At 51.7% G+C, this 283012-nt stretch overlaps 9 protein-coding genes across 11 annotated transcripts; 5 read left to right on the top strand and 4 right to left on the bottom strand.

Annotated features, from left to right (window-relative positions):
- Positions 1–7043: 7043 nt before the first annotated feature.
- On the top strand, positions 7044–23323 carry KLK15 (kallikrein related peptidase 15; the record flags this gene model as incomplete). The annotated part of the gene is made up of 5 exons (XM_080702557.1): positions 7044–7083; positions 20745–20895; positions 21369–21652; positions 21771–21907; positions 23171–23323. 5 exons carry the CDS (start codon positions 7044–7046, stop codon positions 23321–23323), a joined length of 765 nt encoding a protein of 254 aa, XP_080558683.1.
- Positions 23324–25035: 1712 nt separating this feature from the next.
- Positions 25036–28823, top strand: KLK1 (kallikrein 1; the record flags this gene model as incomplete). Its single annotated transcript, XM_080703692.1, has 5 exons — positions 25036–25081; positions 26751–26910; positions 27710–27996; positions 28082–28218; positions 28668–28823. 5 exons carry the CDS (start codon positions 25036–25038, stop codon positions 28821–28823), a joined length of 786 nt encoding a protein of 261 aa, XP_080559818.1.
- A 30538-nt stretch (positions 28824–59361) lies between these two features.
- On the top strand, positions 59362–60222 carry LOC308267677 (Friend virus susceptibility protein 1-like; the record flags this gene model as incomplete). Its single annotated transcript, XM_080702547.1, has 1 exon — positions 59362–60222. One exon carries the CDS (start codon positions 59362–59364, stop codon positions 60220–60222), a length of 861 nt encoding a protein of 286 aa, XP_080558673.1.
- Positions 60223–61929: 1707 nt separating this feature from the next.
- On the bottom strand, positions 61930–66652 carry ACP4 (acid phosphatase 4; the record flags this gene model as incomplete). 2 transcript variants are annotated; one of them, XM_080702545.1, is made up of 11 exons in its annotated part: positions 61930–62045; positions 62124–62299; positions 62459–62586; positions 62979–63061; positions 63138–63270; positions 64583–64678; positions 64750–64848; positions 65131–65277; positions 66208–66294; positions 66366–66467; positions 66542–66652. In XM_080702545.1, 11 exons carry the CDS (start codon positions 66650–66652, stop codon positions 61930–61932), a joined length of 1278 nt encoding a protein of 425 aa, XP_080558671.1. The 2 variants fall into 2 exon arrangements, with proteins under 2 accessions (XP_080558671.1, XP_080558670.1); XM_080702544.1 differs by having other exon boundaries at positions 61930–62299.
- A 38822-nt stretch (positions 66653–105474) lies between these two features.
- Positions 105475–107249, bottom strand: CLEC11A (C-type lectin domain containing 11A; the record flags this gene model as incomplete). The annotated part of the gene is made up of 4 exons (XM_080703691.1): positions 105475–105920; positions 106282–106473; positions 106702–106885; positions 107103–107249. 4 exons carry the CDS (start codon positions 107247–107249, stop codon positions 105475–105477), a joined length of 969 nt encoding a protein of 322 aa, XP_080559817.1.
- Positions 107250–114075: 6826 nt separating this feature from the next.
- Positions 114076–171595, top strand: SHANK1 (SH3 and multiple ankyrin repeat domains 1; the record flags this gene model as incomplete). 2 transcript variants are annotated; one of them, XM_080702532.1, is made up of 24 exons in its annotated part: positions 114076–114330; positions 114558–114761; positions 116128–116199; positions 118683–118791; positions 119445–119596; positions 121707–121874; positions 122242–122358; positions 130058–130135; positions 131000–131066; positions 131304–131634; positions 132557–132750; positions 138230–138343; positions 138489–138564; positions 138990–139016; positions 148723–148805; positions 149029–149153; positions 151237–151372; positions 151625–151705; positions 152160–152183; positions 152380–152448; positions 152752–152870; positions 164407–164503; positions 165715–168793; positions 170875–171595. In XM_080702532.1, 24 exons carry the CDS (start codon positions 114076–114078, stop codon positions 171593–171595), a joined length of 6498 nt encoding a protein of 2165 aa, XP_080558658.1. The 2 variants fall into 2 exon arrangements, with proteins under 2 accessions (XP_080558658.1, XP_080558659.1); XM_080702533.1 differs by lacking the exon at positions 152160–152183.
- Positions 171596–174141: 2546 nt separating this feature from the next.
- LOC308268570 (uncharacterized protein C19orf81 homolog) lies at positions 174142–207693 on the bottom strand (the record flags this gene model as incomplete). The annotated part of the gene is made up of 9 exons (XM_080703690.1): positions 174142–174337; positions 174833–174966; positions 187535–187655; positions 187757–187829; positions 197272–197339; positions 197927–197996; positions 205868–206003; positions 206593–206654; positions 207627–207693. The coding sequence occupies 9 exons, from the start codon at positions 207691–207693 to the stop codon at positions 174142–174144; spliced, it is 927 nt and encodes a 308-aa protein (XP_080559816.1).
- Positions 206814–228002, top strand: SYT3 (synaptotagmin 3; the record flags this gene model as incomplete). Its single annotated transcript, XM_080702546.1, has 9 exons — positions 206814–206920; positions 208376–208541; positions 214358–214886; positions 216652–217024; positions 217775–217993; positions 221028–221148; positions 221757–221928; positions 221999–222131; positions 227937–228002. Exons 2-9 carry the CDS (start codon positions 208391–208393, stop codon positions 228000–228002), a joined length of 1764 nt encoding a protein of 587 aa, XP_080558672.1. The 5' UTR covers positions 206814–206920; positions 208376–208390.
- A 6215-nt stretch (positions 228003–234217) lies between these two features.
- LOC308268569 (napsin-A-like) lies at positions 234218–243552 on the bottom strand (the record flags this gene model as incomplete). The annotated part of the gene is made up of 13 exons (XM_080703689.1): positions 234218–234354; positions 234947–235028; positions 235897–236022; positions 236128–236191; positions 236625–236818; positions 237023–237121; positions 237474–237618; positions 237699–237821; positions 238122–238321; positions 238599–238717; positions 238900–239023; positions 239102–239243; positions 243479–243552. 13 exons carry the CDS (start codon positions 243550–243552, stop codon positions 234218–234220), a joined length of 1629 nt encoding a protein of 542 aa, XP_080559815.1.
- Between the last annotated feature and the right edge of the window lie 39460 nt (positions 243553–283012).

The raw sequence follows: 283012 nt of genomic DNA, 5'->3' as shown, positions 1-283012 counted from the left end.
TCAATCCCCAATGCCACAAAATAAATAAAAATAAAGGATAAGAAACAGGGGCACCAGGGTCTCCCATATTAGTAAGCAGAGGAAACCACCTGAGCCCTAAAACACGACAGAGGCCGGGCGTGGTGGCCCACTCTTGTAATCCCAGCTCTTGGGAGGCTGAGACAGGAGGATCGCACGGGTTCGAAGCCAGCCTCAGCTACTTAGTGAGGCTCTCAGCAACTCAGTGAGACCCTGTTTCCAAAGAAAATATAAAATAGGTCTGGGGGTATAGCCCGGAGGTAGAAAGCCCCTGGGTTCCACCCCCAGTACCACCAAAGAAAAAAAAATTAATAGAACACGACGGAGCTGTGGAGACTGTCTCTCTGGGGAAGAGGGCTGGAGGGGAGGCCCGAGGGACACTGGGGAGGGCACACCCAGGACAGGCTGGAGTTCAGTTCGGAGGGAGGAGTCCCGCGTGCTAAGACTCCCGGGAGTGATCTCAGGAGGAGAAGGGGCGAGGGAAGTGAAGGTCGTCCCTCGGGAGGACCTCCACTGACTGCCGGGTGGGAGCCGGCCCGAGCTGGCGGGTGGCGGGATGGAGATGGCACCGCGCCCAGGCAGGCAGACTCGCCGGCTGGCAGCCCGCGGTGTCCCCACGCGCCCCCACCCGTGTCAGGCGGCCCCGTCAGTACCTGCAGGCGTGAGTTTGCAAGGCGAGCGCTTCGCTCAGGCCTGGCACAGGGAACCCTAGTTATTATGATCCTAAGGGACTCACCCCTCCGAGCCAGCCAGCGGTGGCTGGGGGCCAAGCGGGGGTTCCTGGGTCAGGACTCTGGCCTTCGCCTGTTGCCTTCTGCACGAGCTCTGCCTGGGCCGCCCCTCTGTGGGTCTCAGTTTCCTCCACATTTAGGGAAAAGCCCTAGTAACCACCTCGTGGGGCCAGAGGTCAAAGAAGGTGATTATGTAGGGAGAGGGGTGGCGTCCAGCCTGCAGTCGGCCGGAGGCCTCCAGACGTTGAGACCGCACTTGTGGGGAGAGGAAGCTCTAGAATGGGGGTCCAGACTGGTTGGAGGTCTGGACTTACAAGTGTGACACTTGAAGGTCTGAAACTCCGGAACATCAGAAGCTCTGGGCTTCCGGGGTGGCTGGAGATCTATGGTTCTAGACTATTCTGAAATCTTAGTTTTGTTTTTTTTTTCCGTGTGTCTATATGTGTGTGTGTCTCCGTGGGGACTGAACCTAGAGGCATTTTACCTCCAAGCTACACTCCCAACCTATTTTATTTTATTTTATTATTTTATTGTTATTTATTTATTTATTTTATTTTTTGTGGTACTGAGGGTGGAACCCACGGGGTTTTCTATCCTGGGCTATATCCCAGACCTGTTTTATACTTTATTTGGAAACAAGGTCTCACTAAGTTGCTGAGAGCCTCACTCAGTAGCTGAGGCTGGCTTCGAACTTGTGCGATCCTCCTGTCTCAGCCTCCCAAGCACTGGGATTACAAGCGTGCACCACCACACCCAGCCTATTTTATTTTTATTTAGAAACAGGGTCTCACTAGGTTGATAAGAGTCTCACTATTGCTGAGACTGTCCTTAAACCTGCGATCCTCCTGTCTTAGCCTCCCAAGTACTAAGATTACAGGCATGCACCATCATACCCAACTAAAATCTCATGTTCTAAAGTGTCTAGGGAGCTGGGTATGGTGGTGCATACTTGTAATTGCAGTACTTGGAAGGCTCAGAGAGGAGGATCCCAAGTTCAAGAACATCCTCAGAAAATAGTGAGACTCTCATTAACCTAGTGAGACCCTGTTTCAAAATAACAATAAGTGGGGCATGGTGGTGCAAGCTTGTAATTCCAGCATTTGAGAGGCTAAGACAGGAGGATTGTGATTCGTGGACAGATTCAGCTACTTAGTGAAGCCCAATGCAACTCAGTGAGACCCTGTTTCAAAATAAAGAATTAAAAAATAGGGCAGGGGTATAGCTCAGAGGTAGAATGCCCCTGGGTTCCATCCCCAGTACCACAAAAATAAAATAAAAATAAAATAAAATAAAATAAAATAGAGCTGGAGTGTAGCTTGGAGGTAGAATGCCTTTGAGTTCAATCTCCAGAACCATAAATAAATAAATAAATAAATAAATAAATAAATAAATAAGACTAGGGGTATAACTCTGACATAGGATGCTCTTGGGTTCCATCTCCAGTACCACAAAAAATAAAAATAAAAATAAATAACTATATATATATATATATATATATATATATTTTTTTTTTTTTTTTTTTTTGCGGTACTGGGGTTCCTGGAAGCCCTTCTACACTCCCAGACCTATTTTATAGTTTTTATTTGGAAACAGAGTCTCTTAAGCCAGCAAGGCTGGCTCTGAACCAGCGCGATCCTCCTGTCTCCACCTCCCAAGCACGGAGATTACAAGCGGAGATTACAAGCGTGCGCCACCACGCCCGGCTTGAAATAATTTTTGTTTATGTTTTTTATTTTGGTGGTACTGGGGGTGGAACCCAGAGGCTTTCTACCTCCAGGCTATACTCCCAGCCCTATTTTATATTTTATTTGGAAACAGGGTCTCACTGAGTTGCTGAGAGCCTCACTAAGTAGCTGAGGCTGTCTTCTAACCTGCACGATCCTCCTGTCTCAGCCTTCCAAGCGCGGGGATTACAAGCGTGCGCCACCACACCGGGCTCGAAATAATTTTTAAAAAATTAAAAAGGGCTGGGAGCATAGCTTGGAGGTAGAAGGCCCCTTCGAGATGGAGGATGCAGGTTTACTCTCCAGTACCACAAAAATAAGTAAATAAAAAAAAAAAAAGGTGTCAGCCGGGCACGGTGGCATACATTTGCAATCCCAGTACTTGGGAGGCTGAGACAGGAGGATCGTAAGTACATGGTCAGCCTCAGCTACTTAGTTAGACCTCTGCAATTTAATGAGACCTTGTTTCAAAATAAAGAATAAAAAATAGGGCTGGGGCATAGCTTGAAGGTAGAATGGCCCTGGGTTCCATCACTAGTGCCATAAAATTAAATTAATTAATTAATTAATTAGTCTGAGGACTTAGTCTACCAGAATGTCTTGGGGACTATGGTCCTAGAACCTCAAAGTCTAAGATTCTAGGGATTTGGAAGGCCTTTGGTCCTAGAGGAGCTAAGTCCCAATCATGCAGCAACTAACCATAAAGACTGGCTTCCCAGACATAAGGAAGGACCGTGCTTATGAGAGCTCCAGGCCGGGCATGGTTTTACATACTGTAATCCCAGTACTTGGGAGGCTAAAACAAGAGGATCAAAGGTTCAAGGCCATCCTCAGCAACTTAGGCCCTCAACAACTTAATGCAACCCTGCTTCAAAAAAAAAATAGGGGTGGGATGTAGCTCAGAAGTAGAATGTCCCTGGTTTCAATTCCAAGTACCAAAAAAAAAAAAAAAATTCCATTCTTTGCTGGGTGACCTGAGCTGAGTCTCTCTAGCTCTCTGAACCTACTCATTAGACTCTAGCCAATTGCTCAGAACCCACTGGGGTTCTGAGCCATTGGAAGCCATCCTCAAATACCCGTTTCTTTGGATCATTTTAGTGTTCATCTCTGACCTCCAGAATGCAGTGTCCAGGTTTCAAGCTCTGGAACCCAGAATTCAGACTGCAGAGTTCAGAATGGAGACCTCAGGCTCCCCGTTTCTCCATTCATACTCTAGAGTCAACGTTCCAGCAGAGCTGTAGAAGCCAGACCCGTCTCCCAGTGCAGCCTCTTAAATGTACAGTGCAGATTTGAAATTCCAAGCATCATGTTTCTAATCTCAGAGTCTGGACTCAGACTCTAGAATCAAGATTTCAAAATCCCAAATCTTCCATTTGTACTTCAGGCCCCCGGCTTCATATAGCAAATACAAAAGTGTCTGGCTTCAAGTCCAGACTCCTAATCTGGATTCTAGATTCAAATGCCCAGGATCTAGAACCCAAGCCTAAGACCTCAAATGTTATTCAAAGGCCCGACTCCAGGATCCTGATTCCAGAACCCAGAACTCAGGCCACAAAATCCATACTCTAGACTACAGGGTCATGAATACCAAACTCAAGACCCCCAAACCCAGAATTCAAGATCCAGAACTAGAATCTAAGACCAGAATCAAGATCCAGAACTCTGCCCCAGGCACAAGGACTATGACTACAACCCAGCTCCCAGGCTCCAGAGTCCCAATTCCAAGCTCTGTGTTTTGATGCCCTCCAATTTTCTGCTCTGGCTTCACCCTGGAAGAAATGCCCCTGGGAAGGAAACTCCTCCTTATGGACTCAGACAATAGCTTCAGCCTAATAAATGCTCATTAGACCTAGTCCCCCACCCCACCAGCCACCCAGGCGTCCATTCTGCCAGTAAACCTCTTGGCCACCTCTCACCCCACCCGGTATCACCCCACCCCTAGACCCAGGTGAGGCTGGGAGCTTATAAATTCAGGCATTCTGCTGCCCGCACCCCCTTTTCTGGCATTCAAGCTGCCTCAGATGCTTCTGGAAACCTGGAGGGGGTGAGATCTTTGAGAAAGAACTCGGGAAGGGGGAGCAGCAAGGGGAGGTGCAGTATGCCCTGGTCTTGTGTGTGTGTGTGTGTGTGTGTGTGTGTGTGTGTGTGTGTGTGTGTTGGGGGTAACGGGCCACCCTGGGGAGATCAGGTGCCAAGGGACACTGTAGGCCCTCTACTGAGACCCTGAGCTGAGCCTGAACCAAGAAAATGTTCCGAGTTGCTAGAAAGAGCCTCGGTGTGGGGCAGGGGTGGGGGGGATCTGGAGGACAGACCTCCCTAAAAGCGCTAGTCTCAGAGCCAAGGACATGGTTAGGAGTTTCATGGTTCAAGTCAGTTCAGAGCAATCTCCCTGAGGCCTCCCATGCTGGGCTGGGCTGGGGACACAGAGTAGTCCTGACCTAAACCCCATTCTCAGGGCCCCCAGATGGGGAAGGGAACAGGCCAGGCAGCATTTGGGGGCATCTGTCCTATAAAGGCAGCAGGAGGGGCTGAGCCTTTAGGACAGGACAGGGAAGACGAAGGGAAGGACTTTAATTCCACTTTTACTGGGAGCCGAATATGGTGGCACCTTAGCAACTCAGTGAGAACCTGTTTCCAAATATAAAATAAAGACCCTGCACCAGGCAGTCCTGGGAATCCAGAGTGAAGTCAGACCCGGGACTGCTCACTGGGGGTTCCCAGTGTGAAGGCAGACAGCACTGAGGGTCAGGAAGGTCAGAAAAAAACTCAGGAGATGGTGGGCCTCGCAGATGATGGTCTACCAGACCGAGGTAAAGGCCGGGAAACCAGCGCTGACCTTGTTCAGAAAAACAAGGTCCCCAGTACTTGGGAGGCTGAGATAGAAAGATCAAAGGTTGCGGGGCGTGGTGGCGCACACTCGTAATCCCAGCATTTGGGAGGCTGAGACCAGAGGATCGCAGTTTGCGGACAGCCTCAGTTTGCGGACAGCCTCAGCTATTTAGGGAAGCCCTCCAAAACTTGTTGAGACCCTGTTTTAAAAAAAAAAACAAAGTATAAAAAATAGGACTGGGGGTGTAGCTCGGAGGTAGAATGCTCCTGGGTTTCATCCTCAGTACCACAAAAAAAAAGGAGAGAGAGAGAGAGAGAGAGAGAGAGAGAGAGAGAGGGAGAGAGAGAGAAAGAAAAGATCAAAGGTTCGAGGCTAGCTTTAGCAACATACTGAGATGCTTGGCAACCTAGTGAGACCCTGTTCCAAAACAAAAATAAAAAAACTAAAAAGGACAGCCGGGCGTGGGGGTGCACACTTGGAATCCCAGCATTTGGGAGACTGAGACAGAAGGATCCGGTTTGCGGACAGCCTCAGCTACTTAGTGAGGCCCTTTGAAACTCAGTGAGACCGCATTTCAAAATAAAGAAGAAAAATAGGGCTGGGGCTGTAGCTCGGAGGTAGAATGCCCCTGAGTTCCATCCCTAGTACTACAATCAATCAATCAATCAATCAATCAATAAATAAATAAATAATAAATAATAAATAAATAAAAAGGACTGGCGAAGCCGGGCATGGTGGCACAGGCTTGTAATCCCAGCATTCGGGAAGCTGAAACCAGAGGCTCGCAGTTCGCGGACGGCCTCAGCTACTTAGTGAGGCCCTCTGCAACTCACTGAGAACCTGTTTCAAAATAAAGAATAAAAATAGGGCAGGGAGTGTGGCTCAGAGGTCAACTTGGAGGTAGAATGTCCCTGAGTTCAATTCCCAACACACACACACACACACACACACACACACACACACACACACACACACACACCACACACACAAAAGGTGAGAGAAGGAGGAGGAGGGAGGGGGAGACCAAGTCAGACAGGTTGGAAGGGGAGAGGCCACTCAAGTCATGAAACATGACACTGAGGGGCCAGAACTTTGCCTGGGGACCACGGGGGAACTTTGAAGGGCTGTGAGCAGAGGAGGGGCAGGGATGGTCTGCTCCAGGTATAGAAAGAGGCACTGAGAGGGGGTGTCGTGGAGCGTGCTTATAATCCTGGGATTTGGGAGGCTTAGACAGGAGGTCACAGGTTTGAGGACAGCCTCAACAAGTACTGAGACTCTCACCTAGTGAGATCCTGTTTCCAAATAAAAATAAAATAGGAGCCCGGTGTGGTAGTGTACGCTTGTAATCCCAGCATTCAGGAGGCTGAGATCGGAGGATTGCGGTTCGCGGACAGCCTCAGCTACTTAGTGAGGCCCTCTGCAACTCAGTGAGACCCTGTTTCAAAATAAAGAACAAAAACTAAGGTAGGGGGTGTAGCTCGGAGGTCAAATGTCCCTGGGTTCTAGCCTCAGACCCGCAATAAATAAACAAATAATAAAATAGGTTTGGAGGTATAGCTCCGAGGTAGAATGCCTCTGGGTTCAATACCCAGTACCACACAAAAAATTAAAATTAAAAAGTTCTTGAAGAGCAGAGGGGTTGGAGGTGAATTTGTGTTTGCAGGGATGGAGGGTCCGACCTCATCTCAGTTTTTCTCTCCCCTCCACAGATTTGAGCAGAGCCCTGGCTCCTCTTTGACCATGTGGCTTCTCCTCACCTTCTTCCTCCTGACATCTGCAGGTGAGGGGCTGAGGTTGGGTCCTGGTCCGTGGAATGCCGTGCCCCTTCCCCGAAACATATTGGGCTCTAGGACCTGCAGGTCCTTACCTTACCCAGAAACTCCCTGATCCCCACCACCACCACCCCAGCTGAGCCACCTGCCAAAGTCCCTAAGTCCTCGCCCAGCCCTAAAAGCCATCAGGACTCTGGAGATGCTGAGCTATCTCCCTGCCTGTGACAAAGAATATCATTCTAGTCAGGCAGGGTGGCACAAGCTTGTAATCCCAGCATTCGGGAGGCTGAGACAGGAGGGTGGTGCAGGTTAAAAGCCAGCTTCGGCTACTTAGTGAGGCCCTTTACAACTCAGTGAGACCCTGTTTCAAAATAAAGAATAAAAATTAGGACTGGGGATGTTGATCGGAGGTAGAATGCCCCGGGTTCCATCCTCAGTACCGCAAAAAAAAAAAAAAAAAAAAAAAAAAAAAGAATACAATTTTACAATTTTACAAACATTTAACATGAGCTCAATTTCCATCAATTTTCTCCCGTTGTTATTATTACTACATGTACCCATAGCAAAGGAATTAGGGCGATGACTCATCAAGCTTCCTCAGGCTGAACAGGGGTGACGTAAGGGGGCCCCGGCTTAGGGTAGAGGTGTATGTAATTGGCATGGGGGAATCAGATGGGTCTGTGTGGTGTGTCTCTTTGACCATCCAAAGGGCTGTGATAGATGTCTTTTTAGGTTCTGTCTGTAACACCATCTGATGTCAGAAAGCTTTAACCCTATGAGACAACACTCACAATACAGGTTAATCATGAAAACCAAAAAAATAGCACTTAAAATGAGAAGTTAAAACCTGTTTTGCTGAATTAAGCTGAAACACACAAAGGTAGGATGTATTTAGTTTATTTTGCACCATGTGAATCCAGAAATTAGTACTGTGGAGACCTGGAATAGGCTTTGAGGTCATTTGAATAAAGATTTTAGATGATTTCCTATATGTTATATCATTAGGGTACTGTTTTTGAATTTTGATATAGATGCCAGTATCTAATAGTGTGGCTTGAGGCTAAATAACAGAAAAATTGGTATTAAAAGACTTTGACTGATTAGTTAAATTTTTAATTCTTGACTGTTGAGCTATATGAGAAAATATTGTTTTTATATCTTTTACCTATATTACCAGTCCTATGGGAGAACTATGATTTGCCTAGCACTGTAATATTAAGGAATTTTCTATTGCCACTGTGTCATTGCTGTAGCTAGAGGCTGTAAGATCTGTTAGCAATTGAACATGTAACAATTGGAAAAAGATAAAAAATGAACTGCCTCATTGTTTAATTAATCCAGAAAAATGAGTATAAGTAGGAAAAGTAAAAAGACACAAATTTGAATGCCTGTATAATCCTGGAACTTAATGGTTTTAACTCCATTGAAGACAAACTTAACCACATAATGTGAAAACTATGGGCCAAACATTAGTTTAAATAAAATGGCCTCCAGAGGTCTAAAGAGAGGTAGACTTACTAGAAACATATTTCCTCTTAACTATTAAAACCATCTTCTCTCAAACATACCACAAACACTCTGCAACTTACCACAAATACTCTGCGACTTGCTTTAACCCTCTTGATTTTTCTATCCTGGTCCTTTCTTTCCCATTTGGGACAATCTTAGGATAAAACTTACAAATAAACAAACATTCCACCAGCGCTTTACAACTTACTTTAACCCTCTCATTTTTCTATCCTGGTCCTTTGTTTCCCATTTGGAACAATCTTAGGATAAACCTTACAATGTGCTTTCTTAATCTCACAAAATTTCCTTTCTCTGTATTTACCAAAATATAAAGAAATACATCTATAGACTCTTTGCATCTGTCTTTTATTGTTACATACAAGCAACCCCCCCAAAAAACATACCATTTAATAATGTTGTTCATATAGCAGCAATTAAAAAACCCATTTAGCCGGGCGTGGTGGCGCACGCTTGTAATCCCCGCGCTTGGGAGGCAGAGACAGGAGGATCACGCAGGTTCGAAGCCAGCCGCGCGCGCTGGCTTAGGAGACCCTGTTTCCAAATAAAAAATGTAAAAATAGGTCTGGGAGTGTAGCCCGGAGGTAGAAGGGCTTCCAGGAATCCCAGTACCACCAAAAAAATTAAAAAATTTAAAAAAATAAAAAATAAAATAAAAAACCCATTTAAAAGACTTGTTACTTTAAACCTTATGAAATTAAGAGCACTTTAAAGCATTGTATTCTGCGTTTCCCCAATTTAATAATTCAAGACATTAGAGAACCTAGGTCTGGGGACCCCAGTTCCCTCCAGACCTGGGGACGCTCAGCCGTTTAGTGGTCCCCCTTTGCACCATGAGCCAGGCCTTGGAGGGCCATTTTGGCCTCGTGGTTGAGAGCATTTACGCCAGAGATGCCCTTGCTCTCCACCCCTAAAGACTTGAGCCTTGGCTTCTGTGCTCAGCCAGACTTCTTTCATGGCTTTTGCCCCTCTGTCTTTCCCTTTGCAAGTCCCTGTTAAACCGAATTGGCAGCCTGCAGTAGTAGTCTTTGTCTTAAGAATGGCCTCCCTTTCTACCAGATAAAAAAATTGACTAAGACTGCCAGCACCTATTGTTTGAATTGGTGATGTAAACTTACACTCAGCCCTTAAGAAAGAACAGCATATGGACAGATCTAATTCTAAACTCTCCCTCCCCACCCTACTGTAGCCAAGGCTGCCACAATTGTTTCAACCCTGCAATCCTTAAAGAAATCTAGGTGGTCTCGAAGGTTAAAGAACAGCTGAAGATAAGCTACTTCCATCTATCTTTCCTCCATTTTACAAAATAGATCCAGGTGCCAAATAGTGTTATAATTTAAACCTTCCTAACCGGGCCACGTGTCTCTGTCCCCCCATGCATACTGTGGCCATACTTGGGTGCAGAAAAAAAAAAATGAGAGCTTTCTTTAGCATTTTGGGATCCAACTTTTCCCAGTTTTGGAGAACACATGCGAGTGGAGATCCGGCTTCCACTTTGGATTGCTGCGATCCCATCTGAGAGTGAGAGGGTAGGTTTAGTGGCCTGTCTGGGCAAGGCCACCCCCCCCTTCCCAGAGCTTCCCAATCTAAAACCAATTACCCTAGCATTTAGGATATTGCTGGAATCTCATCTTAAGACAGAGAGAGGTATTTTGTGCTCAGAAGGTCGTCCTCCTGTCCCTGCACCGTGTGTGTGTGTGTGTGTGTGTGTGTGTGTGTGTGGGTGTGTGTGTGTGTACGCGCGCGCGCGCGTGCATGCACAGGCCTTGAGGGTGGCCTCATTTCCCACCAGTTTGCTGCACACCAAGAGGGTATTAAATGGGAAGGGACTTTGCCACCCTTTCCCCTTGCTCCATATTCCCCTGTCTGATTGAGCTGCGTGGCCCTTCTCTGTCCGGATGAAGTTTCCTGCGTTCTCTAAAGCTAGTAGCCCAACTGGGGGCATCCAGCTGGGATGGCTGTGTGCATGGAGCTGTGAGAGTGGCCTCGCAGTCCACCAGAAGGACAATGCAGGCTTAAACTTTAGCCACCCTCCATTCTGCCCTGCATTGCCCCTCCTACCTGTCCCTCCTCTCAATGAGGTTTTTAACTGAAAATATTGCCTTTTTTAAATAACCTTATTAATTTGCTTCCCTGAAAATATTCGGTAATTTTTGGTGTGTCTAAGAATCCTGAGCTGCCATGCGGTCCTCCTGAGCTTCCTCCCCTGAGGGCTTTCTTATGCAAATGGAGCTGTAACTGCCTGCAGAATGCCAGACAGTGCCTCCTGGGTGCAGCTGTTCACCGAGCAGGCCCGCCTGTTATCTGGTTGAAACTTTTGACTTTTTTCTTGAGCTTTTGGGGAAGCTTACCCATTCAGGCTTCCAGTAGCTGCTGGGGACTATGAACTACCATAGTTCACAGACCAACACTGTGCACGTGGCCACAGTTGCTAATGGCCACACTTCCTAGACACTGCTGCCAAAAGCAAGCTAGCTTATCTCCCTAGATCCTGTTTCTAACCACCAGGAAAAAAAAACTCACTACCATTTTAGAAATCGGTGCTGGCTGGCGTGTCCTGTTTGGGGAGCTTTCTCTGTCCATTTACCCTCCTTTAGCTTATCTCCCTAGAACCTGTTTCCCATTGCTGGGGGAAAAAAAAACTCACTGCTATTTAGAAATGGGTGCTGGCTGGTGTCTCCTGTTTGGGGAGTTTTCTGAAGGTGGGCCATGGACCTTTCTCTTTTTAGATTTAACTTTGTATAGGGCTTTTCAAAGAGTGTCCCATCTGTGATGTGGGCAGAATGGACGGGCACTCATTGGGCCTATCAAGCCTACGCTATTTAATGGGGAATTTTCCCCTCCCCTGGAGATTCTGCTGTAGCTAGTCTGTGGCAGGGGGGTCTCCACGATTCCAGAGAGCCTGTTGGCACCGGCAATCCAGTCACCCACCAGGATCTGGTCCCATTGGGGGGAGGGTTACTGACCTTCAAAATGCAGTGGTTTTCAGGCCACCGGGGAGATGCCCTGGAATTCACTTTCAGAGATGCCGTGGTGCAAAGGCTGCTCTATAGCTGTTTTAAAGCTCTACAGCTGGAGCTAAAGCTCCTGCTGCCCACTGACCCACTGGCCAAAAAGTCCCATGAAAAGTACAGCGCCACGTGCCCCACATTTCCCCACCTTGGGCATCAAAACTGTTACGGTTTGATGGTATGGTTTGGGGGAAACTGTCCCTGGGAACCCTGTTAGGGTCCCGGACACAATTTCCCTCAAACCACAACAAAACCCAAAAACAGAAAGAAAGAAAAAAGCAGAAAAAAGTGTGGGTTCTTGTCCTGAGCTAAGGGTAAATACACATCAGCCCGGACTCTTGCTAAAGATTTAAAGAAGTTTATTAAAAAGATAGAAATACAGAAGATAGTTACAGCCCCATGCCAGAATGGCATTGGGGGGGGGTGTGGTTCAAATGAATGCCCCACCAAAGATACAACACGTGGACCGGACTTTTTATACCCATGACCTCCATCTTGTTTATGTAATTCTGACGTAGGAAGCATCCCTGTAACGTCCTCCCCCAGCAAGGTGTGGCAAGGTGTCTCCTTTCCCGAAGGTCGACCCCTCCTCCCATCCTAGCTAGATTACCAATTATTATGTAAACCTGTCTTTAGAATGAGGATGAGGAAGTCCTAGTTCCCCTCTCCTATAGACCTGCTAATTACCTTTAGCTAGGTTAATTGACATTGGAATAATTGCCTGCTTCTAGGCAGAAACCAAGTCCTTTCACAGATTTGCCCCTCACCCAATTTTTGGAATATATTAATAATCATAGCTTTCTCAAATCTTCCTAGGCCATTCCCAATACTGGTATAATTCTGGCATCACAGGAACCTGAGTTCCAGTCCTGGGGCTGCCCCTTCTTGCTGTGTGACCTTGAGAAAGTTGTTTCATCTCTCTGGGCCTCAGTGTCTTCTGTATATGGCAGTGCACACATGTGATAATCATAGCGTGGTCATGGTAGCATAATGCAGGCAATGCATAAACCAAGAGTGCAGATTCTGGGTCCAGTTCCTAGTCTTTTTTTTTTTTTTTTCTTTTTTTGGTGGTGGTACTGGGGTTCCTGGAAGCCCTTCTACTTCCGGGCTACACTCCCAGACCTATTTTTACATTTTTATTTGGAAACAGGGTCTCCTAAGCCAGCACGAGACTGGCTTCGAACCTGCGTGATCCTCCTGTCTCTGCCTCCTAAGTGCAGGTATTACAAGCGTGTGCCACCACGCCCGGCCATCCAGTTCCTACTCTGCCACTTTCTAGTTCCTTAGTATCTTTGTGACTCGGGTCCCCCAACTCCATGATGGAGACAAGTGGTGGGGAGGATTAAATATCCCTGTCAGGTGTGCAAGCGTTGCTGACAACTTAGAACCTGACAGGCATGAGTTGGGCTTGGTGGCACGCGCCTGCAAACCAGTACCTGGGAGGCTGAGACAGGATTGCCACCCTGGGCAACTTAGACCCTTTTTTTTTCTTTTTTTAATGCCGTACTGGGTATGGAACCCAGGGGCATTCAACCTCTGAGCTACATCCCCTGCCCTATTTTTTTTAATTCTTTTTTTTTTTTTTTTTTTTTTTTTTTTTTTTTTGGTGGTACTGGGGTTCCTGGAAACCCTTCTACTTCCAGGCTACACTCTCAGACCTATTTTTTATATTTTTATTTGGAAACAGGGTCTCTTAAGCCAGCAAGGCTGGCTTCGAACCTGCGTGATCCTCCTGTCTCCACCTCCCAAGCGCCACCACACCCGGCTTTATTCTTTATTTTGAAACAGGGTCCCACTGAGTTGCGGAGGGCCTCACTAAGTAGCTGAGGCTGTCCACGAACCGCGATCCTCCTCGGGTCTCAGCCTCCCGAATGCTGGGATTACAAGCGTGCGCCACCATGACCGGATGAGAGACCCTTTTTTAAAATAAAAAATAAAAATAGCTAGGGGAGATAGACCAGATAGATTCCTCCTGGGTTCAATCCCCAGCACTACAAAAAAAAAAAAAAAAACACAAAAAAAGTGCCAGGCATTGTACTTAGCAGGAAGAGGTGGCTCAGAGGATGGCCACTAGGTCAAGGTCACCCTGGGTGGCTGGAGAGCTCCAGACTGGGCTCAGCCACCACCCTTGGAGAATTAAGTGTAACCCAATGCCTCTGGCCTGGAGGAATTGGGAGGGTAAATGTTGGTTCCCTCCTGCTGTCCCCACATGACTGATGTGACTGACACCCCTGGGGCCCCTCCGACCTCCTGCCGGCTGCCAGCCTCTCCTGGGGCTCTCCTCCCTGCCTCCCACTATCCTCTGCACCCAGCTGGGGCCTCTGCTGTCCTCCAGCTTGGACTGGCTGGGTGCAGCCCGTGCCCAGCTGTTCAGCCAGAGCCCCCCTCACACCTCCAGAGGACAACTCCACCTGTTGTCAAGCCCCTCTTCTGCCACGTCCATATTCCCTGGGCTCACCCGGGCCTTTTGGCCCAGCTCCTGACCTTGCTAGGCAGAGTGTGGACATTTGGTCCACCTGTGCAAATTCAGCCTCCATGCGGTGTCTGCGTGCCTGGCGGCCTTGGGGGTCCACATCCACATCGCCCAGTCGGTGGGTTGTGATCCTGGGAGCTGGAAATATCCCTGATTATGCCCTTCTCCACAATGCCAGTATAAGTGTGTGTGTGTGTGTGTGTGTGTGTGTGTGTGTGTGTGTGCGCGCGCGCGCACGCCCCTGTGCATGAACCAGGTCCCCATGTGTGAAACCTGATGAGTGCGACCTTGAACACACTGGAATTTGCTTAGGGGCTGATCTAGAGATGGATAAATATGCCCTGTCCCAGCCGCCTGGCTCTAGTCTTTGACCTTGAGTGCCCAGCCCTGTGAATGGGTGTTGTCCTGGAGTCTCATCTGGCAGGTCCACACTTGAGTGTTGGTCCTCTAGGTTGGTGTCTGCAGCTTTGTCTACAAAATGGCTCACGGATAAATCACAGTTCTGACCTTGACCATCCCACCCAGGTCTGTGCAGATATCTGCCTTATTTGGTGGTGCATCTACTACCTACAACTGAACACCCACAGGCACGTCCTCACTTAAAAAAAAAAATCCAAAGGCCGGGCGTGGTGGCGCACGCTTGTAATCCCAGCACTTGGGAGGCTGAGACGGGAGGATCGCACAGGTTCAAAGCCAGCCTCAGCTACCTAGTGAGGCTCTCAGCAACTTAGTGAGACCCTGTTTCCAAATAAAGTATAAAATAGGCCTGGGAGTGTAGTCTGGAGACAGAAACGCCCCTGTGTTCCACCCTCAGTACCACCAAAAAAAAAAAAACTAATTTTGTTAAAATAATAATAATACTGGGTATGGTGGCACATCTCTGTAATCCCAGTACTTGAGAGCCTGAGACAGGAGTATTGCAGGTTTGAGGACAGCCTCAGAAATTTAGCAAGACTCTTGCTATTTATTTATTTATTCATTCATTCATTCATTCATTCATTCATTCATTCATTCATTCATTTTGCAGTACTGGGAATTGAATCCCGGGACTTTCTACCTCCAAGTACACCCCCAGCCCTATTTCTTATTCTTTATTTTGAAACAAGGTCTCACCCAAGTTGCAGAGGGCCTCTCTAAGTAGCTGAGGCTGGATACAAACCTGCTAACCTGCGATCCTCCTGCTTCAGCCTCTCAAGTACTGAGATCACAGGCGTGTGCCACTGCACCCGGCTTAAAATTCTTGTGATTGATTGATTGCAGTACTGAGGATGGAACCCAGGGGCATTCTACCTCTGAGCTACACCCCCAGGCCTATTTTTTATTCTTTATTTTGAAACAGGGTCTCACTGAGTTGCGGAGGGCCTCACTAGGTAGCTGAGGCTGTGAACCGTGATCCTCCCATCTCAGCCTCCCAAGTACTGGAATTACAAGCATATTCCACCTATCCCAGCTTTATTTATTTTTATTTATTTATTTATTTATTTATTTATTTATTTATAGTGGTACTGGGAGTGTAACCCAGGGGCTTTTCTACCTCCAGGCTACACTCCCAGACCTATTTTATATTTTATTTGGAAACAGGGTCTCACTAAGTTGCTGAGAGCCTCACTCAGTAGCTGAGGCTGGCTTTGAACCTATGCTATCCTCCTGTCTCAGTCTCTCAAATGCTGGGATTACAAGCGTGTGCCACCATGCCCGGCAAGACTCTTTTTTTTTTTTTTTTTTTTTTTTGGTGGTACTGGGGTTCCTGGAAGCCCCTACCTCCGGGCTATACTCCCAGACCTATTTTTACATTTTTATTTGGAAACAGTGTCTCCTAAGCCAGCGCACGCGGCTGGCTTCGAACCTGCGCGATCCTCCTGTCTCTGCCTCCCAAGCACGGGGATTACAAGCGTGCACCACCATGCCCGGCAAGACTCTTATTTTAAAATAAAAAATAAAATAAGGCTGGAATTGTAGCTTAGAGGTAGGTTGCCCTCAAGGTTCCATGTCTAGTACCAAAAACAACTAACAACTAATATTAACCAAGCAGTTGCAATGTGTTGGGCATGATTAAACACACACACACACACACACACACACACACACACACACTCCTACTTCATCTTTGCAACCATCCCTATTTCACAGATGAGGAAACAGAGGCCCAGAGAAATCAACTAATTTGCTCAAAGTTTCACAGCTAGTATATCTGAAGCCATGGTTAAGTGCCCTACTTTCTTTGTCCATACCCAGTTTGCACATATGCACATCTGAGATACAGTGTGCCACGACCCACCCTGGACACTAAACTTAGGTCTTACCTACATCCAAGGCTGCGTGTGAGTTAGTGCGCACACATGTCTTAACCACCATATTCGTATATACATAGGGACATCTCTGCTGTGATTCCTTGTGATTTTTGTTGGTGTGTGTGTGTGTGTGTGTGTGTGTGTGTGTGTGTGTGTGTACATGTGTATTACGAGGGATTGCAGCCAGGAGCATTCTACCTCTGAGTTACACTCCAGCCCTTTTCAGTTTTTGTTTTGGAACAGGGTCTCACTAGGTTACTGAGAGTCTTATTAAAATTCCAGGTTGGCCTGGAACCTGCAATCCTCTTGTCTCAGCCTCCCAAGCTGGGAGATGGGATTCCAGGAGTGTGCCCTAAACAAGCCTGGCTTCTGCTGTGGTTCTTGAAGCTTTAACCTATGTGCCTGGGAGTGATTTTTAGCTTAATATGCCGTCCCCGTCTGTGCCTATTTGCAAGCCTGGCAATGCATGCGTGTGTGTCCATGACCTTGTGTGGCCACATCGGTGTCTTACATTCTACCTTAAACTTGGCTTAGATATACGGACTCCGGAGCCAAGACTGTGTCATATGTATTCACATTCACTTGATATCTGTGACAATTTGGTGACCTTGGATGACGGGTGCTGTCACAGGTGGTCCGGAGTTGCCAGTGTAGAGGAGGAAACTCAACCTAGGATTGGCAGGGTCCTTGTCTTCCAGGGCAGAAAAGAATTTCAGCACGAACCAGTCAGAGACATAGACAGAGGTTTATTTGAGAAAGTGGGAGCCAAGCCAGGTGGCACACACTTGTAATCCCAGTGCTTGGGAGACTGAGACAGGAGGATGGCAGGTTCAAGGCCAGCCTCAGAAATTTAGTGAAGTCCTCTGCAACTTAGTGAGACCCTGTTTCAAAACAAAAGAATAAAATAGGGCCAGGGATGTAGCTCAGAGGTAGAATGTCCCTGAGTTCCATCCCCAGCACCACAAAAAAAGGAGAAAGAGAAAAAGAAGGGAGCAAGGAAGGAAAGAAAGAAGGAAGGGATGGTAGAGTAGGGTTGGTGGCTCACGCTTATAATTCCGGCGTTTGGGAGGCTGAGACAGGAGGATCTGGGTTTGTAACCAGCCTCAGCTACTTAGTGAAGGGAGGCCCTCCAAAACTTAGCGAGACCCTGTTCCCAAATAAAGAATAAAAAATAAGGCTGGGGATGTGACTTGAAGGTAGAATGCCCCTGAGTTCCATCCCCAGTACCGCAAAAATAAATAAATAAATAAATAAATAAATAAATAAATAAATAATAGGGCTGGGGGTGTCACTCGGAGGTAGAATGTCCCTGTGTTCCATCCCCAGTACCACAAAAATAAATAAATTAATTAATTAATTAAATAAAAAGAATCTTCAGGCTTATGTCATATGGTTGATGGACGGCACCCGGGCTTGACCAAGTGCTATCAACCTTTGAACAATATTCCATCTAGAGCTGGGCATGGTGGTGAATGGCCTATAATTCCAGTACATGGGAGGTTGAGACCAGAGGATCACAGGTGGAAAGACAGCCTTTGCAAGAAGGGAAACTCTCGTCAACTAAGCAAGACCCTATTTCAAAAGAAAAATTAGAGATGGGAGTGGTGGTGCACGCTTGTACTTGGCAAGCTGAGACAGGAGGAATGCAGGTTCGAAGCCAGCCTCAGCAACTTAGTGAGACTGTCAGTAACTTAGTAAGACCCTGTTTCCAAATAAGAAAGTGTTGGGGGCATAGCTCGGAAATAGAATGCCCCTGAGTTCAATCCCTAGTAACACACACACACACACACACACACACACACACACACACACGGACAAAAAATAAAAATTAGCTGGGCATGGTGGCACACGCTTGTAATCTCAGCATTTGGGAGGCTGAGACTAGAGGATCGCAGTTCGTGGACGCCCTCAGCTATTATTTAGTGAGGCCCTTTGCAACTCAGTGAGACCCTGTTTCAAAATAAAGAATAAAAATCAGGCTGGGGTGTAGCCCGGAGGTAGAATGAATGCCCCTGAGTTCCATCCCCAGTATCGAAAAATTTAATGAAATAAAAATTTTAAAGTATGGCTGAAGGTGTAGCTTAGAGGTAGAATGTCCCTGGGGTTAACCCCCAGTTCCACAAAACAGAACGAAACAAAACAAAACAAAAAAAACTTTCCTCTAGACATTCCTTATCAGTCTAAAATATGTTCTGTAGGCCAACAGGATATGTATGTACATTCAACCATACATATAGTGCTCCAGGATTTACTGGATCATTTGTTTGCCAGACATTTCAGGAATTTACATAGAAGGAAAAGAGACCTTTAGGTTAAAGGTGAGGACTATCCTGTGCGTTTTAGATTTAAAGATACAGTCCCCCTTTCCTTCCTGTTTGTCTCCTTTCTACTGCACGTGTGTGTGTGTGTGTGTGTGTGTGTGTGTGTGTGTCTGTGGATTGAACCCAGAGACATTCTACCTCTGTACTACAACCCCAGCCCTTTTTTTATTTTTATTTTTTTGGTGGTACTGGGGGTGGAACCCAGGGGCTTTCTACCTCCGGGCTATACTCCCAGACCTATTTTATATTTTATTTGGAAACAGGGTCTCACTAAGTTGCTGAGAGCCTCACTAAGTAGCTGAGGCTGGCTTCGAACCCATGCAATCCTCCTGTCTCAGCCTCCCAACCCAGCCCTTTTTTTTTTTTTTTTTTTTGGTGGCACTGGGGGTGGAACCCAGAGGCTTTCTACCTCCGGGCTATACTCCCAGACCTATTTTTTATATTTTATTAGAAACGGTCTCAGCCGGGCGTGGTGGCGCATGCTTGTAATCCCCGCGCTTGGGAGGCGGAGACAGGAGGATCGCGCAGGTTCGAAGCCAGCCGCGCTGGCTTAAGAGACCCTGTTTCCAAAAAATAAAAAAGTATAAAATAGCCAGGCGTGGTGGCGCACGCTTGTAATCCCCGCGCTTGGGAGGCAGAGACAGGAGGATTGCGCAGGTTCGAAGCCAGCCACGCGCGCTGGCTTAGGAGACCCTGTTTCAAATAAAAATGTAAAAATAGGTCTGGGAGTGTAGCCCGAAGGTAGAAGGGCTTCCAGGAACCCCAGTACCACCAGAAAAAAAAAGAAAGAAAGAAACAGGGTCTCACTAAGTTGCTAAGAGCCTCACTAAGTAGCTGAGGCTGGCTTCGAACCCGTGCGATCCTCCTGCCTCAGCCTCCCAAGCGCGGGGATTACAAGCGTGCGCCACCACGCCCGGCCAACCCAGCCCTTTTTTGAATTCATTTTGAGACAGGATCCCAGTGAGTTGCTGAGAGTCTTGCTACTTTACTGAGGCTGCCCTCCTGCCTCGGCCTCCCAAGTCCTAGGATTAGAGGTCTGCGCCACTGCACCTAGCGTAGTGTTATCCTAACCTGCCTCAGTTCCAAGTGACAGTCTGTTTGGACCTGTAGCCAGTGTCTCTGCCTCAGCCTCTAAAGTCTTCCCGCCCTCTGGCCTTTCGCCTTTCCCCTTCCTCTCTCTCCTCCAGCAAATGGACTTGTACAGCAGGCAGCAGCTGTAAAAGTCAGAGAGGACAGTGCTTCAAAATAAATAATGGCAGGGACTTCTAGTTTTGTTTTCTTGTTTTGGGGTGTGTGTGTGTGTGTGTGTGTGTGTGTGTGTGTGTGTGTGATACTGGTGGTTGAACCCATGAGAACTCTACCTCCAATGCTACACCACCACCACCACTACTACTACTATTATTATTATTATTATTATTTTGGTACTGGAGATTGAACTCAAGGGCATTCTGTCCCTGAGCTATACCCCCTCCCAGACTTCTTAAACTAAGGAAGAGCGGGGCATGGTGGCACATGCCTGTAATCCCAGGATTTGGGAGGCTGAGACAGGAGAATCAGAGATTAAACGCCAGCCTCTGTAATCTAGCAAGGTCTTCAGCAGTTTAGTGAGACCCTGTTTCTTTTTTTTTTTTTTTTTTCCTTTGTGGTACTGGGGGTGGAACCCAGAGGCTTTCTACCTCCGGGCTATACTCCCAGACCTTTTTTATATTTTATTTGGAAACAGGGTCTCACTAAGTTGCTGAGAGCCTCACTAAGTAGCTGAGGCTGGCTTCGAACCCGTGCGATCCTCCTGTCTCAGCCTCCCAAGCGCGGGGATTACAAGCGTGCGCCACCAGCCCGGCCTGTGAGACCCTGTTTCAAAATAAAATCTAGCTGGGAGTGTAGCTCAGAGGCAGAATGCACCTGGGTTCAATCTCCGGTACCATAAAAAAAAAAAAAAGAGTTAAACTGGGGAGTGGGGGAGGGCACAGGTGAGAACAAACAGGACCAGGTGAGGGGGAGGCTGAAAAGGCTCCTGTCTGCTGAGACCCTTTGCCCCCTCCCCAGCCCAGGACGGTGACAAGCCGCTGGAAGACGAGGAGTGCGTGCCGCACTCCCAGCCCTGGCAAGTGGCCCTCTTCGAGGGCGGGCGCTTCAACTGCGGGGCCTCCCTCATCTCCCCACTCTGGGTGCTGTCTGCTGCCCACTGCCAAACTCGGTATGGAACAGGGTCTGGGGTCCCGGGGGGCGTGGCTGGGCAAGGGTCTCAGGCCTGCGGGAGGCAGACACTGATGCCTGAGCTATTGGCTTTGAAAGGGGAAAAGGTTCCCATTCCTGGAGAAAGAAGCTGGAGGTCCAGATCCTGGGTGAGGAGGGAGGTGGGTTCTGGAGTATAGGTCTCTGAAGGAGGAGAGAGAGGCCTGGCAAGGTCCCATCTTTTGAGCCCCTGGCGGGAGAAGGGTCTGGGCTTTTGAGAATTCTAGATTCTGCATTGGAAAAAGCTGAACCAGAAAGGTTGAGTCCCAGGTATGCACAAGACTTCAGACTCCCGAGTCCCCGGAGGGCAGGAGCTGCGGACGCTGGCCCCATGGTCTTGGGAAAGGAGAACGGCATCCCAAGATTCCCCCAGGGTCAGGGGGCGCCCGCCCCAGGTCGCCCATCCTTAATCCTGGCGTCGACTCGCATGCACAGCTTCATGAGAGTGCGCCTGGGCGAGCACAACCTGCGCAAGCATGACGGCCCCGAGCAGCTGCGGACCGTGTCCCTCGTCGTCCCGCATCCCGGCTACGAAGCGCGCAGCCACCGCCACGACATCATGCTGCTGCGCCTGGCCCAGGCCGCGCGGCTCACGCCCCAGGTGCGCCCGGTGGCCCTGCCCTGGCGCTGCCCCCAGCCGGGCGAGGCCTGCGTGGTGTCAGGCTGGGGCCTGGTGTCAGACAACGAGCCCGAGGCCACAGGCAGCCCCCAGCCTCAAGGTGCGTGCAACATGGGCCTGGCGGTCAGACCTGGAGGAGCCCTAGCCTCAAGGGCTCTGGGTGGAGCGGCCAAGAACCAAAATGCCTGGGTCCGCTCCAAGTCCACTGTCCCTTGCAGTGAAGCTCCCAGATACACTGCACTGTGCCAACATCAGCATTATCCCCGACCCATCTTGCAACAAGGACTACCCAGGACGCCTGATGAACACCATGGTGTGCGCAGGAGTAGAAGGCGGGGGAACGGATTCCTGTGAGGTCAGAGCGGGAGGGGCCGTTGGGAGGATAGAGGAATGGGCACGGGTCTGGGAGTTGGGATAGGCTTGGAGCTGATTTGGGGCCAGAGACGATGCTGGGGTTAGGTTTGGAAATGGAATAGAAAGAGCAGTTAGAATAGTGGTTAAAGAGGCCAAGACAGGAGGATCTCAGGTTCAAAGCCAGCCTGGGCAACTTAGTAAGGGTCTCAACAATCCATCCAGACCCTAAACCCTGTTTCCTCATAAGAAATAAAATTGGAGCCGGGCATGGTGGCGCACGCTTGTAATCCCAGCATTTAGGAGGCTGAGACCACGGGATCGCAGTTTGTGGACAGCCTCAGCTACTTAGTGAGGCCCTCCGGAACTTAATGAGACCCTGTTTCAAAATAAAGAATAAAAAACAGGGCAGGGGGTATAGCTCGGAGGTCAAATGCCCCTGGGTTCCATCCCCAGGCCCGAGGAGAAAACATAATAAAATAAAATAGGGCTGGGGTATGAGTCAGGAGGGTCGCACAGGTTCGAAGCCAGCCTCAGCTACTTAGGCTCTCGGCTACTTAGTGAGACCCTGTTTCCAAATAAAAATATAAAATAGGTCTGGGAGTATAGCCTGGAGGTAAAAAGCCTCTGGGTTCTACCCTCAGTACCACCAAAAAAAAAAAAAAAAATGGGCTGGGGTATAGCTTGGAAGTAGATTGCCCATGAGTTCAATCCCCATAGATTCAATCCCCAGTAACACACACACACACACACACACACACACCTAGCCACGTGGTTGGTGTTAGGAGAGAGATGGGGATAGGTTTGGGTTGAGTTTGGGGTGAATGATAGGCAGTTAGCCTGGGAGACAGTAGACTGGGGTTGAGATTGGAAATGAGTCTGGTTCAATTTTGGAAGGGAAATACATTGAAGTAAAAGTGGGATGGGTGAGTCTGGGATCCAGAAGACATAAAGATTGGGATTGGGTTGAGTGTGAAAATGGGCGTGGGGTTAGTTGGCTTTGAATGGGAAAGATGGAGGGTTTGGTTCTTGTTGGGTTTCGCTGAGCTGTGTTGTTTGGGATGGCATCAGGGTATGGCTGGACTTGGGTTGGACGAGTTCTGTTGAACTGGGTTGGGTTAAGTTGGGTTAAGCTGGGCCGGGGATGCCTGGGGTAGGGTTAGATTGGATGATGACTGAGATTGTGAGTGGTGATTAGGATGGGGATGGGGCACTGGGTCCAGGCAGTCTCCACTCATCCTGAGATATCCCCTTCTTCTCCCCACAGGGTGACTCCGGGGGACCGCTGGTCTGTAGTGGTGTGCTGCAGGGAATTGTGTCCTGGGGCGACGTTCCCTGTGACACCACCACCAAGCCCGGTGTCTATACCAAAGTCTGCCGCTACCTGGACTGGATCAGGGAAACCGTGAGGAGGAACTAATTGGCTTCCCATCTGTATCCCTGACTGAGCAGAAGGCCCTTGGCGGCCAGCCCCACCCTGGGCTGGGCCAGAGTTAGGCCACACACGCATGCGCGTACACACACACACACACACACACACACACACACACACACACACCTTTAGGAATCCCAGATGTTAGCCAAGGGCTTTTCCTGCCTGAAGCCAAAGCTGGTGTTCAAGGTCACCTGTTTAACACCAGGATAAGAGAGAGGTGGAGCTGAGTCTCCTGCAGGAGGTTCTGTGACTTTCTTCTGGAGATGAAGGGAGATGGGAGCCTGAGGCTGGGCAGGAAACGGAGAGCCACAGAGCCTATCTGCTTTTATCCATTGCCCTGATCCCTAGAAAACAGAAATAGCCTCAAGCAGGATTCTAGTTCATTCAGCACATGTGACTGGATGTGGGATCTTGAATAAGGGGCCCAACCTCACCCATTCTTGGTTTCCCACATGTAAAGGGGGGTTACCATATGTATACTGCTTGCTTCCTAGGGTCCTTGTGAAGATTATATGAGGTATTTCATATGAACTGGTAATTCACACACATAAACACACAAAAAAATTCAAGATTTAGTTCTAGGCTTCCTGATAGCTATGACCAAAAAAGGCAAATACCCTCCTTTTCCTTAACCAATTTCTTCACCAGATTCCCAACACACCGCAGAGGCCAGGACCCTGTGAGCTGCTTTGATTTTAGCCAAGAGATAAAGTGTTGGGAGATTATGGGTTTACCGTTGAGGCTTCGGCAACCCAGTTCCTGGTTCTCTTCAGAGATCCCCAAATTTCAAGATCCCTGAATGTGGAAGCACATGAACCCGATTCTCAAGATCTCAATAATACATTGGTGGTGGTGGTGGCGGGGGTGGGGGGTGATCATTGTAATTCGTGGTCAAAATCTTGACCTGGGGTGCAATTGGTCCAGATCTCTGTGACTTAGGAGGACATAACCTTGAGCACCCATATCTGGGAAACAAAGTAGAAAGGTCTTTGTGGCCTCCACACAGCTTGGAGAGATGTTGGGGTTAGACAACTTACTCTGGAAGACCTTTGGAATTGCATATTTCTGGACTTTGAGAGTGCTAGGTTTATGGTGATGTGTACCCTTATGAACGGAACAATAAATTTGGGGACCTAGACCAAGGTCTGGGAGTGCAAGAATCCAGACACTCTGAAAGCCACTGCTTCTGTTTCAGGGATAGGCGGCCCTGAGAAGCTGCCTTCTGGCTCTAATGCTGCAGGGGATTAGCGCCCTTGCAGCTGGTATTGGAGGGTACACTGGGCCTCGGTGTACAGGGCTTTAGAGCTTAGGTATGTGGGGCTTTGTAATTGTGGCCAGTTGATCTACCACCCTCCTGTCTCTACCCTCTTCATTCCCCCACCTTGCCTTACTGGCTCTATGCCCCTGAGCAAGGTCCCAAGAGCTCCAGGCCCTGCCCCAGCTGGCCTCAGCCCCGGGAATGCATCCAGTGTGATCCAGGGAACAACAGGTGCAGGCTCTCCCTCCCCTTGCACCACTCTGGGGGTGGGAGGGGGCAGTCTAGCTCTGTCCCCATGGGCAGGGCCTGGATATCATCTGAGTGCCAGCAGGGCAAGGGCAAGGGCGGGGCTCCAGGGGGCATGAGGGCTTTTAAAATCTCCCGAGGAAGCTGTCTGGCTCCTAGCTCACCGCCTGCCTGCCCCTGGACACCTGTCACCATGTGGTTCCTGTTTCTGTGCCTCGCTCTGTCCCTGGGGGGGACTGGTGAGACAGTGGGGGGATGCGGGGAGGGGAGGGGGCCCTGATTCTCATGTTGCTTCAACCCCCATAAATCCTTTCTCTCCTGCCCAGCACCTCTGCCTCATACCTGCAGCCTACAGTTCACCCTGGACCAGGGCCTCAGGTTCTTCTCCCCCAAGCCTCCGCACTGCCAGACCCCTCACAGGCCCCCTTCCCATGCTGGGTCCCTTCCCCTTCCCCTTCCACTTTCTCCAAATTTTATCCTGTTCTGTAACACAGGGGAAGATGCTGGGCCATCTCTGCGTCTCTCTTTGGGGTTCTCCAGCTCTTCCAAGGAACCGTTCCCCTAGCCCTAATCAGACCCTGGGACCCTGATCAACCCCTCCAACCTCTCTGTCTCTGTGGCTCAATGGCCTGACTCCTCAGCCTCCAAGTCCCATCACACCCAGCGCCCTTCCCATCCAGCTGTCAGCTCTCCAGCTGTGTCCTTCAGAGCCTGAGAGCCGGTCCCCATCCTCCCAGGCCCCTAGAATTCCACCAGAAAGCCCAGCTTCCCAAACAAACTGGCACATGATTCTAGGTGGGCCCCCCATCCCAGTGTGAGGGACATGCAGATGTGCCTTCTCTCTGCCCCAGAACCCCAAGCACCCCAGCCATCACCCTCTGGGAGACTGCCTGAACTCTCCAGCCACGGATTCCTTACCTTATAGGATTTCCATCCGTCCCCAGGCACCAGCCCTTACCCACCTGAACCCCCTGTGCAGTTTTGGTTTTTCTTGGACTCTGCTCCCTCCATCCCCCCAATACCTCCTCAGCCAGGCCATCCCACCCTGACCTCCCCAAAGGAGGACAATGTGTGATTCTGAAACCCTATATCAGGTGAGTCCTCCACTCCACTCCATGGCAGCTGGCCTGTCTTAATCCTCTCCTTCCAAGCCAGCCGCCCGCCCGATGCCTCCAAGAGCCCTCCTCCCGTGCCCTCAGATGGTGAACTGCCTCCCCCTGAGAGGCAGTCTGTCCCTCTCCTCATCCCAGAATGGCCGTCACCCATCTCCCCTCGGGAGCCCTGTGCTGTGTGGTCCTCCCTCAGATGCCAACACAAGGCAAACCCAAACCTCATTTCTGCCCACTCCCGGCACGAGCCCTCCCCTTTCCTTTACCCTTCGGATTAGAAACCCTGAACTGTAGCTCTCCCTGCCCCACCCAGGACTCTAAATCACCCCCCAGATTTCTCTGCCCAGATGTGCTTGTTCTCTCAGACCCAGTTCCTAAAGCCTCATCCTTTCCTGAACTAAAAACACCCGACCCAGGCCCTAACAATTCCCCTAGCCTGGGAGCCTCTGAAGGACCCACACTCCTGCCCTTCCCACCTCTGATTTACTCCTGGCCTCTGGAATCCTTCCTGGCTCCGAACACTCTGCTTCCCATCCCTCAGCCTGCCATCCCAAATGACCAGCCCTCCAGACCCCAGGCCTGCTCGCTGTCTTGGTGTCTTCCTCTTGGAGCATAAATCTCCAACCCAGGTCTAGGGACGACTCCTGAATTCAGGTCCCTGCCCCACACCACTCGGTCTTGTCGCTAGACCTCCAGCGCTGGCCCTCTGCCCCCTGCAGACCCTCACTCAGCACAGCTCCCTTTCTGTGCCCAGCTCCCCAGCCCTCCTGACAACCCACCCCACTAACCCTCTCTGCAGGTGCAGCGCCCCCCATCGAGTCTCGGATCATAGGAGGCTGGGAGTGTAAGAAGAACTCCCAACCCTGGCAGGCGGCTATATACCATTACAGCAAATTCCAGTGTGGGGGGGTCCTGGTGCACCCCCAGTGGGTGCTCACGGCTGCCCACTGCATCAGCAAGTGAGTGGGGGCCTGGGAAGAGGGCAGCACACTCCCAGGGACGGGGTAGCCAGTGCCATTCCCCAGATGGCATCAGGGAGGCTGGGGACAGAGGGAAGGGATGGTCGCAGCACGGAGGGTCTCTGTCTCTGTGTGCCTCGAGGTGTCTGTCTCCCTTCCTCTGGCGTCTCTGTGTCTTTCCCTCCGAGTCTCTGCTCTCCTCTTTCTCTGGGTCTCCATCTCACTCTCCACCCCTACCCCCACTGATTCCCCATCCCAGGAGAGCCCAGAGAACCGGAAGAGATGTGCCCAGGCCAGGCGTGGAGGAGGGCCCTCCCTGCAGCACCCTCCGTCCCTGGGGAGGGCCGGGAAGGGCCCCAGGAGCTGGAGGCTGGAGGGCTGAGGGAGGGGGCAGGGCAGAGGCAGGCAGGCGGGCACTGACCTTGGGCTGTGTGCCAGGCCTGCAGGCTAGGAGCCCTCGCCAGTCCCAGCCGCTGCCGCAGCTGAGCAGCTCCCAGGCCCCCTCCCCTGCCCTCCACCCCTTTCTTCCGATGCCCTGCATCCAGGCCTGGCCTCTTTTCTCACTCCTGCCTCCTCCTGCACTCTTCCTTCCCTTCCTCCTCTCCTCCTCTGCCTGCTCTGTCCGGCTCCTCCCGCCCCTCACTTTTCCACTCTGTTTCTGCAGTTTCTCCACCCTCACCCGCCTCAATTCCCCCTTCTGTGTCCTCTCTCCTCCTCCCTCACTGTCCGCACTCTCTGCTTCTTTGCCTTTTGAGACCCTGCCCCTCCTCGCCCTCACTCCCTCACCCTTTCCCCCCAGCAATTACCAGCTGTGGCTGGGCCGCCAAAACCTGTTTGATGACGAGGACACAGCCCAGTATGTCCAAGTCAGCGACAGCTTCCCACACCCAGACTTCAACATGAGCCTCCTGAAGAACCACACCCGCCTCCCGGATGAGGACTACAGCCACGACCTGATGCTGCTCCGCCTGTCCCAGCCCGTGGAGATCACAGACGCTGTGCAGGTCCTGGACCTGGCCACCGAGGCGCCGGAGCTGGGCAGCACCTGCTTGGCCTCCGGCTGGGGCAGCACGGAACCAGAGAAGTGTATGTCTGGGCCAGGCCTGGGTCCGGGGGCGAGGGAGGGACCGGCCGGGGTCTGGCCATAGCCCTTTCTCTCCCTGGCCTACAGTTGAGTATCCAGATGATCTCCAGTGTGTGGACCTTACAATCCTGCCCAATGAAGACTGTGACAAAGCCCACTCCGAGAAGGTGACAGACACCATGCTGTGCGCCGGGCACCTGGAAGGTGGCAAAGACACCTGTGTGGTGAGCCAGCACCCCTCGCCCAGCAGGCGGGACGCTGAAGGACTGGAGTAGGGGACTCGGGCTCCAAACTACTGGGGTCTGCTCTGCCGCTGCCCAGCCATAGCCCCCTCCTTCCCTGCTCTCACGCCTCATCCAGGCTCCTTCTGCAGGGCATGGTTCACCTGCTCCTCCCTCTAGCACACATGTACGCTTCCTAGAGAGGGGCTATGCGATGAGCCCCAAGAGGCGAGAGTCCCGGGTCTGGTCCTGTTCCTTCCCTGCTCGCCCTTCTGCAGGTCTCTCCTGCTGGACTCACCTCCCTGTGCAGGAGGTAGACGGCTGTCCCTTCCCCATCGGCCAGGACTCTGGCCCTCTGCTCAGCTGCTCTGGGAGTGGGCTGGGAGCCTGGCCTGCAGGCAGAAGCTGGGCTCGCAGACCTTGCTCACTCCCTCTCCCTCTCATGTCCCCAGGGCGACTCAGGGGGCCCGCTGGTCTGCAGTGGTAAGCTCCAAGGCCTCACGTCATGGGGCCATGTCCCGTGTGGCAGCCCCAACTCGCCCGCCATCTACACCAAGGTTCTGCCGTACACCGAATGGATAAAGAACACCATAGAGGACCACCCCTGACGGCCCCACACGCTCCCCTGCTCACAATAAAACCGAATATGCATCAAACGAGCATCAAGTTAGTTCTGACCTTATCTGGCCTTCCAGAGGCCAGGTACGCACTCACTTGGGACCCAACCAACTGAAGTTAGAACTCAAGGGATGTAGAGGGGCAAGCAGGAAAAGGCACAGACCCCAGAGGGCAGATCACAGACACCAGACCAGTTCACTCACGACTCGGGGGAGGTGGGACAGCACTCAAGCTTTATTGTGGTGAGGAAGTCAGGAAGGGGTCCCAGGGATGTCACTGCAAGCCACGCCCCCTGCCGCAGGGCCTGTTCCGCAGAAGGGCCACACTGTGTCAAATGCAGGATAGTGGCATGCCCCTGGAGAAAAGGGGACGTCCACACCTCGGGTGGAGCTGATACTCTGAGAGCATTCCTGCCAACCGCAAGGCTGGGGACCGAGAGGCCTTGGGGCATGGCCTGTGAGAGCTGTGCACCCGAGAAGGGGCCACACAGCCTGGGCTCTGCAGGTCACAGGGTGTATGGCTTCCGGGGTGGGGCACTATGAAGACCCGGTGGGCGGAGTCAGAACCATAAAGAGCGGGCCCTAGCAGAGCTGCAGGGTTTGCCACCTGTCTTCAGAGGGTGCGGCCTGTTGGCCTGTTCTCCGGGAGTGGGCCCCAAGGGAAGCAGGCCGGGCATCTGGCTGCAGTTACTGCCTGGCATCCTGAGACACTTGGACGTTACTACTCCTCAGAGGGACTTGGGAGTCGCTCTGGCTGGTGCACTGACTGGGCTGGTTCGAGGTCTGCTCAAAGTTGTGCTGACGGGGCGCCCTTGTCAGGACGCTCTGCTGTAGGGTCCAGCGGCGATAGCTCATCTGCTTATCCGTGACGATCATCCCTTTGCTCCAGATGCCCATTTGGTTCAAGTAGGACAGGCTCCCTGGGGGGCAGGCTAGGTGGGTGCAGGACTCTGGGCCCCACGCTAGTCCGCGCCCCCTCCCTCTGTGCCCGCCCTGCCACTGGTTCCCTCCGGGCTCCGCCCCCTGCCCGCCGAGGCTCCGCCCTTCATTCCAAGCCCTGCTCTTACCAGCCCACAGCATCAGCGCGCTGGCGCACCAGCACAGGTAGAAGGGCATCATATAGGATAGCTGGGGCTTAGGGTGTAGCAGCTCACAGTTGACTAGAAATAGCGTTAGGCTGAGGAAAATCAGGAGCCCTGCACTGGGGTGGGGCCAGAGACAGATGGCTGGACAGTGACTTCAGGGACCCCCAATAAGAAAAGAGAGACAGAGACATCCCCTCCCATCCACCATGATGAGCAGAGAGATAGACGCACACAGACACCCACCCATGACAAACTGAAAGATACCTGGAGAGAGGAGAAGGGAAAGAAATCCCACGCACACCAGGCGGAGCTACACACAGAGTGGGGCGAGATTCCAAAAGACAGCCCAGGAGGGTCTGGCCCAGCCCAACTTACCAATGCCGATGCTGAGGGAGCTGAAAACGAAGTCAATCTTGTTCAGGCGGCGGAAGACTGGCCGGAAGGAGAACCCCATAGAGGGGAGGAGGACCAGGCACAGGGCCAGAGCTAGCATCATGAAGCCCTTGCTCATATAAATGAGAACTGCGGGAGGGGGGTGGTGACTTGCCACAGTCGTCCCCAGGCACTCAAGACTACCCTCCAAAGTCATCCCCACTGACACCCATGACTGTCCCAACAGATGCCCCAAAGTCTGAGCACAGATGCCCTTCAAAATCACCCCATTCTTGACCTAGAAACTCCAGAATAACTCCAGTCTCCCTCACAAAGTCGCCCTCAGAGAATCTCCAGAGACACCCCCAAATCCTAAGGTCCTCCCTCAGAGAGACTGCCGGGAGATCCACCCCAGTCACTTCCAGAGACACATCTGGAGGCCCCACTGACCGGTGACTTGCTTTAGGTTGGGACACATGTACTTCTTGCAGTTTGTCCAGAAGCCCAGGTAGCCAGTGTCAGAGCCCTGCAGGTAGACCATTCGCCCGTCCAGCACGCTGAGCGCCATCACAGTCGCCAGGACACTGAAGACCAGAGACCAGCCCCGCAGGACGAACTTGCGATCCTCCTCCCAGAGGACGGTTGGGTCATCTATGGGAGAAGGGAGTTCTGGGGGTCCGGGTCTATCTCCATCACTTTCTTGATTACTCGTATCCACCCCCAACCACAGCCACAGTCCCATCCCCATGCGCGCTTTCCTTTTATCCCATTCTGAATCCCCTCCACTCACCATCACCATCTTTACCTCACCCGAACCACAGCCGTAGCCTCGCTCCAACTGGTCCAGTCACATCCCCAACATCCCCCCCTTTTTTTTGGTACTAGAGATTATACTCAGAGGCATTCTACCTCTGAGCTACATCCCTAGCCCTTTTTATTTTGAAACAGAGTCTCATTAAATCGCTGAGGCTGGCCTTGGTCCTGCAATCCTCCTGTCTCAGCCTCCCAAGTACTGGGATTACAGGCATGCACCTGGCTCCATCCCCAACTTTTTTTTTTTGGGGGGGGCAGGTCTGGGGATGGAACCCAGAGGCATTTGACCTCTGAGCTACACCCCCTGCCCAATTTTTTATTCTTTATTTTGAAATAGGGCCTCACTGAGTTGTGGAGGGCCTCACTCCACGAACCACGATCCTCGGGTCTCAGCCTCCCGAATGCTGGGATTACAAGCGTGTGCCACCACGCCCGGCTTTCCATCCCCAACTTTAACTTTGCCTCCACCACAACTGCAGCCCATCCCATTCCACATTATTCTCCCCTGTCCCCACCTGTAATCCCAAATACATTCCCATTCCCATTGTTAGCCCTCATGCCAACCCCTTCCTAAAACTCTAACCTACTTTCTTTATTACCAACTCCACCCTCTGGCCCCAATTCCCCAATGGCACCAGTTCCAAAATGTGCTCATGAAAGCTGGGCGTGGTGGCGCATGCTCGTAATCTCTGTACTTGGGAGGCTGAGACAGGAGGATCACGTGGTTTTGAAGCCAGCCTCAGCTACAAAGTGAGGCTCTCAGCAGCTTACTGAGACCCTGTTTCTGGATAAAATATAAAATAGGTCTGGGAGTGTAGCCCGGAGGTAGAAAGCCCCTGGGTTCCACCCCCAGTACCAACAACAACAACAACACAAAAATGTGTTCATGAGAGCAAGAGCCATGGGGTCCAAAGAAGGGACACAGATGACCCCCCCATCACCAAGTGTGGATGATACTGTCAACCCTCCCAGTGCAGCTGAGCCCCATGTCCACAGCTAACTGACATCCAGCCGCACCAGACTTCACGGGGTCTCCCCACTACCAAGGGCTTTCCTACCTTGCAGTTACGGTGCAGCTGGAGCTACACCCTCTGCCTTGGGACACTTATTGTCCACTTCGTGTGTATGTGTGTGTTACTGGGGATTGGACCCAGGGGCATTCTACTGCTGAGCTAAACTCCCAGCCCTATATTTTTATTTTGAAACAGGAGCTCTCACGAGGTTGGCGAGAGTCTCGCTACTTGCTGAGGCTGTCCTTGAACCCGCAATCCTCCTGTCTCAGCCTCCTGAGTACTAGGAGTACAGACTTGGGCCACCACACCCAGCTGTCATTGCCCACTTCTGCCCAGCTTGCCGTACCACCCTTTGGGTCTCGACTTCAATGTTACTTCCTCCACTTCTCTGAGAGCCCCGACTCCCACACTCAGCTCTGGCCAGGCAGCCTGGTAGGTGCTCCTTAGTGGGAGGCATTTCTCCCACACTGGCACAGCACAGACTTGTGATCAATAACCCATTTTGTTCCCTACCAGTCCCGCAGAAGGGTAGGAAATGGATCTATTCTGTTTTCCACTGTACTATAGCCTGGTACAAAAGCCCTGGCATTTGTTAAATAAAGTGTAATGCGTGAACACATGAAATAAATGAATGGGGTTGCCCGGCGTGGTAGCGCACGCTTGTAATCCCCGCGCTTCAGAGGCTGAGACAAGGAAGATTGCACAGGTTCGAAGCCAGCCTCAGCTACTTAGTGAGGCTCTCAGCAACTTAGTGAGACCCTGTTTCCAAATAAAATATAAAATAGGTCTGGGAGTATAGCCCGGAGGTAGAAAGCCCCTGGGTTCCACCCCCAGTACTACCAAAAAGAGAGAAAGAAAGAAAGAAAGAAAGAGAAAGAAAGAAAGAAAGAAGGAAAGAAAGAAAGAAAGAGAAATAAATGAATGGCTAGAGCTGGGCGTGGTGGCACACATTTGTAATCCCAGTACTTGAGAAGCACAGGTTTAAAGACAGTCTCATCAAGTAGTGAGACTCTCATCAACCTAGCAAGACCCTGTTTCCAAATAAAAAAAATAATAGGCCTGGGGATGTATCTTGGAGGTAGAAAGCTCCTGGGTTCACTCTCCAATGCCAAATAAATATATAAATAAAAATAATGGTGTCCAGGACAAGCAATTCCTTTCTCAGCCTTTGTGTATAGTCAGTGTCAATTTCAGAGGAAATTGAGTATTTGTGACCTGGAAAGCAAGAAAATGCTTGAAGGATGGAGAAAGAATTGTTTAGGATTGAAATTAGTAGCCGGGTGTGGTGGTGCACGCTGGTAATCCCAGCATTTGAGAGGCTGAGACAGGAGGATCACGGTTCATGGACAACTTCATCTACTTAGTGAGGCCCTTCCCAACTCACCAAGACCCTGTTTTAAAATAATGAATAAAAAATAGGGCTGGGGGTGTAGCTCGGAGGTAGAATGCCCCTATTTCCATCACCAGTATCTCCAAAAAATAAAATAAAAAGAATTGAAATCAGTCGCTGTGAAGGGTAAAACTCAACAAGTCTTCATTACAATGAATTAAGTGTATATACATGTAACTCGCCCATTGTATACTCATAACAACCCTGTGTTATCTCCAGTGACATATGGGGAAACAGGCACAGAGTAGTGAAATGATGTGCTCAAAAAGTTACACACAGCTGCTAAGGGCAGAGGCGTGATTCCAACCTGGACTCATTATCTGCTCTGGCCCCAGTTTCTCTGTCTGGAAATGGGAATCATAAAAACAGCATTGCGCGCCGGGCGTGGTGGTGCACACTTGTAATCCCCGCGCTTGGGAGGCGGAGACAGGAGGATCGCGCAGGTTCGAAGCCAGCTATGCTGGCTTAAGAGACCCTGTTTCCAAATAAAATGTATAAAATAGGTTTGGGAGTGTAGCCTGGAGGTAGAAGGGCTTCCAGGAACCCCGGTACCACAAAAAAGATAAAAATAAATAAAAAAATAAAAACAGCATTGCTAGCACCTCCAGCTCAGTTAAATGGTGCCAAGCCTCACTGTTTTTTTTCTATCAGTTTCTTGCCAACAAACTGCCCTCTCAAAAAATTACATCAGTCCAGCATGGTGGCACATGCCTGTGATCCCAGTGCTTGGGAGGCTGAGACAGGAGGATCATAGGTTCAAGGACAGCTATGGCCATTTAGTGAGGCCCTGAGCAACTTAGTGACATCCTGTTTCAAATTTTTTTTAAAAGGGCTGGGGTGTAGGTCAGAGAGAGAATATCCCTGTGTTCAATCCCCAGTACCAAAAACAAGGCCAGGCACAGTGGCACACGCTTGTCATCCCAGTACTTGGGAGGCTGAGACAGGAGGATCACAGGTTCAAGGACAGCCTCAACAAGCAGTGAAGCCCTTTGTAACTTAATGAGACCCTGTTTCAATATAAAGAATAAAAAATAGGTCTGTGGGTAGAGCTTGGAGGTACGTAGGTGTAGCTGGGCTTAATCCTTGGGACTACGGGGTGGGGGGCAAAGCCTATCATCACTTGAAAAGATGCTCATTGAGGCAATGCAAATAAAAAATAATTATTTACATCTATTAGAATATCAAAGATTAAAGTAATTGAGAATGTCCAGGCTGATATGGACTTTGCAACCAGGTACCCCTGGAAGTTGTGTAATCTGGTGGGGAGGGATGTTGAAGATTGAACCCAGGGGTATTCCACCTCTGAGCTAAATCCCAGCCCTTTTTTAATTTTTATTTTGAAACAGGATTTCGATAAGTTGCTGAGGCTGTCCTTGAACCTGTGATCCTCCTGACTCAGCCTCCCAAGCACTGGGATCACAGGCATGTGCCGCCACGCTGGACCGATGTAATTTTTTGAGAGGGCAGTTTGGTGGCAAGAAACTGATAGAAAGAAAACAGTGCAGGCTTGGCACCATTTAACTGAGCTAGAGGTGCTAGCAATGCTGTTTCTAGATTCCCATTTCCAGACAGAGAAACTGGGGCACAGAGTAGATATGAGAGACATAATACAGAGGCAACCCACTATCTGTATGTCTTAGTTACACACCCAAAGGTCCGGAATTGTCAGGGCAAAATACCCTGACTTGAATTTTTGCTAGTTGATTGCTCAATGGCATTGTACCCAAGGAAAGGAAAGTGAAATTCACTGTGTGTGTGTGTGTGTGTGTGTGTGTGTGTGTGAGAGAGAGAGAGAGAGAGAGAGAGAGAGAGAGAGAGACAGACAGACAGACAGACAGACAGACAGACAGAAGAGGCAAGTGGAGAGGGAATTATAAGGCTGTATCTCTGCCCCCTAGAAACTCAGGATTCAATTTGGACACGATGCTGGGTTATCTTGGACCCAGCTCTGACTTGCCCTCAGTCTAACCCTGACCCATCTGGTCCTTCTCTGACTCAGCATACCCTTTCTTGCCCAATCCTGACTCTGTTCAGGCCCCACTCTGAGTCTGTCCTAACACAGCCCAGCCCCCGCGTCACTCACTAAGGGGCAGGTCGAATTTTGATGCCATGGCCAACGTCCTAACCTCCTGGAACCCCTCCAACTGCCATAGAACCTCCCCTACCCCCAGCTGTGGATCAGACTGAATCCCCAGGCCCTGCCTGTGGATATCAGAAGAGACCAGGAGACATAGATGAAGGGACAGAGAGGTGCAGCTGTCAAAGGGCAGAGCTTGAGCCCCAGAGGGAAACCAACAGGCTTTCAGGTGACCGCTGGGGCACCCAGAAGGAGGGGCTAAGGCATCGGTAGGCAGAGTGTTTCTGGTACTGGCCCCTCCCTGTGCTTCCACATGTCCTGGGAGCCTCAATCTGACCTCCAGAGCACACAGCCAGCAGCTTCCAGCAATGCCCAAGCTGAGACCCAAAACTTTTTGCCAATTACTGACAGCCACCAAGTCAATACCCAAGAGGTTCCACCCGCTATCCATGGCCACCAGGTCAGCCTCCAGGAACCTCTACCAGCCATCAGAACTCGCCGAGTCAGCATCCAGGAGCCTCCGCCGGCCATTGGTGCTCGCAGGGTCAGCATCCAGGAGCCTCTATCATTCATCGGTGCCCGCAGGGTCAGCATCCAGGAGCCTCCTCCGGTCATCAGCGCCCGCAGGGTCAGTATCCAGGAGCCTCCTCCAGTCATCAGCGCCCGCAGGGTCAGCATCCAAGACCCCGTGCAAATGATATACAGTCACCGGTTCAGTGTCCAGGACACACCGCAAATTACTTACAACCGCTGGGTGAGTTCCCGAGATTCTTTACCAGTTTCCCAAAATCGCCAGTTCAGTATTCGAAGCTCTCATCCCTTGTCCGATATCCAGTCAGCGGTCTTCAATAGCCAAGCCAGTTCGCAAAATCTGACTTCGTCGACCCAGTCGACCAGCCGAACGCTCAGACAGGGCCGGCTCAGTGTTGACATTCCCCCGTCCCTTACCGCCAGCCCCGCAGCGAGTATCGAAAGCATTGACTCGATTATCTGGGGCTCCCAGGAGAGTTCCAAAGAAAGTGTGCCCAGCAGCCAAAGTACTACAGACAACACCTGCAACCTCTTGGTGGTCAACACCAATGAAATCGATCGTGGCAGGTGAGAGGCAGGGGCCCCGGAGAAGGCCAGGGTCTGGGCTAGAATTCGGGGCTACAGGCAGCAAAGGTCAGCATGGCTGGCTATTAGACACTGGAGGTGTGGCAGGCCTTGGAGGCTGTACCTCCAGGTGAGCCCAGGGTGGCTCAGGTGAGGCCTGGGATGGACAGGGTGTTGATGGGGTCTGAAGGCTGCACCTGGGGTGCCTGGTTGGGGCAGGGGTGGACGTGGTCCCGACAGTGGTGACGGTCATCTGCCGCAGGTCTCAGAACTGGAGCCACCACCATCCACGGCTGTCGCTGTGCTGGAGGCTACTGCACGAGGCCAAGAAGAGCAGCCGCCAGCTGAGCCTGGTGCTGACGCTGGCCGGCATGATGATCATCGCTCTCATCTCTCTGGGCCAGCCCTGGATGCACTTCCAGGTGCCGCTGGCACCTCCTGGAGGCCCTGTCAGCTCCCCGACCATCCCCATTACCACCATCTTCTTTGTGCGGTGCCCTGAAATCTCCTGCATGCATGAGTACGACCAGAATGCTTGTAAGGCCTGGCCTCCTTGTCCCCAGGGCCCCTCCTCCAGGCCTGGAATGGCTTCTCCCTTTCCTCACTGCCCACTCTACTTCTCACGGCCCAATACGCTGTTCTCACAGCCCCAGAGCCATATCCCAAGTGCTGGAGGCCTCAGCCTTAATACTTCTTTAAAGTCCAATTTCAATTGTTCCAAACATGAGGATAGTTTTCATGGGAGTTGGAGAAAACACCCATTGGTGACCCTCTCTGCCATGCTCAGAGCCTGAAAGTCTTGGTTCCTGATTCTCTTCCTCCCCCACCCAGACTTGCTGGACCTTTCTTGGGCCTTCCTCGTTTTCTCCAGCATCACCAGTGTCTGCCTCTGCGTGGCCCTAATAAGCACCATATTCATTACCAGCTCCAACCTGCCCAAGCTGGACTTCTTCTTCTTCGTCAGTAGCATCATGACAGGCACAGCACTAAAATCCTTGCCTCAGGAACTAAGATAAGAAGTACCTGGCCCCCAGCCAATCATGAAGCCCACCCCCACCCCCACCCCACCCTCACCTTCATCCTCAACCCCAAGCCTGTCTCCTTCCAAATCCCCATCTTATCCCAATTAAAATAATAATAAAGCCTGGCATGGGGGTGCCAGTACTTGGAAGGCTGAGACTGGAGGATCCCAGGTTCATAGCCAGCCTCAGCTACTTAGTGAGGCCCTCCGCAACTTAGTGAGAGCCTGTTTCAAAATAAAGATTAAAAAATAGGGCTGGGGGTATAGCTCAGAGGTAGAATGCCCCTGGGTTCAATCACTAGTACCACACACACACACACACACACACAAAAAAAAAAAAAAAAGAATAAAAAATAGGGTTGAGGGTGTAGAATGCCTCTGGGTTCAATTCCCAGTACCAAAATAAATTAATTAATAAATAATAACCTCCAACCAGGCCCCATACCCAACCCCAATACTGGCTTCAACTTTAATTCCCACCTCTATTGCCAACCAACAAATCTCAAACTCATCTACCTCTCCTTCAGTGATGTCCATTTCCTATCCACACCTCATCCCAATTCTATCTTCTTTCCAAACCAAGTCCCTCTTACTGTCCCCGACCTCTTCACAAATCTCAGCACCAGACTTATTCTTGTGTCTAATCATCCTCAATGCTGGTTTCAAATTCAGCCCAAACCTGTCACCTATGAACTTCAACTTCAAACTCAACTGGTCCATCTTCCCCTGCATCCCTCTACCTGTGAACCTCACTTTCAAACTCGACCCAGCCCATTCCAAAATCCATCCTTCTTCCCAACCGCAACCCTTTACCACCCTCAGCCCTAACCTCACCCAAACACAATCTCACCTCTAAGTGCTACCCAATATCCCACCCCATCCCAAATCCTGTCCCATTAATGCTCTGTAATTTTGTTTAGGATACCGTGTGTGTGTGTGTGTGTGTGTGTGTGTGTGTGTGTGTGTGTGTATACATGCACTGAGGATTGAACCTTGGGGCATTCTACCTCCAAGCTATACCTCCCAGCCCTATTTTATTCTTTATTTGAAACAGGGTCTCACTAAGTTTCCAAGAGCCTCACAAAGTTGCTGAGGCTGTCTGCAAACCTGTGATCCTCCTGTCTCAGCCTCCCGAGTACTGGGATTACGAGCTTGTGTCACCATGCCCAGCTTAGGCTACTTCATCTTTCTGAGCCACAGTTTTCTCATTTATAGGATGGGATAGAAATTCCTACCATGTGGAGATGTAGTAAGGGTCGAATTAGAAAATGGCAGTATTTGGCCATGAGGGAGATCTCCTTGGTACATCTGTCACCCATTGATCATCAGAGTTGGTTTGACGGGTCTGGCTGGCTGAGAGTGTCTCCCCTTCTTCCCCCATCATTCCTCTCAAAGCTTCATGATCCATAGAGAAGGATGTCCTTCCCCAGTAGAGGAGGACCAGTCTTCAGTCAAGGGCATATGAGTGGCTGCACTCCCCTGCTAGGACCTCCAGACAAGGTCTTGGGCCCATTTGCAAGAGAAAATATGGGTGTCGGACTCCCAAGACTCCAGACTTATCCAAATGAGATGCTGCATGTGGTGGTCTGTCTTTCAAAAAGAGAAAATGTCAGTACTTAATGTTAGGTATTTACCTTTGCACAAATCCTTACCATGATCATCCTCCTACTCCAATAACAAAATTGATATGCCAATTAGAATAGCTGAGTTCTCCAGTTGCATGCCAACGTTGCAAAAGTGGTAAGGGGTTAATTTGGAAACGAGAGCTACTGTCTTCTTGCCCCTCATAGTGATAGACCACAACTTTCAGTTGTATCAGGACAACATTTTTGGAGACTGGTAGTATGGACAAGAATAGAGAATGGTCAACTTCCTGTTTCCTTGTTAGCAACTGGTTTGTTGAATAGCTTTTCCTAATCATTTAATTATAATGCACATAGGATAGAAAATACCTCAGTCTAAAACAGGACATTCGCCGGGCGTGGTAGCGCACGCTTGTAATCCAAGCACTTGGGAGGCGGAGACAGGAGGATCGCGCAGATTCAAAGCCAGCCGTGCTGGTTTAAGAGACCCTGTTTCCAAATAAAAATATAAAAAATAGGTGTCTGGGAGTGTAGCCTTGGAGGTAGAAGGGTTTCCAGGAACCCTAGTACCACCAAAAATAATAAATAAATAAAACAGGACATTCAAACCACATGGGGTAGCTTGTGCCTATAATAATGCGCCACCACGCGCAGCCTTATTCTTTATTTTGAAACCGGGTCTCACTGAGTTGCAGAGGGCCTCACCAAGTAGCTGAGGCTGATCCTCTGGTCTCAGACTCCCAAATGCTGGGATTACAAGCGTGTGCCACCACGCCCAGCTCTAGGAAACACCTCTTATGTTATTTTTCAGTCACATCAATTAACCAGTACTCCACATTCTGATAAAGGAAAAAATTATTTTCCTTTTCACAAATTATGTTTAACTCATTTCATGACAAAATACCCAGAATGACCCATTGCTTCAGAAGTCCAAAGTTAAGGACCCAAATAATGATAACCCACCCTAGTCTTTGAAGACTTACTATGTTCCAGGAAAGGTACCAATCTCAATACCTCCTCGTGTCGGCCCTATGAGATGGGTCCTATAATCATGCCCACTCTACAGCTCTAGAGATGAGGAACTGAAGCTCAGAGAGATGGAGTGGCTGCCCTAGGGTGAGGGGCAGAGGCAAGATAAAGACACTGGATCTGTTAGTCCCAAAGCTGTAGTTTTACCACTCTTGCTTAAAGACCAAGACTTGGACTTCCTGTATGTCCTGTAGCATGATATTATCAGGAGGCAGTTTTCCTCTGCTTGTCGACAGAAGAACAGGATCCAGGAGGTTAAAGAAAGTGGGGAAATAATTTGCGAGAGCCAGGCAATCACGTAACTATGGGCAGGGGTCCTATACCTCTTCCTAACATCTTTGCTCATACAGGAACCAGCATCGTACTGGGCATCCTGTTCTACCTGCTGCAAGCCAACAAGTACCTACAGGAAGGCATGACCTACAAGCTGGGGGTCAGCTTCTACTTGGCATGGACTGGCGTCTTCCTGTTCCTGATGACTGGTCTGAGCTGGGCTGGGCTGGGCTGGGTTGTGGCTGGTTTGGGCATGGCTCAGGGATGCAGATGGGTATTGTGTGGGGCTGAGTTTGGGATGGGGGAGAGGGAACAGGGCTAGGGAAGATGGGTTTGAGATGGGATTGGTTCTGAGTTTGGAAGTGGGCTGGGAACAATATAGGGAATGGAGTTGAGTTTGCATTTAGGATTAGGTTTGGGGATCCGTTAGAGACTAAGACTGGGTTTGGGGATGGTCTAGACACAGTGTGCCCTGGCACATGATTGGGATTGGGCTCATGAACTCTGTGTCTCACCCCTCTACCCTCTTCCTCTCCCAGGTTTCTTCTCCTATCTGAATTACATAAATTTCTGGTCCATCCTGCCGACCCATGCCATCTGGATTTAGGACACTGGAACGACCCCACCACTGAGCTGCTCTCAAGTCTCCTTAAGAAGCCTCTGACAACCCTGTTCTCTAGCCGCTCCCCACCAAGAGTCTTGTATCTTTTTAGTCTCCTCTCTTACCCTTAACTCATATTAATAACCCACATTTCCAAATGATCTGCAATTTCTGCCCAGAATATTCTTTCATTTAGCTCTGTTCCTCTGAAACACTGTATCATCCTTCTCTGGTGGCCTTCCTTGGGCTCTGTGGAATGGGGGAGCAGGGAAGGCAAGGGACTAAGGCACAAAGTCAGCAGAGGCCAAAACAATAGTCCACCAATTTGCTGATGGTGACAACCTCTGGTGAGTAGGTTTGGAATAAGAAAGTTTCCATTTTATTTTCAAAAATTTTTTTACACTGTGCGCGGTGACACACACCAGTAATCCCCAGTACTCAGGAAACTGAGACGGGAGCAGCCCAGGTTCGAGGCTCTCGCCTCAGCATCTTAGCAGATCCTGTTTCAAAATAAAAAGGTGTTGTAGCTTGGAGGAAGAACACTTAGGTTCAATCCCCAGAATCAAAAAAATATATTTTTTACAATATCCATTAAAAGACACTACCGCTCAGATGTCCAATCCCACCAAGAATCAAGCAGCTTATGCGGCAGACCACCTAAACTGGGGAGAGAGGGACGCCCCAAACTTAAACCTTCCTCAGAACCAAGGATCCACACCCCCATCCCGCCTCCCTCAAACAGTGGTGAGGGGTAAACCCCGGCACCCAGGCCCTCCTCCCTCAGACCCCGGGAGCCCCGCCCTCGCCCCGCCCCCGGTCCGGCGGCCCCGCCCTAGCCCCGCCTCTCGCCTTGCAGCTCCGACTCTCACTGCGCCACATGGCGCTTCCCCAGACGGCCTTCTGTCAATCTCCGCGCTGGCCCCGTCCCCGCCCTGCAGGGCGGCTTGGCTGGGGTCCCGTCCTCCCGAGCTGGCCCCGCCCCTGCCGCCCGGTCCTCCCCGCCACAGCCGCGCTGGCGATTCCAGGCGCCTCCCCTCCTGGCCCCGCCCCCTCTGGGGGCCTTGCTCCTCGTGGCCTCAGTTGGTGCTGTCCTCAGAGGTGCCTGACCTTCTGGACCAGACAACCGTCCTAGATACGTCCTCGATCTCATTTCGCCGCCTGCAAAGATAACGACTTCCCGTTTGTTGAGAAATATTTTATTATCCACGGGCATGGCTCTTTTCCCCAACACCAAGGTAGTGTTCTTGATACGGGCGCGTGCGTGAGACGCCTCGGGGCGGAGACTAGGCTGGCCGGGGCGAGCTCGCGCAGCCCGCGTGTGCCTGGCGGAGCGGAAGGCAAGGTTGGGCTTTGTGTATCTGCCTCCTAGTCCCTTGCGGTCTGTGTGGCTGTGCTTTGCAGTCTGGGACTCACTTGTCTCAAGCGGCCGTGGGCTCGGCCTAACGCGACCATGGCGCGTGGACGGAGTCTGTGTCTTTGGCTGGGCGTGGGGAGGCTCCTCTGGGGAGGGTGAAGCGCCAGTGTGGGGAGATGGGGGGATTCCTCCTGCCGCCAGAGTGCTGCAGTGGGCTTTCCTTTGTCTGCTCCGTTGTCTGCTGCTCTTGTCCCCGGTCTCGCCATCCTTTTGCTGGGAAGGGGTGGAAGCGGAAAGGTGTAACGGAATGCTGGTACCTGCTCCAATTTGCGGAATCAGATAATTGGAGCAAGCCTTTGGGAAGAAGGAAAATGAAATTTATTGACTTGCTAGCAATCAGCCAATGAACCTAAGGTTAAAATCAAACCCTGGATTCTCCCCGAAAAACAAATCAAGTATCTTTTTTTTTTTTTAATGTGTGGTGCTGGGATGAAATCCAGGGGCCCTCTACGTCCGGGCTACACTCCCAGACCTATCTTATATTTTATTTGGAAATAGGGTCTCACTAAGTTGCTGAGAACCTCACTAAGTAGCTGAGGCTGGCTTGGAACCTGCGCGATCCTCCTGTCTCAGCCTCCTAAGTACAGGGATTACAAGCGTGCGCCACCACGACCGGCTCTCAAGTCCCTTTTTAAGAGTTCACTTTTCAGGGTCACGTGGGCCTGTCAAAAGAGACATAATTCATGTCTAAGTCGGCCTTGAGTTGATTCTTCCTCAGACTCACAGGCGCCAGGTGTCCAGTCTTCGCTCCTTTGGTCAGTAAACTAGTAAGCCACGTTAAGGAAGGGAGAAGGGGAGGGACAGGAGGAAAAGAGGGGAAGGAAAAGGTCAGCTTTGAAGCAGGCCATCCGTTAGTTACTAGGGTCGGGGCACTAGTAACTAATTGATTGTTTGGGGGCAGTTCCATTCCTGTGCTAGATAGGTTCTCTCCTTAGAAAGTCGCTTTTGGTCCTGGGAGGCATTTTTGTGCTAGCTAGAACACAGACTATGAGGGATGGAAAAGGAGAGGATGTTTGGGTTCCTGAAAGGCAGAGACAAGTTACCAAGGAAGATTCCGTGTGTGTGTGTGTGTGTGTGTGTGTGTGTGTGTGTGTGTGTGTGTGTTTATTGGGGATTGAACTCAGGCATTCTGTCTCAGCTGCACCCCCAATCCTATTTTATTCTTACTTTGAAACAGGGTCTCCCAAGGTTGATGAGAGTCTCACTACTTGCTGAGGTTGTCTTCCAACTTGGGATCTCCCATGTGCTGAGATTACAAGTGTGTGCCACCATGTCCTGCTCTAACTGGGTTATTTCTAAGAAGTAGGAAGGAATAGAGTTAGAAGAACGGAATCGAGGCATTAATCTTTAAGACTCCTTTCACAATTCATGCAAATGTCAAAGGGTTTTGTTAGTATTAGTTTGGGGCATAAAGTCTTCTGTGATAGCGCTTTCCTGGCTGCTGAGCAACGCCACTCTCCAGCTCTGGAGCCCCAGTTTAGCAGGAGCTAGCAGATTTTCTTCCACCAAAGTTCCCACAGACTGAGTTTTCTCCTTCAGCAACCACGAAAACTAGGCTTCTGTTCAATATACTGCATTTTATCACTTTTTCTTTTTTGTGGTACTGGGGATTGAGCCTAGGAGTGTTATACCTCTGGGCTACACTCCCAGCCCTATGTTATTATTTTATTTTGAAACACTGTCCTACTAAGTTGCTGAAGCTGGCCAGTAGCCTGCGGTCAAGTCTCAGCCTCCCAAATGCTCGGATTACAAGTGTGCACCACCATGTCAGGCTATTTATTTATATAAGTACCAGAGATTGAACCCAGGGGTATTCTACCTCAGAACTATACCCCCAGCACTCTTTTATTCTTTATTTTGAAACAGTCTCACTAAGATGCCAAGATGGCCTCCAACTTGGGGTCATCCTGTCTCGGAGCCTCCCAAGTACTGGGATTGCAAGTGTGCACCACCATGCCCAGCTTTTTTTTTTTTTTTTTTCCTCCGGGTCTGGGGATGGAATCCAGGGGCATTCAACCTCCGAGCTATACCTCCTGCCCTATTTTTTATTCCTTATTTTGAAACCGGGTCTTACTGAGTTGCAGAGGGCCTCACTAAGTAGCTCCGGTCTCAACCTCCCGAATGCTGGAATTAGAAGCATGTGCCACCACGCCCGGCTTATTTTTTATTTTGAAAAAGAGTCTCACTAAGCTGTTTAGATGGCCTTAACTTGCAGTTCTCCTGTCTCAGCCTCCAAGTACTGGAATTACAAGCTCCTACCACCACACCCAGCCTGCATTTTTTGTTTTGTTGTGTTTTGTTAACATTTTATTGTTTAAAAATCTCTGGCCTAGCCAGGCGTGGTGGCACACGCTTGTAATCCCAGCATTTGGGAGGCTGAGACCGGAGGATCATGGTTCATGGACAGCCCCAGCTACTTACTGAGGCCCTCCGCAACTTAGACCCTGTTTCAAAATAAAAAATTGGGCAGGGGGTGTAGCTTGGAGGTCAAATGCCTCTGGGTTCCATCCCCAGACCCGCAAAAAAAAAAAAAAAAAAAAAAATCTCTGGCCTACCAGAAAATAGATATAAGCTTAACAGTTGTAACATCCTGTTGTGTTTGCACTCAGTGACTTGGAAGTAAAAAGTAAATTTCATAATTATTAACCCAAAATGATCAACACTTGTGCCCCTAGAATAACTTTTTTCTACTTACTGACAATGCCATTATCTCCGCTAATGAAATCAACTCCTTTATGCCGTTGTTTGTGTTCATTGTTCTAAATCTTCAAAATGTCTTTCATAGCAGATTCGTTGCAGCCTGATTCAGTCAGGTTCTGTGGTCACAGCTTATATTGCTTACATGTGAGCTTCATTTCTTTCTCCCAACAGTCCCCTTGATGTTCCCAGTAGGTTCTTTGGAAGGATTTGCATCTTAGCTTTCACCCCTGCAGCAGATATGGCCGGTGCAGGGAAACACCAGGCCCTCTTCATATAGAGCGCTACCCTGCGTATGGATTTGTAACACTAGTCCGGTAGATTTGGTGTTCCCCGGTCTCTCATGTTAGCTTGGCCTCTATTCCTGAAGGTAAATGGCCTTGGGGTTTGGTTGTAGAGGGGCCCCTTGATGTCCAGCACTAGGCTCTGGTCATCCCTGAAGACACAGTGCCTCTCGGGACCTTTGACATCTGGGGTCTGAGGGCCCCCAGTTTTAATGTTGTGGACCCATGGACTGTTCCCCACAAACACCCTCATCGAGTCCTTTCTGTGTTACAAGAGTATCTTCAATCCTAGGGGTCACCCACCATCACTCCAACATAAGAACTTTTGCTGTAACTCCCTCATCCACAAAGGGCTAATGTATCTGGCCCTCATCTCAAATGACTTTCGATCACATATTTCTGAGGCCTAATTTATGTGCCAACAGTCTTAAATATTTATTACTATGGAAACAACCCAGTCAACTGGGCCTGGGACCTGATCCTAGGACTGTTGGAGATGTTCAGTGGCTTTTTTTTTTTTTTTTTTTTTTTTTTTTTTTTTTTTTAGTTTTTAGGGGCATTCAGCCTCTGAGCTACACCCACTACCCTATTTTTTTATTCTTTTTTTTTTCTACCTCCAGGCTATACTCCCAGACCTACTTTATACTTTATTTGGAAACAGGGTCTCACTACTAAGTAGCTGAGGCTGGCTTTAAACCTGTGCTATCCTCCTGTATCAGCCTTCCAAATACTGGGATTACAAGTGTGCACCATCACACCCTGCTTTATTCTTTATTTTGAAACAGAGTCTTACAAAGTTGTGGAGGGCCTAAGTAGCTGAGGCTGTCCACAAACTGCTATCCTCCAGTCTCAGCCTCCCAAATGCTGGGATTACAAGTGTGCACCGCTAAGCTGGGCTTGTTCAGTGACTTTTGTATCAGGGAATTAAAAACTAAACAGATTGGCCCTTCCCAGCCCAGTGTGCTCAAGCACCAGGTTTTTTTGTTTTGTTTTAATTATGACACTGGGGATGGAGCCCAGGGACATTCCACCTCTGAGCTACATTCCCAGTCCTGTTTTTGTTCTTTATTTTGAAACAAAGTCTCACTAAATTGGAAAGGGCCTCACTAAGTAGCTGAGGCTGTCCACAAATTTACAATCCCGCCACCATGCACAGCTATACTTACCAATTTTATAGTGGCACTGAAGCCTTCTGTGCAGAAGTAAATAGCCTTGCTGAGTTACTTTTTTTTTGGTGGTGGTGGTACTGTGAGTGGAACCTAGAGGCTTTCTTCCTCCAGCCTATACTCCCAGACCTATTTTATATTTTATTTGGAAACAGAGTCTCACGAAGTTGCTGAGAGCCTCACTAAGTAGCTGAGGGTGGCTTCCAACCTGTGCAATCCTCCTGCCTCAGCCTCCCAAGCGCAGGGATTACAAGCATGCACTGCCACGCCCAGCTTGAATCCATTCTATTCTGGTGGCCCACTATTAATAAAAATATAAGCCGGGCGTGGTGGCCCACGCTTGTAATCTCAGTGCTTGGGAGGCTGAGACAGGAAGATCGCACAAGGTTGAAGCCAGCCTCAGCTACTTAGTGAGGCTCTCAGCCACTTAGTGAGACCCTGTTTCCAAATAAAGTATAAAAGAGGTCTGGGAGCCCAGAGGTAGAAAAGCTCCTGGGTTCTACCCCCAGTACCACAAAAATAAATAAATAAATAAAAATATAGATTGGGTAAATTAAATTACATCTATTGCAATCAACAACAATTTGTTAACTATACTAGGGTGCTGTAAAAGATATAGCTGAACAATTAGATGCTATTAGCCAAATGACATGGGAAAATAGGTTAGCTCTAGACATGATGCTAGCTGAAGAGTGATGTTTGTTTTATGATTGGAAAGTAATGTTGCACTTTTATCCTCAACAATAAGCCTCCTAATGGAACCATAACCAAAGCTCACTGAAAATTCAGAAAGAGATGACCCCTTCACTGATCTAATAGAACAATAGTTTGGTAAGTAGGAATAATGGCATCAGTCTTGACCTTCCTTACTATTGCAGTGATGACTTTGGTAGTATGCCATATAATCCCCTGCATATGGAGATTAGTCCAGAGACAGCCATGACCAAACAGTCCTATGCTCATACAATGATAACTTGCAAACCCAGATCAGAAAAGTCAGCTCATGTTAAGAGTTTGAGTAACAGAATGAAAATGTATAATAAAAAGGGGTGACATTGTAAGAAAGGGAAAAAATCTTTAATGAAATTACAAGATCACACAGAAACTGGCAGCCTTCCATTTTGTAACTTGTACACGTGCCTGTGTTCTACTCTTGGGTGTACAAGTTTCATGTTTCTTTCGTAAAATCTACCCAGCGAAAATTAGTCAACTGGATTAAACTGTAAAGCCATACTCCAGCAAGTGGGGACAGCATAATGGCCTTCACATTAGAGAATAAAAGGCCGAGTGGACTGCCCATCCAGTTTGCTTACTGTATCAGTTTTACGGTGGTGTTGCACCCTTCTACACAGAGTTACATTTCTTTGCCAAGTTCCTTTTGATTTCATGAGTTCTTATTCGCAGGTACCCTAGAATCCCATTTCTAACACCGGCTTAAACTTTCGTAGTCTTAGTCTTACTTTTTTTTTTTTTTTAATTGAACTAAAGGGCATCCTACCTCCAAGATACATCCTCAGCCCTATTTTATTTTGAAACAAAGTCTTGTAAGTTGCTGAGGTTGGCCTTGAACCTGTGATCCTCCTGTGTCAGCCTCCCAAGTATTGAGATTTCAGGCGTGCACGGTGGTACTGAGCCCCATTTAACAATCTTGTTTTTCTGTGTTAAAACTGTGTAACTGCCGAGTCATTCCTATAAACGAAAGCCTGCGAAACCAAAAGGCCCTTGTACCCAGGGTCCCCTGCTTCCAAAAAAGGAAAACATTTCTGTGATGACCCCATGGGTTCTTGCTTTTGTACCTAGTTTACGCTATAAAATGGGGACTGTGAGCTGACACAGTTGCTGTCGTTTCTGCCTTTCCTGGAGGACAGCAGCCGCCATGCAGCTAATTAAAGCCTCTCGCCTTAAATGTTTGATGGTCTCGATTCTTTTGGTCTGCGCTCACGGTATAACATTTGGAAGCCCCAGTGAGATGAGAACCCACTTGGACCTTGGACAGTGACTCAGAGCAGGAGAACCAGATGACCTTCCCTCCCGGGGGCGGCCACCGAGATATTTCTCCCAGACTCGGTATTGAGTCGTTAGCACCTGCCTTCACTCAGCTGCCCGACGTTGGCAGAGGCATCTGGTACCCTCCGGAGGCATTTACGTGATGAGTCGTCTCATTTAGGGGATCAAGGTTAATTGGATGCCATCGCTAACCCTGGTCTCCAGAGGCTCTGGAGACATCCCCAACCTCCTGGTTTCTGCTTCTGATTGTCAACTGTTCGTCTGCTGTTTGGCTGTTTGCCCAGTAACATCCGTTTTGATATGTCCTTTACTCCTACTTTTGTATATGGCCATTGTCAGAGCATTGCTTCCTTGTTTTCTGTTTGGTATGCATACATTTGAATTCTCACGTCCACCCCAGGGTTATACGGGGAAATAAATGAGAAGATTCTGCCAGACAGGCACACATAAAGGGCTGGTTAGCCCAGTGTTTTGAATCAGCTCCCCTGCCGCCCTCCCTAGTCGCCCAGTGAGGCTTGTCTTCCACACCGCGGAAGGAACCAACCTCGCCTTGAGACCCGAGGAAGCTACTTCCATAAACAACAAACACCTGACCTTGAACATTAGAATCTTCATCTGCCTGGACTTTGGAGGCTGAATGCTGACCCAGCTTGTGCAAGCAAGTAGCTGTTGAACAACTCAAAGTCCTCGACCTAAAGCCTTCCTGGGCTTTAAAACACTAAGGTCTCCCTAAATAAACATCAGTTGCTCTTATTTTGTGTTTCATGTGGGTCCATTTTGTTCCAGAGCTCGAATGATGAGGCCCTAAGCCAGGACTCTGTGCCTTTAAGATCACCCGTACCAACTTCACATTACTCAAGTATGTGGATGATCTTTTGCTGGCCACTAGGACCCTGGAGGAATGCAAAAGACGGACTTTAGATCTTTTGATAGAAGTGGAAATGCTGGGATGTTGAGATTCGGCTAATAAGGCCCAGCTGTGCTCTCAGCAGGTCACATATCCTGGCTACAAATGTTCCCAGGGCCATCAAGCTTTCAGTGGGTCGAATAGAGGCCATACTCTAAATTCCCTGGCCTACAAACAACAGGTCAGAGTTTCTCAGGGCAGCTGGCTCCTGTACATTATGGATTTGCAGAAATTGCAAAGCCCCTCTACCCAGCCATGCTGGAGGAGACCCCCATGATGTGGGGTGACATCAGAACAAACTTTCAGTGCCCTAAAAAGGCCCTGATATCAGCCCTAGCTGTGGCCCTCCCTGACCTTCAAAGCCTTTCCAACGATACGTGGCTGAGAAAAATTCAGTGGCAAAAGGAGTGCTTACTCAAACACTGGGCTCATAGAATCGCCTTGTAGCATTCCTCTCTAAAAGCCTAGATCCAGGGCTGGGATGTAGCTCAGTGGCCAAGCACTTGCCTGGCAAGTGCACCGCTCCGGGTTCAATCCCCAGTCCAAAAAGACAAAAAAAAAAAAAAAAAAAGGCCTCCTTTAAAAGCCTAGATCCGGTACCATCTGGATGGCTGACCTACCTGCAGGCCATTGCAACTACCCTCTCTAGTAAAAGAGACAGATAAGCTTGTTCTGGCACAGGACATTGGACATTGTTATACGTGCTACCCACTTCTAAGAGACTGTTACAGGCACCTCCTGATAAATGGCTAACACCAATAGCCAGGCGTGGTGGCGCATGCTTGTAATTCCTGCTCTTGGGAGGCTGAGACAGGAGGATCGCACAGGTTCGAAGCCAGCCTCAGCAACTTAGTGAGACCCTGTTTCCAAATAAAATATAAAATAGGTCTGGAAGTATAGTCCAGAGGTAGAAAGCCTCTGGGTTCCACCCCCAGTACCACCAAAGGAAAAAAAAAATTGGCTAACACCTGAGTTACTTGGCTACAAGTACAATTATTAGACCAACTGAGGCTAAAGTTCATCCAGATCAGCTGTCAGTTCAGCCACCTTGTTGCCAGAGAAGGAGGGAAAGGGTTTAAACCGTGATTGCTGGGATACTTTGGAAGCCCTCCAGGGAAGCAGGCCTGATCTCACAGAAGGCCCTATCCAAGATGCAGAGGAGACCCTCTTCACAGATGGGAGCAGCTTTGAGGATGGGATTCGGTATGCAGGAGCAGCAGTGGTCAGCCCTTCCAGAGAGCTATGGACAAAAACTTGACCCCAGGGACATCTGCCCAGAAAGCCGAGCTCATTGCCCTGATGCAGGCATTAAGGTTGGCTAATGGAAAAACTGCTAACATCTACACGGATGGCAGGTATGCCTTTGCCACCGCCCACATACAAGGTGCCATTTACAAAGAGAGAGGGCTGTTGATGTCCACAGGAAAACAAATGGAGAATGTTCCCAAGATTCTAGCGCTTCCTGAGGCCATACGGATGCCAAAAAGGGTGGTGATTATTCATTGCCCAAGTCATCAGAAAAATGTCTTCCTTGAGGCTAGAGGAAACAGCTGCAAACCAAGCTGCTAAAAGAGCAGCAAAGAACAGGACTGCGCCACTATGGGAATGATAACTCCTCTACCGGAGCTCCCTCCAGGCCCTCACTACAATGATGAAGAAGTAGCTCACCTAGGGGAATATACAACTCTCCCTTAGGATGGGAGCTGCTCCGGGACGGTTGAGTTGCGATTCCTGCTGCCTTGGGAAGAGAGCTAGTCCACAAAACTTACCTCGACGCTCACTTAGATATGGCCCAAGAAGCACGTATCAACAAAATAACAGAAAAACTAAAGTCAGATTCAATACCCTCTGGTTACTGTCCAGTACAACTACCCAATACAAAAAGATCACTTCCCATGGAGCCAAAAACTCAAAACCTCTTAAAACCATCTCATGACCTGCTAAATTTTTTTTTGGGGGGGGCGGGTCTAGGAATGGAACCCAGGAGCATTTGACCTCTGAGCTACAGCCCCTACCCTATTTTTTATTCTTTATTTTGAAACCGGGTCTCACTGAGTTGCAGAGGGCCTCACTAAGTAGCTGAGGCTGTCCGTCAACTGCGATCCTCAGGTCTCAGCCTCCCAAATGCTGGGATTATAAGCGTGCGCCATCACACTCGGCTATGACCTGCTAAATTTGTTTGGTTTTTGTTTTGTTTTGTTTTGTTGGTGGTACTGGGGTTCCTAGAAACCCTTCTACCTCCGGGCTATACTCCCAGACCTATTTTTATATTTTTATTTGGAAACAGGGTCTCTTACGCCAGTGCGGCTGGCTTCGAACCTGCGCGATCCTCCTGTCTCCACCTCCCAAGCATGGGGATTACAAGTGTGTGCCACCACGCCCCCTGGCTAACCTGCTAAATTTAACCCTTCCTTGGCCCAGGATTGTTGGTTATGTCTAAATTCTGGTCCCCTTCATACCACTGCATTCTTAGTTAATTTTAGTTTTTCTCCATATTGGTATATCAAAACCATCTGCCTTGTGTTACCCCCTCAAAATAATGTTAATGTACCACTCCATCAAACTCCTGTTCCCTGTTTAGTGAGTTATAATGGAACTGAGGATATAGGAACAATTAACTCAGATCTTTTTTTTTGGTGGTGGTACTGGGGTTCCTAGAAACCTTTCTACCTCCGGGCTACACTCCCAGACACCTATTTTATTATTTTTTTTAAATTTGGAAACAGGGTCTCTTAAGCCAGAGAGGCTGGCTTCTAACCTGTGCTATCCTCCTGTCTCCACCTCCCAAGCGCGGGGATTACAAGTGTGCACCACCATGCCGGGCTTAACTCAGATCTTTGTGCTTCCACTGTCCTAATAAACTCCACAGGCAAATTTCTATGTCCTCCTATTAATGGAACTATATTTCTCTGTGGAGAAACAATCTATAGCACCCTGCCACCTAATTGGTTTGGAAAATGTGCCCTTGCTCTATTACTTCTAGACCTTAAAGTTGTACCAGTGTTCAAACACATGAACCCTAGAACTAAAATAGTCACTCAGATGGTCCCCCTCGTAATAGGATTGGGAGTTGCTTCTGGAGTAGAAACGGGGGTAGCCAGCCTAGGGACCTCATTGCATCAGTATCTTAAACACATATCTGGAATCATACTAGATCTGCAAGCTCAATTAGATTCCCTTGCAGAGGTTGTGCTGAAGGACCAAAGAGACACCATGACAGGCTCCAGTTAAAGCTTTAAGTAGAATAGGCCTAAGTTTCTGTTTCCTTAACAGTTAAGTTTCTGTTCCCCCGTAATCCATTGCCCCATTTCCTGGAAAAACCATTAACTGTGCTAAACTGTTTTTCCCCTAGCAACAGCCAATCGGTGTTGAGTACATCTGGGTCTGGAATTTGCAGATACCAGAAGCACAAAAGCTAAACCAATTGGTGGTGGGGGGGGGCAACAACAGCCTTTTGTTTCAAATTAACCAATCAGTGTAAAGATGGATTGGGCTGCCTCTCTAAAAGATAAAAAGCTTTGTTCTTGGAAAGCACAGGGCTTCTCTCTGTGACCACTGTGTTGGTGCACGTCAGGAGCCCAAGCTCGAACTTGAATAAAGACCCTCGTGTGATTTGCATCGGAATTGGCTCCTGGTGGTCTTTGGTGGGGTCGCGATATTTCAGTGCTACAAAACAGGAGAGGCCTCAATTTTCTTAGAGATGAAAAAGAAGGATTCTATTTATTTTTAAATGAAGAGTGCTGTTTCTTTGCCAATAAGTCCGCCATAATGAGGCCCTCTGTAACTTAGACCCTGCTTCAAAATAAAAAATAAAATAGGGGGGTATATAGTTTGTAGGTCGAATGCCCCTGGGTTCCATCCCCAGACACACACACACACACACACACACACACACACACACACACACACACACACACAACTGTAACTGCTGAGTCATCCCTGTTAATGAAAGTCCACAAAACCAAAAGGCCTTTGAAGCCAGTTCCCCCTGCTTAAACATTTCTGTAATTGGTTAGTCCCAAATTAACCCGCAAATTCTTGCTTCCATACCAGCTTACACTATAAAAGGGAGACTGAGCTGACACAGCTGCTATCTTTCCTGCTTTTCCTGGAGGACAGCAGCCACTGCACAGCTATAGAGATAGAGCTTCTCACCTTAACTATTTGGTTGTCTCGATTCCTTTCTTCTGCGCTCATGGTATAATAATAGCCTCACTAAGTAGCTAAGGCTGGCCGCAAACTTCCAATCCTCCTGTCTCAGCCTCCAAGTACTGGGATTACAAGTGTGTGCCACTTTGCCTGGCTCTTGGTTTATGTTTCTAATGTCGAAAAGCTTTCTTGTTCAAAACATTGAGACCCTGTTTGTTGGTCAGTTACATTTGATTAACGTAGCTGCCAATCTTAAGACTAAGGACAGGCTTCTTGGGAAGGACCAAACCAATTCTCCCAGTTCATAGGGGATGTTGATTCAGTAATATCTCAATGACTGTCACTGCTGTCAGCACTGCATCCACCCCAAACGTCAGGCACCCCAGGTGCAGCCTTCAGACCCCATCAACACCCCGTCCATCCCAGGCTTAGGCAGGAAGACTATTTGTGGTTCAAACTGGAGGACAAAAAAAAGCATCTTTACCCTAGTGTGTGTGTGTTTACATCAAGTATCAATTTGGTTTTTTTTTTTTTTTCGGTACTGGGGATGGAACCCAGGGGCATTCTATCTCAGAGATACAACTCCAGGCCTATTTTTTATTCTTTATTTTGAAAACGGATCTCACTGAGTTGCAAAGGGCCTATTAGCTGAGGCTGTCTGTGAACCGCAATCCTCCTATCTCAGCCTCCCAAGTGCTGGGATTACAAGTGTGGCCACCTCAGGAGATTGGGCTTGGAATGAGAAAGTGCCACTTTTCAATATTTTTTTTTTTTTTTTTTTTTTTTTTTTGGTGGTACTAGGAGTGGAACCCAGAGGCTTTCTACCTTCAGGCTATACTCCCAGACCTATTTTATATTTTATTTGGAAACAGGGTCTCACTAAGTTGCTGAGAGCCTCACTAAGTAGCGGAGGCTGGCTTCCAACCTGTGCAATCCTCCTGTCTCAGCCTCCTAAACGCAGGAATTACAAGCGTGCGCCACCACGCCCGGCTACTTTTTAATTAAAAAAAAAAAATTTTTTTTTTAGCCTGGCGTGATGGTGCTTGCTTGTAATCCCAGTACTTGGGAGGCTGAGACTGGAGGATTATGCAGGTTGAAGCCAGCCTCCGCTACTTAGGCTCTCGGAAACTTAGTGAGACCCTGTTTCTAAATATAAAATAGATCTGAGAGTGTTGCCTAGAGGTAGAAGGCCCCTGGGTTCCACCCCAGAACCACCCCCCCAAAAAAAAATTAAATCATATCCATTGAAAGACACTGCTTAGAGCCGGGAGTGGTGGTGCACGCTTGTAATCCCAGCATTTGGGAGGGTGAGACGGGAGGACCATAGTTCTCTGCCAGCCTGAGCTATTTAGTGAGGTCCTTTAACTCAGTGCGACCCTATTTCAAAATAAAGAAAAAACTGAGCTGCGGGTGGCTCTCTGGGGTAGAATGCCCCTGGGTTCCATCCCCAGTACCGCACACACAAAAAAGACACTGCTCAGTCCTCCAACCCAACCACGAATTACCTCAGGCCTTAGACCTCCTACACTGGGGGGTAAGCCCCAAATTCAAACTTTTACCAGAACCGGCGATCCAGGGTCCAGTTTCCTCTCTTAGACCCTACATTATTAGTCCGCAATCCTCGCTCCTCCCTCTGACCCGTAGTCCCACCTTCCGTCCCTGACGTCACTGCTCTACTCCCGCCTCTCATCATGCAGGTTCCGCCTCTAACTCTGCGCCACGCGAGAGCCTTCCGCAGAACAGTCCCCTGTCAATCTCCGCTCCGGCCCCGCCTCCCGCTCTGCGGCGGCGACTTAGTTTGGGTCACGCCCTCCGGCGCTAGCTCCGCCCCTCCCTGAATCGCGGGCGATTCCAGGCCCTTCCCCCTCTGGCCCCGCCTATATGGGGGGCCTTTCTTCTGGCGGTCCTCAATTGGTGCTGTCCTCGGAGTTGCCTGATTAACGTGACAAGATAACTGTCCCAGATAGGTCCGTGATCTTATTTTGCCGCCTTCAGAGACAACTGCTTCTCGTTCTTTCATGAATATTTTAGTAGCAGCGGACATTATTCCTTTTTTCAACACCGTCGTAGTGTTCCTGACGCAGGCGCATGCGTGAGATACCTCGGGGCGGAGACAGGCTGGTGCGGGGGCCGAGCCGTGCCTGAGGCGCGCACTATAAAGGAGGACTCGCAGGCATCCACGCGTGCCTTGAGGAGTGGAAGCCCTGGTGAGCGCTCCGTTCTAACCCTTGCAGCCCGCGGCGGGCCTCTGGGATCAGGGACTAGTGCGGCCTTGTCGCGTGGGCTGAGTCCGGGTCTTTTCTCAGGCTCTCGGAGTTGAGCCTGGGGATCCCCTGGGTGAATGGTGGATGTTCTTCGGCGAGGGTGCAGTTCTTCCCGCCGGGTGGATCTGCTTCGGCGTGCTGGGGCAGGCCTTCCTTTGTCTGCAACACAGCGGGGCTGCGCCATTTCTACTACCCACGTCGCTGGTTTCCGCCATCTTGTCCTTTTTAGGGGTGGAGGAAGGAAGGGGCGTGATAATGAACTCTTTCTGGGTATTTCCACCCCTGTGTTAGCCACCGGTTCTCATTAGAACCTCACTTTTGTTTTATCCGGTCCCGGGAGGCTTTTTTGTGCACGTTAGAAAAAGGACTGAGTGATAGAAGAGAAGGGGATGTTGGGGTTTGCTCTCTCTCTTTTCCCTGAAGGTAAATAGCCTTGTGACCTGATTTTAGCATGGCTGGGGCTCCCATGATGTCCAGCACTGGGCTCTGATCATCCCTGAGGACACAGTGCCCCCCAGTACCTTTGACAGCTGGGGATCTGAGGGGCCCCAGTGTTGATGTTTTGTACCCATGGACTGTTCCTCTGCCACCCACACACCCTCATCGAATTTTTTTTACGTTACAGGTATATCTTCAATCCCGGGGCCACCCCCATCACCGCGAGGTAAGAACTCTGCTACTACTATCCACCCAGGCCTAAAATAATCTTGCCCTCATCTCAGATGACTTAGTATCTCTGGTCCCTGATGCCTATTTATGGGTCCGCAATTTTAGGATTTGCATGTAAAAATTGTTTAATAAGCCGGGCGTGGTAGTGCATGCTTGTAATCCCAGTACTTGGGAGGCAGACCAACTTGAGCAACTTAGTGAGGTCCTCCGAAACTTTAAGAAAAAAAAAATAGAGCTGGGGTATAGCTCAGAGTAGAGTGCCCCTGGGTTCAGTCCTCAATACCACAAAACAAGAGTTTCAGAAAAGCTCTTATATCTGTGGAAACCCAGTCATGGTGGCTCAGCATCTCTGTTGCGTTGTGGGATTTGGCTTAAAGGATACAATGTGCCTTTAAGCAAAGCTTAGTAACCTCCAGTGAGTTATTTGTGCAGTAAATTGGTACTTAATTAAAATAACCCTGAGTTTACACAGTAGCTATTGTTAAAGTAACAAGATTCTCCTGGAGAATGTTTCATAAGTGTTGCAAAGAGCTAAATCACAAGACTGACATGTATTTGTTATTGGGGAAGAACAAAGTATTCTCAAAAATAATTTTCCATTCTTCAGATATCAGCAACAGGGAGGATAATGGCTGCAGCAAAGTAGACCTGAAAGGATTTTCTCTGGACTCTTAGAAGCTTCAGATCTCTGAATATCTGCTGGCAATCCAATGAGTCCTCTTTAGTTTTTGTGTGTGTGTGTGGTACTGGGGCTTGAACCCAGAGGTACTCTAACTTGGGTCTAACTGAGGGGTACAGCTTGTACCCCTCAGCCCAATTTGATTTCTTATTTGGAAACAGGGTCTACTAGGTAGATTAGTCTTATTGCTTGCAAGGCTGTCCTTGAACCTCTGATTCTACTGTCTCCATTTCCCAAGTGTGAGATTACAGGTGAGCACCACCACACCCTGCTCAAAGCATCCTCTTTGGAGCACTGAGCAGATATGAGCAGAGGGAATTCCTGGAGAAAGATGGAAGCAGGCACACAAGTGCTGGTTGGGCAGAGAGATGTATGAGAAAACTTGACAGCAGAGTAGGGAGACTTAAAGGACCTATAGCATATGTCCACCCTGACAGCTGCTGGTTGTTAAATCTCTTGAGCAACAAAAATGTCACAGGTGTGCATGGGGACTGAATTGTTTTCATTTTACTTGCATTTACATTGTGGCTACTTCTCTAAACAGTGTATTTCAGGTGTGTGTGTTGGGCCAGGGATTGAATTAGGAATGTTGTGCCTCTGAGCTATGCCCCCAGCCCTATGTTATGTTTTATTTTGAAACAGGATCTCTAAGTTGCTGAGGCTGGTCGCAAACTGGTGATCCTCCTGTCTCAGCCTCCCATGTACTGGGGTTACAGGCCACCACGCCCAGCTTGGACAGTGTAATTCTAATTTTAGGTTTCCATGATCAGCTTAATATAGGTTTAAATCTAGGTGCTAAGTGGTCATGCGCACTTTGCAAGCACTTGAGGAAAACAAAGTCCTACCATGGTCCCAGCCAAAAAGCAAGTGCCCTTTTCCCATTTCTGAGAAGGGCCTGGTGAGGCCACTTCCCGGGCTGTAGAGTGAAATAGTGGTGCCAGGCTCCAGCCCAGACAGCTTGGAACAGTTGAGTGGTGAAAGCAGATCTGGGGTGTGAGCAGAAGCAATTGAGGGGCAATTTTATTTGAGCCCCAGAGATCCAAACAGATGTGGGTCTGAGCAGCAAGAAGGGAGGCCAGACTCCACCTTCACTGTATCTGCCCCTTCCTGCCACAAAACTGCCTGTGGCCTGTCTGCCTGGCATGCCCAGTTTCACAATCCAGGAGTAGCCATCTGAATTTCTTAGGTCAGTTGGCTACAAGCCAACAATAGACAGCCAGGGTTGGGCTGGACAGCGAGGCGTGATCGAGGCGCTGAGTGTAGGGCAGTAGGAAACGAGCCCTGGGGGCCAACAAGGTGTTGGTCATTTTCTTGCCTGGTCTCTGAGCACTTGTTAGTGGCTCTGGGACCTGCATAAGGAGAGCGGCAAGGGTGCCAGGGCCCCGGTGATGTATAGCACTGGGCTCTGACCCCCCCTGAGGACGTGGTGCCCCCTGGGACCTTTGACACCCGGGGGTCTGAGGGGTCCTGGCTCCGTGGAGAAGGGTGGGTTGGGTGCCGTGGTTTCTCTGCACCCTGCTAACCCCCTCCCCTCTTCCTGCCCACAGGTGATTCTTCAGGCGGCCCCGCCGCTTCATCTTCTGGTAAGAACAGAAGCAGCTGCCTGTTGGGGTGGGCTCTTAGTAGTCCTGTGGATGTGCAGCGCCGCACATGTGCTGTCAGGGCCTGGCTCAGTTCTCTTCCAGGCAGCCCTGTGTGGTGGGCTGGGGCTGTGTTGCTATCCTGTCAGGATTGTGTTTGGGGACCCCCATGATGTCCAGCACTGGGCTCTGACCACCCCTGAGGACACGGTGCCCCCCTGGGACCTTTGACACCCAGGGGTCTGAGGGGTCCCATTCTGGGGAAGTACTGGTGCTGTGTTGCCCTTTCCCCCTCCCAGTTTCCCCTCTGTCCTTCCCGCAGCTCCTGTGGCGGCGCCCCTTCTGATCCACTGCCGGGGACATGGCTGAGAGAGTGCTGGCGTCCACCCAGGCAGGCCGGGGGGACCGCTATTATACATACACGGAGCTCCTGGCCATCTCACGGCGCTTCAAGCAGAACCCCAATGAGCTCATGATTACGTGGATCCTGCGGGTGTATGACCAGGGGGGCCCAGCTCTGTCCCTGAATTCAGGGGAACTGGCACTGCTGGGTGACCTGACCCACGATGCCGTCTTCAATTACCTCTGCAAGTCACTGCGAGGTGGCTGCAAGACACTGCTCAACTGGCTGCTGGAGGCCTGGCGTCGGCGCTGGGAATCCTTCCTGCACTTTGAGGCCACTGAACTGCCCTTCCGCCCCTGGACCACCATGGAGGAGGGCATCCAGCTGGTGCGGGAGCTCGGCATGCTGGACTGGATCTACCGCGAGCCGTCCTCACCTCCCGAGCCCGAGGACGTGGCGCCCGAGGACATGCCCTTCAGCCAGGGCCTGCAGCGGCGCCTGCTCACAGCAGCGCCTGCAGAGCTGCGGTTCTCACTGGTCAGCCTGCTGCTCAAGGGCATGACAGTGCTGGAGGCTGTGATGGAGATCCAGACCATCGCGGACGTGGGCTTGCTCTGGCGACAGAGCCAGCCTGGCCGTGCCAAGCTCATGCTGGGGCCCAACCCCACCCGGAAGGACCTTGCAGGCTGGCTGCTCAGCCATGGGGTGCCCAGGGAGAGGGTGGATAAGCAGCCCACCAAGGTCCTCCTGGAGCTGTACGTCAAAGAAGCCAAGCGCAGCCGCAGCCACCCAGGCTATGGGCTGGGGGAAGAGCAGCCCCCACCGCCCCCCTACTCTGACCAGGCCTGTGGTGAGGAGCCGTCTGTGCACCACGACTAGGTTAGCTCTGTCTAGGAGAGGCCCCCCTGGAGCTGCCAAGGGGGTGGGGTGGGAGGCTAGGTTCCAAAAGGGCTGCTTTGAGTCCTGCGTTCAAGGCAGGGGAGCGGGGAGCAGGGGGCATTGGCTGCTTCCTTGTCCTCCTACCCACATGTTTGTTCAGGGACCCCAGAAGAGAGGAGTGTCCTCTTCAGCCAGCCCTGTGGATAACACTGTGTATACCCACAGATGAGGGTCCTGTCACATTTCACCCTAGCAGCAAGGTGGGTGGGTGGGGCACAGCCGTGAACCTGCCTTCTGCTGCTTGGGTCCCAAGGTACTACAGGCCAAGTGGGAAACCCTATAGCCCATCATGCAAATCCATCTTGAATTTTTTTTTAATTATTTATTTATTGTTGGTTTTGGAGATTGAGCCCAAGAGTGTTCAACCTCTGAGCTATACCCCCAACTCTTATTTTTTATTTTGAAACAGGGTCTTGCTAAGTTGCTGGGGCTGGCCTCAAGCCTGTGATCCTCCTGTTTCAGCCTCCCAAGTACTGGGATTACAGGTGTACACCACCACACTTAACTAGGGTTTTTTTATGCAACATTTGCATTTAATTTTTCATGTTAAGCATATGCAACACTGGCTTTAGTGGAGGCGCTTGCCCTTTTTTAGCGGTTGTCTTGAGTTCTTTTTCCTTCCTTGCAATGCTCTTCCCTTTTGAGGTGAGTTCTGCTGCGTGCTCTCCCCAGAGGGGCCACCAGTCCCTCTTCAGTGTGGGTCTGGCTTGTGTCTGCACTTGTGGCCTGGGACCAGAGTCAACTTTAGGGACCCAGACCTGGAAGCTCTGCTTTCTGGGGCACCCATTAAATGACAGGTCCATTGCCCTTTGTGATCTTTGGTGTTTGACTGGGTCCAAAGTGGGAGGTTTGCACCTTTACGCCTGTCCCTGGCCCACGAGAGCCAGTCACCCTACCACAAGCATGAAGCTCAGCCTCATCCCAGGGCCAGAAAAATGTAATCGACAAAAAAGATATATTTATATTATAGATTGGAAATATAAGAGATTTCCCTGGGTCATGGCTGTTGACTACTGTGGAGGCCCTTTGGCCACCTGGCACCTGTGGAGGGTGATGGCCCCCCCTAGCCCCCGGGGGTAACCTGATCTGGTGTTTAAGCCTCTGGTTCTCTGCTAGTAAGGCGGGGCCTCCCTCCTGGTACCTGGCAGCAGCATAGGTACAGTTGGCTGAGGTCAACTCTTAACAAGGTGGAGGTCGCCCACCTTGTTAAGCAGACAGTGGGGCTGGGACCCTTCCCTTTTTATTTTTTAACAGGGTCTCAACACTTGCTGGGGCTGACCTCAAACCTATGCTCTTCCTATGTCATTCTCCCAGGTATTGGGGTTGCAGGTGTGTACCATCCTGCCCTGCTGTCCAGCACCCAGACGGGTGTCTTTTCCACCCACCCCTGAGTCCTGGTTGCAGGACTTGTACTGGGTGTGCAGGGTCCTATGCTGGTACCTACATATGTGTCGCCGCATAGGCACAGCCATATAACACTACCTCATGCATACGATGTGTGAGCTAGATTTGTTTCCATGCTGGGGAGCCCGCCCAGCCCTTTCTCCCCTCGCGCACAAACACAATAAATGGCAGGCCAGAGCAGCAGGTGAGCACACGTGTTGAGGTACAGTGCCAGCCGAGGGGTGGCGCTGCTGGCTTCCCGGCTCACACAGGCCCCCCTAAGGCCCGCAGACAGCTGGGTCTCCAGGCCACCAGGCCGAGCCCCAAGCTGAGCACTGCCAGCACAGCCACAGCTCCGGCCAGCAGGGGTACCGTGGTGGCTGCGGGAAGAACACGGGGGTTGTGAATCCCAGCCCGGAGTGGTCCCCAGCTCCCACCCCAGCGCAGAGGGCCGTCACCTGGGGTGACGACCGGCTCGGGGTCGTGGCAGGATGCCCCATGAATGGGAGGCCGGGCGGATGCTGTCAGCTGGTGGAAACGCTCCAGAGGGCAGGGGGCCGAGCACCCTGGGAGGCTGAGGGACAAGGGCAGGCGGGCCGTGTCATTGCGGTAGAAGAGGGAGACGGTGACGTTTCTGGAGGGAGAGAGGAGTTGGTGACACCTCCCCTGCCACTCAGCTGGCAAAAGATCCCCAGAGAGCAGCAGAATGGAGAAGCCCCACCCCCTGCCCAGCATTCTTGTACAAGTCCCTTGCAGGAGGCAGGCCCTCCCCTGGCCACCACTCCATCCTCACCCTCCATCCTCCTCGTCCAGGTCCCCGAGGCGCCTCCGGAACTCAAATCCAAGGCAGGCAGCATAGGGCGGGGTGTGACCATCATAGAGGCCCAGGGCACCCTGGAGGGCCAGCAGGGTGCTGTCGTGCTGCAAGCAGAGCAAAAGCTGAGACGGCCCCTCCAGATGTCTCCTCTCCCAGATTCCACATAAGCACGTTTAGCTGCTTCCCAGACGTCTCTAGACCACTCCAGACCCCCTTCCTCTCTCACCCTGGAGCCTGTCTCACCAGTTACAGGCAGCCCCGCAGCAAAGATAGGAAGTCAGGGTAAATATGGTTGAACAACTCCATTAAATAGCCCATCCTTCCAAAGGAGCAAAATTCCTCCTCTAACCATCACTTTCTCCTTTTGTGATAGGGTCTGAGAGATTTGGAAATAGGGGTTACCCAAGGACGTGGGACCACCAGTTCTTCCTCACCCAAAGTGCCACAACCTTCAGCCCCATGACCATGTGGCACCGCCCCCTTCCCAGGGACTCACAGCTGAGTATATGATCATCTTGAGGGGCAGCCCCAGGCGCTGTACCCGGGAGAAGTTGGCGAGAATGGCATCCAATAGAATCCCTGAGAGGGTGGGAGCAGGCGCTGAGAACCCCAAAGGGAGGAGCCTTGCCTCCCGCCTCCCAGCCCCCCACCTCACCCCCTGTCAGCTGGGCCTTCTCTGCCGCCCTGGGTGGGCCCACATGGGCCCTGACATCCAAAGCCGACATCTGGGCGAGGGTCCTCAGGACATCTGGGGAGGCCCAGGATGGGAGGGGAAGCCCATGGGCTCGCTGGGAAGACAAGGAGAGAGGACAAAGAGATGGGGCATCCCCAGCCACCCCTTGAGCGCCCCCCTCCTGCCCACTGTGTGCTGGGCTGGGAAGTCATGGCGTGGGCAATAGCAGTTAGCAATAGAGATATTGCTACCCAGTCCAGAAGCCCTCAGCTAAAACCTCTGGAGACAGAGGTTATAACACCTTCCTTTCCTTTTAGATTTGAGAAAGGTCTGATGGCATCTGTATCAGCCTGGGCAGTGCACACACACACACACACACACACACACACACACACACACACTTTGGGTGCTATGGATCGAACCCAGGGGCGTTCTACCTCCCGGCTACACCCATTTTATTTTTTTATTATTACAGCCCCTTTTAAAATTTTTTTTAATTCTTATTTTTGTGGTACTAGGGGTGGAACCCAGGGGCTTTTCTACCTCCAGGCTATACTCCCAGACCTATTTGATATTTTATTTGGAAACAGGATCTCATTAAGTTGCTGAGAGCCTAAGTAGCTGAGGCTGGCTTCGAACCTGTGCGATCCTCCTGTCTCAGCCTCCCAAGTACTGGGATTACAAGCATGTGCCACCACACCCGGCTTTTATTTTTTATTTTGAAGCAGTCTTGCTAAGCTGCCGAGGCTGGCTTCATACCAGCAATCTTCCTGTCTTGGCCTCCCAAGGACTTGAATTACATCATGTGCCCCTGCGCCCAGCCAGGGCGGCCCCTTTAATAACATATATCACTATTCCCTCCACGCAACTAGGAACTGGCCGGTGAAGCAGAGTAAACAGAGACTGTTGGGAGGATCACATCATTTTGCTTTCGTTCCTGCTGCCCAAGTTTTGGCTTTTTGGAGCTTTTCCAATAGAGGATAACAGAATGAATTGCCAACGCGTAGGCTCTAACCCTGGGGCAGCCCGCACAGTGTGCCAGGTGCTATTGTGAGCCCATTACACAGATGAGCTCATTTTAATCTTTGCAGCAACCACACGGATGTAGTTGCAGATGGGAAAACCGAGGCCTGAGAAAACAAGTGTCCAAGTTAAGATTTGAACCTCTCGCTGGGCATGGTGGCTCACGCTCGTAATCCAGCATTTGGGAGGCTAAGACAGGAGGATCCGGGATCGTGACCAGCCTCAGCTATTTAGGCCCTTTGCAACTCAGTGAGACCCTGTTTCAAAACAAAGAATGAAAACTAGGGCTGGGGGTGCAGCTCGGAGGTAGAATGCCTCCGAGTTCCATTCATCCCTAATACTGCAAAAAAAAAAAAAAGAAAAAAAATTTAACTCTTGGCTGGGAGGGGGCAGAATAGGCTTACCTGACAGATCAGTGTATCCAGAACTTTCCACGCCCTGTGCAGCGGCTCCCCAACCAGCGTCAGCCCGGTGAAGTTACTCAGGCGAGCCAGGAAGTCCTGGGCGCACAGGCTGGGTGAGCGGCAGCCCCGGCTCAGCACCCTGCCCCCCAGCCTGTCCCCCTGCTCACCGTCCAGCCCTCCAGGGCCTCCTGGTACTCCGCTGCCTCGGTGGACTCCCGCAGCAGCTCACGGTACCGGGGACAGCTGCGCATGGGGAACCGCAGCAGCTGCAGGAAACCGAGGCTCAGTGAGGACAGCACGTGCCCAAGGTCATGAGTGGGCCAGCAGTCAGGGGCCTGGGGCCTTGTCTCTCTCACAGTCTCTCCTGGGTCCAGCCCAGCGGTGTGGGGGTGAGGCTGCCCCCTCCTTCTCTGGACAGCTCAGCCCAGGGACAGGCTCACAGCTCTGAGCCACTATGGGCTCCCGGAAGCCAAGTGCTGTCACGCCCCCAGTGTCCCCCTGACTCTGTCTCTCTCCAGCCCTCTCTCGCTCCAGCCCAGACCTCTAACCTTGTCCTCAGACACAGGCACAGTGTGTACTGGGATGGGCCTCCAGGCCGTCTCTGAGCTCCCCGGGGCTGCCTCGGGAAACAGCCCGGCCAGGTTGGCCTGAGCACTCTCCAGCGTCCTGTCAAAGTCTGTGCTGCGGATATACACCTGGGGCAAAGAATCGATCAAGTTTCAGGGTCAATGAGCAGGGGTCAGAAAGCCTTTGTTGAAGTCCAGAGGACTCAAGACAAAGGTGGAGGTCAAAAAATGAAGTTCGAGTTGATGGAGGTCAGAGGTTAGGGTATGTCTCCAGTGGAGATGAGGTTAGAGGTTAATATATATATAGGAAAATTGGCCAGGCATGGCGACACCTGCCTGTCTTCTCAATACTTAGGAGACTGAGACAGGAGGATCACAGGTTTGAGGCCAGTCTCGGCAACTTAGCAAGACCCTATTTCAAAATTAAAAATAAAAGCCAGGCGTAGTGGCGCACGCTTGTAATCCCCGCACTTGGGAGGCTGAGACAGGAGGATCGCGCAGGTTCGAAGCCAGCCTCAGCTACTTAGTGAGACCCTGCTTCCAAATAAAATAGAAAATACGTCTGGGAGTATAGCCCGGAGGTAGAAAGCCTCTGTCTGTATTCCACCCCCATTACCACCAAAATAAATAAATAAATAAATAAATATAAAAATAAGAGCCAGGCGTGGTGGCACACACTTGTAATCCCAGCACTTGGGAGGCTGAGACAGGAGGATCGCACAGGTTCAATGCCAGGCTCAGCTACTTAGCGAGGCTCTCAGCAACTTAGTGAGACACTGTTTTCAAATAAAATATCAAATAGGTCTGGGAGTATAGCCCGGAGGTAGAAAAGACCCTGGGTTCCACCCCCAGTACCACAATAAATAAATAAATAAATAAATAAATAAATAAATAAATAAAATAGGGCTGGGGATGTAGCTCGGAGATAGAATGCCTCTGGGTTCAACCTCCAGAACAAAAAAAAGGGCATTATTGTTGATGGAGGTCAGAGGCCAGAAGTTAAACCCCAAAGGCAGCACTAGAGTCAAAGGTGAGAGGTAGAGGTCAGCAGATCAGTACCTCCTCTCGCCGGTACTCGGGACTCAGAAAGGTCTTATATCGCCTCCTCAGGAAGTGTCCTAGCTCCAGCTGCTGGCGAATGCCCTCCTGGGAACAGAGCCGGTCTCAGCACACCCTCCTCATGCTATCGCCCACCACGCCCCATCCCCGCTTCTCACCCTGGTCAGCTGGCCCAGGCCACGGGGCCACAGCGTGGAGACTTCCTTGTGTGGGTCTGTGGGGTATGAGGCCAGCGGGGCCCTGTCGCCATGGCGGAACACCTGGGGACAGATGGGGTCAGGGCTGGTCCCAGGCAGGTCACGGGCCAGGCAGGGGACTTGAGGGGGCAGCTCACCAGAGCCACAAACACCAGGGGTTCTTCCTGCAGGGTCTGGTGCAGCAGCAGCAGCAGTAGCAGCAGGAGGAGCGGTCCAGCGGTGTGGCCCCGAAACCCCAGCTCGGCCATTTCCACCCAGCCCAGACGCTGAGCTCAGCCGCAGTCTGTGCCAGGCCTGCCTGCTCATTAGCTTCTGCCTCAGCCCCCCATGAGCGTGCAGGCCCCAGCACGCCCCGCAGCAGCTCCCCAGGTACCTGAGCCAGGCTGGATTAACCAGCCTCATCCACACTGTAGCCTCCGGCAGTGTTGATACACTTGCCACCATCCCCATCCTACAAGTGGGGAAACTGAGGCACGGGGGCACATAACTCACTTGAGGTAGCACCTAGCGAATGGCAAGGTTGGGTTTGGGGGAGGAGTACTGGGGGTGGAACCCAGAGGCTTTTCTACCTCGGGGCTATACTCCCAGACCTGTTTTTGTATTTTATTTGGAAACAGGGTCTCACTAAGTTGCTGGGAGCCTCACTAAGTAGCTGAGGCTGGCTTCGAACCTGTGCGATCCTCCTGGCTCAGCTTCCCAAGCGCGGGGATTACAGACGTGCGCCACCATGCCCATCAAGGATGGGGTTTGAACCCAGGTGCCTTTAACCTGGATGCAGACACAGGCAGAGAGGCCCCCAACCTGCCACCAGCCCTCTCAGCTCTCTCCTCCCCTGATCTGAATCACTCTCCCTCTTTTGTGTTCTTAGTCCTGGGGTTTAAACCCAGAGGCATTCTACCACTGAGCAACACCTTAGCCCTTTCTTTCCTTCTTTCATTTCTTTATTTCTTTGCTTATTTGTTTGTTTTTGTGGTGGTAGGGATCGAACCCAAGGACATTCTACCTCTGAGCTACCCCCAGCCCTTTGTTTAATTAATTTATTTATTTACTCATTCATTTTTGTGGTGCTAGGGATTGAACACAGGAGCATCCTACCTCCAAACTACACCCCCAGCACTTTTTATTTCTTATTTAGGGACAAGATCTTGCTAAATTGCTAAGACTGGCTTTGAACCTGTAGTTCTCCTGTCTCAGCCCTTCCAAGTACTGGGATTACAGGTGTGAGCCACCACACCTGGCTTATTTTTTAAATTTTGAAACAGGGTCTCTCTAAACTGCTGAGGCCATGATTCTCTTGTCTCAGCCTCCTGAGTATGGGGATTACAGTCGTACACCACTGTGCTCAATGGTCTCCTTCTTATAAGGACCCTGGTAGTAACATTTCAGGCCCCACTTGGACAGTCTAGGACCACCTGCCCACCTCTAAGTCATTAACTATTTGCATCTGCAATGTCTCTCTCACCATTTAATGTCACATCTTCCTGGTTCCTGGGATTAGGACATGGACATTTTAAGGGCCATAAGTAAACATGGAGAAATGTTCTGGTTCTTTCCTCATGGGCCCGCCTGCTGTCCCCATACACATACATGCCTGGCTCTTCTCCACGCTCTTCTCTGTCCTACAGAACAGCCTCTGCCTTTGGTACCAGCCCCCAGCCCTCTGCTCTTTGATCTGCTTGGGGTCAGCCAGAGAGAAGAGTGGGGGCTCAGAGCGTGGGGTGCATGGCCCCTCGGATACCCTCTCTATTGGGGTCAGATGGCATCTCTTCTTTCTCTGACCCTTGAGGGCCAGGGGTGTGTATGAGTATCCCTGGCTGCTATAACAAGTGACCATGAACTGAGAGGCTTCAAACCAGGGAAATGTATCTTCTCACGGTTCTGAGGCCTGTGAGTCCAAGTTCAGGGTGTCAGACAGTTGCCAGTTCCTTCTGAAGATCTGGGAGAGTCTGTTCCACGGCTTTCTCCTGTCTAGTGCTGTTGCCAACAACCCTGGGCTGGTAGATGCATCTCTGAGGGTTGCCTCCAACCTCCAGGGGAAAAAAATCCCAGCTCAGCCTGGCATTTGAGTTCTCAACTTCCAATCTCATAAGTGTCAATATCAAATTACCACTATCATTATTATTAGTAGAAATAGTAGTAGTAGAGCCGGGTGTGATGGTACATGCTTGTAATCCCAGCATTTGGGAGGTTTAGGCAGGAGGATCGCAGTTGACAGACAGCCTCAGCTAGTGAAGCCCTATTTCAAAATAAAGAATAAAAAAATAGGACTGAGGGTATAGCTCGGAGGTAGAATGCCCATTCTCAGTACCGCAGAAGAATAAAATAAAAATAATAGTAGTAGTAGTACTGGGGATTGAACCCAAGGGCATTCTACCTCTGAGCTAAACCCCTAGCCTTTTTTTTTTTTTTTAATTTTGAAACACGGTCTTGCTAAATTGATTGATCCTCCTATCACAGCCTCTCAAGTGCTAGGATTACAGGCCTGTGCTATTCTGCCTGGCTCTCAAAACTGAATTCCGACACCCTGTGTGACATCCTGCACCTACATCCCTGGCTCCCCCCAATCACCCAGCAGGAATGTCCCTTCTACCCAGAATGCACCTCTCTGGTCACCATGGCCGCCATTCTGGTCTCCCTGACAACCCCCTCTATATTCTGGTGGCTTCTCCCCTCTCTGGCTCAGAGGCCAGAGAAAGGGAGAGAGAGAAAGATCAAGAGAGGACCAATGGCTATGAACTTTCAGGAAGTGAGCAGGAGGCTGAAGGCGGGGGTGGGGGGGTCAGGGCTGGGACAATGAGGGGGAGGGTGCTGACCTCTGACCTCTTCCCCCAGAATGTGACCCTGGCTATGGCCGTTTTTACCATCCTCGCCTCCATCTACTTCTTCAACAAGGTGAGGGGAAGAGGGCCTAGACGGTGTGTGCGTGTTGGGGGTGGGGATTCTCTAGTCTCTGTTTTACCATCTCTGTCTCTGTCGTTGCCTCCTCAGGCTCAGCAGTGAGCAGACACAGGCTCCCCCAGGCCCGGAGCCTGGCCTGCGCCCTCCTGCACCATGCCTCTGGCCTCTGAGACCAAATAAACGCAACTACACCACTGATGCTCTGCTCCCCAAACCCAGCAGGCAGAGTCCAGCTGCTGCCTGTTGAGGGCCAGACCTCCAGGTCTGAGGGGGGAGGGCTAGGCCTGGACCCTGAGTCTGAGGGAGGAGGCTGGGCCTGGACCTTCAGGTCTGAGGATGGAGGCTGGCTGGGCCTGGACCCTGAGCCTGAGGGAGGAGGGATGGGCCTGGACTCTCAGGTTTGAGGGAGGAGGGCTGGGTCTAAACCCTGAATCTGAGGGAGAAGGCTGGGCCTAGATCTCTGGGTCTGAGGGAGGAGGGCTGGGTCTGGACCCCTGGGTGTGAGGGAGGAGAGCTGGGCCTGGACTCTGAGTCTGAGGGAGGAGGGCTGGGCCTGGACCCTCAGGTTTGAGGGAGGAGGGCTGGGCCTGGACCCTGAGTCTGAGGGAGGAGAACTGGGCCTGGACCCTCAGGTTTGAGGGAGGAGGGCTGGGCCTGGACCCTGAGTCTGAGGGAGGAGGGCTGGGCCTGGACCCTGAGTCTGAGGGAGGAGAACTGGGCCTGGACCCTCAGGTTTGAGGGAGGAGGGCTGGTCCTGGACCCTGAGTCTGAGGGAGAAGGCTGGACCTGAATCTCTGGGTCTGAGGGAGGAGGGCTGGGTCTGGATTCCTGGGTCTGAGGGAGGAGGACTGGGCCTGGACCCTCAGGTTTGAGGGAGGAAGGCTGGGCCTAAACCCTGAGTCTGAGGGAGAAGGCTGGACCTGGATCTCTGGGTCTGAGGGAGGAGGGCTGGGTCTGGATTCCTGGGTCTGAGGAAGGTGGGCTGGGCCTGGCCCTTGGGTCTGAGGGAGGAGGGCTGGGCCTGGACCCCTGGGTCTGAGGGAGGAGGGCTGGGCCTGGACCCTCAGATTTGAGGGAGGAGGGCTAGGCCTAAACCCTGAGTCTAGGGGAGGAGGCTGGGCCTGGACCCCTAGGTCTGAGGGAGAAGGGCTGGGCCTGGACCCTGTGTCTGAGGGAGAAGGGGTTGGTCTGGGTCTGAGGGAGGAGGGCTGGGCCTGGACCCCTGGGTCTGAGGGAGGAGGCTGGGCCTGGACCCCTGGGTCTGAGGGAGGAGGCTGGGCCTGGACCCCTGGGTCTGAGGGAGGAGACTGAGCCTGGACCCCTGAGTCTAGGGGAGGAGGGCTGGCGCCCTGGATTCTGGGTTTTGGGGAGGAGGGTTGAGGCGCTGAACTCCTTGCATGGGGAAAGAGGGTGATTAAATATCAGACTCTCAGGTTTGAGCCTAGGGTCCCACAATCTGCGTTGGATTTTGAAGGACGAGTAGGAGTCTCCGGAGCATTCAGAGAGGGAGAAGGCCTTTAACTTTGGGTGCAGAAGCACAGAGAGGAGAGAGAGCAGCGCAAACTCACCACCTGGTACCCACACAGCCTGCTTTGTACTTCAGGCTCCTTGCTTCTCTCCAGGCTTGTTTTTTTCTTTTTCCGGCAAAGGTGGAAATGCTTGTCTGCTGGGCCCCAGAAGGACACAGCAGGGATGGTCTGACATCAGCGTGGTGGGTGGATTTGTGAGCTGCAAAGGGTCTGTAGTTTCCATCATCTTCATCTTTTTGTACCAACACCCCCCCTCTTTTCTTAGCAAACCCCTATTCGACCTGTGTCTGCGAGTGTCAATGTCCCTTCGTATCCAAGTGTCCAGAACCCCAACTAGGCAGACAGTCAGCAGCCTCCCCCCATCCCTGCCTCCATCCCCGGCAGCCCCGGGCGAGCGCCCCAGCCTTTGCTTCGAGTTCATCGACCTTCTCATCTGGTTAGAAGCAATTTCATTTCAACTCACTATCTGCTGAGGTGGGTCCTGAATAGAGTGCACATTGGTTTCCAGGGAAAGACCTAGAAAATTCCAATTGTGGACAGATTCAGAGTCCTAGTAGAATTTTAGCTCAGGTTAAATTAATTCAGCTCAGATTAATGTAATTTTATGGGATTACAAACATTTTAGGCTGTTTCCGTGTATTGCTAATAGCACCCTTTGTGATTCTTAGAAGCATCTGATGGGGGTGGGAATTGAATCCAGGGGTATTCTACCGACAAGCTAAATCCCATCCCTTTTTTTTTCTTTTAATTTTGAAACAGGGTGTCGCTAAATTGCTGAAGATCTCGCTAAATTGCTAACCTGTGATCTTCTTTTCTCAGCCTTCCAAGTACTGGGATTATAGGCACCTGGGCAAAACCATCCTGATTGGATGGGTCCTTTTTTTTTGCAAAACTACAAACAGCCGCAAGGTGGAAGTGTTGGACTCTTTTCTCAGAGCAAAACTGGCTGGTTCACGGGTTGAGCAGGGGAAAGGAACCTTGATTTTCTGCAAAACCACAATTCTAAGACCCAGGGACTCTACTAGTCCTTCGTCCTCCCTGCCTGGGCTTTATCCCCCAGGATCCTCCTGCAACCTCTCATCTCCCCAGTCCTCAGAGGGTCCTTTCTCCACTGGGACCTGACCCTGCCTGACCTGCTCATAGCCCCCTGCCCCAGCCCCATGTTCCTCCATCCCCCAAGAAAAGAATCCCAGCCTCCGCAGGCAGCTTGATGCCTCCTCCAGGTTTGCCTTTTCCTTTTTCTTTTTTTTTTGGGGGGGAGGGGGACTTGGACACGGGGGACTTGAGTTTCTATCTCAGAGGTACACCACCAGCCCTATTTTATTTTTTTATTTTGAAACATGATCTCACTAAATTGATGAGAGACTCCTTAAGCAACCACACTGGCCTTGATCCTGTGATCCTTCTGTCTCAGCCTCCCAAGTACTGGGATTTCAGGCTTGTGCTACCAGGTCTGGGCAGTTGTTGTTCTGCTGTTGTTTGTTTGCTTTTTGCGGGTTTGGTGATGGAACCCAGAGGCATTTGAGCTCCAAGCTACACCCTCTGCCCAATTTTTTATTCTTTATTTTGAAACAGGGTCTCACTAAGTTGCAGAGGGCCTCACTAAGTAGCTGAGGCTGTCCGCGAACCGGGATCCTCCGGTCTCAGCCTCCCGAATGAATGCTAGGATTAAAAGTGTGCACCACCACGCCCGGCACTGTTATTGTTTTTTTTTTTTTTTTTAAATATCCCCAGGGCCCCAGGATCCCTCTGCTATATCCTTAACAACATAACATAAAAAGCCACACCTCTATGCCCTTACAATGGCTGTACCCCTGCCTGCAGTGCTGGCTTCTATCGTGTGTCACCTCCCCAAAAAGTTCCTGGAACCCTCCCCACCTATCTCTGTCAAACAAAGTATCTTCTGTCTGCCCCCTTCCCCCAGCATGGGTTTGGCCCTCCTCCTCCTCCTCCTCCTCCTCCTCCTCCTCCTCCTCCTCCTCCTCCTTCTTCTTCTTCTTCTTCTTCTTCTTCTTCTTCTTCTTCTTCTTCTATCTTCTTCTATACTAGGGGTTAAGCCCAGGGGTATTATTTCTCTGAGCTACACCCCCAGTCGTGTGTGTGTGTGTGTGTGTGTGTGTGTGTTACTAGGGATGGAGCCCAGGGTTATTCTACCTTCAGGTTACACCCCCAAGCCTATTTTACTTTTTTGTTTGGAGACAGGATTTTGCTAAATTGTTGAGAGCCTCACTGAGTCACTGAGACTGGCTCAGTGAAGCTGCCATCCTCCTGTCTTAGCCTCCCAAGTAGAGGGATTACAGGCATGTGCCACCACACCTGGCTACTGTCAGCTTCTTTTAAACAAGTAAGGGCAGCAGAGCTTCTCTCTGTATTGTCCCCACCACCGCCTGCCCCACCCCAGGGTTCGATCACTCAGGATTTCTCAGTGTTCTAGGGGCTGTAAAAGATGTATTTTCACAACTGCAGACATGTGGAAATCGATGACTCTTGGGCCAGAGGCCTAGAGATCCCTGGAGGGCTTTTGAAAGTCCCAGAGCCCAACTCTACCATGGATCACTTAAACCACATGAATGGGATGGGGCCTGGGCATCGATTTTATTTTTAAAACTCCCCCTGGAAATGCTAACGTACACTGGGGGTCAAGAAGCGGCCTGTGATGCATTCTCAGAAGACAAAAGAAAAGATAAAACCAAGAGTAGTGACGCCCTAGAATCCGTAATTCTAGTATTTGGGATGCTGAGACGGGAGAATCACAGGTTCACGGCCAGGCTCTGCAGTTTAGGGGGACCCTGTTTCAAAATTAAAAATAAGACTTTGAAAGAAGATGGTGGTGGTCACGGTCACCACTGTAACCGTGGCCGCCAAAAAGGACAAACATTCTTCCGGGAAGCCTTGGACACCAGATTTTGGTTTAGTATCAGATCGGAACAACTTAAGGAGACACTTCCAGCCGCGACCGCCTATCTAGAATACAGGAGAGAAAGAGAGGATAACGGCGGAATTAGAAGCAAGATGACAAGGAGGCACCCACCATGCAAGAAAAATTATTTTTGGAAGAACTTCCCAGAAGGGATTAGAGAAAAGACCACTTCAGCCACGCATGTTGGGGACTCTTAACAACATACCTTGTAAGAAAAATGACCCGGGCGGGTGGAGGGAGCCGAGCAGTGCCGGGCAGGGAGCTGAGCTGTGCGTCCCGGAAACTCAGCGTGCCAGGCCACCACGCTCCTTTGTGCTAGCCAGGGGCCGTGGTGTGCTCGGAACAGCAGATCCTGCTCTACGCAGTGAGGCTGTGGGCCTCCGCTCTTGGAAGGGAGATAAAATTCATTGCTGCTGAGTGCTTGATCTCACAACCTCTTCAAAATACACATACTGTCTTCTATTATTAAAATATATATATATATTGGAGAGGGGCCAAGATGGCGGCAGTGGCAGCCAGGACTCAGGAGATGCAATTCACCTGGAACTTTTGGGAAAAAAATCCCCGCGAAGGGGGACTGCCCCTGCCGCACATGCTTAAGAATTCTGGACATCATATCATGTAAGGAAGGAGCTCAGCAGAGAACCAGGAGGAAGGCGGCGGCAGTACCCGCAGTGCGGCGGCGCTGGTACCGGTGGCAGAGGTGGAGGCTATTATTTTGGAGAGGCAGAGATCTGATTCAACCCACTTTAATCTTCTGAAGAAATTGCCCCAAAGGTAGAATGCTACCACCACGCATGCTCAGGAATTCTAGACAACATGCAGTGTGGGAAAAGTGTTTAGAAGAGAATAGAGATGGTGGAGGCAGCAGCAACGGCGGCAGCCAGTATTCAGGAGAGGCAGAGATCTGATTCAATCCACCTTGATCTTTTGAAGAAATCGCCCCAAAGGTAGAAGGCTACTGCCGCACATGCTCAGGAATTTGGGGCAACATGCTGTGTGAACAAGGTACTCCAAAGAGAACTGAGATGGGTATGGCAGTGGCAGTGGCAGTCAGTATTTGGTAGAGGCAGAGACTCAATCCAATCTACCTGATAATTTTAACAAAATGTCCTTAAAGGTCTACTGCTATTGCCGCACATGCTCGGGAATTCTGGAAAACAAACTCTGTGGGAAAGGTGTTCAGAGAGAACCGAGATGGCAGTGGCGGCAGCGGCGGTGGTGGTGACCAGAATTTGGAGGTGCAGGCAGATCCAGTCCAGTCCACCTTGAGTCTTGGAGGAAATCTCCCTAAAAGTAGACCGACTGCTCTGTCCTCCCTTCTCTGGGTCTCTGTCCTTCTCCTCTTCCTGATTATCATGGCAGACTGCATCTCAGCTGGGCCCCACGTCCTCTGGAGGCCGAGGAGACGGAGTCCATCCCTCTCCCTCCCCACTGTTCCTTAATTGCTAGTAACTCCTTTCAGGTCCCCGCAGCACAGGACGGCTCAGCCTGCACTGCCTGAGCCCCTGTCTCCTCCTCAGACATGCCCCCTCGGCAGGACCAGAGGACCTGGCACAGCTGTCGCCTGAAGGCCCGATTGCCCACGTAGAGCAGGGGGTTGAGGCATCCACTGGCCCCCAGCAGGGTGAACCCCAGGGGTCTGAGCAGCACCCACACGTCCCCCAGGTCCAGCCCGGCCTCCCACGTCCCCAGCAGCTTCAGCAGAAGCAGCAGGTGGAAGGGGAACCAGCAGAGAAAGACCATGGCCCCGGTGGCCGCGGGCAGGCCCAGCAGCGGGGGCCTCCCAGTGAGCGCGGCCAGCCGCAGCCGGGCCTCCACGAGGCTATGGAAGACGCTCAGCACCCCCAGCGGCACCCCAAACCCGAAGGCCAGCTGGTCCACAGTGGAGCCCCAGGCCCTGGCATCCAGGCCTGGCTTGGCGGGCGTCCCGTTGGAGGGGTGGGCAGGAGTCACCCGGTCCCTTGAGCCTCGCAGGCCCAGCCCTCCAAGGCCCAGCAGAAGGAGCCAGAGCCACCCCACCCAGAGGACTACCCTTCGTGCCAGGCGGTGACCCAGTGCCCACGCGGGCTGGAGCAGCGACGTATAGCGGTCGGCGGCCACGTGAGCCAGCAGGCGGCCGCTGGCATGGAAGGTCAGGAAGGCCAGGCCAGGGTCCAGACGGCAGAAGGGGCCACCCAGGGGCCAGCAGGAGCGTGTCCAGGTGAGGGCCAGCGGCAGGAAGACGGTGAAGATGACATCGGTGGTGGCCTGGTAGCCAAACCAGGCGGCAGACAGAGGAGGAGGCAGGAGGGGCCCTGTGGCCTGGATCAGCAGGTTGAGGCTGGCCACCTCCAGGACGTAGGTGGTGAGTATCACCAGAGAGTAGAGGAGGAAGAGGGTAGCCCAGGGTGCCAGCCACCAGGGCTCCCAAGGGCCCTCCATGGGCCGATGATGCTGTGGGCACTGCAGACAACAGGTTAGAGTGACCCACAGCTGTCCCAGACCTCCCAGGTCCTGTTCCTCAAGGGCAGCCACTGTCTACCCAGAGCCCAGCATCATCCTATACCCCCCTTTTCAATTTATTTTCTTTATTCCTTTGGTGCTGGGGATGGAACCCAGGAGTCTACCTCTGAGCTACACCCCAGATGTTTATTATTTATTTATTTATTTATTTAGTGGTACTGGGGATGGAATTCAGAAGCATTCTACCTCCAAGCTATAGCCCCAGCCCTATTTTTTTTTTTTTAGTCTTTATTTTGAAACAGGGTCTCACTGAGTTAGAAAGGGCATCACTAAGTAGTAGATGAGGCTCTCTGTGAACCCAGATTATCCTGTCTCAGCCTCTCAAGTGTGTGCCACCATGCCTAGCTTATTATTTTGTTTTTGTTTTGTGGGTCTGGGGGTAGAACCCAGGGGCATTCTAACCCCAAGCTACACCCTCAAGCCTACTTTTTTATTTTTTATTTTGAAACAGGGTCTCACTGAGTTTCAAAGGGCCTCACTAAGTAGCTGAGGCTGGCTGCCAACCGCGATCCTCCCGTCTCAGCCTCCCAAATGCTGGGATTACAAGCATGTGCCACCCCGGCGTGTATGTGTGTGTGTGTGTGTGTGTGTGTGTGTGTTACTGAGGATGGAAACCAGAAGCTTTCTACCTCTGGGCTATACTCCCAGACTTATTTTCTATTTTATTTGGAAACAGGGTCTCACTAAGTTGCTGAGAGCCTCACTAAGTAGCTGAGGCTGGCTTCGAACCTGTGCCATCCTCCTGTCTCAGCCTCCCAAGCGCGGGGATTACAAGTATGGGCCACCACGCCCGGCTTGCTTTTTTTGTTTTGAAACAGGGTCTCACTAAGTTGCTGAAAGTCTCACTATGTTGCTAAGACTGGCCTCAACCCTACCTGATCCTCCTGTCTCAGCCTCCCAAGCACTGGGATTACTGGTGCGTGCCTGAGCAGCCCACTACCCTGCATTCCTTCATCCTCTCCTGCCCTGTCCCTGTCATTGTGGTTCAGCTCAGGCCTTCACTGCCCCAGCCTCCCTGCCTCCCGCCTTCCCCCTCCTGTCCATCTTGACATACTCCAGAGCTGACCTGCCCCTCCCTGGCTCACAGCCCCATGCTGGCTCCCAGTCCCCCTGGACAATCACAACCCCCCAACCTGGGGTGGAAACCCAGCCGTACCCCATCTCATCTGATGCCTCTTCTGGCCCTCCCCTGGCATCAGACCTACTCACTCCCAGAATCAGCCCCCAATCCAGCCCCTCCTGTCGGCTTTCATCTACCCCAAACCCGGTACCTTCCAACCTTACCCTCCGCACTGTGCGGCTTCTCTGAAATAGCTCCACCATCAAGAAACCAAGGTCCTGATAGGGGGCTCGGGGCTCAGCATCCCACAGAAAGCACAGAGCCCAGGACACCTCAGAGGCTGGCACCCAGTTCTGCTGTGCCTGTGAGCCTCAGTTTACCCCTCTGTTCCCTCTTGGCCCGGGCTTACCAGTAGGTGGGGGTCAGGCGAGCAGGAGCCAGTGGCTGGGCTTCCCTTGGGGACCCAGAGTGGGCAGCTCGCACGCAGGGAGACGGAGTGGGGCCCGGAGCGGGCTGCGCCCAGGTCTCAGTTCCCCTCTGTGAACGTATGAGCTGGCTTGCTTGCCCAGGGTAAGGTCAGAGCCCCTCAGGCTGGTATTGGCAGCCCTGCTGTCATGGCCCCACCCACCCGCCAGCCGCCCACTTCCTGCCCACCTTCTTGCTGCAGTTCTTAGAATGAGCCGCTCACTTCCACACACGCACGCGCACGCCCAGTCTACATGCTTGCCGTTTCCTGGTTTTGGTACTTCATCCCTTCACTGCCAGTCACAAACTCCTACTCATCTTTCAAAACCCCACTGGGAGCTGGGCATGGTGGCGTACACCTGTAATGGTAGTATTTGGGAGGCTGAGACAAGAGGATCCAGGGTAGAGGCCAGCTTCAGCAACGCTGCTTTGCTGTCCTTTACATTCAGGGTATCTGAGAGTGGATCAGAGATGGGCCAAAGGCAAAGAGTAAGTATTCACTACGTACAAGGCAGTGTGCTACAGCCTTAGAAGGCACCGTTTTAATTTCTTGCAAGAACCTGGTGGTGGAGAAGATAGCATTACTGTCCTCATCCTATCAAGGGGGAAATGGAGGCACCAACCAGGGTAAAGTGACTGGGCCTCCAGTCCGTGAAACAACAGAGGCAAAGACCCAGGGAGACCGAAGCCAGGAGGTGCAGGCTCATTCGCTGCCCATTTGCTGGCGCTCACCTGTGACACCAGGACTTGGGAGGCTGAGACAGGAGGATCGCGCAGGTTCGAAGCCAGCCTCAGCTACTTAGTGAGGCTCTCGGAAACTTAGTGAGATCCTGTTTCCAAATAAAATAGAAAATGGGTCTGGGAGTATAGCCCGGAGGTAGAAAGCCTCTGGGTTTTATCCCCAGTACCACCTAAATTAATTAATTAATTAAATAAAAAAAGAATGCAGGGCGTGGTGGCGCACGCTTGTAATCCCCGGGCTTGGGAGGCGGAGACAGGAGGATCGCGCAGGTTCGCAGATCTGGGAGTGTAGCCCAGAGGTAGAGCCCAGAGGTAGAAGGGCTTCAGTACCACCAGAAAAAAAAAAAAAAAGAAAAGAAAAGAAAATAGCCTGGAGGTAGAATACCCCTGGGTTCAATCCCAAGTCACACACACACACACACACACCCCAAATGATCCTTGAACAATCAAAGCCATAGGGCCTCCATATGAATGTGCGTAATGAATGAGTAAATGATGGATTCCTATCACCATCCCCCAAACTCCTACTCGTGTATCAATTCCCAGTTCACATGCCCCCTCCTCTAGGAAGCCCTCTCTGACTTTTCCAGGCAGAGTCCTAGTATCTCTTTCCCATCCCCTCGCCTCCTTAATCCCCACCAGCTGGAATGGCCCGTATCCTATTTATTCCCCGAGTATTCTGGGAACCCCCGAGGGCTGATTCACAGACGTGTCCCCAGTACCATCCAGCTCGGGCACGGGGTCCACAGAAGGCTCTGGCACATATCTGCACTGGGAGCTGATAGCCAGGACACTCGGGGAAGAAGGAGCCGAGCCCCAGTGACGAGCCGGGCGTGGCGGCGCACTCTTGTGATCCCAGCATTCGGGAGGCTGAGACAGGAGGGTCGCAGGTTCACAGCCAGCCTCAGCTACTTAGTGAAGTCCTCTGCAACTCAGTGAGACCCTGTTTCGAAATAATGAATTTTTTTTAAAAAAAAAAGGGGGCCGGGGTTTTGCAAAGCTCGCCCCAGTGCCCCCACCCCCGCCAGTGAAAACATCAGGCCTATTCTCCAGAAAAGAGATGGGAGGACTGTGGGGCTGAAAAGGCACTGTATCAGGAGCCAGGGACCACCCGCCAGCTGGACCTCCTTTACCTCAGCCCCCTGTGGAACCTGATCCCTCGTCCTGTCTCTAGCTCACCTGGGCCGGAAAACTGGGGTCCCATCAGCAATTTGGTGGCAGATAGTGGCAGGTCACAGACAAGGCCATACTGGAGGGCCAACGTCTTCCTGCACTCCTTTCCTTCCTTCCTTCCTTCCTTCCTTCCTTCCTTCCTTCCTTCCTTCCTATTTTTTAGTACTGGAGGTTGAACCCAGAGACACTCTACTTCTGAAATGCAACCTCAACCTCAGCCCCCTATTTTATTTCTTCTTCTTTTTTTTTTTTTTTTTTGCTGGTCTGGGGATAGAACCCAGGGGCATTCAACCTCCGAGCTACACCCCCCTGCCCAATTTTTTATTCTTTATTTTGAAACAGGGTCTCACTGAGTTGCAGAGGGCCTCACTAAGTAGCTGAGGCTGTCGGCGAACCGTGATCCTCCGGTCTCAGCCTCCCAAATGCTGGGATTACAAGCGTGCGTTACCACGCCCGGCTTTATTTCTTATTTTGAAACAGGCTCTTGTTCAGTTGCTGAGGGTCCTGCCAAATTGCTGAGGCTGGCTTCGAGCCTCCTCCGATGCACCTGTCTCAGCCTCCCAGGTACTAGGATAACAGGTGCGCGGCTCCGCCCCGGCTCCCACTGCTCCTCCCCTGCGGTGCCCCTGCCTGCCGGGAGGGGCGCCCTTCCGCGGCGTCGCGGCTGCCTCCGGTCCTCCGGTCTCTGCTCCAAGCCCCTGTTCAGGGTAGCGCAGCAGCTCCCGGGCGCTGCTCCCGCCATGAGCCCTCCTTCTCCTCCCGACCACAGATCATGTTCTGATCCCCGGGACTGGGGAAGGTGTGACCCCGCAAAGGAAGAGGAAGCTGCGGACGGAAATAAAGGGCTGGGATGTGGCCACAGAGGTTCTCTTGGGGAAGAGGGAGCCCTCTAGAAGTTGGGAAAGGCGGAACTCAAGAATCCAGTGGGGTCTTTCCAAGGTGTGTGAGATACTGCATTTTTGTTATCAGCCCCCCTGCCCTCTCCCGGCAAATTTGTGGTTATTTGTTACAGCAAGAGGAAAATAGGTATTTCCAGCCAGGCATGCTGCAGTAAGCCTGGAATCCTAGTATTTGGGAGGCTGAGACGGGATCACAGCTTCGCCACCAACCTCAGCAATTTAACAAGACCTTGTTTCAAAATAAAAAATAAAGGCAGGCGTAGTGGCACACACTTGTAATCACGGTATTTGGGAGGCTGAGACAGGAGGATCGCGGTTCACGGACAGCCTCAGCTACTTAGTGAGGCCCTTTGCAACTCAGTGAGACCCTGTTTCATAATAAAGAATTTAAAAATGGGACTGGGGGGTGTAGGTCAGAGGTAGAATGCCCCTGGGTTCCATTCCCAGTGCCTCAAAAAATAAATAAATAAATAAATAAATAAATAAATAGGGTTTAGCTCAAAGGTAGAGTGCCTCTGGGTTCAATACCCAGTATAGGGGGGCATGCCTGCCCTCCGGGAAGGTTCGGGCCAGGTCACAGGGCCCTGGGCCACCGGGCAGGGGTCGAGGGGGCACGCCTGGCATTCCGGAAGGACCAAGCCAGGCTGCAGGGCCCTGGGCCTACCGGGCGGGGGTCAAGCAGGGCCTGCCTGCCCCCTGGAAGGTCCGAAGATCCCAGCCGCAAGGCCCTGGGCCCCGGGTAGAGGTTGAGTGGGGCACACCTGCCCCCCGGAAGGTCCAGAGGTCCAGGCTGCAAGGCCCTGGGCCCTGGGCAGGTGGCCCGGCCTACCCCCAGGAAGGCATGGTGACGGGCAGAAGGCTGAGCCCAAGTTCCGGGAGGTCCAGTACCAAACAGGAGACCTAACTGCGGGTACAGAGGAACCCAGCTCTGCTGTGCTACACCAGGCCGTGGTGCGCTTAGAACAGCAGAATCTGCTCTGCGCGGTGAGACTGTTGAACTCCGCTTTTGGAAGCAAGGAAAGAAAAAAAAATTCATTGCTACTGAGTGCCTGATAGCCACAACTTCCTCTAACCACACATACTGTCTTCTCTTATTTAAAAAAAAAAAAAAAGGAAAAGAAAAAAGAAAAGGAAAATATTGGAGAGGGTTTAAGATGGCCGTGGCAGCAGCCAGGATACTGGAGATGCAGACAAAACATATCCAATTGAACTGGAACTTTTGGAAAAAATCCCCACAAAAGAGGACTGCTTCTCCTCTACATCCTTAAGAATCCTGGACATCACTTGGTAGGAGAGAGTTTAGTGGAGACCTAGGAGGAAGCCGGTGTGGGCAGCGGTGGCCGCGATGGCAGTGGAGGCTTGTATTTGGGAGAGGCAGATATCGGATCCAACCCACCCTGATCTTCTGAAGAAATTACCCCAAAGGTGGAATGCTACCGTCGCGCATGCTTAGGAAGACTGGACAACACGCAGTGTGGGAGAAGAGCTTGGGAAAGATTTGAAATGGTGAAGGCAGCGCCAGTGGCAGCGGCCAGTACTCAGGGGAGGCAGAGGTCTGATGCAATATACCTGGAACTTTTGAAGAAATAACCCCAGAGGCAGAATGCCACCATCATGCACCCTCGGGAAAGTGGGACAACCTGCTGAGTGAAGAGGGTGTTTGGATTGGAGCCTGCCGAGGGGGTGAGGCCAGTGACAGGGACAGCAAAGCCTGGATTGGAGCCTGCCGTGAGGCAAGGCCGGTGCTGGGGCCTTCGAGGTCTGGATTGGAGCCTGCCCATGGGTCAGGCCGGTGCCGGGGCCAGCGAAGCCGGGATCAGAGCCTGCCACGAGGCAAGGCTGGTGCTGGGGCTTCCAAGGCCAGGATCAGAGCCTGCCAAGGAAGGGGTAAGGCCGGTGCCGGGGCCAGCAAGGCCGGGATCAGAGCCTGCTGTGAGGCAAGGCCGGTGCTGGGGCCTTCAAGGTCTGGATTGGAGCCTGCTGATCGGTTAGGCCGGTTCCAGGGCCAGCGAGGCCGGGATCGGAGCCTGCCGTGAGGCAAGGCCACTACTGAGGCATCCGAGGCCGGGATCAGAGCCTGCTGAGGGGTAAGGCCGGTGCTGGGGCCACCAATCAAACATGGTATCGAGGGAGGGGGAGGGAATGGGATGGGGATTGGATGAGGGCCAATTGGATGATGTGTGCTTGTATATCCTCTCAAATCTTGTATTCCAATGTCATGTATGAATACAATGCACCAATAAATTTTTTTTAAATACCCAGTATAAATAAATAAATAAATAAATAACCCAGAGGAAACAAATATAGCCATTGGCCAGGTGTGGTGGCGCACACCCGTAATCCCAGTATTTAGGAGGCTGAGAAAAAGGATCACAGGTTTGAGGCCAGCCTCAACAATTTAATGAGGGGTGTGTGTGTATATGTGTGTGTGTGTGTGTGTGTGTGTGTGTGTGTGTGTGTGTGTTTTACTGGGGATTGAATTCAGAGGCATTCTACATCCAAGCTACGCTCACAGCCCTTTTTTATTTTGATTTTGAAACAGGGTCATGTCAGGTTGATGAGAGTCTCCCTGCTTGCTGGGGCTGGCCTTAGACTTTCAATCCTCTTGTCTCAGCCTCCCAAGTACTGGGATTACAGGTGTGCGCCACCACACTGGGCATTGAGACCCTTTTTCAAAAAAAAAATATAGAAAGGGCTGGGGGATCATCTCGGAGGTAGAACATTCCTGGGTTCAATCTCCAGTACCCCCCCCCAATAGGCCTATTGTATAGGCCAGCAAATGGAGACTGTCTGGAGGTCACATAGTTCCTCAGTTGCTGGGTTTGCCTCTGGAATGAGAGGAGAAGGAGCAGAGAGTTGGGAACCAGCTGTAAGGAGGGGGATTTGTGCCAGGATGGCCAAAGGGGCCCCTGGAGAAAGCGGCCGGGCTGGTGGGAGGTCAGGGCTAGCACTGGGAGAGAGGAAGGCGTGTCACAGGGTGGAAGTGGGTGGCATGCTGGCAGGCCTGACCCTGGGGCTCTGTGGCCCTCAAGAGCCCAGGACGTGCAGGTAAGGGGGAGGCAAGGGAGGAGGAGGGGTCCTGGATCTGAGCCCACTCGCAGCCCGTCACTCCTCCAGCTGGCGCCCGCATTGCCCTTCCTGACCCTCCACATCGCTGTGGCTGGGCCCTCCTCACTCTCCTGGCCGCTGGCCTCTGTCCATCCTTCACCAGGTTCCAGAGAGATCTCTCCACCTCTCTCCCTTGCTCACAGATTTTCCATGGCTCCCTAGCCTCCCTGGACAGATCCCAGAGCCCGCCTCGCACGGCTTCCCCTGAACCCCTGTTCCTGTGGTTCTGCCTTGTTTGCTCCTGGTGTGTGTCTTCAATGTCAGCCTTGGGCCTCCTTGCACCTGACTCCTCTCACCGCAGGGGGGAGGTGCCACATTATTCTTATGAGCATATACATATATATATATATATATTCACAAAAATATAATAAAATATAACTCAAAAAATCAAAAAATATATTTAAAAATCAAAAAATATAAATTAAAAAATATATATTTTTTGCAGGTCTGGAGATAGAACCCAGAGGCATTCGACCTCCAAGCTACACTCCCTGACATTATTTATTTATTTATTTATTTATTTATTTATTTATTTATTTTGCGGATCTGGGGATGGAACCCAGCGGCATTCAACCTCCAAGCTACACCCCCCCCACACTATTTTTTATTCTTTTTTTTTTTTTTTGCAGGTCTGGGGTGGGAACCCAGGGGCATTCGACCTCTGAGCCACACCCCCTGCCCTATATTTTATTCTTTTATTTTGAAACAGGGTCTCAGTGAGTTGCAAAGGGCCTCACTGAGTAGCTGAGGCTGTCTGTGAACTGCGATCCTCCGGTCTCAGCCTCCCAAATGCTGGGATTACAAGTGTGCACCACCACGCCCAGTTTCTTGTGAGATTTTGGTACAGGAGATTGAGCCCAAGGGCATTCTACCTCTGAGCTACAGCCCCAGCTCATATTTTGAAACAGGGTCTCTAAATTGCTGAGACTGGCCTCAAACCTGCATCCACCGAGGCTGAGAAAGCCTCGGTGCTAGGATCACAGAAATGTTCTACCATGCCTGGCTGGAAGCCCCTCTTTCTTTCTTTCTTTCTTTCTTTCTTTCTTTCTTTCTTTCTTCCTTTCTTTCTTTCCTTTTTTGTGGTGCTGGAGGTTGAACTCAAGGGCATTCTACTTCTGAGCTACACCCCCAGCTCTATTTTATTTTTTATTTGGAAACAGGGTCTCACTAAGTTGCTGAGGCTGGCTTAGAGCCTTCGATCCTCCTGTCTCAGTCTTCCAAGCAGTGGGATTACAGGCACAAGTCACCACACCACTCCTGAAGTCCCTATTTTCAAGGACTCAGGAGTCGGCAAATCCTACTGTAGGGCGGCCTGAACCTCATTCATCTGGGGCAATGTCCCAACAGAAAGGGATAAAACTCCCACCCTAGTGGGTGGACACAGGCGGTAGTTGAGTGGTCACAGCTCTTCTTGTTCCACAGGAGCACGACGGGAACCAGAAACCCATGGGGTATCTGGCGGTGTTGGGGGTATCTGGCAGTGTTGGGGGTATCTGGCGGTGTTGGGGGTATCTGGCGGTGTTGGGGGAAGGTGAGGACCTGCCGACTCCCAGGGTCCTGAGTTGGAATCCTGAGCTGGGAGCCAGTCCCGGAGGACCTCCAGATTAAGTCACTACTCCAGAGAGCAGCTTCCACGTCTGGAAGGCTTGGGGCTGCGCAGTCAACGGAGCAGAACCTACGACTGTTGGGGGGAGGGCTGGGGGGGGCTGGGGAGTGTCAGGAGGTGAGGAGTCTCATGACAGCTATTTTCCGACATTTGATGGCTGACTTGTCTCCTAGTACTTGGGAACATCGCAAACCAGGCCAGATTGAGGGCGCAGTTTCCCCTCCCTCTTTGCTCCAGAGAAACAGAGGTAGTGATTAAGAGCGCATAATTACCTCCTGCCTGGGAGGTGAATCTCTTCCGTGGGATCGTGGGATCGTTGGTTAGGACCGCCTTCTCCGAGGCTGCTAGCTCCAGGGGGGCAGAGGGGCGCTTCTTTACACTCGAATCCCAGGGATGGGAGGGGCTTGCCCCTGCAGTGCGCTGGCTCAACACTTGGCTGGGACAGGGTGCGGATAGTTTTCTAAGAACAGAGAATGTCAGCCGGGCGTGGCGGCGCACGCTTGTCATCCCAGCTTTCGGGAGGCTGAGACAGGAGGATCGCGGTTTGCGGACAGCCTCAGCTACTTAGTGAGGCCCTCTGCAACTCAGCGAGACCCTGTTTCAAAATACAGAATCAAAAATGAGGCAGGGGGTGTAGCTCGGAGGTCGAATGCCCCTGGGTTCCATCCCCAGACCCGCAAAAAAAAAAAAAAAAAAAAAAACAGAGAATGTCAGTCCCTTCCACCCCTGGAATGTTAGTCCCGCCCCCCTAAAGATTTTGCCCTTCCTACTGGAAAGTCAATCCCTCCCCTGGGACCCTGGCCTCACTCACTTGAATGTTAGACCCTCCCTTGGGGTGTAAGCACCACCGCCTTAGATGCCAGCCCCTGGGATGTCAGCCCCGCCCACTGAAATGTGGGTCCTTTCCTTGGATGTTAGCCCCGCCCATTAACATGTTAGTCCCCCCCTGGGCTCCACCCACTGGAACGCCAGCCCCTCCCTGGGTGTTAGCCCCGCCCACCGGAATCTTAGCCCCTCCCACTGCTATGTCAGCCCTGCCCCTCTAAGGTCCTTCAGGTTAAGGATCTTTGCGGGGGTTTAGTGGCGTACACCTGTAATCCCAGTACTTGGGACGCTGAGACAGTAGGATTGCAGATTCGAGGCCAGCTTCGGCAATTTAGCGAGGCCATCAGCAAGTTAGCAAGACTATTTCAAAACAAAAAGAAGCCCAGCATGGTGGCACATGCCTGTGATCCCAGTACTCTGGAGGCTAGGACAGGAGAATCGAAGGTTTGAGGACAGCCTCAGCAAGGAGTGAGACTCATCAACCTAGCAAGACCTTGTTTCAAATAAAATAAAATAAAATAAATAGGGTCGGAGTATAGGGGTACAGCTCAGAGGTAGAATGCCATTGGGTTCAATCTTCAGCACCACACATACACAATAAATAAATAAATAAATAAATAAATAAATAAATAAAAATGGGATTGGGGTTCTAGTTCGGTGGTATAATGCCCCTGGATTCAATCTCCAGTACCACGGGCGGGGGGAGGAGGCATATATGAGAGGTCGAGGTCTCCTGGGTCCAATCCCCAGTACCTCAAAATACCCAACCAGTGAATGATCATTATTTGATGAATGGAGGCGCGGGTCGCCTTCTTGGGTTCTCATGGCAAACTTGCAGATAAGGAGTTTTAGTCCCTATATCAGAGGCCAGAGGCTGCAAGCACCCCCCCTCCCCCGCCACGGCTCTGGGGCGGCGGCCATTGGGGGGGGGCTCACCCGCAGCGCCCAGAAGCGGCTCGCTCCCTGCCCCTCGGCCCCCGCCGCTGCCCCTGCCCGCCGGGCTCAGCCCTCCCCACCAGAGACCACAGTCTCCCCAGGAGAACCCTGCAGCCGGCCCCGAAAAACCGCAGTCTCCGGGTAAGAAAGCTTAACCGCATTCATTAGAAAATCAATGCAAATTAAAAACCTCCCCGGGATCCCGAGGATCCAGGAGTCTGACTCGGCGGTTTGCGTTGGCGAAGCCGTGGGAAGCAGCCTCGCCGAGCTCGGAGCAGGTGTCTGGCGCCGCCCTGTGACCCAGCCACCCCCCCGGGACGAACTCGCTCTAACCCCAGGCAACGCTGTCATCGTAAACACACCTGCCTCCCCCGCGCTGAGCCCAGCCCCCACCGCGACCTTTGCAGGAGGCTCTATGATACTTCCGCTGAAACGAGGGAAACTGAGGCACGGGCCGTGGGAGCAACTCGCCGGGTGTGTCCCCCCCCCACCCCCGGCTGTAAGCGGCCACCGCGTTGCCCTGCCTTGTTTGGTAATCACAAAATAAGTACACAGACCCAGACAGGGAGGCCTGTGGTGAGGCCTGCTTGTACTCCAGTCTTGGGGAGGCTGAGGCAGGAGGGTCGAAGGTCTGAGAACAGTCTCAGCAGGCTGTGAGACCCTGCTTCAGAAATAAAGGACTAGCCGGGCGTGGTGGCACACGCTTGCAATCCCCGCGCTTGGGAGGCGGAGACAGACAGGAGGATCGCCAGGTTCGAAGTCAGCCTCAGCTGGTTTAGGAGACCCTGTTTCCAAAGTTTCTAGGAATGTAGACCGGAGGTAGAAGGCCCCTGGATTCCATCCACAGCCACATAAATAAATGAATAAATAAATACATAAATAAATAAAAATTTAAAAAAATAAAAGACTAAAAAATAGGGCTGTGGGTGTAGCCCGGAGGTAAATATCCCTAGGTTCCATCCCAGAGCTGGGAGAGTAGCTCGGATGTAGAATGCTCCTGGGGTTCAATCCCCAGTATCAAAAGAAGTACACAAACGCACAGGTTCGAAGCCAGCCTCAGCTACTTAGTGAGACTTTCAGCAACTTAGTGAGACCTTGTTTCCAAGTAAATATATATATAAAGAAATAGGGCCGGGCGTGGTGGCGCACCCTTGTGATCCCAGAGGTTGGGAGGTGGAGACAGGAGGATCGCACAGGTTCGAAGCCAGCTCTCTGGTTTAAGAGACCCTGTTTCTAAATAAAAGTATAAACTAGGTCTGGGAGTGGTGTGTTGTGTATGTGTACGTGGGGAGAGAGAAAACTGAAGGCATATGAAAAAGAGTATTTTCTCCCCCAAATGTCTTTTTAATTTTGTCCACAATTTTTTCTTTTTTATTAATTTCCTCATTAAGCTCTATCAATTCGTTTAACATTTGGTGCGTTTATTTTATTGTTCTTTCTCTAGTTTCTGGAATTATTTGTTTTACTGATTTTTTTTCAGACTTTTTTTGGGGGGGGGAGGGTGTCAGAATTTAAAACTATAGATTTTCCTGTGAGTATAGCGCTTTGGGCCCACTTCATTCATTTTATTTATTTATTTATTTATTTATTTATTTATTTATTTATTGTGTGTGTGTGTGTGTGGTGTGTGTGTGTGTGTGTGTGTGTGTGTGTGTGTGCGCATAACTGGGGATTGAACCCATGGGCATTCTACGGCTGAGCTACACCCCCAGCACGATTTTTTTTTTTAATGGGTCTGGGGATAAAACCCAGGGGCATTCAACCCCTGCCCTATTTTTTTTTTTTTTTTTTTGGTGGTACTGAGGGGCTCTCTACCTCTGGGCTATACTCCCAAACCTTTTTTATATTTTATTTGGAAACAGGGTCTCACTAAGTTGCTGAGAGCCTCACTAAGTAGCTGAGGCTGGCTTCAAACCTGTGCGTTTGTGTACTTCTTTTGATACTGGGGATTGAACCCCAGGAGCATTCTACATCCGAGCTACTCTCCCAGCTCTGGGATGGCCTAGCCCTATTTTTTTTTTATTATTTATTTTTATTTTGAAATAGGGTCTTACTAAGTTGTGGAGGGCCTCAGTAAGTAGCTGAGGCTATTTCTGAACCGCCATCCTCCTGTCTCAGGCTCCCAAATGCTGGGATTATAAGCGTGCGCCACCACATCCAGCTTGCCAGCATTATTTTTTATTTTTTATTTTTTGTGTGTGTGGTACTGGAGATGAAACCCAGGAGCATTCTACCTCTGAGTCACACCCCCAGCCCTAGCCCTATTCTTCTTTCTTTCCTTTTTTTTTTTTTTTTTTTTTTTGGTGGTATTGGAGTTCCTGGAAGCCCTTCTACCTCCAGGCTACACTCCCAGACCTATTTTATATATTTTTATTTGGAAACAGGGTCTCTTAAGCCAGCATGGCTGGCTTCGAACCTGGGCCATCCTGCTGTCTTCGCCTCCCAAGCGCGGGGATTTCAAACATGCGCCACCACGCCAGGCAATCTTTTTTTTTTTTTTTAATCTTTATTTTGAAACAGGTTCTCACTGAATTCTAAAGGGCCTCACTAAGTAGCTTTAATCAGAGCTTTAAAAATTTTTCATTTTTATTTTTATTTTATTTATTTATTTTTTTGTGGTACTGGGGTTCCTGGAAGCCCTTCTACCTCCGGGCTACACTCCCAGACCTATTTTTATATTTTTATTTGGAAACAGGGTCTCCTAAGCCAGCACGCGCGGCTGGCTTCGAACCTGCACGATCCTCCTGTCTCTGCCTCCCAAGCGCGGGGATTACAAGCGTGCGCCACCACGCCCGGCCCTGAAAATTTTTCAGATGAAATCTTTCATTGTTTACAATACAAGAGGAAGAGAAAAGAGAACCCTGGAGTGGTGAAAGTGGTATAGTGTTTTATCCTATGACCTGGCTAAGAAACGTGGATATTTACTTGGTGTTAACTCAATGGATCCCCCAGATCTAGCCTTTTTTTTTTTTTTCTTTTGTATTAGGCATTGAACCCAGGGACACTCTATCTATGAGCTACACATGTACATCAGCCCTTTTATATTTTATTTGAAACAGGGTCTCACTAAGTTGCTGAGAGCCTCACTAAGTAGCTGAGGCTGGCTTCGAACCCGCGCGATCCTCCTGTCTCTGCCTCCCAAGCGCGGGGATTACAAGCGTGCGCCACCACGCCCGGCTTCCTTTTTTATTTTTTTATTTTGAAACAGGTCTCATTAAGTTGCTGGTGATCTTGCTAAGTGGCTGAGGCTGTCCTCACACTTATGATCTTCCCAAGTACTGGTGTGTGCTACTATGCCCAGCTTGCTCGCCTTTTTTTTTTTTTTTTTTGGTCTTGATTAGCTACAGAAAACCAACAGTAGTTCTTCTAAAAAGGCAGGGGTAGATGGACACTGGGGCATAACTAGATGTTTGTACTACAGATCCTTTTTTTTTTTTTTTTTTTTTCAGAACTGCGGGGGAGGGGGTCAAACCAGGGGCGTTCTACCTCTGAGCTCCACCTCCAGCCCTATTTTGTATTTTTTATTTCGAAACAGGGTCTCACTAAGTTGCAACGGGCCTCACTAAGTAGCTGAGGCTGGCCGCGAACTGCGATCCTCCTGTCTCAGCCTCGCAAGTACTAGGATTACACGCGTGCGCCACCACGCCTGCCCGGTACTACAGATCTTTGAATGAGGGTTTGCTGGGAAGAGTTCCTGAAAGAAGAGGCCAGAGTCGGCAGGATCCTGGATGCCAGCCTGGGTAAAGGTTCTCGAGCTAGGAAGGCAGTCATTCAGCTTCCACTTGAGGGCTTCCTCTGTCCCCTGGGGGCCTCACCTCCGGGACAGGATGGCCAACGAACTTCTCAGGACAGACCGCAGAGACTGGAAGAGTTGTCTTGGAAATCTCTGCCGATGAAGACATAAAGAAAGGAGTTGAGACAGGTGTTGAAGAAGACAGCCCAGAGGATGAGCATCCTCTTGTGGTACTGGGTATCTTCAGTGCCAATAGCCCCAACTGGACCCAAAATACCATGTTACATGGAAACCAGAATATGAAAAAAGCGCTCGCCAGCACCAACAGCAACCCCTTGGGCACGGACCCCGCGCTCCCGCCGCAGCTTGGCCCTGATGAGGTGGTTACAGATGCCGATGGCGGCCAAGGGCACGCGAAGAAGGAAGCCCAGTAGGAAATGAGCAAGAGTGGCCACCGCTTGTCTCTCCAAAAGCATTGGTTTCCCAGTCCAGGCCGCCTCATTCTCTAGGAGCCCTCCAGCCGGCTCACTGGACAGTGCGGTGATTGTCGGCCCAGAGTGGACGGAGAACTGAGACGCAACGGCCCGCAGAGATGAGGACCAGGAAGTCGATTCTGCCTAAGAAGTTCAGGGCCGAAGAGGTTGTGTAGAGTTTACAGGGTAATTCACCCAGGAGCCACTGGCCAGAGGCAACGCTGTGTATGAAGACGGGCAGGGATAGCAAGCCAGGTCGATGAACCAGATGGTGGTGACCGTGTGGGCCATTCAGAAGTCATCCATCCACAGCACCGCCCAGTTCCCCAGGAGCCTGATGACAAAGGACACAGGATGACTACAGTCGGCTGGGCGAGGCACCACACCTGCTCAGGCAGGCATTCAGAACTAGTCATATTTCTAGACCGCAAACAGAGCTGGGCGTGGTGGCGCACGCTTGTAATCCCAGCGTCCAGGAGGCTGAGACAGGAGGATCGCAGTTCGAGGACAGCCTCCGCTACTTAGTGAGGCCCTCTGCAACTCAGTGAGACCCGGTTTCAATATAAAGAATAAAAAATAGGGTGGGGGTGTAGCTCGGAGGTAGAATGCCCCTGGGTTTTATCCCCAGTACAAAAAAAAAACCAAAACACACACACCACACAAAAATAAACCCACAGTCACATGTCACAGCCAGAGACCAGAGCCCATGGTCCCCAGTCATTCATTTCTCTGTTCATTATTGGGGGTAGTACTGAGGATTGAACCCCGGGGCTTTATACCTCTATGCTATACCCTTAGCCCTTCTTATTTCTTTTTTTTTTTTCTTTTTTTTTTTTTTTTTTTTTGTGGTACTGGGGGTGGAACCTGATAAGTAAAATAAAAAATTAAATGCGAGTAAAATAAAAATAATGTGCGTACGGCGGAGTGTGAAAAACACGAGAGAGGTCCGGTACACGTGGCATGTAAAGTTTTAATGGCACGGCTCTCCCGGGGATCAGGGCGAGGCACTGTGGGGCCCGCGCGCCTGTCCGAAGCTAGAGGACGCGGGCTCTCCTTTTAAAGGCATGCATCTCGCGAGATGGGGGTTTACTCGCGGGAACGCCCAATTCTCGCGGGGGTTTCAGCCCCTCCCTTGCCCTGCAGAGGTCATGTGACACAAAGTCACATGAGTGCAGGACCCAACTTAACATTCCGGCCTTTTGATGGTAGGGATAATGGATGACGATTGGACCCTCTAGCTTCTTCCTGCTGTCAAGGGGCGTCGTCAGGGGCCCCAGGCCGGGAGGAGTCGGGAATCCAGTCCCCCAGAAGGGGGGGGGGGCAGGTGGGTGGATAGCTGCAGTGCGAATTGGAGGTTACCCTGGACAGCTTAGTGATGTGCGCTTGAGGAGGCTTGAACAGGCAAGGGCTATTAAAGAAAAAAACAAATCATGAGATTGAGCAGGCGACCAAAAAGGAGACTGGCTTACTCAGTACCTGGAGAGCTACCCTGAGCTGGCAAAGAGGATGGAGGTTGAGGGATCCAGGAGCCATCAGTCTTCAGCCAGGCTGAGTAGGGCCAGCGGCGGGGCCTGGTCTGGAAAGGTGCTCCCCCTGTGTTGAGGCACCTGGGGCTCACCCTTTTCCAAGGGCACTGTTCCAGTGGCCCTCCTGGCCACACGCCGAGCAGTCTGATTGGTAGGCGTGGCTTTGCCCCACTTGAGGCAGGCTCCTGGAGGTAGTTGTTGTTGCAGTCCTCCACACGTAGGTGGCGCTCCAGGGGGCTGAGCCGCCACCGCCAGCCAAAGGGCAGCTACCAGGGATCTGCTTTTTGGCAAAGTCGGAGTGTATGCTCCATTTCCGCCTGTTTCTCTCTGGAATTAAAACTTAGATGCTATGTTAAGGTTCTGTCAGCTGTGACGGACCTATACTCACAAAGAGCGCGTCCCGGGGCTGGTGTCTGGCAAGAATGGCAACGCAGACTCCCCACGGGCAGAGGGTGTCGCCCCAGCCCCGGCGTTTTCCACAGCACCTAGGGCGCGCCCACGCGGGCCGCCCAGCAAAATTGCAGTCTGGCGCGGGCCAAGATGGCGACTGTGACATCACCAGGCAGTGACTACGCGCCATCACAAAATGGCAGCTGGTGGGATAATATGGAAGCTGATGGGGGAGAGCATTTGGAGGGATAAAAGTTCCTAACTATTCCTGGGCCACCGCAACCTATTTCCCAACTCGTATCAAGGCAGACAGGACCGGAGTATAGTGATGTCGGCCAGCGCTGGCTGTGACAGAAGCGCTGAGAAGCTGCTGGGGGCGCGGTGGAGCCAGGGCGCGCGGATGCCGGTGGCTGGTGTGGACGGCACTGGCGGCTGGCGCAGGTGGGATCAGTGGGGGTGCGCAGGCGGCATGGCTTGCCGGGCCCGCGGCGTGGAGACAAAATGGCTTCCAGGCACACGCCAGACGCTGAGGCTGGGCCCCGAGAAGCACCGCCAGTGAGCCTGGCTCGGGGCGGGTGGGGCAAACCGGCCAGATGTCCCGGCGGTGACCGGAGAACCAAGCTGGAACGGTGCTTTAGGAGGTACAAGCGGCAGGCAGAGGTCCTGGCCCGCGCAGGCGGTTGGCAGGCAGAGCAAGTGCCAAGCTGCCTGGCTCGGGCCAGAAAGATGGCCGCCGACTCCTAGGATTGGTTAGGAGTGGAAAGTGGGAGGGATTAAAGATTGTGAGGCCTCCAGTGAGGCCATGAGGTGGGAGGGGTTAAAGATGGCGAGGCCTCCAGTGAGGCCATGAGGTGGGAGGGGTTAAGGATGGCGAGGCCTCCAGTGAGGCCATGAGGTGGGAGGGGTTAAGGATGGCGAGGCCTCCAGTGAGGCCATGAGGTGGGAGGGGTTAAAGATGGTGGGGCCAAGATGGCGGCCCTCCAGTGATTCCACGTGTGCAAGATGGCGGGCCAAAGCTGGCGACCCCCCCCCCAGTAATCCCATGTGGCTGCTTACCGGAATGGCCAGGCCCAGGCAGCAGGGGTGGGCAGGCACAGGGTGAAGGGCGCCAGGGCGCGAGTCCGAGTGGAGGAACCAGCTGGAGCGCGGGCTGGACTTGGCGGGCTGGGGGCTGTTTAGCAGAGTGGCGGCCACCTAGATGGAGGAGGCAGGCGGCCCCGGCAGGCGGGTCTAAGCAACGCCAGGCGCGGAGAAGACATAGGCGCGCAGTGTGGCGCAGTCCGCGGGCGGCATGGTCCCATTCCAGCGGCGGGCGGCGTGGGCAGGCGGGAACGGCGGTTTTAGGAGGTCCAAGCAGCAGGCAGAGGTCCTGGCCCGTGCAGGAGGTCAGCAAGTAGAACAGGTGCCAGCATCACCCAAGGAGCCTGGCTCCGGGCGGGTGGAACTAGCAGCCTGGCGGCCGGTGGAGCCTGCACGCCCCGGCGGTGGTGGCCGCGGAAGATGGCCGCCGGCGCTCCGGAAGAGAGCACATGGGCGGGAAAAGATGGCCACCGGCTCTCAGCAGAGCGCGGGGCCGAAAAGATGGCTGCGGGCTCTCAGCAGAGCGCGGGGCTGAAAATATGGCCGCAAGCTCTCAGCAGAGCTCGGGGCTGGAAAGATGGCCACCGGCTCTCAGCAGAGCTTGGGGCCGAAAAGATGGCTGTGAGCTCTCAGCAGAGCTCGTGGCTGGAAAGATGGCCGCGAGCTCTCAGCAGAGCCCGGGGCGGGAAGAAGGCCGCCGGCTCTCCCGGAGAGCGCGGGGCCGGAAAGACGGCCTTGAGCTCTCAGCAGAGCGCGGGGCCGAAAAAATGGCCGTGAGCTCTCAGCAGAGCTCGGGGCTGGAAGAAGGCCGCCGGCTCTCCCGGAGAGCGCGGGGCTGAAAAGATGGCTTACGGTCCGGGCAGGCACGGGGCGGCAGCGGCGGCAGTGGTGGGAGCAACGCCTGCAAGCGGAGCGCTGGTGTGGGACCTCACAGTCGAGCTGCTGGCGGGTCGGAGAGTCCGGGGCTCAAAAAGAGAGTAAAAATAAAAAGAGAAAACAGAAAAAAAAAAAAAAAAAGGAAAAAAAAATGCGGAGGGACCCAAGAGTTCTCCCGGTTCGGCACCAAATGATAAGTAAAATAAAAAATTAAATGCGAGTAAAATAAAAATAATGTGCGTACGGCGGAGTGTGAAAAACACGAGAGAGGTCCGGTACACGTGGCATGTAAAGTTTTAATGGCACGGCTCTCCCGGGGATCAGGGCGAGGCACTGTGGGGCCCGCGCGCCTGTCCGAAGCTAGAGGACGCGGGCTCTCCTTTTAAAGGCATGCATCTCGCGAGATGGGGGTTTACTCGCGGGAACGCCCAATTCTCGCGGGGGTTTCAGCCCCTCCCTTGCCCTGCAGAGGTCATGTGACACAAAGTCACATGAGTGCAGGACCCAACTTAACAGAACCCAGAGGCTTTCTACCTCCGGGCTATACTCCCAGACCTTTTTTATATTTTATTTGGAAACAGGGTCTCACTAAGTTGCTGAGAGCCTCACTAAGTAGCTGAGGCTGGCTTCGAACCTGTGCCATCCTCCTGTCTCAGCCTCCCAAGCGCGGGGATTACAAGCGTGCGCCACCACGCCCGGCTCTTATTTCTTTTATTACTTTAATTTTTTGGTGGGTCTGAGGATGGAACCCAGGGGCATTCTACCTCCGAGCTAGACCCCCAGCCCTATTTTTTAATTCCTTATTTTGAGACAGAATCTCACTGAGTTACAGAGGGCCTCACTAAGTAGTAGCTGGGGCTGTCCTCGATGGCGCTCCTCCTGTCTCAGCCTCCCAAATGCTGGGATTACAAGCCACCATGCCTGGCTCCAGAAAAGAATCTTGAGCGAGAGCTAAGATGGTCCCAGAGATCAGTATCAGAATCTGTGACGTGTCACTAGATGTGAGCTCTGTTTGGCCCTGGGCTGGGAGCTTGGGGACTAAACACAAGGTTGCTTATTTCAAGAGACCCTCACAACCTAATAAGACACTGCTTCGAAATAAAAAAATATAAGAGGGCTGGTGGTATAGCTCAGAGATAGACCACCCCTGGATTCAATCCTCTGTACCACAAAAAAATAAAATAAAAAGCCAGCCTGGTGTCATACACTTGCGATGCCAGTACTCGGGAGGCTGAGACAGGAGGGTCACAGGTTCAAAGTCAGCCTCGGCTCTCAGCAACCTACTGTTTCTAAATTAAAAAAAAAAATCAGGCTAGGGCTGTAGCTCAGAGGTAGAATGCCTATGGGTTAAACTCCCAGTACCTCCCCCCAAAAAAATGAAAGAAAGAAAAGGAGAGGGGGAAAGGGATGCTTCCGAAAGAAAACTATTTGTATATTTGTAGCCGGGCATGGTGGCATACTCTTGTAATCCCAGCATTTGGGAGGCTGAGACAGGAGGATCGTGGTTCACAGCCAGCCTCAGCTACTTAGTGAGGCCTCTGCAACTCAGTGAAAGCCTGCTTCAAAACAAAGAATAGCCGGGCGTGGTGGCGCACGCTTGTAATCCCAGCATTTGGGAGACTGAGACCAAAGGACCGCGGTTCGCGGACAGCCTCAGCTACTTATGAGGCTCTTTGCAACTCAGTGAGATCCTGTCTCAAAATAAAGAATAAAAAATAGCACAGGGGGTATAGCTCAGAGGTCAAATGCCCCTGGGTTCCATCCCCAGACCTACACACACACACAAAAAAAAAAAAAAAAAAAAAAGAATAAAAAATAGAGCTGGGGGTGTAGCTCGGGGGTTGAATGCCCCTGGGTTCTATCCCTTATACTGAAAAAAAAAAAAAAATCTTTGTGACACACCGATTCCAGTTGTCCTCTGTTCTTTCTTGCACCTGTGAAGTCAGTTCAGATAAGCAGATCACTAAGAACAGTACTGGCACACAGTAGGTGCGCAAACACAGTCAGCTGTCATTCACATGGCTTCTCTAGAGGGCCGTGGCAGTGTATCTTGTGGACTCTAAGACATGCTTTGTTTTGTTTCTTTTTTTTTTTTTTTAAGGTACTGGGATGGAACCCAGGGGCATTCTGCCTCCGAGCTACACCCCCAACCCTATTTTTTATTCTTTATTTTGAAACAGAGTCTCACTGAGTTGCAAAGGACCTCACTCAGTAGCTGTCCTCGAACCTGCGGTCCTCCTGTCTCAGCCTCCGGAATGCTGAGATTACAGGCACGCGCCACCGTGCCTGGCTTAGTTTGTCTTTTTGTTTGTTTGGTTGATTTGGGGGTACTGGATTGAACCCAGGGACATTCTGTCTCCAAGCTACCCATCAGCCCTTTTTATTTTTTGCTTTGAAACAGGATCTTGCTAAGTTGCTGAGAGTTTCATTAAGTTTCTGAGGGTGTCCTTAAGTTGCTGGGACCCTGTGATCCTCCTGTCTCAGCCTCTCAATTACAAGCATCCACCACCAGGCCTGGCTGAATGGTGATATTTTTTCATATGGTAGGTTTATTTGTTGTTAGCATAAAGAAATAGAATTGAGCCGGGTGTGGTGGCGCACGCTTGTAATCCCCGCGCTTAGGAGGTGAAGACAGGAGGATTGCCTAGGTTCGAAGCCAGCCGCGTTTCCAAATAAAATATAAAAAGTAGGTCTGGGAGTGTAGCCCCGAAGTAGAAGGGTTTCCAGGAACCACAGTACCACACACACAAAAAAAAGAAAGAAAGAAAGAAAGAAAGAAAGAAAGGAAGGAAGGAAGGAAGGAAGGAAGAAAGAAAGAAAGAAAGAAAGAAATAGAATTGACTCTTTCTAGGTTATTTTTGTAACTGGAGACGTTGCCAATAGCTCATACTCTTGTTCTGATATTTGTTGGCTTATTGACTTTACTGGATATGTAATTAAATCATGTTCAAATAATGACAGCTTTGTCTATTTCCTTCTCATCTCGACACCTCCTATTTTTCTTTTTTAATAAAGCATCAGTCAGGATTTTTATACAGTACCACATAGAGCAATAACCACGATAAGGACATCCTAGTGTGTGGGGGGAGGTACTGGGGATGGAACCCAGGGGCATTCTACCTCTGAGCTACACCCCAGCTCTTTTTTTATTTTTTATTTTGAAACAGGATCTCATTAGGTTGTGGAAGGCCTCACTAAATTGCTGAGGCTGGTTGAGAACCTGTGATCCTGTCTCTTGGCCTCCAAGTACAGGCGTGTCCTACCTGATTTGTGCTACTGGGGATGGAAGTCAGGGACATTCTATCTCCAAGTTACACCCCTAGCCCTATTTTATTTTATTTTATTTTATTTTATTTTATTTTATTTTATTTTATGGTACTGGGAGTGGAACCCCAGGGGCTTTTCTATCTCAGAGCTATACTCCCAGACCTATTTTATTTGGAAACAGGGTCTCACTAAGTTGCTGAGAGCCTCATTAAGTAGCTGAGGCTGGCTTCGAACCTGTGCGGTCCTCCTGTCTCAGCCTCCCAAGCACTGAGAACTATTCTTTGTTTTGAAACAAGGTCTCACTAAGTTGCAGAGGGCCTCACTAAGTTGCTGAGGCTGGTGGCTAACCTGTGGTCCTCCTGTCTCAGCCTCCCAAGTGCTGGGATTACGGGCATGTGCCACCATTATCGGCTCTGATTTTGGAGTTTTACATCTACTTTCACAAGGGATATATATGAACCTATATAATTTTCTTTTCTCCTATATGGTCTTTTCCTGGTTTGGGGATCAACGTTGAGTTAGACTCTAGAAACGGTCAGGCAAGAATCATCAATAGGCCAGGCGTGGTGGCGCACGCTTATAATACCCGCGCTTGGGAGGCTGAGACAGGAGGATCACACAGGTTCGAAGCCAGCCTCAGTTACTTAGTGAGGCTCTCAGCAACTTAGTGAGACCCTGTTTCCAAATAAAGTATAAAGTAGGTCTGGGAGTTTAGCCCAGAGGTAGACAAGCCCCTGGGTTCCACCCCCAGTACCCCCCCCACACACACACACAATCATCAACAGATGTTAAATCAAGGGGGAAATTTGAATAAGGAGCCAGATTTGATATTACCTGATCTTAAAGTTTCAGCCTAGCTGGGTGTGGTGACACATGCCTGTAATCTTAGTATTTGGGAGGCTGAGACAGGAGGATCGCAAGTTCGAGGACAGCCTCAGCAAGTAGGGACACACTTATCAACCTAGCAAGACCCTATTTCAAGATAAAAATAAAAATAGGGCTGGGGTGTAGCTCAGAGGTAGAATGCTCCTAGGCTCAATCCCCAGTACTGCAAAAAGAAGAAAATAAAAGTATCAGCTCAGAAAAATGTGGTGGCACATGCCTGGAATCCCAGTGCTTGAAAGGTAAGACAGGAGGCCTGTAGGTTTGAGAACAGCCTCAGCAATTTAGCAAGACTCTCAGTAACTTAGTGAGACCCTCTTTCGAAAACAAAAACAAACCAGGCGTGGTGGCGCACGCTTGTAATCCTCGCGCTTGGGAGGCTGAGACAGGAGGATCGCACGGGTTCGAAGCCAGCCTCAGCTACTTAGTGAGGCTCTCAGCAACTTAGTGAGACCCTGTTTCCAAATAAAATATAAAATAGGTCTGGGAGTATAACCTGGAGGTAGAAAGCCTCTGGGTTCCACTCCCAGTACCACCAAAAAAACCTCCCAAAACCCAAAACAAACAAAAATCCTGGCATATGCTTGTAATCCCAGTACCTGAGAGACTGAGATAGGAGGATCACAACACACACACACACACCACACACACACACACACACACACACACACACACACACACACACACAGTGTCTGCCCACAGGCTGCTTAGTAGTTACAAAAGAGGAAAAAATTAAATAAACAGCAATTATACAATGGAGGAGTTGGCCATCATATTGGCTGGGTAATCAAAACTAAGAAACAGAAATTAGGGTCAGCTGGACATTGGCTGTGTCTAGATGAGGTACCTTCAGAAAGACACACCTCACCTCATCTCTTCTAGTGGAGAATGGATAATCTGGGGCTAATTGTCATGAGAAAACATCAGACAAACCCCAAATGAGGAACTTCGGTTTTTAAAGTGGAAAAGGCTGATTTTCCAAAATGGGAATATCATAAATATGGAAATGTGGCTGGGATGGTGGGACACGCCTGTAATCTCAGTAACAAGGCTGAGATAGGAGAATCACAGGTGTCAGGCCAGCCTCAGCAATTTAGTGAGATCCTCTTTTAAAAATAAAAAATAAAGGCCGGGCGTGGTGGCGCACGCTTGTCATCCCCGCGCTTGGGAGGAGGAGACAGGAGGATCGCGCAGGTTCGAAGCCAGCTGCGCGCGCTGGCTTAGGAGACCCTGTTTCCAAATAAAAATGTGAAAATAGGTCTGGGAGTGTAGCCCGGGGGTAGAAGGGCTTCCAGGAACCCCAGTACCACCAATAAATAAATAAATAAATAAATAAATAAATAAATAAATAAATAAATAAAGCCGGGCGTGGTGGCACACTCTTGTAATCCCAGCATTTGAGAGGCTGAGACAGGAGGATCTCAGTTCTTGGCCAGCCTCAGCTACTTAGTGAGGCCCTTTGAAACTCAGCGAGACCCTGTTTCAGAATAAAGAATTAAAAAATGGGGCTGGGGGTGTAGCGTAGAGGTAGAGTGCCCCTGGGTTCCATCCCCAGTAGCGCGCGCGCGCACACACACACACACACACACACACAAAATGGCTGGGGTATAGCTTGGAGGTAGAACGTTTCTGGGTTTAATCCCTAGTACCCCCTCCAAAAAAACCCCAAGTGTTCCAGATTAAGCAAGGCTGACAGAAATAGAATGTTGCCAGGAGATTAAATAAAAGTGGTGTACGTTATGTTTATTGAGGTTATTGTAGTTATGTAAAAGAGCCTTAAATGCTTCGGAAAGCATTATCTATTCAAGAACTAAAACTGGCTGGGACCTAAAATAAAAACAAGAACAAAAATAAAACTGCCCTGCCATCCCTCTGTGGCCACAGATAAAGCAGGTGCAAAGTGAACAGGAAGTTTCATCCAGGGAGGTGCTGGACTGGTAAATATCATCACAATTCCTCACGAGTGATGCTGCTATGTTGTCATGGACGATGGTTTTCTTTCTTCCTTTTTGTACTGGGGATCGGACCCAGGAGCATTCTACCCCCAAGCTACAGCCCCAGCTCTTTTTGTGTTTTCGAAACACCAGGGTCTCCTTCATTGGTTGGAGTCTTGCTAAATTGCAGAGACTGGCCGCAAACCTGCAGTCCGCTTGTCTTAGCGTCCCCAGCGTCATGGGCATGAGCCTCCGCTGCTGGATCCTGACTTACGGTTCTCTAAAATCATAGAATACGCAACTTTGAAAGTATATACATAAGGATGGAACAGTTTACTGTTTCTAGCCTGGAAGATTGTTGTCATTTGGACACAGACAAGAAGCTCTGATTTCCAGCTCTTGTGCAGAGCTTCAAATAAAAGAATTTCTGGGTACAACATGATACATTTATTTTGACATCTAGGTTTCCCAGGAAACCAGATCCTGGGTCCACTTCGAAGTTAAGACCTAATGTTAAAGTTGGGTGTGGTGGCCCGTGCCTGAAATCCCAGTATTTGGGAGGCTGAGACAGGAGGATTGCAGGTTCAAGGCCAGCCTTAGCAATTTAACAGGACCCTCAGCTACTTTGCAAGACACTCTTTCTTTCTTAATTTTTTCTTTTCCTCTCGTTTCCCCCCCTTCTGTCTATGACTACACTCCTAGCCCTATTTTATTTTATTTTGTGATACTGGGGGTGGAACCCAGGGGCTTTTCTACCTCTGAGCTATACTCCCAGACCTATTTTATACTTTACTTGGAAACAGGGTCTCACTAAGTTGCTGAGAGCTTCACTAAGTAGCTGAGGCTGGCTTCGAACCTGTGTGATCCTCCAGTCTCAGCCTCCCAAGTGCTGGGATTACAGCGTGTGCTCCCACACCTGGCTCCTATTTTATTTTGAAAAGGGTTCTGCTAAATTGCTGAGGGTGTTGCTAAATTTCTGAGGTTGGCCACTAATCTGCAATCCTCCAGTATCCACCTCCTCAACCACTGGGATTACAGGCATGTGCCTGACTTTTTTTTTTTTTTTTTTTTTTTTTTCCCTTTTGGTACTAGGATTGAACCCAGGAAGCTACTCCCCGAATCCTTTGTAGTTTTTGTTTTGAAACAGGGTCTTGGTAGTTTGCTGAGAGTCATGCTAGGGTTTCAAACCTGTGATCCTCCTGTTTCTGCCTCCTAAGGGGGAAAATATGTTTATAGCTGCTGTGCTATGCCTGTAATCTCAGTGCTTGGGAGGCTGGGATAGGGAGATGAAAGGTTCAATCTCTAGTAACACACACACATACACACACACACACACACACACACACACACACACACACACGTTTGTGATCAGCCCATGGAAATCACCCGTGTTTCGTAAAAGTCTTGGAAAAACTGTCGCAGGAGTTACAAACTAAAAGTTAGGCTACAGATTTTCCTGTTTGCCTAAGCCCACACCCAGGCAGGGACTGGACTACATTTCCCCAAGTACCGCTGGAGGGAAAGTGGGTGAGGAGGAGTCTGAGTTCTGATTGGAGACTGCCCAGCTCTGACCTGCTGACGAGGGCGTGGTCCTGGGATTGCTGGGAAATGGAGGCGAAGCCCACGTGTAGCAGGGGGCGAGGCTTGTGTGAGGATGGACCGGAGACTCCCGAAGGCTGCTGGGAAGTGATGGTCCAGCCGCTCTGCCTCCTGGGATTTATAGTCCTGTGAGCGGGCGATGCCCCCAGTTCTTCCTTTGGGTAATCTCAGACCTCACGCCTTTCTCCACTACTAACCTGGGATCCTTTAATGTATCCATCCCAGTCAGCTTTTTTTGGCCTCCCCTGGTCCATGGGTCGCCTTGCAAACCGCAGGCGCCGGGTGGAGAGGCAGAGAGGGGGCATTGGCAACTGTAGCCAATAGGATGCCTGGGAATCCAGGCAGGCAACCACGGTGCAGCCTGGCCCACATACTTCCCAGGAACGGAAGCTCTGGACCCAGAGGAGGTGTCTAACCCAGCCTGGGCGGCCAGGGAGGAACAGAAGCAGAGATCCAGAGATCCACCAACACGGCCTTACACGGGGATCTTTCAATGGGCTCCTGTGTGCCCAGCGGAGCTGGGGGACACAGAGTTGGACACACCCATGCCTGTCACCTCCGCCCGAGGAGTCTCTCCCCGGTGGGCAGATCAGGGCTGTGTCGGGAAAGCAGCACCTTGCAAAGAAGGCAGGACAAGGGCCTTTGTGTATTTAGGAGTGATCGGGAAGAGTGAAGGTGAGGTCCTCCGATTGCCCAGTGAGGGCTAGATCCCGCTACTATTCTAGGAAATAGTATTATCCCCAAGGTACAGGTGAAGATACTGAGGCACACAGCAGGGTTAGGTCCCACTTAAGTTCGCTAACACCGAGTGGCTGAAGTATGAGTAGAACCTGGGCCCTCTGGCTCCAGAAGCCAGGCAGGTAGCCATGGTGCAGCCTAGCCCGCACGTTTCCCAGGATGTGGGGACCCCTCTGGGAATGGAAGGTATTCATCAGTGCCGGCCTGATCCGCCCTTTGGTTCACTGCAGGCATCCCGTGGCTCTCTCACCGGGAAACCAAAGCTCAGGACGGGTGGGAAGAATTTTGAGGAAAGGCTCAGCCCCCCACCGATGGAAGGTCAGAAGGGTTTCACGGAGGGCCTCCACCTCCATTCTGTATTTCCTGTGGGGCCATCAGGCTGAGAAATGACTCTGAAGTTTCAAGGGGAGGAGCTCCCCCCTTCTGGAGATGACGGGGACGCTTTAGGTCGGTGAGGGTCATATCCCCATTCCTAGATTCCATGGTGACTCCAGGGTCAGGCAAACATTGGTGATGGCAATAGTGTGACTCTACAAGCCCCTCCTCCTCATAATGCTGTGCAAAACGCTGAGGCCCAGGCTGGCCAGCTCCTGGGCATCTTCACTGGCACAGAGTGAGGAAGGGACATAGTATGTGGCTTGTATTCAACTCCTTCCAAAACGCTCATTTTCCTGGCCTCCCTTGAAATCCCGAGAGCCATTCAAAGTGCAGAAGATTGTGCCCATTGTTTCCAGATGAAGAAAATCAGACTCAGAGATGGGAAGGGACTGACTCATGGCTTCACAGGCAGAAAATAGTGGAGGGAGCATTGGGAAAGAAGCCCAGCTTCCTGTTTGGAAAAGTCCTTCGTTTGTGTCTCAACACAGGACCCTGAAGGTTGGGAGAGCAGAAAAATAATAGGCATTTCTCTTCTCAGACCAGGGCCTGATATCGAAACGGTACCATTTGGGAAAAAAAAACAAGTTTGAAACACAGTAACGTTAAGTTAAATTGACTCTTTTTGTCCGGCACTTGTAATCCCTGCGCTTGGGAGGGCGAGACAGGAGAATCGCGCAGGTTCGAAGCCAGCCTCTCTGGCATAAGAGACCCTGTTTCCAAATAGGTCTGGGAGTGTAGCCCGGAGGTAGAAGGGTTCCATCCCCAGTACCACCAAAAAATAAAAATAATAAAAATTTTAAAAAGATGGCCCTGTGGTTGCTGGAGGCTGTTGTGCAGGTACAGCTCTGCAGTGGATACAGTGGGCCAGAGCAATCCTATGATTTTTGCATGGGAGCTGCTGTTTCTCAGTCTGGTACATGGTTAAAAAAAAAAAATTAAAAAAGATAAATTGACTCTTTCTTGTAGGACTTACTAGAACCCTTAGTATCTTTTTGATCCCAGATCTTAGACCAGTAAAAAGGCCAAGGCCTGGGACAGTGATTGACAGAACCTGGGTCCCAAAGGCCTCCAGGGAGGAACAGGGAGGCTGGAGTCCTCTGGAGCAGGTGCACTGGGGTGCAGGATCCCGTGTATTTAAGCACAGTAGTCTCCATTGCTGATTCTGGGGCTCAAATGTTAATTGCAAAGAGCAGGACAGGTACACAAAGGCCACGCCTGGCCCTCTCAGGCTTCCCCGGAGGCCAGATAAAGGCTTGAAAGTGCCTCCACTGCCCCTCAAGTTAGATTCCACAAGACTTTATTGGTGCCTGACCTATCCTGACGCTCGCTGCTGCAAGGAAAGGTTCGGGGACAGAAGAGGTCCCGGAAGGCCAGGTCCGCAAACGCCCTCCCAGAAGGGCCCAGCCCAGCCGGGGGTGGGCGGACACTTCCACTGCGGGGCCCAGGGAGGGAAAGCGCCCCGGGGCGGGCTGCACGGCGGAGGCCGAGGCCGGGTGTGGGGTGGAGCGGAGAGGCGGGGGGCCGGCCCCCTAGGAAGGGAACTCGCAGACGAAGTAGAGGCGGCGCTGGCAGTCGTGGTCCCACCAGGAGCCGTCGTCCGACGCCTGGGCCACGCAGTTCTCCCGCGCGCCGCCGTTGGGCTGGTCGGGGCTGAGCGGGTGCGGCGCGGCGCTGGGGGCGGCGCCGGGCTCGGGGCTGGGCGCGCGGTGCCAAGCGAAGAAGGACACGCGCTGGCCGTTCTCGAAGAGGTAGAGCCCTTCGGCGCGCCGGTCGTGCACGCCCAGCCACACCGGCCAGTTGTAGGGCGCGAGCGCCGCGCGCAGGTAGCGGGCCAGCGCCTCCATCTGCGCGCGGTCGGCGGGCTGCGCCAGGCTCCCGCCCCGCGCCACGCACCGCGCCTGCGCCGCCGCCTGCGACTCAAAGTCGCGCGAGAGCAGGAAACACTTGTGGCCCAGGCGCAACCCCTTCAGGCAGCCTATGGGAGGAGCGGGGCGGGGCCGGGGGCGGGGCCATTCTTAATTGGGCGGGGCGGGGCGGAGGCGGAGTCAGAACCGCGAGGAGCCCCGAGGCGGAGAGCCAGGGCTGCAGGGCTGGGGCCGCCTGTTGCAGCGGGACTGCAGGGGGCGTGGCACGGACCGCACTGCTTCCAGGGGAGGAGTATCTCACCCACAGCCCACCCCAGTTACTCGAACCTCCGGGTTAGCCAAAACATGCCAGTTCTCCGGGGACCCTCTCTCCCCTGACACCCAGAGTCCCCACCTCTTTAGGCCTCCCACCAGCCCCCCACCTGACCCGGATCGTTCCATTTTCCCGGGGCATGTGAGGCGCGGACTCACCTTCCAAGCGGCCGCGCTCACGCTCCGCACGGCCCTGCGCCTCCTGCAGGGCTTGCAAGGCGTCGCGGGTGTCGCCGGCCGCCTCCCGCAGCTGCCGCAGCCCCTGGGTCAGATCGACCACGCGGGTGTCCAGCGTGTGCAGACGGACGTGCAACTGGTGCAGGCCTGCGTCCAGGCCGGCCAGGCGACCCACTGCGGATGGACAGGGAGAGCGCTGGAGAGAGACCTGGGGGGGTGCAGCCGGGGGACTTAGGGCTCCTGCCCCTGTGATGGATGGGGGAACCTGAAACTTCTGGAAGAGAGGGGCCAGTGGCTTGGGCTTTGGGGAGGTGAGGCCCGGGGAGCTGGGCTCCTGGGAATGTGAGAGCTCCCACCTGGTCAGTGAGCAACTGAAAAGTCACCCCGCTTCTAGTTACTCACAGATATAGGTGATGGTGTCCTCAGGGGTGGGAGAGGGACTGGAAGAAGGGGTTGTCGTTTCCTTCTCTTCTTCTTCCTCCTCCTCCCCCTGGTCCTCTGTGGCCCCCCAGGCATCACCTTCAGGAGTTGCAGTAGGACTCTCTTCCACCGTCACAGACTGCAGCCCTAGGGCCTCCTGCAAATGCTGGGGCAGGGGAGGTATCATCACTGCAGCCTGCCACCCCCTCCCCCGTGCCCCATCTTGCCCTCTCCAACTCTAAACCCACTCTCTGAGCTGGAGACTCTTTCCTGAGCCTGTCACCCCCCATCCTCTGAGCCTATCACCATTGGCCCCCCTCGCCCATTTCCAGCCAACCTTGCCCATTCCCCATAGAGCCCCCACCCTCCCTTCCACAGCTTACCTTCAGCATCAGGGCCTCCCTGTCCCGCTCCTCCTCTAGGGCACCGCCCCAACCTCCCTCCCACTCCCTGGTGACTCCCCGAGCTCCGTGGCCAAAGCTCAAGAGCTGGGGGACCACCAGGGCCCCAAGGAGCCAGGCTGCCTGCATCTGGCTGGGCTCTCAGCACCCTAGGTCGAAGATGTCAGGACGTCTGGGGTTGGGCTGGGGTCCCTGGGACCTGGCGGGTGCCGGCCCACTGTCCTATTGTGAAAACCACTAGCCCCTTGATTCCTGCTTCTTCCAGCCTCTCGCCTGTGCCTCCCTCCCACGCCTGTCTGTCCGTTGGTCTCTGCTCCTCTGTGTGTGTCTCTCCCCGCCCCTCTTGGCTCCCACGAGGCCTTGCCTCTGTGGCCGGAAACCTCCAACGTTCCAAAGTCTCGATCCCGCCTTGCCTTGGGTCTCCCCACACCCCTCTCTTCCCACTTTCCAGAGCTCCCTCCCTCCCTGTTCTTTCCTTTTGCTGGGCCAAGAGTTCCAGTCAGGAGAAGGATGGAGACAGCTCTCTCTCCAAGGGCCCCTGGGGATGGCAGACCCCTGCGTTAGTCCAAGAACCTCTCCTCTCAGGACCACATGGGCAATGGTGGGGTGCTTGGACTTCATCCCCGCTCCTTTCTCCCCCTCCTGGTCATTCCTGAGGAGGGGGGAAGCCTCAGGATCCCACTAACATTGTTATTATCTTGTGGCCACCAGCAGCGCCTGCACACCCGGGTGGAAGAGACTCTTCCATTCCCAGGCTCCAGGGGACCCCCGCCACCCCAGATGGTCCAGCTCAGCCCTCCCAGCCCTTACCCAGAGATAAAAGTGAGCGTGTGTGTGTGTGTGTGTGTGTGTGTGTGTGTGTGTTTCTGTAGGGACACATGTGAAGACTGTGCATGTTGGCTATATGTGCAGCCCTGGAAGGTGGGGTTTCTGGATTCAGTAGCCATACTTTACTGGAAGCTTCCTGCAGGCCAGGCCCTGGGTTTCTAGCTGCTCACAGTTAAGCAGACAGATTAGCTCCCAGGGTGAGAGGATGGGTGGGTGGGGGGCAGCAGCTAGAGAAGGCTTCTCAAGGAGGTGGAATTGAGAGGTGCTGGGTTGGAGAGCTCTGAGCATTCAGCAAACTGCTCCAGCCCAGACCACTGCAGTCACCTCCTCCCTGCCCTCCCCCTCCTTCCTCCCAAGCCCCTCCAATCCCGGTTGCTTGCCGCAGCCGGAGCAATCCTTCCAAACCATAAATCAGATCACATCCTTCCCCACTCCCCTGCTCCCCCACCTTCCCATCAGCAGCAGGAGGGAAGCCAAACCCGGGCCTCAGTCAGCACTGCCTGCCTAGCTGGGGCTGGGAAAGAGAAACCTTTTGCATGCCTGTGCCCTGGGCGGGTCACCCCACACCCCTCTCCCACCAGGCTCCAGCCTCTCTGGCCTCCCAGTTCTCTCTGCCTTAGCCCCTCCTAGAAAGCTCTTCCCTCAGCCCTTTCTCATCACTGGAGCCTCAGCTGCAGAGGACCTCCCCTGACTAGCTTCTCTCTAAAGGAGACTCCTGAGCCTGGTGTGATGGCTCATGCTTGTAATCCCAGCGCTTGGGAGGCTGAGACAGAAGGGTCACACAGGTTCAAAGCCAGCCTCAGGTACTTAGTGAGGCTCTCAGCAACTTAGTGAGACTCTGTTTTCAAATAAAATATAAAATAGGTCTGGGAGTGTAACTCAGAGGTAGCAAGCCTCTGGGTTCCACCCCTAGTACCACCAAAATAAATAATATAGGAGCTTCCTGTCCACGTGTTGTTTTATGAAAACGCGCCCCCTTTTATCGTTTTGGAAGAATCAAGGTTGGCCCAATCTTGGTTATTTACCCTGCCCCTGCCAACGAAAATAGGAATCTCAGTGGTGCTGTAGTCCCAGTACTTGGGAGGGTGAGACCAGAAGATCACAGGTTCAAGGTCAGCTTCAGCAACAAGTGAGGCCCTCAGCAATTTAGCAAGATCCTGTCTCTAAATAAATAAATAAATAAATAAATAAATAAATAAAGGGCTGGGAGTGTAGCTGGGAGGTAGACTACCCCAGGGTTCAATCCCCAGCACATAAAGAAAAAGGAAAAAGAAAGCAGAGTTCTTGTGTAGTGCTGTACCCTGGAGCCTACCTAGCATATAGTAGATATTCAATGAATGCTGAGTGAAGGGGTCGCGGCTTGGTCAAAGGACGAGAGGTTTAACGTTTGTGTTTAGGCTGCACCCTGCCTTCCCAGGGTGATGGCCACAGCTTGGGTGGAGGTGGGAAGGGCAGTAGGAGAGATGTCAGCGGCAGGGGAAGCTGGAGGCCATGCCATGGCCACTCTCTGCCAGGCCCGTGAGTCACGCAGGGCTTTTCCAGCCTCAGCTTGGCGGATTGTGCCAAGGAACAGAGAGCTCATTAGCCAGGGATCAAGGGGTCTGCTCTTCAAAGAAGGAAACTGAGGCTCTGAGAGGGGAGAGCGCAGCCCTCTGGAGGTCGCAGGCCCGGTGGCAGCTAGCCAAGGCTTCTGGCTCCAGCAAAGAGCAGGGCATCTGCCTTTGGTTGCTGGGAGCCCCAGGAGGGGCCTTGGAAATCAACGCATCCAGCTTTCTGTTTTCCAAGAAAGCCTGGTATGCGGAGGACAGTGTGACCTTGGGCAGGCGGCTGGGGCTTCCGAGGCTGGGCCTCTCAGGTGCACATCTGAGCCCAAAGGCCCCTAGCTAGGGACTACAGACCTTGAGAGATGACGGGTTCAGGAAGGCCTCGTAGACCGTCGAGGGCTACACAGCCTCTCGTTTCAGGTGCCAACATGGGCAGCTGTTCTCTCGCTGGGCCCAGCTGCTCACCACCTGGGGTGGGTGGGTGTGCATAGAGAGAGGGACCTCCCAGGCTGGCCTGGCACCTGCTCCAGCTCACACCAGGAGCCCCGAAGAACCGCAGCTGGAGGCAAACCCAGAGGAGGCTCCTTAGAACTGTCCAAGTGGATGCTGCTAGAGGTGGGACAAGACGGAAGACGGGGCTGCCTGATGAAGTCTGCTCTGTGTCTGTGAGTGTCCTGGGCATAAGCGAGCCATCAGCTTACTGTGTGTGTGTGTGTGTGTGTGTGTGTGTGTGTGTGTGTGTGTGTGAGCTGAGGTCATTGGGCACCACTGCGTGAGAAGCAACGATGTTCAAGTCCATCATGTACAGCAGTGGTCCAGTGAAGAATTTCAGAGTGGCCTGCTGGTCCCTGGTCTTTGAGATCACCTCTTTAGAGCTGGGTGACCTTGGGCAAGTTACTTGGCCTCTCTGTGCCCTGGTTTTCTGTGCCTCGTAAGACCAGGCCCGTGAGGAAGATCACCCTGTCAGTGAAAGTCCCCACCCCTGGCACACTGCAGGTGCTCAAGACTGTGGGCAGTGACTATCCCGGAGGGGAGCTCCGGCACAGCACGGTGCAGGTAAACAGGTGTGTGCATGCCCGTGCGTGCGTGAGTGTGTTGGGGAGAGGCACACACCGCCATGCCATGTGTCTCCGTTTCCAGGTGGTGTGATCTGAGCTTGCAGCCCCAGGGCTTGTGTCTGGGTGTGTGCCGGGCAGGTCTTGCACTGTGTGCTTCTGAAGCTAATTGTGTTTGTGGTCACACACCCCAAGGCACACGGTGTCACGTCCTGGAGCGTGCGCATGGTGGGGGTGCCTGCGGTAGCCTGCTGGCTGGTGCCTATGCACCTGTGCCTTGGGGAAGCCATGTGTCTCAGGTGTGTTCAGGTGTGCCTTGCGCCTCTGTTTAGGTGCAAAGTGTGGGGGAGGGCACAAGACAAGTTCCTTCAGCCCTCAGAATTCATTTTGGGGATGTAGAGTCTGACGACAAATAATTATTGCACCCCACTGTGTGTAGAGGGGGTGGGGAGCACTCTAGGAGGAGGCTGCCCTGGGGTGCACTGTGGAGCACCTTTAGGGGGGCGGGACCCCAAGGTTAGTGCACCGGGGTAAGCAGGGGTGGAGTGGCGGGGAGTGGTGGGGAAGGGCAAGGGGAGGGGTGGAGCCGGCGGTGGGGGGGATGGGCGAGGTTTGGGGGCGCGGGGAGGGGCGATGTCTCCTCTGCCGGCTCCCGGAGGGAGGGGAGAGGGCGGAGGGAGGGGAGGGAGGGAGAAAGGGAGGGAGGGAGAGAGAGAGAGAGAGACAGGGTGAGGGAGAGACAGCGAGAGAGCGAGAGAGCGAGAAGGTGGCAGAGGAGGCGCGGAGCGGGCGGCGGCGGCGGCCCGAGGAAGAGGAGGAGGAAGAGCCGGCGGAGACGCGGCGCCCGGAGTCGGCCGGACCGAGCCGGGGGCGGGCGAGGAGGGGCGCGGCGGCCGCGGCAGAAGGGGGGGCGCTCTGCGGATGGCCAGGCCCGGCCCGCGGGGGGGGTGAGGTCCTCGGCCCCCCGCCCTCCCCCCCGGCCCCCGCCCGCCCCCTCCCCGGCCCGCTCGCCCTCCGGGGCGGTGGGGCATGGCCTGAGGGTCCCCCGTCTCCGGGGGGGTGGGGGGTGGGGGGAGGGGGGAGGGGCCGCGGGCGCCGCCGACCGGGACTCAGCAGCCCCGCCAGGCAGGTAAGGGGGCCGGGAACCTGGGGGCTGGTGGCGCTGCGGGGCCGGGGCTGCGGGAGGGGGCGGGGGCGCCCCGGATGTCCTTGGCCCGGCGCCGGGCCCCGGCCTGGGTGTGCGGTGGCTCGGGGGGTACGGGTGAGGAGGGGGGCGCTGCCCCGGGCGACAGCGAACCGGGTTACGCCCCGGTCCCCAGTGCCTCGTCCCAGATCGCCTCCTGGGAGAGAGGGTGCGTCCCATCCCCCGTCCGCGGAGCCCCCAGCCCGAACCCGCCTCGCGGCTCTGCGGGGCGAGGGCTGGGTGGCCGTGCCCACCTCCCCGCGCTGCCCGGCCACTCCCCCGCCTCGCCCACCCGGGCGCACCTGGGCCCCTCCCTCAGGTCACCCCGGTTCCCACCCCCCTCCGGCGTGGGTCTAGGCCGGAGCATCCTCCGCCCCCTTGGACCCGCTCTAGCACCCACTCTCCTTCCAGGCACCTCCAATCCTCCCCGCCCTCTGCCCGAGTTCCCCCCAGTCCCTCCGCCGCCGGCCGGCGCACCCCCTCGGCTCCCGCCCCCGAGTCCCGCTCCCGGCGCCCCCGCCCCTCCGCCCGGCCGGGGGCGCCCCCCCACCGGCCTCTCGGCCTCAGCCCAGGCGCTCCTCCCCGCCGCCCTCCGCCTCCATTCATTCTCCCGGGCCCGCTCTCGGCCACGCCAGCCGCCCCTGTCCCCCCGCAGCCTCCCAGGGCACCCCCTCTCCCCTTCTCCACCCCCCCCCTCGCCGATTCCTCAGCCCGTCTCAGTACCAGCTGCGTGCCAGCTATTCTTAGCCGCGGAGCGTTTGATTCATGCCGCCCCGGCGGAGTGTGCCCGCTCCCTCCCTCGAGGCCGGAGGGGGAGGGGCCGAGCTGGTCCTGGGGGCTGGGGCCGCCGCGCGCGCTGGGGGCCTGGACCCGCTCATCTTTCATCCCCCAACCACTGTCACCCTATTCTTGCGGGGCTGGGGGTCAGCCAGGGTCAGCCGAGGGGGAGTGGCTGCGGCCCGGGATCGGGAGGCGGGATGTGAGGAAGGGCGGTCGGAGGGCAAGGAGGAGGCCGGGGTCTCCGGCGCAGCGGGGTGGCACCGCTGCGTACCTGGAGGGGGAGGGGGCCTCGAAGCTCTGGTCCCGCGTGGGGGAGGGGTCCCGGGCCGCGGTTAGATGCTCACTCGCCCACAGATCTTAAAACTCTCCTCCCTCCACACACATTTTGTCTTCCCTTCCCCAACCCCCCCCCAGCCCATCCCCACTCCCCCAAAGTCAGCAGTACCCTCCACTGCTTCCCATCTCCATGGCAACGGTGCAGGAGCCGGGCCTGGTGTGGGGGGGAGGGACCAGACCAGACATTCTGGTTTCCGGTGCTGGGGTGGCAGGAGGGGAGAACAGGAGAGAGGCAGACCCCATGTGGAAGGAACCCACTCTCATAACGGGGCACCCCAGAGGAGAAGAGTGAGAATCCAGAGATGACCCTCACCCCAGTCTCCCAGATCTTCACCTTACTTCTTCTTAGCCTCCTCCCCAGCTCCCCAGCCCCTCCTCCAGCGCTCTTCTGAGCAGAGCCACCAGTAGCAAGCGTGCCAGCCCACCCACCCTGCAGCGCCAGTCCCAAAACCGCCCACAGGTCATGGTTGTATCCTGCACCTACCCGGGCCAGCACACCTGGACAGCTGTCCCGGCCGCCTCCCCACCCAGCCACCTGCCCTCCCAAGATGCCCGATAATGGCCAGAGGCCATTTCTCCTAGTTCCCCCAGGGACGTCCATGCACTATGCTCTGTGGGAGACACCCCCATCTCAGCGCCCCTCGCACGTGTTGTCAGCCACACTTTAGTGAAATCGCCAGCTCCGCCCTCTCACCAGCACCTCCTGCCGGCCCCAGGCTCCCCCACCCCCTTCTCCCCCTTTACAACTCTCAGCCTCAGCTGCCCCCAGGCCTAGGGGCCAGGCCGGGGCCAGGAGGGCAGGATGCCGGTGGGTTGGTCCACCTGTCTGTCCTTAGCTAATTTTAGCCGCATTTTTCTGTGGCCTGACAAAGTGGGCCAGTAGCTCCCGCGGTGATTTTGCGGTTTCTGGGACACGGCCACGCTGGGTCAGCGGCAAAGTGGGGCGCAGGGGGAGGGTGGGGGGCTGCAAGCAGGGCCAAGGGCAGGGAAGGAGATGGTGTTGGAGGCATGGTAGGCATGGGGGTGTGTGCATGTGCAGGAGGCGGCGGCAAGGAGAGCTGGGCAAGTCCAAGGGTGTACCGACCCAGCCTCCTGTCTGCCTGTCCAGGGCAGCGGGGAGAGGCTGCCCTGGACCATTTGCCCACTGAGTGGGCTCCTAGTCTGATGGCTGCCTGTGGTCCTGTAGCCGCCTGTGATGCTGCCGTCCCCCGTCGCCCCGTGGCCCCACAATGACCCACAGCCCCGTGACAAGCGAGGAAGAAGAGCGCCACAGTGCCAGCGAGTGTCCCGAGGGGGGCTCAGAGTCCGACAGCTCCCCAGACGGGCCAGGGAGAGGCCCCCGGGGGACCCGGGGCCAAGGCAGCGGGGCGCCTGGTAGCCTGGCCTCCTCCCGAGGCCTCCAGGGTCGATCCATGTCTGTCCCCGACGACGCCCACTTCAGCATGATGGTGTTCAGGATTGGCATCCCGGACCTGCACCAGACAGTGAGTTGGCGCCCACTCAGCAGTGGTGGAGATGGGGACAGAACCCGACAGGGCCTGCGGGGGCCGCTGGAGCTGGGTGTGCTCCCAAGAACCCCTCCTCAGGCCCCACGTCCAGACCCCATCTCCTCCTACATCTCCAGAATCAGTCTTATCCCGACTCTCCTCTTTTCCGACCCACCGGCGGATCCCTGACCCAGCCTTGTCCCCGCTGTCCCCTCGTTCCCCAGAAATGCCTGCGCTTCAACCCCGATGCCACCATCTGGACCGCCAAGCAGCAGGTGTTGTGTGCCCTCAGCGAGAGCCTGCAGGACGTGCTCAACTACGGCCTGTTCCAGCCCGCCACATCAGGCCGCGATGCCAACTTCCTGGAGGAGGAGAGGCTGCTGCGGGAGTACCCCCAGTCCTTCGAGAAGGGGGTGCCCTACCTGGAGGTGAGGCCTGCAGCCTCTTCTCCCTCACTGTCAACAGAAGGCAGGTCCCCAGCCCCACTTTCGTCCCAGCTGACATCTTGGGGAAACCCAGGAGCATGGTTCTGGATCTAAGAATCACAGTTGAGATCACCATCTGTCCTGCCTCTGACCAGCCAAGTGGCTTTGGGCAAGTCCCTGCCCCACCCCAAGCTTTTCAATTGGAGAAGGTCTCGCAATTACAGTGGGCATTCTAGAACATTCCCTGTAGGGTCCAGACACTTGCTCCTTCAAGGCAGGCATTGCAGGATGGGGATACCTCAATGACCCAGCACTCTCAGAAAAGCCCGCCTACCTAGCCAGACTTGGCGGTGGATGCCTCTAATTCCAGTACTTGGGAGGCTGAGACAGGAGGATCACACATTGGAGGTCAGCCTCAGCAACTTAGCAAGACCCTGTTTCACAATAAAAATAAAAAAACCCACAAAAATAAAGCCAGGTGTGATGGCACACTCCTGTCATCATTATTAGGGAGGCCAGCCTTAGGAATTTAGCAACACTCTCAGCAACCTAGTGAGACTCTGTTTCAAAAAGAAAAAAAATAAAATAGAGCTGGGGGTGTAGCTCAGAGGTAGAATGCCTCTGGGTTCGGTCCCTACTACTAAAGAATAAAATAAAGAGCTGGGCGTGGTGGCACACGCTTATAATCCCAGCATTCGGGAGGCTGAGACAGGAGGATCGCAGTTCGAGGACAGCCTCAGCTACTTAGTGAGGCCCTTTGCAACTCAGCGAGACCCTGTTTCAAAATAAAAAATACAAAATAGGGCTGGGGGTGTAGCTTGGAAGTAGAATGCTCCTGGGTTACATCTCCAGTACCGCAAAATAAATAAATAAATAAATAAATAAATAAATAAAATAAAGTAAAATAAAGTAAAATTAGGGCTGGGGGTATAGCTCAGAGGTAGAATGTCGAATGTTTCTGGTTCAATCCTTAGTAACACACACACACACACACACACACACACACACACCCCTTCACCTTCTGCCCACTCAGCCAAGGCTTCAGGACTATTTCCATATCAACCTTGAGGCATTAGAAGGGGGTCGCCGGGCGTGGTGGCGCACGCTTGTAATCCCCGCGCTTGGGAGGCAGAGACAGGAGGATCGCGCAGGTTCGAAGCCAGCCGCGCGCGCTGGCTTAGGAGACCCTGTTTCCAAATAAAAATGTAAAAATAGGTCTGGGAGTGTAGCTCGGAGATAGAAGGGCTTCCAGGAACCCCAGTACCACCAAAAAAAAAAAAAAAAAAAAAAGAAGGGGGTCAGATCCTACCACCCCAGACCCTGATTCCAAGTCTCTGTGTCTCTCCCTGCACCCCACCCTCGGCCTCAGTTCCGATACAAGACCCGAGTTTACAAACAGACCAACCTGGATGAGAAGCAGCTGGCCAAGTTGCACACGAAGGTAAGAGAAGCCTGCTGGCCCTAAGTTCCTCTGGCCCTGCTGCCGACCAGAGCCCTTCCTGTCTGCTTCCTCACACACCTCTTCCCTCCCGCCCTCCACGCTGCCAGGCCCCGCATTGCTCTGCTGTTCCCCGCTTGCTCTATCATAATTGGGGGGAATTCTCCCTTATCCCCATCAAAACCCTTTCATGAAGCCGGGCGTGGTGACACATGCTTGTAATCCCAGCATCTGGGAGGCTGAAACAAGAGGATCGCGGTTCGAGGACAGCCTCAGCTACTTAGTGGGGCCCTCTGCAACTCAGTGAGACCCTGTTTCAAAATAAAGAATAAATAATAGGGCTGGGGGTGTAGCTCGGAGGTAGAATGCCCATAGGTTCCATCCCCAGTGCTGAAAAAAAAAAAAAAAAAAAACCTTTCAGGAGCTAGAGCACACCTGTAATCCCAGGACTTGGGAGGCAGAGACGGGAGGATTGCAGGTTCAAGACCAGCCTCAGCAATTTAGTGAGACCCTCAGAAACTCAACAAAATCCCCAATAGCTTAGGGAGACCCTGTTTCAGAATGAAAAGTAACGTAGGACTAGGGATGTCGCTCAGAGGTAGAAACGCTTGGGTTCAATCCCCAGCACCAGAGAAATAGAAAACAAAACAAAGCCGGGCATGGTGTGGTGCACACTTGTAATCCCAGCATTTAGGAGGCTGAGACAGGAGGATTGTGGTTCATGGGCAGCCTCAGCTCTTTGGTGAGGCCTTTTGCAACCCAGTGAGACCCTGTTTCAAAAGAAAGAATAAAAAAAATGGGGCTGGGGGTGTAGCTCGGAGGTAGAATGCCCCTGGGTTCCATCCCCAGTGTGGCAAAAAACAAAATAAAACAAAAAAACCAAACAAGCCTGGCCTGGTGGCTCACGCTTGTAATCCCCGCGCTTGGGAGGCGGAGACAGGAGGATCGCGCAGGTTCAAAGCCAGCCTCAGCTACTTAGTGAGGCTCTCGGGCAACTTAGTGAGACCCTGTTTCCAAATAAAATATAAAATGGGTCTGGGAGTATAGCCCAGAAGTAGAAAGCCTCTGGGTTCCACCCTCAGTACCACCAAAAAAATTAAAAAATAAATAAATAAATAAGCCTCGCTGGGCGTGGTGGCGCACGCTTGTAATCCCCACGCTTGGGACGGAGACAGGAGGATCGCGCAGGTTCGAAGCCAGCCTTGCTGGCTTAAGAGACCCTGGTTCCAAATAAAAACCTAAAAAATAGGTCTGGGAGTGTAGCTTGGAGGTAGAAGGTTTCCACCCCCAGTACCACCACCACACACACACACACACACACACACACACACACACACACACAAAAAAAAAAAAAAAAAAAAAAAAAAAAAAAAACAAGAAATCCTATTTCCCTCTCTGGCCCCTCATCCTTTCCAGACTGATTTTATTTCCACCTGGCGCCTTTAACTCCCCTTCTTTTAGCTTGAGACCCCCGGTGTCCACTCAGGGTCTCTTTCCAACCCCTCTTTGGCCTAGGACTCTGACATCCAGTGTCCTGCCCCGGTACCCCTTAGTAGACATCTTGCAGTTCCCCAGTTAAATAGCCTCAATCTCTACCAAATCAGGAACCAGCACCACCATACTTGTTCTTCTGAGACCTTTCACCTCACTCCTGGGACCATGTCTCTCCTGCGTCTCCCATGGTCACCTAAGAGCTAGGAACAAGTCAGGAGACTGCTGTAGCCAGAGAGAGGGAGGGGTGTTAAAAAAAAAAAAAAAACCCTTCTTCTTTCTTTCCCACCCCTTTCCCCAACCACACCACATACTCAACTCCTTCCCAGACTTACTGTTTCATCCGTCCCGAGCTGGGCCGTCCACTCTGGGAGCCACTGGCCACATGGGGTTTCTGGGCATCTGCAGCATAGAACTGAATCATGCTGGGGGCGTGAAGTCAACAGAGGATTGCAAAGGCTTGGTACCAAAAAAAAAAATAAAGTAAAATATCTTAATAATTTTTATATGCATTGCTTGTCAACACAGTAACATTGTGGCTATATTAGTTTAAGGACATGTAGCATCAAAATGAATTTCAATATAAAGGTCGGTGTCGAACCCCGGCGCTGGGGAGGCTGAGACGGGAGGATCGCTGAGACACAGTGAGGACCTCAGCAACTTAGCGAGATCTTGTTTCAAAAGGAAAATAATAACAAAGGGCTGGGGGTGTAGCTCAGAGGTAAAATGCCCTGGGTTCCGTCTTCAGTACCAAAAGAAAAGGAGGAGCACGAAGAAGAGGGGGGAAGAAGAAGAGGAGAAGAAAAAGAATAATCATATCGATATCATTGGCAGTTCCCCCTTTCTTTTTCTCTCCAGGAGGCTACTAAAAACTTTTCAGTGCCAGGCGCGGCCAGCGGTGTGTGTCCACTGGGCAGCGCTGCCCGAGCGGGACCTTGGCCTTTCCCTCCCGATCCCTGACCAGCCTGTCTTCTCTCTCTCTGTCCATGGCTCAGACGGGGTTGAAGAAGTTCCTGGAGTATGTGCAGCTCGGGACATCTGACAAGGTGGCGCGCCTGCTGGACAAGGGGCTGGACCCCAATTACCATGACTCGGATTCAGGAGGTAGGGAGGGGCGCACCTTTTGGAGGACACCCCAGGGGTCAGGACTGACTGGGAAGCAGGGGCAGGAATGCCATCTGCACCCAGATCCGATACTTGGGAGGGTGAAACGGGAGGATCGCAGGTTCGAGCCCAGCCTTGGCAACTTGGTGAGCCTCTCAGCAACCTAGCCAGACCCTGTTTCAAAATAAACAATGGAAAGTGCTGGGGATGTCATTCAGAAGTAGAATGACTCTGCCGGGCGTGGTGGCGCACGCTCGTAATCCCCGCGCTTGGGAGGCAGAGACAGGAGGATCGCGCGGGTTCGAAGCCAGCCGCGTGCGCTGGCTTAGGAGACCCTGTTTCCAAATAAAAATGTAAAAATAGGTCTGGGAGTGTAGCCCGGGGGTAGAAGGGCTTCCAGGAACCCCAGTACCACCAAAAAAAAAAAAAAAAAAAAAAGTAGTAGAATGACTCTGGGTTCAAGCCCCAGTACTACCAAAAAAAAAAAAAAAAAATCTTACCAGTGTCAATCTGAACAACTTGTCCGTCTCCCAAGAGGAGGCCACAGGACCACAGATTGTGGGTTGTTGAGCTGGGGAGCAGAGGAGGTGGCATGGGAAGGGCTGGAGTGGAGGCAAAGGGCCTGCATGTGACCAGCCTTTCTTGCCCCTCAGAGACCCCCTTGACCCTGGCGGCCCAGACTGAAGGCTCGGTAGAGGTGATTCGAACCCTGTGCCTGGGCGGGGCCCACATTGACTTCCGGGCCCGAGATGGCATGACAGCTCTACACAAGGCCGCTTGTGCCCGGCACTGCCCGGCTCTCACGGTGGGTGAGGCTGCCGTGACCCCCACCCTCACCCCAGCACCCTGACCCAGGCCCCTTTCTTTTCCCTTCAACATTGGTTCTTTCATTTCTGTGAAAAATAGCCCCTCACCGGAGGATCACAGGTTTAAGGCCAGCCTCAGCAACTTAGGCCCTCAGTTTCAAAAAAAAAAAAAAAAAAAAAAGAATAAAAATAAAAAGGGCTGGGTATATAACTTGGAGGTAGAACAGTCTTGGGTTCAGTTACACACACACACACACACACACACACACACACACACACACACCATGTTGTGGCCCCAATTCAAAGTCCCTTTCAAGAGACTGACAAATACGCAGTCTCTATTGTCATTCTTCCAAATGAATTAGAGACTCCTTCCACGGGGGGGGGGGGGCGCGGACAGATGTACCCACCTGGGCAACAGCTGGTCGTATCTCAGCCCAGACAGATCACACCGCTCTCCCCAGCACAGCCTCCTCCTGCAGCTAGCCAGCCTCGCTCCGCACAGCTCGGTGCCCACCCAGCTTCTGTCTCCCCAAGGTGTGAGCTCTCTGCTGAGCCCCCGAGAAGCAACCTCCATATACACCCCGAATTCACCCTTCTGCCCGGCGCATCCTCCCCCAAATGCGTCCCCCTTCCCCGCGCATGCAAACACAGCCCCTTTCTCACACCGACGAAAATGCACTTTTCCAAACGGACAAACCCGTATGCCCACGAAATCCATAACACAGAGCCAGTTCGCACAGTCTTGCTTTAAAATAGTCTCTCTCTCTCCCTGTCCCTGCCAGAGCACCCGATCCCGCTTCATGCACAGGTCAGGACTGGCTGTCCACCCGAGATGGCCACTGATGAACACACCAGTTTACAGAGGCTCTCGTGGAACAGACACACCTTTTGGTCTTCCATGAACCCTTTTAATGCAGCCAGACATCAGCCTCAGCGATCTGCCCTGTAGCCAGGCACAGGGGTGCGCGCCTGTAATCTCAGTCCTTGCGAGACTGAGTCAGGAGGATTGCAGGTTCGAGGCCAGCCTCGACAACTTATCTAGACCCTCTTTCAAAATAAATAGGGCTGGGGTTATAGTTCAGAGCTAGAACAACCTTGAGTTCAATCTCTAGTACCCACAAATCTACCTTTTGCTTCTGGAATCAACAGATCCCCTTCCTGTATTCCCAAACCCACACCCAGTGCACACGTACGCCCGGCCTCCAGACCTTCACTCTCCAATCCGTTAGCCACTGACCATGTGGGGTTGTTTAAGTTTTAATTAATTAAGTGAAGTCAAATTATATTCACAGTGGGCTGTGCCTGTGATCTCAGTACTTGGGAGGCTGACACAGGAGGATTGCAGGTTTGAGACGAGTCTCAGCAATTTAGACTCTCTGCAACTTAGTGAGACCCTGTTTCAAAATAAAACAGGGCTGAAGGTGTAGCTCAGAGGTAGAATGCCCCTGGGTCGGATCCCCAATACAAAAAAATGAAAAAAAAAATTATAAGTTTGTCGGGCTCACTGGCCACGTTCAGTATGCCAAAGCCCCCATGAGCATCGCCACAGCCCCCCTGCTGGGTGGTGCTCCTGCCGGCCATCACATGGAAATTAGCAACACTTTCTTCTATTCGTGTTCAATGCTCCCTACCTCTGCATCTCCTGAGCCCCCACCCCCAACAAACCCGGCTCCATCTCAATACCTACCTCATCTGGAGCTTGACACATCTTCGGAGTTCTGGTCCTAATAACATCTCCCACTCAGCCATAGCCACCCCCCATATCGGGACTCCCATTATTTCATTTATCCCCCATCTTGCAGAGGAGGGGGCGTGGCAGCCACTGACACCCTTTGATGGCTCATCCAGGGTACCCATGGGCGGGCAGGTGAGGAGAGGGAGCCATGTCCTCTGGAGACATCTCTCCTGTGCCCTACCTGCTTCCAAGGGATGGGGAGTAGTTAGGGCAGGGGAAGGGCTGGCCCACTGTCTGGAAGGGCATCATGGCAGAGCCAAGACAATGGCATGGATCACCCGGGACTCCCCTCCCACCAGCACTTCAGAAAGAGCTGTTTCTAAGGCGACCGTCATCCATCCTTTCTTCCTGGGCCCTCTCTTCCTCCCTAGGCACTCCTGGACCTCGGGGGCTCCCCCAACTACAAGGACCGCCGGGGGCTGACCCCTCTGTTCCACACGGCTATGGTGGGGGGAGACCCCCGCTGCTGCGAGCTGCTGCTTTACAACAGGGCCCAGCTGGGCATCGCTGATGAGAACGGCTGGCAGGAAATCCATCAGGTGCTCCGGAGTGGCCGGGGCGTGTCCTGTGTGTGTGTGTGTGGGGGGGGCTCCAAAATGGATCCTTCCCAAGGGTGGGAGTGAGAGTATTGTCCCCAGGGGGGACGAGGTAGGCATGCAGATGCCAGGAGCCTAAGGGGCTACAAGCTGGGGGACAGGACAGCTTGGCCAATGGGATGGTTGGGGCCAGCTTGGACACCCAGGACTGGACGTTCAGACTCAGGAAGGTGACAGCCTAGGCTCCTGAGCAGGAATGGGGGCACAGAGGAGAAGAGGAGGTGGGTGTGGGGTTCCTGGCCCCAAGGAAGAGAGGCCTGGGAGGTTTCGGGCCGTATGTGATCCAGCCCTTGCTCCCTGTCCTCCCCAGGCCTGCCAGCGGGGCCACTCTCAGCACTTGGAACATCTGCTCTTCTATGGGGCTGAGCCGGGAGCCCAGAATGCCTCGGGGAACACGGCCCTGCACATCTGTGCCCTCTACAACAAGGTCTGCCCCAGCAGGGCCCACCGGCCCTTGGCACCCAACCTCCCCACAGCCACCTCCCCAGTGCTGAGCTCAGGCTCTGTGGACTCTAGCCTCCAAGCCGCTGTGCCCACCATGCCTTCAGTTTCCTCTCTTTGTCCTTCCATCATCCCTTCACCATCTGTCCGTCACCTGCCTATCCATCCTTCCATCCATCCATCTTTCCATCTTTCCATCCATCCATCCATCCATTCAACAAATATTGACTGAATGGGCTCCCAGTGTCAAGCCTGGGGCTGAATGCTGGGGTAAAGTGTTGAGCTGGTGGCCTAGCAGGGGACAGATGACATCCCCTGCTGTTACAATTCAGAGTGTAGTCATGGGGAATCCAAGTTCTCAAAGGAGCCCACATCCCGGCTTGGCCTTGGGCGGAGGCAGCTTCCTGGAAGGAGGATGTACCATAGGTGTGAGCAGGAGCTGGCCGAGCAGAGGAGAGATGCGGGCGTCCCGGCAGAGGGGACAGCCCGTGCAAGACCAGAGGGTAGAGGGCGGGGACTCCTGCAGGAAGTGAAGGGGTCCCAGTGGGTCTCCAGGCAGGCAGCCAGCAATGTAGTGGGGATCTGTGGGGGCGGGGGCGTCTGTAGCTCCCAAAGGGGACCAGACTGTGTTGTACATTGAGCAATTCAAGTCTGGGTAGACAGTGCCCATCTCAGGAGTTCCCAGGTCAGGTGAGCGGTGGAGAGCAGGCAGGCAGGCGAGGGGCTGCTCTCATCATGAGCTGGAGGGGCACGGGGCGGCTGTATGACAGCTCCCCGTCCCACCGGGAACCCAGAGATCCCAGGCAAGTGGACCCTCTCAGAGGCTTCACCTTCCTCTCGTTACTCCGTGCTCCCTGCCCTTGAAGGACAGCTGCAGAGACTCAGGGAGCTGCACCAGGCTGCGGGTCTGTCAGCCCCCTTCCTCCAGGAAGTCTTCCAAAACAGCCCAGCTCCTTCTGCTTCATGAGAACTTGCAGTGCTGGGGACTTGGCAGGCAGCCACGTGCCGCCTGGTGGCAGCCAGCAGTATGCTCAGCGCCCAAGGAGGACTCCGTGTTGTTGAATCGAAGCAACACTGATTCCCCTCCCTGACTGCCTGTTCTCTCCTGTCCTCCATCTCAGTGGAGAAGGAGGAAGCCCGGGCGGGCCCCCACCCCTTAGGGGCAGCCCCTTCCTCTCTCCGAAGCCCCATCCTTCTCCCTGAAATAGGAATAATGTCAGCTGATTGAAAGGGATGAGTGATCATGTATATTAAGTATTCATCCCTCGAAGACAGCCATAATAATAATAATCGTCATTATTATTATCATTACCAGTGTCAGTCAGGGATTCAGGCAAGAGACATACCACGCATTTGAGCAAGGAAAATTTAGTACAAAAAGTTATTCAGTGGGCACAATTACTCTTGGATTGGACATTTCTATTTTTAGTACTGGGGATTGAACCCAGAGGCGTTCTACCTCCGAGCTACACCCCGCAGCCATATTTAATTTTTTATTTATTTTGAAACAGTCTAAATTGCTGAGGGCTTCACCGAGTTGCTGATCAAACCTATGATCCTCCTGTCTTCAGCCTCCCGAGTCCTGGGATTATAAGCGTGTGCCACCATGTCCAACTCATTCATAGGTGTGTGTGTGTGTGTGTGTGTGTGTGTGTGTGTGTGTGTTACTGGAGATGGAACCCAAGGGCTTCCTACCGCTGAGCTACACCCCAAGCCCTACTTTACTTTATTTTTATTTTAAAACAGGGTCTCACTAAGTTGCTGAGGGCCTTGCTAAGTTGCCAAGGCTGGTCTCAAACCTACGATCCTCTCGTCTCAGCCTCCCAAGTACTGGGGCTAGAGGTGTGCGCCCCCTGACTGGTTCTCGCAGTTGCTCTTATTGGGTCAGATGAGCGTGTCATCTCCCTCTCTTGGGCTTCCTCTAGCTCTTCTGTGAAATGGGTCAGTAATGAATACCCACCATGCAGAAGGTCCCCGTGGGTTAACACTATTATCGTTGGCATGATGTCAAACAAACAGATGCTTAATGACCATGAGCTCACTTTTTGTTTCTTTCCCTTTGTCTCCTCTCCCAGGCTTTAAGCTTTCCAAGAGCTGGGGCTAGATCTCACCACTTTCCCTTGATTTCTGCTCCCCTGGCTTCTCGGTATCTATAGCTTCTGCTGGTGACGCTTAGGTCCACGTGTAGGCTGTGAGCACCTCCAGGGTGGGGACCGAGTTTGATGAATCATTCTGTCCTAAGCTCCCAGCACGTAGTGGGCTTAGCCGGCTCTTTGGCGGGGGGCATCAAATAAATGAACAAATGAATGAAGAAATGAACAGGGCTCCCCCAGGGCTGTGCAGTATTCGGTATGCTCAACAGCTGTCTGTTTTGACAGTTCAAAGGACTCGGTGAATGAATGAATGAATGAATGAATGGCTTGAACAAATGAATGTTGACTGACAGCTCCACATCCTTCATCCTCATCCTTTCCATGCACATTCCTTGAGTACCTACTGTGTGCCGGCGCCAGGTGCTGGGGATGGGAGATGAATCAGAGACTGGCGCCTGCCCTGGGGAGGGTGGGGGGGAGTTCGCAGTCTGGCGGAGAAGCAGACGTGTAAACAAATAATTGTGATCCCATGAGATAAGTGCTAGTTTGCAAGTAAATACAAGGTTCTCCGCGCGCCCAGGGGAGGAGCTACTAACTAGGACTTGGGCATCTTCTAAGCTTGGTCACGGGTAGGATGAAGAGCCCTTGAGCTGGTGAACAATGTTCTGGGTCCAGTGCCCCCGGGGTAGGGTCTGGGGTGTGAAAATATGCAAAAAATATATAGTCGGGAGACAGCATATGCATGCATCTACGGGTACCCATTCTCTCTCTCTCTCTCTCTCTCTCTCTCTCTCTCTCTCTCTCTCTCTCACGCACGCACACAACTACATCCAGAACACTACAAACTCTGACGTCCAGTGAGTGACCTTGGCAATTGGCTCTTCCTCCATTCATAGGAGAGAGAAGAGTGCTAGAATCAGACGGTCACGTTTAAACCCTGACTGCTCTACTCACTGGCTGTGTGGCCTTGGACAGGGGACTTGCCCTTTCTGAGCCTGTCCTGTAGAATCGGCTTCTGCCTGCATCCTTGCAGGGTTTGTTATGCCATAAGGGTGAGACTGGAGGTGCTTGGGAGTTAGCATCCGAGGAGCTGGAGTAGAGTTGAGCCTGGGGCCTGCCAGGTTGGGTTTGGCCAGGCTGAGACAATGCAGAGAAGATGCCTCTCACTGAGCGGCTGTTGATAGAACAGGCCCCAGCCGCGGTGGCCGCGGTGGCGCACGCTTGTAATCCCAGCATTTGAGAAGCTAAGACAGGAGGATTGCGGTTGGCGGACAGCCTCAACTACTTAGTGAGGCTCTTCGCAACTCAGTGAGACCCAGTTTCAAACTAAAGAATTATAAAAAAAAAAGTCTGGGAGGTATCACTCAGAGGTAGAAAAAAGAAAGAGAAAGAGAAAGAAAAAGAGAAAGAACAGGCCAGTGTGGCAGGCATTATTCTGGGTAGTGGGCACCACAGACAAAATCATGCCCCTTTGTAACTTAATATGTAAAGGATGGGCGGGGAGAGACCAAAGAGATAATAACACAGAAAATGGAATTTCAAGATGGGTGTGATGGCGCGTGCCTGTAATCTCAGTACTTGGGAAGCTGAGGCAAGAAAGTCACAAGTTCAAGGCCAGCCTCAGCAATTTAGTGAGACCCTCAGCAGTTTAGCAAGACCCTGTTTCAAAATAAAAAAAAAATAAAATAAGACTGAGGGTGTAGCTCAGAGGTAGGATGCCCTGAGTTCACCAGGTATAGTGGCACACACTTGTAATCCCAGTCACTGGGAAATGGAAACAAGAGGATTGTGGGTTCGCAGCCAGCCTCAACAATTTTAGTGAGGCCCTCTGCAACTTAGTGAGACTCTGTTTTAAAATAAAAAATAAAAATAGGACTTGGGAGAGCTCAGAGGTAAAATGCCCCTGGGTTGAGTCCCCAGTACAGAGAGAGAGAGAGAGAGAGAGACAGAGAGAGAGACAGAGAGAGAGACAGAGAGAGAGAGGGGAAAAGAAAAGAATGCCCTGGGTTCAATTCCCAGTATCACAAAAATAAAATAAATTAAAAATTAGAAAGAGGGTTGAGAGTGTAGGCCAGAGGTAGAATGCTCCTGAGTTCAATACCTAGCACCACAAAATAAATAAAATAAATACATACGTAAGTAAAATAAGAAGGAACAGGACAAGGGGCTTCTTTTAGGCAGAACAGTCAGAGAAGATCACTTTGAGGAGGTGGCATTGGAGCAAAAACCTGAATGAAGTGAGAAAGTGAGCCAAGGATAAAGAATTCCTAGCAGAGGGACCGACAGGTGCAAAGGCCCTGGGGTAGGAGGATGCCTGTGAGGCTTGGCAAAGGCAGGACAGAAATGTGGTAAATGAAAGTGGTGGGTGGGGGCAGGGCAGCAGCTCAGGTGAGGCCCCCAGGTGTGAGTGATGAGTGACATGTGGTGGGCACTGATACAGGTTGATGGCATCTCTGCCCCCACCGCCCAGTCCCAGCCCCCTGGCCGCCATGATGAGTGTCTTCCTTCTGGGTCTGACAGACTGTTTAAGATCAAAGGCTTTGAGCGGGGCTTGGTGGCCCATGCCGGCAATTCCAGTACTTGGGAGGTTGAGACAGGAGGATCAGAGGTGTGAGTGAGGTCAGCTCCATGGACTTAGCCAGACCCTAAGCAACTTAGAGAGATTCTGTTTAAAAAAAAAAAAATTGCTCAGAGGTAGAATGCTACTGGGTTCGATCCCCAGTACCGGGGCGGGGTGGGGAAAGACACCCTCAAAACAGGATCAAAGGCTTTGGAGTCCGACAGATCTGGGTTCCACTGGGAGTGCAGGTGACCACCCGCTAGGTGACCTTGAACGCCTTTGAGAGCCTGGGTTTCCTCAGGTGTAAGACGGGGACAGTGATCTGCATCCCATGGAATTGTGGGAAACTCAGCGAGCTTTCTTTCACTTCTAAGACGCTGAGCATCAGGCAGGGCGCATCGTAAGCCAAGCTTGCCGCCCCGTGCTCCTGCCCCCAGGGGACATTTAGTAGCGTCTGGAGACATTTTTAGTTGTCATGACCAGAGAGGGGACTAATACTGGCATCTAGTGGTAGAAGCCAGTGATACTGCTCAGAACCAGACGGTGCAAAATCGGCCCCCAGGACAGAATGTCATTGGTCCCAGATGTGGACCAGATGTGGCCGGTAGGGGCCACCAAGCCCCGCTCAAAGCCTCTGATCTTAAAACAGTCTGTCAGACCCAGAAGGAAGGCACTCATCATGGTGGCCAGGGGGCTGGGACTGGGCGCTGGGGGCAGAGACGCCATCAACCTGTATCAGTGTCCATCACATGGCACTCTACCCAGGTTGAGAACCCCTGTTCGGGTCAGCAGTGTCCAGTAGACTATAACATGGGCCCCATCTTCCAAACAGCCTTAAACATCCCAGTTGGCCACGTTTAAGATAAAGAATCAGGTGATAACTAATTTTAGCTGGTTTTTTTTTTTTTTTTGAAGAGAGTAATGGGGGTTGAACCCAGGGATATTCTACCTCCGATCTACATTCCAAGCCCTATCTTATTTTTTATTCTTTGAAACAGTCTCGTCTCACTAAAGTTGCTAAGGGTCTGGCTAAAATGTCAAGGCTGGCCTTGAACTATGATCGATCCTCCTGTCTCAGCCTCTGATACTAGAATTAGAGGTGTTCGACACTGTGCCCGGCCCAATAGCATATTTTATTTATCCCAACGTATATACAATATCATCACACTTTCACATGGGACTAATACATAAATTATTAGCAGTGTTTAATTTTTTTCTGCGTACTTAGTCGTGAAACTCTGTATGTATTTTACTTGTATGGTCTGTCCCCCCCCCTTTTATTTAGAAGTACTGGGGATGGAACCCACGGGGTATCTCCGAGCTCACCCCCAACCTATTTTTTATTCTTTATTTTGAAACAGTCTCACTGAGTTGCAAAGGGCCTCACTAAGTAGTAGCTGAGGCTGTCCACAAATCGCGCCCTCCTGTCTCGGCCTCCTGAATGCTGAGATTACAAGCATGCAGACCACACTCAGCCGGCCTGTCCCCCTTTGGACCAGCCACATTTAAAGTGCTCTTGAAAGCAGAGCATGGTGGAGCACACTTGTAATCTCAGTATGAGGCTGAGACAGGAGAATAACAGGTTCTTGGCTAGCCTCAGCAACCTAGTGAGGCCCTCTACAATTTAGTGGGAACTTGATTCAAAATAAAAAATAAAAGAGTCCCTTGGGTTCAATCTCTAGATCTCTAGTATGAGAGAGGGGGGGTGGGGTGGAGGAGAGACAGACAGACAAGCAGACAAGTCTGGGAGGCTGAGTCTTGGGAGGATCTGAGGTTCGCAGCCAGCCTCAGCTGCTTAGCAAGGCCCTTTGCAACTCAGTGAGACCCTGTTTCAAAATAAAGAATAACATCGGGCGTGGTGGTGCACGCTTGTAATCCCTGCATTTGGGAAGCTGAGACAGGAGGATCATGGTTCGAGGACAGCCTCAGCTACTTAGTGAGGCTCTTTGCAACTCAGTGAGAACCTGTTTCAAAATAAAGAATACAAAACAGTGCTGGGAGTGTAGCTCGGAGGTGGAATAACCCTAGGTTCCATCCCCAGTACTGCAAAAAAAAATTTTTTTTTTTTTTTTTTTTTTTTGGTGGTACTGGGGTTCCTGGAAACCCTTCTACCTCCGGGCTACACTCCCAGACCTATTTTATGCTTTTTTTTTTAATTTTTGGAAACAGGGTCTGTTAAGCCAGCGAGGCTGGTTTCGAACCAGCGTGATCCTCCTGTCTCTGCCTCCCAAGCGCGGGGATTACAAGAGTGCGCCACCAAGCCCGGCAAGAAAGAAAATTTTTTAAAAATCAGACTAGGGGTGGAGCTCAGAGGTAAAATGCCCCTGTATTCAATTCCTAGTACCACACACACACAAATAATAATAATAAATAAAGAGGGCTGGAGATATAGCTCAAAGGTACAATGCTCTGGGTTCAATCCCCAGAACCACACTCACAATAAATAAATAAATAGCCGTGGTGTGGTGGTGCACGCTTATAATCTCAACACTTGGAAGGCTGAGACACAAGGATCACACAGGTTCGAAGCCAGCCTCAGCTACTTAGTGAGACCCTGTTTCCAAATAAAACAAAAAAAATAAATTAAATTTAAAAAATTGGTCTGGAAGTATAATCCGGAGGTAGAAAAGCCCATGGGTTCCACCCCCAGTACCACAAAATAAATATGCCAATAAATAGGCCGGGCGTGGTGGCGCACGCTTGTAATCCCCGCGCTTGGGAGGCAGAGACAGGAGGATCGCGCAGGTTCGAAGCCAGCCGCGCGCGCTGGCTTAGGAGACCCTGTTTCCAAATAAGAATGTAAAAATAGGACTGGGAGTGTAGCCCGGAGGTAGAAGGGCTTCCAGGAACCCCAGTACCACCACCAAAAAAAAAAAAAAGCCAATAAATAAAAATAAAGTCTTGAGCCACCGGTGGCCGCTGTCCTGGGCAGTGCAGGGCTAGGTGGGAATTTTTCCTGACATTCTTAGCAGTGTGAACTCACAGTGACCTTTATTTTTTCCCCTTTTGTCCTGTGCCACTGGCCATGACAGGAGACCTGCGCGAGGATCCTCCTCTATCGAGGGGCCAACAAGGACGTGAAAAATAACAATGGCCAGACACCCTTCCAGGTCTGGGGCTGGTGGGCGGGGGTGATGGCTGCAGGGACCAGGAGGGGAACAACGAGGTTGGAGGGACGAGGATGGAAGAGGCGGTGGAGGGACGAGGATGGAGGGACTGGGATGGAGGGATGAGGATGGAGGGACTGGGATGGAGGGACCAGGATGGAGGGACTGGGATGGAGGGACCAGGATGGAGGGACCGGGATGGAGGGATGAGGATGGAGGGACTGGGATGGAGGGACCAGGATGGAGGGACTGGGATGGAGGGACCAGGATGGAGGGACCAGGATGGAGGAATGAGGATGGAGGGACTGGGATGGAGGGACCAGGATGGAGGGATGAGGATGGAGGAACCAGGATGGAGGGACTGGGATGGAGGGATGAGGATGGAGGGACTGGGGTGGAGGGATGAGGATGGAGGGACTGGGATGGAGGGACCAGGATGGAGGAACCAGGATGGAGGGACCAGGATGGAGGGATGAGGATGGAGGGACCAGGATGGAGGGATGAGGATGGAGGGACCAGGATGGAGGGATGAGGATGAAGGGACCAGGATGGAGGGACCGGGATGGAGGGACTGGGATGGAGGGGTGAGGATGGAGGGACCAGGATGGAGTGGGGGTGGAGGGACGAGGATGGAGGGACCCAAATGGAGGGACTGGGATGGAGGGACCAGGATGGAGGGGGGTGGAGGGATGAGGATGGAGGGACCAGGATGGAGGGGAGTAGAGGAACCAGGATGGAGTGACCAGGATGGAGGGGGCGAGTATGGAGGGGGTGGGGTAGAGTGCTGGGAGGGTGGAGAGAGATTTGAGCTGGGGAAACTCGGGGTGTTTCCTGCCCTCTCTCACCTGGGCTGTCCCTTCTCCCCAGGTGGCAGTGATTGCTGGGAATTTTGAACTGGGGGAGCTGATCCGAAATCACCGGGAACAGGATGTGGGTGAGCGAGAGGGGAGCCTGGGGCTGGCCGGGTGGGATTGAGATGAGAGTCAAGGATGCCTGAGGCATGGTGGGTGAGGCAATTCCAGTCCTCCTTTCTCATCCATCTCTATCTCTCCCTCTCCCTCTCCCTCTCCCTCTCCCTCTCCCCCCCCCCCTCTCTTTCTTTCCCTGGCCATCTCTCATCTGCCCGGCCCTGCCCTGCCTCCATCTCCCCCACCCCACCTGCCCGCCTCAGTGCCCTTTCAGGAGTCCCCCAAGTATGCAGCCCGGAGACGGGGAGCCGCGAGCTCAGGACTCACGGTGCCCCCGGCGCTGCTCCGCGCCAACAGTGACACCAGCATGGCACTACCAGACTGGATGGTGTTCTCCGCCCCGGGGGCCGCGTCCTCTGGGGCCCCCGGCCCTACCTCAGGGTCCCAGGGCCAATCTCAACCCTCGGCCCCCAGCACCAAGCTCAGCAGTGGGACCCTCCGAAGTGCCAGCAGCCCCCGCGGCGCCCGGGCCCGCTCCCCATCCCGAGGGAGGCATCCCGAGGAGGTCAAGCGGCAGCCCCGAGGACGGCCCAGGTAGGGGAGGATTTGGCCCTGGTCCCTCGGCCCCCGCCCAGCCAGATGCCCTCCCAGGCCAGCCCTGTTGCTCACTCCTGTCCCGAGAGTTGAGCCCCCCTCCTCGCAATGAGGCCGACCCTGCCTCGCTGTCCCGAGGGCAGAGGGCAGAGCCTCCTGAGCTCTCCTGAGCACCAGGTTGTAAGCAGAGCACCTGCCCCATGACAGGGCCCTGAGGCAAAGGGTCCTCAAAGGAAATGTCAGTTCTAGCCGGGTGTAGTGGCACCAGTGCTTGGGAGGCTGAGACGAGAGGCTCACAGGTTCAAGGCCAGCCTCAGCAACTTGTTTGAAAACAAAAATAAGAGAAGAAATGTCAGTTCCGGCCCTCGAGGACAGACAGGTTGGCAGGGGGAGGTGAGCAGAAAGACCAGGGAGAGGGGCAGGTGTCCAGGCTCAGGGATGTGCCCAGAGGAGGTATGAGGTCGCTGAGAGCAGAGGGGAGCATGGGTAAGTGGGCCAGCCTGGCTAGAGAAAGAGCAAGGCTGGCGTCCAGGCATGGCCTCAGGAAGCGGGAGAGGCGACAGCGCGGCGCAGGCAGGCAGAGCTTTGGACCCAGCCCAGGAGGAAGCTGGGAGCCATGGAAGGCTCGTGAACAGCAGATGACACAGTCATAGCTCAGCCTCAGGAAGCTGAATCAGGCGGTGTGTGCAGGACCGTGGGAGGGGGCACAGCCGGAAGCTGGCAGGCAGGAGCGGGCTGGGCGCATCAGCAGGCAGGAGAGGGAGCCCCCAGATGCCCTCTTCCCAGGACACCAGAGCTGGGAACCCCACTCGCCCCTCCCCCACCCCGATGCTCCATCTTCTTCCCACCCACGGACCCCTCTTCTCCCAGAGGCGCCCCCTCCCTCCACTCCCCCTGCCTCTCACACCCTCTGTGTGCGCAGCTCCAGCGGGACGCCCCGGGAAGGGCCAGCCGGGGGCACGGGGGGCTCTGGGGGCCCTGGGGGCTCCCTGGGCAGCCGAGGGAGACGGAGGAAGCTCTACTCAGCGGTACCGGGTCGCTCATTCATGGCTGTGAAGTCGTACCAGGCCCAAGCAGAGGGGGAGATCTCCCTGAGCAAGGGAGAGAAGATTAAAGGTAACGGGGCTGGGGGAAAGGAGGGTGGGAAGAGGCGGCAGGGGAGGGCGCACCTGGGAGGAGACATCACTGTGGATCCCAGCAGCGGGCAGTTCTCAGGAATATTCCATGCCCTGTGGGGACCCCAGAGAGCCACAAGTGCCCTCTGCTTTGGGAGGGCAGAGGCATCGCTGAGCGGGCAGGAGGGGGCAGAGTCCAGGAGAAGGAAGGAATGAGCATTCGTGGGACACTGACACATGGCCTCAGACTTTTGGGGGTATTGGACATTGAACCCAGGCACTCTACCTCCGAGCAACACTCCTAGCCCTATTTTGTTTTGAAACAAGTTTTCCCTGAGCTGATGAAGGTCTTGCTAAGTTATTGTGGCTGGCCTCGAACCTCCAATCCGCCTGTCCCAGCCTCCTCACGGATGATACGCATGTGCCACCATGCCTGGTAGACGTCTGGTGGCCCTTTCAGGAGGGTGTCATGACCCCTGTTGTATAGGAGAAGGTGTGAGGGTGAAGCAGTTTGTCCTGGATCACGAGGCTGAGCTGTCTTGAGCAGTCTTGGCCAGGTGCTTTCTTCTGACTGATGAGGGGGGATCTCCTTCCGGGGCTCTGGTGAGCTGGCAGGTGTGTGCGGCTGGGCTCCCTCCACAGTGACTGCTGTCATCAGGGGCCATTCTCTGGTTTGCCCGTTTTCTTCTGAAGAATGATGCCATTCCAGGGCTCCCTGTGTGTGTTTTTGGGGGTGGAGAAGCGCAGTGCAGATATGTAATTAATACCGGGCCGCTGGGAGCAGTGGCGCATGCCTGTAACCTTAGCACTTGGGAGGCTGAGACAGGAGGAGCACAGGTTTGAGACCAGCCTCAGCAACTTAGCTAGGTCCTCAACAAACTAGTAAGACTGTTTCAAAACAAAACAAAAATAGTAAAGAGGGCTAGGGGTGTAGCTGGGGCGCGCTGGTTTTGGCTTGGGAGCTGAACAATATAATGGCTGAGAGCTAGGCTGCAAGGGTTCAAATCCTGACCCCACGACTCTTAGCAGGGCAACTTTAGGCTAGTGACTTCTCTGGGCCTCCACTTCCTCATCAGTAAAATGTTTAAGAAAAGAGGGGTGGGTGTAAGTTGGAGATAGAATACCCCTGTGTTCAACTCCCCAGTACCACACACACACACACACACACACACACACACACACACACACACACGTAAAAAAGAAGAAAAGAAAAAAAGAATCACCGATAGCATTTAGAACAATGCTTTGCGCATAATAAGCGCGGTGTAAGGGCCAGCCCTAAGTGGCCCAACTATAGGCACTTAACAGAGAAAAATCCAAGCCGGGCGTGGTGGCGCAGGCCTGTAATCCCAGCATTCGGGAGGCTGAGACAGGAGGATCCTGGTTCAAGGACAGCCTCAACTACTTAGTGAGACCCTGTTTCAAAATAAAGATAAAAAATAGGGCTGGGGGTGTAGCTCGGAGGTAGAATGCCCCTGGATTACATCCCCGATACCTCAAAGAAAAAAAAAAAATCAGAAGCTGGGCGTGGTGGCGCACGCTTGTAATCCCCGCGCTTGGGAGGCTGAGACAGGAGGATCGCGCAGGTTCGAAGCCAGCCTCAGCTACTTAGTGAGGCTCTCAGCAACTTAGTGAGACCCTGTTTCCAAGTAAAATATAAAAAAAGGTCTGGGAGTATAGCCTGGAGGTAGAAAGCCTCTGGGTTCCACCCCTAGTACCACCAAAATAAAGAATAAAAATAGGGCTGGGGTGTAGCTCAGAGATAGAATGCCCCTAGGTTCCATCCCCGGTACCACACACACACACACACACACACACACACACACACACACACACACACAAATAGGACTGGGGGTGTAGCTCAGAGGTAGAACGCCCCTGGGTTCTATCCCTAGTACCACGAGAGAGAGAGAGAGAGAGAGAGAGAGAGAGAGAGAGAGCGCGCGAGCACGCGCGCTATCCAGGCCCCACTGGACCCAAAAGCAAGGTTCCTCCAAGAGGCCAACTTAGGCTGGGGCTTGAAGGATGTTTGGGGTTCAGAGTACTCAGTGGGTTGTTACTACATCTGCTTTACAGTGTGTCTCCCCATAGCCTGAGGCCACAGGTCACTGTTCTCTGGGTCACCAGGGCCCCATTTAATGGCCCAGCACACAGTTGACCCCTGTGCACATTTGCTGAATGAGTGAATGAGTGAATGAATGAATGGTCGTGTGCAGGAACTAACTGTGGGAGTAGGTGCAGCTCTGTCAAAACCAGTGAGCCTGGGAAGTGGGGGCCAGGGACCCCGAGACAGGGTGAGGGACCTTCCAGGCGGCACAGGACCAAGGCATGTCTCTCAAGCCCAAAGCTCCTCTGTGGGGAGAGGACACACTGCCCTCTGTTTTTAGATCCCCCATTTTTTATTTTATTTTTTTTTCCGGCACTGGGGATGGAACCCATGGGCATTCTACCTCTGAGCTCCACACCCCCCAAGCCCTATTTTATTCTTTATTTTGAAACAGGGTCTCACTAAGTTGCGGAGGGCCTCACTAAGCTGAGGCAGGCTGTGGACCTGGGATCCTCCTGTCTCAGCCTCCCAAGTACTGGATTTACCAGCATGTGCCACCACACTCGGTTCTTATATTCCCTTCTTTCAGTAAAAGGAACTTAATTGCCTCAGAGCTCGCCTATGCCCATGATGTTACTGAGCTTCACCACAACCCGAGGAGGAAGCGGGCCCTCTGTACTCTGGGAGTCAAAGCTCAGTGCCTTACCCAGGCTCCATGGTGCACACTCGTAATCCCATTATTAGGGAGGCTGAGGCAGGAGGATCGCAGGTTTGTGGCCAGGCGTAGCTACTTAGTGAGACCCTGTTTCAAAATAAAGAATAAAAAAAAAAATAGGGCTGGGGGGTGGAGCTCAGAGGTCAAATGTCCCTGAGTTAATTCCCAAGTACTGAAAAAAAAAAAAAAAAAGATCAGAGTCAGCAACTCAGAGAAACTCTCAACAAGACTGTTTCAAAATGAAAAGTAAAAAGAGCTAGGGTTATAGCTCAGAGATGAATGCCCCTGGGTGCAGTCCCCAGCACGAGTACACACACACATGCACACACAGACACACACACACACACGCGCGCGCACACACACACACACATACGCAACTTTTCATTGCCTTTATGGGGCCTGTGGGCCCCTGCCCTGCCCACTCTCCTTCACCCACAAGGTTCTACAGACCTCATCATTCTTTAAACGCCCCACTCCCTTTCCTATGCCAAACTCTTCCGACACACTTCTCAGCTTGTAGGATCTTCCAGGTCTCAAGCTATGTCGCTGTCCTCCAGGATCCCTGGACCCCTTGGCCGTCTAGTACACAAGCTCCCATCTGGCCTCTCTCCAGATCCCCCATCCTTTTCTCTTGAGTGCTGGCCTCAAATTCCAATCCTGCAGACCCTGGTAGCATCTCTGCTCCAGGAGCTGTCGGTTTAGAAGCCCAATGAGGGCAGGTTATACTCAATAGTGTCTTCACTGGTACTAAATAATTATTTGTCCAATGACTGATTGATTGCAAGATGTCCCAGCCAAACCTGGCAGAGGACGCAGAACTCTGGACACCCCATTTCCTGTTTTCATTGGTGACCTTGGGCTTTACCACATTTGGTCTCCCTAGATTCTCCTTGGGGAAGGAGTTTGTTCAGGGGAAAGTATCTGATAGCCCCGACTCAACTCCTACCATGTCTCTTGCCAGGTTTTTTATTTTTATTTTTATTTTTTTTGTACTGGGGATTAAACCCAGGGGCATTCTACCTCTGAGCTACAGCCCCCCAACACTTTTTAATTTAATTTAATTTTATTTTATTTGTGGGTCTGGGGATGGAACCCAGGGGCATTCGACCTCCGAACTACACCCCTGCCCTATTTTTTTTATTCTTTATTTTGAAACAGGGTCTCGCTGAGTTGCAAAGGGCCTCACTAAGTAGCTGAGGCTGTCCACGAACCACGATCCTCCCGTCTCAGCCTCCCGAATGCTGGGATTACAAGCGTGCACCACCACGCCCGGCTCCTATTTTTTATTCTTTATTTTTAACAGGTTCTCACTAAGTTGTAGAGGGCCTCACTAAGTAGCTGAGGCTGGCCGCAAACCTGAGATCCTCGGGTCTCAGCCTCCCAAATGCTGGGATTACAAGGATGTGCCACCACGCCCCACTGGACAGGGGATTTTTTTGTGTCACTTTCAGCTTTCTTGTCTATGAAATGGGAAAATATTTGTTCCTACTGGTATGGGTATAAGGATTGAGTGAGGAGCCAAGAGCCTATAGTCACTAAAGATTCTGGAGACATTCTGGTGTCCACTACTATTAGCAGTAGTGAGCCCCTCGGGTGAAAAGTCAGTGACACATTAGTGACTCAGAGCATTAGCCCTGCTGGGTGTGGCGGCACACATCTGTAATCCCAGTACTTGAGAGGCTGAGACAGGAGGATCGAAGGTTTGAGACCGGCCTCCCAGCTTAGTGAGACCTTGTTTCAAAATGAAAAATAAAATAGCTCAGAAATAAGATGTTCCTGGGTTCAGTCCCCAGCACCAAAATAAAAAAGGGGGGAGGGGAGAGAAAAAAAGATGAGCGCTGGAACACATTAGCCTGAGTTCAAATTCAGCTCTGCCCATGACTCTGAACAAAGTGTGTTAGCTTTCTGAGCCTCAGTTTCCTCATTGGTTAAAACAGGGATGATAAAAGTAGTCCCTCTGTTAGGGTTCTGGCCCAGAGCAAGTGCTAGGTAAACATCAGCTGGTCTTACCATGTATCTCTGTACTTCAACACTGGGCATGTAACAGTCAGAGGAGAAACCAACACTCAGTGGTTAGGAGGAGGGCCGGAGGTGGGGGTCCTGGTGTCTCAGCCCCAGTGTTGGTGGGGGGGCTGAGACAGGAGCATCTAAGATTTGAGGCCAGCTTCAGCAATTTAGCAAGACCCTGTTTCAAAATTTAAAAAAAAATTAAAAGGGGATGGAGATGTAGCTTGGAGGAAGAATGCCCCTGAGTTCAATCCCAGTATAAACAAACAAACAAACAAACAAACAAACAAATAAATAAATGGAGCACCACAGAAAGCTGACTCCAGTCCTGGGGGCAGGGCAGTTGGGAGAAAGAGGCAATTTTAATCTCTTCTGGAAGAGGCAAAGAGGCGGAGGGAGGGGTCTGGGGTCCGAAGACAAGAGATTAAGTAGCCTGCTGAGTTCAGGAAGTGGCAGGGGCAGGCCATTCAAGTCCACATGGTCTAGGGGGGCTGTGGCCAGTTACCAGGGGACCAGTCTGGGAGAACATGGTCCTCTTCCCCAGTGCCTCTTGATGTCCCCCTTGTAATGACATGATTTAGATCTCTTACTGTCCCCTCACCCTTCCCCAGAGGTTACTTAAGGATGCTCCGGGCCTGGTGCAGGAGGGTGTTGGGGGTCCGGGAGTAGCCTAGCAACACAGACATTTCCGTATCCCTGCTCCCCCTCCAGTGCTCAGCATCGGGGAAGGAGGCTTCTGGGAAGGCCAGGTCAAAGGTCGCGTTGGCTGGTTCCCCTCAGACTGCCTGGAAGAGGTGGCAAACCGCTCCCAGGAAGGAAAGCAAGGTAAGGAGAGATTGTTCACGTTTCCCAGTGCATCCTAGAGCCCTTTCCTTTCCCTCTCCTGGTGGGAGTGGGGTCCTGAGGGGCAGAGGGAAGCCTGGAGGGGAAGGGGGATCCTAGATTCCGATGCCAGTTTCATCCCCTGCAGAAAGCCGCAGTGACAAGGCCAAGAGGCTTTTCCGGCATTATACCGTGGGCTCCTACGACAGCTTTGATGCCCCAAGGTAAATGTCTCTATACCCTCAGGCCTCCCACTCCACACTTAAATATGCTCAACACCTCTAAGCCAGTCCTCTTCTTCATCTTCTCCTGAAATTCAAAGGGATTGGAAGGGTGGGGAGGAAACTGAGCTGTTTCAGACTACATACCCCAACCTCAAACCTTCCTTGGCAGCCACAGGAACCTCCCGGTTCTGGGCAGCCAGAGACTAATGGAGTGGTTGGGATGGGGCGGGCGGGGGGCGCTTGTGTGCGTGGCTGTTGGAGGCCCTGGTCTCCTGTGCGCCCCATCTCTGTGCAGTCACATGCAGTGGTAGTGTGTGTCCATCCCATGCCTGGCGCTGGTGGGGGAAGGCCGGGCGGGGCCAGGTGGGAGAGGGGCCCACTGACACCTCTCCCCTCCCTGGCTCTTGGCTGACTTGCTTCGGAAGCTTGATGGATGGGATTGGCCCAGGGAGGTGAGAGGGGAGGGGCGGGGAGGGAATGGGGTCAGGAGGGGAAGGACGGGGTGCTTGTGGGGTGTTTGAAGGTGTGCGTGTGCACGATCCAAGCTGAGGTCTCCAGTGCGTGAACGTGCGCATGACGCCCATCCGTGTGCATGTGTGGCCGGAAGGCCCTGAGAGGGACGTCCCTGTAGCCGTGCCCTGAACCAGAGGCTCTGTCCCACCCGGTGTATGTGGGTGCGCTTGTGTCGGTGGTGATGCTTCATTAAGCTCGTGGGCAAGCTCTGCCGGAAGCATCCATGTGTCTGTTCACACAGGCGGATAGGTGGGTCTCTGTCCACATCTGCCCTCTGTGCATGTCACTGAAAGATCGCGCATCAGGGCATGAGCGCGTGTGCATGTATTTGCAGCTGTCTGATCGATCTGGGAATCAGGACCTGAACGTGGGGGAGGGAAGGGCAGAGGAGGGGAGGACTCCAGGGCTCGGGCTCTCAGAGGGCAGAGCTGTGGGGGAAGGAGGGAGGGGCATAATTCGGTGTCTAGGAGATGACACCCTCCTCCGCCGACGCCCCAATCCAGGGAAGGGTCCCCTTGTTCGTAGCATCCTTCCATTAAATGTGTCCAAACCTATGTGTCTGTGTTCTGGCCAGTGGGGAAGGGTCGGGGTTGAGGGAGGGAAGAGAAAGGAGAACACGGTGGGGGGGGGAGAGGGCGGGCTGGGGTGCCACCCTGCGCCCCGAGGGTCCGAGGCGCTTGACCACTGTGCGTGTTCACCTGGCACGTCTCCGGCTCTGGGCACCGGGTGAGTATCAAGGTCTCCTTGCTTCAGAGATACAGCCTCTGCCCCTCGTCTCTGTCTTTGTCTCTCTGGGTCTCTGCTTGGCCTTGGTCTGGGGGCCACTTGCTCCCCCTGCCGATTGGGGGTGGCCCGGCTCTTCCTCAACTTCTCCTCTTTCCCCTCCTGCTGTCTCTGTCTCGCCAACCGCCAGCCAGCGTGTTGGGCCCCTGCCTCTCTCCCCGCTCGGCTCCTCGCGAGTGTGGTGTTCTGAGGGTCCCCTCCTCCTGCTTCCCCTCGGTCCTACCTGACCGCGATGGCCTGGGCTGTGTCGCGTGCCCTGCATCTTACGGATGATCCTCAGCATTCCTGCGGGGGCTGGGCCGCCCTGGGTGCCCCCTCCCAGTGTATGCAGCCCTCTCTCCTCTCCCTGGCTTGGGGTCCATAGCTGTCTTGTGAGCTGCGGTGTGCCTGTGTGTCCGTCCACCGGGGCTTCTCTGGGGTGAGGCAGTCTCCAGTCCAGGGGCTAGGTCTGAATGCCCTGGCCTTCCGTTCCTGCCCCTTCAAGATGGTGTTGGGGTGCGCTGTGTGCTGGTCTGTGGTGGCGGGCTGTGCGTCCCCTCCCGGGGCTCCGCTCACCCGTGTCTCTGCCCGGGAAGTGGGGCCGGTCCACGCGTCCCCGCACGCGGTTGCGAAGCATCTTGTGTGATGGTGCGCGTCCCTCTCCCCGCTCTCCCTCTCTGCACCTGCGCGGGAGGGCTCTGGAGGGGGGAGGGGGTTAGGGGGGGCAGACCGGAAGTGCCTCCCTCCCCCCGCTCCTCGCCCCTCCCCCTTCTCCCGCCAAGGGGGCCCCGCGTTCCCCTCCCAGCCCCCTCCCCGGCCCGGCCCCCTCCGCCGCCCGCCCGCCCGGCGCGGGACGCCAAGGGGTTAAGCCTCCCTCCCGCCGCCGCCTCCGGAGCTGTCCGCGGTGCTGAAGCCGGTGCCGTCCGCGGTCCTCGCGCTACCGCCGCGGCCCGACCCCCGCGCCCCGCGCCCGCGCGCCCCCCGGCATGTGAGCCCCCGGCCCTGCCCTCCCTCCCGCGGGGGGGTGCGCGCCCCCTCCCCCTCCCCCTCCCTGCGCGGGTCAGCATGAGGCGGGGCCTGGGGGCCCGGACACGGGGGTTCGGCCGAGCGGGGACGGGGACGCGGCGGCGGCGGCGGCGGCGGGGGCGGCCGGCACCGGGACCCGGGCCGGGGCCGTGGCGGCGATGGCTTTGTCTGCGGTCGACGGCGGCGGGGGTCTCGGGGGCGGCCCCGGTGGGGGCTCCCTGCCGCAGCCGCCCCCCGCGCTCTCCTCCAGCTGGCCGGCCCTGGGGCCCCGGCGGCGCAGCGTCTGGTACATCTACAGGTAACCCAGCGCGCCGCCCCCTTTCCCTGCGGCCGGCCCGGAGGCCGGGGCCGCCAGGAGGACCCTCCCCTCGCTCTGCCGCGAATCTTCCCCGGACTCACCCCCCCCCCCGCTCCCTCCCTCTCCTGTAGCCGCATCCTGATCCCAAAGCCTTTCAGACCCGGCTTCCCATCCCTTCGCCTCTCCGCTCTGCTTCCTGGGCCCCTTTCCGACCCCCCCCCCCCTGCACGCTCCTCAGCCCTAGGAATCTTTCCTCCGCCCGCCACAGGCCCTCCAAGCCAAGCCTCCCTCCTCTCCCCCCAAGACCTCCCCGCCAGGCCCTCCATATGAACCCCGCTCCTGCATTCAGAACCCACTGCCCTTCCTGTTGGCCTTAGCATCCCCATCTGTGGAGACCCCCCTGGGGAGCCACAGCGGCTCCCCCTCAGGCCCGACACCCCAGCGCCCCGTCCCTCTGGTCCCCCATCCCCGCCCCTCTTGCTGGAGTTGGCAAGTCCCCCCATTCATACCCCTGTCTCCCATTCACGGCGTCCCCTCCATCACACACGCCCCCGCCCCCGGCCTCCCCTCCCTCCTCTTTTTCCGCTGCGTGTTACTGTGCGAGCGAGCGTGTGTCAGTGTGGCTGTGTCGATGTGCCTGTGTGTGGCTGCCTGCAGCCTTAGGTGCATGTGTGTGAGGGAGATGGAGGAAGATGGGGAGACGGTGGGCTCCCAGCCCACCCCCCAGCTGTGTCCATCTGTGTGTCCCTGTGTGTCAATGTCTGTCTCTGTGTAACTTGGACCCATAGTGAGGCTGTCTGGGGACTGTGTGTGTGTGTGTGTGTGTGTGTGTGTGTGTGTGTGTGTGTGTGATGGAGTGGATCTGTCCCAGGGACTGCGGCTGTGTCTCCCAACACCCAACCTCCTCCGATGCCTGTTCCGTCCCCTCCCCCACTGGCCCCCCTTCACTGGTCCCTCGTGTGTTTCTGTCCTCGTGTGTCTCACTCCCTGCCCCCAGGGGGGGCCTGTGGGGGGGGGAGCCCTTGAGCCAGCGATTCTGCCCTCTGCCCGCGTGGGGCACGTGTGCTGCTGGGCCGCAGCCGAGCTTGTGCGCTGGGAGCCGGAGCCGCTAGTGGGTGCCTCTTCTCAGCATGGGGAAGGGGGCTGGTTCCCTGTGCAGGGACCTCTGGGCCCGCGTGGGGAGGCCCGCCTGCAAGGATGGGGACGTGGGGAGGGGCTGAGCCCCAGCTGGGACTCCATGTAGGGCAGCAGGCTCTGGGCTGTGGGATCCTGAGGGTGTGTGAGGGGCCTTCGCGTGGGGGCAGGGGGCGCACGCCGCAGTCTCCACCGTGGGGCCCAGGAACGGGAGCTGGCCGCTGAGCTCCAGAGGCCTCTCCGGGGTGCTGAGAAATGGCCTGGGGGAGATCCCAGTGCCGGCTCCTGGCAGGCAGGTAGTCCACACCACAGAGCGAGACCGGGTGGTGTGGGGTATGGAGCATGGGGGAGGGGAGGGGCCTGAGGGGGAGGGGAGGGGAGAGGGGGTGGGGAGCATGGGGGCTACTGGAGTGGGGCCAGGCACCAGGGCCTGGGGGGATGCTCTGTGCTGGGAAGAGAAATGGGGTAAGGAGCTCTGCAGAGAATGTGAAGAGGATTTGGGGGTGGGGATTTGGGCAGCTGGAGAGAGCCCTGGGAGAGGATGCAAGGAATGTAAATGAAGGCAGCTGCCAGTGAAGGGGCCCAGGGTGTGCGTGAAGTGAGCCAGGGCAAGTGGGAGGGCTTGCCAGGGCTTTCCAGGGGTGGTCAGGGAGGATGAAGAGGACCTGCTGAGGGCTTTGGGGGACACCTCGGGGTTATGAACAGAGGACCTGGGAGGGGCAGAGGTGGCAGGGCGAAGGCAAGGTCACAGACATCTGAGCAGGACACTTTGGGGCAGGGGCTGTAGGGTGTGTCTGGATAAAGTGGGAGGCAGAGGAAGAGACCCCTGGGGTGTGACTCAAGAGCCCCTAGAGGGGTGTGGGGTCAGTGCAGGTGGGATAGGGCTACTTGGGACTGCAGTGTGGTGTGAAGTGCGGAGGGGGGAAGAGGTGCCCAAGAGTAGGGGTGACGGGGTACAGAATTGCAGGGTGCCAGGGAGGGGGAGAGCGCTGCTGAGAAACTTGGGTGGGATGAAGGGGGTCATCCCTCTGTCGCTGGGGACTGGCTGAGACGGTCTTGAGAGTGGGGAGGAGAGAGGGGCCGGTATAAGATGCGGGGGGTGGGAGTTGGGAGGGAAAGATGGGGTGCTCTGGTAATCTGGGGGTCTTTGGATACTGTTGGGGGTATTATTGAGAATCCAGATTGGGGCTTGGATGCTTTTGGTAGCTCGTGTGATCTTGGCCAAGTTCTTCTGTGCCTCAGTGTCCTGATCTATAAGATGGGAACAATATCTATCAACTTTTCCAGGGTTATCTTTAGGGATCAAGGAATAAATAAACGTGAAGTGCTGGGACAGCGGTATTTAGCAATGGTCTGATGCATATTCCTGGCTGTTGTGTGGCCAGCACGGCTCAGGATGAACTGCAGGTGCTGGGGGGCAGCTCGTGGTGATCTGGGGGCAGATGTATATGTGTTCAAGGTATACGGTACCGTGTAGTGGAGGGCATTCTTACCGCAGTGAGCCAGGTATGCCTTGGGTTTTGTTGAAGAACGTTACTCACCGTATGACCTCTGGCAGATGGCTTAACCGTTCTGTGCCTCTATTTTCTCACCTGTAAAGTGGAAATGGTACTTATATCTACCTCGGATGCTGGTTGTGAGAAGGCAAGGGAACAATTTACTTGCAAAAGACTAAATACTGGCTAGCCCATATACAGCGAGAGCCTCTTGTCATATGTGAGTGTTTCTGGTGTTGCTGGGGATGGAGGATTTGGAGAAAGTTGATTTATGGGATGTAGGGATGATGGGAGGGAGAGAGAGATTCCAGGCCTGGGGGGTCAAGGTGATGGGAGGGAGGGGTGGAAGGCATGAATGAAAGAGAGATTGCTGCTGCTGCTGCTGCTGCTGCTGCTGCTGCTGCTGCTGCTGCTGCTGAGAAACAAAGGGTGAGCTGACGGGCTTCTAGGAGAGCTGGAGAGAATATGGGAGCAGCAGGGACATGGGAGACTGGAGGTAGTCGGTTTGTGGTGGTAGCCCGGATGCAGGATCAAGCAGCCCCCACCTCTGAACTCACTCCCATGACCCATCCAACTTACTTCCAGCCTTCTTACCTTCCTCCCTCCCCATCTCCCCTCACCTCCTGATTCAGTCCTCCCATAGTCTAGCAACAGCCCGTTCCATTCAGCCACACAGGGGGCCGAGCCCAGGGCTGCACATGGGATCTGAGAAAGACACGCAGGTGTGGTGTTCGCGTAGCTGCTGGACCAGGGTGAACTCTGAGCAAGGGCAGAGGCTGGGCATGTCTTTGTGCGGTGGAGCACATCAAGGCACACTAGGGAGGACGGGGAGGGACCGGCAGTACGCCTGCAGAATGGCGTTCCTACGGTATGAATGTATGGATCTCACAGTAGGAGTCGTGGGGGTCATGGGAGTGTACAGAGGCGCTGTGAGGGGTGATGCCGAAATAACGGTAGGAGCACATTAGTTATTATTGGCATGTGCTGGGATGTGTTCAGGGGGTGTGTTATGGGAATACACTGAGATCGGAGTGAGGGGGAGTTATTATTGGAGCATACTGGGATGTGCGGGGGTGTTACTGAAATATACTGGAGTATTCGTGGAGGGCTGTTTTGCTGAATCTGTGGGGGTAGGTAATTGGGGAGCACGCTTGGCTATTATTGGAGTGTGTTAACGCTGCGTGGATATTACTGGGATATACAGAGGGGGTCTGGCCATTGTTGGGATACCCTGGGAAGTTCAATAGGGACCAGGGGGAGGTGCTACAAGTACGCCCTGCCTTGCGTTCCTGATGTTAAAGGAGGCTTGTGGAGCTGCGCACGGTGGTGCACACCTGTAATCCTAATATTTGGAAGGCTGAGGCAGGAGGATTACAGGTCTGGGGCTAACCCTAGCAACTTCGTGAGACCCTCAGTATCTTAGCAAGACCCTGTTTGTTGTTGTTGTTGTTTTGTGGTACTGGAGATGGAACCCAGAGGCCTTCTACCTCTGGGCTATACTCCCAGACCTATTTTTTTAATATTTTATTTGGAAACAGGGTCTCGCTAAGTTGCTGTGAGCCTCACTAAGTAGCTGAGGCTGGCTTCGAACTTGCGCGATTCTCCTGTCTCAGCCTCCCAAGCGCGGGGATTACAAGCGTGCGCCACCACGCCCGGCTAACAAGACCCTGTTTTAAAATAAAAAATAAAACAGGAGGTGGGCTTGGTGGCGCATGCTTATAATAATCCCGGCATTTGGGAGACTGAGACAGGAGGATCGCGGTTCGTGGCCAGCCTCAGTTACTTAGTGAGGTCCTTTAGCAACTCAGTGAGACCCTGTTTCAAAACAAAGAATAAAAAATAAATAAATAAAGCTGAGGGTGTCACTCGGAGGTAGAACGCGCCTGGGTTCCATCCCCAGTACTGCAAAAATAAATAAATAAATAAATAAATAAATAAATAAATAAATAAATAAATAAATAAATAAATAAAAAACAGGTCCAGGAGTGTAGCTCAGAGGTCGAATGCCCCTGAGGCAAATGTTTGTGGCAAAGCAGAGTTTGTATTTTGGTGGTTCCTGGGGGTTCAAGGGTCTTCGGAAGGGAGTGTAACTGGACTCAGTGTGTTTGTGTATTCCTACGTCCACTCTGTGTTGGATTCTTCTGGAATGCATTTTCAATGCGTCGGGGTTTGGGGAGTGTTGTCGAAGCAAGCTTGTATAGTTGTGGGGATAAGTGCACTGGTTTCAGTTTCATCGACATTTACTGTGTATGGGGATATTAACCCGAATGTGCCAGTGGGCTTTGGTGGCTTTACTGAGGGCTGTCAGTGTATTTGTGGAGAGTTTGTATTTTATCAGGGTATATTAATGGCACGTAGGAGGTATACTTGAGATTTACCAAGGGATACAGAAGTCAGCGCGGTCCACTGGAACTTTCTGCAAAAATGGAATTTTGTTTTGTTTTGTCAGCGCTGCCCTACATGGGAGCTACGGGTCACATGTGGCCACTGGGATTGAGAAACAGAGTGTTTTTAAAATTTTTGGAGGGGGCCGGGCGCGGTGGCTCACGCTTGTAATCCCCTTGCTTGGGAGGCTGAGACAGGAGGATCGCGGTTCGTGGCCAGCCTCAGCTACTTAGTGAGGTCCTTTAGCAACTCAGTGAGACCCTGTTTCAAAACAAAGAATAAAAAATAAATAAATAAAGCTGAGGGTGTCACTCGGAGGTAGAACGTGCCTGGGTTCCATCCCCAGTACTGCAAAAGTAAATAAATAAATAAATAAATAAATAAATAAATAAATAAATAAATATAAAACAGGTCCAGGAGTGTAGCTCAGAGGTCGAATGCCCCTGAGGCAAATGTTTGTGGCAAAGCAGAGTTTGTATTTTGGTGGTTCCTGGGGGTTCAAGGGTCTTCGGAAGGGAGTGTAACTGGACCCAGTGTGTTTGTGTATTCCTGCGTCCACTGTGTGTTGGATTCTTCTGGAATGCATTTTCAATGCGTCGGGGTTTGGGGAGTGTTGTCGAAGCAAGGTTGCATAGTTGTGGGGATAAGTGCACTGGTTTCAGTTTCATCGACATTTACTGTGTATGGGGATATTAACCCGAATGTGCCAGTGGGCTTTGGTGGCTTTACTGAGGGCTGTCAGTGTATTTGTGGAGAGTTTGTATTTTATCAGGGTATATTAATGGCACGTAGGAGGTATACTTGAGATTTACCAAGGGATACAGAAGTCAGCGCGGTCCACTGGAACTTTCTGCAAAAATGGAATTTTGTTTTGTTTTGTCAGCGCTGCCCTACATGGGAGCTACGGGTCACATGTGGCCACTGGGATTGAGAAACAGAGTGTTTTTAAAATTTTTGGAGGGGGCCGGGCGCGGTGGCTCACGCTTGTAATCCCCTTGCTTGGGAGGCTGAGACAGGAGGATCGCGGTTCGTGGCCAGCCTCAGCTACTTAGCGAGGTCCTTTGCAACTCAGTGAGACCCTGTTTCTAAACAAAGAATAAAAAATAAATAAATAAAGCTGAGGGTGTCACTCGGAGGTAGAACGCGCCTGGGTTCCATCTCCAGTTCTGCAAAAATAAATAAATAAATAAATAAATAAATAAATAAATAAATAAAATAAAATAAAACAGGGCCAGGAGTGTAGCTTAGAGGTTGAATGCCCTGAGGCAAATGTTTGTGGCAAGGCGCTTGGGAGGCTTAAGAGACCCTGTTTCCAAATTTTAAAAATATAAAATATAAAATAGGTCTGGGAGTGTAGCCCGGAGGTAGAAGGTCTTCCAGGAACCCTAGTACCACCAAAAAAAAAAAAAAAAAAAATTAAAAAAAATAAGAAAATTTTTTTTTGGGGGGGAGTACTGGAGATGAAACCCAAGGGCATTCTACCTCTGAGTTATACCCACAGCTTTTTTTATTTTTTATTTCGAAACAGAATCTCACTAAGTTACTAAGGATCTCGCTGACTTGCCAAGGCTCACCTCAAACTTGCGATCCTCCCCTCTCAGCCTCCCAAGCACTGAGATTACAGGGGTGCACCACTACGCGCGGCTTCTCCTTTTTGGGGGTGGGTACTGGGGATTGAACCACTGAGCTATACTCTCAGCCCTATTTTATTTTGAAATAGGGTCTTGTGAAATTGCTGAGGGAGGGTCTTGCTAAGTTGCTGAGGCTGGCCTTGAACTTGCAATGCCCATCTCAGCCTCCCGAGTACCGGGATTATAGACATGCACTACCATGCCCAGTTTTTTTTTTTTTTTTTTAATGTTGATTAACTTTTCTAAAAATAGTCCCATGCAGCCGGTGGCCACCATATTGGACAGTGCAGAATAAGCAGTGTTCCAGTAGGCTTGGGGACCTTGGGAGGTGCTACTGTGACGCATATATATAGTAAAGGAGTTTGGAAGGGTATCATCAAAGGACCTGTGTCCTCTTGACTCAATGCGTGGTTCTAAGGGCAGGCAACAAATCCTTGGGAGCACGTGCTACGTGTCTGCACTGTGCTAACCGCGTGTTACCCCTCCGAGCTCCCCCATAATCCTATTGGGCAAGGTCTGTAATCGTCCCCCATTGTGAGTGAGGAAACCGAGGCACACGTGGCTCAAGTCCTGGACTCAAGGTCGCAGACCGGAAGTGGCCAGCAGGGACCCGAGCTCGAGGCTCTTCTCCCCAGCCCTCTGGTGCACAGTGGGCTCGGGAACTACTCGCTGAATGGATGGGTGGATGGATGAATGAGGAAGGAGTGAGTGGGAGAGAGAGAGCGCTCCGGGCTCCGAGGGGGAGGCCTGGCAGAGCTGCTGCGGCATATGCACAGGAGTGGGAGACAGACATCCCAGGAGGTGCCATGAATGGTCCCCGGAGCAGGGGCTGGGGCCCCGGGTAGCTGGGTGGGGCACCTGCTCTGAGTCTCATGATCCTTCTCCACCCCCATCCCTCCTGCCTCCCTGCCAGCGATTACATCATTAAAGAGAAGACAGTCTTGCTGCAGAAGAAGGACAGTGAGGGGTTTGGGTTCGTGCTCCGGGGGGCCAAGGGTGAGTGCCGGCCGGGGAGGGGCTGGGAGAAGGGCTCTCTGATCCAGGAAAGCAGGGTGGGGGCATTGAAGGAGGAAGGGACCCCGGCCCGCCCCCCACCCCACCCTGGGGTGCTGGTCCCTCAGCTACGGTGAGGCCTCTGTGACTTGGGTCTGAGCCCCATCCCCTGCTTGGCCTCTCCACTCTCTCCCCTCCGACCCCGCCGGCTCCTCCCTGTCTGCAGCGCAGACCCCCATCGAGGAGTTCACCCCCACCCCGGCCTTCCCGGCGCTGCAGTACCTCGAGTCAGTGGACGAGGGTGGCGTGGCATGGCGGGCTGGACTGCGAATGGGAGACTTCCTCATCGAGGTGAGTCCCAGCCACCCCCTCTTCCCTGGGACCCTGGCCGCAGGTCCCTGGGCCACTGGTTATCCAGCCCCTGGGCCTTCTCCAGCAACTCCACCTAAAGGCTCTTCTGAGCCAGTACTGTTAGTACTTAGTACTGTTGCCCCAGGACTACGGAGGCCGAGAGCGGTGGATTGCAGAGTCAAGACCGGCCTTGGCAACTTAGTGAGACCTCAGCAACTTTTTTTTACGTTTTTAAAAGCCAGATGTGATGGCACACACCTATAATCCCAGGACCTGAGAGGCTGAGATGGGAGGGTCACAGGTTCGCAGCCAGCCTCAGCAACTTAGGGAGACCCTGTTTCAGAATGAAAAATTAAAAGGGCTGTGGGTATAGCCCAGAGGCAGAACACCCCTGAGTGGTGTTTTTAAAGAAAGGCTGGGGCTTGGGAGGCAGAGACAGGAGGATCGCGCAGGTTCGAAGCCAGCTGTGCTGGCTTTAAGAGACCCTGTTTCCAAATTTTAAAAAGTATAAAATACTTCTGGGAGTGTAGCCCGAAGGTAGAAGGGCTTCCAGGAGCCCCAGTACCACCCCCCAAAAAATCCAACCCCCCCAAAAAAAAACAAAAAACAAAGAAAGGCTGGGATGTAGCTCAGAGTTAGTATGTTTCTGAGTTCAATCCCCAGTACCAAAAAAAAAAAAAAAAAAGAATATCTTACACCTGAGTGCCCTGATGCACATCTGTAATCTCAGTACTTAGGACGCTGAGGTAGGAGGATCAAGGGTTTAAGTCCAACCTCAGCAATTTAAAGAGGCCCTCATCAGCGCACGCTTGTAATCCCCGCGCTTGGGATTACAGGAGGATCGTGCAGGTTCGAAGCCAGCCTCAGCTACTTAGTGAGGCTCTCAGCAACTTAGTGAGACTTTGTTTCCAAAATAAAAAAATATAAAATAGGTCTGGGAGTATAGCCCAAAGGTAGAAAGCCTTTGGGATCCATCCCCAGTACCACAAAAAAAAAAAAAAAAAAGAGGCCCTCATCAACTTAGTGAGACCCTGTTTCAAAACAAAAAGGGCTGCCGGGCGTGGTGGCGCACGCTTGTAATCCCCGCGGTTGGGAGGCAGAGACAGGAGGATCGCGCAGGTTCGAAGCCAGCCCCGCGTGCTGGCTTAGGAGACCCTGCTTCCAAATAAAAATGTAAAAATAGGTCTGTTTCCAAATAAAAATGTAAAAATAGGTCTGGGAGTGTAGCCCGGAGGTAGAAGGGCTTCCAGGAACCCCAGTACCACCAAAAAAAAAAAAAAAAGGGCTGAGGGTGTAGCTCAAAGGTTGAGTGTCCCTGGGTTCAATCCTCAGTACCAAATAATAATATTAATAATAATAAGGATAAAGGTCCTTCTGAGCTGGATATGGTGGCACAAGCCTATAATCATGGCACTAGGAAGCTTGAGACATTCACAGACAGCCTCAGCTACTTAGTGAGGCCCTCCGCAACTTAGTGAGACCCGGTTTCAAAATAAAGAATAAAAAACAGGGCAGGGGGTGTAGCTTGGAGGTTGAATGCCTCTGGGTTCCATCCCCAGACCCGCAACATAAATAAATAAATAAATCCCAGTACCACAATAAAATAAAAATAATAATAATAATAATAAAAAGAAGCTGGGTGTGGTGGTGCCTGTAATCTCAGTACTGGGAGGCAGAGGCAGGAGGATCATAGGTCTGGAGACAGTCTCGGCAAGTAGTGAGACTCTCACCAGAGTATGGAGACCCTATTTCAAAATAAAAATAAAAATAGGTGGTGGGGTGTATAGCTCGGAGGTAGAATGCCCCTGGGTTCAACCCCCAATATAAATAAATAAATAAATAAATAAATAAATAAATAAATAATATTCTTCTGAAGCATCTTCTCCCCAGGCTGGCATCCCCCCCCCCTCACAATATCACAATCCTGGGGGACCAGGTGAGGGCAGAGGTGAATGGGTTGTGCAGAGGGCAGGGGGACTGGCTCGGGGAGAGGTGGGTGGAGGGTTGGGTCACTGGGGACAGGGCAGGGCTGGGGATTCAGTATCCAGGCGCAGCCCTCCCCTCACCTACGCCTGTGCCGCAGGTGAACGGGCAGAACGTGGTGAAGGTGGGCCACCGACAGGTGGTGAACATGATCCGCCAAGGGGGTAACACACTGATGGTGAAGGTGGTGATGGTCACCAGGCACCCGGACATGGATGAGGCCGTCCACAAGAAAGGTAGTTCTCCAGAGCCACTGTGGCCAGGCTGGGCGCCCACAGCCCCAGACCAGGACCCTCAGGAGCCCCATGGCTGGTCCCCACCACGCAAGCAAGGCCTTTCCTTCCCAAGGCCTTCAGTCATGAGCCTTCTGGGGGGAGACTGAGGCGGGGGGCTCAGCATGCTGGTGACGCTGCTTGTGGTGGTGGTAGGAGCTCCTGGAGTCTCTCCTCGGGGTCCTGATGCCTCCCACCCCCACGTCGTCTTTTCAGCACCCCAGCAGGCCAAGCGGCTCCCGCCCCCAGCCATCTCCCTGCGTTCCAAGTCTATGACCTCAGAGCTGGAGGAAATGGGTGAGCCTGTGGGGCTGCTGGGGCCGAGGGCCAGGGAGGGCCAGGGAAGGGGGCCGCATGTCCCTGGAGTCTGTTAGCGTCCAGTGATCAGGGGTCCTCGTCCTCATCCATGGCCAGACTCTGTGGCCTGCCTGTGTGTCTCCAGGAAGGGCTGTCGGTCTGAGAGCTGCCCTCGGGGCCTGTATGTGTCCTTCTTTCTGTTCTGGTTCTCTTTCCTTCCTTCTGGCCTCCCTCCATCTGTTCCACCTCACCCCAACCGCATTCTCTCCCCACCTCCCCCTAGTCCCCCTGCCCCCAGTCACAGAGGAGAGGCAGGGCTCGGTGCGCCGTCCCCCATGGCAGGGCAACTGACCGTCCCACCCCTGGGGCCCCAGGGAGGCGGGTTCCAGAGGGGCCCTGGCCTCCCCCTGACGTCCTAACTCTTGGCTCCTCTACTGCCTCTCCCCCGAGCTAGTCTCCCCCTGGAAGAAGAAGAGTGGTGAGTGGGTACAGGACTGGCGGGAGGGTCCGGGTCTCCTGATCCCGCCGGTGGACTCGCGCCTCCCCGACCCGGCCCCTCACTACCCCGTCACTTCCCGCCGGCCACGCCCACTGGCCCCACCTGCCGGCCACGCCCACTGGCCAAGCCCGCCTCCGGGGCGCCCTCGGGCTTCATCCGTACCCTTTGCCCACAGAGTACGAGCAGCAGCCTGCGCCGGTGCCCAGCATGGAGAAAAAGCGGACCGTGTATCAGATGGCTCTCAGTAAGATGACCCAGCCCTGCTCCCCGACGGATCCCCGGTTGGGGTGCCACAGCCTCGCTCCCCCTTCCTTCCACCCTCCCTCTCTGGAGGGCCCCCTATTCCCCACCTTCACCCTTTCCCATTTCTGGGGCCTGCCTCCTGGGCTGGGAGATGTCTCCATGCAGGACTTTGGGTCCCCTGGGAGGGAGGCAGGACAGCCCTTTCACAGCTCATACGAAATTCTCCAGGGGTTCCCCTCCCTCCGAGGCGCCATCGCTGTGGCAGGGGTCAGAGCAAATTGCATCTCGCTTTCTCTCCCTCTAGACAAACTGGATGAAATATTAGCGGCGGCTCAGCAAACCATCAGTGCAAGCGAGAGCCCCGGGCCTGGCGGCCTGGCGTCCCTGGGCAAGCACCGGCCCAAAGGCTTCTTTGCCACTGAGGTAGGCAGACCGGCGGGAGAGACTGCTGCTGGGCAGTCACACCTCCCTGGAGCCTCTTCCTTCCTTCTTCCCCAACCTTTCCCGACCCACTGAGCTTCATGGCGGCCCTGGAGCGGGCGCCACACTTGCTGGGTTCCCTCCTTCCCCGGCCCGGGGGCCTCCTTCTCTACCAATCCTCTCCATCCTTATTCTCTACCCCAATCTGTCCTCCTGTTCCGTGGCTCTGTTTACCATCCCTACACCTCACATTAGTCCTCCGGTCCCACCTCTTTCCAGGCCACCTCAGTAGTCTCAAGGAAGGTGAAATGATGTCACGGGCAGAGATCCCCAGCATAATAATAGATACTTGGCAGTTATTCAAATATTAATTATTAAGCCAGGCACTGCAGTGTGTGCCTGTGGCCCCAGCTACTTGGGAAGATGAAGAGGGAGGATGGCTTAAGCCTGGAAGGTTGTGACCAGCCTGGGCAGCATAGTGAGACCCTCATCTCAGAACAAGGAAGGAAGGAAGGAACGAAGGAAGGAAGGAGAGAAAGAAAGATTATTATTGTTTTCTCCTCCCCACCAGCCTTTCCCCACCTATAGTGGACGCTGATCATCTTTTGGTGGCTGTGTTTTGCATGGATTATCTTATTCATTTCTTAGAATCATCCTGTAATATATGCATACTTAGCCCATTTACAGAGAGGGAAACTGAGGCTCAAAGATAGAGCCAGGGTCTATAATACCAGTTCTTGGGAAGTTGAGACAGGAGGATTGCAGGTTCGAGGCCTATCTCAGCAACTTAGTGAAACCCCATTTCAAATAAAAAATAAAATAGGGCTGGAGTGTAGCTCAGAGGTAGACTGTTCCTGGGTTCAATCCCCAGTACCAGAGAGAGAGAGAGAGAGAGAGAGAGAGAGAGAGAGAGAGAGAGAGAGAGAGAGAAGGGGAGGGGAGGGGAGGGGAGGGGAGGGGAGGGGAGGGGAGGGGAGAGGAGAGGAGAGGGCGCCGCGCGCCAGGATTTTAACCCAGACAGTCAGGCCCCTAAACCCATGGTCCAGCCCCAGCCTTGGCTCTTCTGGTGGGACCCTGCTGGCCACTCCTTGGCTGTCCGCTCAATGGGCTATGTCTCTTGACACTAACAGCCCCTGCCCAGGCCTGCCATCACCTTCTCCCACCTCCTGGTAGCAGCCTCCAGAGGCCACCCACTGCACTGCCTGGACATTGGCACCCCCTGCTCTGTCCAGCCTCTGCCCTCTGGCCATACCCATTGCTTGGTGGTCAAGGAACCATTTACTCTAAGGCTGGGTTCTTTAGCTCTGAGAGCTGCAGTCCCCTTTGGCAGGCCAGTGTAATCTTTCTTAGAATAATTTTTATAAATGCATAAAATATTTGGTACATAAGATAAAAAAGAATCCAGTGATACCAAAATAGAGGTATCAAAATTATGAATATTAATTTCTCTCTCTTTTTTTTTTGCAATACTGGGATTGAACCCAGGGCCTTATGCATGCTAGACAAGCACTCTACCACTGAACCAAAATAGAGTATCACAATTATTATTATTATTCTCTTTCTTCAGTACTGGGACTGAACCCAGGGTCTCATGCATACTAAGCAGTGCTCTGTCACTGAATTATGTCCCCCACCTTCCCGCCAGACACAGCCTTTTTTTTTTTTTTTTTGCAATACTGGAAATTGAATCCAGGGACATTCTACCTCTGAGCTCTACCCTCAGCCCTACTTTACTTTTTATTTTGTTGCAGAGGGTCTTGCTAAGTTGCTGAGGCTATCCTCAAACTTGTCATTCTCCTGTCTCCCAATTACTGGGATGACAGGCATGTACCACCACGCCTGGCTTTCTTTTCTTTTTTTTTTTTTTCTTCTTCTTTTTTCTTAAGATAGGTGGTAGCTTGTGATTTTTAATCCCAGAATTTGGGAGGCTGAGACAGAAGGATCGCGGTTCTCAGACAGACTCAGCTACTTAGTGAGGCCCCTCTGCAACTCAGTGAGACCCGGTTTCAAAATAAAGAATAAAAAAAAAATAGGGCAGGGGGTGTCGCTCAGAGGTAGATTGCCTCTGGGTTCCATCCCCAGACCCGCAAAAAAAAAAAAAAAAAAAAAAAAAGACAGGGTAAGAACTAAGTACTCCAACTGGCCTTGAACGTTCAATCCTCCCGCCTGAGTCACTGGGATGGCAGACAGGCGCCGCGAGGCCTGGCTCAAAATATATTTAAAAAGCAAAATTTGTGATACCGTAATATTGGTCCCTTTTTGTCAACACCAGATCTGGCGGTGGATCTTAACTACTCTAATTTCAAAATCACAAGGCACATAAACACTATTTTGAGAAATGTGTACCACTGTGACGGGATATGGAAATATCTGTGATTTCTACTGGGGATGCAGCTTCGGTCTTGCTGAGACTAGCAATGTTTGCTGCCTACGTTCTTAATTGAGAAACAGTTGAGTTTTCATCGGAGGATGTGGAAATAAAGACATACTATTTATTCCTGCCTAACTGAACAGGAATAAAGTCTAGCCACAGGCCCCCCCCCCCCCCCCCCGCTCCACTGAGAGTAAGAACCTGCTCTAGAGGGTCTGGTCTTTTTAAAAGAATCAAAAAACAAGGAGTCTAGTATAGGAGCACACACACGCCTGTAATTTCAGTGCTTGGGAGGCTGAGACAGGAGGATCACAGGTTCAAGGCCAGCCCCAGCAACTTATCGAGACCCTGTTTCAAAATTAAAAAGAAAAACAGAAGGGCTGGAGTGTAGCTTGGAGACAGAATGACGCTGGGTTCAGTCTCCAGTACCACAAAAAAAGGGGGGGATTTTGTCCCCAAGATTTTGAAATCCCTATAGCTATTAGGATCATCTTTTAGGCCCCCTATCCCAAGTTATTCGGTCTAAGAATAAAAAATGCAGAGTGTTCAGAGAGAGCCAGGGAGATGTGACTTCCTCGACTTCTATGTCACCTTGGACCACGCTATTTAATTTCTGGGCATCTGCTTCCTGTTCTGTAAAATGGGGTGAAAGTCAACCTTGTTGCCTCTCAGGAAAACTAAAGGAGACAAACTCCCAGCATGGCAGGCTCTCAGTGAATAGTGGCCTTCTCCCTTTCCTGCTTTCCCCTGGTCTCAGCGATGTTTTTGTATCACCCTCTGATCTGGAGCAAATCTTTCATCCCTTCCCCAAAACTCTTACCCTGGCCAGACGTGGTGGCGCACGCTTGTAATCGCAGCATTTGGGAGGCTAAGACCGGAGGATCGCGGTTCACGGACAGCCTCAGCTGCTTGGTGAGACCCTCTGCAACTCAGTGAGACCCAGCGTCAAAATAAAGGAAAAAAATAGGGCTGAGGGTGTAGCTTGGTGGTAGAATGCCCCTGGGTTCCATCCCCCCCACCCCCACACACAAAAAAAAAAACACAAAAAAACCAACAAAACCTCTTACAGCTGGGTGTGGTGGCGCACGCTTGTAATCCCGGCATTCGGGAGGCTGAGACCGGAGGATCGCGGTTCGCAGACAGCCTCAGCTACTTAGTGAGGCCCTCTGCAACTCAGTGAGACCCAGCTTCAAAATAAAGAATAAAAAATAGGGCAGGGGGTGTAGCTCAGAGGCTGAATGCCCCTGGCTTCCATCTCCATACCCGCAAAAAAACAAAACAAAACAAAACAAAAAACCTCTTGCCTTGGAATTTTTGAAATTTCTGACTTCCGCAGACCTCATAAGCCACAATCAAAACTAATTCTTATTTTATTTTATTTATTTATTTTTTTGGTGGTACTGGGGTTCCTGGAAGCCCTTCTACCTCCGGGATACACTCCCACGGGCTACACTCCCAGACCTATTTTTTAACGTTTTTATGTGGAAACAGGGTCTCTTAAGCCAGCGCGGCTGGAACCTGCGCGATCCTCCTGTCTCTGCCTCCCAAGCGCGGGGATTACAAGCGTGCGCCACCACGCCCGGCCTAATTCTTATTTTAAAATCCTCTCTACCACGTCTTTGTCCAGTCTCCTTCCAGCCTGTGTTTGAATGTCTTGCTCTGGAGACAAGGAGTTCACCACCTCCTTACAGTTATTTTGTATATGGACAGACTTCTAGAAAATCTTTCCTTGTGTAGAGCCCAAATTACTTTTCCTGGGCTTCTACATTTTTTGTGTGTGTGTGGTACTGAGGGTAGAACCCAGGGGCTTTTTCTACCTCCAGGCTATACTCACAGACCTATTTTATAATTTATTTGGAAACAGGGTCTCACTAAGTAGCTGAGGCTGGCTTCGAACCTGCGCGATCCTCCTGTTTCAGCCTCCCAAGAGCGGGGATTACAAGTGTGCGCCACCATGCCCGGCTTGGGCTTCTACATTTCTGTCACTATTTTCTCTTTCTGTGATCTTCTAGCTTCAGCTTCCAATACGACCTCAAAATTTCTCAACAAGCTTCTTGAAGGCAGGAGGGAAGGACATCTCCATTTTGTATATGTAAGGGGGAGGTACTGAGGATAGAACCCAGAGTTGTGTCTACCTCCAATACACCTCCAGCCCTACTTTATTTTTATTATTTTTATTATTTATTTATTTATTTATTTATTTATTGTAGTACTGGGGGTTGAATCCAGGAGCATTCTACCTGGATTCTACACCAGCCCTTTTTATTTATTTATTTATTGTTTTGTTTTTGCGGAATTGAGAGTTGAACCAGCGGCATTCTACCTCCAAGCTACATTCTCAATCCTATTTTTTATTCTTTATTTTGAAATAGGGTTTCACTAAGTTGCAGAGGGCCTCACTACGTAGCTGAGGCTGGCTGTGATCTGTGAGATCCTCCTGTCTCAGCCTCCCAAGTACTGGAGTTACAAGCCTGTGCCAAACCGCCAGCTCTTTTTATCCTTTATTTTATAGCAGGGTCTCATTAAGTTGCAGAAAGCCTAAGTTGCTGAGGATGGCTTTGAACCTGTGATCCTCCTGTCTCAACCTCCCAAGCACTGGGGTTACAAGCGTGCACCACCATTGCCCGGCTTTCATTTTTTATTTTGAAACAGGGCCTCACTAAGTTGCTGAGGGGCCGGCTACATTGCTGAGGCTGTCCTGAAACCTGCGATATTTCCAACTGAGCCTCCCAAGCACTAGGATTACAGGCGTGCGCCACCACGCCTTGCAGCATCCCCATTTTTCAAAATGGGCTCTCAGAGCTCTGCCGTCCCTTGCCGGAGTCTCTCAGCCAGTGTGCATCCAGTCAGAACCGAGGTCCAAGTCTTTTTCCCTCACAGCAGGGTTTCTGACATTTGCACTGTTGACACAGGGGTCCTCAGTAATTAAGTATTCTGTATTTGCAAACGTATCCACTTGCTAAAATTTATTTGGACCCCAAAGTCGTTATTCATGGGGAGTTTTGTGGGTCTTATGGACACAAGCTGAGTGGAGAAACTTTGATACCACCAACTGCGCATGCTCCTGACTGGACCAATGCGCTCTTCATGTCTACGTGCTCAGACGGCAGCCGGGCATCCTGCCCTCAACTAACTTACTGCCATGTTTTTTTCCATCTTCCTGTTTTCTATTGGTGATGTCAGTGTTTAAAACGTCCCCCCAGCCGGGCGTGGTGGCGCACGTTTGTAATCCCCGCGCTTGGGAGGCGGAGACAGGAGGATCGCGCAGGTACCAAGCCAGCCGCGCGCGCTGGCTTAGGAGACCCTGTTTCCAAAATGAAAATGTAAAAATAGGTCTGGGAGTGTAGCCCGGAGGTAGAAGGGCTTCCAGGAACCTCAGTACCACCAAAAAAAAAAAAAAAAAAAAAAAAAAAAACAACCCAAAACGTCCCCCCAGCAGCCAGGCACAGTGGCACATGCCTGTAATCCCAGTACTTGGGAATTTGAGACAGGGAGATTGCAGGTTCGAGGCCAGCTTCAGCAATTTAGCAAGACTCTATTTTGAAATAAAAAATAAAACTGGGTATGGGGATACACGCCTGTAATCTTAGTACTTGGGGGGCTGAGACAGGAGGATTGCACATTTGAGGCCAGCCTCAGCAATTTAGAAAGACCCTGTTTCAATAATAATAATAATAATAATAATAATAATAATAATAATAATAAGACGGGCCTGGTGGCCTATGACTGTAATCCCAGTCCTTGAGAAGGCGAGACAGGAGGATCCCAGTTTTTAGGACAGCCTCAGCAAGTAGTAAGACCCTCATCAGCCTAGCAAGATCCTGTTTCCAAATAAGAAGTAAAATTGGGCTAGGGGTGTAGCTCGAAGGTAAAATGCCTCTGGGTTCAATCCCTAGTACCAAAAGAAAAAGAAAGAAAGGAAGAATGCCCCTGGGCTTGATTCCCAATACTTCCCCAAAATAACTATCCCCCAAAACACAGTGCCGCCATGCTGCTATCTAGTATTCCAAGCGCAGGGAGGTGGGCTGTACGGAGATAAACTTTTTCAGGCATTAAGTGGTAGTGTTGTTGGCAGTGAATTTAATGTGAATGAATCAACAAATATATTAAATAAGGCATTTTAATGGAAACATACATAAAACAAGGTTATGTATTGATTGGGTGATTAAAAAAAAAGTGTATATAGTTGACATTGCAGAGATTATGGCAAATAACCAGAATTGACTGTCTTTGGGGCTGGCTGCTTCCCGGCTGCTGGGCCGCCCTGTGATCCCGGGAATGTTTAACAGCATTCCTGGCCTCTTCCCTTCAGGACGCTGCAGCCTCTGGTGCCAAGCTGTCCCCAGATACTACTCAGTGTCCCCGCTGGGCAAAACCACCTCGGGCTGAGAACCACTGGCCCTCGCCATTCTCAGTCTAAGCGACTGTTCAGCCCTAGGTGACCTCAGACTCAGGACGCAGCCACATTCATTAGTTCGTTCATTCATTCATTCATTCATTCATTCAGTATTTGCTGAGACCTGGGGGCTCTCAGTCCCAGTGAGCCTATTTTCTTAGGTCTCCTCCCATCTGCATCTCAGTCGCTGATCTATCTGAATTTTCTTCTTTGTTCTCCATTCCTGGAAATTGTATAAAAACAGACCAATGGGGATTCAGAGTCGTCTAACTTAACATGCCATTAGGGCCACATTCTCTCATTTCTCTGCATCTCGATTCCCTCTTCTGTAAAACGGGCCACAGCCAATCTTGCTGGGTTCTGATGGGGAGTAAATGCGGTTGAGTCTCACACAGCAGGCTGTGAGAGACGGAAACGAAGAAGAAAGCCGGAGTGGCAACCCTGAGATACGAGGGCCACCGCCCTCAGACAGTCTCAGCAGCTTAGCAAAACCCTGGTTCAGAATAAGAAATAGCCGGGCGTGTGGTGCACACTTGTAATCCCAGTGCTGGGGAGGCTGAGACAGGAGAATCGTGGTTCGAGAACAGCCTCAGCTACTACTTAATGAGGCCCTTTGCAACTCAGTGAGATCCTGTTTCAAAAGAAAGAATAAGCCGGGCGTGGTGGCGCACGCTTGTAATCCCAGTGCTTGGGAGGCTGAGATAGGATCACACAGATTCAAAACCAGCCTCAGCTACTGAGTGAGGCTCTCAGCAACTTAGTGAGACCCTGTTTCCAAATAAAGTATAAAATAGGTCTGGGAGTATAGCCGGGAGATAGGAAATCCCCTGGGTTCCAACCCCAGCACCACCATAAATAAATAAATAGATAGATAGATAGATAGATAGATAGATAAAAAAAGAATAAAAAGTAGGGCTAGGTATGTAGCTTAGAGGTAGAATGCCCCTAGGCTCCATCCCAAGTGTCACACACAAAAGAGTAAATTAAAAAAAAAAATAGGGCTGGGTGTGTGGCTCAGTGGTAGAATGCCCTTGGGTTCAATCTCCAGTGCCAAAAAAGAAAAAAAAATTGGGAGATTTCAATTTTCCCCAAGGGACGCTGTTGCCTTCACCTGAGGGTTGAGGAGAAAGACCCGCTGATGCCAGCTGCGGGGCACAGAGCCCCGGCAGATCTGCTCCCGGCCTCAGCCATGTCTCCCTTAGGGGTCTGCTGTCTGTCTGTCTGTCAGTCTCTTCTGCCTGGCTTCGGCTTTCTCAGCTATGGTCTCTGTTGCTCTGTCTTTGTCTCTCCATCCCTCTACCTCTCTCTGTGTTCCTCCTCCTCTCAGGGGCTTTCTCCCCAGCAGTAGTATCCCAGGCCTTACCCTGTGCCCCAGCAGAAAGGCATCCTCCCTGCCACGGGGGCACCCTACCCACCCGGGGAGAGCTGAACCCGCAGGCAGGATCCTGCCCGGCAGCCGGTGACGTCACACGTAGCGGGCACGCTCTGATTGGCTGCCCCTCTGCGCGGGAGAGGATGCTCTGGGTTTGTGGATGGAAGTCAGCCTGCCCCCTCTGGAGCCAGTTCGCTGCTCCAGCAGTCAGTCCAACCCCTCCTCGGATAATATTCCAGCTCCTGCATCAGCCCCCTGGCCTGCCCCCTAGCGGCCCTGCATCCTTTCTGACTGGTCACATCTCCTTGTTCTCAGCATCTCTTTCTCCGCCTCTGTTCTTTGATCTCAGGGTTTTCTAGCCACCCTGGTCTGCACCACCATGTTCAACATCACACAAAGTTTTTATTTATTTTTATTTATTTATTTTTGGTCGTACTGGGGGCGGAACCCAGGGGCTTTTCTACCTCCGGGCTATACTCCCAGACCTTTTTTTATATATTATTTGGAAACAGGGTCTCACTAAGTTGCTGAGAGCCTCACTCAGTAGCTGAGGCTGGCTTCGAACCTGTGCGATCCTCCTGTCTCAGCCTCCCGAGCATGGGGATTACAAGCGTGCGCCACCATGCCCAGCTTCACATAGAGTTTTTAAAAGAAAAAAAAAAGTTATAGAGGGATATTTTAAAGTATACTGGAGTATGTGCCTAGGTTATATGCAAATACTGTGCCATTTAATTTTATTTATGTACTTATTTATTTGGGGTACCAAGGACTGAAACCAGGGCATTTTACTCTGAGCTACACCCCCAGCCCTTTTACTTTTTATTTTGAAACAAGGTCTCACTAAGTCACTGAGGATCTTGCTATGTTGCTGAGGCTGGCCTCAAACCTGCCATCCTCCTGTGTCAGCCTCCTGCATACTAGAATTATAAGCACGCATCACCATGCCCAGCTAACGATGCCATTTCATATAAGAGACTTGAGCAGCCGTGGATTTTGCAGCCTCGGGGCTCCTGGAGCCAGTTCCCTGTAAACACTGGCGGATGCCTGCTCTCCAGGCGGGCTTCTATTTACACTTTCTCCCCTTTTTCTTCCCAAAGAAACTAAAGTGCTTCCCCTAAAAGTACGGTGGGTCTCAACACGGTGCAGTGCCTGGGAGCCTGCGTGTTAGTGGATGGTCAGACAGTGAGCAAGTACACAAGACTGCGGAGATGTAGACGCGTTCTGAGAGCAGAAGGACAGGGAAGCAGGGAAGACGGTGACGGGGTGGGCGGCCATGCCAGTGGAGAAATTCAAGGTGAAGAAATGTGTGGCCATCTCAGAGAGAAGAGCCGGGGCTTGCAGGTGCTCCAGCCAGGACAGCCCTGGGGTGCTGGGGGGGCAGGAAACAGTGGGAAGGGGGTACAGAGCGAGTAGGAGCTGCGGGCCCGGCCTGGATCTTGCCGTGTATCCTAGCGTCAGTGCCCAGATGGAGCCTGAGCTAGAGATTCTTGGGCCGATCGATTGTTGAGTGGAAACTTCGGGGAGTGAATGAGGAAGGCAGGACCGGCTGCGGAAGGCGGTCAGCAGACATGGCCCCTGGAAGTCCGATCCCACGGTGGCTCTGGGGTGTGAATCACACTTCGTGCCCATCCTGCCTTGGGCCTCCGGGTCTGTACCAGTCCTCAAGGGCCGCTCTGAGAAGCCGGCCCCTTCGGGGGACTGTGGTCCTCCACCGCCTGGCCACGGAAGCCGCTCAGGGCAGTGAGGGATGGCCGCAGCACCCTGTGGAGGGAGCCTACACAGCCAGCGACAGTGTCCCCCTCAGAGGGCCATGTGGGTTGGGGCTGGGAATTTGAACCTGCTTGCTTCTTCTTTTTTTTTTTTTTTGAATCCAGGGGTATTCTAGCTCTTGGCTACACTCTCAGCCTCATGTATGTCTGCATTTATTTAATTATCCACCATTTATTTATTAAGTTACTTATATATAAACAGAGTCTCACTAGGTTGCTGAGGCTGGCCTTGGATTTGAGATCCTCCTCTCTCAGCCTTCCAAGTACTGGGATCACAGGAGTGAGCTACCGCATCCAGCTTCAGATTCACTTCTAACTAACATGGAGCCTTACTGCTAGGATTTCAACCTGAGCGCCAGCATGGTGCTGCACACCTGTAACCCCAGTACTTAGGAGGCTGAGATAGGGAGATCGCAGGTTCAAGGCTAGCCTCAGCAACTTTTTTTTTTTTTTTTTTGCAGGTCTAGAGATGGAACCCAGAGACATTTGACCTCCAAGCTATACCCCCTTCCCTATTTTTTATTCTTTAATTTGAAACAGGGTCTCACTGAGTTGCGGAGGGCCTCGCTAAGTACCTGAGGCTGCCCACGAACCGCGATCCTCTGGTCTCAGCCTCCCGAATGCTGGGATTACAAGCGTGCGCCACCACGCCCGGCTTAGCCTCAGCAACTTAACGAGACCTCTTTTCAAAATATGAAATAAGCCGGGCATGGTAGGGCACACTTGTTAATCCCAGCATTCGGGAGGCTGAGACTGGAGGATCTCACAGTTCACGGACAGCCTCAGCTATTTAGTGAGGCTCTCCGCAACTCAGTGAGACCCTGTTTCAAAAATAAAGAATAAAAAATAGGGCTGGGGGTGTAGCTTGGAGGTAGAATGCCCCTGGGTTCTATCCCCAGTACTGAAAAAAAAAAAGACAAAATATGAAATAAATTAGCGCTGGGGGTGCAGCTCAGAGGTTGAAGGCCCCTGGGTTCAATCCCAGTACAAAAAATAAAAATAAAAATAAAGTCCTCTGAGTCTTGGGTGAACAATGGACCGGAAGGGAGTACGGAGATGAGGGGGATCGGCGGGAAGAACAGTGGAGAAATACCTGCAGCCGTGCAGGCAAGCGGGATGAACAGGGCATGGGAGAAGTGCCCAGCTTAGTGATTCCTACCTTAGAGAAAGTAGTGGAGTGTTCTGCTCCCTTCTCCTTCCCTCCTCCCTCCCTCCCTTCCTTCCTCCCTTTCTCTTATTTTTCTTTCTTTCCTTCCATTTTTCTTTGGGTACTGGGGTTTGAACCCAGGCTCATTCTACCTCTGAGCTACACCCCCTGGCCCTATTTTATTCTTATTTGGAAACAGGGTCTCGCTAAGTTGCTGAGGCTGTCCTCGAAGCTGTGCTTTTCCTGTCTCAGCCTCCCAGGTACTGGGATTACAGGCATGTGTGCACCACCACGCCTGGCTTCTCCTTTCTTTCTCCCCCTCCTCCCCAGAAAGCCTTTGCGCCTTCTACACTACCCTCCCTTCCTGCAGAGGTTTGGAGAGGAATGGGGGTGCGTGTAGGGAAGCCACTCGTCTTGTCTCCGCCCCCCCCCACTGACTTTTCTCTGCTGTCTCTTCTCTCTCCTACTGACTGCCACCCCAAAGTCGAGCTTCGATCCCCACCACCGCTCCCAGCCAAGTTATGAACGTCCTTCCTTCCTGCCTCCAGGACCTGGGCTTATGCTCCGGCAAAAGTCTATTGGTATGTTTTCCCCCAGAAGAGTGGGCATTAGGGACACGGGTGGGGGAGAGCGAGAGGATGGTCCTGTCTGGGGGGAAGCAAGGGTGCTTGGAAATGTTTTACTCTTCCACACGTAATCATAGTTCCGTCGGGTCAGGGAAAGGCACTCAGGCTTTGCAGCTGGGAAAACTTGGCTATGAATCCTGACTCCTCTCCGTCACAGCTGTGTGACCTGGAGCAGGTGGCTCTGCTTTCTGGGCCTCTGGCTCTGCATCTACAGCATGGGGACATTTTTGCATCCCTTAGTATAGAAGCCAGGTGCTGAGAAGAGAGGATGGGGCCCAGACATAACCGTGGGAGGGGACGACAGAAAGATAGTGAGAAGCCAGGATGGGTAGAGTGGTCAGAGGGCCAGAGGCTGAGGCCCACGGTTGATAAGTAAGCAAAGACTTAACTCCTCCAAGCCTCCTATAGTGATTTTGATTTTGCCCCTTAGCTTTCCCCAGACTTCCGGAGTTTGCCCTCTCCCTGAGTCTTGTATTGGCCCCATCTACCTATATCTCATCCATCCATCAGTTCCCTCTTTTAAACATCAGCTGCACCCTGAGCAGTTCTGTCTGCAAAGTCACAGGTCTGATGTGCTGATTGCGTCTCCTTCCCGCATATACCTGAAGCACAGACTGTGCACATAGGGCGATCCCTTCCCAGCCTGGCCTGGCGCAAGGTAGAAATAGGCGCCCCCTTATGGTTCCATGAGGAATCGCAGGTGAATTTCGTCCGGTTCCTCGACCGCTAGCACCCCCTGCTGTTTGCGGTGGCGCGGTGCTAGGAAGCGCGGGGCTAACCCGGGTGAGGTTTTTAACTTATACAGGATGTCATCCTCCTCCTCCTCATTATTATTATTAAATTTTCGTGGTACTGGAAATTGAACCCAGGATCATTCTGCTTCCGAGCTGCACTCCCAGATCTTTTTATTTTTCATTTTCTCGAAACAGTCTCGCTAGGTTACTGAGTCTTGCTTTGCTGCTGAGGCTGGCCCTGAACCTGCAATTCTCCTCCTCAGCCTCCCAAGTGCTGGGATTTCAGGCGTGAGCCACTGTGCCCGGCGTATTTATTATTATTATTATTATTATTATTATTATTATTATTTTATTATCATCATCAATGTGGGATAAAGGATCAGGAGACTCCTCCCCTCAAGCCCCACTCCTGGATCCTCTGTGTCTCCCCAGGGGCTGCAGAGGATGATAGACCCTACCTAGCACCCCCAGCCATGAAGTTTAGCCGCAGCCTGTCTGTACCTGGTTCGGAAGACATCCCCCCACCACCCACGACGTCCCCACCAGAGCCCCCCTACAGCACACCTCCGGCCCCCTCCTCCTCAGGCCGCCTCACCCCCTCCCCGCGGGGAGGCCCCTTCAACCCGGGCTCCGGCGGCCCCCTCCCCGCCTCCTCCCCCTCGTCCTTTGACGGGCCCTCCCCTCCCGAGGGCCGCGTGGGGGGGCGCGAGAAGAGCCTGTACCACGGCAGCCCCCTACCCCCAGCCCACCACCACCCGCCCCACCACCACCACCACCACGCCCCGCCCCCCCAGACCCACCACCACCACGCCCACCCTCCTCATCCCCCGGAGATGGAGACCGGCGGCTCCCCCGACGACCCCCCACCCCGGCTGGCGCTGGGGCCCCAGCCCAGCCTGCGAGGCTGGCGGGGCGGCGGGCCCAGCCCGACCCCGGGCGCCCCGTCCCCGTCGCACCACGCGGGCGGGGGCGGCGGCTCCTCCCAGGGCCCGGCCCTGCGCTATTTCCAGCTGCCCCCGCGGGCGGCCAGCGCGGCCATGTACGTGCCGGCCCGCTCGGGCCGCGGCCGCAAGGGCCCGCTGGTCAAGCAGACCAAAGTGGAAGGCGAGCCCCAGAAGGGTGGCCTCCCGCCCGCCCCCTCGCCCACGTCCCCCGCCTCGCCGCAGCCGCCGCCCGCCGCGGCCGCGCCCTCGGAGAAGAACTCCATCCCCATCCCCACCATCATCATCAAGGCCCCGTCCACCAGCAGCAGCGGCCGCAGCAGCCAGGGCAGCAGCACCGAGGCCGAGCCCCCCACGCAGCCCGAGGCGGGCGGCGGCCCCTCGCCCAGCCCCGCGCCCGCCGCGTCGCCCGTGCCGCCGTCCCCGTCGCCCGTGCCCACCCCCGCCTCGCCCAGCGGCCCCGCCACGCTGGACTTCACCAGCCAGTTCGGGGCGGCCCTGGTGGGGGCGGCCCGCAGGGAGGGGGGCTGGCAGAACGAAGCCCGCCGGCGGTCCACGCTCTTCCTCTCCACCGACGCGGGCGACGAGGACGGGGGGGACGGCGGGCTGGGCGCGGGGGCGCCCCCGGGCCCCCGGCTGCGCCACTCCAAGTCCATCGACGAGGGCATGTTCTCCGCCGAGCCCTACCTCCGGCTGGAGTCCGCGGGCGCGGGCGGCGGCGGGGGCTACGGCGGCTACGGGGCGGGCGGCCGGGCCTACGGAGGCAGCGGGGGCAGCAGCGCCTTCACCAGCTTCCTGCCCCCGCGGCCCCTGGTCCACCCGCTGACCGGCAAGGCGCTGGACCCCGCCTCCCCGCTCGGGCTGGCCCTGGCCGCCCGCGAGAGGGCGCTGAAGGAGTCCTCGGAGGGCGGCGCGGCCCCCCAGCCCCCTCCCCGGCCCCCGTCGCCCCGCTACGAGGCCCCGCCGCCCACCCCGCACCACCACTCGCCCCACGCCCACCACGAGCCCGTGCTGCGCCTCTGGGGGGCCTCCGCGCCCGACCCCGCCCGCCGGGAGCTGGGCTACCGCGCGGGGCTGGGCGGCCCGGAGAAGCCCCTCCCCGCCAGCCCGCCGGCCGCGCGGCGCTCGCTGCTGCACCGCCTGCCCCCCGCCGCCCCCGGGGTCGGGCCGCTCCTGCTGCAGCTGGGGCCCGAGCCCCCCACCCCGCACCCCGGGGTGAGCAAGGCCTGGCGCTCCGGCGCCCCCGAGGAGCCCGAGCGGCTGCCCCTGCACGTGCGGTTCCTGGAGAACTGCCAGCCGCGGGCCAGCTCGGCGGGGAGGGGGCCCCCCGCGGAGGACGGGCCGGGGGTCCCGCCGCCCAGCCCGCGCCGCTCCGTGCCCGCCTCCCCCACCTCCCCGCGGGGCGCCGAGGAGAACGGGCTCCCGCTGCTCGTCCTGCCGCCGCCCGCGCCCTCGGTGGACGTGGACGACGGCGAGTTCCTCTTCGTGGAGCCGCTGCCCCCGCCGCTGGAGTTCTCCAACAGCTTCGAGAAGCCCGAGTCGCCGCTCACGCCCGGGCCCCCCCACCCGCTGCCCGACCCGCCCGCCGCCGCCCCGGCCCTGCCCCCCGCGCCGCCGCCCGCCGCCGCCGCCGCCGCCCCGCCCGCGCTGGACTCCACCGCGTCCAGCCTGACGTCCTACGACAGCGAGGTGGCCACGCTGACCCAGGGGGCCCCGGCGGCTCCGGGGGACCCCCCTCCACCCGGACCCCCGGCCCCGGCGGCCCCGGCTCCCCCGGTCCCACAGCCGGGCCCGGACCCTCCGCCCGGCACGGACTCTGGGATTGAGGAGGTGGACAGCCGGAGCAGCAGTGACCACCCGCTGGAGACCATCAGCAGCGCGTCCACGCTGAGCAGCCTGTCCGCAGAAGGGGGCGGGAGCGCCGGGGGCGGCGGCGGCGGCGGCGGGGGCGGCGTGGCCAGCGGGCCCGAGCTGCTGGACACCTATGTGGCCTACCTGGACGGCCAGGCCTTCGGGGGCAGCGGGACTCCTGGCCCGCCCTACCCCCCGCAGCTCATGACTCCCTCCAAGCTCCGCGGCCGGGCGCTGGGGGCCGGCGGAGGCCTGCGGCCCGGCCCCAGCGGGGGCCTCCGAGACCCCGTCACCCCCACCAGCCCCACCGTCTCGGTGACCGGGGCTGGAACCGACGGGCTGCTGGCCTTGAGTGCTTGCTCAGGACCCTCCACGGCGGGCGTGGCCGGGGGTCCCGGCGCGGTGGAGCCAGAAGTCCCGCCGGTGCCCTTACCATCAGCCTCCTCCCTGCCCCGGAAGCTGCTGCCCTGGGAGGAGGGCCCCGGCCCGCCGCCGCCACCTCTGCCCGGGCCCCTGGCCCAGCCTCAGGCCTCAGCTTTGGCCACAGTAAAAGCCAGCATCATCAGCGAACTCAGCTCCAAGCTCCAGCAATTTGGGGGCTCCTCGGCAGCCGGAGGGGCCCTGCCTTGGGCCCGGGGAGGCAGCGGGGGCAGCGGGGACAGCCACCACGGGGGAGCCGGCTACGTCCCCGAGAGAACCTCTTCCCTGCAGCGGCAGAGGTGAGCAGGGGCTGGCGACTGGTAGTGGAGACCAGGGGGCCAATGTGGTGGGTTTACCTGAGGCCACTTCCGCCATAGCTGCGTCCCTTCGGAGCCCCCACCCCACCCCCAGGTGAAAGGAAGTAAACGGAAAACAGAGCCCTGCTGGTGGCGCACACCTGCAGTCCCAGTGCTCGGGAGGCTGAGACAGGAGGATGGCAAGTTCAGCGACTTAGGGAGACCTTGTTTCAAAATTAAAAAAAAAAAAAAGTAGAATAGGGCTGAGGTGTAGCTTGGAGGTAGAACACCCCTGGGTTCAAACCCCAGTACAGAGAGAAAGAAAGAAAGAAAGCAAGCAAGCAAGCTGGCCCGTGGGGATTTGTCCTGGAAAAGCACACTTTCACAAATCCTCCCCTTCCCCTCAGTAGATTCTATGGCTTCTTCCAACACCATCACACCCCACACCCCAAATGAAACAGGACCAGCAAAGGCAAACGCAGCCTCGTTTCAGTTTCCTTGATGGGTTGTCAGTTCCTTCTGACAGTCCAGAGACCTATGAGTGTCCAGTGCAGTCCAAGACAGGAGGCTTCAGAGACACCGTGGTTATTACAGTTGTGATCCAGGGCCCGCTCTGCAGGTCCCAGGCCCTGCCCAGCACTTCCTAGCTGAGTGATCTTGGGCAAAGAAATCCACCTCTCTTCCAAGGGGAATGGCTTGGTGTCTGCCTAACAGGGATGGAGGGGGCAGATTTGCTGTGGGCTATCTTAGAACACAAGATGGATGGGGACAGAGACCTCTTAGGAGCTCAGCGCCCCGCAGAGGGGGAGATACAGAAGGTGCAGACTTTCTCAAAATAGCTAGCTAGTGGGGATGGCCACAAAGTCCAAATCCGCTCAAGCCCTCCAGTCTGGGAAAGTGGTTATATTCCCGATTCAGGCGCACAGAGCGAAGGAGAGTTTTAGAATCTTCCCCATTTGCAGAGCTCACTGGAATTCTGTTTGAGAGTTGCATATCTGTTATGGTTACCATGCAAATGTGGGTTTATTAGGCCCTTGAGACCGGAACGCAGTTCACTCATTCACAAGTATTGGGGGGAGGAGAGGATGCTTCATTTAGTCAACACATGCATGGGTTGTGGATTTATCACCTGTCATGTGCTGGGTGCCATTCTGGGTGAGGGGGGCCCCCACAGTGGACAACACGGGCCCAACACCCCTTCCCGCTGCTCATAGTCAGTTGGGACAGGGGGTGGGGCCTGAATAATAAGCGAAATAATTGCAGCCATCCTTGGAGGGGAGAATACAATAACGGGGCGGCTAGAGAAGATCTCTCAAATAACAGGCAAGATGTACAGAGGATGCAGGAAGGAAGGGGGCTGCTGGGGTATGGGGAGGAAAGAGCTATGCCCAGGGCAGAGCCAGTGCAAAGGCCCTGAGGTGGGCCTGTGCTGGAGGGAGGTAAAGGGATGAGGGGAACCTTTTTCTCCCCTTGTTTCTTCTCTCTTTCATCTCCCGTTCTTCATCTCTCTCTCTCTCTCTCTGTCCCCTCTCCCCTTCCATCTCTCTCCCCTGACTGCTCACCCTCTTTTTGTTTCTCTCTCACTGTCTCCCTGTCTTCCACTCTGCTATGACTGGCCATAACCCGAAAGGCAGTATAGAGTAGTGGTTAAGAGCTCAGACTTTGGTGCCATATAAACCGGCTCTGCCACTTCCTGGCTGTGTCCTTAGGCAAGTTACTTAACCTCTCTGTGCTGCTGCTGCTGCTGATAATAATAGTAACCTGCATCAGGGCTGTCCCGGGGATTAAATTGAGATGTAAAGCACTTAGAACAATGCCTGGCACACGCGAGCAGCAGTAAGTGGTGGCGATTATTATTATTATCACTTAATGTCTCTTTTTCTTTCATCTCTCTTGACTGTCACCCTCTCCCTGTCCTCTCCTCTTTCTCTCCCTTCACTTCTGACATCCACCTGACCCTCCATTCCTCCCATCTCTTCCCGCCTCGGTTCATCTCTCGGCCCCGCCCTCATGTCTCGTGACCTCTTTCTCACCACTGCCCCCCCCACCCCGCTCCTGCACCCCGCCCCCTGGTCACCTTCCAGGCTCTCCGAGGACTCCCAGTCTTCGCTCCTCTCCAAACCGGTCAGCAGCCTGTTTCAGAACTGGCCCAAACCGCCTCTGCCACCACTCCCCACCGGAACCGGGGTCTCCCCTGCAGCCGCCGCCGCAGCCCCGGGGGCCACCTCTCCCTCCGGCTCCTCCTCCGCCTCCTCCACCCGCCACCTGCAGGGCGTGGAGTTCGAGATGCGGCCCCCTCTGCTCCGCCGGGCCCCCAGCCCCTCGCTACTGCCCGCGTCGGAGCACAAGGTCAGCCCGGCACCCCGGCCCTCCTCCCTGCCCATCCTGCCTTCTGGACCCCTCTACCCCGGCCTCTTTGACATCCGCAGCTCCCCCACGGGAGGGGCCGGCGGCGCGGCCGACCCGTTCGCCCCGGTCTTCGTGCCGCCGCACCCGGGAATGTCCGGGGGGCTTGGAGGAGCCTTGTCGGGGGCCTCGCGCTCCCTCTCACCCACCCGCCTGCTCTCGCTGCCCCCGGACAAGCCGTTTGGCGCTAAACCTCTGGGGTTCTGGACCAAGTTCGACGTGGCCGATTGGCTGGAGTGGCTGGGGCTGGCTGAGCACCGAGCCCGGTTCCTGGACCACGAGATCGATGGCTCCCACCTGCCCGCCTTGACCAAGGAGGACTACGTTGACCTGGGCGTGACCAGGGTGGGCCACCGCATGAACATTGACCGGGCTCTCAAATTCTTCCTGGAGAGGTGATGGCTGGGTTGGACGGACCAGCCCGTCCACGGAACCCTCGAGCCTGTGGCCTCTTGACCTCTGAACCCTCACCACCGTTCTCTCCCCCGGGGGCCAGGGACTCTGCTGAAACTGTGCCCTGCCCTGTCTCCCGAGGCCTGAGGTCACCAGGTGGCCCCGACGCAGGCCGGACATTTGCACCTCGCAGGAGGGGGCGGCTGACACCAGACAGCGTGTGTGATGCGGGGGGCGGAGGGGGTGACGGCGAGATTGCGCCGGGAGATCGAGAAGGAGGGAAGGGTCGATTCTGGGGGGAGGGGACAGACAGAGCCATAGAGGGCCAGCCCTGAGCCTGACTAGCCGGGAGCGGTCCCCAGGCGCAGGGGAAGGGGGCGCCCTCGGATTCCACCACCTGCTGCCCCTCTAGCCGCCTTCCCGCCCTCTCCAGGCCCCTCAGCTCCCCTCCCCTCTCCCCAGCACACAGCGCTGCCCCTCCCGCTGCCCCCTTGCACGCCCCTCTGCACGCCTGCTCGCCTCTCGCCCCGCCCCTTCCCTCCCTGGGCTGCACTTTTGCACAACTCCGCCCTGCCGCCGTCTTGCACACGCCGCCTTCAGCTCCCAGCTTCCCAGGCCTCTCCGTTCTCAGACGCCGTCACTTTTCCTTGCACACCTCACGGTGGTTTTTCAGTTGCTCTCAGCTGTCTCTCCCGCCCTCCCTCTCCCCCTGCTCACACGCCTGCCCCCTCTCCCAGACCCCTCCGCTCTCTCTGAACCCATGATGCAGACACACGTGGGACACACCTTCCCTGTTCCCGCAGTCCCCTCCCCGCTCAGCTCCCGCACAGCGCCCTCCCGCCGCCCGTCGTCCCGGCTGAAGCACTTTCCCTCCGGCTCCCCAACCTCGGAGTCCTTCGACTCGACCGCCCCTCCCCCGCGCCACCTCCCCCCCCCCTCTCTCTCTCTCTCTCTCTGCCTTTTTTTGCACTGTCACTTTCGTCACGCCGCTTGCACACTTGCTTCCCACAACTGCTTCTCTCGCAACTGCTCACCCCGGCGCTTTCCCAGGCTCCCGGTGCCCGCGCCCCTCCTCCGCAGCCCCGCCTCCGGGGCGTCCGGGCCGCGCCGCTCCCCAAGCCTTCCCGCCGCCTCGCAGCCGCCGCCCCTCGCACTGCGCGCGCTCCGGAGCGCTTGGGGCTGCGCCCCCCTTTAATTTCTTTTCCTTTTTTTTTTTTTTTGTTCCATTCAAGCCCAGCTCCGGTGGCCCTCCTCTCTTTCCTCTTCCTGGGAGGAAAGAGCCTGCACTTTCTCTCGCTCACCTGACTTCCTCCCTGCCCCTCCCACTCCGCCCGGAACTTCTCGGGCCATCCGTCCATCCATTTTGCACGAGGACCCCCGTTCTCCTCCTTACCTCCCCTTCTCCACAAGAACCCTCCCTCCTCCCTCCAGCATGGCCGTTCCCTCCCGCACGCACCCCTCCTCTGGACCGTACCCCTTCCCGGGGCTTGGGAATTTTAAGCCACCCCTCCCCCTGACAGTCCCCTCCCCTGCTGTGGGTAAAGGGAGGAGGGCATCGCCCTCAGGTCCCCCCCATGTTCAGCTGCCAAAGAAGGGAGCTCCCCCTCCTTCCCCCAAGTCCATTTCCCCTCTGCCGCCCCCTTCCCCCGAGGGGGGGCGCTCCGTCCACGAGGGGAGGGAGCTGCCCCCTCCTCTCACCACGTCAGGGATCTGCGGGGAACCTTGCGGGAGGGTCGTGGGAGGGGGGAGGGGGGCGAGGAGTGGAGTGGAGGTCGCGCTGGGTCCCTACCCGCCCCCTCCCCCTTGTCGGATGCCCCCAGTCCGCAGGGGGCCTGCGCGGCGCCTGTCTATCAAGGGCTTGTTCATTCCGGATGGGTGCCGCGGGGTTGGGGAGGGTGAAGGGGGTGGGGAGGGGAGGGAAGGAGCGGGGAGGGGGGAGGGGCTGGAGGGGGGGCAGCGTGGGGTGGAAAGGAGAGACTAAGCAAAAAGAAACAATAACAAAAGAAAATACAAAGCAAAACAAAATAAAAAAGGGAAAAAAACCTAGAACACACACACACACAAAAACACACAGTCCAGAAAAAAAAAAGCCTGAAATAAAAGCCCGAGAATTGTCTTCCACGGGGGGTGGGAGAGGGAAGAGGAGGGGGGCGGATGAAGACGGCCGCCGGTTCTCGGTTCTCGCAGAGACGGAGATGGGCACGAGTAGAAAGCCCGGGCGCCCCGGTCTTCCCTTCCGCTGGCCTCAGTTCCTCCCCCAAGGGACTGGGACCCCGGCGTCCATCTATCTGCAGGGACTGGAGTGAGATTAGGGAGGTGGGATTATAGTATGGGGGTTCGTCCCAACCCCCCCATCACCTCCCTCCCCCTGACTCCCCACCAAGATTTTGCAGAGAGAAATGGCTTTTGTACCAGGTCATTCTTTATAATTAAACTCACAGTATCCACCCCCTCGAGCCGGCCCCGCCTCCTTCCTGGGGAGGCGCCGCCCCTTTCCCCGGGGCGGGGGTCGCCCGAGCCGGCGGGGCGGGGCAGCGGGGCCGGCCCACGCGTCAGTCTTCCTCGGTCGGCTCCGCCCCCAGGGCCTCGAGCATGCGCCTCCGGACCAGGGCGCGGCGCAGGTGCAGGCGGTAATCCCCCAGCTGCAGCTCGTCGTGGCGCACGAGCGGGTGCGGGAGCCCGCGGGGACTGATCCCCGAGCGCAGCAGGCGCGAGCGCGTCTGGAAGTCCGAGACCGTGACGAGCCACCTGGCGGGGCGGGGGACACCCAGGGTGGCTTGCGGGCCGAAGTGTCTACGCAGGGTCCCTCTGGCCACTCCGCTCCGTCCCTAAGGGCCTGGTAGTCCCCCCACCTCCCCGAGATCAGCCCGTCCCTGACCCTTACTGAGCCACCCCAGGCTCTGTGCTGTCGCTCAGCCTCATTCTGGCCCCTAATTATGGTACGTCGAGGATCCGCTTTCTCAAGCCGCCCCGGCCAGTTCAATCCCGGCCCTGCCCCTACTGTGGGCTCGGTCTGCTCTGGCCCCTCGTAGCTGCCTTTCCAGACTCTCGCCTTATTTATTCCTTGCTCTGCCTAAACCTGTCACTACCTGGTTCACCCAGTTCAGGCCCCTCTGCGCCCAGGATCTGCCCTTCCTCCCGCTGTCAGCCCCGCCCCTCACCGCCTTCCTCCGCCCCCAAGCCGCTCCCCGGGGAACACGCCCCTCTCTGTCGCTCCTGGCCCCGCCCTCGGCACATGCTCACCTGTCCCGGCGGCCCGCGGTCCCGCAGATGACATTGATGTTCTCAAAGCGGATGCTGCTCAGGCGCCCGCTCTCCATGGCCCCGGGCACCTCGGCCTCCACTGCCTCCAGCACCTCCAGGTGGGTAAGATCCTCCTAGGGGAGTCGGTCCACAGCCTCAGCCCCAGGCGCCCAGGTTCAAGCCTACCCATTCGGAAGTTCCCACCCTAGACCCCACCCGCAGAACCTGACAGGGTCCCAAGTGGCATCTGAGGATCCAGGGTCCTTTCGCTCTTATCCAAGGTGTGTGTGGTGGGGGAGGGGGGAGACAACAGCTATCTCAGTATTGACTGTTATTCAAGGTCATTCTCCCAAAACATCAGTCCTCACCGTGCTGATTTGCCAAAGCCAACGAACAGTTGCTTGAATGATTCCCATTGTGGCGCTCTTCCCCAATCTACCAAAAACTTTTCCAGTAACCTGCAATGGGCGGTGCTAAAAAGCTCTCAAAGATTCTCCGAGGATTTAAGTTGTATCCTCTCCCTTTTTAAACCCATATTAGCAATGCGAGGGCATTTCAGTTATGGAAAGGTGACGGCCATGGGGGAGGTGTCAATCTATTTAACATTCAGAAGCGAATATTGTTCACCAGCCAGTCTCAGCAGGAGATCTCAGTGTCCAGGGTGACATGCCGTTCTCCTAGCATATAACATTGCTGAGGAGTTTAAAAAAAAAAAAAATCCTGACCCTAACGTTATCTCCTCTAACCAAAAACTGAATGACCATTTTACATCTCTCAAAAACATAAAAGGTAGGCTGGGCATGGTGGCACACGCTTGTAATCCCCACACTTCAGAGGCTGAGACAGGAGGATCGCACAGGTTCGAAGCCAGCCTCAGCTACTTAGTGAGGCTCTCAGCAACTTAGTGAGATCCTGTTTCCAAATAAAATATAAAATAGATCTGGGAGTATAGCCTGGAAGTAGAAAGCTCCTGGGTTCCACCCCCAGTACTCCCCCCCCGCCCCCACAAAATCTGAGATTTTTCTTCTCAGGTTTATATTTATTTATCTATTTTTGCAATACTGGGGATTGAACCCAGGGGCATTCTACCTTCGAGCTATACCACTATCCCTATTTTTATACTTTATTTTGAAACAGGGCCTTACTAAGTTGAGGAGGGCCTCACTAAGTAGCTAAGGCTGGTCATGAACCCGAGTACTGGGATTACAAGCATGCACCACTATGCTTGGCTAAGTTTATTTTTTGTCTTCTCTTTTGGGACTGGGGATTGAACTCAGGAGCATTCTACCTCCAAGCTATGCCCTTAGCCCTCCCCCCTTTTTGAAACAGGGTCTTACTAGGTTGCTGAGAGCATTCCTACATTGCTGAGGCTGGTCTTGAACCTGTGATCCTCCTGTCTCAGCCTCCCAAGTACTGGGACTATGGGTGTGTACTACCATGACAGGCTAAAAGGTTGTTTTTTAAATTTATTTTTTGTTAAGTACTGAGGATTAAACCCAGTCATTCTATCTCTGAGCTACACTCCCAGCCCTTTTTATTTTTTATTTAGAAACAGTCTTGCCAAGTTGCTGGGGGTCTTGTTAAATTGCTGAGGCTGGCCTCGAGCCTTTGCTCACCCTGCCTCAAACTCCTGCACCACCATGCCTGGCTCTGAGTTTTTGTTATATTTGAAAATTTACAGAATTCCCTAGCAAATGGATTAGCAGGACCCCCTTTTTCCTCAGTCAGCTGCCTCCCAGTTTCTCCTCTGCAACGAAAAATTTGACAACCGGTCCTTTTATAAATTCACAATCGACTTCCGGGAAGATGGCAACAGAGAAAAGCAGTGTTTACGAGTCCCACTAACAATCGATCTCCATTACCATAAAATCAGTGCTTTTCATAGCCAGAAAACACCATCAGCAGAGGAATAAACACTGAAAATACAAGGGACAGAGAAAAAGAGGGCTAGAAGAACAAACCAGAGAAGAAACCAGCCCGCGCTCTGGCACCATCTTCCCTCACAGCACCAGGCTCCAGAGAGGAGGGGGACTCAGAACGGAGCTCAAAACCAGAGGAGATACGCTGGCCAAAAGGCCGAGGGCACGGCAGCAGCGCCATACTGCCGGCGGCAGCAGCGAGTTCACCGGACCCGCAATGGTTCCAGATCAGTGCACTCAACAACCCACCAGGCTCCAGAGAGATGGGGTGGACAGGGAGCTGAAGTGAACAGCTGCGGAACAGCTGGGTATAATTCAGCAGTTTTTTTGGTGCAAGGAGCGTCTAAAGCTCCCAGGGGCCAGGCTCAGCACGTCAGCCTCACAGCTGGGGGCGTGGCAGCAGCGCCATATTGCCAGCAGCAGAAGAAGTGAGTTCACCGAGTCCGCAACAGCTACAGATCAGCGCACTCAACAACCGTGAGTCAAATTGCAGCCCCAGAGGAGAAATCCCAGTACTGCATTCCCAGGGACTTATGCAGCTTTGATAGTCTCCCTGGGTCTGAGATGTTGCAGTCCAACCCACTGGGGGAGTGGCGGTGGCAGACATATCACACCCTAGTCGCAGCTCCCCATGGGAGAACACTCAGCCTGGCACCCCCATGGTCTCAAACAGCTTCAATTGACTCCCTAGGTCTGAGACTTTGTGATACAACCCAGTAAAGGAGTAGTGGAGACTGAGATTACCACAGACTCGAGATCCAGAGCACCTTAAGTGAAGTTGTAGTGACATAGGGAAGAACCCAGAGAAGGCACAAACTTCTGAAATCATGGGAAAGAGGAATAACAATGGAGCAATGAATGTGCCCACAACCCCACAACATCAGAACCTGATAACACAAAAATTTAGAGATCTCTAGAAGATCAAATCAGGAAAATAACTGTAGAAATAATACAGGACCTTTGAAAAGAATTCAGAGAGTCTAAAAGAGATAAAGGATGCAATAATTGAAGTAAAGGCCTCAATTCAAAGTATAAACAATCGATTAGACCAGATGGAAAATAGAATCTTGCTCCTAGAAGATGAGCACTCCAAAAACGAACGCATAGTTTATAATTTAGAAAAAAAAATCCAACAGCAGGAATTTGGCATTGAAGAAATATGGGCCCATTTTAAGAGAGCTAACCTAAGAATAATTGGAATAGAGGAGGGAAAAGAAGGTGAAACCAAAAAGGTCAATAATCTCTTCAAGGAAGTAATAGCAGAAATTTTTCCAAACATAGAGCAAGAGGTCGATACACAGGTCCAGGAAACTTATAGAACTCCCTTTAGACAGGAACAGAGAAGAGGATCCCCATACCACATAATTGTCAAAATGACTAATGTGGAGGCCAAGGAGAGAATCTTAAAGGCAACAAAAACAAAGGGCCAAGTGACATTCAGAGGCAAACCTATTAGAATCACTCCAGACTTCCCAAACCAAGTTATGAAAGCCAGAAGGGCATGGAGTAACATATTCCAAACTCTGAAAGAAAACAACTTCCAGCCAAAAATTTCCTACCCATCAAAACTATATATCAAATTAGATGGGGAAATAAGAAGCTTTCATGATAAACAGAAACTGAAGGAATTTATATCTTCAAAACCAGCGCTAGAGAAAATACTCAAAGAGATTAACTGCAAAGAAGAAATAGGTAATACATGCCAGAACCGAAGAAACAAGATTTCCCATCCAGCAGACAACTAAGAAAAGAAGAATAAATGGTATATCAAACAGAAATAAAATCTTAACATGTTAGGAATTAAAAATTATCTCTCTATAATCACACTGAATGTAAGTGGCCTCAGTTCCCCAATAAAAAGAAATAAAGTGGCAAAATAGATTAAAAACCAGAAGAATCCATCCATCTGCTGCTTACAAGAAACACACCTTACAAGTAAAGATTGGAACAAACTCAAGGTAAAGGGCTGGAGCAAGGTAATCCAAGCTAATGGAACTCTAAGGCAAGCATGAGTGGTAACTATGATGTTAGACAAGTTAGACTTCAAACCCAAACTTATTAGAAGAGACAAAGAAGGTCATATTTTACTGGTAAAAGGAATAATCCAGCAAGAGGAAATAACAATAATCAACATCTATGCCCAAAACATAGGTGCAGCTACTTTCATAAATCAAACTCTTTGTGACATGAAGTCATACATAAATCCCAATAAAATAATACTGGGAGACATCAGCACACCTCTCACAGCATTAGACCGATCTTCCCGACAAAGGGCCAGTAAAGATGCCTCAGAACTAAAGAACACCATTAATCAAATGGACCTGTTGGACACATAAAGAATATTTCACCCAACAACAGCGGAGTTTACATTTTTCTCAGCTGCTCACGGAACCTTCTCCAAAATAGATCACATCCTGGGACACAAAATCAGCACTAGCAAATTTTAAAAATGTTACATACTTCCCTGTGTCATTTCAGACCATAATGGAATGAAACTAGAAATCAACTATAAGAAGACCCAGAGAAACAACATAAACATGTGGAGACTGAACACCACAATTCTGAATGAAGAATGGGTCATAGAAGATGTAAGAGGTGAAATCAAGAAATTTCTTGAAACAAATGAAAATAAAGAAGCAACATATCAAAACCTCTGGGAACTCTGAAGGCAGTATTAAGAGGACGATTTATAGCACTGAGTATTTCAAATAAATAACCTAATGACACACCTCAAAGCCCTTGAAAAGCAGGAAGAATTGAACCCCAAAGCCAGTAGAAGACAGGAAATTATTAAAATTAGAGCAGAAATTAATGAAATAGAGAACAAAAAACAATACAGAAAATCAACAAAAACAAAAGCTGGTTTCTTGAAAAAATTAACAAGATAGATAAACCACTAGCCAACCTAACTACAAAAAGGAGAGAATCAACCCAAATTATGAAGATAAGAAAGAGATGAAAAAAAGCCGGGTGTGGTGGCGCACGCTTGTAATCCCCGCACTTGGGAGGCTGAGACAGGAGGATCGCGCGTGTTCGAAACCAGCCTCAGCTACTTAGTGAGACCCTGTTTCCAAATAAAATATAAAAAAAGGGTCTGGGAGTATAGCCCAGAGGTAGAAAGCCTCTGGGTTCCACCCCCAGTACCACACACACACGCACAAAAAGAGATGAAAAAGGAGACATTACTACTGACAGTGTAGAAATCCAGAGGATTATCAAAAACTACTTTGAAAAACTATACTCCAACAAAATGGAAAATCTGGAGGAAATTGACAACTTCCTAGATAGATACAACCTTCCTAAAAGGAGTCAAGAAGATATAGAACACTTAAACCAACCAATAACAATCAAAGAGATTGAAGCAGCAATAAAGAGCTTACCATCAAAGAAAAGCCCAGGACCAGATGGTTTCCCAAATGAATTCTATAAAAGCTTTATAGAAGAGCTAATCCAATACTCCTCAAACTATTTCTTGAAATAGAAAAAAACGGGAATCTCCCACATACATTATATGAAGCCAACGTCACACTAATACTCAAATGGAATAAAGACAGTTCAAGGAAGTAAAACTACAGGCCTATATCTCTGATGAACTTGTATGCAAAACTATTAAACAAAATACTAGCAACACGCATTCAAAACCACATAAAGAAAATCATACACCATGAACAGGTAGGGTTCATCCCAGGGATGCAAGGCTGGTTCAACATAAGAAACTCAATCCATGTAAATCACCATATAAACAGAATCAAAGACAAAAATCACATGATCATTTCAATAGACGCTGAAAAAACATTTGATAAAATTCAACATCCATTTATGATAAAAAACACTGCAGAGAATTGTAATGGAACATATCTCAACATTATTAAGGCAATCTACAATAAGCCCACCGCCGACATCATATTAAATGGGGAAAAACTTCAAGAATTCCCCCTAAAAACAGGAACGAGACAAGGATGTCCATTATCACCACTTCTCTTCAATATAGTACTAGAGATTCTAGTCAGAGCAATAAGGCAAGAAAAGGAAATCAAAGGAGTACAAATAGGAAAAGAAGAACTCAAACTTTCACTATTTGCAGTTGACATGATACTATATTTAGAAAACCCAACAGACTCAACCAAAAGGTTTATAGAACTGATCAACAAATTCAGCAAGGTATCTAGATACAAAATCAATCTTAAAAAATCAGAAGCTTTGGCTGGGCATGGTGGTGCCTGCTTGTAATCCCTGTGCTTGGGAGGCAGAGACAGGAGGATTGCACAGGTTCGAAGCCAGCTGTGCTGGCTTAAGAGACCTGTTTAAAAAAAAATAGGTCTGGGAATATAGCCCGGAGGTATAAGGGCTTCCAGGAACCCCAGTACCACACACACACACACACACACACAACTCAGAAGCTTTCCTGTACACCAACCATAAATCCACTGAAAAAGAAATTCAGAAAACACTTCCACTCAGGATCTCCCACAAAAAAATAAAATACTTAGGAATAAACTTAACCAAGGAGGTAAAAGATCTCTACAAAGAAAATTATAAAACATTGAAAAAAGAAATCTAAGAAGATCTTAGAAGATGGAAAGATCTTCTATGTTCATGGATTGGCAGAATAAATATCATTAAAATGGCCATCCTTACAAAATTGATCTACAGATTTAATGCAATGTCCATTAAACTACCAAGATCATTCCTCACAGACATAGAAAAATCAGTCCTTAAATTTATCTGGAATAACAGAAAGCCCATAATAGCCAAAGTAGTTCTCAGCAATAAAAACCATGCAGGAGGAATCACAATACCTGACTTTAAACTATACTACAAAGCCATTGTAATAAAAACAGCATGGTACTGGCACAAAAACAGATACATAGACCAATGGAGCAGAATAGAAGACCCAGAAACAAGTCCACACACTTTCGGTCGATTGATTTTTGACAAAGGGGCAAAAAGCATACACCGGAAAAAAGATAGCCTGTTCAACAAATGGTGTTGGCAAAACTGGTTAACCATTTGCAGAAAATTTTGGAAATTAATCCCACTTTCTCACCCTGCACAAGAGCCAATTCAAGATGGATCAAAGACTTGGAAATCAAACCAGAGACCTTGAAGCTCCTTGAAGAGGGCATAGGTCTAACACTGCAATACATAAGTACAGATAAACACTTTCTCAACAAGACCCCAAAGGCACAACAAATTAAAAGGCAAATCAGTACGTGGGATTGCATGAAACTGACGAGCTTCTGTTCAGCAAAGGAAACTGTCAAGAACCTCAATCGAGAGCCAACAGAATGGGAGATTTTTGCCACCTACACCTCCGATAGAGGACTAATATCTAGAATATACAGAGAACTCAAGAAACTCAACACTAAGAAAACAAAGCATCCAATAACAAAATGGGCAAACAAACTAAATAGACACTTCACAAAAGAAGAAATTCAAATGGCCAATAAATGCATGAAAAAATGCTCAACATCACTGGCAATCAGAGAGATGCAAATCAAAACTACCCTGAGATTTCACCTAACTCCTACTAGAATGGCAATCATTCAAAACACAAACAACAACAGATGTTGGCGAGGATGTGGAGAAGTGGGAACTCTAAGACATTGTTGGTGGGATTGCAAATTAGTGCAACCACTTTGGAAAACAGTATGGAGAATCCTCAGAAGAATGGGAACAAATCTACCATTTGACCCAGCAATACCACTTCTGGGTATCTACCCAAAAGAAAGCAAACCAAATTACCAAACTAATGCATGTGTATCTTGTTCATAGCTGCACAATTCACCATAGCCAAACTATGGAACCAGCCAAGATGTCCATCAACAGATGAATGGATTACAAAACTGTGGGATATGTACACAATGGAATTTTACTCAGCCATCAAAAAAAAACCCTCAATTACATCATTTTCAGGGAAATGGATGAAACTGAGGGACATTATGCTAAGTGAGATTAGTCAGTCACAAAAAATAAGAAAGCAGATGCTTTCCCTAATATGTGAGAGTTAGAGAGAAATGGGTCATAGGAGGAACTCTAGATGAAAAAGGAAATCCTATAGAGGAGCAAACAAGGCAACCTAAAGGAGGAGAAAGGAGGGGGGAAGAGGAAAATCTCTAAAACACACAATGTACTTAAACATATCAAAGTCAGCCGGGTGTGGTGGCGCACGCTTGTAATCCCTGTACTTGGGAGGCGGAGACAGGAGGATTGCGCTGGTTTGGAGCCAGCCTCGCTGGCTTAAGAGACCCTGTTTCCAAATTAAATAAATACAAAATAGGTCTGGGAGTGTAGCCCGGAGGTAGAAGGGCTTCCAGGAACCCCAGTGCCACCAAAAACAACAACAACAAAAACATATCGAAGTCAACCACTAAGCCAAACAAGGGAAGGAGGGATGGGAAGGGAATGGGGTGGGAATTGGGTAGGGGTTAAATCGGTGATGTGTACATGTATGTATGTACACAAGTTTTTTACCTCAATATGATGTATGAATATAATGCACCGATAAAAAATAAAAATAAAAAAAAAGAAAATGGAGTTCAGATCTGTAAAAGAGAAAGGCAGTAGGGCTTGGTTACTGCCAGGCACTCAGGTAGTTGTTATAATGCAAAGTACCCTCACTAAAAGTAATTAGCAAGTGGTTAAGAAGTTGGGACCTAGGACTTTCACATTCTAAAAACATGTTTGCATAATAAATTATATCTAGCAAGGAGCTAAGAATTTCCCAGGAATATGTGAGGAGGATACTGACCTTTGTGAAAGGGGAGCAGATACCATGTGGCCCTTGACCTTGTGAATCATTCTGGTCTGAATAAAGAAACCTAGGTGTATACCTGCAGTTAGGCAGAAAGGTTTTTGCCAGGCCAGAAATCCCCGTAAGTATAACAAAAGAGATCTGCACAGAGTTAAGGGGCAGACTTACACCTAGGTCATAGGATTACATGGTAGAGCAAGATGGGGGACTTTGTATCTATAAAAGCTGTTTTGTATTTTGAACTCCGGTGACTTCATTCCTGGGATGGTATAAGGCTGGAGCTATCTTCTTTATGACAGGTTGAGTCCCGCAGGGCGGGACCTTAGAAAAGGAGGAGACTCTGCTGGGCGATATTGTGAGACAGGCGATATTGCGAGACAGGCGATATCGCGAGAGGGGTGGAGTTTCCACGCAACGTAAACTTTAAAAGGAAAGGCATTTCCCTTCTAGCTTCGGAGGAGCTCGGAGGTCTTCAGGAGTGGTCCAGCTCCTATCCCCAGGGGAGACCGCATTAAAATTCTTTTTCTTTTTGACGCACCGGTCTCTCTCGCCTTTTTTATTGTGCCTAAAAACCTAACATCTGGTGCAAAAACCTAGACTTTTATTTTATTTTATTTATTTATTTTAATTTCAAACCACCGCTACTGCGGCATGCTCTGGGCGGGCTTGGCAGAAACCTCTGTCTAGATCCACCGGGGTACTGGGACCGCTCCCACTCTGCCTGCCACTCCAGGACCACCGCCACCCCAGGACTGCTGCCGCTGCCCCCCCGTGCCTGCCCGGACCATAAGCCTTCTTCCCCAGCCCCCAGCCCCGTGCTCTCCAGGAGAGCTGGCGGCCTTCTTCTGGGCCCCACGCTCTCTGGGAGAGCCCGCGGCCATCTTCCTGCCCTGGGGTCTGCAGAGGGCCCGTGGCCATCTTTCCGGCCCCACACTCTGCTGAGAGCCAGCAGCCATCGCCCCAGACCCATGCTCTGCTGAGAGCCGGCGGCCATCGCCCCGGCCCCGCGCTCTGCTGGGAGCCGGTAACCATTGCCCCAGCCCCACACTCTGAGAGCCGGTGGCCACCTTCCCAGCCCCGAGCTCTGCTGAGGGCCGCCAGCCAGCTTTCCTGACACACACTCAGAGCCGGTGGCCATCTCACCGCCCTGCCAAGCCCAGAAGGTCATTTTAAACCTCGTCTAGCCCTGATTAAACCCAACAACTCCACAGCGTGCCCTCCTGGCTCTGCAGCCTCTCAGCACTTCGGTTTCACTGGCTGATAACACTACACTGTGGTAAGCTTCCCCTTCCTTGGACAAGCGGGTTCCAGCATTTAGCCTTTTCTGGATTTGGGTTCACGGATGTTAAAAATCCAAATATTTGGTGAGCAAGTTCTCCAAGGGTGGCCAGGCTGCCCTACGGTTGTGTAAAGGGAATGGAGACGTCCTTCTCTAACACAACCTCACTGTTTCCGGACATTAGGCAGGTTCTTGGGACGCCAAATTCCTGTTTTCCTTCTCACCTGCTGACCAGTCATGGGGGGAAGCCAGTCATCTAAAATAGACTCCCAATCTGCACTAGGCTGTGTTCTGGTTAATCTCCAGACTCTAGGTTTATCCGGGGAACTGTGCCCCGAGCGGCTCATATTTTTCTGCACAAAAGTCTGGCCCACTTATGAGTTGGATAATGGTTCTCAGTGGCCTGAGATGGGTACATTAGACCTGAAAATGTTAACTGATCTCAGTAACTTTTGCAAACAGGCAGGTAAATAGTCAGAAGTTCCGTACATACAGGCTTTTCTATGTATGCATTCCTGGCTTTCCCTTTCCACCACTCCTGACTCTACTCCTCGAGTCATGCTGGCTGGGGCTTCCCGCCAGCCACAGCTGCCATCTTGGTCACCATGTGGCAACTCACAGGCATCACATGGTGGCCTTTCTCGGTCACAGGCCTGCTATTCTGCTAAGTCAAAGTCCCTGTTCTGTGATCACACGTGGATGCCAGAGTCTGACCCGACCAAGTTGCAGGCCCCATTTCCTGATAACTCTGACCCACAAGACCTCTCCTTACCACTGTAGTCATCATCTTATTCTGGGGCAGCCTCCCATTCTAACCCACTCCTTTCTCCTCTGCCTTTCTCCCTTAAGGGACTAACCCTTACCTTCCCCTCGCCTACCCCTGTAGGTCACTCTACCCATTCCAGAGACCTCCCACCTTCTTTCTTGGCCCCGCTTCATGAGGTGGCTGGTACAGAAGGTGTGGTTCAGGTTCAGGTTCCTTTTTTCCTTTCTGACCTTGCTCAACTTCAAAAGAGACTGGGTTCTTTTTCTGCCAATCCCTCTGGTTTTATTAAGGAATTCCAACATATTGTACAAACATATGATTTAACTTGGCGGGATCTTCATGTCATTTTAACCTCCTCTTTAAAACTGCAGATGAACGAGATCATATTCTTAAGGCTACCAGGGAATGGGCCAATCAGGCTCACCTAACCAATCCACAGCTCCCTACTGGAACAGCTGCAGTTCCTTCTGAGGATCCCCCCTGGGATTATGATGACAGGGGTGAGAGAATAAAAATAATCACATGATGCTATGCCTTCAAGCTGAGCCCAGGCTAACTCTCCAGGTAGCGGGTAAGCCAATCTCCTTCTTGATTGATACAAAAGCTACCTACTCTGTCGTCCCTTCTCAGGACCTAGTTTCCCTTCCCAAATCAAGGTTTAGGGGATTGACGGCATGCTCTCTTGCCCACGTACTACAGGCCCCCTTTTATGCCATCTAGAGACATTTATGGCTAACCATCCATTCCTGATTATCCCTTCATGTTCTTTTAGGTAGAGACTTTTTAACCAAAATTGGGGCTTACCTCTCATTTATTTTCCCCATGGCTTCTGTTTCCTCTAATATAATTTTAATGGCTGCAGCTACACTTGATGACCAGAAAGCCAAACCTCCCCTTCCAATAGATTTGGTTGACATGCTTAATCATGCTCTCCCTTCGGATCTCCCTCCTTTGGCTTCCTATCCTCCTTACTTGTCATTTCTCAGGCACCTTCTTAAGGAACAAGCTGACCGGTATCTTCCCCAACCCAGGACTGAAAAAGCAGCTCCACACCTGGCAGTCAAGGCCCTTAAGCCAGGGGATCAAGTCCTCAAGTTGCTTCAACCAAAACATCTCCAACTATGGTGGACTGGGCCCTTCACAGTGATCCTCACCACACCTAGCACAGCCAAACTGCTGGGGGACCCCAACTGGCATCATCTTATCCGGCTAAAAAGGGCTCCATTACAACAGTCCTGTGACAAATTCTCTTGCATGTTGTTGGGGCCTACTAAGCTTCATTTTTCTTTGCTAAAGTCTCCTCGAGCACACATCACCAAGCTGTCCAGGGTAACCTCCGACTCATGCCCCAGCCATACTCCCACCTGCCCACTTCTGAAGGACCCAACCTCTCTCGGCCGAGGGATCCCCTTACGACGCCCCTTGACAGCAGGAAGTAGTTTAAGATTCGAATATCCGCCCATCATCACCAAAAGGCCAGGATGACAGGTTGGGTCCTGCGGGGCGGGACCTTAGAAAAGGAGGAGACTCTGCTGGGTGATATCGTGAGACAGGCGATATCGTGAGAGGGGCGGAGTTTCCATGCAATGTAAACTTTAAAAGGAAGGGCATTTCCCTTCCAGCGTTGGACGAGCTCGGAGGTCTTCAGGAGCGGTCCAGCTCCTATCCCTGGGGGAAACCGCATTAAAATTCTTTTTCTTTTTGGCGCACCAGTCTCTCTCGCCTTTTTTATTGCGCCTAAAAACCTAACACTTTATTTCTATCTTTGTAATAATAAACTCATTTAAATCTTCAGCAAGAAAAAATAAAAATTAAAAAAAATTTCACAATCAATTTTCAGGAAACAGTGCTGGTGCCAGTCCACAGCCGGTAAACCACAGAGCCAGGATTAAAACCCTAGCCACCTCCATCCTGAGCCTGTGCGCTTCCCACCATCCCACCCACACTGCCAAAGCCGTGAGCCTGGGCCCTGGGGTCCACTCACAGAGGTCTCCATGCACAGGCAGAGCGGCTGGGCAGCGGGGGGTGCGGAGAACTTCCGGATGCATGGGAGCTCTCGGTCCAGTGACTCGTACTCTGCAATGACCTGCCGCAGATACTGCTTCCTGGGGAGAGGGCAAGAAGAATGGACCCCCGAGGTCAGGGGTCACTGCAGTCATATCCAGGGGAGCTGAAGTCAGAGGTCATGGGGCCAAGGGTCACTCACGAGGATTTGAGGGGCCTGCACAGACTCCGAGACTGCATATCCTCTGGGGTCTCCAGGTCCACAAGGAGGGCTCCTGAGGACAGAGAACCCAGTGTCAGCTGCCCTCAGTCCCCCTCAGCCATTACTCTGCTTAAATGGACATCGCCTGGTGCCGTCCATGCCAGTTATGAATAAGTCACAGGCCATTTATTGGGCTGTTGTGGTTTGGCTCCAAATTTCACCCTTCCATCCTAGCTTTGAGATGCTGGAGCCGGGGCTGCTGACTAGTTCTGCTCTGACAGCTGGGTTCCCACTAGGATCTGCCTGACGGGGGCGCCAGAGGGAGCCTGTGAGGCCAGCGGGAAGGGAAGGAACTTGCTCCTGCTGCTGCTTTTCCAAGGGCTCTGCCTGCCTTCTCCCAGGCAGTGCCCCACTCCCTTCACTCCTGTGACATGTAAGTCTAGTTTGCACATTTTCCAGCCTTTTAGAACCAGTCTGCATACTGGAACTTGACTGGTGGCAGTTCTTAGATCCAGCCCTGCTTTTTTTGTGTGTGTGTGTGGTACTGGGGATGGAACCCAGGGGCATTCTACCTCCGAGCTACACCCCCAGCCCTATTTTCTATTCTTTATTTTGAAACCGGGTCTCACTGAGTTGCAGAGGGCCTCACCAAGTAGCTGAGGCTGTCTGCAAACTGCAATCCTCTGGTCTCAGCCCCCCGAATGCTGCGATGACAAGCATGCCCACCACGCCCGGTGATCTGGCCCCTCTTGACAACCCCACCATCTGCTAACTGGTCTCCCCCTCACAGGCCTCTGTGGCTGCCCCACGTGACCCATCCCCCTTCCCCTTCAGTCCTGGAGTTCTATCCAGCGCAAGGCTGTCCACCATCCTTGGCAGCTGGATGTGATCATGGGACCCAGAGAGTGCTAGCAGGAGTGGAGTGCACAACTTTGGGGTCATTTGGTTAAAAGAAAACTACTTCCGGCGGGGTGCAGTGGTGCACATCTGTGATCCCAGTTCTTGGGAGGCTGAGGCAGGAGAATCTCCGCTTCAAGGCCAGCCTCAGCAATTTACTGAGGACATTTCTTTCCTTCCTTCGTTTCTTCATTTTGTGCGTGTGTGTATGTGGGGGGGAGAGTGATACTGAGGATTGAATCCAAGGGCGTTCTACCTCCAAACTACACCCCTGGGCCTTATTTATTTTATTTATTCATTCATTCATTTATTTTTATGGTAATAGGGATTGAACCCAGGGGCATTCTACCTCTAAGCTATGTACTCAGACTTTTTTATTAACAGGCTCTCACTAGACTGATGAGAGTATCACTACTTGCTGACACTGTCTTCGAACTTGAGGTCCTCCTGTCTCAGCTTCCCAATTACTGGGGTTACAGGCATGCACCACCACACCTGGCTCATTTTTACTTTTTATTTTGAACCAGGGTCTCATTAAGTTGCTGAGGTCCTCACTAAATTGCTGAGGCTGGCCTTGAACCTGAGAACCTCCTGTCTCAGCCTCCCAAGTATTGGGATTACAGGCATGTGCTACCATGCCTCGCTTATTTTTTATTTTGAAACAGGATCTGGCTAAATTGCTAAAGCTGGCCTCGAACCTGTGATCCTCCTTTCTCAGCCTCCCAAGTACTGGGATTACAGGTGTGTACCACCATTCTCAGCTGAGACCCTGTTTCAAAATAAAATAGGGCTAGGTATGCAGGTCAGAGGTAGAACATCCCTGGGTTCATAGGTAGGTAGATAGGTAATTAATAGTGAAGGAAGGTAGTTAGTTGTTTGCCTTAGACATTTTCTCCCTTCCCTTGGGCCGGAACGTGGATATAGCAATAACTCAGCTTCTACCATGCTGGGACGTACTGAGCAACAATATGGGAGGAACCTGGGCCCCTGAACTCTCTCTAGAGCCCAGGTGTCCCATATCCAGACCATCTTAGGAGAGAAATAAACTTGTCTTATGTCATTTTATTTTGGAGTCTTATTGTCATAACAGATAAAAGAGAGCAGAGCAAGCCGGGTGCAGTGGCGTACGCTTGTAATCCCCGCGCTTGGGAGGCTGAGCCAGGAGGATCGCACAGGTTCGAAGCCAGCCTCGGCTACTTAGTGAGGCTCTCAGCTACTTAGTGAGACCCTGTTTCCAAATAAAATATAAAATAGGGCTGGGAGTATAGCCCGGAGGTAGGAAGCCTCTGGGTTCTACTCCCAGTACCACCAAAAAGAAAAAAGAAAAAGAAAAAGAAAAGAAAAGAGAGAGAGAGAGAGAGAGAGAGAGAGAGAGAGAGAGAGAGAGAGCAGAGCATCCCTGACAGCCAGGAGCCACATGTGCTCACAGCCCAGCCCTGCCACGCTCACGATGCCCCACAGCTCCCACACCCAGCAAGGCTGCGGGGACCATGATGCATGGAAACAACGCACACCTGAATCATGTCTCCACGTGGACAGAAACATGGATGTTTCCCAAGCCACAAGAACGATCCAACACTCCCTTCTTGGCTTGGAGCTGATGACTGCTTCCTAACCAGCCACAGCACTGGCTCCATTTAGTCCTCTCGGGTCCTGGCCTCCTGCCAGCACCCCATCCAGGGCAAAACCCACTTCCCTGAGCCCCTGACCACCTGGCACAGCCCAACCACTGCAGTAACTCCTTTTTTTTTTTCCGGTGGATCTGGGGATGGAACCCAGGGGCATTCAAACTCCAAGCTACACCCCCTGCCCTGTTTTTTATTCTTTATTTTGAAACAGGGTCTCACTGAGTTGCAGAGGGCCTCACTAAGTAGCTGAGGCTGTCCGCAAACCGCGATCCTCCTGTCTCAGCCTCCCGAATGCTGGGATTACAAGCGTGAGCCACCACGCCCGGCTTGCAGTAAGTCCTTTTAAACATCCCTGAGACACCCCACATGTGCGCATGTTCCTCTCACAAGTCCATAAACTCCCTTTGTTAGCTGTAGGCAGTGGTGTGTTGCTGTATGTTTAACAGCAGCCCCCCCCCTCTCTCTCTCTCTCTCACACACACACACACACACAGACAGCACTGGCCAATTTTCATGGTGTCAACACCCCCACTATGGCTAATGTCATCCAACCAACAGTCTGAAAAACCAGCTTGCAAAATTCAACATTCTGCCCAGGCTTGGTGGTGCATGCCTGTAATCCTAGTACTTGGGGGGCTGAGACAGGAAGATTGCAGCCTCAGCAACTTAGTGAGACCCTCAACAACCTAGCAAGGCCCTGTTCTACTCAAGAGGTAGAATGCCTCTGGGTTCCATCTCCAGTACTACAAAATAACCCCCTCCCCCTTTTTTTTTTTTTTTTTTTTTTTGTGTGTGTGTGGTATTGGAGATGGAACCCAGGGGCTTTCTACCTCTAGGCTACACTCCCAGACCCATTTTATATTTAATTTGGAAAAAAGGTCTCACTAGGTTGCTGAGAGCCTCACTAAGTAGCCGAGGCTGGCTTCGAACCTGCGCGATCCTCCTGTCTCAGTCTCCCAAGTACTGGGATTACAAGTGCGCGCCACCACGCCTGGCAAAACTCCCAAATTTTAGAAGTGCCACGTGTGGTCCCTGGGACCAGTACAGGCTGCCTCCAGCATGTGGTCGCCACTGGGAGCTCCCGGCAGTCTTTGACTCCAGGGTGTTGGCACAGCTGGGCCTGTGCCATAGTCGGCACCCTGCCCTGTCCCCAGGCCAGCAGGCGTGAGTTCTCTCTCTCAGTACCTCAGACTTGAAGCCACCAGAGGCCCTTCCGCCCCCTTTGAAATGAGTTCTCACTTAGTGCAGACTTCCTCGTCTGTGAGTGGTCTAGAGATTTTGTTTGAAACATAGCATTTCATGGCCCAGCCCAGATTAGAATGTGTGTGTGTAAGGGGGTTGGTGGTACTGAGGATTGAAACCAGGGGCTTTCTACCTCTTGGCTACACCCAAGCCTGCCTGCCGGATTTACTTACTTACTCACTTACTTACTTACTTACTTACTTACTTACTTTGGTGGTACTGGGGATAGTACCCATGGGTATTTTACCTCCAAGCTACACCCCCAGACCTATTTTATTTTGTTTGGAAACAGGCTCTTACTAAGTTACTGAGAGCCTCATTAAGTGGCTGAGGCCAGTCCTCCTGTCTCAGCCTCCCAGGTACTGGGATTAACAAGCCTGTGCTAACACACACCCGGCTTGATTTTTATTTTGAAACAGAGTCTTGCTAAGTGGCTGAGGATTGGCCTCAAACCTGGGATCCTCCTGTCTTAGTCTCCCAAGTCCTGGGACCACACAGGCATGCGCCACCACATTTGGCAGAATCAGCAATTTATTAAGATCTGCTTCAAGAAGCACTTACCATGTGTGATCACCGCTGTAGACCCCTGGTCATTTCCTCCTAGCTACTCTGGCCTCTCTCTACCCCCAGATACAGCAGATTCCTCCTCTAATGTGTCCACTTAATAGTAACAGCAACCAAGCCGGGCGTGGTGGCGCAAGCTTGTAATCCCAGCATTTGGGAGGCTGAGACCGGAGGATCGTGGTTCGCGGACAGCCTCAGCTACTTAGGCCCTCTGCAACTCAGTGAGACCCGGTTTCAAAATAAAGAATAAAAAATAGGGCTGGGGATGTAGCTTGGACGTAGAATGCCCCTGGGTTCCATCCCCAGTATATACATATACATACACACACACACACACACACACACACACACACACACACACATCCTCTTTTTATATTTTTATTTTGAAACAGGGTCTCACTGGGCATGGTGGTTCATATCTAAGAGGCTGAGGTAGGCAGATCTCAGGTTCTATGCCAACTCCAACAACTTAGGCTCCCCACAACTTAGACCCTGTTTCAAAATAAAAAGGGGCCGGGGGCATAGCTCAGAGGTAGAATCTTTCTGGTGGATTCAATCCCATATACAAGGAAAGGAAAGGAAAAGGAAAAGGAAAAGGAAAAGGAAAAGGAAAAGGAAAAGGAAAGAAAGGGAAGGGGGAAAGAGGAAGGGAGAGAGGGAGGAAGGATAAAAGAAAGAAGAAAGAAAGAGAGAAAGAAAGAGATAGAGAAAGAGAGAGAAAGAGAGAGAGAGGGAGAGAGAAAGAGAGGAAGGATAAGAGAAGAGAAGAAAGAGGGCCTTGCCAAGTTGCTGAGGCCAGCCTGGGCCATGTGATTCTATCGCAGCCTTCCAAGTACTGGAATTTCAGGCCAGCCCTGGCAATTTAGCGAGACTCTGTTTCAAAATAAAAAAAATAAAAAGGACTGGGGGTGTGGCTTGGAGGTAGAATGTCCCTGGACTCAATCCCTAGTGCCAAAAATAAACAAATAAATAATAAGTAAATAAATAATAAAACAGATAAATACATACATAAAAATAAATAAATAAAATTAAATAAAAAGAAGCAATACTCACTGAATTACACGTGATTTCAGTACATTCATTGAAACGTATATGTACAGCTGAATCAATAAAAGCATAAGTTTAAAACTAAGTGCTCACTGAATAATTAAGTGTAACAGCCTCTGTCTTTGACGTCATCTCAGACGCTTCCGTTGTCCTTGGAGGACGCTGGGGACCAAGATGTGAGTGAGTCCCGCCCTGAACGCCCAGAACCCCGGGTCATGGGGGAGACACTCTTTCTTTCCTTTTCTTTTGTACAGGGGATTGAGCTTGGGGGCATTCTACCTCCAGTCTCCAACCAAACCTGCTTATATCCCAACTCGCTTTATTTTTTACTTTGAAACAGAGTCTCATTATGTTGCTGAGATCTTCTTGTCTCAGCCTCCCAAGTACTGAGATTATAGGCTTGCACCATGGTGCCCAGTGGGAGGCGGGCTTTGAAAAGGGCACTATGAACCGGGCATTTTGGCGCACACTTGTAATCCCAGTAGTTGGGGAGGCCAAGACAGGAGGATTGCAGATTCCCGGCCAGCCTCAGCTACTCAGTGAGGCACTCTGCAACTTTGTGAGACCCTGTTTCAAAATAAAGAATAAAACATAGGGTCGGGGGTGTAGCTCAGAGGTAAATGCCCCTGGGTTCCATCCCCACTACCTCAAAAAAGGGATGAGGAAATATGTACTTTAATGGAAGGGAAGCCTAGCCCAGGGCAATCAGGGAAGGCTTCCCAGAGAGGGTGTCATGCACAGTGAAACTTGAGGGGTAAGGAGGAGTTTGCCAAAGAAGAAGGTGGCGGGGAGAGGGAGATTTCATACAGAGGGGCCGGTGTGAGCCAGGCTCTTTAAGTAAAAGAGAACAGGGTCGCCGGGCGTGGTGGCGCACGCTTGTAATCCCCGCGCTTGAGAGGCTGAGAAAGGAGGATCGCACAGGTTCGAAGCCAGCCTCAGCTACTGAGTGAGGCTCTCAGCAACTTAGCGAGACCCTGTTTCCAAATAAAATATAAAATGGGTCTGGGAGTATAGCCCGGAGGTAGAAAGCCTCTGGGTTCCACCCCCAGTACCACCAAAAAAAAAAAAAAAAAAAAAAAAAAAGGGTCATCTGAAGGAACTTCCTAGAATCCTTTCAGCCCCAGTCCTCCAGAGCACTTACTGCAACCGTCGGTTATACATTATTTGTGAGGCAATGCGCTGCGTGCACGTCTGAACTCACTGCCCGAGAGCAGTCGGGGTGACCTGGTCCATGAGGCACCACAGTCACGAGCTTTCTAGTGGCCTCCGCTGACGCTGTGACCTGACGAACTAAACATGTCGTTGGTTCCAAAAATCAGCAAAGAATCGAGCAAAACTGAAAGGAAGAGATGGTGAGCTACAAAACCGGCCGACTGCTCAACTCCACTTTGGGGAGCTGTTCATGAAGCTCGTTTAAAACCGGCCCCTCAATCTAGCTGAGACCGTGCGGGGTTGTGCTCGGACAGAAAGACAAGTTGCCCGGCACGGTGGCGCACACCTGCACCCCCAGTACTCGGGAGGCTGAAACAGCAAGATCGCAGGTCCAAGGCCAGCTTCAGCAACTTAGCGAGACCTTGTTTGAAAATTAAATAAAAAGGGCTGTGGGTATTCAAGTGTGATGGCACATGCCTGTTATCCCAGTACTTAGGAGCCGGAGACAGGAGGATCACGGGTTCGAGGCAGTGGTGCCATTTGAAAGCCAGCCTCAGTAATTTAGCAAGACTCTGTTTCAAAATAGAACAGGGGTGTAGGTTGGAGGTAGAAAGCTTCCGGGTTAGCCAGGCGTGGTGGCGCACACTTGTAATCCCAGTACTTGGGAGGCTGAGACCGGAGGATGGCAGGTTTGAGGCCAGCCTGGGCAATTTAGTGAGACACTGTTTCCAAATAAAGATTAAAATGGGGCTGGGCTTGTAATTTGGAAGTAGAATGCTCCTGGGTCCAACTTCTGGTAACATGCAAGAAATAATAAGTAAATAAATAAATAAATAAATAAATAGAAAGAAAGAAAGAAAGAAAGAAAGAAAGAAAGAAAGAAAGGAAGGAAGGAAGGAGAGAGATAAGATACCTTCTGGGGCACTGATCCCGAGGGCAAAGAAACCATGTCTGTTCTGTTTTGTGGGCACTGGCTATTCATAGCAGAATGCCCGGCCCAGAGTAGGGTACACAGCAGACACCAAGGAAGGAGACCCCCGCTCGGCCACCCATCCTCTTCTCCTGGGCAGGAGGGTCCATTTTACACCTAAGTGACTCAGGAGGCTCACCCACCCCCGGGTGCCTCAGGAATACTTAGCCAGCTTAAACCAGTGTGTCCCAGCCCTTGTTATTCATCAGAGGCACCTGACAATTATTATAAAAATATATAAATAGAGCTGCTCAGGTACCCTCATCACAGATTCTTGTAAAAGGACGTCTGAGGTGGAGCTAGGCATAGTTTTCTGTTTTGTTTCTAACAACCTTCTACCTAGTGTGCCGCCAGAATTCAGAACCCCTGAGTAAAATTATGCTAATCCCATTCCTCTTGCCAGGTACCAGTGGGCAGGTGAGTCGGTCAGTGAGATGAGGAGAGGTCACTTGGGGGCTCTAAGAATGAAGACCTCTGAAGGTGATGCCTAGAACTGTGGCAGCCATTTTGTGACCAAGGGGTAAAGGAAGGTGGCACATAAAGGTAGCATGTTCCAAACCAAAAGACTGAGAGATAGAAAACGGGTCCTCGGTATTCTCACTGAGCGGCTGCTTCCACTAGACCCAACTCCTCCCACACACACTTCTGAGTTTCTTTGTGGGTGAGATCATGACATTCCCACTCTGTACACAGTCCGGTTTTCTATTACCCGCAGCCACATGCATCCTTACTGAGACATTCCTCAGTATCCATATTGAGTCAGGGATGAGCTGTGTTAAGTCAGGAAGCCCTGGTACAGGACCCTGAAGCTGTCAGCAGGGGCCAAACCACACCGGACCTCAAAAGTCAGGCTGAGGGCGCTGGGAAGCCAGGAAAAGCGGTCAACGGGGCCAGCTGAGGTCAGCACAAGATGTCAGCAAGACCATACCCTTTGAGAGCCATCAGGACTACGGGCTGGAGGGGATAGACTGAAGACCAGAGAGAAGGGACAAGAGGGTCCCCGTGGACCTGAGCCAAGATTGTGGGGATAAAGAAGAGACCAGGCAGGCAGGAGACTCGGAGGGCAGGGCGATGAAGGTTGATGGGCCCTGGGTAGGAATGGGTGCCGGCTCTGTGACTGGATTGGCGGTGGTGCCATTTAAAAACGAAAACCATGGGAGCCAGGCTTGGTGGTACACGCTTGTAATCCCAGCATTCAGGAGGCTGAGACCAGAGGATCAAGGTTTGCGGACAGCCTCAGCTATTTAGTGAGGCCCTCCGCAATTTAGTGAGACCCTGTTTCAGATTAAAGAATAAAAAATAGGGGAGGGGGTGTAGCTCGGAGGTCAAATGCCTCTGGGTTCCATCTCTAGACCCACAAAAAATAAAATAAAATAAAAATAAACCCAGGGGAGAGAAAAGAAGGGAAGATACGGAGCCAGGCGTGGTAGCGCATGCTTGTAATCCCGGTACTTGGGAGGCTGAAACAAGAGGATCGCAGTTCGCTGCCAGCCTCAGATACATAGTGAGACCTTGTTTTAAAAAAACAAGGTTGGGAGTGTATCTCGCAGGTAAAAATGACCCTAGGTTCTATCTCCAGTACTAGAGGGGGAAAAAAAGAAGGAAAGATGCGGGGCACTGCGTTGAAGCCAAGGAGAGCGAGGGCGTTCAAGGAGAAAAAAGGCCGTGGAGTTGCTAAGGCCCCGGAGGCTCCTGGGAAATGTAGTTCTGCGTGCAGAGCTTGGCCGGGCCGCTGCAGAATCTCATGGGAAATGTAGTCCTGGGCGCAGCGATTGGCCAGGGCTCTGCGGAGCCTCATGGGAAATGTAGTTTCCTGTGCAGAAATCGACCAGGGAGCTGCAGAGCTCATGGGAATTGTAGTTTGAGGTCCCCGGAGCCGCGGTCCAGGGATCTGGCGGACACGTTCGTGTGCGTGGCGGGGTGGCGAGGTGGTCTCTCTCTGTGGCCACCTGAGGGCCTGGGCAGCCGTGCGGGGCGTGGAGAGCCACCCGCCCCGCCCCCGGCCGGGCTGGTACCTGCCTCCCGGTGCGCGCCGGGGCTGCCCAGGCTGGAGGCGCGCAGGGGCTCCACCTCCTGCAGCGTCCTGGGAAGGCGGGTGAAGGAGGTCTCAGCCGGGAGGGGAGAAAGGGTCTGACTGGGCCGCCCACCCCTGCTCCTCCGCCTCGCTGCTGCTTCCTCTTTGAAACCCCGAGGGGAAGAGAAGAAAGGATGGGAAGGCTGAGGCCACAAGGAGAACCGAGTTCCCCTGACCTCGGGGACCTCCAGTGCGTCCCAGCTACTTCTTTCTGGTCTCCCCGTTTCTTCCCCGGTTTCTCTCGGTCTCCTCGACTCTTTTTCCTTATCCCTCTCTCCCTCATTCTTTCCCCATCTCTCTGCCTCCCGCCTGCCCTTCCTCTCTCCCCACCTCTCTTCTATTTTTTTACTGGACTTCTCCGTCCTCTGCCTCCCGAATTCTTGCCTCTCTGGCTCCATCTCCCCAGCTAATAATCTCCGCTTTCATATCAGATTTCCCAGCATCTCCTCAGCCCCCCGCGCTCCGCCTTTCTTCATACTCTTTGGCCTCTATCACCCGCTCCCCAGTCGGCTTCCTCCATCTCTGACTACACAGCGGCCTCTGCCACCAGCCCGGCCTCCCCGCCCCTCTCTCATCCCCTTTCTGGGCCCACTTGCCCTCCGCTCATCCCTGTCTGTTTCGGGAACGGGTTTAGACACAGGCGACTGTCAAACCGAAATGGGTTCTCTGTGGGGGAGGGGAAGAGGGGCAGGGCCCTAGTTGCCATGGAACCGTGGGGGAAGGGCTGGGGCTCCTGCCCCTGGGTCTGAGGGAGGAGGGCTGGGGACGTCGGGCCTCAGGTGCTAGAGTCCACCTAGTGGTGGCATGGTGGTCATCCCTTTCTTGTGTCTGGAGCTCTCTGCGGGAGCCATGGGAGAGGAGGCTGAATTTGTCCCTGGTCACTTTTTTTCTCTCCTTTTCTTTCCACTTCCAGAGGGCCTTTGCCTTCACTGACTACTGTTCCTCCTTGATGGACATCAAAATTAAATTAAATAGGGCTTGAGATGTAGCTCGGAGGTAGAACCCCTGTGCATTTGGTCCTCAGTACCCCATATGCACATGTACACACGCGCGCGCGGGCACACACACACACACACACACACACACACACACACACACTCACAAATGCCGTGCAAGCCTGGGCAAACGTCTTCCCCTCTCTGAGCCCCAGTTTCCTCATCTCTTGGCAATAATGCTATCTTCAAGGACTGTTGGTGCTTAAAAGAAGCTTCCAAATCTGAGCTAGGCAGAGGGGCACTTGGTGGAAGGCAATTCCCTTCCCTGATTCTGTCTTTGTGTCTGGCTGTACCTGCTCTGAACCCTGTCTCCGGTTCTATTTTTTCTTTTTTTTCTTTCTTTTCTTTTTTTTTTTTTTTTTGCATGTCTGGGGATGGAACCCAGGGGCATTCGACCTCCGAGCTACACCCCCTGCCCTATTTTTTATTCTTCATTTTGAAACAGGGGTTTACTAAGTTATGGAGGGCCTCACTAAGTAGCTGAGGCTGTCCTCAAACCGTGATCCTTCAGTCTCAGCCTCCAGAATGCTGGGATTACAAGTGTGCGCCACCACGCCCGGCTGCTTCTTTTTTTTCTCTCTCTCTCTCTCTTCTTTCTTCCAGGGCTGGGTCTCATTTGCATCTCTCTGTGTCTTCCCCTTCCTTCTCTACCTGTGTGGATCCTGACCTCAGCTCTCTGTCTGAACTTGAGTTACTGTATCCCACGTCTGTCTTTCTGCATCTCCGTCCCACTCTCTTGCCTCGCTGCACCCTCCTGTGTAGTCTATCTCCATCTCTCCCCTTCCACCTCTTTCCCTGTCTCTCCCGCTGCTTTCCACGGCTCTGTTTCTGTGTCTTGGTCTCTCTCTCTGTGTCTCTCTGCTCTCCTCCTGTCCCCCCCCCCCCCCGTTCCATCCGCTTATTCATCCCTCTGCCTTGGGCCACCCCTGGCCCGCTGCCAGCTTGGGACATATCCCCCAATCAGCATTTTTCTCTAGTTCCAGCAAAAATGTCAAGGCGGCGACAGGGCTGCCTGTCACCCAGTTGGGAGGATTTGCCTTCCTGCCTCCCTGGACACACAGCCCGGCCAGCTTGGTCTGCCTCTCTTGTCGGTGTTTGCTCGCTCTGTGGGGAGCACCAGAAAAAGTGAATCTGTGTTCACACACACATGTATGCAAGGGCTCATCTATCTCCAGGTGCATTTGTGTGCAAATCTGTAGGTATTTGTGCAAACATTGATGCAGCTATGCTTTCATTTCTTCTTTTTCTTTTTTTTTTTTTTTTTTTTGCGGTACTGGGGATGGAACCCAGGGGCATTTGATCTTCGAGCTACACTCCTCGCCCTATTTTTTATTTTTTTGTGGGTCTGGGGATGGAACTCAAGGGCATTTGACCTCCGAGCTACAGCCCCGGCTCTATTTTTTATTCTTTATTTTGAAACCGGGTCTCACTGAGTTGCAGAGGGCCTCACTAAGTAGCTGAGGCTGTCCGCAAACCGCGATCCTCCAGGTCTCAGCCTCCCGAATGCTGGGATTACAAGAGTGTGCCACCACGCCCGGCTTATTATTCTTTATTTTGAAACCGGGTCTCACTGAGTTGCGGAGGGCCTCACTAAGTAGCTGAGGCTGGCCGCGAACCGCGATCCTCCTGTCTCAGCCTCCCGGATGCTGGGATGACGAGCGTGCGCCACCACGCCCGGTTTCCCTCCATTTATTCTTCTAATATCCATTCATCCATACAGTCATCCACTTATTTACCATCTACTCATCCAGCCATCCATCTTCCATCCATTCACCCTACCCTCCCTCCAGCATCTGTCCATTCTCCCATCCTAGAATACATTTACACATCTGTACATCCCTCCACCCATTCTTCCACTATCCATCCATCTAAACAGTCATCCATTCAACTCTCCACTCATCCACCCATCCATCCACCCATCCATGAATACATCTATACATCCATACATTTCATCTGTTTATCCACCCATCCATTTATTCTTCCAGCATCCTTCCATACAATCACCTACCCATTCAGGCCGGGCATGGTGGCGCACGCTTGTAATCCCCGCGCTCGGGAGGCAGAGACAGGAGGATCGTGCAGGTTCGAAGCCAGCCGCTCTGGCGTAAGAGACCCTGTTTCAAAAAAATATATAAAAAATAGGTCTGGGAGTGTAGCCCGGAGGTAGAAGGGCTTCCAGGAACCCCAGTACCACACACACACAAAAAAAAAAAATCACCTACCCATTCAACTATCTACTTAATTATTCATCCATCTCTCTGGCATCCATTCACCCATCCTCCTATCCACAAATACATTTGTACATTCATATCCATCCATCCATCCATCCATCCATCCATCCATCTATTTTTTTGTATTGTTTTGGAAGGTCTTGCTGCCTTGCTAAGCTAGGTCTCAGCTTTCTAAACTGCTGAGGCTGGCCTTGAACCTGTGATCCTCCTGTCCCAGCCTCCCAAGTATTGGGATTATAGGCCTGCACCACCACGTCCCCATCCATCCATTTATTCTTCCAACATCCATCCATCCTTCCCTCTAGTATCAAGCCATCTGTCTTCCATCCAACCATTCGCTTCCCCGTCCCTCCAGCATCCACCCATCCATGAACACATGTATGCATCTGGACTTTCCTCTATTTATCCAGCTAGCCGTTCATTCAACCCACCAATATTTAGTGGGTGCCTACCATGTTCCAGGCATGGTGTCAGGCGAGGACACGTCAATGAGCAAAACAAAGTGCCGCCCCCGTGGCCCTTGTGTGCTCAGCAGCCTTCAGTGTGCTGAGCTCCCTCCCGCCCCCAGGCCTTAAGCAGGTTTCTCCTCCATTCTCCCGTCTTCCTTTGGCTTATGCCCCTCACCCCTCTCAGCTCAGCTCAAATGTCAGCTTGCAGGGGAAGAAGCCTTCCCTGACTTCCTTCTCAAACACATGGCGCCCTGAACTTTCCTTCATGGCGGAGATCCTAGTTTGACAATTCTAGGATGAATGGTTATTTGATCATTGTCCATCTCTGCCACTAGGCCCTGAGCTCCCCCAAGCTGGGATTCTTGTCTGTTCCCAGGTGCATCGTGGGCACCTAGAGAAATAGCTGGTACAAAATAAGTGCTCTGAACCGGACCTGGTGGCACAGGATTATAATCCCAGTATTTGGGAGGTTGAGACAAGAGGGATCACAGGTTTTCAGCCTCAGCAACATGAGACCCTCTGCAACATTGTGAGACCCTGTTTCATAATATTAAGAGCCGGGCGTGGTGGCGCACACTTGTAATCCCAGCATTCGGGAGGCTGAGACAGGAGGATCGGGGTTTGTGGGCAGCCTCAGCTACTTAGTGAGGCCCTTTGCAACCCAGTGAGACCCTGTTTCAAAATAAAGAATAAAAAATAGGGCTGGGGGTGTAGCTCATAGGTAGAATGCCCCTGGGTTCCATCCCCAGTACTGCAAAAAAAAAAAAAGTAATAAAATAAAATAGGGCTGGGGGTGTAGCTAAGAGGTAAACCCCCCTTGGGTTCAATCCCTGGTACCACACACACACAAAAGTTTCTCAGAAAGCATTGAATGACTACATGAATTGAAATTGAATTAATGAAGAGGATTTTCTCTGTCTCCTGGCTCTCTATCCATTTTTTTTTTGTTTGTTTTTTCTTTTTTTCTTTTTGGTTCCTAAGATGGAACCCTTGGGGCATTCTACCTCTGAGCTTACACCCCCAAGCCTTTATACATTTTTTTTGTGTGTGTGGGTCTGGGGATAGAACCCAGGGGCATTCAACCTCCGAGCTATGCACCCTGCCCTATTTTTTATTCTTTATTTTAAAACAGGGTCTCACTGGGTTGCAAAGGGCCTAAGTAGCTGAGGCTGGCCATAAACCACAATCCTCCAGTCTCAGCCTCCCGAATGCTGGGATTACAAGCGTGCGCCACCACACCTGGCTCCCTTATACTTTTTATTTTGAAAGAGCCTTACTAAATTACTGAGGCTGACCTCAAAACTGTAATCCTCCTTTCTCAGCCTCCCAAGTACTGGGATTACAGGTGTGTGCCACTACCACTATGACCGGCTGCCCACTTGTCTGACTGATTGATTGATTGATTGATTGATGGTACTGGAGATTGAACCCAAGGATGTTCTACCTCTGAGCTACACACCCAACCCTATTTTACTTTTTATTTTGGAACAAGGTCTCAGTAAGTTGTGGAGGGCCTCACTAAATTGCTGAAGCTGGTGGTGAACCTGCGCTCATCCTGTCTCAGCCTGGGACTGCAGGCACGCACCGCCACGCCTCGTTTTCACTCCTCTGCATAACATTCTACACTCCCAGTGGCATGACACTCAAGTTCCTCTGATGTCGTAGACGCACACACATCGGTGGCTGAAGCCAAGGGCTCTGGGTTGAGATCCACACTGCGTTCAACCTCAACTCTCACCCTTCCCGGCTGTGTGATCTCGGGCAGGGCACGCCCCTCAGGGAGCCTGGGTTTCCTCACTTTTCGAGTGTGGTTAAATATCTAATGAGCTGGCACAGTGGCTCATGTATGTAATCCCAAGGATCACAGGCTGAGACAGAAGGATCGCAGGTTCAAGGACAACCTCAGCAACATGGCAAGACTCTTGGCAACCTAGTGAGACTCTGTTTCAAAAAGAAAAAAAAGGGCTGGGGGTGTCACTTGGAGGTTGAATGTCCTGGGTTCAATCCCCAACACCAAAACAGAAAGAAAGAAAGAAGAAAGGAAGAAAGAAAGAAAGAGAAAGGCAGGTAGGCAGGCAGGCAGGAAGGAAGGAAGGAAGGAAAGAAGGAAAAGACTTAAAATAACTGGCAGCTAGGTGTGGTGGCACATGCCTGTAATCCCAATACTTGGCAGTCTGAGACCAGAGGATTACAGATTGAAGACCAGCCTGGGCCACTTAGCAAGATTCTGTCTCTAAATATAAATAAATAGCTGGGTGTGGTGGCACACATTTGTAATCCCAGTACTTGAGAGGCTGAGACAGGAGGACTGGTGTTCTCAGCCAACCTCAGCTACTTAATGAGGCCCTTTGAAACTTAGTGAGACCCTGTTTTAAAAAAAAGAATAAGCCGGGTATGGTGGCGCACGCTTGTAATCCCCATGCTTGGGAGACGGAGACAGGAGGATCGTGCTGGTTCGGAGCCAGCCTCGCTGGCTTAAGAGACCCTGTTTCCAAATAAAAAAATATAAAATATAAAATGGGTCTGGGAGTGTAGCCCGAAGGTAGAAGGGCTTCCAGGAACCCCAGTACCACCAAAAAAAAAAAAAAAAAAAAGAAAGAAAGAAAGAAAGAAAGAAAAGAAAGAAAAAAGAAAGAAAAAAAGAATATAATAAGCCAGACGTGGTGGCACACACTTGTAATCCCAGCATTTGGGAGGCTGAGACCAGAGGATCACGGTTTACGGACAGCCTCAGCTACTTAGTTAGGCCCTCTGCAACTTAGTGAGACTCTGTTTCAAAATAAAAAAATAAAACTAACCAGGTGTGGTGGCGCACATTTGTAATCCCCTGTGCTTGGGAGGCGGAGACATGAGGAGTGCACAGGTTTGAAGCCAGTCTTGATGGCTTAAGAGACCCTGTTTCCAAATAAAAATATAAAAAATAGGTGTCTGGGAGTGTAGCCCGGAGGTAGAAGGGTTTCCAGGAACCCCAGTACCACGAAAGAAAGAAAGAAAGAAAGAAAGAAAGAAAGAAAGAAAGAAAGAAAGAAAGAAAGAAAGAGAGAGAGAGAGAAAGAAAGAAAGAAAGAAAGAAAGAAAGAAAGAAAGAAAGGGAAATAGAGAAAAAAACAGGGCAGGGGATGTAGCTCAGAGGTCGAATGCCCCTGGGTCCCATCCCCAGACCCCCCCCCAAAAAAAAAGAATAAAAATCTGGTGGGGGGTGTAGCTCAGACATAAAATGCCCTGGGTTCAATCCCCAGCACCACAAATACATATATATATATATATATATATATATATATATATATATACACACACACACACACACATATACACATATACACACATATATATACACACACATATGTATATATATGCATGCATAGCATACACACACACACACACACACACACACACACGTCTATATGTTATCGTCATCCTCAGAGAGGAAACAGAGACATGGAGAACATGAGTAACCCACCGAGGGTTGCACAGCGAGGCAAAGCAGAGCTGGGATTCCAACCCTGGGGCTCTGGCCCCAAAGCCACACACACAACCTATACACCACAGCTGCCTCTTGGTACCAAGGCAGCCACAGATTCCAGTGTCTCTTTGGAAACGCGTCCCAGGAGGCCGGCAAGCCCATCTGTGTGCACGTTTCTGAGCGTGCACATCACTGCCTGTCTCCATGGGAAACAGGGTGCCTGTGGACCTTGGGCAGGCCCCCGCTGGTGCAAGAGCCAGCAGGGCCTGGGTGCACCCTCTGTAGGCATATACTCCCCACCCCCTACAGGGTGCGTGTGTACACCCGTCTGACCTAAGCAGCCCTTCTTAGGAGAGAATGGGACTCTGGGTGAAGCCAGGAGGCTTTTCTGGTGGGGTCTGTGGTATATTAACACTGCAAAATGTATACATAGGCTGGGCACACAGCTATAATCCCAGTGCTTGGGAGACAAGCAGGGGGATCACTGAATTGCTGAAAAGAAGGAAGGAACCTGCAGTCAAGGCCAGTCTCAGCAATTTAGCAAAATCCTCAGCAACTTAGCCAGACCCTATTTCAAAATAAAAAGGGCTGGGGATGTAGCTCAGAGGTAGAATGCCCCTGGTTTCAGTTCCCAGCACTCCCACCCCCCATAATGCAGACATAGGCAATTCGGGGGTGGGGGGACCTAGTCTGAGAGAGAGCCGAGGAGACTTGTCTTAAAGTTAAGTTTGCAGGAACAAGAAATCCTTTGCTTAGAGGTTTTATTTATTTGGGTGTCACTGGTTGGGGGGCAGCATCAAGTGAGGGGGGGGTGCTCAAAGCCACTTCTCTGGGTTGCCACTGCTCCGTGTAGATCTGGACCTTACCCAAGGGATTTAATAACCTCCATGCGTCTCATTTGCTTCCTCCGGGAAATGGGAATAACATAATTACGCCCATATCAGCGCCAAACTGAAAATTAAATGAGAAAACGCTTTCAGGGCACACAGGACAACGGCCACTTATTATAGTAAGTGGCACTCATCATTAACTGCTATTAATATAACAGGAACTGTTACTTGCGACTTTTAAAGTATTTATTACGTGTCGACTTGGCACCAGGGCTCTATCTATATTGGCTGTTTTTCCAAACTCTACATCCCTTCAGAAATAAGTTTATTGTGTCTGTTTTGCTGCCGAAAACCAGGGTCAGGGCCAGGAGCTTGAATGGTACCAGCGAGAGCAGCCCAGGTCCCTGCCCGGCCTCCGGAGACTCCTGGCCGTCACAGGCCTCCGCCTCTGAGGTCTAGGCTGCTACCAGCCCTCAGAGATGCTCAGGTGGCGGCCCTTAAAGTCCTGGGACCTGGGGAAGAGAGGACCAGGGTCCGGGACTTGTGGTCTAAGCAAAGCAGAGCCTTACTTAGATCCTGAGGGTCGTGAGGCCAGATCTCTGGATAACCGACGAAGACACGCTCTGCGTCCCTGATGCCATCAGTCCCTGGAAGTCTCCCTGCTTCCTCGCTGCGGCCTCGCGATTTTGGCTTTCGGGCCGCGGGCTGGGAGAGGAGGGAAGAGGGGGTGCAGGGGGAGGAGCTGCGGACCTGCGACAGGGGGCGGAGGAGGAGCCGGGCTGGCACCGCGGCGGGCGCGCGGGGCTGCGGCGGCGGCGGCGGCGGCGGCGGCTCCGGGTGAGTCCGCTCCTCCCCCTCCCTGCCACAGCCCCCGCCCCAGCCCAGCCGGGGGGCGGCCCCAAGCGTGGGAGCGGGGGTCGGTGCAGAGGCGCGTGGACCTCAGGCGGGGCGGCGGGAATCTGCAGCGCTCGGGGGCCGCTCCGGGGGAGGGGCACGTGGCCCTGGAAAGGGGGTCCCGAAACACCTGGGTATACCCCACCTCTCGCCCACCGATCCCCAGGGTATGGGGATTGCTTTATCCATTCCCTGCCCCAAGGACTTAGGTATCTGCGACCTTTCAAGTCCTGGACATTGTTCCCCTCCCCTGCAGCGTCTTGGGACCCTGGCATCTTTACCCGCCACCCCCCCTACACACCAAAAAAAAAAAAAAAAAAAAAAAAAAAAAAAAAATCTCATCCTCTCTGCAGCCCGAAGAGGCACTGAGGACTCCAACTCCCAACAGCCCCTACGGTACCCGGCCTGCGAAGTCGCCGCAGCGCGAGCGCGAGGCCTGCCGGGAGTTGTAGTCCCTCAGCGCTTACGGGGTGGGGGGGCGGAGTGATTGGGGGAGGCTGGACCCCCGAGGTCGCCTGGGGTCTGGCAGCTGGCTCGAGTAGGGCAAGATGTGTGGCTGAGCTCCCTCCGTCCCCGGCCTCAGCCCCCAGGTCAGAACCTCTCACTACCACCACCCGGCGCGTGGGGACGGGTCCGCAGCCCCTTGTCCACCCTACAACCCCCATGGGCTGCCGCCCGCCACCGCCTCGGCTGCCACCCAGGACCAGGCAGGGATAAGCGCAGGTGAGTTTGACCATGCCTGTCTCGGAGTCCTGGCCTTCTGCAGCACCCCCACAACACCTGCCCATCTGTGAGCCCGATCGGTCCGTTCCTAATTTCCCTCTGCGTCCCACTTCCATCTCTGGTGGCTGGCTCCAAACATGTGTCACTAATTCTAGTGCCAGTGCACCCTCCTCTCTCACCTGGCCCCCCTCATGGGTTCTCTCATCTAACCTTCCTTCTGGACCCCAATCTGTCTGTCCACCTCTCCTCTCTATCCCTGTGTCTGTCTGTGATCTCAAGCCATTATCGTTTTTCCCTTATTTCTGCATCCCCTCTGTCCTCTGGCCCCACTGTTTCTCTCTAGAAGATATTTCTGCCCATATTGCTGCTGGCCTCTCATCCCTGCCTCTTGTGCACCCATCTCTCAGCCCAATGAATTACACTCCAGCCTTTTTTTTTTTTTTTTTTTGACATTGTCCAACCCAAGTCTCACCCCTTCACTTTCCCTCCATCTGTCTGTTTCTCTTTCTTCTCTCCTGGGCTCCAGGTTGCCCTCCCCATTATCCCTGTGTCTCCTCCTCTGGTGTTGTCTCTCTCAGCGTGGTCCCCATCTCTGCATGTCCATCCCTTCCCAGCAGCCACCATGCCTGTCCACCTCTTCTCCCCCACCTTCTAGTCCTCCTCCTGTCCACCTGGTCTGGCTCCTTCTCCTTCCTCTGACCCTTGACGCACTTTCCCACCCAAAGCCCCTGCTCACCCAGATGCTTCCCCCACCCTGGCCCTGCTGCCCACTGGCCATAGCTGGCTGGCTCCATCTTGTCCTCCAAGTCTCAGAGAGCCTGCTCGGACTATCCCCCCGCCTAGTTCCTTTGTGGCACATCCTCCAGCTGTGTCTCGCTGTGTCTCACGGTTCGAGAGCGTCTTATGTGTCCGTGTTTGTTTACTTGCCTGGTGTGAAGTCGGTAATCCACGAATACTTGTTGGATGGATGAAGGGATGACAAGTAGCTGTCACCTTGTGTGTCCATCCCTAAATCCTGACCCTTCATCCGAGCACCCCTCACCTCCGGCTCCTTATTTGTCCATCCTTTATTTGTGCATCCTTTTTGGCCCCTTGGCTAGATCTCCCAGTCTCCTCCATTCGTCTGTTTGTCCCTGTCTTGTCCACTCAGGCCAATCTCTCTGTCCCCTTGGTTTGTCCCCGCCCATGTTCCTATCTTCTTGCCCATTCAGCCCTAACCTCTGTCCTCTTGTCTATCTGTCCCTGGTTCTTTTTCCTTCTCCATTCGTCTCTAATATCACGTCATGCCTTGTCCCTCTTCCCGATCTTGATCATGAACCCATCTGCCCCTGGTCTCAGTTCCCTTTGCCTATCCTTCCCTCGCCCCTTTCTCTCTCCCCCCTTATCTCTGCGCCCCTGCCCACTCCTGCTCCCCTTCCCTGCCCCCCATCTGAACCATCCCCCAACCCTCCCCCACGCAGGACCAGCTGGCCACCATGTCTGGAGACTATGAGGATGACCTCTGCCGGCGGGCGCTCATCTTGGTCTCGGATCTCTGTATGCGGGTTCGAGATGCCGATACCAACGATAGGTGCCAGGAGTTCAACGAACTGCGAATCCGAGGCTATCCCCGGGGTCCGGATGCAGGTCAGCACCCCCCGCCCCTGCCTCCACACCAGCCAAGGCGCTCCAGAGTTTAGCACAGGGCTGCTCGGCTCTCCATTCTCCTTGGGATCAGTCCCGCTCAGCATCTTAACTGTATCCTGCTCACTGCTACCTGCCCCTAAAGCTCTGATCTCAGGAGAAGGAACTGTGGTTGGTCCACTTGACCCCTGACTTTTTTTTTTTTTTTTTTTTTTTTTTGGTACTGGGGATTGAACCCATATGCATTCTACGTGTGAGCTATACTTTTAGCCCTTTTTATTTATTAGTTTTGCAACAGGGTCTTGCCGAGTTGCTGATGGTCTTGCTAAGTTGCTGAGGCTGGCCTTGAACCTGCAATCCTTTGGTCTCAGCCTCCCAAGTACTGGAATGATAGGCATGCGCCACTGCGCCTGGCGACCTCTAACTTTCTGAGCTTTGCCTGCTGGTCCCTTCTGCAACTATGGCAACCAAACATCCCCTCAGATACCTGTGCATCTTGCAGAGGGGTTCAAAGTTCAGGTTCTTGGGTCAGACGGTCTGAGTGGTATGGGTTCAGATCTCACCTCCCTGACCTGCTAACTGCAGGTGGCTTTCAGAGAGTGACTGCGGGGCCTCAGTTTCCTCATCTGGAAAGTCAGGATGATGAAAGGGACTACCTCAGAAGGCAGACAACACTGGACACACAGTGGTCGTTTGGTTAATATTGAGATCTGCTCACTGAGCAAGCACCAGCTGGACTCTGCCCTGTGGTCCAAGGAGCAGGCCAGGGTCTCATTATCTTTTATAGTGCATATAATCCCCATTTCCTTTTCTTCCCTTTCCTTTCCCTCTCTTTTATGTACTGGTGATTGAATTTAGGAGAATTCTACCTCCAACCTGCACCCCCAGCCCTATTTTATTTTATTTTATTTTATTTATTTATTTATTTTTTGTGGGTCTGGGAATGGAACCCAGTGGCATTTTGACCTCCGAGCTACACCTCCTGCCCTATTTTTTATTCTTTATTTTAAAACCGGGTCTCACTGAGTTGCAGAGGGCCTCACTCAGTAGCTGAGGCTGTCCGCGAACCGCGATCCTCCAGGTCTCAGCCTCCCGAATGCTGGGATGACAAGCGTGCGCCGCCACGCCCGGACCCTTATTTTATTTTTGAAACAGGGTCTCACAAGATTGATGAGTCTCACTCTCACTACTTGCTGAGATTCTCCTTGAACCTGCAGTCCTCCTGTCCCATCCTCCCAAGTACTGGGATTGCAATCATGTTCCTCCATGCCTGGCTCCTGTTATTTATTTATTTGATACTGGGGATTAAACCCAGAGGCATTCTACCTCCAGGCTACATCTCCAACCCATTTTTTTCTTTCTTTACTTATTTATTTTGTATGTGTAGCACTTGGGATGGAACTCAGGGGTCTTCTACCTCTGGAGCATACCCCAGACCTATTTTATATTTTTATTTGGAAACAGGGTCTCACTAAATTGCCGAGGCTGGCTTCAAACCTGTGATCCTCCTGTCTCAGCCTCCCACGTACTGGGATTACAAGCCTCAGCCGCCACACCCGGCTCCAGCTTTATTTCTTATTTGGAAACAGGGTCTCACTAGGTTGCTGAGAGTCCCACTAAGTTGCCAAGGCTAGCTTTGAAACTGTGATCCTCCTGTCTCAGCCTCCCAAGTATTGGGAGCCACCATGCTCAGCTCCCTTTTTATTTTTGAAACAGGATTTTCCTGAGTTGCTCAGGGTCCTGCCAAACTGCTAAGATTGGCCCCAAACCTGCAGTCCTCCTATCTCTGCCTCCCAAATACTGAGATTCTAGACGTGTGCTGGCAAGCCCAGCTTTATCATCCCCAATTTCTATGAGGGAAACCGAGGCTCAGGAAGATGAATGATTTGCCCAGTCCTAGAGCTAGGAAGCCGCAGGGTTCTGAAAGCAGGAGCGGTCTGGAGTGCCAGCGTGCAGCAGAGGAAGACTGACAGTACTGGCTGGTGTGACAGAGGTGAGGGGTAAAGACCAGTGAAGGGCGTCGCTCGCCCCGGGTCTTAGGCAGGCAGCTGAGCCAGAATTTGATCCTGGAGAGTCTGGTATAGAAGTGCAGTTTGGGGTCCCCAGAACCGCCCGTCAGGTTCAAAGACTGTCAGAGGGACACAGAGAGCCCAGAAGAGCTGTCCTCGTCATGGCTGGGGGTTATTTTAGCAAGAGGCTGCAGCTGAAAATCAGCAAAGGAAAATTACCCAGGGCAGAGTCCAGGAGAGACCAGGACTGAGCTCCAAACCGTCCTGGCCAAGCGGAGTCACAGGGGCACTGTTAATACTCCCAGCGCCGACACAGGGCAACCAAGTCAATCACACAAGCCCACCTTGGTGCCCAGGTGTTTTGTTGTTGTTACTGTTAGTCTTTGTTTGTGTTTGGGTCCTGAGGATTGAATCCAAGGGCATTCTACCTCTGAGCTATCTCTCCCTCCTCCCTCCTCCCTCTCCCCTCCTCCTCCTCCTCCTCCTCCTCCTCCTCCTCCTCCTCCTCCTCCTTCTTCTTCTTCTTCTTCTTCTTCTTCTTCTTCTTCTTCTCTCTCTCTCTCTCTCTCTCTCTCTCTCTCTCTCTTATTTTGAAACAGGGTCTCACTAAGTTGCTGAGGCTGGCTTTGAACTTGCGATCCTACTGTCTCAGCCTCCCATGTAGTGGGATTCCAGGCACATGGCGCCACGCCAGCTGTATCCAGGGCTTTCTATTGGAGGCTGGTCACAGGGACGTGGCTGATGCCCCAGGTGGCTGAACTTAGCCTCCACCTCTTCCGGAAGGTGAACTAATGGTCATCAGCTCCCAGGGCAAGTTAATAGCACTGGTATAGACTGTTCAGCAGGAAAAACAGAGACTCTTATCTGGCAGGACATCCCAAGGGCTTGGAGTCCTCTGTCTATTTGTCTGTCCTGACAGATTCCCTCCTAGGAGCTGGTTAGAATGTTTTACTGCAGAACCACAAACTGATAGCTTCAGGGATGTGTAGAGAGGAATGGGGAATTGTCAGAAATTAGAGGATTCATGTTTTAACTCAGGGTCTGGGTAAGGCGGCAGTGCAGAAAAGCCCCTGAACCTCTCACCTTGATTCTTCCCACATGTAGGAGGCTTGTAATCCCAGTATTTGGGAGGCTGAGACAGGATTGCAGGTTCGTGGCCAGCCTCAGCTACTTAGTGAGGCTCTCAGCAACTTAGTGAGACCCTGTTTCAAAATAAAGAACAAAAAATAGGGCTGGGTAGAATGCCCCTGGGTTCAATCCCTAGTACCGAAAGAAAGAAAGAAAGAAAGAAAGAAAGAAAGAGAAGAAAGGAAGAAAGAGAGAGAGTACAAGAAAGGGGGGGGGGGCTCGGGGCCAGTGGCACACACTTGTAATCCTAGCATTTGGGAGGCTGAGACAGGTGGATTGTAGTTCTCAGACAGCCTCAGCTACTTAGTGAGGCCCTTTGTAACTCAGTGAGACCCTGTTTCAAAATAAAGAATAAATAATAGGGCTGGAGAAGCCGGGGGTGGTGGCGCACACTTGTAATCTCAGCATTTGGGAGGCTGAGACAGGAGGATCGCGGTTCGTGTACAGCCTCAGCTACTTAGAAAGGCCCTCTGCAACTCAGTGAGACCCTGTTTCAAAATAAAGAATGAGCCAGGCGTGGTGGCGCACGCTTGTAATCCCTGCGCTTGGGAGGCGGAGACAGGAGGATCGCGCAGGTTCGAAGCCAGCCGCGCTGGCTTAAGAGACCCTGTTTCCCAAATAAAAAAAGTATAAAAATAGGTCTGGGAGTATATCCCAGAGGTAGAAGGGTTTCCAGGTACCCCAGTACCACACACACAAAAAATAATAATTAAGAATGAAAAATTGGGCAGGGGGTGTAGCTCGGAGGTCGAATGCCTCTGGGTTCCATCCCCAGACCCGCAAAAAAAAAAAAAAAAAAAAAAAGAAAAGAAAAATAGGGCTGGGGGTGTAAATAGGGCTGCGGGTATATCTCGGAGGTAGAATGTCTCTGGGTTTCATCTCCAGTACCCTCCCAAAAAGGGAAAAAGAATGCCCCAAGAGAAGAGGCAGGTGGAAACTGAGGGTTCCTCTGACAGTTACTGGTATATGGTCCTACTTTATTCTGTCTGTCTGTCTGTCTGTCTGTCTCTCTCTCTCTCTGCCTCAGTCTCCTCATCTGTAAGACGAGATAAGTGACATCTGGGTGAAACCAGTGCTATGCGCTGCCGTAGCTTCACTGAATAGTACAGGACCAGAATCCCCACCCTGTTGTATGACCCCAAACGTAGACATTCTGCTCGGCTGTCCCTGCCGGCCGAGAATTAGCTCTAGATTTCCTCTGCCTCCCCTCTCACTAATACCCAGAGCCAGTTCTAGAACAAATGCACATTTCCTTGATAATCGTTTCCAGAAAACCCCACTCCTGGTACCAATTACTGAACAAGCCCCAGAACTGGGTTGTGCTTGGATCTCTCTGCAGTCAGAGCAGCACATCGCAGGCATTTAGAAGCCATTGGTTATGATCCTGGATCACTTCGTGGCAGCAACGGGACTGATTATTCTAATATAAAGTCACATTTGAACTTTTATTTATTAGGAAGTAGTGCTAGCATAACATGAAGACCATATATTCTGGAGCCAGGGATCCCAGGGTCAGATTTTAACTCTAAGGCCTACCAGCAATTTTGGGCGATTTTGTGTCTATCGATCTCAGTTCCTTTGTTGTGGAAAGTGGAAATAATTATGTTGCCAACCTTATGTGAGCATGATATGTGGTCGTCCCTCAGCAAAAGCTTTCTGTTGTATTCTACATGCTACTTACTATCTGCATTCCTCTAAGCCAAAGGGCAGGACTATTCTTCCTATTGGGTTAGGAGATTATAAGGCTCAGAGTGTTTTGGGTAGGTTCCCAGGGTCACACAGCAAGCTGTGGTTTTCGTCCTAACCTGCCTGACTGTGTCAAACAGCTCACACTTTTTCTGGACCATCTGAGTATTTGAGGGGACCTTGGTCCCACCTCCGATGTTGTGTCCTATTATAGAAGGGTGGTATAAGGTAGAAATTAAGAGAGTAAAATCTGAGCCAGGAATGGTGGCACACACCTGTAACCCCAGTACACGGGAAGCCAAAACGGGAGGATCGCAGGTTCAAGACCAGCTTCAGCAACTTAGTGAGGCCTTTAGAAACTTACCAAGACCCTGTTTCAAAATAAAAAATAGGAGCTGGACTTGGTGGTACACACTTGTAATCCCAGCATTTGGGAGGCTGAGGCAGGAGGATCGCGCTTCGCAGACAGCCTCAGCTACTTAATAAGGACCTTTGCAACTCAGTGAGACCCTGTTTCAAAATAAAGAATAAAAAAAAAAAATAGGGCAGGGTGTGTAGCTCGGAGATAGAATGCCCCTGGGTTCCCAGTACAGCAGATAGATGATAGATAGATAGATAGATAGATAGATAGATAGATAGATAGATAAAAACTAGGGCTGGTGGTATACTTCAGAGATAAAACATCCCTGCTGGGTTCGAGTCCCAGTATATATGTATAAGAGAGAGAATAAAATCTGGAGACAGACCAAACTGGATTCAAATCTCAGACCTGTCATTTACTCCCTACAGGATATGATACAAACCACTAGACCTCTTTAAAATGGCTTACACAGACATGTGTGCCTGTGAGGGTTGTGGACTTTAAGTTGTCACGTGTGCAAAGTGCACAGGACAATACGTACCACCCACTAAGGGTTTTGTGCCTTTGGGTCAGCAGCGGGAAGATGAACTCTGACCCCTCCCTCAGCCCCTGACCTCTGTCCTCCCTCTTTCCAGACATTTCTGTGAGCCTGCTGTCCGTCATCGTGACATTCTGCGGCATTGTCCTCCTGGGCGTCTCTCTCTTCGTGTCCTGGAAGTTATGCTGGGTGCCCTGGAGAGACAAGGGGGGCTCGGCGGTGGGCGGCGGCCCCCTGCGAAAAGACCTGGGCCCTGGGGTCGGGCTGGCCGGCCTGGTGGGCGGCAGCGGCCACCACTTGGGGGCTGGCCTGGGTGGCCATCCTCTACTGGGTGGTCCACACCACCATGCCCACACCACCCACCATCCGCCCTTCGCCGAGCTGCTAGAGCCAGGCAGCCTGGGGGGCTCTGAACCCCCTGAGCCCTCCTACCTGGACATGGACTCCTATCCGGAAGCGGCAGCCGCAGCTGTGGTAGCTGCTGGGGTCAAACCAAGTCAGACATCTCCGGAGCTGCCCTCGGAGGCCGGGGCAGGCTCTGGGCTGCTCCTGCTGCCCCCTAGTGGCGGGGGCTTGCCCAGTGCCCAGTCACATCAGCAGGTCACAAGCCTAGCACCCACTACCAGGTGAGAGAAGGTCCTGGGCTGGTGGTCCACTCTGAACTTCTGCTCTTCCTCTGTGCCTTTTTCCTTTGCGGCTCTTCTGAGTTCTGGGTCAGAAAGACGACTGGGGTCTGGACTCCTTGATTCTGCCAAATGAGGAGACCAGAGCCCCAGACTTCTGGATCCGAGAAAGCACAGCGCTGGGAGACTAGACTCCTTGGACCTGAAGGAGGAGGGAGCTGGGGGTTTGGATTCTTGGATCCAGAAGCAGAGGGGGCTGGGGACAAGAATCCAAGATCAGGACGATGGAGGAGAATGGGTTGGATTCCAAGTCTCTGAAGCAGGATATTTATTCATGTCGTTCACACCAGCAGGAATTTGGAAGTCGCTATTCATCACTGTAAACGTGCACCCCGAGCTCCTAGCCTGAGCTGGCCCGGAAGCTTCTCTCGCAGCTCTCCCAGTTTGGGGTGGGGCGAGGCAGATGGGCTCAGGAAGCCACTCAAAGGACTGCGGAAGGTCCCGAGGAGACCCTGTCCCGGGCTGGGAGGAGGCCAGTGGCTTCCTGAGGAGGAGATGCCTGGGCTGAGAAGGGCAGGAGGAGGAAGGGGTGGCCACGCAAGGAGGCAGGGGTGTGGCCGGCCACGCCAGGCGGAGGGAACAGCCCGAGCAAAGGCGAGCGGGGCCGGAGATCCGTTGCCCTGGGGGAACAGCCAGGAATCGCTGGGGTATGAGAGTTAAGTCTGAAAAAGGAAAACGTGGCCAGATGTGGTGGCACATGCCTATAATCCCAGTACTTGGGAGGCTGAGATAGGAAGATTTCGGGTTTGAGGCCAGCCTCGGCAAGGTAGCAGGGCCATTCAGCAACTTAGTGAGACCCTGTTTCAAAAAAAAGAAAAAAGGTTGGGGTGGAGCTCAGGGGTGGAATACCTCTGGATACAATCCCCGGTACCAAAAAAGAAAACAGAAAACTCAGGAGACATGGCCACAGACTCCAGACCACGGGGGTGGGGCTGGGGGCTCAAGTGCCAGGCGGAGGGGCTGGGCTCATCCCGAGGGGGCCGAGCCTGGGGAGGGCTGTGAGCAGGCAAGGAACAGGCTCAGCTCTGGCGTAGAACCTTCTGGAGTCATGGAGGGTTGGATGGAAAGGAAAGGCGGGAGACCAGGAGGACAGGCCTCAGCCTGGCCCGGGGCAGTGGATACAGAGAGGAGGGGACGGAGCCGGGTGTGATGGCACGCACTTGTAATCCCAGCATTTGGGAGGCTGAGACAGGAGGATCGTGGTTTGAGGACAGCCTCAGCTACTTAGCGAGACCCTTTGCAATTCTTGTTTCAAAATAAAGAATAAAAAATAGGGCAGTAGCTCAGAGGTAGACTGCCCCTGGGTTCCACCCCTAGTACCATAAAAAATAGAATAAAATAAGAGAGAGGGAGAGAGAGAGATCGAGGAGAGTATGGGTTTGGGGAGGAGTAAAGTGGGGCAGAAGAGGATTCAGGGGGTGTGGGCTGTGTGGCGCCCCAGAGTGCCCAGGAGATGTCACTCTGGGTCACCAGTTGGAGGACTGGAGGAGGCTTCTGGAAACGTCCACCTGCAGGTCTGCGCTGGAGCTGGTTTAGAAATGGGAACAGTCACTCCTAGAATCAGATGGGCAAATGGAGACTCAGAGAACACAAGGGGCTTATTCAAGGTCACAGAGCCAAGAAAGGAGGGGGTTAGGGGCCACCTGCCTGGTGGTCGATGCAGCTGGAGGTCGGAGACACCGACCAGTCTTGGTCTCTCCTCCCGCAGGTATCCGGCGCTGCCCCGGCCCCTCACCCAGCAGACCCTGACCACCCAGCCTGACCCTAGCAGCGAGGAGCGGCCGCCCGCCTTGCCCCTACCCCTGCCGGGCGGGGAGGAGAAAGCCAAGCTCATTGGGCAGATCAAGCCCGAGCTGTACCAGGGCACTGGGCCTGGGGGCCGGCGGGGCGGCGGCTCGGCGGAGGCAGGGGCGCCCTGCGGCCGCATCAGCTTCGCCCTGCGGTACCTGTACGGCTCCGACCAGCTAGTGGTGCGCATCCTGCAGGCCCTGGACCTGCCGGCCAAGGACTCCAACGGCTTCTCTGATCCCTACGTGAAGATCTACCTGCTCCCTGACCGCAAGAAGAAGTTTCAGACCAAGGTTCACAGGGGTGGCCGGCATCAGGGCCAAGGAGAGGGGTGCTGGGGCCTGGAGTGACTCCTGGGTCTGAGGAAGGAAGGCTGGTGGCCAACTCATCAGGCCCTGGGGAGGGAGTTGGGAGGGAGCAGGCCAGGCGGGGTGGCGCACGCTTGTAATCCCAGCACCTGGGAGGCTGAGACAGGAGGATCGCGAAGGTTCGAAGCCAGCCTCGGCTACTCAGTGAGGCTCTCAGCTCCAGGAAGGCGCCTGGTTCCAGGAAGAGGGGCTGAGGAGCTAGGCATGGTGGTGCCCACTTGTAATCCTAGTACTTGGGGGGCTGAGACTGGAGGATTGCAGGTTCAAGGCCAGCCTCAGCTACTTCAGTGAGGCTCTTTGCAACTCAGTGGGATCCTGTTTCAAAATAAAGATTAAAAAATAGGGCTGGGGGCCGGGCGTGGTGGCGCACGCTTGTAATCCCCGCGCTTGGGAGGCGGAGACAGGAGGATCGCGCAGGTTCGAAGCCAGCCGTGCTGGCTTAGGAGACCCTGTTTCCAAAAATAAAATAGGTCTGGGAGTGTAGTCCGGAGATAGATGGGCTTCCAGGAACCCCAGTACCACCAAAAAAATAAATAAATAAATAAATAGGACTGGGGATATAGCTCTGAGGTAGAATGCCCCTGGGTTCTATACCCAGTAACGCCAAAAAAAAAAAAAAAAAAAAGATGGGCTGAGGACATGTGATTTGTCTCCCCCTCTCCTCTGTCCTGCCAGGTGCACAGGAAGACCCTGAACCCCGTCTTCAATGAGACATTTCAGTTCTCAGTGCCCCTGGCCGAGCTGGCCCAGCGCAAACTGCACTTCAGTGTCTATGACTTCGACCGCTTCTCACGGCACGACCTCATCGGCCAGGTGGTGCTGGACAACCTCCTGGAGCTGGCCGAGCAGCCCCCAGACCGCCCGCTCTGGAGGGACATCGTGGAGGGCGGCTCGGTCAGTGGCCCCTGCACCCCGGCCCCACCGCTCCCCTCCCCTCCCGCTCCCTGCACCCGGTTGGCACCGTGCTCGCCCTGGTCTTTCATAACGTTCTTACTTCTTGTCCCTGGATTATTATTATTATTTGTTTTTATTATTTGAATTTGATTTGTTTTTATTATTATTATTAATTTTTTTGGTGGTACTGGGGTTCCTGGAAGCCCTTCTACCTCCGGGCTACACTCCCAGACCTATTTTTACATTTTTATTTGGAAACAGGGTCTCCTAAGCCAGCATGCACGGCTGGCTTTGAACCTGCGCGATCCTCCCGTCTCTGCCTCCCAAGCGCGGGGATTACAAGCGTGTGCCACCACGCCGAGTGATTTGTTTTTTATTGTTTATTTGATTTTATTATTTGTTGGGGGGATGGAACCCAGGAAACGTCTACCTCTGAACTATACCCCCAGCTCTTATTTATTTCTTTGTTTATTTATTTATTTATTTTTATGTGATACAGGGGATGGAACCCAGGGGCATTCTACCTCTGAGCTACACTCCCAGCCCTATTTTTTAATCTTTATTTTGTTTTATTTTATTTTATTTTTGTGGTCCTGGGGATGGAACCCAGGAGGTTTCTACCCCCGAGCTACACTCCCAGTCATATTTTTATATTTTATTTGGAAACAGAGTCTCACTAAGTTGCTGAGAGCCTCACTAAGTAGCTGAGGCTGGCTTCGAACCTGAGCGATCCTCCTGTCTCAGCCTCCCAAGTGCTGGGATTACAAGTGTGCAGCCACCACGCCTGGCTTCTTAATCGTGTGTGTGTGTGTGTGTGTGTGTGTGTGTGTGTGTGTGTGTGTTACTGGGGTTCCTGGAAACCCTTCTACCTCCAGGCTACACTCCCAGACCCATTTTTATACTTTTTAAATTTGGAAACTGGGTCTCTTAAGCCAGCGTGGCTGGATTCAAACCTGCCCGATCCTCCTGTCTCTGCCTCCCAAATGCGGGGGGATTACAAGTGTGGGTCACCACGCAGGCATGGTTTCTTAGTCTTTATTTTTATTTATTTATTTATTTTTTGGTGGTACTAGGGGTGGAACCCAGAGGCTTTCTACCTCTGGGCTATACTCCCAGACCTTTTTTTAATATTTTATTTAAAAACAGAGTCTTGCTAAGTTGCTGAAAGCCTCACTAAGTAGCTGAGGCTGGCTTCGAACCTGTGCGATCCTCCTGTCTCATCCCAAGGCAGGGATTACAAGCATGCCCCCCCCTTAATCTTTGTTTTGAAACAGTGTCTCACTAAATTGTGGAGGGCCTCACTAAGTAGTTGACCTGTGATCTTCCCATTTTAGCCTCCCAAATGCTGGGATTAGAAGCATGCCGCACCCCACCAGGCTCTAGCTTTTACTTATTTATTTTGAAACATAGTCTCACTAAATTGCTAAGGCTGGCTTCCTGTTGCTGAGGCAATCCTCCTGTCTCAATTTCCCAAGTACTGGGATCACAGGTGTTCTCCTCCACACCTGTCTCATCCCTGAAATTTTTGTGTTGTGGGAGGAAAGGGGGAGATCACAAACATCCCATCAAGATCAGAGAACGAAATCTAGGGGCCGTGGCACATGCCTGGTGATCCCTGTACTTGGGAGGCTGAGGCAGGGGGATCACATGTTCAAAGCCAGCTCAGCAACTTAGTGAGCCCCTGTTTCAAAAATAAAATAAATAAAAAGGGCTGGGGGTGTAGTACAGAGGTAGAAAGCCCCTGGGTTCAATTCCTAGGAGGGAAAAAAAGCCTCTGGCTCTTGGCAAGACCCCTTCACAGACCTGCCTGCTCTGTCCCCTGAGCCCAGGAGCTAGATCTAAGCACCCAGTTCCAGGGTCACACCTGCTACCCGACAGCATCTGAGGCAGCCCGCCAAGGCAGGGCCTTCTCTCTGGACCCTTCTTGTCTCCTATCCCTTACCATCAGCACCACTTGAGGACGTTTTCACCCATTCATCCATCCATCCATCCATCCATCCATCCATCCATTCATTCCTCCAACCAGTCAGTCCCTAGGTGCTCCGGAGCCTGTTGTCACAGCTGGGGTCAGGGACAGTGTTATGAGGACACATGGCAGGACTTCTGCTCAGGGCTGTAAAGGATCTGAGTACTTGTGAGCTGTGGTGACCCCGAAGCTGCTGCTTGTAGGCTGAGGAGAAGATGGAGATGAGGAGAGAAGGGTATTCTGAGCAGAGGGAACAGCCTTCTGCAAAGGCCCCGGGGTGAGGGGGAGCAGGCTGCAGGGCTGCGTGGGGGCTCTGGCCGTGCCTGGCTCAGGCCAAGGCTCCATCTGTGTCCAGGAGAGAGGAATCCATCTCCCTTGAAGCCCCAGTGGAGCTAAAGGTAAGGGGTCAGCTATGCCACCTGGCCCAGCAAGCTCCTAGGCCCCCTACTGCTCCAACAGATGGCCCTTTCCCCGCCCGTGTCTCCATAAAGCTGGCCTGTGGCACCTGCTGGGATGACCCAGACCTGGGGCACAGGTCTGTCTCCTGTCTCCTGCCATCTCTAGGGCTGGCTTCTCTGTGTCTGTCCTTGGTCCTTGATCTGCTCTGTCCCCGTAGGTCTCTATGTGTGTGTTGGGGAGGGGTCCAGTCTCTAGGTCTTTTCCCTGCTCTCTCTCTCTCTCTCTCTCTCTCTCTCCCCCCCCCCCCCTCACTCTCTGGGTTTCTATTCCTCCAATCTCTGTCCTCTCTGGGTCTCTGCTCTCACATTACAACTCCATTGTGCCGGCCTCAGTGCTGCGGCTTCTGGCTCAGGCCCGTCCTCGAGGTCCCTCTCCCCTCCCTCTCCCTCTCCCCCTCACCCCTGCCTCTTCTCTTCATTGCTGCGGAACAAATGGGCTTTGACAGTCGTGGGCAGCTGCGGCCGGGGAGCCACCAGGGCTTGGCTGAGAGTCAGATTGTTAAGTGGACAGGAACCCAGCCCTGGGTGTCTGAGGAAAGCTGGAGTCTGGGGATGGGGGAAGAGGCCCAGAGGTGGGATGGCCCAGCTGAACCCCTCTCCTTGTCCGCAGGAGAAGGCAGACCTTGGGGAGCTCAACTTCTCACTCTGCTACCTCCCCACGGCTGGGCGCCTCACCGTGACCATCATCAAAGCCTCTAACCTCAAAGCAATGGACCTCACTGGCTTCTCAGGTCAGTCCAGGGAGGCTCCAATCCAAGAAAGGCAGGCTGGGCCTGAACTCCTGGGTCTGAGGGAGGAGGGCTGGGCCTGGACCCCTGGGTCTGAGGGAGGAGGGCTGGGCCTGGACCCCTGGGTCTGAGGGAGGAGGGCTGGGCCTGGACCCCTGGGTCTGAGGGAGGAGGGCTGGGCCTGGACCCCTGGGTCTGAGGGAGGAGGGCTGGGCCTGGACCCCTGGGTCTGAGGGAGGAGGGCTGGGCCTGGACCCCTGGGTCTGAGGGAGGAGGGCTGGGCCTGGACCCCTGGGTCTGAGGGAGGAGGGCTGGGCCTGGACCCCTGGGTCTGAGGGAGGAGGGCTGGGCCTGGACCCCTGGGTCTGAGGGAGGAGGGCTGGGCCTGGACCCCTGGGTCTGAGGGAGGAGGGCTGAACCTGGACCCCTGGGTCTGAGGAGAAGGGCTGGGCCTGGACCCCTGGGTGTGAGGGAGGACAGTGAGGCTTGGACCCCTGGGTCCCAGGGAGGGGGCTGGGCCTGGACTCTGGGTCTTAAGGAGGAGGGCTGGGCCTGGACCCCTGATTCTGAGGGGTAAGCCACTGTTCAGTCCCCTCCTTTCTGGCCCACAGACCCCTATGTGAAGGCCTCTCTGATTAGCGAGGGGCGGCGTCTGAAGAAGCGGAAAACGTCCATCAAGAAGAACACGCTGAACCCCACATACAACGAGGCGCTGGTGTTTGACGTGGCTCCGGAGAGCGTGGAGAACGTGGGTCTCAGCATCGCCGTGGTGGACTATGACTGGTGAGGGGCGCTGCCTGGGGCGGGAGGGTGAGGCCCCCCTTCCCCTGGTGATCACCGCCCCCACCCCCAGCATCGGGCACAACGAGGTGATTGGTGTGTGCCGCGTGGGCCCCGAGGCTGCCGACCCCCACGGCCGCGAGCACTGGGCGGAGATGCTGGCCAACCCTCGCAAGCCCGTGGAACACTGGCATCAGCTGGTGGAGGTGAGTGTGTGGCCGGGCGGCCGGCGCGGCTGGGCCTCTCTGGGCTTAGCCTCTCTGGGCTTCACTCTCCCCTGCTGAGGGATGGGGCCGTTTGTTCATTTAGAACAGATGTGAGGAGTCAGTGAGTTGGGGGTTCAGTCAGTGTTCCAGGATCATTGCCTTATATAATAAAGTGTGGGGGGGCGGGTGATACAATAAACGGGTGGGGTTTCTTTTCTTTTTTTTCTCAGAACAGTCTATGAAAATGAGTGAATTGTAAGCCGGGCATAGTGATGCCTGCTTGTAATCTGAGAGACAGGAGGCTGAGACAGGAGGATCATAGCGAGGAGGCCCTTTGCAACTCAGTGAGACCCTGTTTCAAAAATAAAACGACTAGGATTCAGGAGGCTGAGATGGGAAGATCGTGGTTCGCGGCCAGCCTCAGCTACTTTGCAATTCAGTGAGGCTCTGTTTCAAAAAAAAAAAGGGGGGGGGGGGCTGGGGTATAGCTCAGAGGTAGAATGCCCCTGGGTTACATCCCCAGCACCACAATAAAATAAAATTAAATTAAACTTCAAATAACTAAAAAATGGGGCTGGGGGTGTAGCTCAGAGGTGCAATGCTCCTGGGTTCCATCCCTAGTACCACTAAATAAATAAATAAATAAATAAATAAATAAATAAATAAATAGACTAAGAAATAGGGCAGGAGGTATAGCTCAGAGGTCAAATGCCCCTGGGTTCTGTCCCCAGTACTACACACACACCAAAAAAAAAAAAAAAAAGTAAAAAAGTGAATTGTGGTATACTGGATGCAGACTAATAATTTTTTTTGTACTGCGAATTAAATCCTGAAGTGGTCTACCTCTGAGTTATACCCCCAGCCCTTTCTCTTTCTCCCCCCCCCCTCTCTCTTTATTTTTGGTATGAGGAACTGAACCCCAAGACCTTTAAGCTACATTCTAGCTCTTTTAATTTTTTTTAAATCTTAAAACAGGGTTTTAATCTTAAAACAGGGCTTCATTAAGTTGTAGAGGCTAGCCTCAAACCTTCAATCCTTCCATCTCACCCTCCCAAGCACTGGAATTATAGGCATGTGCCACTGCACCCAGACACAATTTTTTTCCCTTTTTTGTAGTGCTGGGGATTAAACCCAGGGGCATGTTACCTCTCAGCTACACCCTCAGCCCTATTTTAAATATTTATTAATATTTAAATATATTTGGCCGGGCGTGGTGGCGCACACTTGTAATCCCCACGCTTGGGAGGCTGAGACAGGAGGATCACGCAGGTTCTAAGCCAGCCTCAGCTACTTAGTGAGGCTTCCAGCAACTTAGTGAGACCCTGTTTCCAAATAAAATATCAAAAATGTCTGGGAGTATAGCCCAGAGGTAGAAAGCCTCTGGGTTCCACCCCCAGTACCACCAAAATAAATAAATAAATAAATAAATAAATAAATAAATAAATAAATAAATAACTTTGTGTGAGGTACTGAGGGTGGAACCCAGGGGATTTTCTACCTCCGGGCTATACTCCCAGACTTATTTTATACTTTATTTGGAAACAGGGTCTCACTAAGTTGCTGAGGCTGGCTTCGAACCTGTGTGATCCTCCTGTCTCAGTCTCCCAAACGCTGGGATTACAAGTGTATACCAACACTACAACTTTTATTTTTTATTTTGAAACAAGGTTTCACTAAGTAGCTGGAGCTGGCCACAAACCTGTGATTTTCCTGTCTCAGCCTCCCAGATACTGGGATAACAGGGATGCGCCACCACATCTGGCTCAATTTTTTTTTTTTAAAGAATAAGAAAATAATAGCTGGGCGTGGTGGCGCACGCTTGTAATCCTAGCCTTTGGGAGGCTGAGACAGGAGGATCGCGGGTTCGCGGACAGCCTCAGCTACTTAGTGAGGCCCTTTGTGACTCAGTGAGACCCTGTTTCAAAATAAAGAATAAGTAGCCAGCGTGGTGGCGCATACTTGTAATCCCAGTGCTTGGAGGAGGAAGAGGAGGAGGAGGAGGAGGAGGAGGAGGAGGAGGAGGAGGAGGAGGGAGAGGAGGAGGGAGAGGAGGAGGATTGCACAGGTTTGAAGCTAGCCTCAGTTAGTTACTTAGTGAGGCTCTCAGAAACTTAGTGAGACCCTGTTTTCAAATATAGTATTTAAAAAATAGGTCTGGGAGTATAGCCCAGAGGTAGAAAAGCTCCTGGATTCTACCCTCAGTACCACCAAAAAAATAAATTGGTCTGAGGGTGTAGCTCGGAGGTAGAATGCCCCTGGGTTCAATCCCCAGCACCACACACACACACACACACACACACACACACACACACACACAATAAGAAAATAATAAAGCCAAAATAGAATAGAAGAAAGTTTTATGGCGTGGTACCCCACTGTAAAATCCAGCATGTCACTTTCCCTCTGTAGGCTGTGGTACAAGATGTACGGAGGTTGAGGGAGTGGGGCTGGAGCTCGGTGGTGGGCTGCCTGCCTACCGTGCGTGAGGCCCCGGGTTCGCTCTTCACCACCGCTCACGCACACAAAGAAAAGCGAAATGTCTGGAGGTTTGAGAGGTAGAGGTATCTTCGCGAAGCTGCTCTTTATATTAGAAAGCAGGGAAGGCCTCTGGAAGGAGGTGACCCCGGGGTGGGATCCCGGAGGTTTGGAAGGTAAAGCCGGACAGAACCAGGAGGCTGCGGAGGAGGTTGGGTTCTGAGAAGCCCAGAGAGGAAGGTGCAGAGGAGGGCAGGCTGGCCGCGTGGGGCCCTGTGGGGCCCTGTGACCATGGCCACTTTATAAAATTAAAATCCGCCGGGCATGGTGGTGCACGCTTGTAATCCCTGCACTTGGGAGGCTGAGACAGGAGGATCACACAGGTTCAAAGCCAGCCTCGGCCACTTAGTGAGGTTCTCGGCAACTTAGTGAGACCCTGTTTCTAAATAAAATATAAGATAGGTCTGAGAGTATAGCTCGGAAGTAGAAAGCCTCTGGATTCCACTGCCGGTACCACCAAAAAATAATAATAATTATAATTAAAAGCCATTTAAGGTCATTACTTGGTTAATCCCAGTACTTTTGAGACTGAGACAGGTGGACGGAGGTTCAAGGTCAACCTCAGCAACCTTGCAAGACCCTGCTGCAAAACCCAAAATTGAAAAGGGGCTGGGTGTGGTGGTGCACACTTGTAATCCCAGCATTTGGGAGGCTGAGACAAGGAGGATCACGGTTCACGGACAGCCTCAGCTACTCAGTGAGACCCTGTTTCAAAGTAAAGAATAAAGATAAATAGAGCTGGGAGTGTAGCTCAGAGGCAGAATGCCCCTGGGTTCAATTCCCAGTACTGCAAAAATAAAAAAATAAAAAAGGGCTGGAGGCATAGCTTAGAGGTACAATATCTCTGGGTTCGATTCCCAGTACCAAGAAAAGAGAAAGAAATCGCCAAACTTGGCCGTTTTTCTCAGTGGAAAAACAAGAAAAGCAAAGAAGTCTATTTTAGAATATTATGGATAAATTTGCTTTAGGGCAGAGAAAGTAAAATTAGAGTAAATTTTATTATTTTTTTTTTGGTGGTACTGGGGGTGGAACCCAGAGGCTTTCTACTTCCGGGCTATACTCCCAGACCCATTTTATATTTTATTTGGAAACAGGGTCTCACTAAGTTGCTGAGAGCCTCACTCAGTAGCTGAGGCTGGCTTCGAACCTGTGCGATCCTCCTGTCTCAGCCTCCCAAGCGCGGGGATTACAAGCGTGTGCCACCACGCCCGGCTGAATTTTATGATTTTAAATAATTATGCATAAAATAATGTGAATTTAATATACTCACATTTCATTTTTCCCCAAATGTTTTGAAATTCTAGGCGGGGAGGAGGGGTATTCATCATTCACAGTGCTTAAGGGCTGGAGATGGATCTCAGTGGTTAGAAGATCAGCATAATGTGTGCCAGGGCCTGAGTCCCACCCCAGCACTATACACACACACACGCGCGCGCGCACACACACACACACATGCGCGCGCACACACACGCAAGAAAGAAAGAAAAGGTTGGGGGTTTAGCTCAGAGGTAGAGCACCCTTCGGTTTAATCCTCAGAGCCATACACACACACACACACACACACACACACACACACACAAACACGTCAGATGCAGTGGCACACTCCTGCAATCCCAGCACTTAGGAGACTGAGGCTGAGGATTGCAGTTTTGAAGCCAGTCCCAGATTCGGGAGGCTGAGACAGGAGGATCTTGGTTTTTGGACAGCCTCACCTTCTTAGCGAGGCCCTTTGCAACTCAGTGAGACCCTGTTTCAAAATAAAGAATAAAAAATAGGGCTGGGGGTGTCGCTCAGAGATAGAATGCCCCTGGGTTCAATCCCCAGTACCGCAAAAAAAAAAAATAATAATAATAATAAAATGAAATGTGGAGCCAGGTGTGGTGGTGCAGGCTTGTAATCCCAGTACTTGGGAGTCTGAGACAAGAGGGTCCCAGGTTTGCAGCTAGCCTCAGCTACCTAGTGAGACTCTTTGCAACTTAATAAGAGCCTGTTTCAAAATAAAGAATAAGCTGGGCATGGTGGCGCACGCTTGTAATCCCCGCGCTTGAGAGGCTGAGACAGGAGGATCGCGCAGGTTCGAAGCCAGCCTCAGCTACTTAGTGAGGCTCTCAGCAACTTAGTGAGACCCTGTTTCCAAATAAAATATAAAATGGGTCTGGGAGTGTAGCCTGGAAATAGAAAAGCCCCTGGATTCCACCCCCAGTACCACACACACACACACACACACACACACACACACAAATAGGACTGGTCCTGTAGCTTAAAGGTAGTAAATACCCCTGGGTTCAATCACCAGTTTCTAAAAAAAAAAAAAAAAAAAAAAAAGGTGGCATTTTATTCATCATGGATTTTTGCATTACTTTTAACATAAAATATTGCTTTATGACAGGCATCGTGGTACACACTTGTAATCCCTGGCCTTGGGAGGCGGAGACAGGAGGATCGCGCAGGTTCGAAGCCAGCCTTGCTGGCTTAAGAGACCCTGTTTCCAAGCAAAAAATATAAAATAGGTCTGGGAGTGTAGCACGGAGGTAGAAGGGTTCCATCCCCAGTACCACCAAAAAAAAAAAAAAAAAAAAATTGCATTAATATTTTCTTTGTCATGATGGCTGAGTTTGGGGCGCCCCTCACGTGTGCCATGGGGTGAGCTCCTCTCTGAGCCCAGTCTGGCCCTGCCGGGAAGTCCCCTCAGTGCTGATAGGGGGCTGGACGCTGGGCCCAGAGCGCAGATCCGGTCTTGCCGGTCTTGGAAACACTGCGGCTCCATTCTGGAAGGGCGGCGGCTATGGTGTAACAGGATGGCGCCCACGCGCCCCTTTCTGTCTTTCACTCGTCTTAATCACTCACTCAACCTTTCCACAAAGTCCTCTGCAAGTTTGCAGTGAGGCACCCTGGGTGATGCTGGAGGCCGAGTCCTGGTCCTACCCTGGGTTCAGCCCGTCTCCACCCGGCGCTGCCCTGCCCCTCCCTGCGCACGGGGCTCAGTGCTTCGGCAGCGCCCCAAGACAGTCTCAGCCTCTGGCCCTGAAACCGCCGCCCTATCCACCCCATGGCCTCAGCTCTCCATGGATTTCGAGGGACTTGGCTTTTTTGTGACTTAGCTTCCTTAGCGGTAGAATGAGTCCATAATACCACTTATCCTGGCCCTTCAGAGTCCAGGGGACTCAGCACTGTAAATAAGGAAACCGATTTGGTATCTTTCCTGCTGATTATTAGCAGTTGTTTTGCCTTCTTTCCTTACTCACGAATCTTCTGGGTTTTCTCCTTCAGGAAAAGACTTTGACCAGCTTTACAAAAGGCAGCAAAGGACTCTCAGAAAAAGAGAACTCAGAGTGAGGGGTAAGGAACCTGGGGCTGAGACTGGAGCCCTGGGCCTGAGCGGGGAGGACTGGGGCCTGGACCCCTGGGTCTGAGGGAGAAGGGCTGGGCCCGGACCCCTAGGTCTGAGAGAGGAGGGCAAGGTCTGTAGGTCTGAGGGAGGAAGGCTGGGGTCTAGGTCCCTGAGTTTGAGGGACAAAGGCTGGGCCTGGCCCCCTGGGTCTGAGGGAGGAGGCTGGGCCTGGACCCCTGGGTCTGAGGGAGGAGGGCTGGGCCTGGACCCCTGGGTCTGAGGGAGGAGGGCTGGGCCTGGACCCCTGGGTCTGAGGGAGGAGGGCTGGGCCTGGACCCCTGGGTCTGAGGGAGGAGGCTGGGCCTGGCCCCCTGGGTCTGAGGGAGGAGGCTGGGCCTGGCCCCCTGGGTCTGAGGGAGGAGGCTGGGCCTGGCCCCCTGGGTCTGAGGGAGGAGGCTGGGCCTGGCCCCCTGGGTCAGAGGGAGGAGGCTGGGCCTGGACCCCTGGGTCTGAGGGAGGAGGCTGGGCCTGGACCCCTGGGTCTGAGGGAGGACGCTGGGCCTGGACCCCTGGGTCTGAGGGGGGAGGCTGGGCCTGGACCCCTGGGTCTGAGGGAGGAGGCTGGGCCTGGCCCCCTGGGTCTGAGGGAGGAGGCTGTGCCTGGCCCCCTGGGTCTGAGGGGGGAGGCTGGGCCTGGCCCCCTGGGTCTGAGGGAGGAGGGCTGCGCCTGGACCCCTGGGTCTGAGGGAGGAGGCTGGGCCTGGCCCCCTAGGTCTGAGGGAGGAGGGCTGCGCCTGGACCCCTGGGTCTGAGGGAGGAGGCTGGGCCTGGCCCCCTGGGTCTGAGGGAGGCTGGGCCTGGCCCTCTGGGTCTGAGGGGGGAGGCTGGGCCTGGCCCCCTGGGTCTGAGGGGGGAGGATTTTGGCTTCCTCCCTGGGTGCCCATGGAGCTACAGCAGATGAGGACGTTGCTCTTTGCCACCACCACTGACCTCTCCTCCCTGGCCCGGTCCTGCAGGTCAGGCCTAGGCCCGGGAGCGGACCAGGCCCCCTCAGGACCCCGTCATTCCCTGCGCGGACTGTGAACTCATCTCCTCGAAGCCATAACGTCCGAGCTGCTGGTGCAGGCCCCTCGCCTGCCCTTCCTGTCCCTGGAGGCACAAGGGTGGGGGCAGGCAGGCCGGCTTCCTGGTTCAGGGTGGGGGGCTCTCAGTCTCCACTGTCTGTCTTCTCTTCCCTGGGGTCCCCCTCTAGGCAAGGGGCCATGCATGTCTGTGGGACCCCTGACCCCAAACCCTCTGTCTATCTGTCTTTTTACTGTTGTCCACGACTTGGTGTCCTACCCGCGTTCTTGCTGTGAATGTCAACTGACTAATTCCTGTATCCCCCAGACACACACACCTGTGTTCACCCCTCGTGTCCACTACACCCTGCGTCTGGCCGGTCCCCCCACTGCTGCTGCTATCAATGCCAGAATAAACACACTCCTTGGGTCTCAGTCTGTCTGGGCCCCTGTCTGGTCTGTGACCTGGGTTTCATTCCACGACTAGGAGGCTTAACTGAATTCTCTGAGTATTAGTTCCTAAAGCGTATCTTAGTCCTAAATGGACACAGTCCCCCATGCCTGTAATTCCAGTACTTGAGAGGCTGAGATAGGAGGATTGCAGATTCAAGGCTAGCTTTAGTAATTTAGTGAGAACCTGTTTCAAAATAAGAAATAAGCGCCAACCATGGTGGCACATGCTTGTAATCCCCGCGCTTGGGAGGCGGAGACAGGAGGATCGCGCAGGTTCGAAGCCAGCAGCCCTGGCTTAAGAGACCCTGTTTCCAAACAAAATATAAAATAGGTCTGGGAGTGTAGCCTGGAGGTAGAAGGGTTTCCAGGAACCCCAGTACCACCAACCCCCCCCCAAAAAAAAAACAAATAAAATGAAGATTGGGATGTAACTCAAAGGTAAAATGCTCCTGGCTCACTAGCTGAATACACGCAAAGAAATCATATTAATCGGGACCACTGATTATAATTCACAACTGTTAGGTTTCCAATAAAATGCAAAAACTACAAAGGAGACAATCAGCCAGCGATGTTTTTTTTTTTTTTTTTTTTTTTTTTGGTGGTACTGGGGTTCCTGGAAGCCCTTCTACCTCCGGGCTACACTCCCAGACCTATTTTATACTTTTTTATTTTTGGAAACAGGGTCTCTTAGCCAACGCAGCTGACTTCGAACCTGCGCGATCCTCCTGTCTCTGCCTCCCAAGCGCGGGGATTACAAGCGTGCGCCACCACGCCCGGCAGCCAGCGATGTTTTATTCAGCGCCTTTCGGGATGGGTCCACTGGCCGAGGAAAGGGATCAGTCCTAATCCGCCATTGGAGTCATCTGGGTTCCAGGAAGTAGTCCTTTTAAGCCAGTACTTTGGGGGGGGGGGACTAAGCGTGGGAACGCTGCTCCTCTCCCGATATCGCCTGCCTCGCGATAAAAGCGATATGCCTGCCTGCCTAGCAGAGTCTCCTCCTCCTTCCCCAGGGTTCCGCCTCCTGCGGGAAGGGGGAGGCACCCGACTTGTCAACAACGTGCAACACAATGCCACAAATGGAATTGTGATATCTGTACCGGAGTGTCTGTATCGGAGGGTCCGAGACCACATGGGCGCTGCAGGTGTGGCCGATGGAGGGGCTTAAGTAACTCACTTTCCCTTTCCACTTTACTTTGTTCTCAGGGTGGTCTTGCAGTTTGGAAATGAATTGGTCACTAGGGGTCCAGACCTGAAAGGTTGCCTTTGTTATGATGACTTGGGCTCAAAAAAAAAAAAAAAAAAAAAAAAAAAACTAAAACCCAAAGAAAACGAAAACATCGGAATTCCCAGCCGAAGGAGTTTCTGCGATGGAGGTTTTTTTCTTAGTTGTTGTTGTTTTTGACTTTTGGTTTTGTTTTTGCAGTATTGGGGATGGATGGAAGCTAGGGGCATTTTACCTCCAAAGCTATACCCCCAGCCCTATTTTTTTATTCTTTGTTATGAAACAGGGTGTCGCTAGGTCGCGGAGGGCCTCACTAGGTAGCTGAGGCTGGCTGGGAATCCGCAATCGTCCTGGCTCAGCTTCCCAAGTACTGAGAGTACAAACGTTCGCCACCACGCTGGGTAGGATGGAGATTTCTGTGGTCACTTGACCCATCTTTCAAAGACAGGCCACGGTTCCTCCAGGCCCCGAGCTCTGCAGCCTCAGGCCCTGCGGCGGCGGCGGCGTCTCTGCCTGGCTCGGCCCGGGGTCCGCGGCGGCGCCCAGCGGCCTGCTCTCTCTGGTGGCATTAAAGCGGGCACTGGCGACAGGGGTCTCCCTCCTGTGTTCTCTCTCCTGTCCCCGGGAGGATTCTAGTTTCCCTTCTGCCAGAACCGGGCTCTGTGGTGGCCCCGAGCTGCAAGGCGGTCTGGGGACTCATCATCCCGGGCGCAGACTTAGCCACCGAGGAGGCTGGGAGGCGAGGCTGCTGGATAACACGTTCCTGGGACCTGTTGAACCGCAAGTCATTAAAGCGACCTGCGGTAATTGCCCCTGCGGAAAATCATTTCCAAGGAAACACGTGAAGACCCTTGCTCTCTCCCTAGGCCTCTCTGGGAGGAGGATTCTGATTGGTCCAGCTCTTGGGCACGCCCCCTGCGACCACTGACTCCTCCTCCCCTGCCCATCTGGCCTGCCATTGGCCCGGACCTCATCCCTTTTTGCAGGAATGGTGACTTCATCTCTCTTTGAAGCCTACAGATTCTTTAGGGGAACAACACAGCGGCCCCTTGATTGACAGTCCTGAAAGAACTGATGGCAGTGGGCATGGGATGGCCCCTCAAAATCGATGTCCATGCCGGGCGTGGTGGCGCACGCTTGTAATCCCCGCGCTTGGGAGGCAGAGACAGGAGGATCGCGCAGGTTCGAAGCCAGCCGCGCGGGCTGGCTTAGGAGACCCTGTTTCCGAGTAAAAATGTAAAAATAGGTATGGGAGTGTAGCCCGGAGGTAGAAGGGCTTCCAGGAACCCCAGTACCATCAAAAAAATAAATAAATAAAAAATCGATGTCCATTCCCTTCTGCCCTTGGCTTCTGGGGCTAATTCATACCTATATTCTCATACACACCATTTTCTGCTACAGGTAGCCGCGGGCAACATCGGCTTCCTTGGATCACTCCAATCTCTGTTTCTGTCATCAAATCACCCTCTCCCCGGTGTGCCTTTCTCTTATAAGAACACTTGTCATGTAATTTGCAGACCAGTCTAAATCCAGGATGATCTCATCTGGAGAACCTCAACCTAGTTTCATCCTAAAAATACCCTTTTCGCTGGGCGTGGTGGCGCACACTTGTAATCTCAGTACTTGGAAGACAGAAATAAAAATAGGGCTGGGGGGTGTAGCTCGGAGGTAGAATGCCCCTGGGTTCAACCCCCAGGACCGAAAAAAGAAAGAAAAAATAACTTTTTCTAAGAGGTCCCATTCAAGGTTGTGAAGGTTCAGACATGGACAGGTTTTGGCGGAGCTACCACCTTCCTACCTCCAGCCAGAGAAACAGTGTGTCAGTTTCCTTCACACAAACTTAACAAGTCTCAAATCCTACTCCTTAGTATTTGCCCATGAGAATAAAAACACGTTCACACAAACATTCATAATAGCCCCAGACTAAAAAAAAAAAAAAAAATGGAAGCCACCTAAGTATCAGTCAACAGGAGAATGGAAAAACAAGAACCCCCGCTGATAGGTGGACATAGGATACGTCTCAGAAACATAGTATCTGCTGAAAGATGCCCGAAGGAAAAGGGTTAGGTGTGCGTGCTCCAAGAGATTGGTGCGATTGGATGGGAAGGGGTGAAGGCTGGGAGGGGCGGGGCCTCATTGGCGGAGGATAACAAGTGATTGGCCGGAGAAATGTGGGCGGGGCAATGGTGGGAAAGACATCTAGGACCACGTGGGTGGAGGTGTAGCCAAAAATGGGGCTCACTATTGAATCTTTCTCCGAAAAGAGAGAAGAAAGGGGCAGGATGCCAAAGGAGGAGAGTTGCCTGGCTCTGCAGCCCAGGGAGAACGGAGAAACCCGGGCAAGATTCAGTGCACACCTGTATTCCCAGTAACTTGGGAGACTGAGACAGGAAGGTCGCAGGTTCGAGAACAACTTCAGCAAGCAGTGAGACTCATCAACCTAGTAGGACCCTGTTTCAAAATAAAAATAGGGCTGAAGGTGTAGGTTAGAGATAGAATGCCGCTGGGCTCAGTTCCAAGTAACACACACACTCACTCTCTCACATACATAAGGTCCAGGAGACCTGATAGAATCCAACCGGTAAAAAGGGGAGCTAGATAAGGACAACAATGTGTGAAGCCAACCTAATTGGACTGAAGAAAAATAATTTTCGTGTGTGGTACTGGAAATTGAAGGGGGGTCGTTCTACCTCCCAGCTTCACCCAGTCCCCTTATTTTCTTTCTTTCTTTCTTTTTGGTGGTACTGGGGTTCCTGGAAACCCTTCTACTTCCGGGCTACACTCCCAGACCTATTTTATACTTAAGCCAGCGCGGCTGGCTTCGAACTTGCGCGATCCTCCTGTCTCCGCCTCCCAAGTGCGGGGATTACAAGCGTGCGCCACCACGCTCGGCTCTATTTTCTTTTTTTAAACGGGATTTAAATTGCTAAGGCGGGTCTCAAATCTACTAAGATCCTCCTGTCTCTAACTCCCAAGTACTGGAATAGATGTGTGCTACCATACCTGGCTAAAATTTTAAACACACACACACACACACACACACACACACACACACACACTCCCAACCTATTCCCTGACTGGCAGGACCTGGGCAGAAGGCAGGTTAGACTAGCCAGGATGCCCCTCCCCCCAGACAATTAACACATTCCTGATTGGCTGGGACATCGAGTGGGCGGGGCTGACCTAGAGGCCGGAAGTAGAGATCCCTTTCTGGCGGAATGGAACCAGGTTGTAGTGAAAGGGAACTGGGCTAGAGACTGAGACCGGGTGGGAACGGGTTGAGCGAGCAAGGATTGAAGACTGACATCGTCCGGACAGAACTGAAGGTGAAACCGAGGCTGCAGGCTTGGCCTTGTTTAACGAGCCTAGACCTGGAGAACGAGTGTCTGGATAGATGGGGCAAGGCAGAGAAAAGTGGGTGGAGGCTACAGAGGGGACAGACTGGACGAAGGCCGACCAATGAAGGTGCGGGGCTTCAAGAGGCTCAAAAGCAATCAGGGTAGGCGGGAACGAGGCGGGGCCTAGAGCGGATGGAGGAAAGAGAGAAGAAGGCAGGCCCGTGCAGGAAGAGCGACACCTGCGAGGAGTAGAAGTCTACTGCGCCGGATGGAGAGAAGAAACCTGGAGAGAGAAGGAGCCTTGGAGTCAGAAGTCCTGGGAGAGGGTCCTAAGGATCTGCGAGGCCTTAGGGGGCGGCGCGAGAACTTCCGGCTGCTGCAGGAAAGGGGACGAAGCCTAGACAGCAGCGGACTACAGACTGGAGGACCGAGGGATGGGTAAATACTGGTGAGGAGTGAGCGCGAAGCCAGATGGAGAGAAGGGGAGAGAGGAGGGGTCCAAGCCCCAGAAATACCAATGGAATTAGGGGCGGGGCTAGGTGTCCAAGAGGCTGGGGAGGCCAGGTGTGGTGGCGCACGCTTGTAATCCCAGCGCTCTGGAGGTTGAGACAGGAGGATCGCACAGGTGTGAAGCCAGCCTCAGCTACTGAGTGAGGCTCTCAGCAACTTAGTGAGACCCTGTTTCCAAATAAAGTATAAAATAGGTATGAGAGTACAGCCCGGAGGTAGAAAAGCCCCTGCGTTCCACCCCCAGTACCACACACACACACACACACACACACACACACACACACAAAATAGAGACTGTGGGGTGGAGATGGCGAGTCAGGGGCGGGGCCAGAGCCAGGCGGACCGCCTTGGGAGGCAGGCCCCGCCCCCGGCGTCCCAGGCTTGGAAGGCAGTGCGCAGGCGCGGGGGCGGGGCGAGGCTGCGGCTCGGGTCGGTGGGAGGAGGCGCCTGCGGGAGCGAAGGGGGCGGGTCAGGGCTGCTGGTGTCCGCGGGTGCGCGGTCCCTGGCCCGCCGCCTCCTATGCAGGTGCGGCGGCTGGTTCGTATCCCCGTCCACCCCACCCCCGCTCCTGCTCGGTGCCTCTCGGGGTGCTTTTTCTCCGGTTTGAGGATTTGTCTCACCCCCCTGAGTCTCTGGCCCCTCTGTTTTAAGTCTCTGCCCTCCCTCTGGCGCTGCGAAACTGTCCTTCCCTTCAGTCTTTGCCCCTCTTCTCCCAGGGCCCGGGTCCTCCCCTGGCGTGGTCAGTACCCGTCCCCAGTCTCTTTCTCTTGGTCTCTCGCCCTGGGCCCGTCTCACTCCCCTGGGTTTCTGTCCCCGTCTTTTATCGCCGCCTTCCACTCGCTCCGACTGGCCCCCAGCCCACGTCTCCCACCTGGGTCTCTGTCCTCTGCCCAAGTTCTCTGACGGCCTCCCTCTCTCCCTCCCTCCCTTCCCACCCACCAGCCCCTCATCTCTGCCCTCGCTCCAATCTCTCTCTCCCTCTCCCTCTCATCCTCCGTTCTCTCGGTCCCTCCCCTAGGTCCCTCTTCCCCCGTGTCTCTGTCTCTTTCGGGGTCTCCCCTCTCTCTGGGCCTCTCTCCCCTTTTTTCTCAGGCCCCCCCACCGCCGCTCTAACCTCCATCCTGGCCAGGACTGGAGGCTGCGTCACTGCAGACAGTCGCAGAAGCGGGCCTGTCCTGCAGACAAGGAGGTCGTTCTCTCACTCCAGAGACCCCGGGCCCCCCATAGCCTCCACCCCGTATCTAAGGTCCTCGCTCTCCAGTCTCTGATGGGACCCCCAGAGCGGAGCAAAGCCGCGGCCTCTTCCTATCCCTACACTCCCCATCCTGGAGTGCTCCCGGGCCGAAGGAGGGAATTCCACGGTGAGGGACTGGATGGGGGCGAATGAGGCTCCCGGGCCAGTTGGGGGCGGGATGGAGGCTGGAGCAGGGGTTGGTAGGCACTAGAGGTGGGGGCTGAGTAAAGACCTAAGTCACCCACCGTCCCTTACACCCCACCCCCACCCTGCTCTCTGCTTTGACAGCAGCCAAGCACGGGGTCAGGTTACCAAATCAGCGTTTTTGTGGAGGTCAGAAGGTGTGGGAGAAAGTGGGTGTTGGTGCAGGAGAAAGCTGGGAAAAGGGAGAATGTGGGATGAGACTCGGGGTGAGAGACCAGGAGAGGTTGCTGCTAGGGGGTAACAGAAGGTCCAGAGCACCAGAAGGAGCCAGCCTCCCTCTGCCTTGGAAAACGTGGTGCCATCACTCTCCGTGGCCCTCCCCAGACCTCAGCAGGCTTGTCCCTGCCACAGGCTTCATGGGATTCCTAGTATAAGACCCCTTCACTAGAGTGAACCCTACAGAATAGGGTCATGCTCTTGCCCTCTTCAGTTCCAGAGGTCTGAACACTATATTTTCTCTCCAAAAACGTGCTTATAAGAAGAGACCCAGGTAGGTTGGTTCTGAGAATATAGTGGGTTTTTACTGGAGGTTGCAGCCACACTACTGCTGGGTGCGCATGCGCCCAGCCCGGGCGTCAGCTGGAGAACTGCGCCTGCGCCAGCGCCTGCCGGCTCCTCCAGGGCGAGAGCGAGCCCGAGCCAGGCCCACCCGGGCGCCGCCGTTCACGTGCCCTCGGTCGAAGACAGCCACGTAGGCCCCCAAGAAGACATCGCCGAGGATCCAGAGAGGCTCTCCAAGAGGGGGCAAGTCCAACCCCTGGAAGCCGGACACGCAGAGACTTAAGTTTCCGGAAGCAATCTGCAGGTCGACGAGATGGAACCACAGGCTGTTACGCCCACCATGCCTGCCTCTGCCCTGGGAGCCAAAGCCTGGCACCACCCATCATCCCCGGAGAGAACACGGCACCGTGGGCCCCCAGCCCGCCCAGTGAGGTCTCACTCCCAGCCCCACCCTCTCCAGGCCTGGGCATACCGCATCACTCCGGCGGTGACAGGCACTTACCTGGATGACGTAGTCCTGGGCCGTGAGATTAAACCAGACGCCCCCAAGGAGGAGGGACACTGGGGGGAGGGTGGGGACCTTTGAGCACTGGATGAGGTACTGGAGGAGAGGAGGAACAGTGAAGGCGCGGCAGCGTCCTGCTCTGCTCCAGTCCCTTCTGTGGCTTCCCAGCGCCCTGGGGTAATGTCTGCGTTGGCAACTCGATATTCAGGGCCTTGTGTGGACAGGCCGGGTCCCCAGGGTCCGCTCATCTAGTTCCAGGTAAACCTGCATTCTCACCTGGCACCTCCGCCGACCCTGGACTTCCTACTTCCCGCTGTCCTCAGCCCATCACTCAGAGCCCCTCCTGCCCTGGGACACCTAGCTACCAGCTCCCCACGCCGGGCCCCAGCATCCTGCTCATGGCTCCTGACAGCCTCCCCAGCCCGCACCCACCGAGACGGTGGCTCACCTCCCCAAGCAAAAGGGGAAATCCCCCGATGGCTTCGTGCAGCGCCCGGATCTCCTCCGTGGGTCCCGTGATAAGGGAGGTGCCCGTATCGAGAATGGCAGCACAGCCCTGGGCACAGAGCGTCAGCCCTGCGCCCACCTGCACCCTGCAGGAGGAGGGCGGGCAGTGGAGGCAGGCGCCTAGGAGCCCAGCCCCAGCGCCAGGCCCAGGGGCCAAGCCCCTCACCTGTCCATGTGGACCTGCCAGTAGGCGGGGACGGTGACGGGCAGGAAGGTGAGGGGCGGGATGTAGTGGGCGGGGTCGGAGCCCCCCAGGACCAGCTCTCCTCCGTCAGCAACTCCAAGGTCCCTGCAGAAGCAGAGTGCTGGGGGGTCACAGGCGTTTCCCAGAGTGACCAGAGATAGGACTTCATGCCAGCGGGTCAGTTCTCAGTCCTAGATGGGCTGGTGGGAAGTGGGCAGGGCTGGGAGCAAGGCTTGACAGAGAAGGGCTTTAACGTGTTTGAGCTGTCTTGAAATGGGGTGAGGCTGGGTGCTGACTTCCTGAAGGATGACGGGACTTCCTGCCTTGGGGAAGAGACTTCCAGAAGGAGGGCAGAACTCCCATCCTGGGGCTAAGACTCATAGTGGGGAGACCCTCCCCCAATACCTGTTCAGGTAAAAGGAGAAGACAGGCTGGTCCAGTAGCCCCTGCTCCACCAGCGCATCCAGCGGGGGCTGAACTCCGTCCACGGCCAGAATGGGAAAACCGAGGCCCAGGATCCCGTCGATTGGAACAAAAGTGAAGGCCAGGCTGGACTCCCACAGAGCCTCCCCAAAAGTCACGGATGCACCCTGGATGCCCCCGATCTGGGGTGGGGGGATTGAGATGGAGCCAGTTAGTTCTGGGACATCGCTGTCCCTGAGACCACGCAAACCAAGGCACTAATCCTAGGTCTAAGAATATCCGGAAAGAAGCCCCAGCTGCCTAGGAAACTCTGCCTCCCTGCTTGAGAAGCCCCGCCCCGGCCCACGAAGCCCCGCCCTCCACCCGGAGGCTCCGCCCCTTCCCGCCTGCTCTGGACCAGAGGGTTTAGACTCTGGGGTCTCCTGGGTTCCAGCCTCTTTGTGGCTGCAGGTCACGCACGGTCAGCTTGTCCTCACTCAGGATTCCGTCCAGCCGCCCGGTTCCATATTGAATGGCAAACTTGGTCCCATTGGGCCGGAAGGAGCTTGAGGCTTTGGGATCAAAGCGGTGGTGGAGCCCTAATTCAGAAGATCAGAGAGGTGTCACTGGGGGAGGCGGTCTCCCCGTGCCTCCTGCCCCTTTGGCTTGTCACCCGTGAGGGCGTCAGGAGAGGACAGCACCTCAAAATCCTTTGGGATGAGGAGGTCCTGTCCCCTTTCTCCCTCCCCCTCTTCAGCCTTTGTGACCCATGAGCGCTCACAGCAGGGCACACTGAAGAAGTGACATCTCTTGGATGGGACCCAGAGATTGGAGGAGCCAGTGTCAAAGGCGACAGTGAAGTTTTGTGGGGGCGTCCCCAGCCCAATTTCCCCAAAATACTGGACCTGTTGGTAACAGAGGAGATGGGAGTGAAGAGAGCCGGGCTAGGGCAGGGGCTGGGGCTGTGCGGGGCTGTCACTCACATTCATGAACTTGGAGAGAGGCACAAAAGTGGGCTTGTTCCCAGGGGATGGGGTCCCCAACCTGGGGGACGCTGCTGGCTCTGGCCACGCCCTCAGTGGGTCCAGAGTCCTGTGTCTGGGGTGCACCCGGCGAAGAGGGATCCTGAGGGAAGAGGGTGCAGCTGGTTAGCGGCCACCCTGCCTGGAGGCCCTCTGTCAAGGAGGCTCCCAAGTAGGTAGGGTGTGAGGGCAAAGGCCACACCTCCAGGGCCCTACAGTGGCGGTCATTGCCAGAAACTGCAGTAGCAGCCTTCCAGGAAGTGCTACCAAAGGCCCTCAGTGACAGATATCCCCAGAGGTGTTAGGAGAGCAAGGCATCCCAAACAGACCAGCTCCAAGACCTGCCGATAGCTAAACCATAAAAGAAGCCATTCCCGTGTCCAAGGATGTCTCTGAGTGATGGAGCACTTGCCTAGCAAATGTGAGGCCCTGAGGGTGGTCCCTAGCACAAGTGCACGCACACACACACACACACACACACACACACACACACACACACACTCACACTGAAAAAATAAGCCACCCCTGAGCAATGGATATCCTCCAAGGGTTCCAAAGACCCTCACATAAAATCTAGTCTTAAAACAAAAAACAAACCCAGGATAAAAAACCCTGAATACTTCGTTCACATGCTGAGAACTCTTCTCCCCATCCTTGTGGGAAAAGATGTAAGCACCTAATCATAATGTTACTCCTCACATGAAAATGCATTGCCTATATTTCATGGATTTAATGTGATATGTAAAATTATAAGATAACTAGAAGCAAATGAAATGTTTGACTCTGGGAAGAGGAAGACTTTTCCAAGCATGACACCAAGTGGAAAATACGGATCTGTGAGGTTCGAAGATTCTAAACTACTCTCTCAGCCAGGCCTGGTGGCACATGCCTGGACCCTGGTATTTGGGAGGCTGAGACGGGAAGGTTGCAGGTTTGAGGCCAGTCTCAGCAACTTAGTAAGATCCTCAAAAATTTAGTAAACTTCTGTTTTAAAATAAAATATTAAAAAAGGGCTGGAGTTGCCGGGCTTGGTGGCGCAGGCTTGTAATCCCCACACTTGGGAGGCTGAGACAGGAGGATCGCGCAGGTTCGAAGCCAGCCACTCTGGCTTAAGAGACCCTGTTTCCAAATAAAAATATAAAATAGGTCTGGGAGTGTAGCCCGAAGGTAGAAGGCCCCTGGGTTCCATCCTCAGTACCACCAAAAAAAAAAAAAAGGGCTGGAGTTAGAACCCAGAGGTAGAATGCCTCTGATTCAATCCCCTTTACCAAATAAAGTAAAATAAACCACTGTACTCCCCTCTTACACACACACAGACACTCTCTCTCTCTCTCTCTCTCTCTCTCTCTCTCTCTCTCTCTCTCTCTCTCTCTCTCTCACACAAAGGCATAAATAAAAGGACAAAAAATACAAAAAATAATTTCAAGCTACATGTCAAAGAGTTAATAGTTATATGCTAAGAGCTTCTACAAATAAATAAAAATAAGATAAGCAATTAGGAGAGAAGTCTCCACGGTTCTCTCAGGTTTCTGCAGAGGCTCTGGGCTGCCTTCACCCCAACTGTGTTTTCAAGGGTTTTGTGTGGTGAACAGTCTTGGAAGATAGTGTCTTCCTCTGGATCAAAGGGTAGGCAGCCCTATGGTCTATCATAAAAGACTCCGGTTCTCTAAGCTCGGACTTCCTCTCCTCTAACGACCTAACTGTGTGCGCAGGTGTCACCCGGGCCCCTTTATTTCATCTGTGCAGACAGAATCCCAAACTCCTATGAGTGCTCACGTTCTGCTACGGCTGTTGCCGAGAGCAGTAGTGTCCCTGGTCTCTGCTCTGGGATTCCTGAGTTCTTTGAGCAGCCCGGTGATAACATCACCGTTCTTGACATCACCCTTCTTGACATTAAGAGTCTGGGCAAAGGACAGAAACAGGTGATTCTCAAAAGAAGTACAAAGAAAGCTGGGCGTGGTGGCACACCCTTGGAATCCCCGCGCTTGGGAGGCTGAGACAGGAGGATCGCACAGGTTCGAAGCCAGCCTCAGCTACTTAGTGAGGCCCTGTTTCAAAATAAGGAATAAAAAAGAGGAGCCGGGCGTGGTGGCGCATGTTTGTAATCCCAGCATTCAGGAGGCTGAGGCCAGATGATCGCGGTTCGCAGACAGCCTCAGCTACTTAGTGAGGCCCTCTGCAACTCAGTGAGACCCAATTTCAAAATAAAGAATAAAAAATAGGGCGGGGGGTGTAGCTCGGAGGTCAAATGCCCCTGGGTTCCATCCCCAGACCTAAAAAAAAAAAAAAAAGAAAAAGAAAAAGAAAAAGAAAAAGATTACAGCCACAGCCTTTTTTTTTTTTTTTTTTTTTTTTTTTTTTTTTTTTTTTTAGTGGTACTGGGGATAGAACCTAGGGGCCTTCTACCTCCAGCTACACTCCCAGATCTATTTTTTTTTTTTTTTTTACATTTTATTTGGAAACAGGGTCTCTTAATCCAGCTGAGGCTGGCTTCGAACCTACATGATCCTCCTGTCTCAGCCTCCCAAATGCAGGGATTACAAGTGTGGCCACCACGCCCAGCATCCCACAGCCCAATTTTATTTCTTATTTGAAAACAGGGTCGATGAGAGTTTCACTACTTGCTAAAGCTATCTTCAAACCTGTGATCCTCTTGTCCCAGCCTCCCAAATGCAGGGATTACAGGCAAAAGCCACCATGCCTGGCTCCTCCCAGCACTCTTGTATTTTTTATTTTGAAACAGGGTCCCACTAAATTGCTGAGGGGCTCTCTAAATTGCTGAGGCAGGCCTCAAACCTGCAATCCTCCCATCTCATCCTCTCAAATACTGGGATTACATACAGCCCACAGCACCTACCTGCCCCAGCAGTTCTTGACAGTAGGAAAGTGGGCAAAGAATGTAATTGAAAAGAATTACAAAGTTTCTAAACACATTAAAGACGGTCAACCTCAACTGTCATAAAAGAAATACAAGTGACAAGAGTTAGAAACTGTTTCACCCTGCATATTGGCAAATAACTGGTGGCCGCAGGCTTGTAATCCCAGTACTTGGGAGGCTGAAACAGGAGGATCACAGGTTCGAAGCTAGTCTCAGCTATTCAGTGAGGCTCTCAGCAATTTAGTGAGACCCTGTTTCCAAATAAAATACATTAAATAGGTTTGGGAGTGTAGCCCAGAGGTAGAAAGCCCCTGGGTTCCATCCCTAGTACTGTGGTGGTGGTGGGGGGGGGACCTGCAGATCAACAAACACTTTGTGCTGTGATGGTTTTACACCAGCCTTGGAGCTTTGACCCCCCCCCATCAGCCACCCCCACCCCCGACATGACTCAGTCTCCAGAGGCAAGAGGATGGTTAAGTGGGGAAAGTGCTTCCTGGAAGAGCCCCTCCCCCATCTATGGATTCAGAGAAGTGAGAAGAGGAAGAGAGAGGCCAGGTAGGCGGGGGAGGGGGGATGTCCTCGAGTGGGGCCTCTAAAACTGGACTTCTTTAGGCCTGAACAGTTTGGAAGATGTGAGTCTTCAGGAGTCAAAAAAGGTAACAGAGCTGAGTTTCCAAAAACTGAAAGGGGGAGGAGGAGGCCATAATGCTGGAGAACCCAAAACAAATCATCAGAACGCAGGATGATACCATAAAGGGCCTTGCAAAGGTGGAGTCCTGATCCCAGCGTGGGCGCACTGGCCTGTGGGCCCAGCGGCCAAGGAGGCTGAGGAGGGAGTGGCGCAGGCTAGAGGCCGGCCTGGGCACCTTAGCAAGACCTTGTCTCAAAAATAAAAAACAAGACGTACTAGCATTTGGGAGGCTGAGACAGGAGGATCGGAGGTTCCCGGACAGCCTCAGCTACTTAGCAAGGCCCTTCGCAACTCAGAGGGACCCTGTTTCAAAAGTAAAAAGACTAAAAAATAGGGCTGGGAGTGTAGCTTGGAGATAGAATGCCCCTGGGTTCCATCCCCAGTACCACAATAAAATAAATAAATAAATAAATAAATAAATAAATAAATAAATAAAAATAAATATTTTTAAAGGGCTGGGGGTGTAGCTCGGGGGCAGAGCACTTCTGAGTCTTCAGTACTAACACTCTCCCCCAAAAATATTGTGTGCAGAGAGAAGGGGGAGCTATACCCAATCATGGATCTCAGTTTGAGGGGATTTTGGATATAAAAGTGTGGGGGCTGCAGAGATATGTTGGAACCCCGAGGAATGAGATCTGGGGACCCAAGAAAGGGGAGCCAGGGAGCCTGGGGCGCGGGCTTTGGGGGTCCCTGCCCCCGGGAGTCCCAGACTTAAGGGCCGAGAGGTGAGACCCCTCCTCAGGTGCGCCGGCTGGTGGGGGCTCCATACCGGATCAGCGCGCCCCCCGCGGGCTCCGCGCTCAGCAGCGGCGGCAGCAGCAGGTACAGCAGCGACGGCGACATCTCGGGACCGGAGTGGACCCGGGCGTGGGGAGGGGGCTTTTCTCTCCCCCAGACTCCGCCCTGTTCACGCCCACCGCGGTTTCACAGGTGACCGACATCGGGTGACCGGGGTGGAGGGATGAGGACCACGTCCTTGCAGACTTCGCCGAGCTTCTGCAGGGCCGCCAGAGTGCGCTCCCGTGTCCCCGGCCCCTAGCTCCGCCTTGGGGGCGGGGGTCTCCTCGGCTGGGACCCCCGCGCCCGCTCCCTTGGGTCCCCATGGCTTTTACTTGTAAGTTTTGCTTCATGCTTCTGAGGCTCAGTAACCACAGATGTTTCCTGGGGCCAGTGGGAGGGACGTGGCTTTGCTAGGGTCTGGGGGACAGATTGGACCCGGCCCCCTGCGTCTGGGCCCAGTCTTGTGGTGGTGGTGATGGGGTGTGCCTGCTTGCCTGCCCCCCCCCCCCTTCTTTACTGGAGATTGAACCCAAAGGCATTCTACCTCTGAGTTACATCCCCACCCTTCTTTTTGTTTTTGTTTTTTTGGTACTAGAGGTGGAACCCAAGGGCTTTTTACCTCCTCCGGGCTATACTCCCGGACCTATTTGATAATTATGTTTGTTTTTTGTTTTGTTTTGTTTTGTTTTTTGGTGGTACTGAGGGTGGAACCCAGACACTTTCTACCTCTGGGCTATACTCCCAGACCTATTTTATATTTTATTTGGAAACAGGGTCTCACTAAGTTGCTGAGAGCCTCACTAATTAGCTGAGGCTGGCTTCGAACCTGTGCAATCCTCCTGTCTCAGCCTCCCAAGCGCGGGGATTACAAGCGTTCACCACCATGCCTGGCTCCCAACCCTTCTTAAAATTTTTATTCTTGCCAGGCGTGGTGGCGCACGCTTGTAATCCCAGCATTTGGGAGGCTGAGACAGGAGGATTGTGTAGGTTTGAAGCCAGCCTCAGCTACTTAGGGAGGCCCTTTGCAAATCAGTGAGACCCTGTTTCAAAATTAAAAAATAGGGCTGGGGATGTCACTTGGAGGTAAAATGCCCCTGGGTTTCATCCCCAGTACCGCAAACAAAACAAAAACCACAAACAAAATAAAGCAAAACAAAGAATAAAAAACAGGGCTGGAGCTGGGCGTGGTGGCACAGGTTCGAGCGAAGCCAGCCACGCTGGCTTTTAAGAGACCCTGTTTCCAAATAAAATATAAAAAATACGCTGGGCGTGGTGGCACATGCTTATAATCCCAGCATTTGGGAGGCTGAGACCTGAGGATCGCGGTGCGGGGACAGCCTCAGCTACTTAGTGAGGCCCTCTGCAACTCAGTTTCAAAATGAAGAATAAAAATTAGGGCAGGGGGTGTAGCTCGGAGGTTGAATGCTCCTGGGTTCCATCCCCAGACCCGCAAAAAAAAAAAAAAGGGTTCAAGCCAGGTATGGCAGTGCACTCCTGTAGTCCCAGTATTTGGGAGAGACTGAGACAGGAGGATCATGGATTGGAGGACAGCCTCAGTAATTTAGCAAGATCCTGTTTCCAAATAAAAAATAAAATAAGCTGAGGGTATATCTCAGAGGTCCAACACCCCTGGGTTCAATCCCAGCAGCACACACACACACATACACACAAAAACGCGCACACACACAAAACAAAAGAACTGCGGCTTTGGGGGTCAGTGGTTGAGTCTGTGCACGCCCAGCAGGAGCAGGAACTGTGGTGTCCTTCCCCTTTTGCGTCTCCCACTGCAACCACTAAAGGCTGTGAAATAAAAATAAATAAATACTACCAGCCTTCTCTCTGTCTGCCCAGTGACCCCACTATTCACCTGTCTCTGGGGCGGCAGGCGGTGGTCCCAGCTTGAAGTAAAGGCACTCAAGGAGGATTGGAGGGGCCGTGTTCTTTTCTTTTCTTTTTCTTGTAGGTGTTGGAGGTGGAACCTGAGGCCTCCTGAGCCCTAGGCAATTGCCCTACCACTAGGCTGCATCCCAGTGATAGCCTGGACCCCTGGACATGGGTTTCCTTTGAGATGCCAGTCACAGGCAATCCTATAGGTGGACCTGGGAGGAAGGGGATCTTTTTTGTTTATTAATTTATTATTATTATTATTATTATTATTATTATTATTATTATTGTTATTTGGTGGTACTGGGGTTCCTGGAAACCCTTCTACCTCTGGGCTACACTCCCAGACCTATTTTTATACTTTTTTAATTTGGAAACAGAGTCTCTTAAGCTAGCAGGTCTGGCTTCAAGAACCTGCATGATCCTCCTGTCTCCGCCTCCCAAGCGCGGGGATTACAAATGCGCACCACCACGCCCGGCCTATTTGTTTTTTTTGTTTTGTTTTGTTTTGTTTTCATGGTACTGGGGATGGAACCCATGGATTTCTCTACCTCCAGGCTATACTCCCAGACCTATTTTATACTTGGTCTCACTAAGTTGCTGAGAGCCTCACTCAGTAGCTGAGGCTGGCTTTGAACCTGTGCGATCCTCCTGTCTCAGCCTCCCAAATGCTGGGATTACAAGCGTGCGCCAAAAAGGCAAACAGCTTGTACAAACAGTGATACAGGAACAATTGGAACAGTGCACAGGGACGGTTCTGAGAGAGGAGAACAGAAGGCCGCATTTTGTTTTGTTTTGTTTTTTTTGGGGGGGGTTGGGGATGGAACTCAGGGCCATTTGACCTCCGAGCTACACCTCCTGCCCCATTTTTTATTCTTTATTTGAATCCGGGTCTCACCGAGTTGCAGAGGGCCTCACTAAGTAGCTGAGGCTGACCTCGAACCGCGATACTCCGGTCTCAGCCTCCCGAATGCTGGGATAACAAGCGTGTGCCACCACGCCCGGCTAGAAGGCCGCGTTTAGGTAGAGGGCTGTCCTCTCACGCACTGTCCACCTTGTTCACCAAGGGGCCTTTTGAAGGGAGCTGGAAGTGATCGCGGAAGTTCCTCTGATCACTTCTACTTTTTCAGGAAATAAAGAAGTGAGACTGAAGAGTAGGAGGGGTGTTTGAGGTTGGGAGAAAAAGTGAAAATTCTGATTTCTTTTTCTTCTCATTTATATTTTACTTGGTTTTGGTGAGCTGACATTGTTGCTTAGTGGTAGAGCATTTGCCTAGCATGCATAAGGGCCTGAGTTCAAACCTAGTAGTGCAAAAACAGACGGGCCATGTGTGAGGGCACACGCCTGTAAAGCCAGCATTTGGGAGGCTGGGACAGGAGGATCACAGATTTGAAGCCAGCCTCAGCAACTTAGCAGGACTGTTTCCAAATAAAAAATAAAATACCCCTGGGTTCAATCTCCAGCACCATAGGGGGAAAAAACGTTTCTACTAGAGGTGGAATCCAGGGGCATTCTACTTCTGAACTATATACCCTAATTCTATTTTACTTGTGTGTGTGTGTGTGTGTGTGTGTGTGTGTGTGTGTGTCTGAGGATGGAACCTAGGGGCTTTCAACCTCTGAGCTACATCCCCTGCCCTATTTTTTTATTCTTTATTCTTTCTTTCTTTCTTTCTTTCTTTGTTTATTTATTTATTTTTTGGTGGTACTGGGGTTCCTGGAAGCCCTTCTACCTCCGGGCTACACTCCCAGACCTATATATATATATTTTTTTTGGGGGGGGGGCAGGGTCTCTTAAGCCAGTGCACGTGGCTAGCTTGGAACCTGCACGATCCTCCTGTCTCTACCTCCCAAGCATGGGGATTACAAGCATGCGCCACCATGCCAGGCTATTCTTTATTTTTGAAACAGGGTCTCACTAAGTTGCAGAGGGCCTCACTAAGTAGCTGAGGCTGGCTTCGAACCTGTGTGATCCTCCTGTCTCAGAACACAATAAACAAACAAACAAACAAGGCAGGTCTGAGAGTGTAGCCCGGAGGTAGAAAAGCCCCTGGGTTCCACTCCCAGTAACACACACACACACACACACACACACACACACACACACACACAGCGCCAGTCACCTTTCGTGTGTGCAAGATGTGAATGTATGTTTGAGTATATGACCCATGCTGTCTATAGAGACTTCTTGAAGGCCTTGGTACTGGCCACGCCTGTCACTCCAGTGCTCCGGGGCTGAGGTCACAGCCTCACTTCCGCTTTCCTCTTGACGGAAGTCCTTCTCAGGTGGTGGTCTTGCCGTGGGAAAGAGTTGCCAGGCTTGCAAGGTCGCATCTGTTATGATGTCTTGGGCTGCGAAAAACCCCAAACCCAAAGAAAACACCAGAAGTCCCAATTGAACGAGCTAAACGATGGAGATTTTTGTTTTTGTATTCACATGACACTTCTTTCTTTCTTTCTTTCTTTCTTTCTTTCTTTCTTTCTTTCTTCTTTTTTAGGTACTGGAGATGAAACCCAGGGGCATTATACCTCCAAGCTACACCCCCAGCTCTATTTTTTGTTCTTTATTTTGGAACAAGGTCTCACTGAGCTGCAAAGGGCCTCACTAAGTAGCTGAGGCTGTCCGCGAACCACGATCCTCCTGTCCCAGCCTCCCAAATGCTGGGATTACAAGCATCTGCCACCATACCTGGCTAGACCCATCTTTCAAAGACAGGCCACGGTTCCTCCAGGCCCCGAGCTCTGCAGCCTCAGGCCCTGCGGCGGCGGCGGCGTCTCTGCCTGGCTCGGCCCGGGGTCCGCGGCGGCGCCCAGCGGCCTGCTCTCTCTGGTGGCATTAAAGCGGGCACTGGCGACAGGGGTCTCCCTCCTGTGTTCTCTCTCCTGTCCCCGGGAGGATTCTAGTTTCCCTTCTGCCAGAACCGGGCTCTGTGGTGGCCCCGAGCTGCAAGGCGGTCTGGGGACTCATCATCCCGGGCGCAGACTTAGCCACCGAGGAGGCTGGGAGGCGAGGCTGCTGGATAACACGTTCCTGGGACCTGTTGCAACCGCAAGTCATTAAAGCGACCTGCGGTAATTGCCCCTGCGGAAAATCATTTCCAAGGAAACACGTGAAGACCCTTGCTCTCTCCCTAGGCCTCTCTGGGAGGAGGATTCTGATTGGTCCAGCTCTTGGGCACGCCCCCTGCGACCACTGACTCCTCCTTCCCTACCCATCTGGCCTGCCATTGGCCGGGACCTCATCCCTTTTTGCAGGAGTGGTGACTTCATCTCTCTTTGAAGCCTACAGATTCTTTAGGGGAACAACACAGTGGCCCCTTGATTGACAGTCCTGAAAGAACTGCATGGCAGTGGGCATGGGATGGCCCCTCAAAATCGATGTCCACTCCCTTCTGCCCTTGGCTCCTGGGGATAATACACACCTATATTCTCATACACACCATTTTCTACTACAGGTAGCCGCGGGCACCGGCTTCCTTGGGTTATAGATGCATCGCTCCAATCTCTGTCTCTGTCACTAAATCACCCTCTCCCCGGTGTGTCTTTTTCTTATAAGAACACTTGTCATGTAATTTGTGGACCAGTCTAAATCCAAGATGATCGCATTTGGAGAACCTCAATCTAGTTTCATTCCAAGAATAGCCTTTTTCGCTGGGCGTGGTGGCGCACACTTGTAATCCCAGTACTTGGGCGGCTGAGACAGGAGGATTGTAGGTTCTGTGGCCAACCTCAGCCACTTAATGATGCCCTCTGCAAATTAGTGAGACTCTGTTTCCAAATAAAGAATAAAAAGAGGGCTGGGGGTGCAGCTCCAAGGTAGAATGCCCCTAGGTTCAAACTCCAGTACCACAAGAAAAACAAAACAAAAACCCCCACCTTTTTCTGAAAGGTACCATTCACAAGTTGTGAGGGTTCAGGCACTGAAGGGTTTATGAGTTTTGGGGGAGCTACCACCCTCCTACCTCCAGCCAGAAAAACAGTGTGTCAATTTCCTCCACACAAACTTAACATGACTCAAAATCCTACTCCTTAGTATTTGCCCATGAGAATAAAACGCATTCACACAAACATTCATAATAGCCCCAAACTAGAAAACTGGAAGCCGCCTAAGTATCAGTCAGCAGGAGAAAGGATAAACAAGTCCTGGTAAGACTGTAGGACTGACTACTGCTTTGCAGAAAAAAGAACTCCTGCTGATAGGTACAAGTTGCATACATCTCAGAAACATTGTATCTGGTGAAAGAATCTCAGAAACATTTTATCTATTGAAAGAAGCCTGATAGAAAAAAGTAGAGCTCGCTGATTCCACGTACTTAAAATTGTATAAAAGGGGAAAAATCATATATAGAAAGTAGATCAGTGTGTTTGCATGAGACCTTAGGGAAATGGGCCAGGTTGGTAAAAAATGATTACACATGTACAGCAAGAAATATTTGGTGGCAATAAAACTGTTCTCTGTCTTGAGGGTGGAGGTGGTCATAGTTCTGAACACATGTCAGAACTCACTGAACAATAGGCTTACAATTAGCGTATTAAAAATATCTTGCCAGAGGGCTAGGTTGTAACTCTCAGTGGCAAAGCACTTGCCCTGCAAGTGTGGCACCCTGGGTTCGATCCCCAGTTTCAAAAATACAAAAAAAAAAAAAAAAAAGTTTTGCCAGGCTGGGCACGGCGGCATACATTTGTAATTTCAGTACTTGGGAGGCTCAGACTAGAGAATCACAGGTTTGTGGCCAACCTCAACAATTTAGTGAGGCCCTCTAAAATAAAATAGAATTGAGCTGAGGGTATAGCTCTATTTCAACCCCGGGTTGAAAGCCCTGGGTTCTATCCTCAGTACCACAAGGAAAAAAAAAAAAAAAAGTCTCGCCAGCTTGGAGTGGTGGCACATATCTGTAATCTCAGTACTTGAAATTGAAGCAGGAGGGTCCCAGGTTCAAGGCCAGTTTCAGAACTTAGTGAGATACTCAGGAACCTAGGGATATCCTATTTCAAAATAAAGCAAGTCAGGCATAGTGGCACATGCTTGTAATCCCAGTACTTGAGAGGCTGAGACAGGAGGATCGCAGGTTCACCACCAGCCTCAGCTACTTAATGAGGCACTCTACAACTTAGACCCCGTTTCAAATTAAAGAATAAAAAACAGGGCTGAGGGTGGAGCTTGGGAGTAGAATTTTCCTGGGTTCAATCTCCAGAAGTTTGAGACCAGCTTCAGCAACTTAGTGTGAACCTGTTTCTAAATAAATAAATAAATAAATAAATAAATAAATAAATAGCCAGGTGTGGTGGCACATGCTTGTAATCCCAGCATTCAGGAGGCTGAGACAGGAGGACTGTGGTTCATGTCCAGGCTCAGCAACTTAAGGAAGCCCTTTGCAACTCAGTGAGACCCTGTTTCAAAGTAAAGAATAAAAAATAGGGCTAGGGGTGTAGGTCAGAGGTAGAATACTCTGAGGTAGAACTGGGTTCTATTCCTAGCATCGCAATAAATAAATGAGTAAATAAATATAAATAAATAAAAGGGCCGATGTGTATCTGGGAGGTATAATGCCCCAGGCTCTATCCCCAATTTTAAAAATTATTTTTTAGCCAGGTGTGGTGGCACATGCTTGTAATCCCAGTACTTGAGAGGCCAAGACAGGAGGATTGCAGGTTTGCGGCCAACCTCAGCAACTTGTGAAGCCCTCTGCAACATAGTGAGACCCCGTTTTAAAATAAAGAATAAGGGATCAGAGCCTGCTGAGGGGTTAGGCCAGTGCCAGGGCCAGCGGCTGGCATTGGAGCCCGCCTTGAGGGAAGGCCGCTACTGAGGCCTCTGATGCCGGGATTGGAGCCTGCCGAGGGGTTAGGCCGGTGCCGGGGCCAGCGAGGCTAGGATTGGAGCTTGCCATGAGGCAAGGCCAGTGCTGGGGCCTCCGAGGTCAGGATTGGAGCCTGCCGAGGGTTAAGGCCAGTGCCGGGAACAGTGAGGCCAGGATCGGAACCTGCTGTGAGGCACGGCTGCTACTAAGGCCTCCGAGGCCGGGACCGGAGCCTGCTGAGAGGGTAAATTGGTGTCAGGGCCAGCGAGGCCGGGATCAGAGCCTGCCATGAGGCAAGGCTGGTGCTGGGGCCTCTGAGGCCGGGACCGGAGCCTGCCGAGAGGGTAGATTGGTGCCAGGGCCCGCAAGGCCGGGATCAGAGCCTGCCATGAGGCAAGGCTGGTGCTGGGGCCTCCGAGGCTGGGATTGGAGCCTTTCGAAGGGTTAGGCCGGTGCTGGGGTCAGCAAGGTTGGGATCGGAGCCTGCCGTGAGGCAAGGCCAGTGCTGGGGACTCTGAGGCTGGGATCGGAGCCTGCCGAGGGGAGGCTGGTGCTGGGGCCAGTGGCTGGCATCAGAGCCTGCCGTGAGGCATGGCCGCTACTAAGGCCTCCAAGGCCAGGATTGGAGCCTGTTGAGAGGGTAGGCCAGTGCTGGAGCCAGCGAGGCTGGGATCAGAGCCTGCCATGAGGCAAGGCTGGTGCTGGGTCCTCCAAGGCCAGGATGGGAGCCTGTCAAGGGGTTAGGCCGGTACCGGGGCCAGCGAGTCCAGGAGCAGAGCTTGCCATGAGGCAAGGCTCATGCTGGGGCCTCTGAGGCCTGGATTGGAGCCTGCCGAGGGTTAAGGCCGGTGCCAGGGCCACTGAGGCCAGAATCGGAGCCTGCCATGAGGCACGGCTGCTACTAAGGCCTCCGAGGCCAGGATCGGAGCCTGCCAAGAGGGTAGGCCAGTGCCGGGGCCAGCGAGGCCAGGATCAGAGCCTGCCATGAGGCAAGGCTGGTGCTGGGACCTCTGAGGCTGGGATTTGAGCTTGCTGAAGGGTTAGGCCAGTGCCAGGATCAGCAAGGTCAGGATCGGAGCCTGCCGTGAGGCAAGGCCAGTGCTGGGGCCTCCGAGGCCGGGATCAGAGCCTGCCGAGGGGTAGGCCGGGGCCGGGGTCAGCGAGGCTGGGACGGAGCCTGCTTTGAGGCAAGGCCGGTGTTGGGGCCACCGAGGCCGGGATCGGAGCCAGCCAAGAGGTTAGGCTGGTGCGGGGGCCAGCGAGGCCAGAATTGTGGCCTCCCATGAGGCAAGGCTGCTACTTGAGCCAGAGAGGTCTGGATCAGTCCACCAGGTGGCCAGGCCACTACTGGGGCCGTCAAGAGTGGGATCGGTACTTGCAATGCGGCATGCACAGAGAAATAGCACAGAAAATAAAAACTAGATGCTTCCCCTAATCAGCAATAACTAGGAGGAAAGGGGTAACAGGAAGAAGTCGAGTTATAGAAGGGGCCCTATAGCGAAGCAATTAAGGTGACCAATCAGAGGGTATGGAATAGGGGAGGATGGAGCCTCTTTAAAACGCAGGAGGTACATAAACAAATGAATCAAAGTTAACCACCAAACAAGCATGGGATCGAGGGAGGGGGAGGGAATGGGATGGGGACTGGATAAGGGCTAATTGGATGATGTGTGCTTGTATATCCTCTCAAGTCTTGTATTCCAATGTGATGTATGACTACATTGCACCAATAAAAATAGATTAAAAAAAAGAATAAAATAGGCCGGGGGTGTAGCTCAGAGGTGGAATGCCTCTGTGTTCAATCCCCAGTACCACAAAAAAATAAATAAAAATAAAAATAATTTTTAAAATCTCTCTACACTTTAGTTTTACTTTGGTTATAAATGAAGTGGCCATATATATGTGGACATTTTCCTAGGTTTTCAATCTTGTTATATTAATTTCTTTCCATGAAAGAGCATGTTGCTATAACAATAATAATAATTATTATTATTATAATTCTCTACTTTCTTAAAAGTATTCTAACTTTTTTTGTGTGTGGTACTGGGGATGGAACCCTCTACCTCTGAGCTATACTCCCAGACCTAATTTTTATATTTTATTTGGAAGTAGGGTCTCTTAAGCCATCAAGCCTGGCTTCAAACTGGCGCAATCCTCCTGTCTCCACCTCCCAAGTGCAGGGATTACAAGAGTGCGCCACCACGCCTGGCAAAAGTATTCTAACTTTTAACCAAATATTTCTTGCCGTACATGTGTAATCAATTTTACCAACCTGGCCCATTTCCCTAAGGTCTCATGCAAACACACTGATCTACTTTCCAAAGATGAATGTTTTTTTCCTTTTTTTTTTTAACAAAAGGAATTTATTGGCTTATATAACTGAGCTATATAACTAGCTTCAGGCACAGCTTGATACAGGCAGTAAGACTAATCTTCACAAATATTATCTCTTTCCTGTCCAGGCTTTACTTTCTGTATTTCTTTTTCTTTTCTTTCTTTTTTTCTTTCTTCTTTTTTTTCGGTACTGGGGATGGAACCCAGGGGCATTCTACCTTCAAGCTACACCCCATCCCTATTTTTTATTCTTTATTTTGAAACAGGGTCTCACTGGGTTGCCAAGGGCCTCACTAAGTAGCTTAGGCTGTCCTCGAACTGTGATCCTCCTGTCTCAGTCTCCCAAATGCTGGATTATAAGCATGCACCACCATGCGCTGCCTTGACTTGCCTTTTAGGCAGTCTCTCCCTTTTTAGGAATAACAGAGCCCACAGGGCTCCAAGCTTTCATCCTGTCATTTTATCAATCTAGCAGAAACAGCATGCTCCTGAATGTTGATTCCAATCTCTCAAGATTGGCTCTCATCAGCTCGATTCGGGTCACGTGTCCATTTCTTGGCCAATCACTGTAGCTGGGGTGATGAAGATTGGCTAGGCCTGATTCTTACTTCTACACATGGATGCCTACTAGAATACATCCAAGGAAAGTGGTTTTTGGGTGAGGAGGGATGATAGAAAAAACATGGTTTAAGAAATTGAAAAGAGAAGTTCTAGATTGTGAGAAAAATCTGGACTAATACACAGCAGACAAAGGAATGGTAGCCAAAATATACAAAAAACTCTTTTTTTTTTTTTGGTACTGGCCATGGAACCCAGGGACATTCTACCTCTGAGCTACACCCCCAGCCCTATTTTTTATTATTTTATTTTGAAACAGGGTCTCACTGAATTGCAAAGGGCCTCACTAAGAAGCTGAGGCTGTTCACAAACAGAGATCTTCCTGTCTCAGCCTCCCAAGTACTGGGATTACAAGCGTGCGCCACCCGCCTGGCTTATAAGAACTCTTAAACTCAACAATAAGAAAATAGACCACTTAGTTGGGCATGGTGGCACATACGTGTAATCCCAATACTTGGGAGGCTGAGACAGGAGGATTACAGGTTTGAGAACAGCCTCGGTAATCTAGTGAGACAGCCAGCAATCTAGTGAGACCATGTTTCAAAACAAAAAAGTAAAAAAGGGCTGGTAGTATAGCTCAGTTCCTGGGTTCAGTCTCCAGTATACAGAAAGGAAGGAAGGAAGGAAGGAAAGAAGCCAATTTAAAAACAGTCAAAAAGCTGGGCATGGTGGCACATGCTTGTAATCCAGCATTTGGGAGGCTGAGACAGGAGGATCGCGGTTCAGGGACAGTCTGAGCTACTCAGTGAGGCCCTCCGCAACTTAGTGAGACCCTATTTCAAAGTAAAAAATAAAAAATAGGGCAGGGGGTATAGCTCAGAGGTCGAATGCCCCTGGGTTCCATCCCAAAACCCGCAAAAAATAAAATAAAATAAAAACAGGCAAAAAAGCCAGGTATGGTGTCACACACCATAGTACTTGGAAGGATGAGATAGGAGGAGAGCGGGTTCAAAGCCAGCCTTAGCAACTTAGTGAGACCCTGTTTCAAATAAAAATAGAGCTAGAGGTATAGCCTGGAGGTAGGAGGCCCCCGGGTTCCACCCCCAGTAACACACACACACACACACACACACACACACACACACACACCCCAAAACAAAAATGGGCAGAAGATCTGAACAGAGACTTGATGGGTCAGGTGCCGCATGGCTGTAATCCCAGTCCTTCAGAGGCTGAGGCAGGAGGATCGCAGGTTCCAGGCCAGTCTCAACAACTTAGCAAGATCCAGTTTCAAAATAAAAGTAAACATATCAAAGTCAATCACTAAGCTGTACAATGAGAAAGAGGGAGGGGGAGGCAATGGGGTGGGAACTATGGAAGGGCTAAGTGAGTGATGTGTGTGTGTGTATGCCTCTACCATCTGGTACTCCATTAAGATGTACGACTACAATGCACCAATAAAAAATAAAATATAAAAATCAAAATAAAATAGGGCTGGGAGTGTGGCTGAGAGGTAGAAGGCCCCTGGGTTCAGTCCTAAGGAGAAGGAGGAAGAGGAGGAGCTACTGATGACGAGTAATGAAAAGACACTCGACGTTATATATCATTAGGGAATGCAAATTGAAACAACAGCAAGATACTACTTCCACCTGGTAGAATGGCCAGTCTCCAGGCCACTGATAACACCAAATGCTGGTGAAGATGGAGAGCACCGCTGGTGCGGATGCAGATTCACACAGCCGCTTTGGAAGGCAGGCCGGCAGAGTCTCACACAACTCAACACATACTCGCCATATGGCGGAGCAGTCGTGCTCCTTCGTAGTTACCCGAAGGCGCCGACAACGTCTGTCCGCACAAAAACCTGAACAGGAACGTTCATAGCAACTCTCTTCGCAATCGCCCAAACTTGGAAGCAGCCAAAATGTCCTTCAGTATGTGTAGAATGAGTGATAAAAAAAAAAAGAGAGAGAGGTGAGTTATCCTACCAAGGAAAGATATAGAAGTATCTCAAATGCGTATTGCTAAGCGGAAGAAGCCAATCTGAAAAAGCTACCTGTGCTATGATCCACCTATATGATGTTCTGGGAAAAACAGAACTGCAGACAAATAAAGACAATCAGGGGTTGCCAGGGGTTTGAGAGCAGGGAAGGATGAATCCGTGGAGTCCAGATGATTTTTTAGGACAGTGGAACTGTTCTGAAGAATGCTACTTTAGTGGATACTTGGCATTATAACTTTGTCACAACTTATAGAACACACAACAAGGAGAGAGAACCTAATGTAAACTATGAGGGACCCCAGAGTAGTCGATAACAATGTGTCCATGTAGGTTCATTAAGTTTAACAAATGTACTACTCTGATGGGGGATGTTGGTATGGGGGAGGTTGTGTGTATGGGGGCCGTGAGGATTCTGAAAATCTCTGTCATCCTCTCAATTTTGCTGCAAACTTTAAATGTCTCTTAAAAAATAAAGTCTATTTAAAAAAAATAGAATGTAAAGTGTCTAGCACAGAGCAAACCCTAACATGACCCGCAGATGCTAGCTAATAATAATGTAGCAATATTGGTTTATTAGAGCCCTGTGGTGGTGCATGCCTGTAATTCCAGTACTTGAGAGGCTGAGACATGAGGATTGAAAGTTCCAGGACAGCCTCAGCAAGTAGTGAGATTCTCATCAACCTAGTGAGACCCTGTTTCCAAGTAAAAATTAAAATAGGGCTGGGAGTATAGCTCAAAGGTAGAATGCTTCTAGGTTCAATACGCAGTAAAACACACACACACACACACACACACACACACACACACACATTTTTTTTTTGTCTTATTAGAACCAAGAGAGGTGGTACTCACTGGTAATCTCATTACTTGGGAGGCCAAAACAGGAGGATCGCAGGATTGTGGCCAGCCTCAGCTACTTAGTGAGGCCCTCCACAACTTAGTGAGATCCTGTTTCAAATTAAAGAATAAAGGCCGGGCGTGGTGGCGCACGCTTGTAATCCCCGCGCTTGGGAGGCGGAGACAGGAGAATCGCGCAGGTTCGAAGCCAGCCACACGTGCTGGCTTAGGAGACCCTGTTTCCAAATAAAAATGTAAAAATAGGTCTGGGAGTGTAGCCCGGAGGTAGAAGGGCTTCCAGGAACCCCAGTACCACCAAAAATAAAAATAAAAAAAAATTAAAGAATAAAAAATAGGGGTTGGGATGTAGGTTGGAGGCATAAAGTCCCTGGGTTCAATCCCCAGTACCTCCAAAAAAAAAAAAAAAAAAGCTTATTAGTTGTAACAAATGTGCCATAGTAATGCAAGATGTTAATAATAGGGGAAATTGAGGAGAGAGGTGCGGAGGAGTACATGAAACTCTCTGTACTTTTCACTCATTTTTTTCTATAAACCCCAAACTGTTTTTTAAAAAGTCAGCTAATGAAAAAGAAAATCAGAGATAACAGATGTCAGGCAAAAAACGACAGGTGTCCATTATATAGGCCCAAGCTTCAGTAAGTGTCCTCTCTAATAATAGTCTGCACATTTGGGCACGATTGTGGAAATCAGAAAAGATGATAAAGACGAATGCCCTTTGGGTATTTAAAGATTTTCGAACACACACATAATTCCTGGACACACACATTTTTTCTCTGTGATACAGCTCTCAAGGTTTCCCTTAATAATGTTGCTATTGCAGAGAATGAGGAAAGGGGAAAGTGAAAGGCGGGAGGGAGGGGGGAGAGAGAGGGGGAGAGAGAGAGAGAGAGAGAGAGAGAGAGAGAGAGAGAGAGAGAGAGAGAGAGAGAGAGAACCAATCATAGATGGATTACAAGTGACCTCACCAGTCGTCAAGGCCTCCAAGGGCATGGCACTCTATGGCGCCCTCTGGCGAAGAGAAAGGTATATGGGAAAGGGCCAATCTAGTCAGCTGACTAGTCAAGTTTCTGTGCCATGTCCAACACCCCTCATGCCCCCTGGCGACTGAAGTCACTTTCCATCTCAACGTTTCCAGTACTTAAGGAAGAAACTCGGCTAGGAAAGAAAAGAAAAAAAAAAAAAGCTGAGAGGAAAGGAAGACCCACATACATACAATCAGATACAGGCATTAACGCGATAGTTATCCAATCAGATTAGCAGAAATTGCAGTTATCCAATTGGCTAGGGCAGAGTTGCCATGACGACATGAGTTTCTATAGGGTTTCCTGGGGCCCTGAGCTCTGGGGCTGATCTCTGTCTGGCGCTTAGCAACGCTTAGCTACCTACTCCATCAAGCGCCTAGTGGATGAACACAGCCAATGAGGTGGGGCCAAGGCTTCAGACGTCACTAGTTGCTAAGCGGACCTCTGGTGCGCGGGAGGTCGCGCGTGAATCCTCACGAGCTCCCTCTAGCGGCCTACGGCCTTGCGCATGCGCCCTTAATTCTTTCAGGACCCGAAGAAGGAGATAAAAGGCGGGAAAGTGCAAGAGGCGCAGGGCGAGGCTAGAGGCAAGGTGGGGACAGACATCCGTACTGGTTAACTGATAGACCTCAAGGTGGATTCTTCTGTCCAAGTAAAGGCCTGGGAGAGGATGCAGCCCCTCAAAAATCTAGTTTTAGGCCAGAGCCCTAGAGAGAGATGAAAGGAGAGGGGAGAGGAGAAAGAACCCGCCTGGGAGAAACAGATCGGGGCTGGGGGCAGAGACCACCACATAAGCGACTCACAAGAAGAGATACTTAGAGACAAGGAAAGCCAGAGCGAAGGGGACGCAGGAAGTGACTGGAAGACAAGCCGGGCAGCCAGGGGTGGGGCCCAGAGGCGACTGTGATGAGGATGGACGAAGGGCACAGAAATAGAATCCATGGTCACGGAGGAGCATCTGGGGGCGGGCACTGAGGCAGAGGCTGGGGACGGCTACAGGACGGAGGGAAGTGTCAGAAAGAGAGTGGACAGCGAGGAAGAAGAGAGGGCCAGCTCAGGCGCAAATGACAGCACGCAGTGCATCAGATAGGAGTGAAAGCTGAGGGGAGGAGGCAAGGGGGAGGGTGGCTGGAGAGGGATCCAGAGCCCTAAGAATAATGGTAGAGGGATCACAAAGACAGTAATGCAGAGAAAGTGGCGTCACAGAGACAGAGAAGACGGTGACACAAGGGACAAAGACCTGGCCCAGCACGGAGGCTGACCCCTGTAATCCCAGTACTGGGGAGGCTGAGGCAGGATCAAAGCCAGCAATTGAGCAAGACCCTGTTTCAAAATGCAAAATAAAGCCAGATGTGGTGGCGCACGCTTGTAATCCCCGCGCTTGGGAGGCTGAGACAGGAGGATCGCACAAGTTCGAAGCCAGCCTCGGCTACTGAATGAGGCTCTCAGCAACTTAGTGAGACCCTGTTTCCAAATAAAATATTAAATAGGTTTGGGAGTGTAGCCCAGAGGTAGAAGGCCCCTGGGTTCCACCCCCAGGACCACCAAAGAAATGAATAAAGAAAGAATAAAAAATAGGGATGGGGGTGTCTCTCAGAGGTAGAATGCCCCTGGGTTTCATCCCCAGTACTGCAAAATAATAATAATAATAATAAAATAAAAATAAAAAAAAATGAAAAATAAAAAAGGGTTGGGATATAGCTCAGAGGGAGAATGCCCCTGGGTTCATTCCTCAATACTAAAAAAAAAAAAAAAAAAAAAAAAGGTTGCAAGGGGACAAAGACCAAGGGACAGTGAGAGAGAAGAAATAGATAAAGGGGGGGGGGGACAGTGGCAGCTGTAGAGAAGGTGGCAGTTGCAGGGACAGAGAAGACAGACTGAGAGGTGATAAGGACATGGAGGGCAGTGATAATACAAGACGGAGGTGACAGAAAGAATACAGGAAAGAGTGACAAAAATAGAGAAGACGCCAGAGACAAAGTTGGAGACAGTGACCGAGGCAGAGAGAGCAAACCAGACAGACGGGCTGGGATAGAGACACCGGAGATGGAGACACAGGAAACAATATTAGATAAGGAGTAGACCGAGACACAGACAGGCGGAAAATGGCAAGGAGAGACAGCAAGGATCAGGGAAGACAGCGACAGAGATAAAAAGAACAGAGCAAGCCGGGCGTGGTGGCACACACTTGTAATCCCAGCATTGGGGAGGCTGAGACCAGAGGATCACGGTTCGCGGACAGCCTCAGCTACTTAGTGAGGCCCTCTGCAACTTAGTGAGACCCTGTTTCAAAATAAAGAATAAAAAGTAGGGCAGGGGGTGTAGCTCGGAGGTAGAATGCCCCTGGGTTCCATCCCCAGTACCGCAAAAAAAACAAACAAACAAAAAAAAAAAACACCAAAACACTAATAATAATAATAAATAAATAAAAATAAGCCGGGTGTGGTGGTGCACACTTGTAATCCCAGCATTCGGGAGGCTGAGACCAGAGGATTGGAGTTCACAAATAGCCTCAGCTACTTAGTGAAGCCCTTTGCAACTCAGTGAGACCCTGTTTCAAAGTAAAGAATAAATAGGGCTGGGGATTGTAGCTCAGAGGTAGAATGCTTCTGGGTACTGAAAAAAGAAAATTAAAATAAAAAGTAAAAAGTAAAATAAAAAAGCAGAGCAGGGCAAGGGGACTGTGGCACAAATAGAGGAAACAGAGTTAAGAGCGGAGATGGTGGAAAGAGACCGGGGAGCCAGAGACCAGGGAGACCCATCCAGAGAAAACAGGAAGTACAGACTCCGAGTGAGCGACCATGGAGACAGTCCCCGAGTGGATGCGACAGCACATTCGATGACACAGATGAGGAAACAGAGGCAGAGAAGATGGTGACAGAAGGGACAGAGACAGAAACGGAAAAGGGAGATGAGATGGGGGTGTAGAGATACAGGGCTTTTTTTTCATTCATTCAACAATTTTTATATTTTTTTTATTTTGGTGTTAGGGATTGAACCCAGGAGTATTCTACCTCTGGCCTACACCCCCAGACCACCCCCCTTTTTTAAAAATTTGAAACAGGGTAGGCCGGGAGTGATGGCGCATGCTTGTAATCCCCGCGCTTGGGAGGAGGATCGCGCTGGTTCGGAGCCAGCCTCGCTGGCTTAAGAGACCCTGTTTCCAAATTAAAAAATATAAAATCGGTCTGGGAGTATAGCCCGGCGGTAGAAGAGCTTCCAGGAACCCCAGTACCACCAATATATATATACATACATATATATATATATATATATATATATATTTTTTTTTTTTTGAAACAGGGTCTCACTGACTCACTAAGTTCCTGAGGCCAGCCTCGAACCTGTGATCTTCTGGTTTCAGCCTCCCAAGTACTGGGATCACCGGTGTATGCCACCATGCTCAGGCTCCCCCGCCCCATTCAACAAATATTGGCTGCACACCGTGTGCCATTATTTTTGGTGTTGGCAAGACGGCAGCAAAGTACATGTGCCCATGTAGTATTTGACCTAGTCAGTGGGTAAATGAATATATATCAATTAGTGAAATGTGCTGGGAAGAAGAAAAATTATGCCAAGCTGTCATAATGGTGGGCTAGGTGATTCAGACCATTATCACTGAAACAACTAAAAATGTTGGGTGGCTTTTCACCTTAAACTCATTGAAGCGTGTTGGTGCACGCTTGTAATCCCAGCATTTGGGAGGCTGAGACCGGAGGATCGCGGTTCACGGACAGCCTCAGCTCCTTAGTGAGGCCGTCCGCAACACAGTGAGGCCCTGTTTCCAAATAAAGAATAAAAACTAGGGCTGAGGATGTAGCTAGGAGGTAGAATGCCCCTGGGTTCCACCCCCAGTACTAAAATCAAACAAAACAAACAAACAAATAAATAAAAACCCTCATTGAAGGTTTCATAAGATTCGTCAGGTTGTAACAGAAAGGAAATAAGAAATCCAGAGAAGTAATCAGAGTAGTTCTATCTTGAGGGGATTTATTTTGCCTTCTATGTCCCAACTACAACCCCAGCCCAGTTTTTATTTGGAAACAGGGTGCCACTAAGTTATGGAGGGCCTCACTAAGTAGATGAGGTTGGCCACGAACTTGTGATCCTCCTGTCTCAGCCTCCCAAATGCTGGAATTATAAGTGTGTACCACTATGCCCGGTCCTGAGGGGATTTGAATTGTATTTATTTATTTCTACATATTTATGGTACTGGAAATTGAACCCATGGGCATTCTACCTCCAAGCTATCCCCCCTACCTTATTTTTTATTCTTTAATTTGACAAAGGGCCTCACTAAGTGGTAACTGAGGCTGTTCGAGAACTGCGATCCCCTGGCCTCAGCCTCCCAAATGCTGGGATTACAAGCGTGCACCGTGACACCCGGCTAACAGTTTTAATAAAAGCTGACTTCTCAGCAGTAGCAAAGAAAACCCCAAAACAGATCAATGTGCAATGTTCTGATGGAAAATGACCGCCAGAGCTGGGCATGGTGGCCCACGCCAGTCATCCCGGCATTTGGGAGACTGAGTCAAGAGCATCACAGGTTGAAGGCCAGCGTGCAGTAGCTTAGCAATACTCTATTTATTTACATATAAATAAATATCCGGGCATGGTGGCACATGTTTGTGATCTCGGTACTTGGGAGGCTGAGACAGGAGGATCACACGTTCACAGCCTGCCTCAGCAAATTAGTGAGACCCTGTTTCAAAATAAAGAATAAAAAATGAGCCGGGGGTGGAGCTCAGAAGTAGAATGCCCCTGGGTTAAATCTGTAGCACCACTAAGCAAAAATAGCTCTAAATAAATAAACTGGGCTGGGGGTATAATACAAAGGTGGAATGCCCCTTTAGGTACTGGATTCAGTGCATAGTAGGACAAAAAAAGAAAGAGAGAGGGAGGGAAGGAAGGAAGGAAGGAAGGAAGGAAGGAAGGAAGGAAGGGAGGGAGGGAGGGAGGGAGGGAGAATCACTGCCAGTTTTCTACCCAGTGAAAAACACTTCAAGAATGAGATCAAGATAAAATGAGATTTTGCCTTAGTAAAGGATATTCTCAAGGATATAATTTAGGCTGACAAAGGTGATCCCAAATGAAATATTTGAGATGTAAGATTAAATAAAAGCCAAAGAAAGTGATAAATATGTGAAGAAATCTAAATAAATCTTGGCTGCACAAAACAATAACAAGAACAATAATAATGCCGTCTTGTTTAAGATAGATTGTAAGCATATAACTAGGAAAACATATTAGGAAGGCTTACATGGAGTTGAAGTATTCTCGAGTCCTTCTAAGAGGTGAGTAAAGGTGTTGGCTAATTTTAGGCTTGGTTAAATTAATCTGTTCATTTTACTTTCTGGAATAATCACTAATAGAAATACAATTAATAGCTGGTCCTGTGGCACAATGCCTGGAATCTCAGTATTTGGGATACTGAGACAGGAGGATTGCAGCTTTGAGGCCAGGCTCAGCGATTTAAAAAGACCCTGTTTCAAAATAAAAAGTAGCCGGGCTTGGTGATGCACACTTGTAATCTCAGTACTTGGGAGGCTGAGACAAGAGGATCAAAGGTTTGCGACCAGCCTCTGCTACTTAGTGAGGCCCTCCACAACTTAGTGAGACTTTTTTTTTTTCTTTCAAAATAAAGAATAGCCAGGTGTGGTGGCGCACACTTGTAATCCCCACACTTGGGAGGCAGAGACAGGAGGATCGCACAGGTTCAAAGCCAGCCGCGCTGGCTTAAGAGACCCTGAATAAAAATATAAAATAGGTCTGGGAGTATAGCCCGGAGGTAGAAGGGTTTCCAGGAACCCCAGTACCACCACCACTAATAATAATAATAATAATAATAATAATAATAATAATAGAATAAAAACCAGGCGGGGTGGTGCACACTTTTAATCCCAGCATTTGGAAGGCTGAGACAGAAGGATGGACAGCCTCAGCTACTTACTGAGGCCCTTTGCAACTCAGTGAGACCCTGTTTCAAAATAAAGAATAAAAAATAAGGGCTGGGGATGTAGCTCAGAGTATCCCCCAGTACCACAATAAATAAAGAAATAAACAAACATTTATAAATAAATACACATAAATAAATAATATAAAAAATAAAAAGGGCTGGTGTGTAGCTCAGAGATAGAATACCCCTGAGGTCAATCCCAAGTAGGAAAAGAAGGCAGGAAGGAAGGAAGGAAGGAAGGAAGGGAGGGAGGGAGGGAGGGAGGAAGGAAGGAAGGAAGAAGAGAAAAAAAGAAAAATTATAACTTTAAAATTAGTATATGTGGCCCGGAGTGGTGGTGCACGCTTGTAATCCCAGCGCTTGGGAGGCTGAGACAGGAGGATCACTCAGGTTCGAAGCCAGCCTCAGCTACTTAGTGAGGCTCTCAGCAACTTAGTGAGACTATTTCCAAATAAAGTATAAATAGGTCTGGGAGTGTAGACCGGAGGTAGAAAAGCCCCTGGGTTCCACCCCCAGTACCACACACACAAAAAAATTAGTATATGGGGAAAGGGAATGATGAAAATTAATGAATTTGAAAGACAAGAAATAAAGATAGCCAGCAACATTGGGTCCACATCCAACCAGCTTCGCAGCCCCAGGCAAATTCTATACTTTGGTTACTCACACCCTTATCCCTGAACCCACAGTGTCACTGGTCAGTAAGTTCTCGGACTGACCAAGCCTGAATCACATGCTGTTGCCCAGAGAGGAAAGGTCCTATTTAAATCACACGGGCTCAGCCGGGCGTGGTGCCGCACGCTTGTAATCCCCGCGCTTGGGAGGCAGAGACAGGAGGATCGCGCAGGTTCGAAGCCAGCCGCGGCGCTGGCTTAGGAGACCCTGTTTCCAAATATAAAATGTAAAAAGAGGTCTGGGAGTGTAGCCCGGAGGTAGAAGGGCTTCCAGGAACCCCAGTACCACCCCCCCAAAAAAATAAATAAATAATAAAATAAAATAAATAAATCACACAGACTCTCTGGAGGGACGGTGGCTTGGCAAATAAAGCCGGAGCTGCCTTTGTAGGAATCAGGGGGCATAGTTTTGTTGCTACCATAAAAACTTACTGTGTTTAATGACTTCCTCCAACTCAGATCTGTGGCCTTGTGGTTCTGGAGCTCAGAAGGCCACCAGGGCTCTCACGGGGCTCGAATCAAGGCATTGGCAGCGCTGTTTTCTTGTTAGAGAATCTTTTTCGTCCTCCTTTTTAGCTGTCTGCATGCCTGAGCTAATGCCTTCTCCTATCTTTTTTTTCTTGTTGTTGTTTTGTTTGTGGTACTGAGGATGGAACCCAGGGTCATTCTACCTCCAAGCTACACCCCTAGCCTTATTTTTATTATTTATTTATTTATTTATTTATTTATTTATTTATTTATTTATTTATTTATTTATGGTACTGGGGATTGAACCCAGGAACATTCTACATCTGAGCTACAGCCCCAGCCCCATTTTTATTCTTTCTTTCTTTCTTTCTTTCTTTCTTTCTTTCTTTCTTTCTTCCTTTCTTCTTGCAATTCTGAGGATAGAACTCAGGGGCATTTTACCTCCAACCTACACCCCAGCCCTATTTTTTAGTCTTTTTACTTTTGAAACAGGGTCTCACTGAGTTGCGGAGGGCCTTGCTAAGTAGCTGAGGCTGTCCGCGAACCACGATCCTCCTGTCTCAGCCTCCCAAATGCTGGGATTACAAGCGTGCGCCACCACGCCCAGCAGCCTCTCCTATCTTCCTCCTTCCTTCCTTTTGTGGTACTGAAGACTGAACTCAGGGGCATTCTACCCCTAAGCTATACCTCCAACCCAATTTTTATTTTTATTTATTTATTTATTTTAGTACTGGGGACCCAGAGACATTCTACCTCCAAGCTACACCCCAGCCTGATTTATTTATTTATTTTTATTTCTTATTTGGAAACAGGATCTCAATTAGGTTGCTGAGAACCTTGCTGTCTCAGCCTTCCAAGTCCTGAGATTATAAGGGTGCACCAATTTTAATTTTACTTAATTATTTATTGTTCGCAGTACTGGGGACTGGACCCAGGGGCATTCTGTCTAAAAACTACACGCCCAGCCCTGTTTTGTTTTTGTTTTATTCTTTATTTTGAAACAGAGTCTCCCTAAGTTGTGGAGGGCCTCACTGAGTAGCTGATGCTGACCTCGAACCTGCGATCCTACGGTCTCGAACTCCCCCGTGCCAGGATTGCAGGTGTGCGCCACCAGGCCCGGCTCCCTTCTTCCATTTTCAAAGCCAGCCGAGTAGCATGTTCTTCCTACTCTGCCGCTGTCACACGTCTCTCTCTCCTCTTCTGGCCTCCGCCCTCCACTCTTAAGGACCCTGTGACTCCATTGGACAATCCAGGTTGCTCTCTCTATGTTCAACCCAGCTAATTAGAAGCCATAATTTCAGTCCAGACGTGGTAGCACATACTTGTAATCCCAGTACTGGGGAGGCTGAGACAGGAGGAACACAGGTCGGTGGCCAGCCTCAGCGACTTGTGAGGTCCTCCGCAACTCAGTGAGACCCTGTTTCAAAATAAAAATAAAAACTAGCCGGGCGTGGTGGCCCACACTTGTAACCCCAGCCTTCGGGAGGCTGAGACAAGGAGGATCGCGGTTCGTGGACAGCCTCAGCTACTCAGTGAGGTCCTCTGCAACTTAGTGAGACCCTGTTTCAAAATAAAGAATAAAAAAAAAAAAAATAGGGCAGGGGCTGTGCAGCTTGGAGGTCGAATTCCCCTGGGTTCCATCCCCAGACCCGAAAGAAAGAAAGAAAGAAAGAAAGAAAGAAAGAAAGAAAGAAAGAAAGAAAGAAAGAAAGAAAGAAAGAAAGAAAGGAGAGGGAGGGAGGGAGGGAGGGAGGGAGGGAGGGAGGGAGGGAGGAAGGAAGAAAGAAGAAAACCTGGGGCTGGGGGAGTAGCTCAGAGGTAGAATGTCCCCGGGTTCCATCCCCAGTACAAAGACAAAACAACAACAACAAAATGTCATAATTTCATCAGAACCCGTGGTTCCTCTGCGCCCTGTCTCCGCATGCATTTACAGTCTCTGGGAATCAGGACATCTCTGGGGAGCCACGATTCTGCCATCACGGGGTTGGGGGTAGCTGCTGAGGAGGCTCCCCCAAAAACTAGCACCACAGCTGGCCCATGGGCTCGATGCGAGGTCAGGGTCGGCAGGTGAGGGAGACGGGGAGTGAGAAGGGAGGGATGTAATATTTAATTGAATGCGTACTAGCTGTCAGACACCATTCTTAAGACTTCACGTATATTATAATTTACTTTTTATGACAACCCCACTAAATATAAACGCGTATCCCCATTTTACATGTGAAGAAGCAGGTTTGGAGTGACGGAGTGACTTGTCTAGAGACACAGCTGGTGGCAGAGGCAGGATTTGGATAGGGGCCTGTCTGCCTCAAAAAGACATGTAAAACAGAGCCGTATGCTTATTTTCATGGTATGCAGACATATATTCATATATAGTTTTTCCCTTTCAGGAAATTATTTTTCCACTGTACAAGTAATGCATGGCTAGGTTGTCCCTATTTATATGTTGATTTGTGGGGGACTGGGGATTGAATCCTGGGGCATTCTACCAGTGATCTACATCCCCAGTCCTTTTTATTTTGTTTTAATTTTGAAGCAAGGTCTCATGGGCTCACTAAGATGCTGAGGCTAGCCTCAATCCTGTGATCTTCCTGTCTCAGCCTCCCCAAGTATTGGGATTATAAGCATGTGCCACCACACCCAGCCTGTCCTTTCTTTTTTTAAAAAAAAAAAAGTGTTGCATATAAAGTTCTCTTTCATCACCTCTTGCTAAGCTAGATCTCTTTCCTGGAAATAATCTCTGCTATCAGCTTCTGGAGGACCCTTTCCAGATCTTTACCTAAAAGTGTAGACATAAGATGTCTATACGTAACGCATAGTACTTGTATCGTGTGTGCATAGTATCGTATAGTAAATGAGTAGTATTGTTTTGCGCAAGCACGTGAGTGTGTTTTAACATAAATGGGACTGTACCGTACATATTGTTCTGCAGCTTGCTTTTTTAACTCAACAATATGTCTTGGAATTCCATCCAGATTTATTTAAAGAGCCTGTCCCGTGCCTTTTGAGAACGGTGGTGTTGTTCCAGAGACTCGTGGTTGTTTTCTGGTCTCCTCTTGCTGGACTTCTGGGTTATATATTTATTCATTTATTTATTTATTTTTGTGGTGTTGGGGATGGAACTCAGGGGCTTTTCTACCTCCGGGCTATACTCCCAGACCTACTTTATATTTTATTTGGAAACAGGGTCTTACTAAGTTGCTGAGAGCCTCACTAAGTAGCCGAGGCTGGCTTCGAACCTGTGCGATCCTCCTGTCTCAGCCTGCCAAGCGCTGGGATTATATGCGTGCGCCACCACGCCTGGCCTTTGGTTACTTTTATTTCTCCTGCTTTCACCAACAATGCTGCTGTGAACAGCTATATACAAGTTTCCTGGGGGGGTCACGCACTGGTTCTTGGGTTCTGTAGGAGAGGTGGAATTATATTTTTTAATTTATTTATTTATTTATTTATTTATTTATTTAGTGCTGGAGATTGAACCTAGGAGCATTTCTACCTCTGAACTACACCCTGAGCCCTATTTTATTTTATTTTTAAATTTTGAAACAGGGTCGCACTAAGTTGCTGAGGGCCTTGCTTAGTTCCTGAGGCTGGCCTCAAACCTTCAATCCTCCTGTCTCAGTCTCTCAAGTATTGGGATTACAGTTGTGTGACATCGTGCCTGGCTCCATTTTTATTTTATTTTTTAATTTAATTTTACATTTATTTATTTATTTATTTATTTATTTATTTATTTATTGCAGTACTTGGAATGGAACCCAGGGGCATTCTACCTCCGAGCTACACCCCCAGGCCTATTTTTATTCTTTATTTTGAAACAGGGTCTCACTGAGTTGCAGAGGGCCTCAATTACCTGTCTTCGAACCGCGATCCTCCTGTCTCAGCCTCCCAAATGCTGGGATTACAAGCGTGCGCCACCGTGTCCCGCTCCATTTTTATTTTAATAAATAGTTCCCATAACCATCAACTCTTGCTGTGTAACACAAATACCCAAAACTCGGCAGCTTCGAACAGTGACCACGTGCTCCCCGCCTGGCTGGCTCGCTCTGGCCACTTAGCTTGAGGCTGGGGGCTTGGCTCTGGGGCGGGGCTGAGCTTACCTCTGCTGACAGCAGGGACGCCAGGGGACTCGGAACCGACCTGCTCTTCCCACTCACACGCCATTGGCCAAAGCAAGTCACGTGACCCCACGGAGCTCTCAGGGGCAAGAAGGACCTTGCAGGTGTGTGGAGGGCGTGGCAGGGATGTGGGAGCGTGCAGGTGGATCCCTTCTTGCTTCCGCCTGTCAGGAACCTGCTTCCCCACATCCTCCGCAACACTTCTGTACCTATTTAGTTTCTGCCGATCCTACAGAGGAAATATTTACATTGATTCTTTTTTTTTCTTTCCTTTTTATGCTATTATGGATCAACCCCAGGGGCATTCTACCTTTGAGCTACACTCCCAGCCCTATTTTACTTTTATTTATTTCTTTATTTATTGATTGGTTTATTAATTTTTATTTATTTATTTATTTGTTGGGGGTGGTACTGGGGGTGGGACCCAGAGGCTTTCAACCTCCGAGCTATACCCCCAGACCTATTTTATATGTTATTTGGAAACAGGATCTCACTAAGTTGCTGAGAGCCTCACTAAATAGCTGAGGCTGGCTTCGAACCTGTGCGATCCTCCTTTCTCAGCCTCCCAAGCACTGGGATTACAAGCGTGCGCCACCACTCCTGGCTTTACTTTTATTTTGAAACAGGGTCTCGCTAAATTACTGAGAGTCCTACTACTTGCTGAGGCTATCCTCCAATTTGTGGTCCTCCTGTCCCAGCCTCACGTACTGGGATTACAAGTGTGCGCCATCATGCCCAGCTACATTGATATATATATATATATATATATATATATATATATATATATATATATATATATCATAGATATCATAGATATCATATAGATATCATATATATTGATATCATATATATATATAGAGAGAGAGACAGAGAGAGAGACAGAGACACAGAGAGAGACAGAGAGACAGACAGACAGACAGACGAGACAGAGAGAGAGACAGAGAGAGAAAGAGAGAGACAAAGAGACAGAGAGACAGAGAAAGAGACAGAGACAGAGACAGAGAGGAGATTGCACCCAGGAGCTTTCTACCTCCGAGCTATACTCTAGCCCTTTTTATTTCTTATTTTGAAACAGGATCTTGCTAAGTTGTTGAGGCTGGTCTTGAACCTGCAGTCCTCTTGTCTCAGCCTCCTAAGTACTGGAATTATAGGCATGGGCCACGATGCCCATCTTATATTGTTTTTTTCCCCTTAAAATGCTATTTAGGGAGCCGGGCGTAGTGGTGCACATTTCTAATCCCAGCATTTGGGAGGCTGAGACCAGAGGATCACAGATCTCAGACAGCCTCAGCTACTTAGTGAGGCCCTTTGCAACTCAATGAGACCCTGTTTCAAAATAAAGAATAAAAAATAGGGCTGGGGTTGTAGCTCAGAGGTAGAATTCTCCTGGGTTCAAAAAAAAAAAGCATTTTTGGCTACTAAAAACATATGAGGAGAGCACCCAGAGAGCAAAGAGAATCAGAGGAACCTGGAACCGGCCACTGTGGTCATCCCAATAATCGGGAGGCTGAGACAGGACAATCACAGATTTGAGAACAGCCTCAGCAGTTTGTAATCCCAGTACTTGGGAGGTTGAGACAGAAGGATCGTAGGTTTGAGGCCAGCCTCAGCAACTGAGCAAGACCCTGTTTCCAAATAAAAAGTAGGCCGGGCGCGGTGGGCACGCTTGTAATCCCCGCGTTTGGGAGGCGGAGACAGGGGGATCACGCAGGTTCGAAGCCAGCCTCGCTGGCTTAAGAGAACCTGTTTCCAAATAAAAATATAAAATAGGTCTGGGAGTATAGCCCAGAGGTAGAAGGGTTTCCAGGAACCCCAGTACCACCAAAACATAAATAAATAAAAAAATAAAAAGTAAAGCCTGAATTGGTGGCGCACGCTTGTAATCCCAGGACTTGGGAGGCTGAGACAGGAGGATCGCAGGTTCAAAGCCAGCCTCAGCAACGTAGCAAGGCTCTCAGAAACCTAGTGAGACCCTGTTTCCAAATAGAGAAATAAAATTGGGTTGGGGTGTGGCTTAGAGGTAGGAAGCCTCTGGGTTTGATCCCTAGGACATAAAGTAAAATAAAACGAAATCAAATCAAATCAAATAGGTCTGGGGTGTCGCTCAGAAGTAGAACAATCCGGTGTTCAAGGCTCAGCACCGCCCCCTCAAACGTCGCTCCCTGCCAGGCGTGGTGGCGCACGCTTGTAATCCCCGCGCTTGGGAGGCGGAGGCAGGAGGATCGCGCAGGTTCGAAACCAGCCGCGGCTGGCGTAAGAGACCCTGTTTCAAAAATATAAAATAGGCCTGGGAGTGGAGCCCGGAGGTAGAAGGGCTTCCAGGAACCCCAGTACCACCAAAAAAAAAGTCACTTCCTCTGCACAAGTTTCAGCTTGCCCTCTTGGAACAGACTGTAGGCTTAGAGCCACAGAGTCCAAAGCTTGCCTTCCAGTACCTCTGTGTGTTTATTTTATGTGACTTCGGACAAACTCCTTCATCTCCCCAATGACCATGGTCTAGACTGTGGAAAGGGACCAGCGTATTCTGCCTCTGCCGTTCTCACGTAGCAGGCTCCCTCTGAAACCGGGCGCGTACCGTTGGCATGGGAAAATGAAGCGCTGTTGACTCAACACTTCCATGTTGGAGTTATGTACTGACACCCACGGGAGGGTGGAGTTGGCTGGCACTCCCTAACAGTACCCGTGTCTCCCGTTACACTCGCAAGTAACAGAACCCTCTTCGTGCAAACTGGTTAAGCTGGTGTGTGTGAAGGGGTGATGCGTACTTCTTGGCTCAGGTAACTGAAAGCTTAGGCTAGGCCGGGCGTGGAGGCGCACGCTTGTAATCCCCGCGCTTGGGAGGCGGAGACAGGAGGATCGCGCGGGTTCGAAGCCAGCCTCAGCTACTTAGTGAGGCTCTCAGCAACTTAGTGAGACCCTGTTTCCAAATAAAATAGAAAATAGGTCTGGGAGTATAGCCCGGAGGTAGAAGGCCTCTGGGTTCCACCCCCAGTACCACCAAAAAAGAAAGCTTAGGCTAGTGTCGGCATCCGGAATGGCTGGAGCAGGCACTCATGTCAAGAGCACGCCTCTCCATTCTCCCTTTTGCATTTCTCCGTGTGGCTTCATTCTCAGGCACTCTTTACTATGGCAGGTAAAGATGGTGTCCCAGATGACTCATGGGAAAATTGCAAGAAAAAAGAGAGGAAGTGTAAAAATTACAAAGAGCCACTGACTGTGAGTGGATAAATTTCAAATCTGGCTAGTGTACTCCTGCCCAGAGGAGGTAAATTTTGGCAAGAGGAACACAGGATGGATTTGTTAAGAGCATAAAGTAGTGAAGTGTGGTAATCCCAATACTTCAGAGGCTGAGATAGGAGGATCCCAGATTCGAGGCCAGCCTTAGCAATTTAGTGAAACTCCATTTCAGATTTTTTTTTGGGGGGGAGTGCTGGGATTGAACCCAGGGGCATTCTACCTCTGAGCTACACCCCAGCCCTATTTTAGGAGGAAGAGGAGGAGGAGAAGAGGAGGAGGAGGAGAGAAGGAGGAGGGGGGAGGAGGGGAGGAGGAGGAGGAGAGCAGGGGAAGAGGAGGAGGGGAAAAGAGGAGGAGGAGGAGGAGGAGGAGAGGAGGAGGAGAGCAGGGGAAGAGGAGGAGGGAAAGAGAGGAGGAGGAGAGCAGGGGAAGAGGAGGAGGGGAAAAGAGGAGGAGGAGGAGGAGGAGAGCAGGGGAAGAGGAGGAGGGGAAGAGAGGAGGAGGAGGGGAGGAGGAGGGGAGGAGGAGGAGGAGGAGGAGGAGGGGAGGAGGAGGAGGGGAGGAGGAGGAGGAGGAGGAAGGAGGGTCTGGATGTGGGCAGTAGCTCCAAGATACTCCAAGTAGCTCCAAGATACTCACTGGCAGCTCCAGGTTTTACTTCTAGAGACCAGACCCCAGTATTAAGCCAAAGCCTTTTTCCTGGTCATTCCAAAGGTCCCTGAGGTTTATTCTCATGGGCCAGGAGAATTAAGTACCAGGCCTGGGCCACACACTTCCCCATAGTTACCCCCTCCAAAATCACAGAGAATGAAAGGAGGGCAGGGAGAGGCCTCCCAGGAATGAGATCATGCCATCACCAGAAAGAGGAATCAATGCATGCTAGGCCAGCGGAGTAATGGACACCCACTACCCCCTTCTCGAAGAGGTTTCAGTCTAGCCAAGGGGAGTCAAAAACAAGCAGAGGAGCTGGAGAACTTATGGTGGGATTGGAAAGGGCACAGAGGCTACCTCTTCCTGCTCCCCTACTTTAAGAATGGGGAAAAGCCAGGCGTGGTGCCGCACGCCTGTAATCCCAGCATTCCGGAGGCTGAGACAAGAGGACCGTGGTTCACAGACAGCCTCAGCTACTTAGTGAGCCCCTTTGCAACTCAGTGAGACCCTCTTTGAAAAAAAATAAAGAATAAAAAATAGGGCTGGGGGTGTAGCTCAGAGGTGGAATCCCCCTGGGTTCCATCTCCAGTACAAAAAAAAAAAAAAAATGGGGAAAGCAAGATGGCGAGACTCTTCATTGGGCAGGGGTGTGGCTCAGTGGTAGAGCTGTTGCCCAGCACGCACAAGGCCTTGTGTTCTAGCCTTAACACAGCAAAAAAAAAAAAAAAAAAAAAAAAAAAGAAAGAAAGAAAGAAAGAAAAGAAAAGAAAAAGCATAGTGGCACATGGCTGTAATCCTAGTACATGGGTAGGCTGAAATAGAAGGATTTCAAGTTTGAGGCCAGCCTCAAAAACTTAGTGAGATCCTGTTTCAAAATCAAAATAAACTAGAGCTGGGTGTGTGTGTGTGAGAAGTAGAACGCCCTTAGGGTCAACCCATCGTACCACAAAGGATAAAGGAGAAAAGAAAAAGAGTTTCTTCATGGGGTGGAGGATCAGGCATTTCACTGTGAATGCCTTCAAGGCAGGACGACTTTGATGGTTTGATGTTCACCACTGTTTTCTCCATCACGTGCTGCCAGCAATTAGCACAGAGCTTGCTCCAAATATGAGCTGAATGAATGAATGAATGAATGAATGAATGAATGATAAATAAAGCAGGCGTGCTAGGCAGGGTGGCACACGCCTGTAAACCCAGTACTTGAGAGGCTGACAGGAGGATCACAGGTTCGAAGCCAGCCTCAGCAACTTAGATCAGTGATGCTCTCAGCAATCTAGTGAGACCCAGTTTCCAAATAAGAAATAAAATCAGCCTGAGGGATGTAACTTGGAGGATGAATGCCTCTGGGTTCAATCCCCAGTACCACAGAATTAAGAGAAGGAGGAAAAGGAGGAGGAGGAGGAGGAGGAGGAGGAGGAGGAGGAGGAGGAGGAGGAGGAGGAGAAGGAGGAGGAGGAGGAGGAGAAGGAGGAGGAGGAGGAGGAGGAGGCCACAGAAATTATTTCACATGTAAACAGGATAGTAAAGCAAGACCTTCAAGATCATAATGCTCTACTAATTTTTGACATTGAAGTTATTTTTGAATTGGGCTATTATAAATGATTTTTGTGGTACTGGGGGTAGAATCCAGGGGCCTTCTACCTCCAGGGTATAGTCTCAGCCCTATTTTATTTTTTATTGGGAAACAGGGTCTCCCTGAGTAGCTGAGAGCCTCATTAAGTTGCTGAGGCTGACTTTGAACCTGCGATCCTCCTGTCTCAGCCTCTCAAATACTGGGATTAAGGGCATGCACCACTATACCGGGCACAATGTGTGTGTGTGTGTGTGTGTGTGTGTGTGTGTGTGTGTGTGTGTGTGTGTACGAGATTGAATCCAGGGGCATCCTACCTCCGAGCTACACTCTCGGCCCCATTTTATTTTTATTTTGAAACAGGATCAGTCTTGCTAGGTTAATAAAAGTCGCACTATTTGCCGAGGCTGCGCTCAAACTTGTGATCCTCCCATCTCAGCCTCTCAAGTACTGGGATTAAAAACGTGTGACACCGCGCCCAGCTTATTATAAACGATTCTATGATAAACACCTTTGTGTGTCCATTTGTGTCTGACTCTCCAATTATGTCCTTAATATAAGTTCCCATGAGTTGAATTACTGGGCTGCTTACACAAATCTTAGGTAAGTGCTAAGTAATTTTTGCATTAATTGTTTCCCTCGGCTCCTTTTGATAAAGCCCAAGAGCATATCATTAAAACTACTCAGCGATTCTGTCTCCAGTCCATTCAATGAGCAACAAATGTTTTTAGGTGCTATTGAATCTTAGTAAGACTGCAACAAAATAGATATCCATGCCCATGCACTGCTGCCAGAATGTAAATCGCTACCTCCTTTTAGAAAGCAATTTGGCGGGCGATGTCAAATAGAGGGAAAATGTCCATGCCCTTCAATGCAATGGGAGTCCATCCCCGGGAATCCACCGGAAAGCCCGAGATTCGCATACCAGGAGGTCCATCGCGATGTCATTTACAATGGGATGAAATTACCTGAGTATCTGCCTAGAAGGGAATGGTTAAATTAACTACGCTACGTGCCCTCCATAGAATATTACACAGCCTTTTAGAAGGACATTTTGAACACTGTATATTAGTGTGGAAATGTGAATGGGGTCATGTTCAGTACAAAAGTAGAATGCAGGCATTTTCTATGAAGTATGAATAGAACTGCTTTTAAAGGCTAAACGAAGCCGGGCGTGGTGGTGCACGCTTGTAATCCCCGCGCTTGGGAGGCTGAGACGGGATGACCGCGCAGGTTCGAAGCCAGCCTCAGCTACTTAGTGAGGCTCTCGGAAACTTAGTGAGACCTGTTTCCAAATAAAATATGTATATTAAAAAATAGGTCTTGGAGTATAGCCTGGAGGTAGAAAGCCTCTGGGCTCCACCCCTAGTACCACCAAAAAAAAAAAAAAAAGACTAAATGGAGCCAGGCGTGGTACAAAATTGTAATCCCAGTGTTTGGGAGGCTGAGAGAGGAGGATCACGGGTTCAAGGTGTGGGATCCTGTTTCCAATTAAGAAAAGAAAATCAGGCTGTGGGTGTAGCTCAAAGGTAGAATGCCTCTGAGTTCAATTCCCAGGACCATTAAAAATAAAAATTAAAAAGGCAGAATGTATAGTTCAGAGGTAGAATGCCCCTGGATTCAATCCCGAAAGGAAGAAAGAAAGAAAGAAAGAAAGAAAGAAAGAAAGAAAGAAAGAAAGAAAGAAAGAAAGAAAGAAGAGGGAGAGAGAGAAAGAAGCTCTCACTAAGTTGTTGAAAGTCTCTCTAAATTGCTGAGGCTGGCCTTGAACCTGTGATACACTTTTCTCAGCCTCCCAAGTCCTGGGATAACAGGCATGCATCACTACGCCTGGCTTGTTCATTTATTATTAGGTTTTTGAAGTCATTTGTATGTTTTGGAGTCAGTTTTTTATCCTATATATGTCTCATAAATATTATCTTGCTGAATATGGTGGTATACGCCTGTCATACCAGTATTTGGGAGGCTAAGACAGGAGGATCACAGGTTCAAGGACAGCCTCAACAGCCTTAGTGAGACCCTGTTTTCCAAACAAAAAATAAAAGGGGCTTGGAGTATAAGCTTGGAGATAGAGTGCCCCTGGGTTTAATCTCCAGTATCACATGCACAAATAATAATAATTATTCTTAATTGTTATTATTTAATAATATTAAACGTTAGCCGGACGTGGCGGCGCACACTTGTAATCCCAGCATTCAGGAGGCTGAAACCAGGGGATTGCGGTTCACGGACAGCCTCAACTAGTTAGTGAGGCCCTCTGCAACTTAGTGAGATCCTGTTTCAAAAAATATATAAAGCATACAAAATAGGGCAGGGAATGTAGCTCGGAGGTAGAATGTCCCTGGGTTCCATCCCCAGACCCACAAAAATATAAAATAAAATAAATTGCTGAGACGTGCCTCAAACCTGCAATCCTCCTGTCTCAGACTCCCATGCACTGAGCTTACCGACTTACTTAGCATTATAAGTTTTTTTTATAACATGCAGTTTTAGATCTGATTAAGTCTAATTTATCTAATTCTATGGTTATTTCTTCCTATGCCTTGCCTAGAAAAATTTTATCTCTCTCAAGTTGCAAAAAAATTATTGTATATTTTTGTCTTGATGTTTTATGGTTTTAACTTTTATATTTAGGTTCATAATCCACTTAAAATGAATTCCTATGTGTGGTAAAAGGTAGGAGTTAAGACTGTTTTCCATACATTAATATACTCCTTTTGAGATTTCTTTTCCTCTGATGAATTACTTATTGCTTTGACTCTTGACGAACAAATCATTTTATTATAAACTTGAATCTATATTAGGCCTCCTTATTCTGTTCTTTTTTTTTTTTTTTTTTGTACTGGGTATTAAATCCATGGACATTCGACCCTGGAGCTATACCCCCGGCCCTTTTTATTTTCTATTTTGAAACAGGGCCTCTCTAAGTTGCTAAGGCTGGCCTTGAACCTATGATCCTCCTGTCTCAGCCTCCCAAGAACTGGGATTACAGACATATGCCACCATGCCTAGCTTCTAGTCTGTTTTGTGTGTTTGTGTGTGCGGGTAGGTGTGTGTGAGTGTGCGTGTGCATGTGTGTATGTTTTACTGGGGATGGAACCCAGGGGCATTCTATCTCTAAGCCACACCTCCAGCCCTATTTTATCTTTTATTCTGAAATAGAGTCTCAGCTGAGCATGGTAGCATATGCTTGTATTGGGAGACTGAGACAGGAGAATTGCAGGTCTGAGGACAGCCTCAGCAAATAGGGAGATTCTCATCAACATAGTGAGACCCTGTTTCAAAATAAAAAAAGAAAATAAGGTTAGGATGTAGCTTGGAAGTAGACTGCCCCTTGGTTCGATTCCTAGCACCACAAAAACAAAACAAAACAAGGTCTCACTACATTACAGAGGGCCTCACTAAGTAGCCGAGGCTGGCTTTGAACCAGTGTCTTTTGTCTCGGCTTCCCAAGTACCGGGATCACAGACGTGTGCCACCATGCCCGGCTTCTTCCGCTCCTTTGCCAAAACCATATTCTTCTGATTACTGCAGCTTTATGGTAAGTTGAAAATGAGATAGTTTGAGTACTCTTTGTTTTTCTTTTTCAAGCTTGTTTTGACTATTCGAGACTCTCTATGTTTGCACATAAATTTGAGATTGAACTTGTAGACTTCTACAAAAAGGCGGCAGCGTCCTGATTGGCACTGCATGCAATTTCCAGGTCCACGAGGGAGAAGTGACGTGGTAACGACGCGGAGTCAGCCAGCTCCTGAACATAGATTTCTTTGTATTCATTCTTTCGGCAGCACTGTAAACTATTAAGTGAAGACTCGTCCACCTTATGTTTAATTTATTTCTATGCATTTTATATGTTTGGTGCTAAAAAAGTGGTGTGTCTTCTTTTTTTTTTTGGTGGTACTGGGGTTCCTGGAAACCCTTCTACCTCCGGGCTACACTCCCAGACCTATTTTTATACTTTTTTTATTTGGAAACAGGGTCTCTTAAACCAGCGCGGCTGGCTTCGAACCTGCGCGATCCTCCTGTCTCCGCCTCCCAAGTGCAGGGATTACAAGCGTGCGCCACCACGCCCTGGCTAAAAAAGTGGTGTGTCTGGGGGAGGGAGATACTGGGGATGGAACCCAGGGGCATACTACCTCCGACCTACACATCCATCCCTATTTTATTCTTTTATTTTGAAACAGGGCCTTGCTAAGTTGCAGAGGGCCTCACTAAGTTTCTGAGACTGCCTGCTAACCTGTAATTTTCCAATCTCAGCCTCTCAAGTACTAAGATTATAAGAGTGTGCCACCATGCCCAGCTTACGTGGGATTTTCAATTTTGCTCCAGTGTATTAAATATAATTAATTAATTTATTTATTTTTTTGCAGGTCTGGGGATGGAACCCAGGGGCATTCGATCTCCGAGCTACACTCCTTGCCCTATATTTTATTCTTTATTTTTTGAAACAGGGTCTCACTAAGTTGCAGAGGGTCTCACTAAGTAGCTGAGGCTGTCCGCGAACCGTGATCCTCTAATCTCAGCCTCCCAAATGCTGGGATTACAGTCATGCACCACCACGCCCGGCTTTAAATATAATTTAAAGAAATTTATGAATTGGGTTATGGTGGTGCATGCCTACAATCTCAGTATTTAGAAAGCCAAGACAGGAGGATTCCAGGTTCAAGGACAGCCTCAGGAAGCAGTGAGACTCTCATCAACCTACTGAGACCCTGTTTCCAGATAAGAAGTAAAATTTGGGAACCGAGTGTACGCTTGTAATTCCAGTACTTGGGAGGCTGGGACAGGAGGATCTTGGATCGCAACCAGCCTCAGCTCCTTAGTGAGGCCCTCCACAACATAGTGAGAATCTGTTTCAAAATAAAGAAGAAAAAATGGGGCTGGAGGTGTAGTGTGAAGGTAGAATTCCCCTGGGTTCAATCCCCAGTACCATTGTAAAAAAAAAAAAAAAAAAAAAAAATAGGCCGGGTGTGGTGGCGCACGCTTGTAATCCCCGCGCTTGGGAGGCAGAGACAGGAGGATCGCGCAGGTTCGAGGCCAGCCTCTGCTAGCTTAAGAGACCCTGTTTCCAAATAAAATATAAAATAGGTCTGGGAGTGTAGAAGGCTTCCATCCCCAGTACCACCAAAATATATATATATATATATATATATATATATATATATATATATATATATGGACTGGGAGTGTAGCTCAAAGGTAGAATACCTCTGGGTTCAATCCCCAGTAACACACACACACACACACACACACACACACACACACACACACACACACAATTTTATGTTGACCTTTTGTCTTACAAATTCATGTATTTGTCCAAGAGGTTGTTTTTGCAAATCCTCTGAGTTTTCTACATACATGTTGTCTATGAATGAAGACAGTTTTTCTGCATCTATTGAGACAGTGATAACAACGTTCTCCCTTTATTGTGTTATATGATAAATTCCATCACCGCATTTTTGAATGTTAACCAAATATTGTTTTCCTGGTTTAAATCCCACTTGCTCGTAATGTATTAACCTTTTCATATATTACTATTTTGATTTTCCAATATTTTATTAAAGACTTTTCCATCTGTGTTCATAAGGGATATTGGTCTGTAATTTTATTTTCTTATAATGTCAGGTTTGGGTATACAGATTTGCTGCCCTGTAAAATGATTTCAGAAGTGTTTCTTCCTTCTTTATTTTCTAAAAGAGTTTGTGTAAAGTCTGGAATTTCCCTTTGTTTTTTTATTTGTTTGTTTTCGTGGTACTGGGGATTGAAGCCAGGGGCATTCTACCCCCAAGCTACACTCCCAGCCCAATGGGCCTATGTAATTAAATATTAATTAATTAATTTAGTGTGGGTGTATGTTACTAGCCCAGGGACATTCTACCTCTGCGCTATATCCCTCCCCCACCCTTTAATATTTTTATTTTGAAACAGAGTTTCCCTGAGTTGCTGAAAATCTCAATGCTGAGACTGTCCTCAAATCTGCAATCCCCCTGTCTCAGTCTCCCAAGTACTGGGATTAAAAGCATGCTGTAACCAACCACCTGCCTGGCTACCTTCAGCCTTTTTTTTTTTTTTTTTTTTTTTTTTGGTTCTGAAGGTTGAACCCAGGGGCATTCTATCTCCAATATACACCCCTAACCCTATTTTTTAAAACAAGATTTCACTAAGTTGCAGAGGGCCTCACTGAGTTGCTGAGGCTGGCCAGGAACCCATCCATGATCCTCCTGTTTCAGTCTCTTAAGTACTGAGATTCCAAGCATGCCACCATGCCCGACATTTATTTATTTATTTATTTATTTATTTATTTATTTATTTATTTATTTTGTGGCACTGGAGATGGAACCCAAGGGCATTCTACCTCCGAGCTACACCGCCAGCCCTGCTTTTTATTCTTCATTTTAAAACATGGTCTTACTGAATTGCAAAGGATCTCACTAAGTAGCTGAGTCTGACCTCAAACCGAAATCCTCTTGTCTCAATCTCTTAAATACTGAGATTACAAGCGTGTGCCACCATGCCCAGCTTCCTGCTTTATTTTTTATTACAGGGTCATGCTAAGTTGCTTAGGGTCTTACTAAATTGCTGAGGTTGACCTTGAACCTGTGATTCTCCTGTCAAGGCCTCTGAAGTACTGGGATTACAGGAGTGTGCCCCACCATTCCTAGTTCTCTGCCTTTTTTTTTTTTATGGCACTGGGGATTGAACCCAAGGACTTCTACCTCTGACCTATATCCCCAGCCCTACTTCATTTTTATTTTGAAACAGCATCTCACTAGGTTGATGAGAGCCTCACTACTAGCTGAGGCTGTTCTCAAACCTGCGATGGTCCTGTCTCAGCCTCCCAAGTACTGAGATCAGAGGTGTGTGCCACCACACTGACTTTCTGCCATCTTTTTCTGCTCTCTGGCTATTAGCGCTCCTTCCACACCTCTTATCTCTGCCTCTCAAATGGCTGCCATCTCAGGGCCTCTGCTCCGAATGCTCTGCACAGTCTTTATGGCTCCGTGGAAAGCCACCTCCTACGGGAGGTCTCTGAGGTCACCACAAGCCATCCTCCTGGCTCCCCGCAGCCTCTCCTCCCTCTTATTTATTTATTTATTTATTTATTTAATATTTATTTTGGTGGTACTGGGTTTCCTGGACACCCTTCTACCTCCAGGCTACACTCCTAGACCTATTTTTACATTTTTATTTAGAAACAAGGTCTCCTAAGCCAGTGCGCGCGACTGGCTTCGAACCTGCATGATCCTCCTGTCTCTGCCTCCCAAGCACGGGGATTACAAGCGTGCGCCACCACGCCCGGCCAGGCTTGCTTATTTATTTATTTATTTATTTATTATTATTATTATTTTTTGGTGGTACTGAGGGTGGAACCCAGAGGCTTTTTACTTCCAGGCTATACTCCCAGACCCAGTTTATATTTTATTTGGAAACAGGGTCTCACTAAATTGCTGAGAGCCTCACTGAGTAGCTGAGGTTGGCTTCGAGCCTACGCGATCCTCCTGTCTCTGCCTCCCAAGCGCGGGGATTACAAGCGTGCACCACCACGCCCGGCCTTATTTATTTATTTTAAAGCGTCCACAACTCTTTGAAATTGGCGCTCGAGTTATCCTCTCCCCTAAAGGGTGAGCCCTACAGGGACAGGGAGTTGCTCCATACTGCCTGCGGCTGATTCTTGGGACCCTGAGCAGTGGCAAATCGTTTTATCATTTCTCCTCATGTCAAATAGGGACTGTCTCTTTTCTCCTTCTTCAAGTGTGGGCTGTCCTTGCTTAACACAAGGCTCAGCCGATTGCAGAGAAAGTCAGAGTTAGAATGTTCTCTCTCATGGGCGGAAGCTAGAAAAATAACGGGAAACTAAGGGGACTTTAGATGACTGAGATCAGTAGAAAGGTCAAAGGAGAGCCAGGCCTGTCATCCCAGCACTTGGGAGGCTGAGACAGGAGGATCGCACAGGTTTGAAGCCAGCCTCGGCTACTTAGCGAGGCCCTCTGCAACTTAGTGAGACCCTGTTTCCAAATAAAGAATGAAAAATGGGGCTGAGGGTGTAGCTCAGAGGTAGAATGCCCCTGGGTTAAATCCCTAGTACTGCAAAAAAAAAAAAAAAAAAAAAGGACTGGGGTATAATTCAAAGGTAGATACTCCTGGGTTCAATCTCCAGTATTCCCTACACACACACACACACACACACACACACACACACACACACACACAAAGAATAGTGGAAGGGGATTGGGGCGGAATGTGAGGAGGGGGAAAATAAATAGAAGAACTGATAAAAGGAGCAGATCAATTGTGCTATGCTCCTGTAGGAAGGTGTCTCTGCCAGTCTCACCAGTCTCACTCTTATGTATGGGGAGTGGTGGGTCGTGGGGTGGGACCTGAAGGGAAACACAC

The sequence above is a fragment of the Muscardinus avellanarius genome (genome assembly GCF_963383645.1).
Source record: "Muscardinus avellanarius genome assembly, chromosome: 10".
NCBI classification, from domain to species: Eukaryota; Metazoa; Chordata; class Mammalia; order Rodentia; family Gliridae; genus Muscardinus; species Muscardinus avellanarius.
The sequence above is the reverse complement of the archived record's forward strand: the minus strand, read 5'-3'. Positions and strand labels throughout refer to the sequence as shown.